The following is a 258478-nucleotide window of genomic DNA, read 5'->3' on the forward strand; positions in this document are numbered from 1 at the left end:
CCATTTATGATCAAAAACATGGGGTTTGGTTCTTTTTGTTTATCATTCTTGTTTAGCTCTTCTTTAACCATGATGTCCTAATGTTGCCACTTCACAGGTCACCAATGAATCACCCAGTGTAGACTTCTCAGATATTTAATATCCACACCAATGTTCCCACTCTTTCAGGCTTTTTTCTGAAAGACCTGATATATCATTTTAGAAAATCCTGTTTTCCTAGTATAACTGATAAATCCGTGTTAGAACCAATTTTATATCTTATTGCCATCTCTCACCATTACAAATCAGACACAACCAGGTTGTCTGAGCACAGAGCAGGAAGCACAGAAATGCCAACATTCAGCACGTACTGTACATCTTATCCAGCCTATGTAAGCATGTCCAGGATAAATTCGAGGCATAAGCTTTACGTTACCTTTATCACACCTTTCAATGTTTCTGTAAGAGGTTTTACCCAAGACATGCCAAGAAAATATTCTTTTCTCATTCTTTAATGAATCAGGTTTTGAAATATGAGTCCATAAGTAGCATGTGTCTCCACAGACCCATTTGAAGATCCTGATGTATCACAGAATTTGCCAGTGCAATAATAACCCAAAGAGAAGGTGTCAGCATGATTCATAGTAGCTTCCAGAAGTACATGGAAAAAACTGATCATCAGTCCAGTAACACCAATTCTGTCCTCTGTGTAACTGTCTATAACAACCTAAGAGCAAAGAAAGAAAGAAAGAAATTGTTGCTTTATTGGTATAGCACACTTCTGTTCACTGGAAGTTTTTAATTCCTTTAGGGAGCTCTTCAGAGACTTCACCTCTTTCCACTGTCTGTGAACAAGATTGAATGATCTGTTCATCTATAACAGAGAAAATACCAGGAGTCAGGTGCTCTGCTGCCTTGTATCTTCCATTGCAAAGTAAATACAAACAATCTAATTTTTATTTAATAATTTTATTCCTTCTTCAAAGGGCATCAGCATCTTAAAAAAGAACCTAATGCTATATATTATTTCTCTAGACAGTTTTCAGTTCTCTTGAGTTCTTATGTCACAAGCCAGAAATCAAGAGGCGAAGGTGCTAATTACACTCCTGTTTAAAGAGACTTTTTCTCCAAAGCTGATCCAGAGCTCATTTAAGCAGTCCATGGGAACACCTGACCTTCTAGAAATATCATTGTGTCATTGCCCATGCTATAGGTTTTCCTTGTCAGAGATGGGCCATAAAGCCTGGATTATTGACCGTTTTCCAAACTTCCACTGAGCATACCTTTGCCAGAAATAACTTTCCATAGTTATTCCTATTTCTAAATGTTTGTAAGGTCATCACTATCGTAGTGACAGGGACAATATACCTAGACAGATGTTATAACATATACTATGCTATAAAGCTAAAACATACAGAGAAATTTAATTAGCATGTAATTCACCGTTACTTCATAGACTATTGTTTCATAGATTTCCTTTATTCATCTGTGACCTCTTTTCCCACTCTTTCTTCATATTTTTTTTTCCCCTGGCCCAGATGTCCACCAAAACACAGCACAACCAATAACAACAGACAGAGGGAACAAGCAGAGCTCTCTCAAGCATGCAGAGAAAGGGTTAGAAATACAAGCAGTGAGTGCTGGCAACGCTTCTCTGAGCTTGTTGCCCCCATTTCCAGCATTTTAATGAAGTAAAGCAAGTAAATCTTAGTCATTAAATAATTCTGGAAAAAAGCTGAAGCAAGTATAATGGGTGCAAGGATGTGCCTTTGACAATCTGTGGAGAGCTTTGCACTATACCTTTGAAAAAATGGAAAATGTCCCTTTTCTGTAACATGCTGAATCCATTGTCCATATGAGGATACTTCACTGTCAGTGTTGTAGCATGCTACATTAGTCTTGCAGGATTGAAAGAGACTTAATAATCTGTCTTGTATATTGTGATTTATATCTCATTTTAATGTCAGAACTCCAGTATTTGAAGAAAAAGAAGTAGGAACCTTTCTTTGTAGGGAAGATGACAAACGAGAAATCTGACGTGGTCTCTCAGCATCCTCAAGCCACTGCAAACAGAGCCATTAGGAAGGAAAACAACCAGGTCTACAACGTCATATTTTTTGATATCTGTGCAGTCTTCCCAGGGCAGTATTTCTCAAAGCTTATTTTGTGCACTTAAAACTTGTAGGATAACTAATGCCCTTTTCCAGGTTTGCACTCTACAGACTTTTAAACCAAACAGAAAAACCTAGTTTTAGTCCTGTATCTTCCTTACGGATTTAAGGGTTTTTTTCTTTGATTTAACTCATATAAAACTCATATAAGACAGACTTACAAGGGGCCTCAAGAGGTCACTCAGTCTATCTGTTTCTCTCCACATTAGAGCTTGCTAAACCTATGACGTCCTTAGCAGAGGTACCTGAAGATCTCCAGTAAAGGAGATTTGGTTATCCCCTTAAGCAATCTCCTCCAGTGCTTACCTGAAAAAAGTACTCAACTAATTGCATTTAGTCCTTTTAAAAAGGATATCTTGTAAGTGGTAGACTGCCATCCTGAAAAAATGAAATTTCAGTATCTGTCATGAGAAATTTTTAAAAATCCAAGTATTAAAGAGTGTATGTAAATAACACAAGCCGCTGGAATACAAAAGTTTCCTAACTTGTCTGCTATCTGATATCTATGTTCCTATTTTCTTTACTTCAACACAGCACAAGAAACATGGGAAATACAGGCCCCATGGCCAAATTACATCCTTCATAAGAATAAAACACAAACACAGGGAACACAGGGGCAAAGGACCTTGTTACATACATAAGATCTCGCAACCTGGATGTAACTCAGGTTTCCTTGTTGACCCAAGAGCTGGCCAAGGTCTGTCAACTCAAGCTAAACTCAGATCACCTGAGTACCACAGCAGGTGTCATCTTCTGCACCACAGCAGGCACTCTGAACACAGCCATAAGTGCTACAGACACCCAGAAGTTAAAACATCATTTGCAGTAGATTGACAAATGTAATTTATTGGAGTGCAATGAGTATGCCCCAAAGGAATACAACCTGAATGAAAACTGTGAAGGGAGAAAAGTACAGTCAGTCGGACCTTGGTTGCGCAGATAATTAAAAGGAGCTCCCAGCATTTCTGAGGATGTGATTCATTCCGTTATCAGGATATGGCTGTCGTAAACCTGCCCCACCTTGGTTTTTTTTAAAAACCCTTGGTATTGAATCCTTTGATATGTGTGACAAAAAAACAATTATGCTCTGAAGTGCTAGAAGGCAATGATAAATGAAAAATATAACTGCAGAATTACTAGTGCCTTTTAATAGCCAGCAAGGATGTACTCAGTGAATCTCAGAAATGTGATTCTTGACATTCCATGGGCTTGAAAAAAAAAACCAAACAAAAACCCACAAAAACAAACACCAAAAAAACCCAGGTCTGTGTGAGTTTTTCCTGGTTTTTAGGGGACTGAGTTTGGCTGCAAGCTCACTGAAATAAATATGGCAGCTAATAAAATACATATGATAATTGCTACCACCTCTCTTAGCCTTTAAATTGGGGCTTAAACATTGCCTTTATGTGATGTCCACTTTTTTCCAAAATCCAAGGGTTTATTTGGAAGGAAGAAAGAGAAAGGTTAGTCTTTTGTTGATCTTCAAGTTAGGACACATGGAGATGATTTGCGTGAAAAATACAACAAAACTTTCTATTATTAAATAATTTTTGTCTGTTTAAAAATGGATGCTTGCAGTACAACAGGCTACATCAGTCCTCATTTAAAGCAATAGAACTGCTAGTAGCCAGGATGGTTATATTTAATATGAATGTGAAATGAATGTGAATCATTCAGCTGACAGGATTCTTCCTTCTGACTCAAGCTCTAATAATTTTCATAGGGCAGCGAACCCATGGGAACCACTGTGCATGGAGCCTTAGCCATTCGCAGCTATTAGAGACTCCCTCGCAGTGTTCATAAGTGATAGAGAGTGAGCCATATTTCAATCTTGGCACAACACTCTCCCAACCACCTGTATACACCTGTGAAGTTTCTACTTAACACACTACTCTTCATCTCCTGCCCTGAGCTTGGGGTTGAACCAAGGGAAATACGAACTGCAGCTTATGTTGACATCAGGCAGCTTATCTCACCAGCTTGGACCCAAGTCTACCTGGGACATTCCACACATGTCCAGAAGTGGGAAGTGTGCTTGGTAGGAGGGCTAGGCTGGGAGAAGGCAAGCCTTTCCTCTGGCCAACAGATCCAAACCAGTATGTCACATGGCAGTGATAAACTCTGCTTCTGTTAAGTATCCCAATGCAGCAGTCTGCATGCCTGGTTGTTCTCTTGATGTTGGATCTGCTGAGCACCATGCTGTGCCTGTGGAGTAATGTAAGGTTACCCCAAAAAGCCTTAAATTAGCTAGCCTGCATACCAAATTAGAAACACTGAGCTTAATGCAGGCTGCAAAGCTCATCTGAGAAGCTCTTTACTCCTAAACATCATACGCAAGAGGCAGCTAGCTGAAGTGGTTTCAGGTATGACTGAGCTGCTGTAGAAACTGAAATAATTGAGCAAGGGCAGGTTGACAACAGGCATGTGAGCCTCTAACTCATTCATATACAGAGATCTGCTTATTGTGCCATAGAAACCTGTGGCTAAGCTGGGGGTCTGCACAGCAAGAGTCTGCCCTGAAGCAGGATGGGTCCAGCCACCGTCCTCTGGGGCTGATCTGCAGCACTGCTGCCCTGGCTGCCAGCTGCCTGTGAAAGGCACTGAGCAGCACGTGCAGAAGAGTTTGCTGAGTGTTTTGTGACCTAAATTCTGCTGACTTTCAGGAAGTCTAAGGCAGCTGAACACCCAAAAGATTTTAAAAATGGAAATTAAATTCTAAGGAACATATGGTCTGTCCACACCATAAAATGAATGTGGCAGATTTAATCTAGGTAGCAGGGGCAGCAACAGCAACAGGGATGGGATAGTTTCAATGTCGACTCGTGCTGTTAGAAGGCCACATACACAGTAAGCCCCTGGGGTCAAAAGTTTGCACCTTGGCAGCTACCTCAAATAAAGCTGAGCTGACCCAATATTCACTACTTTTCTTATGCCAGTTATCTAAACTAGCAAACATGTATGTGCAAACAGTTTGAACTAATTTATACTAGTGAATGAAGCAGTACAACCCTCTATACAGTTAAATAGGAGTAGTCTGGGACTGTTCTGACCCAAACCTGCCAGTGTGACACAAATGTTTCCCAGGCATGGTTCAGGAGCCAGCACATGGCAGGGACCATCCCACATGCACATGCAGTTTGCAGGCAGGAAAACTGCGTAGGGAGAGTTGGACCGTTCCTTTGCAGAGGTGCACGCCACTCAGCACCGTTTGACTTCAATGCCCAGGATTTTTCCTAGGCACATTTTATTTACTACTATAAACATAGCCTTTGAACACAGCATTTTCATTTTGCACTATGGTCATGCTAGACATTTTGGGTATTTCTTAAAGCATTTACCCCTTAATGTTTGAACAGCTTTCTCACTTCATATCTTGCTGCAACTTTGCTACACCCTGAAGAGACAGTTGTGGCCAGCATTCATATGTCCAAATAACTCCCTGTTTAATTGCTGTTACGTACCTCCAGCTGCAAAGACAAGTCAGTAACTCACCCTATACATACATAGAGCAATGCTCTTCCACGGAAGGGCTACTTGTATGCTATGAAATTTAGGAGTGCTTTTCAGGGGCTAAATTTTGATGTTCCCAGCAGCACATTAAAACAAGACCTATGCACATGGTCCATGCAGGAACTACAATGTACTCTTGCAAAGCATCAGTCCAGATGAGCTGCAGATTGGGATTTCAGGTCTTGAAGCAGCTCACAATAAAACTAAAGAAGAGATCTAGGGGATTGTATTTTATTGCTTTTTTTGTTTGGAGGGCAGAAGAACTGTTTCTTGGTGTGACCAAGTTTAGAGGGAAATTGGAACCACAACATGTTAATCATCTTGAAGCTCCTAGGCACTCATGAAAGGCAAATTATACTGCCTGAAAATGTTAAAATCATCTCCTATTTTATATGAAAGCACAGGCACAAAAATGGAAATAATTCCCTCAGGACACAATCCAGGGAGAAACAACAACATGACCCCAAGTTATAAACAGAAAGAGATTTTCAGTGTACTGCAGGGTTTTTAGTGAAGGGATCCCCATTAATGTTAATAGGAGGCAAGGGGATGAATCATACGCACTGAAGTGGAAGTCTAACCCTTCATGTCAAATGTTCTGAAAGCTAGGCAGCTTGCTACTGCCTGTGCATCCAGCCAGAAGCAGGGATGAAAACAGTTAATTGCTTTCTGGTGTTGGAGTTGAACTGAGGACACACACAAAAAAAAACCCCAAACATAAGGCATCAGGAAATAATGCTCCTTTTAAGAAATCTGGAAGGTAAGTGCCAACTTAGCTGCACAGACATGGGATCCCTTGCTCTGCAGCTCTTTGGCAAAATCTGAGTGTCATTTAGATTAGATGAGATTAACCTCAGACTTCACTGCCCATGCAAACAAGACAATCTGAGTGCACTAACATATATGCTAACCATTTTTATCAAAACATAAATGCTTCTCTCTGCAGGGCTTTTAAGCAAATTACAAGCCCAAATGAAAATAAAGTGCAAAATGACCTATTCTACTGTAAGGGTCTTTTGGTTTTTATATAATTTCTGAAGCTTTTTATGCTTTATGTTTAGCCATGTAAACTATAAAACATTCTGGTGTATTCTTATTTCACTGCCTTTCTTAGCTGAAGTTTTTCTTTTTATAACAGGAAAGCTGAAATATTAAAGGCAGTGCTGGCCTACTGAAGTAAATTACGGATTTCTCACTGTTTTAGAAGTTTGGACTTCATTCACTTCCTTCTTGTACACCCAAAATTGAGGGAAAACAAGAAACGGAAAATAAAAAGTAAAGCCAGTGAAGGGAATAATGGCAGTGAATAACAACTGGGGTCTGACTCTATACTTAACCATGTGAATGCACAGTTACAAAATATTCCACAGGTTCCAAGACCCTTTTGATTAGGGCGTACTACCTACTCCTACCAACATCAGCTGAGGAAAGGGAACAGACTAAGGACAACATTTATGCAAATGATTATGATTCACAACTGGGGGGTGGGTGAGTGGCTGATAAACTAGAGGGCAGGGCTGCTTTGACAGACCTGAGAAACAGGCTGGCAGGAACCCCATGAACTTCAGCAAAGACAAGTGCAAAGTCCTGCACCTGGGCTTGCATAAAACCAATCCACCAGGACAGGCTTGGGGCCTGCTGGCTAGAAAGTAGCTTTTCAGAGAAGGCCCAGTGGTCCTGGTAGATGCCAAGCTGAGCATGGGCCACCAATGTGCCCGGAGATGAAGACCGACTGCATCCTGGGCTGTATCAGCAACATCACAGTCAGCAGGTCAAGGGGTGTTATTCTGCTTGCTGGTCATCTGTGGGGCCACTTCTGCAGCAGTGTGTCTAGTCTGGGCTGTCCAGTGCAAGAGAGATGTTGACATATTTAAGAGTCCAGAGATGGGAAGTGAGGGCAGCTGCAGCATATGGCATAAGATACAAAGTTAAAGGAGCTAGGCTTGTTTAGCCCAAAAAAAAACAAGACAAAGCAAGGGTTTAACTACCATCTTCCACTACTTAAAGCGGAGTTGCAGAGAGCATGGGGGCAGACTATCCTCACATACACTACAAAGAACGAAGGGCAACAGGCACAAGTTGCCACAAAAATTCTGGCTGACCACAAGCGAAACAGTGTTCATGGTGAAGAGTGTCAAATTCCAGATTATCCTGCCAAGGGATTTTGTATGACCGCCATCCTTGCAGATTTTCAAAACTGGACTGGAGAAGGCTCCAAGCAACCTGACCTAGCTTTAAAGCTAGCACTGTTTTGAGCATGGTGTGGCTAGAGACCTCCAGAGATCTTTTCTAACCTAAATTACCCTCTGCTTTTATATAAGATTTAAAATATTTCTCAATTCCATAAACAGTTCTGTAGAAGAAGAGACATTACTATAGTCTTTATAAAGGCCTAGCCCAAGCCAGGAGGGTACAAGAGGCCACTGTATTTACGAATGGATAATATTCAGCCAGAAGGACTCAAACTCACATGCAAGGATCCTTCCTTATCTTTTTAATTGGTTTGTACCAGCAATGCAGGATCACATTACTAGTGCAAAGTAATATGTGTAACACCAAACTATCTGATTTTGAAAGTGGTCAGGAAAAACTCAAAGGATTTACCTCAGAAGCCCTTTCAAATAACACTTAAAAGCTTTTCTAAAGTGAAATTTCAGCATATAGGAAAGTCTTTGTTATAGTTTCTATTCCTTGTTTCATTGACCTTTTCCTGGTGGGGAATAAGAAAAGCAGGATGGTGTAGGTCTCCCTCTCTGTATCCCTTTGCAACTTGTCCCAGGCATACTAGGAATGGGAAGCCCCACACTGACATGGCCCAGCTGCATAACCTTGGCTTAGATTTCTGAGGTAATTGCTCAGTTTGAGAAAAAGAGCTGCCAAAAAGTCTGTAGAGCAGAGATAAGGAAGATAAAATTGCAGACAGGTAAAAATTCTGAGACAGGGTCATTAGTAGCTCAAGGATTTGAGAAGGAAAGCAGTATAATGAAAGGATTTGAAATCCTAAAAAATAAAAAACAAAGGTGATGCTAAAGGATAGCAATTCAGCAACAGCATCTATGTCATGCGGCAAAACAGTTCAGTCTTTCTCTTCCTGACTAAGGCCTGCCTGGCCTGCAAACACTCTTTGATTGTCTTATTGGGATGGGGAGCATAACAAAACCATGTGGATTGTTAAAACAGGTTATCTTTTGTGTGTGTTGGCTAAGACATGATTCTCTTATCTTTTAAAGATGTGTATACCCTGCTTGCAGGGTCTCTGCACAGGGCTAAACATGCCAGAATGAGTGGCCCCAAGAGACACAATCACAGCAGTACAATTTTGAGCATTGCAGCAATATTTGGGTTTGCATTTTGGGGTTGGAAAAAGGAATCTTTTAATCTGTCATCTTATTAGTCAACTTCAATTAATGCAAAAGCATGCAGGTTTTGTGGAAAAAGCCCTTAGAAGCATTATTCTGTTGTCACTAGCAGTTTTTTATGTGGTTACTCTGCCTAGGTATTTTGCAATTAATGTCATTCCCAAATAGGTAACTGGACACTAGCATTTCTTAAGGGCCTTCAGTGTGGAGCCACTACTCTTTTTACAAACTTTGAGCACTGATCCATGAAAACAAGAGCAGCAGCATGGTTGTAGGCAATTTATGCATAGCTGATTGCAGTTTTTAAATTATTACTCAAGCAAAATAGCCTGCATTCAGTTTATAGTTAGTGGTGGAACTCCCAGAACTTGAAAATATTTACAAGACAGAAGTTAGTTGCAATGTTGTTTCAATTACCAGAGACCAAAAAACCCACCAGTTTCTACTGCATACTACCAAGGTATACCACAGTCTGTACAAGGGCATCACGTCATCCTCCAGAGAAACTACTCTCCATATCTTCTACAAAGTTCCTCATGCTAGAAATCTCTGCCAGGTGCTTGTTCTTTGTCAAGAAAGCAGCATTACAGACTCTTGTCTGTTAGCTCTTTTACTCTGTCTTATTTAATTTTCCATACCCATTGAGCTGTTGATACTAAGCAACTAGACATGGAGCTCTCTTGAGAAATTTGTTTCGCAAAACTTGGACAGTTAAGCAAGGATACTCTGACTTGTTAAGAAATACTCCTGGCAATACTGCCCTTCTTCAGTGTGTCCTCAGATGGTCAAAATGATGGAGGCTTCACAAGAACTGTCCTGAGGTTAGTTACAGTTAAAGCCCTGGCTGACCAAGCCACTAGGACCCTCACTTAGTGGAGGGAGAAACCTTTGCATGACAACAGATGGTAGTCACGAAATCATCACAGGCTCAGCAAGACCTAAGAAGCACAGAATTATTCTGCTTCCTTCTGAAAGAGGCTACACTTCACCATCCATCAACCACAGCTGTTAGCATATTTGCCATAGACCTACTATTTCCCCCCTTTCCTGAAGCAATATGTTGCCTATGCAGGGCATATAAACTGAAATCTAAGTTCTTCATCTGAAGTTGTCAAACTGGCTTCTTAGCAGTGACTGATAAAGCTATGTATCGTTATTGCTTTGAAAGGTATAAAGGGAGGAAACTGAGCAATTAGGGGAGCTTGTAAAACCCTGTCAAGCTGCAGAGTGGTCTATCTATTTTCCTATTGATCTTGCCTCTGTTTCTTTGAGGAATAATGACTGTCTCATCAAATTCCTCAAGTTCCCCAGGTTGAACTGTGCCTTAACATTTGTAATGCTAAAGATCTCAAATTTGCAATTCTGTAGTCTGTTTTTGAATCTGTAATCTTTCACATAAATTTCTCTCCTCCTGTTAACCCTGGAAGTGTTCAAGGCCAGGCTGGATGGGGCTTTGAACAACCTGGTCTAGTGGAAGGTATCTCTGCCCATGGCAGGGGGGTTTAAACTAAATGATCTTTAAGGTCCCTTCAAACCCCAACCATTCCATGATTCTCATGCCCTTGCACCTCTAAACTCAGATTTCTCACAGAAGATGATTGCCCTGGCATGACAATTGCCCCTTCTTCCCTGCTTTTCCCTCTACTGTGTTGTTTAAATTTTAGTTATATATCTGGTTAGAATTATGCACTAATGTACATGGACAGTGCTTAGCCAATGACTTCCCCTTCTGTGAAGATGTCCCAGAAACAAGCCTGAAGTCAGTGTTCACATTATAGGCTACTAAATAAAAGCCTGCTTTAAGTTTATTTGACATGTTACTGGTGGTTTTAATTTTTAAGGAAGCTACAGGATATTGTTAAGCATTTGAGATAGGGATGTTTTTTTCCCAAGAGCTAGTTCCACACCAAATGTCACGGGCGCTGAATGTGACCATAATCTTCTAACTGCTACCACAGAGCTAGGGCACCAATCTCAGCATCACTGACTATCTATTTATCTATTCATCTTAGGTTAAAAGTATTATTTTACTTTTAATATCCGTGTGTTTACAAACACTGAAAAAGTTCAGAGCATTTGAAATCTGAAATATTTTCTGCATACATAATTTTGAGCGTAAGTAGCACCTTACTGTTACCTCTTGGGCTGGCTGTGAGTACTCAGACAACCAAGATGCTGCAACTCTCTGCTGCAAGAAATCACTGCACAGATGATTGTCTGCTCTCCCAGGGCAGCCGTATTCAGTCAGCCACATGGGGTACTTACTCCTAGTATATGCTTTGTGAACCCTGCAGAGGACATTTTGTCACAGCAGATAAATCAAAACCAGGTTGAATGAGAGAGCTAAGCTGGTTACTTACAGTCCTTAAAAATGTCCCAGGCCAGGTGTTGACATGAACAATGCTGGAGTGGCCAGCCCAGCACTGCAGCATACAAAGCCCTGCCGCTGAGCTACTGGGGCTCGAGCCAAATGCACTTGCAGTAAGACTGTGTCTTGCAGACCTGAAGGTGCAGAGAAGAGCCTGGCACGAACGATGAGTTTCCCTGGGAGACAGACTCACAGAGGCAGGGAGATCAGGAAGCCCGTCCAGCCTCCTCCTAGGTCAGATCAGCTGAGATGGTGTCATTCCTGACAAATATGTATCTAACACCACGGATGAAGCTTTGATACATTAGTACTTTCACCTTCCCTGGAGGTATTTAAAAAAATTAGTAGATACGGTGCTTGGCAACATGGTTTAGTGGTGGACTTGGCAGTGGACCCACCCAGAGAAACCATGGGAAGCAACAGCCGCTTACTCCTGGAAAAACAGAATGTACCTAGAGGCAGCCAGCCATTTCCTGGTTGATGGTTGAAGCTGATGAACACAAGGGTCTTTTCCAGCCTAGATGATTCTATGATAATTTGGAAAGGAATTACTTAATCCCACCTCAGTAGATCCAACAAAACAAGGAGAAAGGAAAATCCGAGTATCTGTGGATTATTTGGTTTTGCATTTGAAAAGCAAGGTCTTATGGATGGGTTAAATATGATTAAATATATGCTTGGCTGTCAGCATTTTAGATGACTGCAAGCTATGGCCTGATGTCAGACATGAGGAGGTTTAAAGAATTAAATAAAGATTTAAATCTAGATATAAAGGCAGTCAATTCTCCTCCAGCAAATAATAATGATAATTAAAAAAAACAAAACCAAACAAAAACTTTCATTTATATTGAAATAAATGTTCTGATTGACTTGCAAATATTACTTTTTCTGTGTGACTTGAGGAGGGGGGCATATGTCTAAACATAATAAAGACCAAATAAAAAATAAACATTTATGTTCTTTTAATTTAAAATCTTTTTTAATTTATTACTGAGTCACCAAAATGAAATGTCTATTATTTGTCCAGTTAAATTTCTGAGTAAAGAATTTATATTCTGGGAAAGGAAATCTAGCCCAGAGTGGTTACCTCTTCTTCTAAAATTACATGTATGATGAAGAGAGTTTGTACCAGAAATTTTGTTCACTTTCCTAAATTTTTTTTCATTAATTGGAGCCATATTTTTCTTACAGCCATTCCTGAATCAAAACAGTTACACTGCCATAGCAAAATTTTTTGTAATTCTATGTAATGAGCCAGAATAAAACCAAAAACCTTCTTTCCAACATGCGGAATTATCACTTATCACACAAAATGAGCCAGATTCTCTGTATTTGTAGCCTGCCTGTAATAGGATTGACAGAAAGACTCCCCCCCTCCAAATCTAGCAATGTGTGGTCAAGGAGGTGGAAAGTACACGGGGCTAGGTAGGGAAAGTACACTGGGCTAGGTAGCGTAAGCCTTCTCAACTGACTAATTATTTTCACTGTTTGGGAGCATCATGTTTAACCTGATTCTGAGTCTCGCCTGAGGTGCCACAGCCAGTCTGCAAAGTAACCATATGTATGTAATACAGTAAAAATGCAGTCTACAGAAAGGACTTCAGGTTTCAGATGCTCTGAATTTCTTCAGTATTTGTAATCAACAAGCAATAAGTATCTATCATGGGATACTCAGAGATAAAATAAATAGATCTATCAAAAAGACTGTGTATTCAGCAATGTCTAAAAGATTTTGCCAGCACATGTTCATGACACTGTAAGAGGGATCATGGAATGGCAGCCAAAAATTATTAGGTACAATATATTGAATTAAAGCAGAAAAGAGAGGTAATGAGATAACCCCCAAAACCTAAGGCAGTGTTCTCATACACAGTCAGAACACAGCCAAGCCTGGAAGGAGGGAAGGGGCAGTCCAGGATGGTTTGGCACTACCTCAAATCCTGTGCCCTGTTAGGGTGGTGGGCTGGGCTTATCACAAAAGTCTGTGGAAAACAGCCCACTCTCTTCTGAAAATACAGGCAGTGTGCTGCCCCTGAGCTGCCGGCTGACATCAGTAGCAGGAAGGTTAGATGTCAGTGCTATCTTGAGCTCTCTTACTATGCAAGATGATGCCAGGTGCTTGGAGAGCAGAGGTTCATTAGCAGAGAAATGGACAAGTCAGACATGGAAAATGGAAATTGCAAACTCTGGATTTTCTGTTTGGATATGGATGAACTTGTGAATAAGAGACCTGAATGGTGTTGGAAGAGTCCAGCTCTCCCTGCAGACTCTGTGTGAGCTCAAGCAAGTCACCCGGTCTGCCTGTTTGCCAGTTCTTTTATGTGTAACACAGCAAGAGGGATCCTGTGTTTCCCACATCCCATGAGCGTTCATTCTCCCATTTTCTGAGACCAAGCGCAATCCAGCTGTGAGCTGCACTGAACACAAGGATATTGGGGTTTGTTTATTTATTGACATCCAAATCATAGCAATAACAACAACTGACTGGACACCCTGGCATGAGTTTAAAACAGATAAGGCCACTTAGATGATTTTTCAGTTTAGATTGTAATATGATCCCATCATAAACTGATACATCAATTCTCCCTGGTATGGAAGAAAACCATAGTCCAAAATATATGCATAATCCAAGAGATCCTCCTAGGCCAGGGACTTCAGTAGTATGGAGAATTCTTCAGGTGTTAATAGCAACTGCAGTTCACAGAGAGCAACTGACAGGTATGCCTGTGGCCTCCTTGACTATATGGAAAACCATATCAACCTTTCTAACACATGAGATTTTATCACATTTGTATAAAACACGTGAGGTTGTTCTTTTAAAATACAACTGAATAACATTAGTGGAAGCCAAGGCCCATGTGAAGTAAAGCTGTGCATTCAGTGACTCACATACCCACCATCTGAACACTAATGTCTGCTCCAGCATTATACTGTTGCTAAACTCATTCTCCTATTTGGGGAGATAACAAGAGCAGTGTGCATGGGTGCTGCTGCTCAGACAGCCTGTGTAAGGACAGCAGCAGTGTCTGAGCGCTGCTGTCAGTGGGACCTGTGCAAAACCACCCCTGTAAATAACCTGCCTGGTGTGTGGAAACCAGAATGCTCTCTCTTGTAAGGGTAATTTCATTCATTATCTGAATTTTTAAGCATTAAAACTATGGACCATCCCCCATTTTCTCATGTAACTACTTGAAAGTAAATTGAACTAAAACCTAGTTTTAACTGAAGTTGAAAGTACCTCAGACAGTATTTTCAGTGCGGCTGTGGCAATATGTCTGAGCTGCCATATGCATTACAGCAAATGGGTAAGCTGAAAAATACCCCAAGGAATTGTTATATGAAGCCCATACACTACATGATCTCTGTTGACAGGCAAAACCCAGCTACCTTCTCAGATGTGATTTTGTGCCAACATCAAGCGCCTGTTTAGGAAAGCCCAGCATAGTACACATTGCAAAACTTTTGCTGTTGCTGGATCACTCTGGTTGCCACAGACATGTTTTTTCCCACTTAGATGAGGAATTTGCTGCCCTGTGCTACCACCTCATTTCCTTTAAACATTTATAGAGCTTCATAAGGTCAGCACGCCTGTGACATTTTAAGAATTTCTGCTCATGTGTTTATTTCCTGGAGAGGTATCTGTGAGTGAAACAGTGGACTGAAATACCTCTTCTGCTCTTTACCTCTACAGCAATGGCGTAAACCTGAACTTGGTAATTTGCTCTTCATTTTCACATGAGTAAGTACCCGTTATCAGATAAAACAGGAAGATTACTGGGGAATGGTTTTTCTCTGATAAACATTCAGCTTTGGCCAAATAAGAAAAAAAAAAAAAAATCGGTATCTTGTTTTTGCATTTCTGAATCTAAGACTGAGGTTCTGTTGCCTTAGTGTACGTACAGATGAATACCCCTTGAATACCCCACTTGGCTCCCACTGTGAGGCATCCCAGGATCTATCTCCCAGCTCTGTGTAAATAGCCCCGCTATCCTAAGACAGATCAAATAGCATTTTAACACTTACGTTTACACATCCACATCTCATCCTCAGTGTTTTTCTTTTAAGGACCAGGACTTTGAAGCCAGGCACAAAAACAAGGGAAATGAGGTGTCATTGTCTCCTCCCTCCCTGACAGCCCCCAAATGCAGCTCAGTGAGTCAAGGCACTGGTCAGAAACATGAGAAATCCAGATTCAAATCCCCATTCTGCCTGATTCACAGCAGGGCTTGTAACCCTCCCCAAAGACAGCTAAACTGTCAGATAAATGCAGAGTATCTCCTGTTACACTTTATGTAAAATGAATATTCATACAAACGGGGATTCAAACCTACATTTCTCAGCAAAGTCCTTAATTAAATCACCACTAAGATTTTCTTTCTCTTTCTAGCTTGAAGAATATTTAACCATGTGAAGTATAACAGCTATAAGTGAAGAGTCGTATCTCAGAAGAGTTTATAAATGTTTGCAAATACTTCATTTTAGTGGCCAAATGAGAAATTCAAATAGTTGTACAGCTCAGATTTTACTGTTCTCTCAGCTTTATTGTGGTGTGCTAAGGAAAAAGCAGTAGCAATGGCTGATTATGGAAAAGCCTGGCACCATAATATATGTAAAACATTCAGTGTGAAGCTCTTCTATAAGGAAGTACACTCAGCACCCCCATAAAATTATGAGGGGTGTATTAGGAAGGAAAACAATTTTCTGTATCTAAATATTTATTCAGTTTTTAGCATTCTGTAGCAAAAGTCAACAAAACCTTCTGCTTTTTTCTATGTCCTTTCCTGAATGAGATTTTTTGATTACAGTTTTTTGGCACAGTTGGTCTTGCTGTGCACTGCCAATGGAAGTTGTCACCCTGAGGAAATATCTTACTATATTCAACAGGATTAACATAGTTTGCATTTATCTTTCAAAAAAACTAGAGGCCTAGGACAGCTAGAGAATGGATGTTCAAGAGCTTGTGGACTACATTTAACAGCCAGATCACAGGTATCGACCTTTCCAGTCTAGTCTTCCAGGTTTCTTTGAGCAATTCTACATTGGTGTTTCCCCAGAAGTACAGTTGAGAAGCAGATCTCCCTGTTGTGCTTTGGCTCACATTGCTTAAGTGCCTTCAGAGTGCACAAACTAGATTATTTTTGGATTAAAGCAGAAGATGCATGCCAGAGGCACACATAAAGCACTACAGCTCCTAACTAGCACGTAGTCCACCACAGCAAGTAAGATCTAATCCAAAATAAACTCTCCTGAAAGGCATCTCAGGTCTTCACAAACATATGCTTTGGTCTGCAGACCTGCTTCTATTCACTTATCGTATGCACAGTGCAAATATAACCTCTGCATTTTCTCTGTGAAACAGCACATCCTTACCTTGGAGGGAGTAGTCACAGTGGTGAGAACCGGCAAGTTGCGTGTTTGGGCAAAGGGTGCTTGGTATCACAGGGTGGGAAGAAGTGACAACTTGCCCCTAGGAGGATTAGTGGGACCCCTTGTGCACAGGGTGACTGCTTCCTTACCTATCACAACACTATTAAAACTAGCCAGCTGCAACAAGGCTTTTACCATCACATACCAGGTTAACTTCAATAAGTAGTTCCCACACCTTGCCCCAGCACAGCCACCAACCCCCACAAGGTTTCAACAGTTCATCTACTGTCCGTGCTGTTTCTTCAGCCTCTACAGGCCAGCCCACACTGCTCCTGGCCTCTGCTGTATCCAGGGTGCTCTCCCTTCTGCTTCTTCTAGGTCTCTCTTCATCCACTGTTCCTCCTCCCTACCCCTCAGAGCTATTTAACTACTTAGCAGGAACCAGCCACAGCTGCACATTATCCGTGTCAGCCAACCCACCGCCCCTGAAGCCAGCCCACAGCTGTGTATTACCAATGTTAATTAACCTGCCTTCATTCCTCTATAATTCCTCTACATTTACCTGGCAAAAATCACTGTGCATTCAACAGACCTCCAGGCACCACTGTCTCAGGAGCTGGAGGCTCTTCAGAGGATTCAAAGAAGCCCAAGAGAATGAGAAAGCACTGCCTGCCTCTGTGGGAAGGATGCACGTGGTTTTGAGAGCAGTAAGAAATGCTGCTAGGTGTGAGGTCTGGGTCAGGTGCAGCTCCCTGTGCCAGCTCTGCATGTTACAAGAGCTAGGCACGCCAAATGAGATATCCTGAGGGGTTGGATGGTTGAGGGTGGATGGGATGAATGGTTGCAATGTTGGGTCAAAGGCTCTGCAAAAGCCTCTCAGAGCAGCATCAGCCCTGAAAGCTCTTGAAAACATAACTGCATGGTTTGGAAGGGCCCTGCGCTGGCATGTGTTTCTTTCTCAGCCTTTCCACCAGCTCCCAGACCACCCAGCCAAGCAGCTCAGTGGCAGCCCCGTGCCAGCCAGCAGGCACCACTCTTCTGAGCCCTCTTCCAGCCTCTCACCCCTGTATGTAAGCACGGCACTACTCATGAAGTGTGCAGCTCAGACCTGTTGCTTACACACAACATAAGAGATGCAGGTACCCTATTCTGGGGCAAGTTTCAATGCCCTTTTCTGTTTTAAACCATGTCTCAACTTTGCTCCGTCTATCCTGTGGCATTCCTTCCACCATCACTGCCCATCATGGGGCTGTGACCCCTGCAGGGTGCACCTCTGAGACTAGTCAGGTACAGCCACATCCAGCTGACACCGAATACAATTCTGACTTTTGGAGACATACATGAACACAGCAGTAAAACTAGTTTTTTAAAAGCAATCTGTTCTGCATCAGTCTCTTGCGTGGGTTTCATGGTGAAGTAGGAGATAAACTGCCTATAAAACACTTCCCCTATTTACTGCCTGCTTTTGAGGGCACAGGAACGAAGCAGGAGAGCACTAACATGTGGCAAAATTAAAGGACTTTTCTGGTTTTCCTCTTTGCTTCTCCATCAGTGGGGATGATGGTTGCAGCTTCTCAGATAAGGAAAATAAGGTGTTTAATTTATTGCATAATTAACTTTCAACAAATGTCCTCATCTTTACTGGCAACAGCAAAAATCAGGTATCTATTGCTTCTGTTTATAAGGCTCCTTTTATCAGCTGAAAAAAACATACCCATCTACTACACGATTTTTTTTCTTCTGATGTTAGTTGCCTGCCAAATAGCAACTGCTCATTAATGGGCAGATTTAGGTGTAGGAGAAGTCTTTATTTAGACATAGGGAAGCCTCAAAGTAGGAGGACAGCAGATAACTATCCAAATACTTTAGATAAATAGAAGACTTCTGAAATAGCAGGCATCCAATATTTTTACTTGTCAGTGGGAATTCAGTAGGCTGAGAAATGTGTCCAGTAATAAATTTCTTCTACAAACTAAAGAGGAATCTTGCAGGGAGTATTGTGGAATTGAAAAAATTTATGTCTAATCACATTTTTCTACTCTTCTGGGAACTTACAGCAGACACCTACAGAAAAACCTGCAAAAAGGTATATATGCTAATTACAGATTGTTCCAACCCCAGGTAGGGAAGCTCCATGCATTTATTATTTTTTTTTTAAATGTAAAGTATACATTCATTAATTAACAAACAAAGGAAAGGACTAAGCAGCAAAATCACTTGGCTCTTTCTAATCGGTCTCTGGCTGCATGGTGCCAATTGCATGGTGTTAGCTACAATCTGCCACTGACAGATGTATTCAGGTTTGGAAGCTGTTACTTAACCTAGAGGCGGTGACAGTGTTTCGATAAATCTGATGTTATCCTGAGAGGATTAGGATACAAACACAAATTTAAACTCTCTTCTCCAATGCGTATTTGAAGATGATGTACATTTGCAGGGGACCGGCTGTCACAAAACTAATTTGGCCTATGTTTTTATTTGAACATATGTGGTTTCTCAAAGGAAGTGGATTGTAGGCAGAGATGAAAGCAATTCAGTGCCTCTGATCTCTGGGATGTCACTTCCAAATGAGATCACCTTCACTGCACATTTTCCTTTTCTGGCACCAATCTGGGGAAATTTAGAGACCTACAAACACCCTTTTTTATTTTCAGAGTTTTAAAAAGTTAGACTAGATACTCATTCATTTCTTTTTCTTCAACATATAATGCATGTCATAGAAACAATCTGGGGCTTTGCTGTTTTCAGGGTAATGCAATTTCCTGAGAGCCAAAGTAAACAGTATTTTCTGAAGACAGATACAATGATACCACCAAAAAGCTTGTTTTCTTCTCAAATCCACAGCAACACAAAATGCATCTAGAAGTCTTGAACTCCTTTTATTGTCCCCAAAGAAAAATAGCAAGGCAAGGGAACTATAAGTAGTAGAAGCATCACCACTTCTAAGAGGGCAAATGTAAAAGCCAGACTTGTATTTTTAGACACAGTACATCATGAAATCCTTATATACCGAAAAGACTGAATCGGAGATCAAGTTTTTCCACATCAGAAAAGTCAAAAGACCTACTGCTGCTTTTATTACGGATATGACAAAACTGTCAGTTTCATTTTCTGTATGTTGGTACATTTTAATAAGAAACACCACAGTAAGATCCACCTTTCAAACAACAAATTGAGATGGAAAATATCACCTCCTTTGCTATATTGGCATCTCAGTAGATATCCTAATTGTTAACTGCTTGATTTCTTACATCTGGCAAATGCATTCTGATAGCTTAATGCATCTAAACTTCCCAGATCACCAAGGGGGAGGGGGGAAATGTACTTTTAAAAAGAAGACAGGGGAAAAATAAATGGTATTAAACCTCTCTGATTTACCCCTTAGTGATCTGGCTTGTAAAAAATAATATCTATTACTTATAGACATATAGCAAACTAAAAATACTAAATAACACCAAGCATTTCCACACTTCCAGATAGTGGACAAATTTTTTAGAAAACAGGAAGCTTCCTAGAATGGTAGTTTTTCCTGGTGTGATGCTTATAGATCTGTGTGTTTTTCAATTTTAAGTTACTCACTTTCCAAATAAAACAGAGTGACAACATTCATCACAAGCATTTGCTGTAAAACACAGATTTACTAAAAAAGAAAGGTATTAGCAAACAGCATTGGAACTACATGCTATGCCCCCAAGTCAAGTCATCACAGGCACCACTTACCATTATGGGAAAAAAAATTGTTCTTAAGGGTTTGTAGAAACACAAATGACAGCTTGAGCCCAAAAAGCTGCTCAGTATTTAATGAGCTTTGAAAATGCTCTGATTCTACTGCTCCATGTTCTGCCTTGAAATATTGCGATATGTTAAAGCATAAATACTGATTATATAGTTCTACTGAGGACTGTAACTACAGAGTGCCAAACTGGAAGTGTGAGAGGATTTGGGTCTTAAGCTTATGTGTTCTAAAATGAATTACAAAAACATCTACCTTTTTTTCCTTCCTCAGCACTCTCTTAATTTTCAGCTGAAATAAACTGTTAGTCTTGCATCTCATTGTAAGGTTGTTTTCATAGCTTTTGAACTGCTTGTCCTTGGAGTCTGCTGCAATTTTTTAATAATAATTCACGTTAAAATCTTGTTATATTGTCTCTCTGCAACACTCTTGCTGCTATCCAGATTTCATGCATCATACCAAGGAAAAACAAGGGAAGAGATGAGTGTGAAAATAACAACTTTTTTTTAAAAAAAATATATTTTTATTCATTTTATTCTTATTCAAGTTGCCAAACTTTTACATTTGACATTTTCAATGTCAGTGTTACATTTCCCTCTGCCATGATGAAAATTAGAAAATGACAAACAAGATTCTGGGGCTTTGAGGCAAAGACCAGATGTCAGGAAAGTTAACTTTACTTATAAGGACATAAGAAGAGTTTCACATGGAGGACCTTTTGCCCTGTACAACCTCTGAATTTCTAGGGAATTTTTTAAGCCTGCACAGAGCCTACTGGAGTTGATAGGGTCCTGCTCACATGGAAACCTTCAGCCTTATAGGTCATTTCCAGAATCAGATTTGTACTGTCACTCTGAGTCTACAGAAAACCGCAGGAAGAATATTTCTATAGGTGTATTGAGATTAAATAATGAACCAGAAGACATTTATTAAACTTCATTATAGTAATACTGACATTTAAATTTGCCTTTAAACTTTAAATTTAGCTAATTTGTTGTAAATTTTGGCTCATGGCATTGCGTGAAAAGAAAGTCTACAGTTTCAAAAGAATCAGATTCACAGAGGAGGAGTTATAAAGCTAAAGGTGGTGCAGTAGTAAGAATATATTTATGGTTATAATGTGATAAAAGTTTGTCTGCGCACCCACAAAGCAGCAGAGTGGGGAAGCCTACATAACACCCTGCTTCAGCTGCTCCCAGTCCCATCACAGGAGACATCAGCCCATCAAAGGCTCCCCTCCACAAGCCGAGAAGAGCACACGGACACAAAAGCAAGTGGAAACCCAAACGAAGGACTCAGAGGAGGGGACACTTTGTCCAGACCCTTCCCAGGGCTGGCCCAGGATGGCTTCAGCCCCACTGCCCAGGTGTGAAATCCATCAGGAGGGCTCCACCTTTGGTTCTCTCAGATTGCTGCAGCAATGAAGCATAAAGAATACTCCCCTACTGCCATACAGCGTCCACCACAAGTGGCCAAAAGAAACATTTTCCCAGGTTTGCCCCAGCAGCATCTGCTGGTTGCACCCTAAGTGCCTGGGGAGGCTTTGTTTGTTGCAAAGAGAAAGGAGAAGAAAGGAGGAGACAGCAGCTTTGACTGGTGCTAGGCGGGGGAGGCCTGTCTTATAGCAGAAGTTTCTCCCAGCACTAAAGTCCCTCTTCAGAATCTCCAAAAGAACTCCATGTTCTCCATTGAAGAGTTAGCAAAAGAAGCATAAAACGTGTACAGGACTTCTCATTCATCCATATGAAAATGTATTAAGCGTGGTAGTATAGCCCTAGTTTACAGATGTAAAGTGAGGCAGTGATTAGGTAGTTCCCCCGTAACTGCAAATTGCCTTGAGCCAGAGAAAAGGAAGAGAAATAAAAGGAAAATCTACACATAGTATTAATCACAAATAATTGCCCAAAGGCCTAAGGCTCGTTACAGTCAATGCAAAATATTTTTTATTATTTTGACTGAGGCAAAATGCAGACCCTGTGTGATTCCATGTATTATTTCACTGTTTCACATTCTTAACCACTGTTTCTTTTTTGATGGTTTTTGATGGAAATGAAAACATTTAATAATAGCACGGTTTCACAACAATGCCTTTAAAATATTATAATTAATTTTGGATCATTTTCTTATCAAATACCATACAACATGGTGTAATATGGTAGGCAACAGTCCAAGGTATGGAAGACTTGTGGGAAAGCAATAATCCCAATATGCAATTACATTAATCGTCTCAATAAGGACAATAAAATGACATTTCTGTACAGTGGAAATATCTGCGTGCAGCTTAAAGAACATTGAATTGGGAGAAGCAAGCAAAAGGCAAGTCCATCACACTTTTCTTTCTGCTTAAACATTCAGTCCAAACTTTATATAAACCCAAGTTCTCATTTAGATTCTGCCTGCTCTTTGGGTTTTTCTGAGCCACTGAGATAGCAAGCCAAAAAAACTCACTGCATTTGCAGAATGCCCATCCTTGAAATGTGGGATAGGAGGAGTCCCATTTGTCCACAGAGCTGAGCAGCAGCTGGAAAAGTACCAGTTTCAAAATTTTAGGCTTACAGTGACAAAATGCTGGTGGTTTGGGGGAATGATAGCCCAGTGGAGAATCAGGACCTGTGTACTTCAGATCTTAATGTACATCTTATAATTTGAATAATTCTTTAACTGATTCAGTGATTTTGTAACAGTTTCAGAATTTTCATTGAGCTTGGCTCTGCTTTTAACCACCTGCTAGTGTGACAGAATCTGTTGTTTCATCTGCAATAGCGCATGCCATCTCACAGAAGTCTGAGAAGTACCACTTGTCATTTCAAAAGCTGTGATTTCAAAAATGAGTTTGTCTCCACTCTTTTTCAGCAACTTCGAGATATCAGGATCATAATCTGCTCAGGAATAAAAGCAGCTGAATAAATTTGCCACTAATCTTTCTAGTTATTTTGGATTTATTCCTTGTAATGGTCTTGTATTGAAACCCTGTTCAGCAAGATATCATCAGTTACTTAGCATTTACAATAGGATCAGGCTTCTTTCATCAGGAGGTTATTAGAAATTTAGGATGCTATTTGTATTCTTTTGATGAAGGTCAGCTTCTTCAGATATTGAGTGTTAGTTCCCATCCCAAGCATTTTTTCAGTTAGGCAATCCAGCCTGTATGAAACTTTCTTATGTCCCCAGCCAGATGCAGCTTGTGTCTAAATGCTATGCAATACTAAAACATCTGATATCAGCTGATGTCATTGATATCAGCATGATGGAGCCACCAAAACTGCTGTATCTGGATAAGCACGTCCACTTTCCAAAGTGATTTACACAGAACGGCATGACATGGTGAAACAGAAAAGTTAGCTTACTTGCTGGAAACAAAGCTTTTTAAAAAAATATTTTTCTTTGGGGTTTTTTGCCTTCTTTTCAGTCAGGCATGATTTAAACTGTTTTGTTTTAACACCTTGGAATTCTCCATCTTTTTTGCACCCTGCTCAGTCACTACTTTGTGAGCAGAACTTGTGCAGACTTGAAAGACAGAAACACAGCCAACACTGAAATGTTGTTTCATGTCTGAAATGTCTGAAAGATGGAATTTTTTGCACACTTCTTTTTTTTCTTCTTCTTTGAAGAACGCGAAATTAAGGAATAGTCTAGACTGCATCACCAGGAGGAGATGGAGCAGCATAAGCATAATACAGTGATAGTTTGGGATAACTGCTGTTTTCATGACCCTGCTAAGTAAAAATCCTCTGTCAAAAGACGCTCTAACAAAGAAATGATTGAAGTTTGGGTAACTTGCACGACAGCCAAGTCAGAGACATCCCAGGCTTCAGGTTTTCAACAATGTCTGTCTTTTCCAGGTGAAAGAAGAGCCTGGAGTCAGATGGGGCTGGAAGGAAGGAAAAGGGGATAAAAGTCAGCAGGGAGACTTGGAGACAGTCTCAGAGAAACAAGGCAATCTCAGATGTTGTCTGATAAGAGAGCATTGCCACACCGAGTGATGAAAACAAGTAGCAGAATTTATGAGAAGGAAATAAAGAGTTTGCTACACTTATGCTTCAGAAAGGGGGAGGGTGGGGACTGAAGGGCAGGGAGCAAGCAGAGATAGGGAAAATAGGGAAAGAAAATCCAAAGCAGAGACAAATGGGCCTCTTGGGGAGTAAGGGGACCTGACTGCTAATTATGCCTGTGGATGGCATTACTGTTTCAGGTACCTGAGTATCTAATCCTTCAGCACTGAGCAGTAATGGCCTGAAGTGTAGAATATTATTAAAAAAAAAAAAAAGGGGGTGTGGGTGAGGGTGTGGCAGGAATGGAAAAAGAAGACATTTACTGGTCTTTGAAAGATCTTATACACCATGAAAAGAAAAGGCAAAAAGCCAGTTTTCTGCTTTCCGGTCCACCTTTAAAGTGTTTCAGCTACAGATTGTGCTTGTTCTCCAGCTGCTCTCTTGACATGTCATGGAACAGTTACTTGTAATTCAAATGTCCTTAGAGGCAATCATGATTTTTTCCTGAAAATTGTAGTCCTCCCTTGTGCACTGAATGCCTCTATAGCATTCCCCACTGTATGACAGGTCTGCAATTATCATTCTTGCAAACTGTTATTTAAAAAGCTCCAGCTCACACCTGAAGCTGTTAAAGGGTATGAATTATAGGACCTGCAGCAAGAGTGTGCCAGAGAACATTTCTGTCAGCGTGTGGACAATGGTGAATCACATTTCAGCTCAATGAAAATGCTCATACATTGCACTACAGTCAAGTTATGTGCTTGCCTCTTGATTTACAATTTACTGTTTAGATTTTTTTCTTTTCCTATGACTTTTGCCTTTTAAAATTATGAGCTGGCAATACAACAATTCCAGACAACAGAATAGGGAGAAATACATTTGACTTTCCTTTTCTTTTGTGAGGGATATAGGAAGACACAAAGGAGAATGGCTCCAACTCATAAAAACAGTTCAAGGGAGATGTCACAAAAGAAGAAGAGATTGTTCTTTGAGATGAAAGAGTAAAAAGTAATTTTCAGGTATGGAATAAATCTGTAAGATCCACTCTAGGACACAACTCTGCTGCTAACATAAAGAAATCTCTCACTACGATTCATGTTCTGCAGAAAAGAAAAATAGATGAGGCAAAGGTACAAGAGCAATTACTCGGCACGAAAAAATACAGAAAACAAGGAGAATACTGAAGAATGGCAATGGCAACAATGGCTTGGTGCAAGAAGTGAGAGTGAAGGCTTGAAGGCTTGAAGAAGAGGTAGAAGTGATTAGATAGCAAGCAGCACTTGAAGATACCATTCAGATTCAAAAGTCTGGGTTCCTCTTCACCTCTGTTCTTTTTGTTCCCTCTACTAGACTTAGAACCACATTGTTGACTCAAAGACCAATGAATCTCCCCTTAGGAAGTACAAATGCTTCCTGTTGCAAACAAATAGCTGCACCCAGGAGAAGCTCAGGGACTCAGATGCACAAAGTCCTTGCTTGATCCCTTAGGATACATCTGGGATTACTTCAGAAAGGCAGCGGAAACCTTTGTAAGTGGTTTGAAGATGACCCCATAAACTTTCCTGCTCTTATCCTAAAATTATCCTCTAAAACTCAGCTGAAAATAACGTTGGAACAATGTATGACTAAAACATGCAGGAGGAAAATTACTTTTCCTCTTGTAATGCCCAGTTACACAAAGCATATGAATAACTAAAGAGCACTCAGGCAGATATATGGCTGTAAAGTAGAAGCTGAAAAGATCTATTGACCCCATCTGACATGCTTTGCAAAGCACAGCTCCAGCCAAGTGGAGTGGTGCCATTCAAAGGCAGCTGATAAGAGGTAGCACAGTGTCCCGAGGGGACCACACTTTGTGAACATAGACAGTGATTATGCTGAAATAATTAACACCTCTAATCAAGCAGAGAAGATGCAAGGTTCAAAACACTGCTTTTGTTCCTTTTATTTAAGAGAAAGAAGCTGTTCTTTTATCCTAAACACTGTGTCAGCCTTATGTTCACACTGCTACAAGTCGCAAAGCTCTTGTTTTTTACAATCCACTCTGAACACACCAAACTGTGCACAGCATGAACTGATAAAGCTTGACTTGAACATTTTTTTCTGAATGTAAATTGCTGTAGGCTTTAAAGGATTCCAGATTTCCCTGGGGTAGGTACAAACTATTTTTAAAATGGATTTGATAGACATCTGTTTTAAAAGTAATTTTGAAACAGAATATGTCTGTGTGCTAATTGGAGTAAATGGGATTGTGAAACATACGCTACAGGCCTTTTTTCTGAAAGAATGCAAGAATGTAAGCACACAAATAATAAAAATAATATCAATGCTAATTTACTGTGTATTCCAGTTGCTGTCCATACACATCCAAGTGTATTGACATCACAACAGAAAAATAGCAGACAGCTGTCTGTAAATCACACAAACTGCAGCTGAATTCCACACTAATAGCAGCGAGTGCATAGCATTGGGGGCAGAGAGGGTTCCCTTGTGGGTAAGTTTACAAAAAGTGTTTTATATGCAGATATACACACATACATGTACATACTTTTTATGTACGTATATGCCTGTGTACCTATATACACACGTGTGTGTACATGCACAGAATTTTTGGATGTCTACAAAAGATTTCAACTTACCAGCAAAAGTGTCAGAATACCAGCTGTTGCTCAGCCACTGATATATTCCCATCTTGAAGTGTCTTTTCTCTCATCCGAGCTCCCAGAGGACATTAAGCATCCCCTGAGGCACACAGATGCCTCTAAAGGTAAGGTAAAGTCAGTGCATTAGGAAAGTTTCTCATCTCCAAGGGAGGCAGCAACTCTCTGAGGGAACCCACTATGTACAGAGAACAGGAGTGCAAGACTTCCAGACTGTCATTCCAATTAGATTCTCTAGAAATATCTATTTGCAAGAGAAATCTTTAGAAAAACACAAAACTGAAAAGAAAACAAATCTATGTATTTTAAAATCTAGTGGCAAAGCTTCCATTATTTTTAATGAAGCCACCTTTAAAAAAAGGAACATGTCTAAAGTATTCCCCCATTACTTGTCTCAGCACAAGCAGTGGGTGAAAGGGCAAGCAGCAAGGTCCCACCTGGGTTACCTCTCCGCCCTTGTACAGGAACTGGGTTGTGTGGAAATTGTAAATTTGGTTGGTGACTGCTCCTGGCTCCAATACCATCCATGAATCCTTTCTCTGCCAGCATCTGCAATCACAGTCTGCCAAACTCAGTTTTCTCTCTCTCTCTCTCAAAAAAAACCAAACAAAAACAAACCAAAAAAAATAGCATTACCTTTTCTCAAAGAAAAAAACCCCACAAAAGTAAAGAACAAGAAAAAACAGCACAGAAGAGGAAAAGGGCACTTTGGAATATCTTGGAGAATCAAATTGTCACATTTACTCCGAATCATTTATCTCATAGAAAATATCTACCTGTACTCATCAATTTGTTCTTTATCCTCTATCTGCTTCTACAAAATATGATACAGAACAGTGGGCTTAAAATGACTGTTTCAGTCATGCTTTATGGAACCACATGAAGTAGTCAGTCCACCTGGATAAATCCCCATGCCAAAAAAAAACCCCTCATAAAAACAAACAAAAACCCCCACAAAACAAACAAACAGCAACAACAAAAACAAACAAACAGAAAAAAAAAACCACAAAAAAACACACACAAAAAAAAGCCAAACACACAAAAAAAAAAAAAAAAAAAACCACCACCATGCCGTTTTCTTGGACAAGGAAAAAAAAAAAAAGCTATGATTTTTATTTTTATTTTTATTTTTATTTTACTTAAATGCTGTACGTGTCTGTGGCGGAGTAGGATCAACCCGATGAAACGTCACCTCTGTCCTTGGTGCTGGATGCTGGGTGGCTCTGTACGTCCTGCAACCTCCTGGGCACTTCCCAGCTTGGCCAGAAAATTCCCAGACAGTTTATTTTGACTTGCTTGTAATTACTTAGCATTTCCCATTGTGTGTAGATGGACACTTATCCCCTACACGAAACCTTCATTACGCTGTAGGCTGACATGATTAGGAAACTGAATGCCATCTTTCCGTCACCAAAGCACTAGCATTGATCAGAGCTCTAATCTCTGGTACTCTGGCAGTAGTTACGGCAGCATTTGAATGGTAACAGGAGCATTTCAGTAAGGCGACAAAGGCTTCTTTTCTTCCCTGACACAGAATTTAAACCAAAACTGTAGTGCTAAAACTTCAGTGTCCCAATGCCTAGAAAAGTCTGGGCTCCACCATAGACCAGCAGCAGCACGACAGTAAAAATTCCTCCACTTTTGAAGTGTAAACCTCAAGACTGGCAGCACCTCAAAAGGCAGGCTAGAACCACAAGTTACATTTTACTGTCAATACAGCAGAATTATTAGAGAACCTGAACTCAACAGAACAGACGGATGGTTACGAAACTGTGTGGTAAAACAGGAAAACATCCCTGTAGGCAAAGCTGTCAAGGCTACAAAAATCTGAAAGTAAAATTGGTATAAATAATTATCTGGAACCAATGAGGCAAGAAAGAAAGACAAATACTGTCAAGAGACAATAAGATACAAATTTTAAACCCAAGCTGCAGCACTGAGACACATGAAAGCCATGCATTGCTATAAAGTACAAGATGAAAGGAACAGTGCTGAGGTGATTCTGTTCCAGTAAAAAATGGTACTCCTAAAAACAGTGAATTGAAGCCAGAACACATTGCTAGTTAATCTAAATTAAGGAGTAAAAAGTGTTCTTGTTTTCCATCTTGAACACAACTGAAGAAGATGAATATGTAGATTAGTCTAATCTTGGAATTAATTTTGATCATAACTGCTGAATATTTGTACACAAATACCATATTGCTGAAATGCACCTTACACTTTTAATTTAATACTGTGAATCCATGAATGCCTCTTTGGACTGGTTTAGTAGAAACTTTTAAAAGGTTTATCCTCTGACATTACGAGCTACACACAAATGTTTTCAAAGAGAATGTAAGAACCACCAAAGTGACATTATTTGTGCTTCACATTCTTATTCTTGCTGACTTGTAAAACCCTTGCCACAACACAAGCCTTTGGGACTGTGGTTAACCTTTACCTAATAGGGCCCACCCTGTCCTACCTTTCTCCTTCCTGCCCTGGCAGGCTGAAGAACCATCTTGTCCCTTCCTCACAGACACTCTGAGGACAAATTCCCACACTCATCTTTTTTCTCCCCCCTCCTTCTGTCCTTCTCCTCCACCTGAGATGAAGTCTTTTTGCCTAACCCATGAATCCTCGCACACATTCAGGTGGTTGCTTCTGATCAGCCTCTTGGTCATCATGGGGCTCCCAGGCTGCCTTTCCTGGGGTCTGGACCACAGACCAAGCGCAGTGACCACCACCTCCCCTCAGCTGCTGACAACCCCAGGGGCCACCTGTTCCCTGTCTCTTCTCAACACTTGCTCTTTCTGTGCTGGAAAGGTTAGAAACCTCACAATCAGCTGGATGTCAATCCATAATAAACTCTCTAGATCATTGCTATACTCAAATTGCCCATACCCACATCTACAGAAAGGAGATACTCATGGAGCTGGGGGCCAGGTCCTTTAGTATCCATTCACATGAAATTCAGGAGTTACAGCAAGTAGAGCAGAAAAAAAATCTCTTCTTCTTTGCCAAGACCTCCCAGGCAGGGAAGGCAAACAATAAATATTTTCTCTTCCCTGTATCTCAGCAAAACGTGGCTGAAGGCATTTGGCTTCTGAGAAGACAAAGCTTAGAAAAGCAAGAAGATGCTGGTGGTCACAGAGGAATTTCTTACATCCGTGAGGACAGCAGCTCTGCCAAGGGAGAGAAAGTCTCAGATTTCTCAGCTAGGAGGGCCAGTGCAGCTCTGACATTGTACCTCCATGGTGCTTGTTTTGGTCTCAGCTTTGAGGCAGGGAAGCCATTTAGATCCACCCCACAATATGCTATGCTGCACCGCAGTTAAAAATGCATCTCTACACAGTCTGTTAGCTCACTGTGAGGGGAGTGTTTGGGAGAATGACAAACCAGGCCAGAGTTAAACTTTAAAAAAAGAACCACTACCAAATTTATTCATTAAAAACTCACTCCTGCTAATGCTATTTTCCTTCAAAGTCAGTTACAAGGTTTTCTGCTTACACATTTTCCCATGTCTCCTATCTGTAACTACAAGTTACAGTTGTCTCTTTAGTGGTCAAGTTGCTCATACACCTTTGTAAAATGCTTAAACATTGTGTCTTGCCATCACTTTATCACAAAATATTTACGTGCTGTTGTAGATCGCACTGGTTTAGAGCACTTATATTTGGGTTCAAAGCAAGCTGTTATAAATTATGTCCTAATTAGTGCATTTATAAGTTACAGACGTCAGAGACCTCTGCTGGGACTGCAGTTGCATTTTTTGCCTATTCTCAAGACTTTTTTTTGCTGGCACTTCTTTGATTTTGTGCTATTGTGAGACACAAAGGCTTATTTTAAGTACCATTGGGATCATTTCCAGTTTATAGGGTACTGCTACATGTGTTGTTTACACCATATACACCCTGCCACAAATAGATTTCCTATTTTTCAAGCCTCTCTTTAGGGAAAGGTGGCATTCATGTGAAAATAACAGTGTGAGAAATCCACTTTTATTGACAATGAGAGGATTATAATTAACAGTGTTATAAACATACCTGCCACCACTTAACAGTCAAAATGTGGTACACTGGTTTGTGAGATGTAGCATCCTCACTTTTCTATCTGGGTTTTCTTGGACAGAAATTTGTGCCATGCCTCTACCATTGATAAAACATAGAGTTGAACAGACCACACCAGACAAGTGGCCAAAATCTTTTTTTGCCTCAAATTTAGGAGAGAAATAGAAAAAAAATAGCAAGGTGATAGATTACTTGTAAAAATAGTAGCATCTTTTCCGTTCCCTCCCCCCAAATGAAAACAGATATATATGCATATCTTTTTACAAAATTAATGTTAAGTGTATAGCTGAAACATTAAAAAAATAAGACAAGGAATAAGCAAATAACAAAATGGACCAATTTCCACTCTCAAGAAGCCTGTAAATATACGGCAGAAGAGAAGAAATGGAATAATTGCCAGAAAGATAATGGAAAGACAGAAGTGAAGCAACACATGGAAAAAGAATGGCAAGGAGCTAGATGAAGTTAAGCAAAAATAGAAGGCTAGGAGATAAAACAAGAGGGGGAAAGTGGAAGGCAGAAATGGGAAATGTACACATCTTAGAAGAGAAACTTAAAAAAAAAAAAGGAGGAAAAGTAGAAGAATTCTAGTGAGACTGAATGATCATGTATCTGAGGCAAAACAGCCTCAGGAAAAGAATAAAGACACAAAAGTCATATTCCTTTAACCTTGCTATGTAGTTACACTAGTAAAACCTCCTGAGCATAGACTCAGCAGTGTAGATCTAAATGCGTTTGTATCAGTACAGCATATTCATAAAAGAAATGGAAAATCTGCAGGGCAGGAATACAGCTAATAGCAGCAAAGGCAAAGCAAATCAGGTTGGAAAAAAGAGATAAGGAAACACATATTCTACTCAGCAGTAACGACAGAGCAGCATTTTAATGTTGCCTCTCAAGTTTTATTGTGGAAAGAGTTGACTTCTGCAAGCAAACAATAAATTCAGCTTTCAAACCAAGTTTTCCAAGCTTCGCATTGCTCCTTCTCATGCCAGGATACTTCAGACACAGCCTGCATGCTTTCTGGTATATTTGCTTTGCAGAGAATATTCTTATCACCTTAACATTTGCATTTGCCTGTCACACACATGGTTGAGGCTTTGGGGCAAGACTTATAGTTTTGGGCTTCTAAAGACAGTCCTTTTCACTGCATGTAAACTCTAGGCCGAAGGTAGATGGCAGGAATATTCACCCACACACCGCAGAGGGATCCACTGCCATCCATACTGGACTCTGGGGACATAACCTGATATTTATGTATTTTGAACAAATTTTCAAATGCAGTTATGAATCACATCAAAGAGAACAAGAATGCTGTACAAACTAATCCTCTTGAGTGTCAGAGCAATTATGCTGCATGTGAGGGACCGTGGACTTCAGCTGACTGAGCCAGTGCCTGGGCACCAAGGGTGTCTGCATAGATCTGATAAGCCACATAATTCATGCACAGATGAACAGCAGTTACTGTTATGCTCATCCATTTATACTATTAATATTTTTGCAGCTGATTTGCTTTCTTAGATAGAGGATAATAAAGATTCATATGATGCAGACCAGGGTCTCTATTATTAGTATGTAAAAGCAACCTTCATTAATGTCTACTGACAGCATGACTACTTAAGTGATTTAGTCTGGTGTCCTTTAGTTGCAGCCTCTTGAGGGCTAAGGCTTTCTATACAGCAGCAGGGACCACTTCCATGCTAAACATTGATGCTCAGTTAATGCAAATTCTCTTTTACTGTGTATTCATGTCTAAAAGGGATTTTTATATCAATTTATCACATTTAACAAAACAGCACAAAGTAGAGTTAGAGCTCTTTAGTGTGAGCAGGCACATTAGCACAGAAGCCCATCTTGATGTGGGGATCTGGAGCAAGATCCTGGGTAGGTCTGTCTTAAAGGTGACAGGGCTCCACTTCACTACGTTACATATTAAACTCAGTCCAGCAGAGCTAGAGACATTCCTATATTATAGAAATTTCCATAACAAAGCATAATCAGTGGAGTTAAACACAGTAATAACAGAGCTAAGTGCGTGTTAACACAACAGGTAAGTTAATAATTATTAGACAAAAGATGCTGCTGGACAGCAGGTTTGTGCCTCCACCAGGCTACTAACCGGCTGCTGTCTCAGAGATATAAATAGAGGAAGGGTTACGTCTCATTGACTTTCTCTCAAACAGACAGGTGCTTTATAACACAGGCACAACAGATTTACCAGCAGGGCTTCTCTGGGCAGAAAATACAGGCTGATCTTTCTCCATTTTGAGTCACAAAAGTATTACTGTCAAGTGTGACAAAGGTAACCTCTAAGCAGACCTGTATGTGTCAGCTTTCTCCGAACCCCTCTTGTGACTTGCCTATAGATGTATGTGCAGTCAGTCACTTTATGTTAGTATACTGGCTTCATATCCCATCAGAAGAGCTCCTAGGTTTCCAGAAAATAAACTGAATTTCAATTTCAGTTGATGACTTTGGTTTCTAAGTATAATTTCATTTAGCACTAGCACAAACCTACAACATTTTCAAAGCTAGTAGCTTATAGGATGAGGTAATTTCTTTAGGAAACATCAAAAAGGTACACATTTATACTGTAGAGTAAGCTGCTGGAAGACTTGGGAGGATTTCTTGTCCTCAGAAATAAACAAAAGGAATTAAAAAGCTCTTGCTACATGGGGAGAAAATGAGCATTTAGCAAAAATTTCCAACAGAACCATTTCAGGGCTTCAGATACTTAGCTGAGCCAGGTTTAAAAGGTCAGGACATAAAGTTATTTGGAAAAAAACCCACTCTAGTCTGATCACAAGCATTAGAGTTAGAATTAATAGGGAATAAAGCATCTCCTAAATGGAGAATGCTTCTGTGGCATGAATTACACTAAGCTCTCTGCATACTAAAGTACTGCCTCAAAACTATATACCCAACTGATATGCATTTGTGTATATTATAGTTGCTAGACTTTTTTCCAGGCATGAGATGGGCATAGACTATAAGTCATCTTTGCACCAGAGGAATCTCTTTTCCTTTCATAGTTCCTTGGGTTTATATACCATTTACACTGGCCCATGCCTAGACACATGCACAGAAAGAGAGCCAGTGCTGCACGAGATTTTGTGGGTGACATGGGAATTCTTCTCCTTTGCACCATTTACTTCTGCACAAAATCAGTATTAAAACCCACCTAAGAGCATTTGCAATGACATAAGCATCCATATAACTGCTAGGGTACCCTGCAGGCTTTTTGATCATAACTCTAACCCTTTTCTTTCCATATCAGTTGCGGCATAAGAGAACTTGCCTTAAGAGACAGTATCGCTGGCAGTTGCTTACAGCCATGAAGCCTCATCCCACCCCCCCATGGCCTCTGTGACTACACCAGCAACAGACAGCGGATCCTTCCAGCAGGCCAAATGATTCATATCAATTCTTTCTACAAAGCAGAGTTGTGCAGCCAGAACTTTACTGTTGCCTTTCTTGCATCCATCTTCTCTGTGGAGTTTTTTTCATGTTTCCTGTTTTTTTTGCTTTTGGTCCTGCAATGGCCCCACTGGCTGTCCTGATGTGGCGGATTGACCCTGGCTGGGCGCCAGGTGCCCACCAAAGCTGCTGCATCGCTCCCCTCCTCAGCTGGGCAGGGTTAGAAAATGTAACACACATCTGGTGGGTCGATGTAAGGACAGGGAGATGGCCCAGCAATTACCGTCATGGGCAAAACAGACTTGACTTGGGGAATTAGTTTAATTAATTGCCATTCAAATCAAAGTAGGATAATAAGAAATAAAAACAAATCTTAAAACACCTTCCCTCGATCCCTCCCTTCTTCCTGGGCTCACTTCACTGCCCAGTTCTCTACCCCCTCCCCCCAAGCGGTGCAGGGGGACGGGAATGGGACTGGGGTCCGTCCATCAGATGCTGTCTCTGCCGCTCCTTCCTCCTCACACTCCAGCCTGGGGTCCCTCCCACAGGAGACAGTCCTCCACGAACTTGTCCTGAGTCCTTCCCACAGGCTGCAGTTCTTCCAAGCTGCCCCGGCCCAGGCTCCCCCCCGCGGGGCCACAGGCCCTGCCAGGAGCCGCTCCGGCCGGGCTGCCCGCGGGTCGCAGCCTCCCTCGGGCACCCCCTGCCCCGGCCTGGGGGGCTGCAGGGTGCTGCTCTCTCACACATTCTCACTCTTCTCTCTGGCTGCAATTGCTAGGTGGGGGTGTCCCCCTTCTTAAATGCATTATCCCAGAGGCACTGCCACTATCACTGATGGGCTCAGCCTTAGCCAGCGGTGGGTCCGTCTTTCTAGCAGCTTCTCTACAGAAGCCTCCCCCCTGTATCCTCCTCGCTACCAAAACCTTGCCATGCAAACCCAATGCAGGCATACCTGAGCAGATATTTTGAGTTGTCGTTGGAGGCAATGACTAACTTTAAAGTTCCAGCAAAAGAAAACTTGGTATGAAATGAAGATGCTACCAGGAGCAACTGGGATCTGTGACCCGCAGGATGGTTTGGGGTGGAGGAGTTATTTTCCTGCTACCAGTCAGAACTGGTTCCTTAGCCCACTGATGGTGAAGTCCTACTTTCTGCTCCATTGAAGCCCAGGAGAATCCCTTGCCAAGTCCTAAATCAGGTCTCCAGTTCAGGGGAGCCACAAAGCCCACCAAAATGCAGGTGCAAACTTGTCTCATGTCAGAATTGATGGCTCCATCCTGAAGGGATAGTTTGGCTTGTGAGCAGGACTGAAAAAATTCTCTTTCCTTTCATTGCCTCCCTTGAGCTTCGCCATCCTTCAGTTACCAAAGCAAATGTCACTGCTGTGCTCTTTGAAGCAGCTCAGATTAATTCATCCACGCCACATATAATGATGATAAGGCAAATAGAAGCAAAGAGCTCACAACCAGCTGCTAGGCACTGACTAACCAGAAATGCAGAAAAGAAAGCAGGTCTGACTCTAACTGCCCTGTTAAAGGGCACTGAGATTGCAAAGTGAGCATACATTTCTCATCTGCTGCATACACCCCTTGCCATCTCTTTCCTCTGTCATCCTGTGTAATGAGACACAGTGTCTTCACTGTTGCTTATCTCCTGCAATTATGAGACATTTTCCTTTTAAGCATAGTGAAGACCTAAATGTGTATTTCTGATTTATAAGATAACTTTGCTTAGCATTATAGAGGAGGAAATCCCCTGTATGAATCCCTTTATGTTCTGTCGCTGGGATGCGTTTGTCATTCCACAATCAAATATAATGCAAGTAGGCATCAATTTTACTAAGAATAATAAGCCAAAACATAATGTGAATACATAAAAAAGTGTTGTTGACAGCTTGTTTACAAAATCCAGGACTTTAATGCAGATTTAGTTTTAGCACAAAACCTATTAACATAATAAGAATACTGTCTTCTTTGGACAACCTGTTATCCTCAGTTGCACTTTTTTGGAGAAGTTGTACTTTATCACACGCTGAAACTTTGCTTACATACAGTTCTCTCTGCCACTAGTTGCAAGGATTTCTGAAGATTTTATGAAAGCTTCTCTACCAATAAATATGGCTGTTCTTCCCACTTCTCAGGACAGCATTTTACTAAATGCTTGCCCTTTGGGGACACATCATTTTGTAACCCTCCAAATTCAGATTTTCATGTACAAATAGGGTAATTAGATAGACATTTCAGTGGTTCAACACCTTTTTGGGGACAAACTTCTTCCCTTTCTCCAAGTGCGGAGGGTCAAAGTAATAGTACCGAGATAAATAAATATTCAGGCTAAACCCCAGCTCAGATAAGCAGTTAAGCAAGTGTTTCACCATTGAAGAATAGCACAGATGCCTTCTTAGAAACCAAATATCACTTAAACATTTCATAAATAAAAATGTTTTCCTGAATTAAGGACTTTCTCTGAAGAGCACCGGCTGAATACCTCAAGTTGGTAAAAGCCACTTCACAAGAATCAGCCTGAGCTTTGAGTGAGGTCTAATTTTATCTGTTATCTTTATTAATCTTTATAACAGAAAAAAAACCCCATACATTTGACATCCAAGGAGGACTTCTGTAGGCAACACTACACAAGGAGAATAAATGCAGCCATCTATCACAAAGGTGGTGCACAGACTCTGTTTCAGCCTTAAAACACAAAGGAAGCCCAGGTATATAATTTTTATTTTGGTGTTCTCCAGCTCTTGAGTGCTTGTCTTGAAAACTCTTTTAATGTTTGTGTATGCAACAAGTACCTGCACTGTATGCATATATCCATCCCAGGAACAGAAAAATGCACTGATGGGTTAATTCTTAAATTTGTTCCAGTGCAAAGATGCCAAGTTTGATAAATCCTTTACAAAGGCAACAAAAAAATATCTCTAATATGGACTGTAGAAAAGTCATGTGAAATTTAATTATGTTAGAGGTAACTTATAGTAAAGGTTTAAGAAGCTCTTATAACACATGCTAAATACAAGATTTAAATATTTACAAATCTAAATACTTAAAAATCTCCTGTGTTTATATGCAGAACATATGACTTAAGTTCTCTGGATTTTGTTATTATCTTAAGTTGTTTATGGTTATTGATACACAAAAATAATAGCAGTTTCTGTTGATACTGTAAAATATTTATATTAATTTTTATTGCTTACTTTGAAATGGATCTCCAAGTCTAACCTGCATTGGAGAAAACTTGACCACCTACTTATTTTCCCAGTCTGACAGTGGAAATAAGATTACAGCAAGTATTTTATTGCCCACAGGAACAAGAAAGAATTTGCAAAGATGGTAGAGTCAAGAAATACCAAATCAAAAGTTTTACACACAAGTTGAAGGCAGCTTTTTTATTCATCTGCTTCATCATACACTTTTCACTTTCATGATTACATAATTTTTTCATGAAAAAAACACAGCCATCTTTAGTTGACAAGTGCTATGAATATGTTTGGCATGTTGCTTTACATCAATTCATTATGTAGCCACACATTATTCACTGAATGTCATTCAAGCTTTTTTCTCAAATCAGAATTGCAGATTTCCTCACGGATATCCTTGCAATGTTTCACAAACCTCACTCAACATATTTTTCACAAGAAACCTTCAATGGGACAGATGAAGTGAGGCAAAGAAAGTTTAAGAGTAAAACTGTTTGCTGACTTGGAGTTTACAGTTTGCAACTGTGACTAATCAGCACGGCAGAAAAATCAGGTAGTAAATTCTGAGGTGACAGCCTTGCTCAGCCTCCAGGGGCTCCTAGATGCAGTCTTAAAGGTATTAACTGCCAGTCTAAGCAGCAGATAAGATTTTTCAAAGGCTTATGACAAGGTCAGCTTGAAGGATTTTTCTTATAGGACACCTATAATGCTGTCTATGACAGTACCTCAGTCAGACAAGTTTCAAACCCTGAAGTCTGTCTCTAAAACATGAGAGCATTAAAACCCTTCAACAGAAAGGACTGTGTGATAATGTTTAATATTCATCTTCCCGTAATCTTGTTCTTGACAAAACTGTTTAGTGCCCTTATTTACTGGCACCACTGAAAACTGTGCCTATAACGACAATATTTATTATCTAGAATGTACCTTGTCAAGGTTTTGCTGGCACTCCCCCTGCATGTTGTGCATACACACACCACACATTGTATGTAGTAGTTTAACAGATGTCTTTGAGCTCAAGCAAATTACATTTGGACTCTTCACTGACTTCAGCTGGCATGGTACAAAATCTCAGCATGTTATTCATATTCTTCTTCAGTCTCACATTCATACTCCTCATTTTCACACAGTCAAGACAGAAAAACTATCTTCTTCACATATATTTTGGCCAGTCAAGTCACACTGCTTGGACCCAGAGCTGGTGCATCTACAAGAAAATGTTTTGCTCAGAGGTCTGAGCATACGCCCATATTAATCCCTAAAATTGCTTTTCCAATCAGCTCTTAAAACTAAATATTCTGTCATGTGTTTCCTGAGATAATGGACTGATCTTTGCCTATGGAAATGCTCGTGCCTTTAAGACAAAGTATGAAACAGATTAGATTACATTACCCACAGCTTTATCCACCACTAAAAATCTGGATAAAAATGAAATAACCTACATATTATAATGAAACTAGTAGCACAAAGTTTGAACTATTTCTATTTAGCAGGTAAGTTACTTCTTATTTATAAAACTAAAAAAAAAAATAATTATACTTCACAGGTTTCCATTTCTTAGGTATTCTGGAAGCTTAATAAATTGATTAACTGGTTACAATCTGTAGCCATCTGAGCTCAAAAGCGAATACAGGAAAGACAATAAGAAACAAAACATCCTGAAGTGTAGAGGAATTATAGAGGAATGAAGGCAGGTTAATTAACATTGATAATACACAGCTGTGGGCTGGCTTCAGGGGCGGTGGGTTGGCTGACATGGATAATGTGCAGCTGTGGCTGGTTCCTGCTAAGTAGTTAAATAGCTCTGAGGGGTATGGAGGAGGAGCAGTGGATGAAGAGAGACCTAGAAGAAGCAGAAGGGAGAGCACCCTGGACACAGCAGAGGCCAGGAGCAGTGTGGGCTGGCCTGTAGAGGCTGAAGAAACAGCACGGACAGTAGATGAACTGTTGAAACCTGTGGGGGTTGGTGGCTGTGCTGGGGCAAGGTGTGGAAGCCACTTATTGAAGTTAACCTGGTATGTGATGGTAAAAGTCTTGTTGCAGCTGGCTAGTTTTAATAGTGATGTGACACTGAAGCATTAATGGCCCTGAGTTAATCTGAGGAGAATTGTAAGTTTTCATTTTATGTTCATAAGCCCCACCACTGTCAGACTTGCTGTAACTTTTTGCTTCAAATCAGTCTGTAAATCTTTTCACAACCAATGCATAAAACACACATGAGAGGTAACAGACTAGGAAATGCAATAGGTGAATATATTAAATATAAGGATGAAGGAGAAAAAGGAAACTATGCACATCACTGACGTGAGGAAATTTAGGAAAAAGAAATATCCCTTTTACCTAGTATCCTTAACAATGTTTGTTAAGTAAGAAGGTGTTTCCCCCCCCCCACTTTTAAACTTTATTAAGGATAAGTAGGCACAGGCCATCTGGAAAAAGGGGCTGGAGGCAAAAAAAAAAAAAAAAAAAAAAAAAGCTGTTAGGGTTTCATTTGGCAACTGGTAGATGAGGAACACAATGCAAATGAGCAGGGAGTAAGGTCCAAAATAGCAGATGTCTGTAAATGGAAAATAACTAGTGGACAATAAATTTGGGAGGGAAGGGGGAGACATGGTTGGAAGCTGGAAAAAGAGGAAAAATCTGTAACTCCCTCCTGATTGTGCCTCTTGTTTACAGCACTCTACAGCTCTCTTCCTCCTTTTATCTTCTACAGTTAGGGCAGCTCAGACATCACAGACAGACCAATGTGTGTTGATTTTCTTAAAAATAGCAGCAGGACTTCTACTCCAACCAGGGTAATAGTAATGATGGCCAAGACCACATCTTGAGAGGGCTTTTTATCCATTTCTGATTCATTAGGCAAAGCACTAATTGAAACTACTGCTAATAAATCACTGCTGCCTACCAAACTTGCAACATCAACCTGAAGAAAAAAACCCCAGCATGTGACCAACTTTAAACATAATGTAAAAACCCTTTTGCTTCTTATCATTTCAAGTAGCACTAGGATATTGCTAATCCTATAATAGCCTCCTTAATAAAAAATGTGTAAGAAAAGTTTTCTTCTCTCATCTTCTCCCTCTAGAACATCTATGGGGGAAGATTTTCATCCTTCTCTCAATAGATCTCCAACACTTGTTGATTTTCAGTTGTCCTTAATAAATCACTCAGATTTTCATATGCTGACTTCATCTGAGGTGGTTAGCACTTATTCCGAATTGCTAGGATTTCCTATTGTAAATTCACTTCAGAAATATTAATTTAATGCTTCAGCTATTTCATTATTTTTTCTGACTTGGTTCCCAATCATTTTCTTAGCATCCCATTACAACAAACACAGAGGCTCATGCTTAGCATATTTATTTTCTGTCTATTTCAGGTGCCAATGATTTTCTGCCATTTGGAACCTATGAATTCTTTAATGGTGGTTAATGTAGGGAGTAACCATCTGATAGTTGTTACACTGATGTTTCTACATTTCCTATTAGTATCTTTAAAATAATAAATGGTGTTTGCATATAACACTAATTCCCTGCTATTTGATCAATAGTATGTATTTCCTTAACAAAACTCAAAGCATCCATATAGAAAATGTACCTTTTTAAAGCACTTCAGAAAGTTAGGTAAAATCAAGAAACAAATACGTAAACAAATCCATTAAATATAAAAAGTTACATAGAAAGTTAGCAACGCAGCAGGAAATAGAAGCCTTTTTCTTCTGAACTTATTCCCATATGTTAAATACAAAGTCATTCTAAGTCACTGGAGGAAGTTTGTGGTGCAAGTTGTCCGAAGAAAGTGCAAATACTTCACAAATAACATTTGACTTCTTAGGTGAGATCACCATCTTTCTGGATGGTCAAACAATTTTCATTTCTAACTGTACCTTTAAAATCTGGTTTCTTAGAACCAATACACTTTATTTTGATTATTTTTTTTAGGCTTGGTATTAACAAAGACATCATACAAGAAGCTTTAGCATGGTCTAAAAGACTTTTATGAATATCTGTGGAACAATCCATTCAATTAGGCAACTTTCTTTTTATACATATAATCTGGAATTGCCTTATTCCCCAGTGAACAAATCATTATACCTTTTTCAAGACAGTTGTGTGCTTCTAAATCCTACAGCTTAATTCAAATATTCTCATAGAAATGAGCAAAATTTTTTCAATCATACCTCAGTAACATCTGCTAGGAAAGTGTTCACAAAGCTCACTGTGCAGTACAGGAAAATGTTTCCAGTTTTTAAAATCATTTTGATTTGATCTGTACTTATGATAGAGAGTAAATATATCTAGTCCAACAGCTCTTAAAGAAATTAAACTACCACAGGATAAGGGGTATGGCTCTTCCATGAAGCTCTAGATGGAGACAGGCTGGCTCTGTGATGGTCAACATATCTTCAAAAGGTCTAGCTTTTGAAGTAAAAGGTTAAATGTGAAAGTCTATGGGTTATTCAGCATAGCAAAGACAATTGTTAATAGTAAAGAATTACAGAAAATCCTTACAAGAGCAAGTGACTGGGGAAAACTGACCTGTGACATTCACTGTGGACAGCTGTAATGTTTCCAGAGGAGCAAAACCAGCCTTAACTTTACATACTAAGCAATGTGAGCTAATAATTATCACTCAGGAAATGCAGCTTGTTGTTAGAAGATGTTATTCTACAAAAATATATTCCTCAGCCCAAGTACTGAATTATATCTTAACAATTATTAGGAATGAAACAGAAAGGCAGAAGAAATCAGCAGGCTGCTGTGTAAATCCATGGTGTATTTGTGTCTTGGCTAGTGTTTGTACTTCTCACCCTTTCAACTCAAAAAGGGTATGACGAAACTTCAGAAGATGAAAAAAGGGATGAGCAAAGATATGAGAGTATTTCCACATAACAAATGAGCAAGCAAATAGACTATGAACTCCAGACTGGAAATAGGTCTATCAAATCATGATTTAGAGAAAGGATGGCTATTCGTTATTGCTTCCCAACCAAAAGATTTGGGAAAGTTGTTGGGGGAGAGGTGTCATGAAAATTAGATTATCAAAGGACAAGTTCAAAACAAACAGCTGAAGTATTTTTCCCACAGTTGTAGTTTATCTCTGAAACTCCCTGTGACAGATGTTGAATTTACAAAGTTTCAGCAAGGAGTTGGCTAAATTTGTGGAAGGCCAATCCATCAAGTGCAATGCAACATAAAGATGCCATCTCTCATTCAGGAAGTATCTGGGTCACAGAAATCTCTCAAAGTTGGGACAATATTCTGGGAAAACATCATTTTATTTGCTCTATTCTTGTGTTCTTCAGAGGCACCCACTGTGCCCCACTGCCAGAGACGGGTGCTGGGCTGGGCAGACTCCTGGCCACTCTCGGTGTTCTTTGCTAAATAGCTCAGTATTTGGTGAAGTTCTAGTATGTCCGTGTTTCTTTCCTTGCTTTCAGTAATTGCCCCGCTTATCTACTGGAGTTGTTTTCTTTTAATGGGCTTTGCTTACATTGCCCTGTTGTGCTATAATTCACATATCGCTGTCTTACTGCATTTTACACCATCTAGAAAGGGTAAACGGATCTCAGAGTAGTCATATACTTATATTTACTCTATGGCTTAAAACAAACACCACTAAATAGCCTTAAGGGCTATCAATAAAAATGAGAGTCCCGTCCTCTGAGATCAGCCACAAGCATACTAAAGATAATACACTTTTACGTAATTTACTACTTGACTAAAATTTTGTTCAGTATTTTAGAGAGAATTTCACTGCAAAAATAAATTTCACCCACTCTTCAAATTCACTTTTATGGGATTCTATACACTAGTTTTGTCAAAGATATAGTCACTGTAACTTGTGCCTTTCCAATGTGCACATTATGCTGATAAATATAATGGAAATCAATGAAAAATATACTTCACTACCTTGAAATGATGTGAATTACCTGGGTAATTTTCATTACACTCACGTAAAGGCTTGTGCAAACAAACAACTTCATCTTCTTTTTACAATTTGCCTTGTCATATGAGCTCTCACTGAGCTATTCTTGGCTGCATAAATGAAGAAACAAGGTTGCTTAAGGAAGGAAAACCAGTTTATTTGAAGGAAATCCACAGGAAAACAGTATGCCATAAAAGAAATTCCTAGAAGCAGAAAGAATTTAGCCTTAAGTTTGGTTGCCTAAAAGCATGATCAGTATGATTTTGTATTCCCTGTGCACTGCTTGCCTTCTTTTGACAGGACCAGTAACGTAAGAGAAATAAAATACCATTTGAGTCTCATTAACTTATCCCTTCTGAAGCCAGCGAGCTCTCTCTCACACCAGTGTTCCAGGGCGTTTGCCGAGATGAGTGAGTGGAAATTAATTGCTGCACTTCTATCTTTCAGTGTCCAGCAAACTGTAAATGCAAACATGCATTTTCATGTCAGCTAATGTGATCACATTATTAGCATGAATTTGCTTAGGGTTGGCAGGAGGGTTTCAAGGTCCCAGGAAGAGGATTAGGTTTTATTTAGATTTTAGCCTCTTAAAAAGAACAATAAAACGGAGTAAGTTGTGCTGTGGGACCATGGTCTCATTTTTATACTCCTACATGCCAGTGGTGTTTTAATGGAATAGAATAGAAAAGAAAGCCTTAAATCATGTGAGTGAAGAAAAAACAATCCCCTTAAAACAAATAAAAACATATGTGTTTTAGTATAGGGCGATTTTGCATTCTCTAGGGCTTAGTACAACAGTTCTTGCACAAACAGTGACAGCAACAAGATTGCTCCAATGTGAGAAATGTTGAGGGCTATGGAATATTGTATTAATATTTTTAGCCAGGGATCAATGTTAAGCTGATTAGCATAAATGTTTCTTTAATTGAAAGAGAATTCCAGTTGTTACAGAGTAAACTGCTCTTACAAAGACAGAGCAGTGGAGACTTCCACATTGAGAGTGCAACAGGCCAAATTCTATTTCAGACAAATTGTCTGAATTTGTCTTTCAGGCCCGTCTGTGTGGGTTTGGGGTATTTTTGCAGGGTTTTGGTTTTGGTGGGTTTTTTTAATATAAAAGGAATGGAGCTTATGCTGGTTCTGGGGGAAGGTCTTGTGATCTTCTAGAGCAGCCTTGAGCTTTCTCAACAGTGCTGCAAAATTCAGCCCCACTGCAGAAGACTTCACTAATCCAGGGTACCCAACTATGGATGGGGCTGGAAGTCCTGGTGGGAGGTTTTGGGGCAATGGAAGAACTCTTCTCCTCCACACACTCCACTCAAAGCCAAGCCTTGCTTTGTGACTTATTTCCATTAGCCTCTTTAACATCATATTTCAGACTTAAAAAACAAAACACAACAAACATCTAGGTGAGGGACACAACCTGCATATGAGTAAAATGGGATATATAATTAACCTCACACCCTCCATTGAGGAGAGATATTGCTTCTCTTTCACCAGGTTATCTCAAGGAATAAGCACAAGTAAAAACTGCATTTGATCATCTCTACTGGCTCCTTGTAACTCAGCCTTGTTCACTTGGGTTGCACTCACAAGGTTACCAACTTCTCTGACTCAAGATAAAGCAGACACACCAGTAATTCACACCATGGCACAAAGGTATTGGAAGATGGGGACTGAGGCTTTGAATGCCTCACAGGACTTAATATTCATAATGAGAAGTTTGACCTTTCTGGAAGCCAATTATACAAAACAATGTATGTAGTTTAACACATTATTATCAGAGAGAAGGAAATCAAAGCCAAAATATGATCTCATTCTTCCATATAGTGTATTAACCTATTAACAAAGTACTCCATCACAGAAGTGAATTAATAACTAAATGGAAGACGTCCGGTGCTTTATCACATCTTATGTCCGTACTTTTGTAAGAAGGGGGGCATTAGTTTATTTTAAGAAAAAAGGTAGATTAACACTGGTTAGGAGTTTTAAAATGAAAAACAAAGCCTCCATAGAATGCAATCCCAGTTCCAAAATAATAATTTCTTCCACAGCACATTTTCAGGAGATGTGTTTATTTTTAAATGTAGATAATGATACGTCCTTCATAGTGTACAGACTTTCTGCTTAACTGTCTATTATTACAACTTGAATATTAGTTACTTTAATACAAATAGCTAAACACATTGACAAAGACAAATGAAGCCCTAAAAAGAAGTTATTGAACATCTGCTGTTGTGAATGAGTTTTACATCTGTGACTACATTTATATTGTGTCAATGCAAACTTTCAGACACAACATATTCCCTTGTGCTGGTGCCTTTTCATCTGCACATTAACTGCATTCATAATTAAATATATGGATTCTTCTAATATTGATTGACTAGTACTGCAAATTGTTCACAAAACAGAAGGTTAAGAATGACCAGACCTGATGCTGATAATCATTTGATTGATACCATATCTTGGGTTTTTACACATCTTTTTTCTTTTATATGGGTTCTTAGTGTTCTGATATATAAACTAACTGAAAAAGAAAGCTTCTTTTGAGTCTTGAAAGTATAAATTACTATGAGTTCCAACCTACTATGACATGAGCAACAAGAAGGTAGCACATCCCGATGGTACAGGACACAATCATCATGGGGCAGCCTAACCTGAAACAATAAAATAAAGGAAAGATTAATAAGGATACAATAGTTTGTTCTCCCAGCAATTTATGAAAAGGAAATTTACATTATCCTACACGTTCCAAGCCTCGAATATTCTTATAGCACTGCTAAAAGCATGGATGTACTGAGAGTATGGCAATGAATAGGAGACTAATATTCAAGTTCACATTTCTACTTCTGGCCTGTTTAAGAGATAGGAGGACAACATTAGCATAACTTCATTGGTTTCAGGACATCTCTTCCACTTTACTCTTTCTCAGAATCCAGCATGTCTTGTTTTGTTTGGGTAAAGTAACAATTCTTACAAATTATGCAGCACTAGAATAGAGTATCCAGTGTGTATCACTGAAGTGATACACACTGAAGTGATACACACTGAAATGATACACAGATCTGTAGTGACATACAGCTAGTATTCCTCTTCCGTACCTCTCACCAGGTTTAGCAGACTGGAATATTGATGGACTGTTGGAAATGAACCCCAGGCAGCTTTAAAAGTGCTAAAACCTTGCCATTATACCAAAACATTTATTTCTTTCTCACTGCAGAATATGTTTTTCAAGACAACACCCAGTTTTTATAGCTTTCTTTAGACTGACAAACACAGGCAGCAAAGACAGAGAACCGGAAAGGATGTTGTGGGGTTGGCCAAGTCCTACTCTGCTAGATTTGTAGGTCTTCCATACTGTAAAAAGAAGGGAGTTTTCTGAAACTTAAAAGCATTATTGTATGATACTGAGGGACTGTGAAGAAACACTGCTGTGATCACACTCATTTGTTTTATGTTACTAAAATCACAATGAGAACTACAATGAGAGATGACCATGCCACAAACAACCCTCCTTACATACTTTCTTGTGTCAAGTTCAGGCAAGAATTTCCATAAGCCTCATCAAAGCATGAAAATGTTCTCTGAAGTACAGCATTTCATTTATTCTCTTCCTTGAAGACCTACTTATTATATATGGGTATATTAGTTGTGCCTTTTTGCCTTGGATGTTAGGAGCTCTTAGCAAGGTTCCTCCAGCCCGTTCCCCTCTGCCATTGCTGATCAGAGCACTAAAGAAGAGATGTCCGTTTCATTGGTGGCAGGAGGACACTGTTCTCTGAGTTTGGGTGGATGAATATTTCCTTTCTTCAGGAAGCTAGAGCTAGAAGGGACCTCTTGGGGCATTAAGTCTAGCCCCCACTTCCTCAGAGTATGAAACTACTTGCATGAAAGGAAAATTAAACTTCTCAACAGCTCACTGAAGTCTGCTCTTTCTACCTGCAGCTGCAACATTACTCTAAACCTCAAGATCCTCATGACTCATGTTTCTTTCATTGTTGTTTTGCTGAAAAGCTGCCTGAAGGAGGCATAGATGTGACCAGCAGGTCAGAGGTGCTTTCACCTTTAACAGCCATTGGTTCAAGTTACTGGCAAGGGAATTTTACAAGCAATGAGGCTCACTGTAAAACACAAAAATATTCAGCTCTGGCCTATAAAGTTTGCAGAATAATTAAGAAATTAATAAGATGCAAACACTCTAAACAAAATGTTGAAATTATTTAGTGAAAACCAAGTTTGGCCATAATGCCAGCTTCATGGCCGCTCTTGACCCACTACCAAAGTGAGCCCATCTCACATACCAGAGAAATACAGGCAAAACAAGAACAAAAGGAAACCCTTACAAGGCTGGAAACATACAAAGGGGAAGATTTTTAGGGCTGAGAGATCATCTTACTTCTGTCCTCTTGACATCCCCCTGAAGAAGTGTCTCTGTGTCCATGACCCAATATGGCTTGCAAGATCTGCCCCAGAAGGACAGTTCTCATGCCCAGCTCCAAGGCTTTCTCCTCCATTTCAATGGGATTTAGGACCTGGTGTGGTGGCCTCTTCTGCCATTTTTGGTAACAGGCATTGTTACTGCTGTTCTGGTTTCAAAGGTGTTAATATTAAACTGCTGTTTGGACTTGGGAAAAGGGAAAGGGAGAGGATAAGAGAGGACCAGCTGTGTCCAAGTGGTGAAATGTACAAAGAATTGTTAGAAAGGCTTGTAGGATTATCACAGCTTTCAAATATCTCCTGAAAAGTCTGAAATTCACTTGGAAGATTTTTTTTCTTTTTTTGTTCATATGAACATACATAAATATATTGCAAATAAGTGTTAATTATTTTCTAGACTGACTGGTCAGATCCTTGCTTTCAAATGACTCATTACTTGAAAGAGGTGAATCATTATTCAGTCACTAAACTGTGATCAAGCTAATAATATTGTAAAACAGCAGAGCTAAAGCATCCCTTGAATTATTTTAGAAAAAAAAAGCAATAAATAAATAAATTAATTTGATGGCTAGCTAACTGCTTCTCAGACCCTTTCTTTCCTTCTTTCAGCAAATCTGTCTCTGGCCTTCCCTAATCTCACTTAGAAAAAGGTGTCCAGATAGGAGAATAAAGCAAAACCAGCAATGGCTGTAGGAATAAAATAGGATGGCTGAAAAATCCTCCTACATCCTTCAGTACATCTAATGAATGCTCCCTGCAGCTGTATCTGCATGACAGGCTGGTGAACTGGAGATTGCTACAACTCTCATAAGAAAACCGTCTGTTGTTTGACAGAAAATAGAATTTTATTGACCTCGCAGTTAGCAAACAATGAGCTGGTACTGGGAGGAGTGGCGACAGCGCAGATCTTAATCTGTGCTAATGCAACCTAACAAACCTCCCTGGAGACTACACAGCAGCTCAGCAATGAATGGTAATATAACGGCTTTGTGAAGACTGACACGGGGAGAGAAGGATTCAAAAAGACTACTCAACCATTGAAAAGAGAACAGAAAAGCTAGCTCCAGCTTGGAGGAGGTCTGTGCAAGAAAATGGATGAATTATACAGGGTCACATACAAAGATGCAGGAATTGTGATCATACCCCCACTATCACAGTGCCAGTCAAATGTGCAGCTGGAGCCAGACACAGCCAGTCTGGGGAGGAACCTCATTTAATTTAGTGTGGATGTTTGCATCAGGCACAACTATGAACTCGTTATTCTCATTGCATGGACAATTACCCCTCAACTTGAGGTCTGAATTTCAGGCTCGCTGGCCTGAGCACTAATGTAATTGGATCAAATTCAATGTGGAATTTGTGTACCAGAGAGAGGGGAGATAAAGCTCAGTCAGTAAGTATTAGTTACTGTAGAGTTAGTTAATCGATTACTTGAGTCGGTTCAGTGCCCTATTACTCTACCCACGGCTCTCCCTAAAAGGAAGCTGCGGTTCCTGTCCCAGGTCACATACGGTACAATGTTCAGTTACCTATGTTTTCTTTAGTTATTTCAAATCTAAGAATCCATTTTAAACAATGTAAAAAGTACTTCCAGCAACTCTCATTTTCAGCATACTCCTTGAAGTCAAAAAGCACCATGTCATTCAGTTGCTTTTGTCCAGGAAAAAGGATCAGCAGAGTTTAGAAGTCATAAAAACCTTTCTTGTGCTAAAACTTCAGATTCACAAGAAACACTGATAAACATCTTTGCCATTAAAATACACTTTTTGTATCCTGCACTGGGCAGCCTTTTCTTGCCTCTCCCTCCCTTGCAGACAGGGAGGTACACCCACCCTGCATGGTACAAAAGGTTAACCCTTAACTCTCCACAGCCAGCTCATGGAGTTTTCACTGCTGCAAAGAGGAAGCGGGATCAGGCAGAAGGAAGGGATGGGTGACAGGATCTAGCATTCACCCCACTCTTCCCTCCTCCTTTTTGTACTAGAAGCTTACACATAAAACCATGATCTAAATGAAATCGCCTAGCTTAAATATACACAACAAGCAGACGTTAGTTCAGTGTGAGATAGTGAGAGTATTTCAACTGAGAGCCTCAGGGATTTGTCTTGGACAAAGTTTTACTTATTAATAACTTCAGTAGTGAAAAGCTTGCAAATCACCCCAGCATGGGAGAGATGTCAGACTCTGTGGAGAACAGAATTCAGCATGTTCTCATCAAATTAAAATGAGAATTTGAAATCCACAAAATGAAACTCTGTGAAGGTAAGTGTGAAGTACATATTAAAAGCCAAACGTGGGCACAAAAACAGCAAAGAAAGTGGAACTTTTCACTGGTAATGACCTAGTTATTTCTGATCCTGCCTCACAGCAAGATTTCTGGTCCTGTATTTACTTAGAAGAAAAGGAAACTGGTGTATGATTATTCTAGGAATAAATCCCAATTTTAATGAGTATCTACAGATGTGAATATTAAAGTTTTCTTACATTGTAAGTTTATCCAATATTATTTGCTAAATAAATCCTTTGAGGTCTGAATTGAGTTTTCCTGGACAAGCTGATCTCCTAGAGTACTTTGCAGCTCTGTTTTGTGATGCTTCAAAGCACACAGGGCCCAGGATGTGCAAGACCCAGGTTCAGTGTCCTGTTCTGCCTGATCTGGGACGTGATATACAAAATGTTTTCACCCATAAAAACCACACCTACAGGCACTGCCTTCCCTGACAGCTCATAACATAGTCTGTGCATCCTTGAGGGGATCTGTATAAGAACCATGTCTCCAAGGAAATGGTGAACCTTCAGTGGTTCCTCAGTGGAAAAGCAACAGCAGAAATCTCCCAAGACCAAACCACTGACAATGAAAGAAGCCTGGTGGTAGCCAAGGGCAAGAATTTTAAAAAAAAGAGTTAAAGATAACTTCTACTCCTACTTGTATTTGCAATTAACGCACAATTTAAACTCAATTGGTGGAGTCTGCACCAGGCTTCAGATTTTGTTTTTCTCACTTCATATCAGTTTCATACTGCAAGTGCTGTAGAAGGTACAGCCTCAGCTTTGCAGGAAAGGACCTGGGGATCATGATGGACATCAAGTTGAACATGAGCCACCAATGTGCCCTTGCAGCAAGGAAGGCTAGTGATATCCTGGGCTGCATCAGGAAAAGAACTGAGAGTTGGCTGAGGGAGGTGATCCCCTCTACTCAGCACTGATGAGGCCACACCTGGAGTGCTGGATCCAGTTCTGGGCTCCCCAGCACAAAAGAGACATGGACATACTGGAGAGAGTCCAATGAAGGGCCACAGTGATGATTAAGGGACTGGAGCATCTCTCCTATGAGGAAAGGCTGAGGGAGCTGGGATTGTTCAGCCTGGAAAAAAAGTTCAGGGGAAAATTCATCAATGTGTTTAAGTGTCTGAAGGGATGGTGTAAAGAAGACAAAGCCAGGCCCTTCTCAGTGGCCCTGTAACAGGGCCATAGGCATTGGGCACGAACTGAAACATAGGAGGTTCCCTCTGAACATCAGGAAACACTTTTTTACTGTGATGGTGACTGAGCACTGGCACAGGTTTCCCTGGGAGACTGTGGAGTCTCCATTCTTTGAGGTATTCAAAAGCCTTCTGGATGTGGTCCTGGGCAATGGGTTCAAATGGCTCTGCTTGAGCGGGACCTCCAGAGTCCTTTCCAGCTTCAACCATTCTGTGATTCTCATTCATCTACTTGTTCTTCTGTTATTCAACACAGAATAAGAAACCATCATCTGCATACCTGAAGACTGGCATGTCATCACAAAAATATTTAACAAAGGACAGGTGACAAATAAATCTTCTCATTCATGGACAACCTGTCATCGTATGCAATGCTTAGCTCTGGAAGCTTGATAATCACAAGCTAATTTTTTGAAAAAAAAATATTGAAATGCCTATGAAAGCAGCCTCAGAAAAGAGACTCAGGTGTGGGTAGAAATAACATAAGGTTATTTCTGAATGAAAGGAAAGTTACACCTTTTAATGAAGTGTCATAATTCAATTTGCCAAGTAACTCATTTATATTTCAACAAAAGGGTATAACCAAAACATTAACGGATCGTAGTGAAAAGAATACAGCATAACCCTCATGAACTGAAGGAACTCTAGAAGGGTGGATGTTTTTTTAGTGGAAGACAGGACGGTTTTACCTTCATGAAGAACGGAACTCAGCTAGCCAACAGAAGTTATATAGGTCTACATAAGTTATAGTCTAATGCAGTACAGCTCTCTGAGCAAGTCCTTTTTCTGTACCTCAGATAGGATTACATAGAGTTTGTGGATAACTGGCTAGCTGAAAAAGTTCACATAGACATAGTCCAGCTGGCTGGACAAAAATGCACATCGCTCTCAGCTTATCTGAAGTAAAGCAAAAATACACTGTCTTTGGCTGTTCTTGTTACACAATAACAGGAAGATTTCAGTGGGAAAAGAATGTTGCAGGTGGGAACAGATAACTACAGAAGAGAAACTAGGGGCGGGCTTGGTATTTAGGCAACTAACCAATAATGAGCTTAACTTTTGTAATATGTATGAGCTAATTATAACAAGGCATAAAAGGTGACTGTAAGGGACAATAAACGAAGTCTGCTGATCACTCTTATTGAGTGACTGTGTCTTCCCTCCATCGCGACAAGAGTTAAATCATTTTTTTTGAGGAAAAAAGGGAGAAAACAAAATCACTTTCATAAATGTAAGGCTTGCGAATAATGCAGTTTCTGACGTTCTCCATATTTTGTCAGTTTTATCCAAAACAATCTATAAATTATTTGTACTAATGTTCTTAGCTCATTTTCATTGTGATTATTTGCTGCCAAATTCTCCTATAGAGAGATTTTCTCAGAAGTTTATTTTGACATTGCATCCTAATTGTTAAAAACCATAAACGCTCAGAACTCCTGGAGAAAAAAATTATCCATTTTTAATAGTTCTATTAATTCCCTACCTTTTTTCTCTGACTTCAGGAAGGAATGGATACTGAAAGATTTTTAATTTGTTGTCTGCCTTACCCTCAAAGCCTCTAGGAATTTTCCTTTTGGTCAATTTCTCCATTCTTAGTGTATCTGTGGTAAGTTTTCTGTCATCCTGTTTCCTCTTTCCCTTTCTTTCAATGCAAACTCCCTTATGACTCTCCTGTCATTTTGGTTGTCAACCTTTCCGTCATTCCAAGTCTCTGACACACTGATCCAGTTTACTTGAAAAGAATATATGGACTTTACCAACAACTTAAAGAAAACAGATTCAAAATGTTTATCACATGCTTATGACCCCTTCAAATCCAGACACCTGTTGTAGCTCAGAAAACAGGTGGCTAAAGCTGCAAGACATCATTAATTCAAGATTAAATTGCTGTGAATTTCATATAGTCTGGAATTACATAAAAATTACAGTGTGGTTACCTACTACTTACCATACACAGGAGTTACCATGTAATTTAAATCACGGAACAGAACCTGTTTTCTTCTGATGACTAAAATTATAATTTCTCATTATATTCTATCTGTTTTGAGTCTATGCCAAGACTTCCCATAGAGTAACTGCCAGGAGTGAACCTGAGATATGGAAAATAGGATCCTGAGTGAGAAAATATAAAGGTGTTAGGTTTTGCCTCTCACAGTCTAGAACATCCTCCTAAAGGTGTCTTGCCGTAACCTCAACACTTCAATGTGCAAAATGAGCAATGGCCCTTCCCCTGGCCTTCAAAGTTCTGATTATCTAAAGAAAAAAGTGCAGATTTTCATTGTAAGAGAATAGTTGGCCTGCTAGTTCCATCTGGCAGATTCAAATGACTGTAATAGAATATTTGTTGCAGTATCTGCATACGTCTCTGTGGTACAGCAGAGATGGAATACAGGGCTATCAGAACAAGTGACTCTGATAGCTATCCAAAACCTATTCATACATAGTAAGCTAGCAACTTGTATGAAACACCGTGAAAAAAATTGGAAAACACATAAATCCTAATAAAAAAAATTACTGTGATTGGTTATTTAAAAATCAGCAAGACATTAATTATTAGGTGACAGTAGTATCTGACCTTTCTTTTAAAACTAAACATGCAACTCCAATAGGAAATGATGAAATCCTGCAGACAGCTAGGGAAGAACAGAAGCTCAAGTTCAGAAATAAACCTGAAAACACAGATAGAACTAACAATGATATTATACTGGGGAAGAGCAATCTAACACTGATAAATTCATGGAAGCTATTTTTCCCACTATCGTTGTGATTTTAACATCCCTTTAAATGAACAAATAGGTATTAATAATTTGGAAATGTGCACAGGATGTTCAAAACCTTGTATCCAGGTAACAGAGAGGGAAAAAAGCACAGTAACTTTCCACATTTAGTCTTAAGGGCCCCATAGCCAACATAAATACCCCACATTTAAATAAAAAAGACGATAACATAAATCAAGCTCATTGGTGTGACAGGATGTAAAGGAAGCTAGATTGAGACCTTTGCCCATGTTAAAATGCATTTTAATAAATTGATATAGCCCACTCAAATCCAGATTACCTGGCTCTACAGATTAGGCTTCAGTGGGGTATTATTATAGAGACAAGCACAAGCCAATGGCTTGAAAAATGTCTTAAACTTAAATCACTTGTTTAAGCATGGGAATAATTCCATCCTAGCTTAGAAAGCAAATTTAAATATTTTGCTGGATCAAGAGTCAAGCAGACAAATCAAGTGACCCCAGATATCTCACCCATAGTCTCTTTTGGAAGATCTCCAAAGGCAGAAAAGCCAACATAATGATAAAACAATATGATTCCCTTGCGTACACATCTTTGCTTCACCCCCAGAAGTTTTGGCTTTTCTTCATCTATCTGCCCTATGGCATGAAACACCCATCAGGGTCTTCAACAGATAAGTTGTAGTGTCAAGTAAAAATATAATTACCATTGGCTCAAATGATACAACTACCCAAACCAACTCAAAAGATTGCCTCAAGACAGCACCACTTACTCTCCACCTGACTACCAGTATCAAGAGTGAACCAACCCTGTTTGAACATGCCAGGCACATCCTTTCCCCAAGAAGGCTTGCACCAACCTTCAGCCATGGTAAGCACCAGGAAAACAGAGAGAAGAGGAAGCTCTGACATTGCAGATGGACACCTGAGCCTGTGCTTAACAGTTTCCTTTTCCTAAGTGCTGTACAACTGGTATAACCTGTGTAACAAGACAGACAGTATCAGGTGGCCAGCCATGACAACATAACATACCCAATTTACTCAGCTGAAACCAACTGTCATGTACTAGTCCATGGTCAAGACATCATCTGTTCATGCTTAAATTGGGCTGACCTTTCCTTAGTTTCCAGAAGAAAGTAATCTTACACACATCAGTACAACATTCTAGCTTCCAGAGGGGCTAACCAAACCCACACTTCAATAAACAGAAAGAAGCCTTTGCAAAGTCAAGGTTACGACTATCTGTCCTCATTTCCATGGGGAGCTGTGCATTCAGACCTTCTGTACTATTACAGCTTTAAACAGTTAATTGCAGCAACTCAGTGTCAGTGTTGCCAAATCTTGCCTTTTTAAGAAAATCATGTGCCTTCTGTTTTGTTTTTAAAAAATGTACAAATGTTCATGCGCTAGTAATTTAAACAATATTTGCATTTAACTCAGAGCACCAGTACTATATTCCAATGTCAAGGAACAATTGATATCCTGAAAAAATAAATGTTGCCAATACAACAAGACAAATACTAAAATTATTTTTGCAACACCTAGAAAAATAACTTAGGTTACACTAGTTTTTTTCCAGATTCCAGTCAACTAACTGGATGGACAGGAATAATTTGGAAACACCTTCTCTCTTTTTTGTTCAGATTTTTCCCTTCAAGGTTAATCAAAGTTTAATCCACCTTGGTTTTGCCTTGGGTTTTTTTCTAAGCATCTATGGAAAACAAAACAAACTGTGTACCATTTTTTCCATTAGTATATTGTCTACTATATGTACAGTCTCTTTAGTGATACAAAGGTCCTTCAAGCAGTTTTACTAGACAGCTTTGTATTTAAGCAGTCTCCCTTAAGTTTTAATACTGCTAAAATCTAAATATGCCTTTAAAATCTAAATTACTTTGTATCCACTTTTTCTCAGCAATTCAATCCATATAGTCTATTTAAAAAGAGTGTATTATTTCTCTTTTCCATTAACAGATACTCCCAAGAAACATACAGTATACAATGTTAAAGCTCAAAAGTGAGGTGTCAAAACTATAGAAGTTTATAATCAAAGTCATAACTCCATTCTTTCCAGGCAGTGTTGTTATGACTATTTGAAAGCAAGTGATCTTACATGCTGTATTTTGGCAAAAAGGAATATGTCACAGACTGAATTTACCTCCTTCTTTAGTTAGATGATTTTTCTCTGTGTTGCAGTGTAACATACTTGATTTTGTTTCTAACATTTGTGCTCCAAAGAGATCAAAGAATTTCAAACACAGTATTTATTGTTACTGTCAATGTGCAGCTAGATAAATTGTTTACCATTACCTTTACCAGAGCTGAGATAAATTCCTCAAACTTAAGTTTGCACACCTTCTAGAAAATTCCACAGGTAAATATAGCTTGAATGGTTTAAATTCACATGAGTTTCTGACCCACTAATGACAAAATTAGTTTTCTTCATTGCCACGGCTATTTGAGTCCCCAAATATTCCCAACAATATATTACTTGGTGCTTTAATGTGGAAGTCCTGGAGGCAGAGTAGACTTCCCATTCATTATTAGGGGAGCATCTTCTATACAGACAGATTTGTTGCCTTCATGTCGTACTAAAGAAGTAGGACATGCCATGACAAAGTGTGGCATAAAGATTCAAGATTATCTGCTAGTGATTTTTTGAGTTTATCATAACTTCATGTCACCATTGAATCTGTTGTTGTATATTAGCAATATATTCGCTCTCCACATCCTCCAGGCAGACCCCAAAACAAGTTTAGTCCTCAACTGGTTGCTTCTGGTTTCATTACGAAACCTTAACACCATTCTAAAATGTAGGAAATGCAAATATATGTAATTGATTCCACTTCTTGGGAAAGCCACACTTATTCCTCTCCCACACATCTGTGTAATGAGGTGTGGTTGTGAGTCTGAGCTTAAGAAGATTAAAATCATCATGGACAACTTGAAGAGAAAATCAATGAAGTATGTCTTCTCTGACAGTATTTAAGAGACTCGTGTACTGATTGTGAGTACAAACTTCAGTGTTGCTGGTAGTGAATTGTTCTCATGAATTGTTTGAACGATTCTGATACAAATAGTCTATTAATGAGATTTACACAAAACTAGTGAGGTTCATTGGGCAAAAATGAATGCATTAGGGCTGCTGAAATATGTTTTGCAAAGTTTACAGCTAGCATTTCAGTATTTTATGAAAAAAACTCACTTTTGGTGATTATTTGCTTTTTGCAAAACAAAAAAACCAAATTTGAGGTTTACCCACATTTTTGTTAAAATACCTTTTTATAGCTCAAAACTCTCCGCTATAGAGTTTTCTTATAAAGTGTTTTGTCTATTTTTGAAACAAACTGTATCTACAAAAAAGTTTTAGATATTATTTTTCTACATAGTCTAAACAAACCAAAGAAAATGGATATGGCAGAAATTAACTGTGATTTATTTTAGTTCCAAAATGTTTCAAATTAAATAACCTTTACTGACTTTGTATTATCTTGCTTTTTATCACGGGAATTCAGGGATGGAAGTCATCTGAATGTTATTTCCATTAATGTCCTTAATCCCAACCCTGACAAATGATATCTTGTGGCACTTTTCTTAGTTTCTTTTTTTTTCCACAATGTGCTCTTTTATTTTGATTAAAGCACAAGATAAAAGGGAAATGACATTTTGCAGTAGAGATTAGTCATTCACTTCTTTAATAATTTCAACAGAGCATTCTCAACTATTTTAAAAACCCTGCACTTTGTTAAAAAGCCAGATGCTGCATAAGAAAGAATTCCTTCTCCTCTTTCTCCTCACTTTGAGGTTTCTGTTCATGTGCCATACAATGTGATGATAGAGAACTCCTGTACAGCAGTTTGCCAGGGCAAAGAAGCAATGTAATTGCATTCTCAGTTAAAAAGTAGAAAGATGTTTCCTGTGCACTAATGATTATTTCTCATTATGAACTCAGCAGATGCCTCCCGATAAAAGGTTGTTGATGTTGTAAGGCCAGTAAACTTTCCACCACAAACCTTATATTTTAGGCCACCCAGCCTAAAAGAAGAGCAGAAAATGGAGATTTTCATTCCAGCAGGGTGCAAAAGGAGGCTTCTCTCCAGCCCACCATGAAATATCAACCAAAGGCAAATAAAGGGGCAGCTGGAACCTCCCAAGTCCTCTCTGCTGTCATGGTGCACTGCAGTGTACAGGTCTTCCTACCCCAGAGAAGCCACAGAACTGAGGTCTTATGCGTTCATTACAAGGAAAGCTTTTATTAACCACAGGTCTAATTTTAAGTGCACTAGCAAACTAAAGTTAAATAAAGTGAATGCTATTCTAAGTGCATTAGTTCCTCAGCACATTAAAGCTCCCATATATAAAGCACTGGATAAATAAATAATATACAAATATATCCCTCCAGGTTGTCACAGACATATACCAACATTTCTTACGGGATGAAATAGGAGACCTAACAGATGGACAAGGTAGAAAAAGTATAGTATGGAGAGGCAGAGGAGTACCACTAGCTGGATGTTTTAAAATGGGCTAGATACATGACCACTTCACAGTCAATCAGAAGCATCAACTAGAATTCACTGTGTAATTGTTATAGATGGCAGATAATTCTTAAGGTGCTCCACACTGAAAGGTCAGAGCTTGACAAACTCTGTTTCTCAATTCCTAAAAAACCACTACATTTTCAGGAGTTTCTTTGAGAAAGACTGTATTAGTCCCAGCCTTGTCATCTAACCCACACCATCAGGAGTGTTAGTCAAGCCTGAATTGGGAACAAGGAATACACAGTGACTGAAACGAGGGAAAAACAGGAATTAAATTATTAGATTATTTTAAAAAAAATTATAAAGATATTCTACTATCTTCAAATTTTCAACAAGTGGGTGAAAACTAAACTGGTTGCTTCACTAACTTCTGCCTCCCTCCTCCCATCTCCACCTTTGTAGTGAAAGAGGTGGATTGCTGCTCCAGGAACACAAGCAACCCACTGGGCATTGCTTCATGGACCTACACTTAGCTCATAACATGACACAGGAGTGTCATGGAAGTTCCCCAGCAAGCAAGTTATGCAGGAGATCAGATTGTCTGGGCCAATCACTTACACCAAGGCTACATGCACCTCAGTTCTCCTCCTTTAATGTTTTAGTTACTTCATTTTGTTTTGAACAGCTTGGACAATCAAGTTGTTGATTTAAGTGTTGTCAAGTGATTCTGAACAATTCCTAAGTCCCATCACAGAACCACATTAACTTTCTAAAAATATCAGGATCTGTTTAAGACATTTTCCATTTTAGTTTATTTCTCTGAATTTGGCCTTTCCATTTAAGGTAAATAGCCTTTTGAATTTTCTGTCTTAGAAACAGAAGGTACAGTCATGCAATTTGATGCATTTCAGCTGTAGCATTATGAAACAAAATCTTAAGCAAAAGCATGGCATTAATATCCTTACACTGCCAGAAATGGAATATGAATATTACTTGACTGTTTGGAATAATTTAGAGGGTTTTTTTTTTTTCTCTTTGCCTTTAGAAAGTCTATTCTTCAGATAATTTCCATAGTACTAGGAAAACAATTTACCTGTATGGATGCCACTTAGTTTTGAGCCGTTAATAGTTTTTGTTCAGCCTTTATTATGAGCAAGTAGTAAAGAAAAGGCTTAATAACAATGAACCCAGAAATAATAATAATAATAATAATAACAACAACAACAATAATAATAAACAAACAAAAAAAACCCTTAAAAACAATACAAGTATTTTAAAAAATTTTTAGTAATATTTGGTAATATATGTTACACAGAACTACAAAGAAAAAAGAACAAACAAAAACCCAGAACTCCTTTTCAAACCTTGTTAGGATGAATTAATTCTTCCCTTTTTCTTTGTTAGACTTTTTCAAGGGAAGTAGGATGAAATTGATACCTGACCCAAAAAAACACACAAAAAACCAAGAAACCAAACAAACAAACAAACAAACTAACCCCCCCTCCCAAAACATGCGAAAACTTGCATGTTTTTCAGGAATAGGTTTTGTACCTTCTCCTGAAAAAGCAGCTCTTTTTCACTGTCAGTTTAAAACTAATATCATTACATAACCGTTAACATTTTACCTACTGAATTGCTATATATCTGCTTAAAACTTTAGAGCACCCCTATTTAAGTAACTTTATTGAAGCTGACCAACTGCAAGTGTTGACCAGAAGAGTAAACCATTCAAGTGGTTTATTAGTGCTGTTTAAATGAATGCAATACCCCTGAGTGTAAATATAATCAGAAAGATTATAATTTCTTACAGTTATCAAAAATCACTGCTAAGTTCTAGCAATAAAAAGCAAAGAATATAGTAAATACTACCACATCTTTTGTGTGACAAATAACATCAAGTTTACACATGAAAATAAAAATCTGTTTACTATTCCATGAAAAGCACCACTTCCTTTGAGTGGTTCTAATTTCAAATTCATTATAATGAAAATAACATAAACATTAAACTTTCCTTTCTTCTGATTGTGTTGGGAGACACCAGGGTAGTCTGTTTGACACATTATTTAGTAAATATTTAGAACTTTGATACTACCATTAAAAATAACAAATTATTTGAGAAAATGAAATGCCATATAAAACTGATTCTGATGTAATTCTAAGTGTCCATATGATGTTTTGGCAAGCAAATATGAAGCATGGGATAAGGAAAGCTCAAGCTGAGGGACATTAATCTATTTTCCTATGAAGGCTTATTAGTCAGGGTTCATAGGGCAAATGTATATAGGCTTCATATTGACAGTGTTCTCTGAGTTTCCCACACTTCATGTCTCTTCCTGCCATTTAAGTTACCTTTGTGCTTGGATCTCTTGTGAATTTTTTTTCAAAACAGTATTTACAGATATGGAATTTCTCCAAGCAAATATTCTCAATCCAGCACTTTCTGACTAATTCTAGTAATTGCCAAAGTACCCTAATTAATTAGAAAAATCACTTTCTAATTTCAACAATGTTTGAATAAGACTCTTGTTCAGCAACTATAGTGACTGTCTAATCAAATCGAGCATGTTGCAATTAATGGAAACTTGGCACTTGATGTAACAACTATATGAAGCTGCAAGTAGGAAGGTTTTGGATAACAAAACCAATGTATACCAGCACATAGGATGTTATACATGTGAGAATTCAAATATGTCTTGCTCAATACAAACAACTGTATAACAATATAATATCATCTCCCCAGTGCAATAAAAACAGAACCTGAGTTAAGACAGTTTGGCTTTTAATCTCTCCAAGTCAAATTCCAAAAAGCATGGAAATGAGCAAGCACTTCACTAGTTCTTCTCTTCTTACAATCAAATCATTTTTGCGTGGCTGAACTTGTTCCCTTCCCAAACTCCCCTTGCTCCCTTCTCCCACCAATTCACTCATCCCCAGCTTTATAATGCAGTTTGCCAGAACAGGACTATATTCCACCCGACTGCTTACAAGCTCAAATCCCATTCCCAGGCATACAGCTCATACTCAGAAATGAATCACCTTCTGAAAGTTATTTCTCTCCACTGACTACTATGAGAGACGAGTGTGGAAATAAAGATGTCAACACTATAGAATGGAAAAGTGAGGTGAGATGAATCTTTCCTTTATGACAAGAAGTTCTATGAACACTGGAAAATAATGAAGCCTTATTTCCTTCCAATTTGTGTCTTAATTTGATTGACTCGCTAAGCAGAAAGCTCCAACTGAAGCTTTCTTCCATAACTTATAATGACACTCACCTGCATGGATTTTTATCAGTGTATAAAGAAGTGTGGGCTCAGACTGCACTTTCCCTCAGTGGGAATACTAACAGGGTTTTCTTTTCCTCTTCCCAGACACCAACTTTGATGAAATTTTAGAGAATTTAATTATATTGGAGAAATCAAGTCCCCTTTCCCCACCATCCTCTCCCCTGTCAAAAGTGTTTGAAGTTGATCAGCATATTCAGAAGTTATTAGGTGGGAAACACAAAGACACATTCACAGCAGTATGATTGCACAGGAAACCAGATGAAAAGTTAGGCTTTGATGGAAAGAAAGGAACAAAAAGCTTTTCAAAAGCATTATTTTTTTCTGAAACATACTTGTTACAAGTAGCTAACTGATCTTCAGATATGCCAAAGGCTTACTTTGATATAAGAATGATTTGAGAAAGGGATCTAGCTTTGCATGTACTTACATGATACAGTTTTAGTCTCCAACTTATGACAGTGCTTATAGGCATGGGAAGGTAATGGGAAAGAGAAATAAATGTTAAGCTAAAAGTCAGCATGAATTAGCATATATTTTCATTTAAATTTCACGTTATCCCTAAATAATTGTTAAGTTAAACAGAAAACCTGAAATTCAGTTATTAAGTTTAAAAAAAAAATAAATTATCGCAATTGAATTTTAAATTTCAAGGCGATCTCAACTAGTGTGCTGCTGTTGATGTTCCCACAGTATATATCTCAGATTTTAATAAGAAATAGAAAAGTGAAGCTCCAATTGCAAAAATATTTTAAAAGAGCTGTATGACTTAATGAATGATCTCTAACAAAGTTCAAATAAAAGGAGTAATTTAATCAGTTTACCACTCAGATGTACACTTACTGAACATGAAAACATTGCTGAAGTAGGGAATCATTTAGCATTATCACTCAAAGTTATAATGCTTCCGCATGCAGTTTGTATTCTGAATAGTTACATATTCTGTATACTGTTCAGAAATCTCACAAAGCCAAAAACTAATATTCCAGCTGTGTACCTCTTAGCTGAAAAGTCAATCATTCTTATGATTAAGAGTAACATCTGCCAAAATACAAAGAACAAGTGAGCTGCTTGTATGTCTTGGTTGAAATTATTAAGCATGAAAAATGTATTTGAAGGTTTTTTCTAAATGCAACTGCATCATCAGTTTGCACCAAATATACCGTGCTCTGGTAGTTAAAATGGAAATAAACAGCTTGCACAAGTGTCACTGAAGTGATTTATTTAATGATAAGCTTCAGCACATATTTAGTATTTCAGATTCTTCTATGCATTGACATACTAATTGCTAGCACTTCAGAATATACACTGACTAAATATACCTTGTGTCAGGAAAAGGTACTCACTAGTTTTTCTGTACAATATTCAAAACATGGGATAATCTTAGTAACCATTAGAGTGAGGAGATACTTATTATGCAGTCTAACTAGTACAATGACAGAACATCAAGGTCCATGTAAACATATGAAGTGATTGCAGATTTAACCAAAGGCTTTTTGAATCTCAGTATACCAGATGTAAAGCTTCTTTTCCTTGGTATGCATATACATGCATTTATAGCAGGGAAATTAAATCAGTTTATGCTGCAAGTCAAAAAGTCCTGCAGGGGCAAAGAGAAAGATATACATTACCTTCTGCCTATTTCTCCTTGTAAAGAGCATAAATCTGTGCAATATTCACAGCATCTGGTGGGGTCAACTCTACACTCTAATGCGGGTGATGTAGTTCTCCTCCACATTATTATATATATATGTATCAAAAATTAGGATTTTCCTCAACTACGCTGTAATGTAAACTATTACAGTCAAGCACAGATTTCATTTTGGGCCTCAGCTTGGCCCTCAACCTATTTCTTTTTTTTTTTTTTTTCCTTCAGTCAGTGACAGAAAGTTTAAAAATACTTTATAATACCAGAGCATTTAATTTTATTGCAAACAAAATCACTCTCACTGAAGTCGCTTCCATTGACCTCTTAAGTGAAACTAGAATCATTGTTCCTTCCCTGTCCTCCCAGAAAAGCCACTGGTTTTGACATGGCTGCCATGACAAGCGTGATATTCTTGGCTTTGGAGGCTGCTTCATCTTCCAGCTCTCCTCTAATCTCTCTTCATATGTGCATCACTGTGTCCTCTTGCTAAAGAGATGCTGTCCTAGATCTTTCTCCCTCTTCCCCTGACTCCCATCTCTGTCTAATTTCACCACAGACTATATACAATTCACCAATATCCTGATCTCAGAACCTCCAGTTAAGCTAACCTCACACTCTTCAAATAAAAGTTGAGTGCATCCCTCTGCCAAGTTTTTACAGATGTCTAGCTATCAGTTTCCTCTCCATGCCAGCCAGCACCATTCTCACTTTGCCCCCCCTCCATATCTTTCCATTTATTTTCTTTCTTCATAGCGCTATCACTGTACTCCTTACCCTCACACATCGTTTTAGTCAGTTCGGATACACATCTCTGTTCACACCCAACCTACACCTAAAGATTTTGCAGATTAGCTGTGTAATGTTCCTTCCTGCCTATTCACATAACTAGGAAACCTAGGACTTTCTCACCACAGTTTGTCAATGTCCTTCTCTTTGGCCTCAAGAAATCATAAGGACTATTCTCCAGCTCCAAAAGTTTCATCATTGCAGGACTCTCTTTGCATCCCTCCACTAGTTTTCTTTTGATGAAAGCAGAAGCTTGGTTAACTTTCATAGATTAGCACCTCAGTGCTATCTGTTTATTCACAGTGCAATGTTTCCCGTTGCATCCTGGTGCCAACCCTCATCACCATTTGTCATATTTTGTTTTAATACCCTACTCCCACAATGCGTCCCAGCACTGGTAGGGATCTACTACAACTGCCTGTCGTGTCATCTTGTCAGTATTCCTCCATTCCATTTTGCCCTGGCACAACTGGCAGTGCACAGTCATCCTCATTGCAGTCTCAGTACTACATTTCTTCAAGCTTCTCTCCCAGCTGGACTAGCATCACCCAACATGGGGTGTCCAAAACTGAGGCACTCTGAACTAGACAGCAGTCTGTGCAGTTAGGAGAAAGAGACAGGCACTTATATGCATACATGAGCACTGAGGTGCCTATCCATCTTCAGATCACCTTGCACATTTTTCCCCATTATACTTAGGAAGTCTGATAAAAGAGGTTACTTCTTTCTACAGACCTTGTGCTTGCTATGTCCCCAAAACATGTAGCAACATCTCTCAAGAGCACAAACACAGGAGGACAATGGAGGTCCCACACATATAAACACAAATCACGAAAAGGCAGTTATTTATGACAAGGGAAGCCACTTTCAAGGTCAGGCAGAACTGGTTTTAGGGCATAATAAAGACAGCAAAGAAGATGTACCCAGTATATGTAAAATACCATATGTATGGTTGAAATGGAAAGGAGGTAGGAAGGTATAGAAAGAACTACAGTTCCAACATGAATGATAGCAAGTGAAGAGCAGAAAGCAAATTAGTCCAGCACAGAATTCCCCACACCTGATCGATGCCACTACTTGTCTGTAGCAGGTCCTTACTCACCTTTGGTAGAGAAAGAGATCTGTTCTTCTGTTTGCCATTCACAAAGTTTTGCAGCTGCTTCTCCAGAATCATTTGTAGCATATTATTTTTTACTGTATAACTGGCCTAAATAAATTACAATTCTAAGGAGTTGTGTTTTCTGCTCCAGCCTTCCAATGTGTTACAGTTACTGATGGTTTAGTGCTAAGGTAACATCCGTACAGACACAAAATGACATCTATGACAATCATGTGTTTATACTGACGACACTGGAAGCACAGAGCAGGTTACCTCACTTCAGTAGCTTAGATTAGCCTACTCTTTGAGTTCCTTACTATTGAACAATCTTAGATTACAAGTCGGCAAGACGGGCACCAAGTTTTTGATCAGCACTTTTACAGTACTTTGCCTTTTTACTGTGCTGGGCCTTGGCAAGAGCTTGGCTCTGTGGTAACAGCAACTGCACAAACCAGCACAACAAACCCAGGTGGAGCAGGCAGCTCTGGGCTGAGAACATGCACATTAATGCAATCCTCATGAAACTGCCTGCACTGCACAACAACCGCACCTTGTACTAGCGTAGCATAAATCAGAAGCACAATATGTTTCTAAAGGAAGCCAAAAGAAGCGCTTACCATAAGAAACACAGTGGTCTCCACAAACTGAGTTGGTATCAAAAGAACGATGAAATACTCTGCAATACTGAAAGATTTTGCCTTGGCTGTTTCAGTTCACAATCCTGGCAATCAAGAACGATTTAGCTACTAAACATTATGCTAGCCTCAGGAAGTGATAGATAACTCCTACAGTCTGAGGAAGTGAACTTCTGTTACATGAATTTATATACCTGCATCTTATTCGGTAATGTAAGCTTCTGTGAATTACATTGAAATTAAACAAGCACCAGAAGGAAAAAAGTTGGTATCAGCATCCAGCAGAGGCAGATATTGCTAGATTAACCAGGCAATTTTGGTCCCAAAGTGAGACAAATGGCCCAAGAGCCATCTCCTGTTTTATACACAGCCTTGTAATCACCTATCAGCAAAGTACAGCTCCACGTGGCAGAAGTCAATTTCTTGCATTAGATTTCTTGTATCACCTCCTGGCTTACAACACATTACTGAACAGTTTTATAAACTCTGTGTATAATCCAACAGTGCCTACAGTGACAGCACAGTCTAAATATTTGCATTAAGAAAAAGCGTCCTTTCACAAGAAGAGATAAAACAAATGTGCAAAATATTCTGGAAATATCATTAAACTGCAAGGAAAATATTTTTTCTTGTTCAACACTATCGTTAGCAGTGTTGACTAACCTTTAAAGAGGCATGAGCGAGAGCTGATTTTATTAAAAGGACATGGTCCGGCTGAGTTCTGCCCTCCCCCAAGCTCTCTGAAGAATGCCCATTAGCATCAGCTGAGACATATTAGACCACCAATGTAAACTTTCAGCAATCACAGTCCTTGCTGCTTGGTTTTTAAAAATGAGACAGGATCAGCCTTGGCCGTAACAACAACAAAATAAAAGCAGTGCAGCCTCTGATACTCCTGTCTATCTCAGAAACAAGGTTAAAAGCAACGGTGTGTGACATGGACCTCAGCACAATGAATGAAATGGAGCTTCTTCATGCTGAGCACATATTCCACCTCCTCTGTGCTCCAACCAACCCAACTCATGGGCCTTACTCTTCATTGCTCATCAGCACATTTAAAACCTGAGACCTACTGAACAGCTGTTGCTTTAAAAGACTAAACTCAGCCATCTCACACACTGAAGGCTCTTGAAAAAAAACAGATAATCTGCCAGTCTGAGAATTTGTTCTGCTGTTTCTGAAGGAGCTTGTAGGGTGTGGACACATTGCCAGTTTGGGTTTTCCAGTGTTTCCCTCTGGGGTGCTAGCCCCTGGTTATACACCAGCTGACACATCTACCTTAATCTAAAATGAATCAAATCCATTCCTTTGGCAAGAAAACACAGGCTTGCTGGTTTTCCACATTCCACCATGCCTACCATTAAAGGCAGGATTTTGGGTTTTTACAGCACAATAGCTTTCTTGGGATGTATGTCACCACAGTTACACCAAACATCATAGTGCAATGTAGACAATGTGGACAGGGCTGAGCCAGCATTACATCTGTAAGAAAAGGTACCAGCAGCAGTCTAGTCGCAGTGTCATGGACCTCAGGGCATTCCATTGCATTAGCCATGCAATCATGATTACAGTGCTACAGCTGATCAAAGTCAGGAACATCTGCATTACACTGAAGTCACCTGACATGTCCTGGACTGTGAGATGCAGCTCCAGATTTGCCCACCTAAACTCAGGTGCCAACTATGTAGACATCTACATGGGAGGTGGGTAAGCTCTCACTGAAGTCAATGGAGGCCCAGTCAATACAACAAATGGAAATTGCAGACATGTCTGTCTCATCCTGCTCTGATAACTGAATTTGGTAAGATAAAGAGCTTTCTAGAGATAGCCAAAAAACTCCTTAGGAGAAAGATATTTTCTTTATTTATTTTTATTGTTTCAATAGGCTAATGAAGTTAAACTTTGAGGTACTTATGTCAACTTTCTCTATTTTCCTATAGCTAAATCATGCCTTCCTCGCATTATGAGTTTGCATAAAGATGCGTGAAGCACACAGGCTATCTCTTTGTAAAAAGCCATGTTTTAAAGAAGCAAAATTAAAAGATAAGCTAGACCAGTGTATTCTCTCCCACTGTCACTGCATCCAAGTGCCCCCACTATTACCTAAGACTTACTTGCAATGCAATCCCATTCATCACTCATTCTAGAGTAGTAAACAACCCTTTTAAACTGATATTTGGGCTGCTTTTAAGCAAGGATGTTTTCACTTTATAACTCTACATATCAGAGATTTGCTTGTGTTTACTGTGAACTACATACTTCCTGATCATCTGTGATATACATATGTGGCACTTGAAGACCAAAGATTTTCTGGCAAATTTTCCCTGGGTTGCTAAATTGATAGTATCTTAATATAAAGTAGCAGGTTCTAGGCCAATTCAAGTAAGTATGTGTGTATTAGCACAGTTAGAAAAATCAGCTGTTAAATGGAAAGATAGTTCCAATCTTAATCACCTTGGCATTACACTTCCTGCATCAAATGTTGATGGAAAATAAAAATGAAATAATTTTTGATAAATCTGATCCATACTACTAAATATATTTTAAAATATGTATTAATTGCTTTTCCTGTTTTATTTCTAGCTATGAATTATAAACATGTCCACCAGACATTGCTTTTAATCAGATAAAAAGTTTTAAGAAATGAGATGACAAATTAAAATAATAAAACAAAGTTGATTTATTAATGTCTCCATTAGATTCTCTAAGAATATGTTCTCCTTCAAAGCTGGTGAAGTAATCAGAGGTTATTGTCAAAGATTCTGAAAAGCTGATTTCATTTCAGACCACCATTTTTATAACCCAAAACAGCACAGCACCTAGATAGCAAAAGATACTTTGTGGATGCTAGTATGCGGAAACCTTCCCAGCCAAAGCAAATTTTAAGGAAATTTTTAAAAAACAAAACTGGCTGAAGAGGCAAACATCACAAATTCTACATGATAAATTGCAAATTTAAGATTTACTTTATCAAGAGTCAGCACTAACAACTACAATGATATAGAAGGAAACTACTACATAAGGAAAAAAAATTCTCCTCTTATTGCCTCACAATTTCCTTATTCTTGTGGAGCATTTGAGGAGGCCACAAAGCTAAAATACAACTGAAGTAGTCATTAGACAATTTTTATGTAAAACCCACCAAAAAAATATTTCACTGATGTGGCTAGCATACTACATAAAGAAAAACATATTTAAAACCTCCACATATTTCCCAAAGTATATTTTTAGCTCCAGACTAGCAAAGTACTTAAACCACCTGTATCTCTTTTATTTTAATGGACTATTCCCATGTTTAAAATGAGATATATTAGTGGGAAACCATGGGATCTGGAAATCTTCTTATCTTTGTGCATCAGTATGAACTTGACTTATGAAGACAAATGGTGTCATGCAATGTATATGACTAAGCTCATGAGAACAGAGGAAAGGATTAATTTCAGATTTATGTTTGACTTTCAGCAGTTTGTATCGGGTGGACTTGCTTTTAATTTCAGATTCCTCCAATTCATACTTCAGTCATTGTTTTCATCAATTTTGAAAATCTTGTGGAAATATTTCTAGTTATCCTGGATTTAATAAAAGGAACCTTCAATGTAGCCACACCTAGAATGACTTTTGTGGTTCTGAACTTCCTGTAATAAGTCTTAGCATTGGTAAAAGTAAAGAAAGGTCACATTTTACATCATGAAGACCACAGGAAATAACCATACCGTGTTTTATTTACTGTTCTTGCACCAGGAATTTTTTGATAACTCAAATGTTAAATGTCAATTAAATCCCTACCAGCTTTGCCATTGGAATATGTATATGCATGTCTATAAAGACAGAATGTGTTCCTTTTCAAAAAACATCATGCTTCTATGAATTCTGTGATTTATGACAAGTATCAGCACATACATAGCAATAAAAATACTTTCAAAATACTGTATCATTTTCAATAGGAATTTACGTCTAATAACTAGAAAATTTCAGGTGGTTTCAATGAAATAAGAAATTATACATTAACTGTCATATTGAATTGTCAAATCTGCAAACATTAAGTTTATATCCGGGGTTTAACTGACTAGATGATCCTTACCTAAGGAGAAACAATAAACCACATCTTTAGGAATTTAGCAAGGGATGTAGGAAGCCAGGCACAGAACCATTAGAAAGGAAAGTCAGATTAACAAGTGTAAGACTATTATGAGTCTCATGGAGAAGAATTCCTTTGGGACCACAGGTGTCTCCATGAGCTACAAAAAAACCCAGCTAAGCTTGCATTTCTTGTGAGGAAAAAAATCCCACTAGCCAATAAAACTTTAAGGTTCCCATTTTATGCAGATGAGACTTGAAGTTTATACTGATTATGCCATCAACAATGCATTATTCTTGCAAAAGTTATTCTAATCGAGTTTAGAATTTGCAGTAGGTATGCATCATGAGGTCTAAATCTGATAAATGCAGAACTTAAACAAAAATATGTTACATGACAACAGAAGCATGAGAATATATATGAGACTTTTAAGGTAAAGAAAACATAGCAATTTTTTTTTTTTTTCAAACAGACTAAATGGCTGACTAGTAAAGAATTGTAGGTTGTTAACTAAACATGTTACATTTGGAATGCAAAACCAATGCAGTGTCCTTCCACTTTTACCTCCTAAGTACACTGGACAAATGATGTCTGCTTGCTGCATACATACATATATATATGTGTGTGTGTGTGTGTATATATATATGTATAAATGTAAAATGAAACACAACAACTGTGGCTGGCCATCTATGCATCCATTCACAGTCTTCACCAAGACTGCACCAATAAGGCACAGTAGAAGAGTCCCTTTCAACTGCCCGTATTCCCAAGGAATCAGACCTTGGTCACCCTATGGTTGCACTCCCCTAAGAACTGCCGTTTTAGGTCACCCCAGCGCTGGGGCCAGTGTACCGGGGTGGCAGCGAGCCGAGGGGAGGAGCGCCCAGCCCTGCCGCAGCCGCGGTGCTGCCCGCCGCGCCCTGCAGCACCAAGGACAGCGCCGGCACGGCCGCTCACCCGCCGCGCCCCCCCGGGCTGCCACAACCCCGACGGGGCCATCGGCAGCCCGGAGCACCAGGTGGCTGGCTACAGGACGAGGTGATCCTTCAAAGTCCTTTTCGTTTCTTTAGCCAGGTGAAATACAGATTTGAGCCCGTTTCAGCCAGATCATGCTGAAAAGCCCTGACCGCTGACCTAGCAGCCAGCCGCCCAGGCGTTCAGCACCGAGTCTCTGTCTCTGTCTCTGTCTTTCTCATTCTCACACATCTCTACGGGAGAGGAAAACACCACTTGGTACCAGGAAATAACAAGGGCAGAGGTATCAACAGAGGGACAGCAAGGGACAAGAAGAAAGAGTAGAGAGCAAAATGAACATCGATGTATGCATTACAGTATCTTAAATTGAGTTTCAGTGTATATATTTTTCTCAGTTTACATAGTTTCTATATTAATATGTTTCTGTCTTGGCTATTGCTTATTTTTCTCTTCGGCATTTTCATTTGAAGAATTTTTTTACACCATGTCAGTGTATGCATGACAAGAAATTTATGCTGGGATTCAGCTCCAGGTTCAGGCACATACAGATAGAAACTATATGTGAAAAGGGATTGGGGTTTTTTTGTCTAAGTTCCCATGGTACACAGTGGAAGACATAGCCAACACAGTAAGCAGTGTGTATAATAGATTTTTCTACTCCGGGAAGAGACAAATCACATGCGAGATTCCATTGAGTCTATTGTGAGATGCTCAAATTATTTGCCTAAACCAAGGCATACAGTGCCATTGGAGATGTGAAGACTGTCCCACTCAGTTTCCAGCTGCCACCTGAGGATAGCATGGGTCCATGTATCTTACCTCATATCTATAAAACACATGAAGACGTCCTGGATACAGGACTAGATAAACATGTGTGTTTAGGCAATAAATAAAGCCTTATATCCCCACTGGAAGCTCCAATGGGAGCTTAGGCAATTAGCTCTTATCACATCAGGTATTTTAAATGAAGTTGAATCCCATCTTCAGGTAAAGTATTGTATTGAGAATCAAGATACTTTTGTTACATGAAGATTAACCAGAATATAAATTGTACTAAATAGTGCATTAATTCACTTTTTTTGTTCTACACTTTTCTGGAGTGAAAATAACCCATAAAAGTGCTTGCATTGACCAGTTATATTTGAAGATTGCATTAGAATGGTTTAAAGACTACATTATTTCAAAATCTATATGGGTTTGATCTACTTGGTTGTTTGGTGGGTTTTTTTTTTTCAATTTAAGTGTTAATTAAAAATTGAAATGTAAAAATTTAATTAAATTCACTATATTAATGTAGAATTACTCTTAGTTACTATGCCTTTCATAGACATGCCCACATTCACGTACAAATTCCACTAAAAAATGTCAAGATAAATTAATAGTTTTACCCTTTAACTCTCATGAATCAGGAGGTAGTCAAAGTAATGTGCCACCTATCAGTATTTCTTTGGTATATGTGCTATAGTTCAGCCTTTATCTAAGAGCTGCTAAAATTAACTTTATATGTGGTTTACCTAAGGTACAATTTCTATTATTTAGCTTTAAGACACAACAGTGTATGGTTATTTCTAGTCAACTGAAAGGGACTTCAAGAAGGTAATTGTCCCCATCTCAGGACATCCCTTTAAGATGTTAGGACTAGTCTTCCCTTTTTCCTCTCCGCTGACTGCAGAAGGAATATAAAAGAACAGGCTGAATTAAATGGATGAACTCAGGTGGGATGAGTCACTTTTCAAGTCAAGTATCCTATTTCTAACAGTTGTCTTGTTGTTTACAAGGAAAATGCAGCAAATTCTGGAGTAACACAACCATAGGGAAAATCTGTAACTTCTGTGAGGTGAAGGTTTGCCCAAAAGGCGATCTGAAAAGTAACTAACAAGGCTAAACATCTTTTAAAATAATACCATATAATTCATACTCATGCATGAGTTTAGACATGCAATTTTTTGTGCTCTGTCTTACTACTCAATATACATCAAAACAGAACAGCCTGTAGACACTGCTCATGTTGGTAAATCATCTGATTTTCAGTTACACTGCAAAGCTGCCATGTCCCCAAGGGTACCCACAGACCACACTGTACCTGCACAGCTTCCCTGGAGCTCCCCTCTGCTCATGGCCCAGGGTCCCATTTCACCACCACCACCACCACCCCTGGGGCTGGGGCTCCTCTACCCAGATGTTCTTAATGTCGGAAAACCATGTTGTACATGAGACAGCAGTGTGTTTTAGCAAACGGTGGAATTTTTTTTAATAGTCATTTGCATTAAAAAAGAAATTTAATAATTTGTCTGTACTACAATAGTTCAGAAATTAGCTGCTGTTCTGAAAAGTATTTTTTAAATTTCTACACAATCAGGAAACTTAAAAATTTTAAAACCTGTAATTCTACTCCATCTGCAACAGTAATTACAACAAGCACTGTCTTATCACGCTTTTCTTAATTATTTCAGTAATGGTTGTTGATTATATTTATTAATAGACTCATATTCACTGCCTCAAAACTGATGGAAAGGCTGACCACTCATTTTGAATTTGTTTCTATCTTTCCCTATCTGAATAGTTATAGAAATTAATATTTTTATGGCAGTTTATTCTGTACATACAAAAGTGTCAATTATTTTTAACCTCTAAACTAAGAGAAGGCACATTTTCTGCCACTGACTTTTAAGTCTGACATCAATTAAAGTTCTCCCATTAAAAAGAAGTTATTAGAGTAACACGAAGACTTACACAATCAACCTGTCAAAAATACATTCCTGTAAAACCTACAAAAAGAAAGCCTTTCTTGTCGAATAGGCACAATTTGTAGGTGGCAGGCTTTAACTTCAAAATTAAAGCCCAGAGATCCCAAAGATCTTACTTTGCTACCATGTCCATGACAGATAAGAGCAAAAAAATTCTTTTAATAATACATTTAAGTAATAAAATGTGACGGACTATGTAATATACAGGAATGCTGCCATGTTTCTCATCATATTGGCCACTAGGCCAAATAATCCATATAGTGATAGGTTTAAAAATGAGATATATTCTAAGCTGCCTTTATTCTCATACAGTTTATTTAACTGTATGATATGGAAAATATTATATTTTATTTAATATACTAATGACCTACTGGTTGCAATATTCAATGAAAATAGTGCATGCAACTATCACTACCAACAACAATCTAAAGTCTTCTGAATTTAAATAAAAGAGACCACTGAATACAAGGAGTTCTTACTGAAGCAGCAAAACCAGAGGACTACACAAGCAATAAATCTGTACTCGACTCTTTTCCCAGTCACTGCAAATAACCTTTCCTATAAACAGCTTTCATCGATATGATATACTTAAGAAATACAACGAAATTTATTTTTTTAAAAAAATTTTGCTGGGTTTTTGCTTTTGCCATTTCAGAATGGTCTCAATTTTGTTTTCTCTCTCCATAGTTTGATTATTCATAGCTATACTGCTCGTCTTCTTTCCTTTAATATTTCATTTATCAGCCTCACTACAGACAAACCTTCTGCTCTTGCTGAGAACACACTTTTCAGACTTAAAAAGCTCCTTATTACACTGGGAGAAGTAAAAATGCAATTCAGTCTATTTCAAAGTGAATCTCCTTCAGGACAGTAAACAAGGTTCCCATGAATAGTGGGGGCAGCATCTGAGCAGCAATCAAATTATTTTTTTCAAACAGTCCGGCTAGCACCTGGTTAAGGCATATTTTCACAGTTACTTAACAAACTAAATAACAGTGTTTCAGTACTCCTTCTGCATTTGCTTTTCAAAAGGCAAGAATTCAGACACTGGATTTAGTGACTGCAATTTAGAACCTCCCCAGGAGACACTGCAGGAATAGAATAAAAATGGTAAGATCAAGAGAAGCATATGCAATAGCCACTGTCTTTCTGATAGAAAATAGAAAAGAAATGAAAAAAAAAACCACAAAAACAAACACATAAAAGTCATTAAATACACATAGCTGTGAAACAAGTGTAAAAAGACAAAAAGGCTTCCAGCAACTCCTGTTCCATACACAAGTCTACAGACAGAGAACCTGGAATACCTAGAAGGACTATTATTAGCTCATGTTTTCTACTTTATGGGTGGGCTATCTGCACTGGCCTGAATGGCCATGACACATGGCTGCCCAAAGGCAGGATCCGATCTGACCACCTGGATGACAGAAAACACAAATCTCACACTTTGCGTAAGAGAAAGAGCCTTGGGTTCAACCATGCCAACACCAAGGCTAACCTTGACATAATTAACTACTTTTGGACCAGGTGTCACTCAAGACCAAGTAACAAGCCAATTGCTTAGTTGTCTGTTAACTTATGTTCTAACCTACAGGATGGTATCAACTATAGTGCCCCAACAAAGATGGGTTCTCTCCCAGAAAGTCAGAGGGAAAGGGCTTTATGCCTCGCTGAAGCACTTCCTTACTGTTGCCTCAAGTACAGGAGATGAATGATTCCTAGAATGACAAATACCATGGAAGGAAAACGTCTTGTACCCCAGTTAAGGAAGTAATGAGATTATCTCCTGCCTAATGAGAGAATAGAAGTTTTCAGTGAAAAAATAAAGCCTGTCTGGACTACTTGAACTCTGATGGTCATAGGGAGAGGGGAAGGGGGCACAACAGCTCATGTAATTTCAGAAGTAATCTGCACATTTCAGAAAACTATACTTGTAGCCGCATGGACTTGCTTTTTTTAAAGGTTTCTGTTCCATTTCTTATCATATTTTACCACTGTAGTTTAAAATACACCAAAGGCTTCCCAGAATTGTAGCAAACACCTATTTTTATGAGTATTTTCTAAAGCAAATTAACTAAGATTAAGATTTTGCATTATTAGATTTTTTTTTTCCCCTTTTATAACATAAAGCTTTTTTACCACAACACAGCACACGGGTCAGTTGGGCACCACATCTACCAAAAGCAGACCCTTTCCTTTTTCATGCACTACATGAACTGAGATGGTAACAAGCAGAAATTCAATCTAGTTGTTAGCTTCAAGTCATGATGGGGGAATGCAGCAAGACTATTTAAGTCCTACTTCTCTTCCTGTCAGAAGTATTCCTCTCAGCTAGCAAAACAAGTGGGCAATATGAGATTGTAGACTCTCTCTCCTTACATGGACGTACTCATGGCTTGCAAGGCACTAGCAAACCTTTCATTTAATGATCTGCAATGAAACACGAGTGCTAGACGACAACAGCAGCAGAGACATGAACGCACTGACTCTTGACAAATGGCCCACTCTCATTAGCACTGCTGACATTGATGAATTACCTAGGAAAATAATGCACTGACCTCTTTTAACTACAGAAAATCTCTGATTTAATAGGCTCCTCTTTTTTAAAAAAAAAAATTAAATCACAATCATGACAAGCCTAAAAGCATAATGGTACATGTGACCTTCATTTTGTGCCTTTTAGCATTTAACAAAAGCATATTTACCTCAATGCAAAAGCAGAAAGGCTACAAATTAACTCCTGCCTTCATGCTGTAGAAGTTTAATCAGCTACAGAGCCTTCCTATTTTCACTCCAGATGCCCCTAAAACTGGATAACTCCCATTTTAATTATATCTTATATCTAACCATGAAATTTTATACATTTAGATACAGTCCCACTCAAACTAGTTTTAGAGGATCTGGTGGAAATCAAACTCAGTGAAATGAAAAATGAGGTAATTTACTTGCTTTTAAAAGCTTGCTAGAAAGGTGAATATTCTCAGCTGGTTTCAGCCCACATTAGCAGTGGTAAAATATGAATCCTCATGGCCAGACAAGTCAGCAAAGTAAGAGTTTTTATTTAAACTCCATCACCTGTCAGTGAAAAATTGTTCCCTGCAGATTTTTCTACTAATTCATTTTTTTAAGTTTTTACACAACTACTATTTAAAGAGACACTGAAGAAGTACTATACTGTTCTTTGGAGCAGACATTCTGATTTTCAAATCCACTTTTCAGCACAAATTGTAATCTACTACTAAAATCCTGGGCTTTGGAGATACTTCAAGAATCTTTTCATAAAAATACAATTCTGTTCATTAAAAAAAAAAAAGGTATGGTGTGAAAGCTTCACAAAGCACATCCCAAAACCTATCTAGCTCATCCACCTAAATGTAGTAAGACTTTTTTGCCTCTTCAGTTTCCTTTACAGATTATCAGAAAAATAAATAAAAAAAATATTTGAGTAATCTAAACAAAAAAGTCTATAAATAAATAATATCTTTCTTACTGCAATATTTACTTATGTAACAACCATCATACCTCTGTAACTTCAAAGAGGAATTAATTCAGAAAATTTGTACAGCCTTGCTGTATGCAAAATGTCAGCTATGGGAACAACAGCATTAAACTAGAATTTAAAGAAAGACAAGATTTTAAATCTTTCATAAATGCCAAGCCAAGGCAAGAACGGACTTCACAGATATTTAAATCCCCATTTTAAAAGATATCATTTTTTATTCAGGACTGCTCTAATAAAAAGACAATGAACGTGATTTCTTATGTATAAGTTAAAATACAAACCCATGGAGTGAGCTAGTTTGGGTTAGCTACAGGAATCATTCCATCCTGATGCACACCAGATTTAGTTCATGCGTTTCAGTATTCATCTGTATGTCAAAACTCATTAAATTTAACAATTCAACACAGTGGCAGTAGATAAGGTGGCCAAAGCACATACGGGTGAAGAATAAGCTAGGTGTTATTAGCAGTACAAGAAGCCCATGAGCACTGTGACTCTCTAGATGGGCGATGTTCTATCCATGTACCAGCTCCAACCTGAAATGACACCTGGGTTCACAATGGAATCTCTCATCCTTCCTTCTCTCTTCACCTCTTCTCTCCCTACAACCCTGCCTCCTCCCCCACCCCCACCCCCCCACCCTGCCCCGGTTTCTATAGAAAGGAAATGTAAATAGGCATGCCAGATTGGAAATGCAGCACATTCCAACCTATTTCTCAAACTGGAAAATTCAGGCACAAGGACCCAGGGGTGATGAACCATGTTACCTCACATCTGCACCGTACACCTTTAAATCACTTGAAGTACAGTTAAGTTTTTCTCTAGAATTCAAGAAATTACAATTTTGTTGTTCTTCCTGGTTTTGCAGCTCACCTATCATTTCAAAATATGAACCTGGCAAGTTTGAAGCTTTCTATGAGCCCAATTTAACATTTTTGCTATAAGCAGACACAAGCCAAAGTTCACAACAGGAATGCATCTTTTTCTATTTGCATGGATGCTGGTGATGGGTTCTGGTAACAGGAGTACCACAGAGTAGTAGAAAAGATAGAAAAAGAAGAAAGTATTCCTTAACTGTGTTAGAAGTTAAATAAAGCCTATACATATTTAAAAGTTGGCAATATTGGCCAAAGGTTAGTTAAGCAGATAAATATATTGTTGTATTATTAAAAATGTGATATTATTTCTTCAAAACACTTTAGAAAAGTGTTAGTGTTGAAAAAGAAACTAAAAGACATGCTGTTATATCCTTGCCATTTCCACACTCAAGGAAAAAAGGACTAGTATTTTCATGCTGGATGCATGAAAGTTGTCCCTTCGTGTTTCCAGAACACCTCAGCATAGCTCCAAGTTTCTTCAGTCTAACTTTCCCCTCCTACTCTCTAGCTTCCTCTTGCCATCTGTACTGAACACAAAGTAAAATTAGAAGACATTGGTTAGAATAGACAAGAAAGGGATTCACCTTCCCAGACTTTACCTGTGTAAGAGTTCCAGACTCCCTCTGTACTCAACACAGCTATAAGCATGTACACAGAGAAAAATTCATCCTGTGTATTTTAAATACAAAGCCTGGAATGTAATGCCTTCCAGGTGCGCTTAGGCAAATTTGTTTAACATAGATTGGCACTGTAGAATACTATACATTAATATAAAATCTTGCAACATGACTCCTATCCTTATTAGGTTCTATCAACCTAATGACATGACTAGCACAGATGCATTGGGACAGAAATTTATGTCTTTCCTTCCATGAACCGACATGATCAAAGATATCTTCAAAACCTTTGCGTGAAATAGTTTGTATAAGAGTAGAACTGTACAAACCCAGCAGGATATGTGCTTTCTGACACTGCCAAAAATATCTAAAAATCATTACTGTTAAAATTATTTTTATTCCAAGTGCTGTTGGAAAGTTATGAGGTATTGATTCCCTGTGTTTAGTAAAGGTGATCAAGAAAGGGTTATGGTCAATGTTACAAAAATAGAGCTATATATTACATTTACCACTCTCTTCTCATTGTTCATTGATTGGTTTTAAAGTGTTAGATTACTTTATACTGTTTGTGACTTACAACATCCATTGCATGCAATTTCTGAAAGAATACTCTATAAACACAACCATTCCTATAATCTGTACATCTAGTAGGAGCACTAATGTGATCATAAATTGCCTAGACACAAACCTAATTCTTCCATCCGTTCTGGATGCAGCTATTATGTTTTTCAGACTAAACCAGGATCAGTATCCTGCATTTCAGCTAAAAATAAAAATTAATTTCTCAGCTGGTTTTAGTATGATCCAAAAGAGTCTCTCTGTGCTCAATTTTAATGTGTATTTACTTTCCCTACTTACTTTAGTAATATGTAATTTCAGTAAACTAAAAATATCTGCATGAACTGGATGAATAACTTTATGCGTATTATATATACATAAATCTTGCACAAGAGGAAAAAAAGTGTACCTGCAAATATACCTGAAATGTGAGGTGTTTGCACCTATGCAACATTTAGGGAGGAGCTTTTGGAATTACATTCATCACTCATTTGCATGACAGAGCAATATTCTCTAGACCTTGTCCTGTAATCCTCCTAAATATAACCTTTCAAATTTATGAATTTCTGAACACCTCAAAGATTCTGTGTTCCAAAGAACCACTGATTAGCAAAAAAACCCCAACTTTCTCCACAGATTGTCACTGTCCCACTTGATACAGATTTTACCCCAATTTACACCCTGAAGCTCACACAAGCAGAATTCAAACAAAGGTAGACTTCGGAATGCAAGAGGTGGCTTGGACTTTTTATGTTTTTAATAACCATTTATATCAGTAAAGAGTCTAGATCTCATGCCTAACATACCATAGTCATATGAGACTAGAAACAGTAACTTTATGCTAGTGGAAGGGAAAGATATCATGAAGTCCTATGACACAATTCAGAAATTATTTATCAGACCTCCTGAATGGTATGCAACACTTCAAAATTTAAAAAAAGTATTTTTGAGCATGAAAAAAGTGGATCTGGCTCTTATCTTGATATGGCTTGGGTTTATTATTCAGCTTGCTTACCCCACCCCTCCCACCTCCCAAATATGAATTTTTGTATCTGATAGCCATTCCACAGTCAAGTATCTTGATGATATGGGGTTACAATGATTTTACTCACTTGAAGTACTACCATCCATGCTTGGCAACTGCTGACCCTTACTCAAAACTTATGTCAATTAAAGTTTAATTTCTTCGTATGTGTCGTGTACACATATATGCACAGTCTTAAGAATTTATAATCACTTTTAAACCATGCTGGGTTTAAATTAATTAATTAACTAATTAACCGATGTCAATGTTTTGTAGTCAGATCTATTATCTGAAAACTATTTGGGCATATTTAGTTTTTTTTAAAAAAAAATTATTGAAACAAATAAGATCAACACAGAAGATCAAATGAGGAGTTACATGCAAGGCTGAATCAAAATTTCCATTTCAACATAAACAGATATTTTCAAATATATTTTTTCTTATACTGGAGCCATTTGGAATGCTAATATTGAATATCATCACGTACCACAACAGTTGTGCAAAGTTGCACTGGAAATATTAGGTTATAATCTTACACTGGTTGAAAAGGTAGAAGGCGGGGCCACCACCCTGCAGGACCTGGACAAACTGGAGGAATGGGAAGACCAGAACCTTATAAAATTCAACAAGGACAAATGCCAAGTCCTGTCCAGGGGAGTAGAAGAGCCCCTGCACCACCTTCGTCTGGGAACAGAGTAACCAGGGAGCAGCTCTGCAAGAAAGGCCCTGGAGTGGTGATGTGCACGTGAGCCTGGAACCCCAGCAGCAAAGGCAGCCAACAGTCTCCTTGGCTGCATGAAAAGGGGAATGGGACTTAGATCTAGGGAAGGGATTGTTCCTTTCTACATAGTGCTCCTTAGACCATATCTAGACACCGCATTCTGTTTGGATGAACTGCAGGGACCTCACAGAGGGTCCCCGCAGTGGGGGCTGGAGAGGGGAAGCCGGAGGAGCTGGGCTGGGTCATCATGGAGAAGAGACAGCTTCAGGGGCACTAGTAGTGTGCCTAGCACCTACAAGGAGTGATTAGGAAGTTGGAGCTGTGCCTCTTACAGTGGTGCACGGCAGGACAGTGAAAGAAACTGTCAGAAACTGAAACAAGAGAGGAGAAACTTTTGCCCTTAGAGACAGCCAGGCAGGGGATCAGGTTGCCCTAAGAGGCTGTGCTGTTTCTATGCAGTCCATAGCTGACCTTGCTTTGAGCCCAAGGCAGGATAAAAGACCTCCTAAGGTCTCTTCAAACTGATTTTTTCTATGATTTTTCTATCACTCTGTGATTAGATACTACTTCCATGAGCTTACCCCATAACATTAAAGTGATGTGTATGTCTCTGGAGGATTGGTGCTTTCTGTGCAGCCCAATGATTGGGATCATTGCAATTGTATTTTAAATGTGCTTTTCCAAAGACTTAGAGGATGAAATACACACATTCCATAGACTTCAAAAGATAAAAATATAATAAGATTTTAATACCTGAATCACATAACCTTATTTTAAGCCAAGTAGCATGATAAGTATTTTAAACCCATCTACCTTTACTGGGAACGAATTTGCTAATACAAAAGACTTCACAGCAAAAAGAGAAGAAAAAAATAATAGTTTTATGTCCACAGGCCAAACTATTCAAAGATACTGGCTTTACTTAGAAGACATAGGAGCATTTTAAGCTCCATGGAAAACTTCACATTACATAGCTAAACGTTTCTAACGTTTATTTTCAGTAAGTTGTGCAAATAAGGTACACAGATGGTAGCAAATAAAATCACATTTGTCCTGCCCCACACACGAATGACAGTTCTCACGGGATGCACTCTTTCAGTCTTTATGGGTGAGTGCTCTCAAGCAGGGATAAAAGGAATATCCTGCTGTAAATATTTTTGCTGTGAATATCTCCTAAGACAAATCCTATGGTGAAAACAATTATTTCTCCTAAGCTATTATCAGAAATGAATGCTTTTTGACACTTCCAAATTATCGTTACTCCCACAGAAGACAGAGATTATTAATTCAGCTCTTCAGATGCCATATAAAGGGAAAGCAATGACAGAAAAATGCAAAACCTGTTTTGCACGATGTTTTCAGGATCATGCCCAGCTAACCTTACCACTGTCATCTAAATTAGGTCCCTAGCCCTGTTCTTCTGGGCAGACTGATTTCTTCATGTATCAAATCATCACTCCTGTACTCTTATTCCATTACATAGTTATCCAATCCATTCTTCTCTTACCTATATATCCCACACCCATGATACATTCAGCCAGCCAAAATTTGCTTGAAATAAAATTATTTTCCATAATACTTACTTTCTTTCTGTGTCAAATAGGCTCAGCATATACCTGTGATTCTTTTTTTTTTAATTACATCATGCATCACAGACATACAAGGATGTCGGGTGTTGAATTACAATAGGATGAAGGACCATGACTTATTTTATATTTGAAATATTATGTATCTTTATAAGGTTATAAATGCCCATCTGAAAGAGAAAATTAAAAACAAGCTGGCAATTTTATTAGCAAGTGGAAACAGGTAATTAAAGCCCCTACAGCAATGAGAACTTCTTATGCTATGAAGCTGGAACCACATTTTCATTGGTAACAAAAAGATTTCTGTGGGTCATTTTCATATTCCATAGGGTGGGCTGACCTAGTGGAATGCGATTGCAACAAACTCAGATATGCTGGTAAGAATATAAAAACTAACAGAAGTGAAGCATCTAGATTAAAAGAGACATCTGCAATGCTTTTTCTTTTATCTTATTCCTTGAGAAAAACAAAACTATCTTGATTATTCTACAGTCTTAACTGTTATAAAATCACTATGTTAACCTCTGCAAATCATTCAGGCAACAAGCTATACCATCCTTATCTGACCATTTGCAAGTGAAATAGTACTGTCCTACATTTGGGGTTTTCCTTTATGTGAAGCTCTTATTTCTGATTTAATGTTTCTCTGATAACTAGATTAAAAATCGTAATATGCATATTATCTTTCCCTGCCTTCTGCTTACTCATATACGCTGTCCCTGAGTAATTACCTTCATATTATTAACACACCCGATGTTTTCTACAGTGTCAAGACTACCAAAAAAATTGCTTTTCTCTCCAGAGGCACAATGCTCATTTGTTTGATCTGATGTTTACCCTTGACCATGTACAGCAAACATCCCAACTGCTTCCTATCTCCTTTTCCAAACCCCACTGACTCACAGTTATTTCTATTTTTACCACTTAAATATTTGTCTTTGTGTCCATCTTCCAATTCACTTACTGGATCACATAGTATGCCAGTTCCCCTTTATCTTTGCCCATTGATGATATGTTAATTAGAAACACAATGTAGGAAAAGTAAAAGAACTTTGTGGGCAGGAAACAGATATGCTCACACTCAAGTAAGTGATGTGAAAGCTGAAAGAGTCTTGGATTTAACACTGAATAGTAAATTAAACAGGAATTTGAAATGGTTTAGATTAGCAACAAAAATGCAAATAGCTCTGTATTTTTTATTTAATCCTACCTTTGTAAAATGGAAAAAAATAAGAGAACTGTGCCTGGAATATTGTGTTCAACTCTGCCTTCTGAATTACTAGAAAGATAATGAAAAATTTGGGTGCATATAAGATTTTTTTTAGGCAGAAAGATTAAAACACATAAATACAGCTTGATGAGAAAGTTTCCAAGGTGTAAAAGGAGTGTAATTTGGCTGGGCTAAATCCAAAAATGCAAGAGCATCTTTAAGCAAATTGCTGGTTTTGAGCCTGATCTTCCTAGGACTTTCAATTTCCTTTTTGTCTTAACATTGCTTCCTTTGAATTTGAGGTAGTCCAAATGAATCATCCAGCGACAGTTACTCATTATTTGCCTTCAGATTTCTGGGACTGGTTAAAAGCTGAATCCCAGAATGGCTGAGCTTGGAAGGCACCACTGGGGATCACAAGAACCCTGGGGAGTATTTTTTGTGCTGCTGATCAGAGCACTGAGAACCTCTGCCTTCACTGCATCCTTTGTCAGCAGGTCATTTCCCCACTCAGTGGCAGGCTCACAGGTCCCCTGATCTTCCTTTTGCTGCCAATATACCACAAGAAGCCCTTTTTCATTGCCCTACCACCACGTATAACAGATTCAAAGGTAAAAATATTTTCATGGTGATAAGGTAAATTTATTACAGGATCTGTATATCCTAAGGGACCTGGGAATCTTTTTTATTTCAGTGGAACATAATAAAGTATCCAGAAACGCTTACAAGGGTCAGAAACAGAAAGCAGGATCTTTTCTCACAATCTTGCTCTTCCCCTTGGGAGCACTGTTCAGACAGAAATGGTTTCTACACGTGTTGACAGGTAATGTGGGAGAAGGAAACAAGACCTATGAATGCATTCTGAGTGACACACTTCGTGACACTGGCAAGTACACTTGAAGCCAGGCATGCGTGGTTGGGACCTGCTGACAAAGGATGCAGAGAAGGCCAAGGGTCTCAGTGCTCTGGTCGGGTACTGATCAGACAACAAGCTTTAAGGTGCTTCAACACAGCGTAGGAGAATCTATGCCTTTCTCCCTCCTTTCTCAGTATATTTCCCACTTAAATGCAGTCCTACTGGGACCTCCCTATAGGCACAGCACTTCCAGCACATGGGCCTGAGTTGTTTGAATGGTGAGGATGAGACAACAGGGGTGGCTGTCTTCCCCTACATCCAGTCATGTCCAGCAGTCTGGCAGGAGATGAGTGTCCCCACGTCCTTGGGGAGGTAGGATTCTTCAGCCAGGGAAGGAAGCAATTAGATTTGGCTCTGAAGGGGGACCTTCCCCAGGATACTAGATTTCTGACAGACTATAGCTTTCATGATCATTCAGGCATGCACCCTCCTGGCACAGGATTTCTTCTGCTGAAGGTTCTCCAGATAAAAGCATATCAAGCTGGTCCAGACCACAGCATTTAAGGCAACTTATCAGACCTGGACACCTCTGGTTCTGGCTGGGGCAGCAGCTGGTCTGACACTGCTCCCCTCATAAAAAAGAGCAGAGGAACCTCGAACTGCACCAAGTGCCACTGCACAAAGACACACACAGGAAAGGTCATGAGCCCATCAGCCCTCTTACAAAGCCTGGTTCTTGGTTTTTTTTCCTTTTTCTCCCTACACAGAGAGACATCATGATGCCTCCTGCCACTAGACACCCACAGCCTCCAGAGCCTCTCCACCCCTGTTGTGTCAAGGTGTACTCACTAGACATGCTTAGCAACCCTGCCCAGAGCTCCTCCTCAAGACCACCATGTCAAAACATGGTTTGCAAAAAAAGCTGCTTCTAGCAAAGACCCTCCTTAAACATAGCTGCATAATTTTGGCCTAGCATGCAGATAGGGAAGAAGGGTATGGGAAATAATGTAGTATGTTCTATGACCCCAGACACCACCTGGAACAGACATGTCATGGGTTTCCTGCACAGAGACACTTGAGAAGGACTAAACAATACGAGCACAGGTTGCACTGAAGAAATCTTAGCAAAAAAGCAGGCAGCAGAGGGCCACCATCTCTCCATACATGGTACCCATGTTTTTTCCCTGGTAACTCACAGGGGTTTGCAAGATGAGAGAGTAACAATCTGTGTCTATACAAGCAGAGGCACTGCAGGGGACCCTGGATAGGGATGTGAAACCTTATGAGTGGTCCTGGGCAAACAGGGGAGAAACGCAGAAAAATCACTTCATGCTTTGAGACTACCTTCATAAATAGAAGTAAGCAAGATCAAAATCCTTAGGGGATACATGTAATACCTCTTAATGCCAGGAGAAGCCTTGGAAAATATTGAATTGGGCCACGTTCAACTGAAACAAATATTTTCCCAAGACAAATTATGAAGGAGCTCATAATCTGCCTGCTCAGTGATTGAGAAGAAGCCAGCAAAAGTGGGCTTTATATTTCTTCTGCTAATTAATATCTATTGCTATCTTTCTGTGACCACTCTGGATTCATTTCTCATATCTTTACTCACAATGGCTACGGTCTTCCTCAGTAATTGTTTCCACTGAAAGCATGCATATAGAAGGTAATTCAGAGAATCTGTGTATTGTCTTCAGTCTTCCCCAACACATTCCGGTGAACACTGCTGAAGAGACTAGTCAGGCTCTACATCCTTGTTTCTGCTTAGATACTCACTCAGTGTCATGGAAGCTTTAAGAACATTTCATTACAAAATTTATATAGAAGACACATTGTTAATGCTACCTTCAATTTAAATCCCCAAATGACAAGCTGAACATCTGTGAAACACAAACAGAACAATCCACAAGCCCATTATTGCTGTATCACCATCTTTTTTGTACAGGGGCTTGACTTCCAAAAAGTCTGTTGGCTATCACTCTATACTACTTAAGACTGTACTGCAGTCTCAAAGGTCCTGGCAACCAAGATTTTGATTTGATAGACATTCTGTCTTTCTAAAACATATCACCAGAAGACTATGGGTGAAGAGATAACCTGTGCTATAAGCAGCACATGCCCATAGAAAGAATTTTAGCAAGAACAGTTCAGACCTTTCTTTTTAGGGTTATCATTGGCTCTGCCTCAGACACTCCCATATGATTAATCATATCAATTATGCAGGTTTTAAGGCTTCGGGGTAAACAACATGAAGGGAAACTGACAGAGCTGAGAAACTAAAATAAACAATGCAAATAAAAAAGTATTAGTGTGAACTTAAGAGTATCTTTTGCCCTAAATATGCAGAAAAATAAGCAAGGAATTATGCTTTGTTAAATCAACTACACTTTAAACTTTAACTTCATGTCTAGTACTCTATATTCCAGTTTCCATTTACACCTTTCAACCACAGTTTCAAAAACTTGAGGTGTTTGGAAAAATATTAAACCGTTGTATGTGTTAACTACACGTTGTCCCTTAAAAACCTGCTGACGAATGACCTGCAGAAGAACTTCCATTATTCAAAACAATAATTATTAATTAAACAACAACTTGAGCTGTTGTTAGCAGCTCATCACACTTTCACTCATAGCTGGTAAGCAGCTGGTCAAAAGAAGTAATTGCTTTTAGATAAAGAGGTTTACTCATGGGATCACAGAGTAAAGTTCTATTCAGTCTAAACTGGGACATCCCACTTTCTCTTGGCAATGGAATGTCCATGAAAATGTGCAGATGACAAACTACATTTAAATTGTATTTAACAACAAAGCAACAGTTTAGTATCACTACCGAGCTAAAGATAAGATTGAGGGTGATAAAAGCAGGAATTACTGAGGCATTGTTTCTCTCGGTGTTCCACTGTGCTCCCACCACCTTTACGCATTCTATCTGCAGTATACAAAAATAAAATGATCTGCTCTCCTCCCACATTTCAGTTTCCAAAAACAAATTAGGAACACAGGTTTATTTTAAGGACCCTTTCTCCAAACGTTGTCGTTGGAGGATCCATTGTTTATCTAGAGAAAAAAAAAAAAAAGAAGACAGGTTTAAAGTGATAAATTTAAAATTGTACCTGAAGAACTCCATGAAAGAGAAGCCATAACCATGCTGTTCAGCAATTCCTGCACAAACAACATTCGCAGATGCTCCAATCAATGTTCCATTACCTGCGGTTCAGAAAACAAATACCAGTTTATAGTTGTGCTTTGTTTTTTACTCTTCCTCTGTTTATTCTGTGCTAAAGTCCCAAGACATACTAGTTAGAATAGAAAAATCAATTTCTGTTGCATAGGCCTGAAAAACACACGGACAGTGTCTCCACATCCTATAAATAGCTTCATGCTTTGAAAGATAAGCCTGGTATTATCCTCTGATTCTACACAAGCCAGAAAAAAAGGGAAGGAGCATAACACCAATCTAGCAGTTGTCAAAATGACACCAGAGACTTGCATTCAGATAAACTTACTGATTTTTTGTTTTACATGCAAGAAGTTGCCATCAGATGAGCTGAAAACAAAGGGCAAGATAGTTTGAGGATGCTAAGAAACCTGCATGCCTTTTTTCCTTACACAAACTTGACATTGACAGATTAGTGTCTTTTTTTACAGAGAGGGTAACTAATAGCTAAGAATTATTTTTTTTAACAGAAATTTAAAACAAAATAAGTGGGACAGTGGAATCTGCTTCCCATCTCTCTACTAAGGCAAAAGAATCACTACAGATACAAGGTTTTCTTACCAAACAACAATAGTTCTTTAATACATAAAGGAACTTAACTTTATTCAGTGAACTTTACCAAATTACATTATACAAGTCCCCTTAGGAGAGGGACACACCAAAGGAAAATTATATGCCATGTTTACAAAGTACATCTATCCTCTTGAAGGAACCGCATACTTCTCCTAAGCCTTTCCAGCGTCAGTAAACTGTCAGTAATCTAGCAATGTAGAGTAGTTAGGTATTTAGAGCTCATAAAGACTACCCCATTTTCTATAGCTTTCCCATGAGTCATGCCTCAGACTTAAGAAATGCTGTATACTTGACTTCCACAAAACAGATGTCTTCAGCAAATGTTTCTGATCTAAGGCACAACTTAGGAAGTGACAGTGACTCCTACATTCTGTTCCTTAACTGAAATTTTGAACAAAAGAGGTAACAATCTAGGAGACTTTTTTTATATATATATTATGGCATGTCATTTATTTTGCCTTATATCACTACATTAACAATCCATTGTTCTAAGCACAAGTCTTTCTTTGCTCCTATTGGCATATAGTTACTCTTTTCATTTTGGCCCTGTTAAACATCACTGCTCAGTGGAGACTCTTCTAGTCTGACTTTGAGAGAAACAGATCAGAAGGCAATCAATGCTCTAGTTAATTGTTTAGACTTAGTAAAGTCAGGTCAGCCAGATACCAGTTTACCAAAGAACAGGCAGGTCAGAAAAGTAGAAGGATTATTCCCCTAAGGATTTACACATGGTCCCATATGGCCTTGTGCACCTGGAAGTGCACACAAGATGAGTAGGCTTCTAAAAATATTCTTCAAAAAATAATAGAACACTCTTAAATTCAAATAAAATTAAGTGATAGAGTTCAGAAGTAAGGAAAAGGAGAGAAAAGATGTGATGTGGAGGGGACATTGGAGGAAGGAAGATCTTCCTCTTCTAATAAAATAAAGGGTAGGAGAAAGAGCTTGATTGAGATTATTTTGATCCCAGTTTGGATTCAAAGCTGTGCCAGTGTCAGTGGATACTGAGATACTGGTCATTCTACGCACAGAGCAACTACTGTGATAAACAACTAAACCCCAAAAAGTCACTCAGAACTTTTTTTTTTTTTTTTTTTTTAAGTTGATCTAATGAAATCCAAAGCTTTCTAAGAAAAAGCCCTTGCATGGCCAATATTTTTCTAATCGAGTCTGAAGAGGAAGCATGATTCTTATTTGTCCCAGGATGGTCAGTTTTTATCAACACAAAATAGGCTGTAAACTGAAATTTTCATGCTGGAGTAGACATCTGAACATGAATGTCTGTTGTCTCAGGTGAATGGCCTAAGCAACACTTAATAAGACCAGAAGACTTGAGTTTGTTTTCTCATCAGCAGCCTCAAACAGCTCTTGGGCTGATCCCACTATGGAACAAGAAAGCAGCTGAAATCTTACAGACAATGTGAGATGAGGGAAGCATCCCCTCCCATTCCCTGCCATCCCAAACTGACATTTTTTTTTTTCATATATTTCATTGTCTCTCTTTTTTTCATTATTCCTATTCTTTTTCTGCTCTGAGCTATGCTAAGTGAGCTGCATCCTTCTTGCCCTGTTAAGGTTTTGGTATTGCAAAGGAGTTGGAGCTGGGTGCACAGGTCCTCTCTGTCTAGGAGGAGCTCCGCTGATATTAGCTGAACTGCACATCACTAGAAGGGTATATCCCTACAGATCATAAAAGCATTGTGGAGCATTCTCATGAGAGCTATTTGTGACCTAGGCTTCTTATCACACACACTGTGTATCACACAGTGGATCATGTACATGCTTCAGGTGTGGAGAGAAAAGATAACTAAACTCACAAGAAGACCAGAAACCTTTAAAAAATAGCATCTAGCACTGGTCATTAGAAACTGCACAGCTCATTTCCCTTGCCCTCTCTTGGCCTCAAAGCATATTTTAGTTACTTTAATGCATGTTTAAAGATATGAAATGGAACTTAGAACATCAGTGTTCCTAGTAGGCTCTGGCATGAGATAGCCAAGACACAAAGCATGTGGCTTAATGCTAAAACAGACCAAATGAATACAGCTCATGTTATTACAGAAGTCAGGCAGGAACACTTACTAAATTTTCGATTCCAAAACTAATCAGTAGTGTACAACCTCCAAATATTTCATAAGAGGTTTCTGCTTTATGTGTAGCACATCAGATATCACCGTCAGAATAATATTACTGTAGACAAGGAATATAGCTCTGACTTCAAATTAAAGAAACAGGACTGAAACGGCAATTGTCCCATGGCTGTGACTAGATACAGCTGAGATCTCCAAACAGCACATGCTGTCCTATGCTGTACATGGGCTATAGTAATGCCTTCACATAATGAAGTATTACAGAATGCTTCGGCAGTGAATTTATTTCCCCAAGTAGATTTCACTTGAAAAGAAATTGTCACCTTAAATTTTATCTGAAAGGAGCAGCATTCCTTTTTCATTTGTTCAGAATGTGTGTGCGGTTTAATTAAGTACTGGCTCAGCAGGCTTCAAATAGCTACACTGAAATTAACAGCAGAGGCAAACTTTTGTTTCTCCTCCCAGGAACATGTCTCCACAGCAGACATTTAATTCAGTAGTGAAACAGCAACACTGCAACCTCTGAATCATGGAAAACCCAAGACTAAGCTAATGTACATGGAAACCTACACACATTAAATTAATTCCAATTGATATAATGAACAATAAGTATTTTGTAGGACTTCACCCAATCTTGACTTCATCTTCACGTCATCTTCAATCTTAAGAATAATTAAGCTTATAAATCATAGCAGACACTCTTGCTTGTTTGTATGCTCAAAATGTAATAACACAATGGTGAACTATATAAAATAATAATGTTGCAATAACCAATCTGTTTTGATGACTCCTAATATAACTCTTTTTGATAACTGCTACTGTAACTCATCCTTTATCACAAGGCAGATGGTTATTAAGAAACTGGATTAATTACAATGAATTTAGTATTATATTTCTAATATCAGTAGTGTGTGATATGTATGAGGTAAGCCATACATTTTATCCTGCATATTTATTCTGCCTTTTATTCTTGGCAGACTATGTGCATTATTGTCAATACTACCTACGCTTAATAACTCATAAGCACAAAATCAGGAAAGACCTTTTTCACAATGCAAAAAGAAATTCTCATTTTGAGGTGTGATCATAGAAAGATACAGACGTGTCACTTAAAGAGCTGCTGCTGCCTAGGCTACAGAAAAGAAAATGCCAGAGGAATCCTCATGGATCATACTCTTTTTCCATGGACCTGTCCTAGCTTTACACAATCAATGGAAGCACAGTAGAAGGTCTTCCTTCTACTGCTTCTGTCCAGAAAAGGTGACACAAAAGTATTTTTCTGATATTTCTCAAGGCAAATTACTTTGAATGTCTTTAGAGAATGTGAAATCAACCCAAAGTATAAGAAAGTATTAAAAGTTTTAGTTAAGAATAAATCTACCAAGAAAGATTCAAAACCAAAACCTACAGATCAAAATGTGTCTTTGCATCTCCAGCTAACTTAGAGGTACAAGCAGGCAGATGCTGACAAGCCTGATTTGATACCTGCAGTAGCTACCAGCCCTGCTTCTTCCAGCCTTCTACTTCCATTTGTAGCTATGTCTCAACCCAGTGCTCAGCTGTTACCCTCTGCCACATTGCTCCTGCAGAGACTGCAAAATCCAAACTCAGAACCTGCACACTACATGTAATGCACCTCCCTTGGCCCAGATAGCCTCTCCCTCAGTAAAAGTGTTTGCCCAGGTGACTAACCTGCAATGCACTGAAAATCAGTGTTGGGAGAACTGATTAAGCTTATTAAAGGAAGGGGCTAGAAAACTGGGGTAGAATCGTAACAAGAAAAGGGAGAGAGTTTGTATCGATAACATGTTCCCTCTCACTTTAAGCCTCATTCTCAGTTGTTGATTTTCACTTGTCAGCAGCACATCTATTATATCTAAATAGCATTAGTTCTCAGGAGTCCCTTTGGTATTGCCCCCTCAAGAGCAAGCCTAACCCTTGAGTTTGTTGCATTAATATATTTGCCAGGAGAACCACCTCAGACTGCCTCGCAGGATTAGTGTTTATTACTCAAAGCACTGAGAAATCAAAGGGAAGGGATTATCACTAATAAAGCTATTTGGCCTAGCATGAGCAGCCTTCATAAACAGTAACTTTCCCAAACATAAAGGACGTAGCACCTTGTGCAATAGCAAGCTTAAAAGTGGATTGCTTACAGAAAGGTCTTGCTTTGTTGTGAGCATTACAGACCACTTTCCCCTCCACGTGTTCTGATGGTGGATGGGGATCCACAGTCTAACCAACAGACTTTCTGCATTTTCTCTTCCCTGTGGCTAGCTAATGCAGAAGAAATAAAAGACTACCCTGTTTTCATGTCAGCATAAGCCCTGAAAACAGCTTTTCCCTTGGCCTGGGACAAACACCTGTGACAGGCCAAGTTTTACCAGGGCACAGCTGTTTGCACTGCTTTGTCCCAGGCAAGGGTTCTCACTCTGGAACCAAGAGTTTGCTACGGAGTCATGAATAATCTTAGAATGAGGATTCCCAGCCCCACTTTTTGCTGTAATCAAACCACCTCATTACACTGTCAAAGCAAAACTTGCTGAAGGGATCCAGCCCCTTGCTTTCCATCCATTTTCAAAAGAAAACTGTGCAGACTCCCATAGGCTTTACATCATTAAATAGAGGCAGGCTGACGTGTGCGGCTTCCTTTCCATAGCATATTCTATTTCTCTACTTAAAACACAAACTGAGCAAACGAAACCAAACCAGCTGCAGAAGCAAACACTGAACAATTATGGATTTTATAAGCTTTACAGCCTTCATAGCTTTCAGAAATTTTCTGTTTCACACAAAACTAATCCAGATTTGCCTCATTAAACAAAGCCATTTATATTCATCTGTTAAATGCCAACAATTCTTGGGTACCTTTTAATATTTTATATGTGTAAAAATTAACAAGCCTTGGATAATCAAACTTTGCAGTCAATAAAGAGCTACAGAATCAAAGCCAATTAAACTATTAATAGTCCTTAAATAACAAGGAACCTCAATCATAGGCAGTACAGGGGTGAAGGCATGCATGAACTCATTCAACACTGTTATGTGTTAGAGATTGCAGGCTTATGGTATCAACACTTTTTAATTTACTGATTTGAAAACATTTTGAATAGGATGTTTCTGCACAAATGCATACACCTTTACTCAGGTGAACTTTATCATTTTTTATCACCCCTACTATACCATCAGCAGGACAGTTACTGTATTTCACTAGTCAATGTTTATTGGTCCCCTTTTGCTATGAGAGTAAAAGGTGAAAGTTAAATTTGTCACTTTTCTACCAGAAGTGTGAAATAAATAAGGCAGGTTGCTGAATGTCCTGCACTTGTTACTTTAATGACATAAAGAAATCCATAAGCTTCTTTCAAATTCAGACATCTGCAAAAAAGACATAAAACCTGAGGTGATCGCTAAAGTCTCCTCTCTCCTCAAAGTCAATTTACCCAATACAAGGTAAAATAAACTAGTATAACAAGGGATAGTGTCAGCAGTGTACTCTGACATGCCATTCCCTCATGTCCTGAAACACATATTGAAGTAGATTCCATTTAAAGCTTTCAATGCTGCACAGAAATCCCAGTTTGCACATTTTTTTATCTCTGATTTTTAGATTCAGGGGATAAAACTATGTCAGCCTAATTTCACAGTTTCTCCACACGTGGCACTATTAGGGATGAAATACTGAGAAACAGTTTCATGTTTAGAAACCTGGCATAAAAGTACATTACTCAACTTCTATGATATCTTAATTTGAAGCTGAGCAGACCAAGAAAACACCATTAAAAAAAAAAAGCGTCCCTCCATTAAGTTATTTTAGAATATCCAGCTGCTTTAAATTCAGATTCTGACTTTAATCAAATTGACTTTCAATTGGAGCTTACTTGTTATGTTTTTCTATGGTTCAAGTGTCTTTTAAAAACAGTTTCACAGCTCCTGCTAGTGTCCTTCTTTGGTTTAGGTGTGCTAACTGCAGGTGTACTAGAAATATTTATTAATAGATGTATAAATTACATCTAGGGCACAATTATAACTTTCTTTAGTGTCATACAGAGTGTCAGATTCATCAATATAAATCAATATGAATATTGAAGACTGAAGGTTTTTTCCTCCTCTCTGCTGCAGCACTCAAGGTGCAGAAAAGGGGTTATTGTCTGGAAACTGCAGAGGAAGGAAAGTAGATAGTCCAGTATTATCTTCTGCACTTAAGTGTTTTGAAACTTGCTATAGCTTCCCTGTCTTGTTCTGTCTGATAGTCTGGTTTCTACCTTTTAACTACCTTCTAACCTGCTGACAACTATGCAGAGTCTGTATTCTTGTATTGCAGCAACTCACCAATACAACATAATGAGTTTGTATATTCTATATAATTCTGAAAACCGGTGGCGAAGGCTTCTAGAAGAAACCTTCTGTAATTTATGATAAACAAATGCACAAAGCAAGTAAATAGTATTAAACAAAACTCCACATATGTTTTGTAGGAGTCTCCAATGTCATCGCTGATCATTATCCTATCTCTAATTTGCAGAATTTTATAGCATGCTGTTATTTCATCCAGATTGAAAACCATTGATACAAGCATTTCAAATTAATCAGTAATGCAAGCATTATAATCCAGTGATCTTGATGTTTGGTCTAAATTTCTTTTCTAAATCAATGTAAAATAGAACAGAATTCTACCTATTACACATAGCTCTTTTCCTTTTCATTTAAAAATCAAAGATTTACCATGCAAAATGTAAATCCTCATCAATACAGCTGAAACAGCATCCATTACTTCATATTTCCCCCTTAGTAACATACGTACAGCTATATATGGATGTCTGCTAAAGTAACTCTTTCCAAGCTTGGAAAAATGTCCTTGCTGAGGAAAGTCGACCATGTTCAATATGGTTGATTTTTCCATATTAACTCAATATCTTAAAGCCAAGCAGGCCTGTGATACTGCCTTAATACAGACAAAAGGACATCTGTCAAATGTACACACTGTTTTAGCTGGGTTTACATTTTACATTCACAACTTTCTTCTGTGTATCTTCAATGCCACAGAGGACTTATCTTCGGTAGTCTTAAAGATTAGAGAATCTCCTTTATCTGCGGGGACTCTAGTAATGAGCCTGGCTCTGATGCCAAGGACTTGACAGCGCTGCTGGGCTTGAAGCAGTCATACTGAAAAAGCATGAAGATGGCACACTGTTTGAATGTCATGAAAGAGCCAAGGAAAACAGCAGCTGGATTTCTATAGAAGGTTAAAGATTCTGACTGTTCCAGAAATCAGGAAGAGGACAGTCTGGGCACTCAAATACTAATAGAGACAAAAGATTCCTTGTGCTTATATCTGATGATGCTGTTCTTCATGCTACAAAAAAACCCTTCCATTTAACACCTGAATAAGCTCTTCATTAAGAACAAGCACGGAGTACTGCCATTTAATGGACAGCAATCACAGTTTAAGTCCATGGCACTCATTTCCATCATTGCAAACATCATACAAACACTGCAAAGTATACTCAGAAAGTAAATTAGATATTAAAGACATACAAAATACCGACTGTATTTTGCTTGTAGATCTGTACAATTTAGAGGCATAATACTGCTAAAGACTCCATTGAGGTCTTTAAAGAAAAACTGTGAGACATTTTCTAAATTTCCTTATTTGTTTTGCCTGCCTTTCAAGGTCAGGAGCAGCAACATCCTTTTCCTTTTCAAAGATCTCAGGTCACTCTCATTCCCTACAATACTACCCTTTGATTTGGATTATGAGTTTTATATCCATAGAAAATGATACTTATCTAAATCAGGGCTGGCTCACCCACAAGACACAAAACTGAGCCCCAGGATTTCTCATCATTAAAAGACTGCTGTAGAAACAATACAGACTTTCAATATCAGTTTCCTGGTTAAAATCAAGCTGAAGTAGGTATATTCTCTCCACTAAAATTTTTTTCTGCTGTTTCAGTCACACATTGTATACAAGAATTAAGTTCAAAACCAAAGCTAAATAGTGCTGCTCTTAGATAAATGTTATATTTTTACACCATACATTCAGTACTTTATAGACTTTTTGAATCTTTCAAATTGAAAAGTGTTATACAAACTTGATCTGTTGTAACTATAAAAGAAATTAAAAAGATTTAGAGTTGAACTTTTAAAATAATATTAATTATTATATATTTTAATATACGTTAAGTTTTATTGAAGACTATCACTTTTCCTTCATGTTGAAATGAATGATGGTTGGTTTAGAAATATAAACAATATTTCTGGGTTTATACCTTCAGTGTGTCTGAAGCTTTACAACTAGTTTAGGATTTTATTGAGCAGAAAGAGCAGGAATAATAAATCAATGATACTCCACTGTGCAAGGCACCACCTGTGTCAAGGGACCTAAGGAAGGGCGCCAAGAGACAGAATAGCTGTAGCACTGCACCACAGAGAGAAATTCCACTGTTCAGCGACACTGTGGGCTGCACTGCTTTAATAGCTGCAATTAGCACATTGTCCTGTAGATAATGGATTTTATTCACACCTGGGTTTTGACCCTGTAAGGTTAGAAGAAAAGTGCCAGCAGCCCCCCCTCCTTACTTGAAGTAGAGCCTACAACTGAGATTGTGTGGCCAGAATAACACAGCTGCAGGCATCCTAGAGATTGCCTTTTTCCACAGAATTGTGACAATGATGACTTTCAGGTGTCATCCTCCAAAAGAAAATACAGAGAAGAAAAGCAGTGCAAAACTATACACTGTAGAAAATATCCCCTTCGGACCACAGTAATAGTCACTGCAGCAGAGAAATACTTTTTGCACTTTTCTGCACTAGCAACTGAGAACTCAGAAGGTAAGGACTTTCAGATATGAAGTCAATCTTTTTTTTCTTGCTTTTGTCAAAAACATACTTTTTATAAATCATGAAAAAAAGAAACAGATAAAAAACAAATAAATGCCAGCTCTTTAAATGTCAAATGTACAAAAGCCCTTCAAAGCTTTTAACTATAACTGAAAAGCTCAGTAAAGAACCTAGTTCTACACAACTCAACAGTCTTAACAGGTGGATTTCTGACTGTGCACTTACTCAAATTGAGTTGAATTCATATTTCATGTTATTTTAAAACTCATGAGCCAATAGAAGTTGTGCAATTAAGCACCTTTTGTTCTGAAATTGCTGTAGCTAGCAATCTTCATTTGTCCTCTAAAATTTCAGAGCAGCATTCCCTAGACACAATTGGAAGGTCTACATACAGCTTAGTCTCAAGAGTTACCATAATTCCATCATGTACTAGAATAGGAAGCATTAATGAATAAAGCATTATTCAATGTCCTCTCGTGCAAAAGAAATACAGATGCAGATTTATCAGAACACCACAGAAAACAAGTGAAGTTACATCCTCGTTTATTTCCTTTAGTTCCTTTTAAATTTCCTGCTTGCTTTCCCTTCATGGTCAAAACGTAATTGAAATACTGGCAGATAGTACACAAAAAAACCCCGTAAGCAATAAAATTTTTCTAACGACTTAGTTAGCCTGACTACTAATGCTCAAACAGATGTGAACTAATAGGGTCGTTCAGCATTCAGAAGAGTTGACAAACCAAAAGGCCCAAAGCCCCTAATTCATTTGACCTGTCTCTGGGCGCCCCCCTCAGCTACTGCTGTTCTGTGCGTAACGGGCTCTGATGTGCTCTGCAGACAGCATCTGCCAATTTCAGGGGATCAATAAACATCTGCCTCCTGGGCATGTCAGTACCCCCATCACCAAAAAGGGAGGCTGGGGCAGCCAGACTTCTAACTTACAACTTATGTTTTTAAAGAGAGCTGGGACAAATATAAACATAGATTTCCAAAACTAGATCCTCTGAAAACATATGTTTCTTTTTTAACCATGTAAGATTGACATGACCTAAGCAAGAAAACGTCTGCCAGAAAAGAACTGGCAAACTCCAAGGAAGACCCAAAGATTTCAAAATTGTGACCATCTCACCAGGAACTGCCCAAGGTCATCACTGCCCTTGGCTTCCTTGATTAAGAGACAGGATTTTTATCTCTTCTCACCTTCAGAGACCCATTTTACAAAGCAAGGAGTATCTATGCAATATTCAGTTAATCCTTATCTGAGCCTAATGCCATGAAAGACACAAATTTAATAGCAGCAACTCTTTGGGGAGACACTGCTGAAGATGGCAACAAGTTTGCAGTTATACTGGCAAAGGTGTCTTCATGTTGCTTGAGACTGACCCAACCCTTTTTTCACTTCCAGGACAACAGCTAAAGCAACAAAGGAAAATTACTGTCTATTCTCATCCTATCATCTTCCAAACCCGTAGCTGCCTGTGCACTTCGTGACAGTAGAAAAAAGTAATTGCACCCACTGGAAAATTTTCAGGACAAAATGTTGCACACCATTTTCCAAGGCAGGCACAAATGCTGATGCTCCCTTCACAGACACATAAGCATACAGCAGTGTTTATCCTGAATCCCAGAAATGCTATCAAATAACCAGAACTGAAGCTCTGCATTATGTAGTGAACAACTAACCCTAAAATATGATGATAAAATTTATTATTTCATCAGACTTTTCTATAAAATGTCTTGTTTGCCAAGTTCCTATGGTTGCATAAGCAGTGATAAGATCCCATCTTTTGCCTTAAGCACCAGGCAGTAATGATATAACTGTCATCTATTCCTTCCACAAAGGGATTAGTCTACCTTGAGGATTCCTTCACACCACTTCAGTGCTCATAAGACTTCTCTTTTGGAAATAATTTTTAAAGACCATCAATGCTTTCTTTAAAAAAAAAAAAAAACAAAACCAAAAACCCTTTTCTCCCATTTTTGGGGGCTACAAGATCTTTTAAAGCAAAAGCTTTCCCCCACTTTTCATTCTCTAACAATAAGCTTCTGTCCCTTAGCTTTTTGTTTTGATATGGGAAAGTGAAATGCATGTTAATTTTCAGGCTATGAGACCTTTGCCAGTATAACTCAGCATATTCTCAGCTTTATCTGAGTAGAACAGTCTGGAGAGTTTAAGCTTTTGCTAATAAAGATAATGATCTAACTTTTTATCCAAATATTTGTATGGAGCCTATCTGAATACCTGGGCACTTCCTATGAATCTCTAGTGTCTTTAATCCAAACAATTCCCATGGTACTGTTTATATTTTTACTTTTATCTCATACTACATAGACACAGAAGTGTCTGTTAAAATCCCAGCAACCCTTCAACAAATCATATTAAAGAAATTTGGGTGAGGATGATAACTGATACTTTAAGAAAAACAGCTGAGTCTTGTAAAGGCTCCCAGGTTGGTGAAGTGTCTCCACTCAGAATACAGCAGCGTAATCTGGCCAACTTTATATCCTTGTTGTGGTTTTTTTTTTTTAATCTGAAAGTTTAATGAAATCAGAGTACGTCTGGTGATTAGCAAATTGTGAAGAAAGATTATATTTTTATGAAAAACATCTATAAAAAGATAGGCTGATTATTCAAATCACTGGTTTTAAAGAGGAACAAATTAAAGTCACAATATAATGATGAGTAATGATGAGTACAAAAAGGTAATCCTCAAATGACTAAGTGTTGTTTGGTATAAATTGTCCTGCCTTTGCAACATGCTTTTAAAATTCAATCTGTAAATTACTTCATTATAATCTTTGTCAGGTATTTAGGCCACTTGTACTTGCAATCACTTAGCTAAATAAACAAGCCAGAACTTGTATTGAACACAAAACTTGTTTTAGCTTCAGTCTCTGTAAAGTCAGGGAAACTATTTTGAGGGGCACAGAGCAGGAGAAGGGGTGGACTGATGTCAGAAAACCATTTATCCATCTTAATTTTATCTAACCTAACTACCTAAGTATTTAGGAATCAAAACACAGCCCAATACAATGTAACTAGCATTAAAATTCTCGGTAGTAAAAAAAAAAAACCTAACTTTATTTCTCATTCAAAACTCACACATTTTAATTGTACTTAGTACACTTGCTATTTGGAAACTTGTTGGAACATCTTCATAAGCCATTTTCAGAATGTAAAAAAAAAAAATAATAATTGGGTATAAACATTAATTTTAACACTACCAGACAGTTATTCTTCTTTACTGTTATAACAAATAGAAAGGAACGCATGGGCCCACAATACATACATGGTTCATTTTCAATTAAAAAAAAAAAAAAAGTAATGAAACCATCTGCTTGCTATTTGCTAATGCACTGACAACACAAGAATTCCCAGTTAACACCACGATGGGTATTAGGACAATGGCTATTAGCTTTCATTGTTAAAGGTACATTTCCCAAAGACTTCAAAAAGATTTTTCTTAATGTGAGGAGTGCTAAATACGTTAGCAAATGGATACTCAAACTATTTCTGTAAGCCAGCCACAAAACCTCCCAGTGACTTCAGCAGACTTTGAATCAAGCCTTCAGATCCCAGCTATTACACATTTTCCCCATCTTTTCAATGAGCAATGATGGGTGTCTATTCTGAAAGCTAAATGTTTCTCTGTATTTTCTCTCACAAAAGATCAGAACCCTATAAGCACCATCTGGACTGCTTCTTTGTGCGTCTGTACTTTATGCAGATATGGTTGTCAAACACGGACTGCAAAAATCCTATTGTAGCAGCAGACAGTGAGTGGGATCTTTATCCAAGAATCCTTTGAAGTCAAAAGGAGCTGGATCAGGCCCTCCTTATGCTTTGCATAATAAAATCATTGAAGCTATTGTGCCAGTTTATACGTGCCATAATTGCATAGTTATTACCTTATGTTGGTTTTCTCACATAAACTCTTACCTCCAAGGCACGCCCCCATGGCCAATGAGAAGATTAATGGTTTCACAGGCAAGTTAACATCAGGATCTTTACTCAGATTGAGAAGCACAGGAATCTGTGGTTTAAGAAGAAAAGAGAGAGGTTCAGGAGACATTATCTAACCATCAGCACAATATTATTAAAATTCATTGAAGTAAACAACTTAAACCACCAGCAAGTCTAAAGAATAACTGTTTTGCTTGTTTGTTGTTTTTTAATTATTAACTTTGCATCATATTCTTGATTTGTACTCACTTTTCACCACTGACTGTGCTAGTCCTACAAGCCAAAGAGAAGGTATTGGCAATGTTAGGCGAAGCCTGACACAGATATTACTGGCAAAACTGAGGCCCCTCTTAAGGTTATGAGTGCTTTCCATTAGATCCTTCAAATTCAACAGGGAACTGACAGTGACTATAAATCAATTCCCCCTCCACTTCTTGAAACCTAAAGGACAAAGCTGTATCCCCTCTTGCTGGAGGCAGCTGTAAGAGATGCCCAGACCTTCACAATCAAGATGGCTGTAAATCATGTATCAGTAACTAAAAAACTCCAGAATCCTTACTATAATTAAAAATGTCCGATCTGTTAGGGAAAAAACTGAGAAAGATCAATGTGGCTGGTTTCTGAATTCATTATTTTACTTTTTAATCCAACATTGTATTTACCAGAAAATATAAATTTAGTTCACTGGGAAATACTTGCAAGTTTTATGAATTTAATTTAACCACTTTAGCAAATAAAATAAACCCCCTGAAAAGTTTGTAGGGAGACATAATAGACTTCATTAGGCAAATAGTATACAGCCCAAAAATACAGCAGGGAGGCTTTCTGGTAGCACCAGTTCTCAGTCAGTAACACCCTTCAAAGCTAAACAACTGTCACCTTAGTTGCAAAAAACTGGTTTGAGTTCAACTGAATTGTGTAACCACTTGGTTTGCAAGAAAGTTGTAATTAGTACCTGTCGAGTGAAGTTTGTTAGCAAAGGTAGAGGTGATAAGGCTAAATAACATGTACAGATGTTTATGGGACCAAAAGGGAGAGAGAAAGAATACGCAAACATGGAACAGCAAGAGATCAAGCAGGAAGGGATTTGTGGAAATAACTGTGATATGCCTTAAAATTAATCCTTTCTCAGAGTCCAGGATTTTCAGTTGTGACTAAATTTATGACTTTTAATCCTCCAGTTTGTCATTTGAATGTATTCCACAGATCCCCCTCAAGGGTTATGATCTCAGAGATGGAACAGCTCCCTCTTGAAAAATATTTTCATTTTGATGGCTGAGTGATGCTCACCTTTACTGACTGTGTGTGTTCTCTTGGTATAGAGCAATATATAGGCTTTATGAAGAATACAACAGTTTCCCCATCCCTCCTGCCAGTGGTGTTAATCATGCCTCTCAAATCCTCTAACTGATTAGCTAGATAAGTCAATATCTAAACAGTTATTCTTAAATTCAACATTGCCTGAAGATGTCTATTTCTACTTTAAGGCCCAAAGAAGGGTCAGCATGCCCAACATCTTGTCTGTTTTTCCCATGAAACAGTCATAAAAGATTTTATTTTTCCCCACAGAATTTGTTTCTCTCAAACCAACACTGCTAGAACATATGCAATTCAAACTGCAGTTATATTTATTTAGAAACAATGTTGTGTTTCAACATAAACCAAAATTTAAACACAAATACTGAAATCACAGGATAAGCCATTTTGCTCAATCTAAATAAAGCATTTTTTCCTACTAGATAATTTGGACCAGAGGACCAAGCCCAATTATTTAGTACCTCAGAATTATTTGCAAGCATCCTGACGTACTACAGTTAACTCACTTGTTGCAGGACACAATCCTGAACCATGCAGACTAGCAACACCTCTTAAAATTAGACTTCTCCTTGTGTGTGACCTGCCCAGTGCAGAGAAGGCAGTTAGGCAGAGTCGGTTAAAATTATAATCCTATTTCATTGCTCTTGAGGTCAGTCCTAAAGCTGTTGCCAGTCAGCTCCCAAGTGCAGAGCAAGTAATGACATTTTCACACCTCACTGTTGAGAACCATGCAGAAAGCAGAGCCCTGCAGCCCTCCAGGAGCCCCCTCCCTAATTACGGCACTGTGAAGGACAGGGGAAGCAAGAAGCAAAACAGAAATCCCAGACAGAAAGTCCATGAGATAATTCTCTGCTCGGTATTTGCAGCCACACACGCATAATAGTGCCATCAGAAAATTTGGTTCTCTGTTTAGTGAAGGAGCTCAGGATCAAGAGCTCTCAGTGTCCTGTAAGTCTCTATTGACTAAAGACACAGAAACCCTCTAAAAGAAAGTCACTGAACAAAGGTTTCAACTCACTGTGTCTTCTTTTAAACACAAAGATAAATTGCAATGTAACAAGAGAAGGTGCAACTGTGTAATGTGCTTGAATCTCCATTTCTTTTTTTGAAAATCCATCAGGTTTGGGACCCAAAAATATACAGTTGACCACATTGGTTTTATTGTTCTCTCCTTGACATCACATTGTTTTTCTTCCACTTAGAAATACCATGAATTCTTTTTTAAAAGGTTTCATAATAATTAATCATCTATGTTAGAATTATCATCAATGATGTCATGCTCCTAAGTCCATTAACAGGCAATAGGGCTAGATCAAGAATCGCTGCTCTCATAGATGTCTGTTTTTCTGTTTCATAGATGTTTCAAAACATTGAAACAAGCCTTAGCAATACATATTTGTTTACACTTAAATTTGAATGTTTCCTCTATTTAAAGGAATTAATCTCTACTAAAGAATATTGGTTATAAGTCACAATGGAAGTCCTATGGATCTCTGACACGTGCTTGAAGTTAGATTTAATGTGTATATATCCTTTTTATTTTTAACAAGGTGTGCTGCACCATAAGTTTCAGTTTTTAATAACTTGAATAACCAGATAAAAGATGAATGCAAAACATTCAGTTAAATTTCTAGTGTTTCAGATAGAAATATTTAGTTGATCCATAATGTACAGTAATTTTTTTGCAAACATGCATTATGCTGTCCAAAAGTCACTGGTGTCTAATTCTTTTGACCTAAAAGTAGGCATAATGCAAACAGATTGTTCTATATTCCGTCCCAACAACTTTCCTGGTTAAAAAAAAAAAAAAAAAAAAAAAAAAAAAGAAATCTGATCATCAGCAAGAACTCTTGAAGAGATGTTGCAAAGTAATTAAAGCCAATGGACATTTCTTAGTGCTTGAGCATTTGTATTTTAATATATCTATTTTAAATACATAAGAATCATGCACAGTCAGTTACAAAGGAACCTGCCTCTCTGTTTTCCCCCAAAATCACCTTTTTGTCACGTGTAATTTTCTTTCATGTGAGTATATGCTGGGCAACATTTTTGCGCTATCAATATCTCAAACCTTAGCTCCATCTACTGTTATGATTAAATGAGTGATAAAAACAGAAATACAAAATATAAAAGGGTTAGAAGGAAAATTTTCACTGTAGTTTTCAATGTTTTTGAAAAACTGGGTTGGTTCTACATCTCTTTCTGATTCAGCCTGATGCTACTTACAATAGCATCAAAAGCACTCCAAGCTAGGATACTTTGCAAACTGGGGTATAACTGGCTGTGATACATACTGTACAAATATCTTGTCATATTGATTTAACTTGTTTGGATTTAGATTTTTTCATAGTTCTATGAAGCTCTGCCCCTCAACAGAGAAAAAAGTAAAAGTTAAAGCCTATGAAGCCTCATGTTTCCTTCATTATTCCCTCTTTGGATTATGTAAACAGGACCTTTATCAATATTAGGGGAGAAATAATGTCTTACCAGGTAAATAGCTTTTATTTCTTTTATCCTTTATTTCAAGTCTCACCAGGATAAATCTCTGTTTGACCAGTTTCGTTAAAAACTGCTGATTTTGCTGGAAAGTTTGAGATTGAAGCACCCAACATTGCTGCTTGATTGGCAGGATTTAGATAGAATGAGTGATGTAGCTCTATAAAGCAAAGCCAAATCCCTCTCACCCACTCATTGTAGGGCTATCTGCCTCTAGGTATTAAAACAGCAAAATGCAATGCAACTGTAAGAAATAATGATTGTACCTGGGAAAAGGAGAGTGTCCCCAAAGACTTGATACAGAAATGAAATAGCCATTAATCTTTATTCTATATAGGGTGTTATGTGTAAAATATATATAGGATGTAAGATGATGCAAAAAGAACAATGCCAGTGTCTACACATATTGGCACATTTGTCTATATTAAGTATCCTAAACAAAAGCAACCCTTGTGAAGAAAATGTTTGTTTGTACCATATACTGTTGAAGTACGTATAACATGCTACAAATATAAAAACACCAAAAATGTAATTTTTGGTATTTTCAACTTTTGCAGCGTTTTTATTCTTAAATCAGTACTGCAAGCTTTTAAAAATTGAATGGGATTTTATTACTGTTATAAATTATCCACCTTCCCTAAAGAATATAATCTATTAACAGTTAATAATATTAGAAATTCAGACTCAAAAAATATGATTCTCTAGGACAGTATATTTCTTATACCTCTCAGATCTCTAACATTCTGAAAATTTAAGCCACATGAAGCAATCAAAGAGAAAGGAAGCTAAATGTTTATGCTCAATGTTTACTTTAAATGAAGGTTTTGAAAAAAAAAGAAATCTGAGAGATTTTAGACCAGAATTATATGCACCAAATACTACTAAGCAAAATTTCATAAAATACTGTAGTTTCCTCATAACAATCCTTGCATTTACATTGTGGTATGCAGTCCTTTTTTGTTAAAAGAAACTGGTGCTGTTTGCACATCTCAATTCTGTTGTCTACTTGACAGAGGGGGTCTATTTGACACTTCTCAAGCCTTGTTCATTCCGGTCCTGTTTGTACAAAAGTGGAATGAAGAGTCTTGAACATTTTGCTTTCACATTTACTTTGGTACATAGATTTCTTTCTTTGTAAGCAAAACGATGATCAAAGACTTAACATTTTCACACCTTGTTGTCACAGCCTCTTTTCCAAGACTCCAAATTACCAAAGAACAAGTTGAATCAAGATCTTTATCCTGTTCACTTATTTTTATAACAAAACCTTCTCATGGGCATGGCATTCCACTGTCAAGGAGATGAAGAAGGAAGACCTTTTCTGAACCTATTAAGATCTCCTTTTGGAATACAAAGAGAAATGATGATTTAGCTTTACTAGCAGGACCCTGGATATGCAGAGAGGAGACCAAAGAGGAGGAGCGCTGGTCCTGCTCTATCAGTAAGCATCTCCTCCTGGGATAGCAGGAGACTCATAAGAGAGTGAGTCTCTCAGCTACTTCTGCTTTCCAAAGGTAACACTTGTACAAGTAATCACACATCCGTATTGTGTAAGAAGAGTATCTTAGACAAGTTTATCCTATTCCTGTGCAGCACAGTAAGGTCATATTGCCCATTTTGTCTATTTGTGTAAAATGACAATGAAACAACAATCCACATCTTTACTTTAGGGATTCAGTGCTGCTTTACACCATGGGATTTCACAGCACGCATTTTGCTAAGAACTGCATGTGGTAAAGATGTCTTCTGTGAAAACTGTAGAGATTGTGCATTAATAGGAAACAATTTGTAGCTTCCCAAATTGTTGATGATTGGTCTGTCTCTGCAGACAGCTATGGCCCAGTCTTAAACTTTTATCAAGCACTGACACGCAGGACATTGTAGAAAACTCTGGTAGGGAGAAGACAAAGAAGATCTAAAAATAAAACTGGCACTGAGAACATGAGATACATATGAAACATTCAGTACTGCGAATAAGAAGCCTCTGACAGATTTACAGGCAATAAATAGTGGGTCAAAAATCATCTTGTTTCTAAGAAAGACCTGTCGGAGACTAAGTCACCTTGCTAGTAAGGTAGTTAATGGAAATTGTTGGTTACTTTATATTGAGGAAATAGTGTTTAAACTCAGCTAAAATGGCTATACTACAGCTATATTTTTAGTTCTGGTAATAAAAGAAAAATATAAACAGATGCTTCCAGCATATAGTCAATAAAACATGTCAATAAAATAAACAGCTTGAATGCACCGTTGGTGAGTTTGCTGATGACAGCAGACTGGGAGGTGCTGTCAAGTCTCTCAAGGGACAAGAGGACTTGCAGAAGCTTCTAGATAGATTGGACTATTGGGCTACAATTAATGGGATGAAACTTAATAACTCAAAATGCTGCATTCTGGATCTAGAATGGAGTAACGCCAGGCACAAGAATAAACTGGGAGAGGGGTGGCTGGAGAGCAGCCCTGCCAAAAGGGATCTGGGGGTGCTGGTCGGCAGCAGGCTCAATGCAGGTCAGCAGTGGCCCTGGCAGCCACCAGGGCAACCCGCACCCTGGGGTGCCCCGGACACGGCACAACCAGCCGGCCAGAAGAGGTGATGGTACCGCTGTGTTCAGCCTTGGTGTGGCCTCACCTGGAGCGCTGTGGGCAGTTCTGGGCCCCACGAGTTAAGGATGTGAAGGTCCTTGAATGTGTCCAGAGGAGGGAAAGAAAGCTGGTGAAAAGGCTGGAAGGCATGTCCTGTGAGAAGCCACTAAGGACCTTGGCTTTGTCAACTTTGGACAAAAAGAGGTTGAGGGGTGACCTCATTGCTCTCTACAGCTTCCTGAAGAGGGGATGGGGAGAAGGAGTTGCTGAGCTCTTCTCCCTGGGATCCAGACACAGAACGCCTGGGAGTGGCTCAAAGCTGTGCCAGGGGACGTTCCAACGGGATGTTAGGAAGAATATCTTTACCAAGAGGGTGGTCAAACACAGGAACAGGCTTCGTGGAGAGGTGGTCGATGCCCCAAGCCTGTCAGTGTTTAAGAGGCATTTGGACAATGCCCTCAACGATGTGCTTAACTTTTGGTCAGCCCTGAAGTGGTCAGGCAGTTGGACTAAGTGATTGTTGTAGGTTGCTTCTAAGTGAAATACTCTATAATGCTTAAACATTTTGCTATGGTACATTTTTTAAATATTAACAAGAAATTATTCATTTTCCTATCACTTGCAGACAGCTATCACAATTGCCAGGCATGCTTATGCAATGAAGTGCGATACACTCTCTCATATGAACACCTACTAAATTAGGGAGCTGGATCTTCACTCTTCAATGCTTAATGAGAAGGGGAAAGTCCTGGGATTACATTTTATCAAGCAGGTTCCAATTCCCTCATCTTGTTTTGGGGCAGTTCATTATCTCTGCATTCAGGACAAATTATATGAAACAAGCAATTGGAAGATACTCTGCAGGCTGTTTTGTCTTTGTGCAGCTCCAATGCTTTATTTTAGTTTAACAAACAGAATTTCACCAAGACAGAAACAATAAAAGTAATCTACCTATGATGAGTTAAATGCCCTCAGAAACTCATTCCGCTGTTTCATGTATTCAATTACCTTTCTACAGTATCCTCTGTACCATAAAATACTTGCTGTGTTCTGAGCTTTTTGAAGAGTTTTCAGTTTAGCAACTTCTGTACATGAATTCCATACAGTACTGACATTTTTGATGGTGGGGTTATACCAGATTTACTCTTGTCTAAAGCAATGAAGAATTTGACCAACAACTGTGTTGCACTGGAAAGGTATTTTCAGAGTAAGGTGCTTCAAGTAATAAACTAATCTGATTTTTGTGATTTCAGAATTTTTTAGTAAGAGAGAACTCTTCTCCATGATGCTGATGCTGAAGGCTGCTGGAAAAATCATTTTTTTTCAAAATATTTAAACACATGAATATTTTGCACCTTAAAATACTTTCACCTTAAACTAACTGAAAATATTTAGGTTTTGTTCTTAAGACTGCAGATAATGTGTTTATGTTTTAGGATAAACAAGAATCCTAATTTGTCGACATAGATACTTAGAAATAACTGAAAATGCTTAGATTTTCTCCTAGGAAATAATTTTCCTTATCTGTTTTCATTACTTCAATTCATAAAACAGTTTATATTTCTAGAATTATTAATAATGCTGGCTCAGATGTATCCATATTTTAATTACCTTTTAAAACTATTGATCTACAGCTTCCACTTTTCACATCCTGTTAAGGTAAGGATCGGTCAGTTTTAAATTTTAATGCTATCCAATCTGAAACTTAAAATGGACAAGTCAACTTTATCCAAACACAGATAAAGTGAAATTTTTAGTTGCAAAATCCATTAAAAAGGCATTCTTTTTCATTTTTATTTTTTTCTATAGACAAAGCAAATCATTATGAATCTGATTGTCCCACTAGTACAAAGAAGCTGAAATGAAAACTTGGACAACCATCCTTCAACTTGATTTTTTTTAAGGAAACACAATATCATGGTTACAGAGCTATCTGCAAGTTTTCCTCTTTTTCTTTGCTCCAGCTGTGTGCCTTATAAGCCAAACCTCATGCTGTAGTGGAATTCCCTGTTCCTTCCATTTCTTAGGCAGGTCCTGGGTCAAAATACATATCAATTGTATTGGCTACTTCTACATATGCAAGTAACATGGTGTGATAGGACCTTGAAAGCATTGGAGATGAGTCTCTTTTTATCTATGCTGGCTTCAGCCCAGGGGGGTCAGTCACCTCATACTGGAGACCCTTACTTCTGCCCACTCTCATGCCATTTCTGAGTTACTACACCGAGTGTGTGTAGCCCACCCCACCCCTCCGCGCCAAGTCTGGACAGCGCACACTGCATAGTGATGTAGGGGATGAATGAAAGACCTTTTCCAGCAACACAGAGGCAGTGCTGGGGACATCCCATGAACGAACTGATGACTGTCTTCTTGAGCCTGCCCACCCCTGAAGGAACAGAGCAGTATGACTTTCTAGATACCCTTACCATCACAGTAGTTTTGCCCACAGTCATCTGGGGGCTCACAACCAGAAATGCTTGGGCTAATGGTACTGTCTCATCTCTGGAATATGGGACAAAAATCATGGTATACTCACCTTTTAAATGCAGAAGAGACACTATTGATGTCCTTGACTGTGAGCTGCCACCAAGCTTTTCATCATCTCTGCATAGTATTTCAGGAATCCCTATCCATGTACAAGTCAAAGTGCTGTGAGACTGGTTTCCCCTAACTTCTACTGGTTAGTGGCTAACTGCCTTGGGGTGAGCAAATCCTCTATTGGCAGAGGTCTGACACCATCCTCCAAACACTCTTTTCTCAGTCAGATCTATGAAACCATCCAGATTTTTTGTATCACTGGATTCAGAAAATGGGAAGAACTTGATGGGACCCACATCCCTACCCAGTACATGGTCCATCAAGGCTACGACTACAAAAAACACAAGAGAGACTGCCCCATTGTCATGCAGACATTTGTTCACCACTGAAGGAGATTTATGGAGCCCTGAAGGGACTCAATATATGTGTCTTCCATTACTATGAGCACAGGCTCAGCTGTGAAGCTGGAACCTTTTGCCAGAAAAGGACAGTATCATTCGTGGCTACATCATAGCAGGTGCCCCATACTCCTGTATCATTAGGGCATATGAAACCAAACTCATATATGGAAGCATGTCAGTATGATCCTCTGCTTCTGAGTACACAGCTGTGGTTGACCTCCAAGCTTTTGCTCCCACTGGGTAACTGTATGAATGTGTGAGTGAACTATGTGGCTGAATAAATGAATTTGCTGTATGGATGGTTATCTGTTATTAATAATTACAATTTGATTCTGTAAATACCAAGTCAATAAATAAAAGGAGATCTATACACATTGCACTGTGTGTTTATTACACACACATACTCAGTCCCCAGTAAGTGAAAAATCATTCTACAAAAGAGCTGTGTTCAATATATGCAATATTCCTCATTGGAAGTTTATAGCTTTAACATATATAGTGATAAATAGCCTTCCAAAACCAAATATTGCTTGTTTTAACAGTAGGAACCAAGCGCCAAAGAAAAAGAATTTTGAATGAAAGTTTATACAACCTTACATAAGAACCTGGGACTTAGTTCCTTAGGAATTTTCTGTAGGTTTCTAATGTAGAATGACAAAGATCAAAGTGCAAGTTCATTCACTGAGCTAGATGATGCTAGGTCTTGACTTTAGTCTGCCACATAACAATTAATATCTTAATACCTCAGCTAATGACTGCTTTTGCAGAGGTGAGAATACACCTGCATTTTTCTTTCTTCCTGCCTCCACACTCTGCCTATTTTAAAAGAAAAAAAAAATAAATAAAAAATTGCAGCAGTCTCTTAGGTTCAGCCCAGAGCAGAATGAAAAAGATATGTATTTTACATGTCTAAAATGTTGTCAAGGATCCTTTCCTGTCCATCTGTATTTCTCTTCCTCAAAGATACAAAAGAAGTGGTCTTCAGGCATCCCAAAGGATTCCTGCATTTCAGTCCCATTTCCCAAAACATACTTTTGTAAAAGAAGGTTTGTTTCAAAACCTGTAAAAGCCCCTTTGGTTGATGTGCATGCAAGTCCTTTTCAGTATTACCTCAAGCTAGTTTTCATAGACTAGCTGGATATGAGGCAAATAGTCCTCAAGTGTTTGCTGGGAGGTGACTCATCCTGAACCAATCTCTCCTTCCATGTTTATTGCACTCTGTTGTTCTTACATCAATATAATTCCACAATGAACACCATGTCAATCAAACCAAAATACTCTATTAACATATGATAGAGCAGTCACAAATCTGTCCAATCTGTCACATGCCCTGTAAGAAGTGTCTTAAACCTTGACACAGGCTAAGGGTGGACATGACCACCCAATAACAATGGAAGAAAAAAGGCACAGAAAAATTATATTTAGCTAAGAACAAGCTGTAACAATGAATCATTCCTACAGAATAATGAAGGGATTATTGCACTTTAAACAGAGAACTTGATTGAATAAACCTATCTGAGCATGCATTGATTTGTTATAATTTGCTGCTTTTCTAATATTCAAACTCAGCTGCTGATAAACATTTGTTACGCTTAACATTATTTGCTGGTTTTTAAACTAATTACATAAGTAAGGCAGCAATAAATGGTTCAGGTGTTAACAAAGCATTAGTGTAACTACACAGCATGTAGAGGGAAAACATTGATAGCAGCAGATGGATAGTGACAGTTTCCATCAAAAAGAGAATTTTACTTTTCAGCTATGGATGTGGATGTAAGACAGAAAGTGTAAAAATGCAGCCAAACCAGTGTCTCTAGTTCCACAGCTAACTGTGGCTGCTAGCACCAATGGCCAGCTAGATGCCTAAACATCATGAATAAGCTTGCAATACTGATTTCATCTCAGGGGATAAACTAAACTACAACAAAGCAGAGATCAAAAAAACCCCAAATCGTAATCAGCAAGCTCAGCTGCCTTGCCAGCACCAGGAGGAGGACGTGCAAGTGCTGCACAGACCCTACCATTGTAGCCGTGAAGGGGATATTGTCAATCACAGAGGAGGCCAAAGCAGACACCCAGAGCACTAAAACGATGGCCACTGCCAAGCGCTGGTCCTCAGGAACCACCTGGAATTGAGAGAGATCAAATTAAAATTTTGATGAGATCAGTGTTGTTCTGTCCTCCCCCGTGGCATAATTGCACAATCTTCACAGATTTAATTTATCAGTATTTATTATTCCTTTAGGCTCTGAGATAGGAAAACATCTTAAAGAAAACAGCCTAACATTTAATAACACAATTACTGTTCTTTTTCCAAGAAAATTTGAACAAATAGAAATATAAAGACTGATATTTCTAATATTCAGATTTCATGCAAGAAATATATCGTGCAACTATGAATTTTCACCTTTCACTGTTTATGCTTTTTACATCTTTGTATTTTTGGGGTTTTTTAGACTACAGAAAAGGCTTCCCTTTTGCATTTATGGCTATGTTTATTCTGGGTGTGGACAGATACCTACATATTAAAGATAACCCATGACAAAGTATGACACATTTTCTTGATATTGCCGATGCAGGCATGCAGTCATTAATACTAAATCAAAATGAAAGTCTTATTCATTATTCTACTGGAGTAAAACTATTTTCCTTACCTGTAAATATTTTAAGCATACCTTTATTAACAAAGCTGTCTGCTCTCCTATATAGTCTATTAAGTGCAGATGAGCCAAAGCCTAAAAGAAAAAGACATGGCAGAAATTGGTAGCTGTATTTGCAGAAGTGGGTTGGTTGTACAGGAGTGACTGGTAGGCTGAGGTTTAAAATGGCATTCTTCAGTGGATACGTGTTTTCTGAATACCTGAACACAACTGTTGTCTATTAATCCAACTTCCCCCAAAACACAATATAGATAAAGTATATCATGTGTTTAAAAAGTTGGATGGAAACAGTCTTGTGCTCAGTCTCAGATGAAGAAATAGGAAAACAAAATATGTGTTTCTGTTAAACAGCTTTCTCAGACCCATAAAAAACTAACAGTACCCATCTGCTAAAATCAGACCAAACATCTTGGGTGAATGGAAGCTGGCATAGAGGCAGCAGCACCTGAAAGGCAGGAAAACTAGCTCTCCAATGCCCAAGTCAGGCACCTGAACTGAGGAGGCAAGCCCGGTAAGCACTGGACCCAGGAACAGCCTGGACCAGAGTGCTCTGTCCTCCCTGTGAGAGCCATTCCATTTGTACAGGATACTTAGATAGCATCCCATACAACTGTGGTTACTACCATGGATGAAAAGACATAGGAGAACTCCAGCCTAGTGGTGATGGCTCTGATCTCTCCTTGGGCAGACAGAACACAAGCTGACCTTCACACCCCAGAAGAATGATTTCCTCAAACCACAAGGTAAAGGCATGATTTTAACTCCTGAGGGCTAGCCTTTAATTCACTTTGGTTTTGCTTTCTTCTCTTACAAGCGTCCAGAACAAAGTACTGTTTTCAGGTTGAATAAGATATATCTGTTTTGTGACTTTTCAATTTTTCGGGGCAGAAAATCACATCATTTTTGGCTCAGCCTGGACCAAGCTGGTTGGCATTCTTTCTTTTTTTTTCTGCCATGACAAAGAATCATTCAGCTGCGATGCCTCACTTACTGACTCCATTCCCACACAGAGCTGCAGAAATATAAGCCACACACCTGGCAGTCAGGCAGAGCCTTTCCAAGACATCAGTGGGAAAAAAACCATTGAACTCACACACTGCCAAATTCCATGACAGAGATGGACAAAGGTCCTAATAGGCACCAAGTGGTGTGGTGCAACACACGGTAATGTCAGAGTGACAAAGATGCTGTCATTCAGACCAGCTATTCCTGTACCTGCAGCTCATTCAGGCAGCAGCTGAACGTTTGTGGTTTGGGTATCACCACATAATAAATTTGGCCCGGAAACTATATTTCCTTTTAACAATGTATTGCACAAGAAAAGGTATATCTACATTTAATGACAAGGCAAGCAGGAAGCAAGTAATGAGACTTTTAAATACAGATACTCCTTCCATTAAAAGAATAACAACAACAAAACAAAACAAAACCCAACACTTTTTCATTAGTTTAACTTCCTAGGAGAAAGTTTCCTAAGAAATTAATTCTTGTTGGCAATTTTAACTTACCATTTTTGTTCTAAGCTATCTGTGTTGCTTTAGCAACTCAAAGGTTATGACAGTGACTTTTTAAATGTGTGTAAACACAATATTCTTAATGAAAGGTACATCTTTTTCTGCAACTGCTTTGTGTTCACACCTCAAAAATAAACTTTTTTAACACATAGTTGTCAGCAGTTAGAGCCCAGAGTTACACTCAGTTAACATCGATGCCTTATTACTTAATTATCTATTAACAGAACATATTACTTTTCAGTAACACTAAAAATTTGTTCTGAAATCCAGACATGGAACTACAAAAGAGATGTCTGGGAAGGAGGGAAGGGAGTGAAGGACATGCACATTGCTCCCTTGCTCCTGCAAGACAGGCAGTCTCTACGTAGCCCATCACCTTAGAGATGATGACAGTACTAATCACATAACCAACTTTAGGATGTCTCTACAATATCCAGGCCAACTGCCTGCAAGCACCTAAGTGAAAGTCATCAGTTAACACCCTGTCACCAGCCTCCCCTGGGTGTAAACTGCAGAGAGTTTCCTGGATCTTCCTGTGTCTTCTAAGAGGAATAAGTATAACTGTACTAATTGGTCTCTTCAAGCATACTAGCTCCTGTCTGACAGCTCAAAATAGAGTTTTACTGCAGAAAAAATCACGTGCAGTTTTAGGTCAAAGTTGAATTTATGCACAAAAATGTGCATTAAACCCTCTTATGGACACTATGTCATTATGGCTGTTGTAAATAAACTCTGCCTAAAGGGATTAAGGTAAAATTTCAATTTTGACTGTAAGAGTGAACAAAATACTGTATCCCTGAGAGACAGAAACTTATGTCACAGAGACAGAAGAAGCAGAAAGATTTTGTAGCCTGTAACAGCCACTTGTGAATTAGGACTAAAAAACCGTAAAGACAAATTACTCAAAGAACACAACAGAAAACAAGAGAGGTCCAAAAGATTTCCAATTTTTTCACTGCAAAAGATCTACCAGACTGGACTAATGAGCATCCAAAGGCAGAACCTCCAGGAGTTCCCCCTTGGCTCTGGAATTCAAATCACATTTTCCAAAATTACTTGTAGCTGAAATCCCACACAGGCTTTTAAATGTGCCTTGTAATAGGAAAGGAAACATTTTTAGCAGTAGTAAATAGCTTCAGACTGGGAACCATCCAAGATGAAGGATCACCAAGGGTGAAGAATATGAGCTGACAACTGCTGAATGCCTAGAACATGGAAAGATTTCTTTTACTTCAATGCATATCTTTGTTTTGACTTGTTTCTTCTTGGCATTGTTAACCTAAAGGAAAGAAAAAAGCCTTGGCAAGGACTGTCATCTCCTGTTAATCCAAAGGGTAATAGATTCAGATCAAAATTAGCTGTGATGATATTTAGAACATCTCTCTTATTCATTTATGGGGAAGAATTTAATGTCTCTCACTTTTTTTGTGATTATCTTTACAAGGTTTTTTGATGACCTTAAACTGCTGTTATTCTAGAGAGCCAGGAAAAATATTCTTTCATTAGCAAACTATTCACTGGTGACCCAAGAAACCATAAAAATGAAGTTCAGTGAATTACAACTCGTATCCAAAGTCTGGCAGTAAATGGCAAATAACTTCCTGTGTGTTTTACTATGTTATTGTGCAGTCACGCAGCACTCAAATCAAAACCATTCAATCCAAGCTAAAACAATAAACACATCAGGGAATGCAACTAATAAACTATTACAGCAGCAGCAGACAAAATAAACATGGGTTCAAAAGGGTTCCCTGTAAGAGCTAGAAAATGCAAGGACATATAGAACCTCGTAACATAGAGAGCTAAAAATTGCCTGTACTAATGGGTGTACAATAAATCAACATTTCCTGATGAATTTTAGATCTAGTAGTTCACAAACAAGCCTCCTAATGATAATCAGAGTTTCCATTTATCTTCTCAGAGGTTACCAGATTTTGACTTCCAGTTTGGCAATTTGCTGTTTGTATTTGCTTCAGATTTTGTCCCTTTTACTGTTGGTGATTTTTATTTTAATAGATCCCAATTTACAAATTCTTGGGCTCTTTGCAATTACTAAGAGGGAGGGGGAAGAAGGAGGCTGTGTTAGCAAATTTGTTATTACAGGCTTTCCCCAGGCTGCTCACTCAGACAATTCACTAGCCATGGCAGTGCCAGCGGTCACTTGGGGCTTGTCAGTCATATTTCTACAATATTTTTACATCATTTAAACCCAAAAATTAACAGCTGAAAAATATTTATCATTCTAGAAAACTAATTGACAAGTAAATGTGAGTATTCATACAAGGAATCATCAAACGTTAGGGTTAAAAATAAATCCTCTCCGGCTATACAAAAACATCAAACAGTAAATGCCATGGGACACAAACACAGCTGGACTGTTCCTAATAGTCAAGCAGACAAACACAAAGAAACTATACAGCAGGATATCAGACATTTCAGGTACTGAAACTTTTCAAATGACAAATGAAAACTGAAATTCAGTGATATTATCCTTTCAAAACATACTCCCATGTAACCTCTTAGGCCATTTGGTAGCCAGCATGTAGCAGACAGCATTAGGAACATTTTTCAACTCTGGTTTATTCTTGTTCTTTTATTTCTCCTATCATTTTTCTAAATAACTGCAAAACAAACACATAATTACATATCAACTATCTGCACACATAGACCACTACCAAACCTGGAAACTAAAATTCCACTCATACGAAAATGGTTGTATCAGACATATTCAGCAAATGCAGCACAAGGAGCAAGAGACCAATCTTACATTGAAAAACTAAATATCAAAGAGGTCCAGCCAGCTTCCACCATTCTGCAGTTTCTTTCTGTACTACCACAACTACACTTGATCTACAATATTCCAGCAAGACTGAATCTGCAGGACGCCTCTTCCCAGGAACATAATTTGTATTTGAAGTCAGTTGTAACTCTTCAGGCTTTAGAAATCAGAGAATCTTACCTCCATGAGAACAAAGAGTGCTGCAAAAAAAAGGAGGGTTGCCCACTCAACTCTGTTCAGTATCATCTCAAAATCATGGATGTCTGCTAACACTAGCAGCCAAATGGCTCCCAACATGGCAATCCAGCCTGCATGAGAAAGAGAGAACAGCACTTTACAATTCACAGACTTGTGATGCGCCACCATCATAAAAGTTCCAGCACTGCCATTTCCAAAGATTTTTGCCACACTTTTTCTCTGACTGTAACAGGGAAAGTTCACAGATACCACAGAATTAATGGTCTCTGCCTTCAAATTAAAATTAAACAGAAAAGGAAAAAAGGCAAATAAGGCACATTTGGGTTACTCCCAGTAATCAATGGTTTGAATCACAGAGAAGCCTTTAGGTGTTTAGGAGGTAGGCTGGAGGGTCCTGCAGCCCCAGGGCCTTAAGGACTCACCGGCTGCCTGCTCTAGGAGATGAACAGAGGAAAGGAAAATCTCTTCAAAACAGAAGAGGAACTGACTTTAAACAGCAAAACAAGCTCTTTCTGGACAGGATCCCTCTATATATCCTGGTGTGTTTTAAGGCACATACTTAGGAAACTGATTGCAAGTCAAATGCACAATCAGCCAGAGAACGTAATTAGTGAATCTCCTGTCTGAGCAAGGCTTGCTTTCCCAGTTAAAATGCTTGCTGGAGCTGTTTGATTCCTCTGGCGTATTTATCTTAAACAACAGAATGGGATTTCAGATATGAAACAAAACAGGTTTGGGTGGGGTTTGGCTCAGAATGATGCTCCTCTTCCTACCTTCTCTATTTTTTTCCTAGATAATAGATGATTTTTTTTTTCAGTACGAAAAACTAAGGTACATAATTTAAGTGTTTTTTTTTAATAGCACGGAAATAAAGCCTTCCACTTTTTCAAGTTTTTTCTATTTTGTCGCTATTTTATACACCTCATCTTATTTCATATATACACAGCCAGGATGTGATGGATTCACGGATTTGCAGAAAAAGCAAGGAAGAAAGACAAATAACAATCTTTGATGGCAAACAACTTCTAAGCCACAAACCTATAATCAAATACCAACTGTGACTCAGAAAGAATAGGCCCCTGCTACAAAGTAGATAGATGAGTAAAATGAGCCCTTTCCAAAAACCTTCAACAGTTGTAAGAAAATTCAGAGACACAAGATTGATTCATAAAATTTTAGGTCATTCAACTTCCAGCTTATGCATGTGTTTTTCCATTAAGTTAAAAGAAGACAGAGATTCAGAAATATCCAACAGTTTAAAATTAACATATATTCCATTTAAATCCTACTTAAATATAAAAAAAATAAAGGCACCAATGGTTCTTACTGTTCACTAATCTGTAAACATTAACTATTTTCTCTGAAAAATCCTGTAGAGTGTCACATAAGTAACCCCTAATTGAACAACACATTTTGTTCTGTCAAGTATATTTTAGGAGCTTTCAGTGACATACTGCACTCTTTAAATGAGAATATTTCATGTTAACAGTGATCAGTAAGGAACATCTGCTGAAAATCTTGCAACTCAGTGAGTTACTCCAGCTGGTGTGCTTTGTAAGGGGAGCTAAACCAGCCAGCTTGACACTAGCTCCAGCTTTCATGCTTTGAGTGCATTTATTTACTGCTGCGGAATTTGCGCAGCAGTGAAATCATATGTCTTGCACTGTTTGGCTCCAAAACCAAAATGCTCTCAGTAACGTCAACTCTTCAGCTGATGACCTATTTCTGTTCTTTCAAGCATCTCCAGGTGCCATCTTCTCCCCAGCTCATCTCTACTCTTGATGTTCCTAACCTGACTTCTGTCCTTTCTGCTTTGCTGAAACCACTTTTTCCAGCACTACAAACAACTTCTTCGTTCCCCAGCTCTCCCCCCATGATCCTTCTGAAAAGCTTCCACAATTGCTGATGACCCTAGTTTTGCTCTTTCCTTGATAAGCAGTTTGCAAGAAACTTTTCTTTAGCCTGGTGCCAACCTAATCTACAGGGAGATGCAGGGAAATCCTTGTAAGAGAGCAGGTAGGAATGACTAGGAAACCTAGTGGCTTGTCAGCAGAAATAACCACCATACAGGTGGAAACAAAGCCAAAGTGAAGCAGAGAGCTGAAAAACAAAGGAATTCTGTGTCCCAGAAGTTGTAGCTTCAGCTCCTACATTGTTCCCAATACAAATTTTGAGTAAAATCTGATCTCAGTGCCTCAATGGATCCAAAACCCACGTCTCACAGCCAGCTCTGCTCACTTCCAAAGACAGAAACACTGCCATGTTGCAAGCTAAGCAAGTCTGTTCCCTGCTTTTGTCACAGTGATCTAATCAGAGTGCATGGTCAAAAATAGCTCATGCATAAGCATCATACTGCAAGGGAGAAGGAAAGCAAAAAAAAAAAAAAAAAAACCACCGCAAAAGAGAGCAGGGTGGGAATAGTTAGCCCCAAATTTTCTTGTGAAGAATGGCATTTTACCACCCACTGGAAAGAGACTCCAGGACAGATCTAAGAGTGGCAATACTCTGTACCTCTTAGGATGAAGGCTGGATTCTGGCATAAACTGAAAACATATGAATTTTCTTTTGTGTACCAGACTCTGTATGTGTATAGACTTTGCAAAAACAGTTAAAAACCACAGGGACAGGAGTGCTCCCTGAGTTCCCACAGGAGCAAAAGAAAGTGAGGAGAGAACTATCAGTTCCTGTCTACCAAGCCGTTTTGCTGGCACAGTTGATTTACTGTCTTTCCAAAAACAAAGCAAATCTGTCCATGCAAATTAAATAGTTATTTGGTCAGAACACAAAGAAAAGGGTTATGGAAATGCACTGCCTAATTTTCTTCTGACTGTCATCTTGGCTGTTCTCCAAATCCCAATAAAGAACAGTGGGCTCAACTTTACCTTAAATAAAGATGATAGCAATTCCTGTTAGAGCAATATTGCAAGGGGACGCAATTGTGTGCAGATCAGGAGCCTAGTAGCAGAATTTTACTGCTGTTTTGTACAAATGTAAGTAACATTACACTTTGCCACATACGTTTTGTATGTAAGTATACCAAAGTGAAGAATAGTGATTTCTCAATAGTTCTAGAACAACCTGTGATAATATCTTGGCTTTATTTCCACCCTCCTGCCTCCAATGAAAACAAATCAACTTGAGCATGCTATATGGAGATAACAAGTATTTGCTAAAGCTAATGAAATATAATTGAATTGCACAAGAGGTGGACAGAGCCAGGCATTCTTTAGTACTATGAGTGTTATCAGCGTGCATTAGCTCCCCACATCCAGCTTTGCACGGAGGGACAGTGCCCAGGCTTACAATATTGTTCCCTGGGCATATGGAGAGGCAAAGGAGGAGTCCTCCTGCAGTGCCCCATTAAGCACAGCTCTCTGGAGGCTCAAATGTGTCAGCTGCCAGTTCTGGCTGCACAAGAGCTTATTTCAGTCTACACACATGGTCTGCTCAGAGTGTATTGGCTTTCCTTGCTGTGCCTGCAAACTGGAGATACAGTTACCCATCACTCAGAGGGAGCACAGAGAAGAGAAGAGAAGAGAAGAGAAGAGGGAGGAGGAAGTCACTTGAGGAATTTGGGGCACTTCATGCAAGATATCCAGTCGCAATGCCCTTTAGTATCACGACTTGACTTCAAACGCCCCACAGCTGGATGAGAATAAAGTCCTCTTCTGAAGCCTGAAGGCCACAGTAGCTCGTGTATGCCACAACTGCTTGAGTAACTGCTCTCTGCTGAATTCCTTGTCATTAACTACAAAGTTAGTGGCAGCCTGCCTTTCTAAGTGGGCAGGTTTTCTAAGGCTTTTCCAAGACCTTTCTAAGTATGTTCATGATGGTGGTTTGTATATTTGGGTAGCTTTGCATTTTCCCTGAATTCTATCTGAAGCATTCCTTTCTTTTTGAAGAATTGAAAGTACTAAAACACATTAAAGAGCAGCTCCTCTGCTATTTTATTTATTTTCTAGCTTACTGGGCCACAAAAGAGAGCCAGGAGGAAAAGAAATAGAAATCACTTCAAAAAATAACTTCTCATTACTATAGTGAAAGCAAAGCCCATTTACAGTTCCTCAGACCACTTCCTTTACTGACTTTAACAGTGAAACAATGCCCCTGTTTCACAACAGACGTTCTGGAAAAATAACTTGGAGAGAAACTGAATCTAAATTCCATTTCTGCACTAATACGGTACCGGTTGAAGACAGTGACAATTTCTATTTATTTTAGGAAAAATAAAATGAAATTTTATTATAAAACGCATGTTGCAAATTTACAATGCATTCTTCATAGAAAAAAATCCAATGTCTTCTGCTTAGGGCTAGAAGAAAAGTACAGTCGAAATAGTGTGAGTGCATTGCTTGTCAATATGCTTTACTCAGTAGGAAAACCACCTTCGGAACAACAAATAGCTCACAATAAGCAGAATCCAATTGCAATCCTACTCAAAAAAAACCCCAACTTATTTTGAAATAATCAAGCAGAAGGACTTGAAAATCAAAAACAATCTAATAGAATCAAATAGAAGTCTACAATATGTGGGAAGAAAGTAGGTGAAAGAGAAAGAAATGAAAGAAAAAATTGCTGTGTAATCTGTAGACCTTTCAAATTTTCATTAAAAAAAAAAAATGTATTCCTTAGGAAAGTAATTTTGTCTGACCTACTACCAGCTGAAAAATATAATGTTTCCTCTCAACAATGTGAACATGCAAACACTGCATGTTCACTTTACATGCACAGAATTTGAAATAATGTATTTATGAACAGTGACAGTACACAGAAATTTCACTCTTTTGGAAACTGAAATGGCACTTGAGACATTTGCACTGAAAAACAAAGCCAGGATAACACTGGACGTTGTCAATGCTGGCCTGGGCAAAACAGCATGCTGCTTTAAGACAGACAGGCACAGGGTGCTACATTTAGGTAGGAAGAGTTAAAACTGCACAAATCTGGGGCGAGAAGCAACTGGGTGCCTAACAGTCCTGCAGAAAAGACTCAAGAAATACAGCAGATCACAACTGAACCTAATGGCCCACTGAAATACAGAACTAGGACTATAAATGGTAAACCCTGTGAAGCAACCTCTGCTCTTTTCATCCCTGGGAAGCCCCAAGAAGATATACTTGAAGTAAGATGTGTACCCATCGGGAAATCCAAGGCAGAGAAGTAAGCACAATCAACAGTCTGAAAAGTTGGCTTTTGAGGAAAAAATTAAAGAATCCAGGATATTTAGCTCAAAGATAAGAAAATTAAAGGGGTCCTGGCAAGCCTTTGGGTATGTACAGGGCTGCTTCAGAGGGCAGAGAGCAACCTGTTTGTGGCAGCAGTAGTGGGTAGGACAAAAGGGGGTAAGAAGGAGGTGTAATAGCAGCAAGAAAGATTCATGCTACACAATATTCCAGGTCACGTATTTATAGAGGTTGAGAAATAAGCAGAGGGTATTTTCAAATCATCTAAACCAGCTTCTGCCAGATGAAAATATAATACTCCTATCTGAAAACAATGGGATGGACACCGATTTTCTAGGTATTTGCCACTGAAAAAAAGTATTATATTCTTTTTCTGTGTTCTTAACAATTGTCTATTTGTCAAAATGGCCACAGTAACTTCTTCCGAACTGCAGAAACCCTTTTAGCCCACAATGTTCATCGCAGGTTTACCAGCTAAAACATATTTGGTGCTTACCTTCAAATAATTATTTACACAGCATGTTCTTGAATATAAAGGAAGTAAAGCCCATCACTGGGCTTAATTCCAACAGATTAATCAGAAGAAGTCTCAACTCCACAGCTCCTCAAAATTTAGCCTAATGATGTATGCCAGTATTTCCAGTAGTGCTTTCTCTACTCATAGAATATGTTTCATCGGTAGTTCCAAATGTGAATGAAAATGTCTTGTATTTTTGTTTCTGTAATGTTTTGTTTTATTTTATTTTATCAGGCATCCCTGAAAATGTACATTCTGAAATCATGCTTAATGTTTAGAAGTAATACTTGCTGTCAATCAATAAGCACCATTTTATATTATCTTTATAAAGTTGCCCTCTTACAAAGCAACTTGCTGGGCTTTGAGCAGTCTCTTTTCATAGACTTAAGCTCATAGAAATAATTTTCTGTTGTTCTGAGCTATTTGTACCACCACAGTTTAAGGCTACTCACTGGGGAGAGAATTGTGATGGTGACAGTCCAGGACAACTTGTACTGCAACAGGGAATGGTTGGTACAATACAAGAGGATTAAAAGAATATGAAAAAAGTTGGTGGAAACTATAACTCCACACAAGACAAGAGAAATAGAAACTTATGCTGACAGAAGGCAATTGCAACAATAAAAACCACAAGTGTAGCATAGAACAAGGAAGCAGAAGGCTAGCTGCTCTGTAATCACAAATGAGCACATGTGCATTAGGGCAGGATGGGCTAGACTTTGTTGCGTAGCTGTAATACCATGAAGTCAGAATGCAGGAATCACATTCACCAATGTATTGCAATGTCAACAGCTAACTTCATTCATTTTCCAAATGCAATTTCATAGATCAGATAGGTTGGCATTCAAGATAGAACACTGTAAGAAAGAAACCCTGGTTAGAGATTGCTATAGCTAGGCACTGCATCTAGAGCAAAGACCCATTGGCAGCTATATAGCTGTGCATATTGCACCAATCCACAAGTCTCAAAAATTTATGGTTATCTCAGTAAAGGTCACTGCAAACAAATACACTGTATTGCCATAGCCTCATTGACTCTTGTGAACCAAAAAAAATTTGAAAAAAATGCAAATATCAATATAGAGGAAAGGTCAACTTTTCTGGAAGGAAGCAATAAAGTGCAAAAGCTCACTAGTAGGTAAAACTGTTCCTGGTTCTTGTTTTTTTCTCATCAAGTGTATGGACAGCTGCAAGGACAGAGAATGTTTTCCATGCTTAATGATATGTTTGTAAAGATGCCAGTGCAATTTCAAGGGCAGAATTTTTTTACAACTATTCTAAAAGAAATAAAGACTGCAAGGATCACGAAAGCAGATTTCTCTTATTTTCAGGAGCAAAGAGTTATGCTGTGGAGGAGGAATAACTAAGATCTGGACCAGACTTTCTGTGTCTGAGTCAATGCTGAATTTTCAGATTTATTTTAACTCATAATCATATACACTGTACCGGAATTTTTTTCAACATCATTATGAATCAAACATGTACTAAATCCCTTAAATACAGTTATGTCCATTCTCATTTTAAAGCAACAATTTGCATCTTCATGGTGCAATCAAATCTCCATACTACACACACAGAGGCCAGCAGATCAGTTGCATGCAGTGCTCTTATTGACCTCAATGTAGAAGTACTAAACAACTTAAACCAATACTATTGTAAGCCAGTACAAAGAAAACAGCAGATGAATGAAGCAAGAGAAGGAGGTGAGGAGCACTAAATGAGGACAAATATGCCAGACTCCACTGACAGCTGTAGCTGATACCCCCTGGGGAAAAGGGCTGCAGATCAGCCCTTGCAGGCACAACTGCAAGGACCAGGAAGGGTCTCCAGAAAGGGCTGAGGATTTTCAAAGAGGATGGCCTAAACCCATGGCTCTAATCTTACTCTATCTTACTACATTAGGGTGGACACTCTTCTCAAGTGCTACAATTTGTTGATCTGTTTACCATTATCAGGTCAGGAACTAAAGAAACCACTTTAGTCACAGAAAGCAGTGTCACAGCTCCACGTAAGTGTAACTTTAATGGAAAACAGTAAGAGAAGAAAGAAGTTGCCACAGACAAGAGTGCACAGGATGAGTAATTGCAGCTAAAAAGGTATGCATGGGATGATACTAAAGGCTTAAAGTTTATCAGCAACTCAACAGTAGTTAGTTACAGATGATAGAGCAAACTTGGAAGATGGACAAAACCCATTTTAGGAGTAAAAAAAAGCACAAGAAACAGGTATGCAACATGCATACAATACACCATGTAGGATAAAATTGAGTATAATGCAGAGCTGAAGTAATTAAAATAAAAAATACAGGGAGAAAAAAAAAAGACAAGGAAAAGAATATTCCAGTTGTGACAGTTGTAAATACAGCTGATAATTCAGTATCATTTGAGCCATTACTTAGCGGTCAATACCTACAAGCTCTCCTCAGTTAAAACTGATTAATACCACAGACCATAGATAATCTGGAGATAAGTGTTAGATACAGTGACAAATTAAAGAGCAAATGTCTACTTTTTACAATGAGAATATAGTGACAGAAGATATGAAATATAAGAAGTGCTAAACTTAACATAGCTTTTGGCGTTAAGCCTATGCTTTCTTAAATCTATGTCATTCAGCAGTTTTTATAGCCTAATAGCTTTCCGTCTCCTCAGGATTTTCTATTTTCTTAAGCACTAAGCAATTATACACCAGCTTATTAAATTCACCTGTTTTTTTCAAACATTTTATAAAATAACTCCTCGGTAACACTGAGTAGGTCTATAATGAATTTTAACTATTGTAAAATTAACAAATATTTTCAAAATATGAACACATTATCTTTTTCTATATATATATGGGCACAAACATGTAATTTTTTCAAGTCAAGTTTGGTTTTGTTTCTGCACATATAACTATTGTTTGTAAACAGTGTCAGATTTGTACAACTCTAGCATCATATGGAAGAGTAGCATAACACAGTTTAATCTATTTATCACCAATAGCAGATGAGAAAAAAGTTCCAGAATAACATTTTAAAGTTTAAAAATAAGAACCTTATGGATGCTTCAATGTTAACACCCCTTTCAGACTAACAGGATGCCCACACCTTTCTTAGCCGTGTGCTCCTTCTCCATGACCTTTGATAAATCTTTTGGACCTGAGAAGTTCTGCTGCATACTGTGAGGCAGGGTCTTTATCACAGAGCTGGGGAGGAGTTGTTCAAGCTTAACATTTTCACCATTCTGAAGAAACCCCTTAGCACAAGTTCAAATGCACACACATACTCTGTCCCAGGGCCCTGATAAAAGCTGGGGGGGAAAGCTTATTACAGTTCTTAGGCAGCTTCCTAGGCTGCACGTTGAGAACAAAACCACATGGACTACATTTATTTGACTTATGCAACATCAGTTCTTTTTTAGCTTATAGCATTAAATAATCCAGTCAAAGATCTCTAAGTTTAAGATTTCTGTCATTGGTTATAACACTGCTAACTCTCGCGTAAGCTGTTCTACATATTGACCCTGCTGATCTGTCTCAAAGTTGTTCAGGAAGAATCATTGCTGCAGTGAGTTCCTTATTGAAAGTGTTGCAGAAAAGAAACCTTAACCTTCAGTTAGCTGTTACAATCTTAGTAGGCTGCAGTCATGGAGAACTTCAGTGTTTCTAAGCCAAGTAAATACCGATATGGAACTTGTGACATTCTGTAATTCAATAGCAGATTTAAGCAGCTTAGTGAAGCTCTCTAGGGCAGTGTAGCACTTTCTCCAGCGCTAAGCAAGCCACCAGACAAGTGCCATTCAGTTCCAAATCAATTATTGGTTCACCTATGTAAAATATAGTGTAAGCTGAAAATTGTACCATCTCCACTTAAATAAAAAGCAGGATGAAAATCAAGCAAAATTATATGGGAGAAATCTTAGACCCAGTCCACTTCCCTGAATTTTAGGAGTCACTCCTTTCTGCAAGTTAAGACAAAAATGTTGCTATAATTTGCATAACATTCTCTGTAGACATAATTTGGTGGTTTTGTTCTGCTGAAGCCCTTTCCAATTAATGTATTTAATTTCTCATGTGAATTTCAACAATTTTTCTGTAAATTATGGGAATGAGTCAGAACATACGACAACTGGTATCCAAAGGCGTGACAATACAACAGGAGTCTTTTGTATCTACAGCAACTGAACACATTTCTCCTTTAATGTTCTGGCAATAAAGTGGAAAGGAGCTCTGCACAACGTCGCTACCAAACAAAAAGAAGTCAGTTTAAATTAAATTAAAACAATTATTTCCTTATTTTCCCCTATTTCAGTCACATTTTAAAAATGTTTCAATAACACAAGATACAACTAGTTAAGATAAATTGCAAAAAGAGAGGCTCAGAGCCTCAAAAGTATCTGCAGACCAAAAAGAATTTGCAGACCAAGCCCCCAGTTAAACCACAGTGAATACAGATGACGAGAGAGTTTTCCAAGAGAAATCAGATTTAACTACATAAATGAGTGCTCATCAAACAAGATAAACTTTGTCTGTAAATATGGAGGGATTTTGGCTTTGAAGAAAGGATGACAGGGAAAATTTAGACCTAGAACATTTCTTGACAGAAGCTATGTGGAGTGCTGATTTATAGAACTTGTCCCACTACCCAGAAAGATCATAGTGATCATGTTATTAAAAGAATAAAACCTTAATAGTTTCTAAGTTTGGGGATTTTGCTAACACTGCTTTCTTTAACAATACCAAAGTTTATTTTAGTTAGAAGTGAAAACCCCAAATAATCAGATATCAATCCAAATGTCCATCTAGCTGCTGTGCTTTCTGTTTTCAAGTATCTCTGACTAAAACTTGGTAGAGATTGAGAAGACACCCTCTGGCACAGGGGTCCTCAAAATTTTTAACCAGGGGGCCGGCGCACGGATGAAGTGGCAGGCAGTCATCTGCGGCTGCTTGGTTTCCCCCCCAAACCCCAGCCAGGGGGTGAGGGGTGGGGGGGTTCTGTAAATATCGGGGGCAGATTGAGGACCCTGGGGGGCCGTATCTGGCCTGCACACCATAGTTTGAGGACCCCTGCTCTGGCATATAAAAAGTGACATAGGGTAAAGTGAATCGTTTCTTGAATTAGACCTTTAAAGTAGGTCAGAGGGATCACAGCTCTTGATCACCTCTGCTGACTATTGATCTCCTCCAGAGATTATTTCAAGGGCAGCTGAAGGTAATTAGCTTAAACATTGGTGTCTGAAGGATCACAGACATCCATAGTACCAAAGATACCAGAATGGGCAACAGTGTGAAGATATAACCACTCTGCAAAAAAAAGCCAAGATAGCTCCCTGAAGCTTTATGGTTTGAAATTCTGCCTTCTGTTGTGGCTAGAGCAAATAGCAGTCCTAAATTATGGAAGAATTCAGTGAGTCAAAAAATCTCTCCCTGTCTTCTTGCATAAATAATTAATTAATCAAAGAAACATGAGAACAGCTATAGATGGTAATACCATAGGTTTACCTATGCAAGAGTCCTATCTCCAACAGGGAAAGTAGTGGCAATAATATGGGAATTAATATTGCATTTCTCCTGACATATCTTCCCAGCTTCCAGCAGTCTGCAGAGGCAGTACCTCTTCTCTGAAACAGGCAATATCTCTTTTGTTTGCTCTTGGGTTTGCACCTCGTTTCCTGAAGATGAGAGCAGCAGACTCTGTTGCAACCCTCTAAAAGGAGGTGAGGACCTTCCCCTGCCTCAGAAACTACTCAGCCTAGCCCTGGGAAAGAGGTGTCCAGAAGTGGAAGGGAGCAAGGGAGAGGGGGTCTGCAAGGAGCAAGGTGCCTGCATTGCATGCAGAGACCACTGTGAGTGGCAAACAAAAGCAGAGACACAGAGCAGGGGGTCCCTCTTTAGAGACAGCAGAACAAAATGCACGGAGTTCATGTTCATGGCAGCTCAGGAGCTCTTTGAACTGACCAAAACCAAACCAAAGAGGAAGAACCTTCCCCACAGAAGCAGAAGAAAGTAGGTTATAAATTGATTTTGTGTATTCTTTCTGACCCAGTCACTTTGAGCATCCTCTGTCAGGAAAAAAATAAAATCTAGTTTAAATTTCAATAAAATCTTGCTTCATTTTACTTTTTAAATATTTTGTCTCTTTTGGAGGATCTCATTATAGTGCAAAGTTCTAGACATGCCTCCCTAAAAGCTAAAGTAAAAATAGGAGCCAGGTACAATCCTCAAAGGGGCTTTGCTGTCATCTTTTGTCATCTCTTCTCAGGTGCTTTATCAGTAAAATAAAATCCCATGGGGCTGAATGAAAGCACTGTAGATGTCTTAAAGTTTGCCATATCTGTTTATTTAAAGCCTTAGTACTAATCTTTCATTAACACAGCTATTTCATACAATTAAACTAAATAAACAGATGATCAGGTACAAGAAAACTGAATAAGAAAGTGTTCTGCATTTTAAAAGGCAGCTAAGTATGCAAATTTTATTATTTAAATTAAAATGTCAGTTCCCTCAAATTATATTAATGATTCTAAGTTCATAATGGAAAAATTGTATCAAGGCTGGGGACTGATAAAGAATTCTATAATCTTTCTAATTCACTCTACCAAATGCAATTAAAAGTTATTAGATTTCTAACAACTCAGCCTCTGTATAAAACATCATTCTGCTAGAAAATTAAACACTGAACTACAATCTACTTTCGTTTTTATGAGAAAAACATATTGAACAAATTTACCCAAACCATTGAAGTACAAGATGTACTGTATTTTATGAAATTCATTTCCATGCATCGAAGGACTAAAATCCATTGAGACTCACAGTGGCACTACTTCAGTAAGGATAAATAAGTGACAGCTATCATCAAGATAGTGGAATTCAAGAATCACCAATGAGATTTCAGTAGAAGTTTGCATGTTCCATTGTTAATAGAAATTATGTATATGCTTTAATAACTTTTATTCATTAATCTGACAGATTTGCCTGAATACAGAACAGGGAAAATTATACAGAACACACAGAGCCCGTACTTACTTTCAAGGTTGCAGTTGAAGATCAGCTAGTGAATAATAGAAACCTGCATGGCTAACCATGCCATTTGTTTTCATTTCTTTTACTGACATAAAGTAGGACAAAACAATCATCAGTTATTAAGTTTCTTCTAGTATTGACTCCAACTGCTTTGCAGTTTTGAAAGAGTATCTTACCAGGAGCAACGTGCTATGTAGACTTTATTGTCTGTGGCTTTTCAAAAACACTTATAGATGTTGGGTTTAATTCAAGAAATCCTACATAGTTCAGTACCCACTTATCTGAGACAGAAAAGGGTGACAACTGATTCCTTAAATTGCTGATGTGAATGCCTCCCTTATGTTCTTAGCCACTGTGACTTCTAATGTCTTCACTTTCTGCATCTTCCTAGACCTCAGTAATGTAGCACTTTTGCTGTTAGCATATGTCAGTATACCTTCTGACTTCTTAACAGCTAATAATCTTTATGGGCTGAAATCACTCATTTCCATGACAAGTACTCTGGAAAAAGAAAGCTCTGGCTGTCATGGTGAAGAAATACTGTATAACATGGGCCCTTTCCTAATCTCATACACCTCCAGGGCACCAGGACTTCCACTGCATGCCCACAAGGTCTTCCTGTGTGTATCAATGCCGAGGTAACTGCTCAGCCCAAGTCCACAGCAAGGTCCTAGTTCCCCAGAGTTCTCCTTGTGTAAGTGTTGCTTTGCTCCCAGACTTGCTTAACTTAATCCAGCTTGTTTCATTTAAGATAAAGCAAAGTACAGCCCTGGAGACAATTAATTTTACGGATCACACCCAAACAGCAGCATGGGTGAGCCTGGATTGGGTTTGAGTCTCTCTGCTCTGTATGGTTACTTAAACATCGTCCCTGGTGGCTTCATGCACTTTAACTCCATCACTTTTAACAGATAACGCAACATATGCCCCCAGCCTCATAATCTTCAAGCACAGCTCTGCTAGGTTACAAAATGTCCCTGGCTGTGAACCTAAAAATTAATTGACCCATATATACAATGCCAAGAGGAAACACAGGGCCAGTTGCTGTGCTGTGGAGTCATGGCCAGTCTGCGCTGAAGGGGCAAGGTCTGGGCAGTGTGGACACAAGCCATCCTGCACCTCTAAGGTCTGAGGGTGGGGGGATTAGTCCCCGGAACAAATGCATTTAGCAGCAAAGCTATACCTATTAAAACACGCTACTCTGGATACAGTAGCCCACATCATCCCACTGGTGCCAGTGATACACAACCTGTGTTTCCCTAGGTCCCCAGCAGAGAGAACAGCCTTCTGCTACTGGTACCTTCCTAAGCCAGTTGATACACCAGAAGTGTGAGCAGCAGATACGGAAGGTCTTGTTTACAACTTGATCATCATTGTACTGCTACAACTGGCTCTGTATTGTGCATAACCAAAATGGATTTCAATGTAGTTTCTGTGTATATGATGATTCAATCAATGATTTATTGATTATGAGTTATTCCTCTTCAAGAATGTTGCATCTTTCAGACACTGGTATGGATGTACACAGTGGGGGAATTCAGATTGCACAAAAAAACGTAAATCTGAAATTCCGTAACTTTCAAGTGCTCAGCAGCCAAAAAGAATTTTTTAACTTTCTATAGGTCAGTGCACAGGTAGGTTTTATGACTGTCCTTCAGTTAAATGTGAGCTTTAATTTGGTTCTTTTTTCAGAATATGCAGAGCCTGCCCTCATACAGATATATAACTAGCTGTATAAAAACCTGCTCATATAGGTCTATGCATAGAAAGTATGCACACAGCTACTTTCATGTCACACATATACAGTGTGTACCTGATTTTATCTTGGGAAATTACTTATTCTGATGATAAAATAGTGGAGACTGGAAGTTATACAGAATTACCTATACTTAAGAAATGATGCCAGACAATTTTTTTGTTCTTCTATGGAGTGATTATTTTCTGTTCTCTATAATGCATCTTGGTTACTCACTGAAGCCTACAGTGCAACAATGCCAGATTTGGTCATTCTGTAATGTTTAGCCAACTCGTTAGTATTGGGAAGTCAGAAAAATGAAGTCATGAGCACTCTGTTATTACTCCTGGGGTGACTAGGATGTGACAGCATTTTGAAAACCTGTTCTGAGAAGCTGCCGTTCTGATTAACCTGGTGGAATTGTGAGGCCAGAAGCATATGGAAAAGGGCTTTCTGAAAAGATCCAGACTCAGAAAAATAAAACTTTTTTCCAGGGTGGTTGTTTTGCTTAGATAGAACAAAACTATGAAACTTACCAAGATCTAGGTAGATGCCTGGAACAAAGGAGTTGAGAAAAAACATAAGAATAACACATCCCAGCACAGTCAGGCATTTGATGAGAAGAATTTTGTCTGTTATTCTGTGCTGTAGATAGGGAGAAAAAAATCAGTAATTTATTAAAGAAAGAGCTATCTATTATGCATAGAGTTCACAAAAGCATGTGTGAAGTGCAAACTTCTGTTCCTGTACTGTATATTCCTCTGCAGCAGAAAAGACAGAACTACTGAATCTGAAGCGTTTCATGCATACCTATAAAACCCATGAATACGTGGCCTGATGTGATCTAAGAGATACCAGTAGCTAGCACCTGCTGCATACATTCAGCTGTGTTCAGCTACCCCCATCACAACTTCATTTCAGCAGAAGCAGGGTTGAAATGAATTCCTACTACAAAGGGCACTCTGGGCACTCTGTGGTTTCATGACTCTGGACAAAATCACCCTTTTTCGCACACATGCTTTGAAAACCTAAAAACTAGCCTAGAGGTCAGGTCTTTCATGCCTCCTGTACAACTCTCATTGACACACCAAGCCCATAATCTCTGTGCAGTTTCTACACCCCCGTGCCCAACTCCTGCATCCCTGTGCTGACCTCCTCATGCTCTCACCCTGACACCCAGCGCTTTCCATTGTGACTCTGTTTCTCTTCTCTGATGTCACTTCTCCCACCAGCCCAGGGAATCACCTTCTCCCAGCCTAAGTCCTTCTCTCCTTTCATAGTTTAAAGCTCTAGTAAAGGACAAGTTAAGTTTATGTTCTGTGAAAAGGTTGTCTTTTATGCAATGCCTTGAAAAATTTATAAAACCTAATAAGAAAACCTGTTGATTTTGTTCTGTTTTGGTGTGACACATAGGACACTGATGTCCCAGTCAAGGACTTGAGCTCACAAACACAGGCTTGGATTCATTAGTGATGCCGGTGAAGTGGAGAGGATGTGACTTTTAGACCATTAAATTTAGGTGAAATTAATCCCACTACGGAGTTTATATTTTATCAGACCCAGCTTCAGCTTAAAGACTCAGGCAGTGTTAATGTGTGCACAGCAAAGAGAACAGGATTTATCCAAGTGTTTTATGCCTACTTGGATAATAAAGCAGGCATGTCACAGTCAGTGTAGTAAATTGGATTCAGTATTCAGTACATCAGCAGGACTATACTCCATCGTCACGCATCACAGTTATAAACAACCTATTGACACTTTCTGAGTCTTTCTGGCCATGGATTAAAAATTTAAGAAAACACTGATGAATCATTTATTGATCCTTTAAATGATATTTTTCTAAGGAACAAAAGTATAAAACCTAACAAAACCTCACAAGATGGTTCAGTAACCCCACCCCACTGAGAAGTCAGCCAGCCTGCCTGTCAGCTTTTCTGTAATCATAAGAGTTATTAAATTTGCATTAGGTTCAAAACACTCTGTATAAAGGCATAGGTCCACTTATACGGGTACTGAGAATAACTGCCGTCTACTTACTTTTTTCTGGAGTTCCTGAATATTTGTTTCCCAGTTTTTATCTTCTTGTGAAATTTGCCTGAAAGAAAACGACACCTGCTTTTTTCCAGAGTGAAATTGGAGTGTCAAGAGTGGTGTTAATAAATCTGTCTCACCACGAACAGATCATCTTTTCCCCCTATGGAGTAGCTCATACCACAAAGGAGACATGGCCTACTTAACGACCAGCAGCAAAATTCCCATGCACATTCACTTAAGACTCCACTTTTGTAACACACTCTGCTAAACCACAAACCCTTCAGTTCACAAAAAGTGCCCCAGACTGCGAAGGAGCTAGCCTACAGAGTATGGATCTCGGTATAGGAGCTGGCTATATGCAACATGTAGTTCCCTTAATAGTTTCAGGAGCTGTGCATGCCCTGTTGCAATAAGACAAGGGTCATGTGCTAACATCAACAAGTCAGAACACATATATTTTACATTTGCTTTTTCAAATCAAGTTTTTTATATTCAAAAAACTTCATTGTGTTATCAGCATAGTTAGCCTTCTAGCAAATAGCTTTGGAGTCTGCAGCTCAGGAGCAGTTCTGCTAATGCTAAAGAATTTTTACATTGCTGTAAATGTACTGTGCTGGAGGAATCCTGATTTTCAAGAATAAACATACAATTTTTATTTATACTTCAGAAGTGTCCTCTTTAGAGTGTCGTAAAGTCTAATAATGTTACAATCTTTTAAAAAGGAAGAGATTTTAACAGCCTTTTTGGTCTTTCAGTATTAATACTGTCAATCCATTCAAAGTGCCCAATATCAACAAAAAAAATATGTAAACAAAAGTAATCTTATTACTAGAATAGTGAAATTTACATGTCCTTACTCACAGTGCCTATTTAACATGTTTATTAATGAAAATTAATTATTTCAGTGTCACTTTAGTCCATTTACTTTCCAAGTATTTATCACTCATTCTCAGTCATCAAATTCCATAGCATAACCGCAGTTTTTTCCAGAATGTAAACAAAATAAGGTTAGCATTTCTGTTAATTCTAGTTTATATAAACCTTTTTTTCTATACATGAACGGTTAGTTACACTTGCACTCAGGTTCACACTGAAGATTTGATGACAAAATAATTTTGAAAACCAGCAATTTTCTAATAACATATCTTTCCAACTCAGCAGTTTGTTGAATAGCACTTGAATTTTTCAGTTAAAAAAAATTACAGCGTTTTACTACACTGATGCCGTTATTGCAAGGAAAAGTCTAATGACATATTTGTGATAATTTCAAACCAAAAACTACCTGAAATTTCTAGGCCTTTAAATTTGGGTCATATTGATGTATATTTCCCAGGACTTACGTGTTGGTTTTGTCATCAAATACTTTGTGTTTTACTGAGGGTGAGGGTGGCTCTTGAGATCTGCCCCAACACCCATCTGCTTGAGACAGCAAAGAATATAGGCCTTGTCCCAGTGAAGATCCCTGAAAGCCTTCACTTTCAGCTCTGCCTAAAATTACTAGATATGAACCCCTGGCTGGCTGAAGCAAACAGAATTACCCCTGCTATCAGCAGTTATGCTATCAGTCCTGCCTGTAGTCTGAGACGAGCGGGATGTCCCTGCCCCTGCCAGTCCCCTGTGCCTTCAGCTTGTCCCCACCAAGGGCTGGAGCAGGGGAGGTGGGACACGCTGATCCCCACTCACCTGTGAAACGTCCTCAGCTTCTTCCTCAGGAGCATCTCCAGAGTCAGCACCTTCTGCATCAAGAGGCATTTCACAGCAGTCTCCTCTCTGCTGGCTGGGTTAATGCGCTGTGCAGTCAGTCTCCAAACATAGATCTCATGTTTCAGCTCTAAAAAGAAACAAAATCACTTATCTTAGAGCAGGTATAATCTTAGAGCACTAAACCAGAGGTGCACAAAATATGTGTAACGTGCCCTGGACTCAAAGCTGTTAAAATTATTGGAATGGTTTTCCAACAATTCTCCACATAGGAAGCTGCTTTTACCATTCATTTTGCAGAGCTGAAGGGAATGAAAAATAAACAGAAATTTTTCATAATTTTAAATAAGTTAATCCTTAGTCCTTTTCCAAAGAAAAAGAAGTACAGTCTTCAAACACTTGCAAATGCCTTTCACAAGCTTTAGTGCTAAAATCATAGCACATCCATTTTTCATCAGAAAATAAACTGCCAAATATATTATACTGCTAATGAGATACTAGTTTCTTTGTAGTTAGGAATTACAGCAAATGTTCCTTCATGTATTCAGACTGGACTATGTTGCCATTCACTCTATATTCATACAAGCAATTTTATCAACGTAAGGCAAAACTGAAATTTAGCACTGTCTTATGCAATATCCCTTAATAACATTTTAAAGGTTTCCTAAGAGGATTTCATTCTTAGGCACTGAAAAGATCCATAAACACAGCTACCATTTCCTGCAAGCTGACCTGAATGATATCTGATCCTGTGTTAAGTTCAGATAGACTGATTTTACACTTGAAATCAGCCTGCAAAATCTTGTCAGGAGTTTTAACATTTTTTGATTTATTTTTTTCAATATTGTCAAGGCCTTGGAGAATGACAAAAGCTTTGGATTTTCCAGGAAATCACTAAAAAAATAAGAGCCAACTATTCATTCAGAAACTGTTTGTACAAATGCTTCCTGATGAAGCAATAGGATGTTTCCTCACCCTTCTTTTCTGTTTCCCTCAAATTTCATGTCACTGAAGAAAATGTGTTAAGAATTCAGGGCTTTATATCTTAGGATCCCTGTTCAATCAGCAAATTGTTCTTATCCTAAGAAACAGATATGGCAGTCTTTGCACCACGTATACAAACTACATGCATTATTTAGAAAAAAAAATATTATGTCATAACATCAGAAACATTTAAACTTATTTTGATGTAGGCAGTGATATTATCATTTACTGATGCAAAATCCTAGTGGGGTCCCTACTATCAAAGAGTACTAAACTAGTTTAATTCCCTCCCCTTTCCTTTGTGAGCATTTATAATGATAATACAGAGTGAATCATGTAAAGTTTGACCATAAGAGGGAATTAGACTTGACAGAACTCAAACGTTTAAGAGCAAAAGTAAGCATGTTCAGAGCCTGAACAGTTGACACAAAAAAGGAATATGAACAGCAATTGCCTCACGTTTTGTATGGTTCGTGTCTATAGACGAGCACATATCCATCGAAACGGTCGTCTTTGTTGAAGCTTTACAATGCAAGATCAGCAATGTCAATTCAAACTATCTAAAGCCCAATGACTATCCCAGGTTATTAACAATTAGTGCTCAGCTAAAGTTTTTCTTCCAAGAAGGTATTCATACCTGAACTACAGGTATCAAAGAGGTGCCGAATCTACCAAGTTTCCTTACTAAAATATTTGGTGATTCTCGCCAGGCGCATAATCTTACACTAAATTATATTAAAACATGGACATGTCCTGTTTATCAAAGGATCCACATGACACCATGGAGACCCTGGCATAGCCATCATTTACTTTTCCATCAACATTTGTGACACACACAAATATATCAGCAGTGATTTTCCATTCTTTTCCAGAATATAAACAAAAAAGTGACAGAGCTTTAGGCCACAGCTGATCTTCTGCTCCCCACAGGGAAAAACAAACAAGACTTTTTGAGGATTAGAGTGGATGGGAGCTGTGTAAAAATCCCATATTTTAAACCTCAGAAACTGTGACATTTTTTGTTTAATAAGATAGCAAGATTAAATTTTAAGCCTCTGAATTTGTATAGTAATTTGTGAAAGAAACTAGTGACCACATGTTTGGGGTCTGCTTCAGCTCCACAGTGTCTGGTCAATGGGGAAACAAACTATTTTAATGGGCAACTTCTTCCTCATAAAATCTACCTTGAAACTGGTCTGAAATTGTGAGCTGGGAAGTTGTTCCCTGAGCAAGACTAGACAGAGAAAAGTTGGAACATGGCACACCTGTATAACTTCACAGGCAATTTTTTTTTCTTTGAAAAAGTTTCCTGAGCCCTTTGGGGTGAAAGAAATATTTCTATGATTCTACATGCTGCCCCAGAATGAAGGAGATAAAAACTTTTGTATTCAACTTAAGCAAGTGAAGGGAGAGAACACCCTTAGCAGATGAACAGTCCTTTCTGTAGTGCTTTCTCATGCAATTTTCAAGTCAGTTGGACTGTAGCTTTGAAACCATCTCTCATCATCAGTCCAAGAGAAAATCTGTGTTTTTCTCTTTTTCTCTGGCAAACGTTCATGAAGCATGATCATCCAGTTTACTTGTCTTTGCTGCAACACCTTTTCTGATCATGTCTGTTCATCCTGCCATAGCATTTCCTCCCATCCTTTCCAAGTAAAATTTCACCAAAAGTTTTGCTGATGGGCAAAAGCTGAATCTTTCATCATCTGAGATGCAGATCCCCAGCAGGTATTTTCATACAAACATTTTTATCCTCTCTCCTTCAGAAAGGGGTAACTAGCATCACTGTATCTGTGCCACAAACAAGCATGCAGAGCACAAAGCAGCATGACCTGCATTGCATTTTCCTGTTCCATGTCTGAAGTGCCATTGGACTAATCTCCAGGTTTGGCAAAGTCAGCCTGGTGTTTTCTGCTCTATGTTAAAAAACACACGTGTTTTCACATGGCTTTGGTCTTGCGTTTATGTACAGCAAGTACATGCTTGATTTTTCAGTCATTAGTTTTCTAAACATCCCAAGGATGCGAACATCCTTGTTCGCCTGCCGTGGAATTCACTTCAGAATAAAATGTCTTTTGAAAAACAGAACAGTCAATACATCTTTTAAACTGCGACACCTGTTGCAGAAAAAAAAATGTGAAGAAGTTTTCTAGGTCATCCCACAGAATGTTTCTCCTATTTCTCTTTCAGGGTACTCTTATTGTAATACCCCATTGTGGCGTTAGGCCATACACACATATTAGCAGTAGTTTTTGTTTTGAAGAAAATATAATGCAGGACCCTGAGGTCAGTGAGAACACTGAACATGGCCGAAAGTCTTTGGGCCTTTCTATACTTCTCCCATTTCAGGTGTGCAAATCCATTTAGGCAGCAATCCCTAGGATTTGGGAACATCTGATATTTTATGACATACTATATTACACATGGACAAGGGCTTATTGCAACTGCAGGGTCTTGTCAATCACTTTGAAATTACGGCTAAGGCAACATAAGGGCAGTATTTCTCTGCCCCTGAATGGGGAGGTCTCACAACCCATTTCCCTGCATTCATAAGTTCCTGCTCCCTCCTCAGATGGGATCTGATGGTCATGTTACACCAGGGTGAGCACACTCCACTCACTCATCCAACAAAACCCCATCTGCAGGGTTTTCACAGAATTAACTTTATGGTGGATCGGCCTGCTATCCAATTTATCCTAACGTTGCTAGGTCTACTGCCAATAATTGAAATTATATATGTGTGTGGCATGTACCTTTCACAGCAGTTTATCATTAAAGCAGTTATATTAACATTTAACTGCAACTGTAGTAGCAGTAGTTGAAGTGATAGAAGCTAAGTGAAGTTTAGTATGCAGTGATCTGCAGTAAAAGAAGGCAGAAGAGCTGCAGCTCAGTCAGGGAATTCAGCCCATCATGATACTAAAATCTTTGTGAACATGGCTGTATTGGGTCTGGCTGAGCCCCACAGCAGCCCTCATAGTGCTGTGCTTTGTATTTCTAGCTAGAAAGGTGTTGATAACACACCAGTGTTTTGGCTTTTGCTGAGCAGTACTGGCACAGCACCCAGGCTGTCTCTCCATTCCCTCCTCACCAGTTGGCTGGGGTGGGTAAGATCTTGGGACACAGCCAGGACAGCTGACCCAAAGTGACCAATGGGATATTCCATACCATATGACATCTGCTTAGATATAAAAGCTCAGAGAAAGGAGGAGAAGGTGGGGACATTTGTTATTTACAACATTTCGTCTTCTGGAGCAACCACTATGCATGCTGAAGCTCTGCTTCGTGGGAAGTGGTCAAGCATCGCATGCTGATGGGAAGTAGAGAATAATATCTTTTGTTTCCCTTTGCTTCTGCAAGCACAACCTTTGCTACTGCTTTATTAAACTGCTTTTATCATGACCCACAAGGGTTTTTTTAATCTTATTTTCCTCCTCCCTGTTCTTTTGAGGAGGAGAGTGATAGAGCAGCTTCATGGGCACCTGGCACCCAGGCAAGGTCAACCCACCACAATAGTACTTTCATACAGCCCACAAGGCACCACAGCAATATTCCTAGCACTATTATTTCACCAAAAAAAATCTTTTTTCTTTTTTTCTTTTTCTTTTTTTCCCCCCTAGAAAGTCCATTTCCAACAAGAAAAGAATAATTTTTGTCTTAGTTCTAGGATCAGCAAACATGTAAACCTATGCTGCTAATTGTTCTGGTTTTGTTATTTATCATACTTTGCCATGGAGATCACAGAGAAGACATCCTGGACCTGCTGAATTTAATGGGCTTCCAGCTACTGACCTGAGCTGTGACATTTTAGAAAACATTTTCTGTATTTTAGAAAAAATTAAGTTTCATTTAAAAATGCATATTCAATCTGCAATCTGATAATTAATAGTCAGATTGATTTTTCACTTAGATTAATCACACATTCCCTCCCACTTGACTGCCAATAACAAAGAAATCCTCAAAAACTGAGTGTAATTAATTCCCAGTCTCAGAATCTGAAAAGGCCAGTCCTGTTAATTGAAGATACTCAGGAAAGCATGGCCAACCTCGATGAGATGATAAAAATTATAAAATGGCAATTTTTAACTTGCAAGTGCACTAAATACATTTACTACTTTTTGCAAGCAACACGAGTCTGCACGCTGGGCTATGACTAACAACATGCAAAGGATGTTCCTCTGAATGGGGAATGGGGGGTGTGTGAGTGTGTGTGTCTCCACATCCTATTGTAGTTTAAGTATTTTAAGTAAAGCAAGTATTTTTCTTTGCTAACTTCTTGGAACAAGAATACTTCTGTTTAAATGTTAACTGAACAGCAAATTAAGTACCATGAATTATAGTTTATTGTAGTAATAATATCTGTAACTTTTAGTAATTTTTTAAATCCCTGCTATTATGTAATTAATCCTCTAAGCATTATTAGATGGTAACTAAGTGTCATCTCCATTTTAAAAGCACAGAAACTAAGTCAGAAAGGTGAAACCCAAGTGTAGAAAGAATTATCCTCTAGGGATATTCCAGCTCAACAACTCATGCCTCTCTCCTAGAAGCAGCACCCCTCAACAGGACACAAGCATAATGCTCTAATTCTTGGGGAAAAAAAATGACTGAAATGTTCTATTGAGTAGACTAATGTATCAATAGTGGACAAAGGTAATAATAGTGGATAAAGCAATAACCATTGCAAGGTCTTAGCAACAAAACACACTTTTTCTTATTCAGCTAAACACTTGCAAAGGACTCTAAGAAATCTGCATGATGCTGCATAAAACAATACAGAGCATTCATATAAGCCATTCAATGCAAAGTCTCACAGCTGGAGCCCCATTTGGTCTCCGAGGCACCTAACACCAGTTCAGCTGCCCAGCATGGGATTGCATCCATGGCACAGGATTTACAGGACATCCTCATCCCTACAGCAAAGCAGCTGGAGGCCAGGCAGAAAACTGCAAAGCTCAGAGGGCGCCACACACCTATGTCACCTCCCAGGAGCTGCCTTCTGGAGTAGCCCCAGGAGTTAGGCTGTTCAGAAAGCTGCAAAACATCAATGCTCTTCTTCAAAATGGAACTGGAATTTTTCCTCACTGTGCTTTGGATTTTCCCCTGTAATTTTAGCTACTGAAAGAATCTACAACACTACAAGCCTACCCCTGCATTTTATAGAATCATAGAATGGTTCAGGTTGGAAGGTACGTTAAAGACCATCTAGATCCAGCCCCCCTGCCATGGGCAGGGACACCTTCCACTAGACCAGGTTGCTCAAAGCCCCATCCAATGTGGCCTTGAACACTTCCAGGGACGGGGCACCCACAACTGAGCAACCTGTTCCAGTGTCTTACCACCCTTACAGTAAAGAATTTCTTAAGGGAATAGACAATTTAATACCTCTGAGATGGTCACATAACACTCAGATGGAGTAATCTATAGATATTAAAGAGGGTTAGATCTCATAACATTTCAGCACAATTGATAAAGACATACATTACTCTTCAGTTGGTTTGCCCCTGAGTGATGGAGCAGATCTTTCTCAGGTGATATGGGGCTCTGTTCTCATCTTTGGGTAAGTGAGAGTTAGAGCCACAAAGTTATTTTAGTCCTTGTGGGTTTGCCCCTTAGTTTCCTCTACTGCAATTCCCCATCTTTTAAAAGCAGGAATCTGATTATATTTAGGTTTCATGTGTGCTCGTTATCACTCTGTTCCACTGAGAAGGCACAGGGTCATGGGAAGTGTTTCAGAAAACTTTCTTCAGGTTTGAAATCTAGAAAAATAATGTCTGTTTACTCGCTATCAAAAAGTTTTAACTCAGACTGCCAGACTTACCAATGAAAACCAATTTAGCCAGTGTTTTCCATTGAAGTACAAGTCTCACAATTAAATTATCTCTGTTCTGTTCACTATCCTCTGCTCAAAAGTGAATAGATACATTCCAATCCTAAAACATTTTGCATCAAACATAACTACTGCTGAGGTCCTTTCAATACCCGGAAAAAAAGAGGGGGAAAAACCCTACCGATAAACAGTGCTGCAAGCAACCACTCAAAGGTGGTATTTACCAACTCTTACTAAGGAAAAAAGAATCATGAAAATATACAGCCTCAAGAGGACAACTCTCATAATCCAGAAGATAGTGCCTTATTTAATGTTTTTAGCAGGACAAAATGAAGAGCAAAACAACAAAGCACACTCCAGACTCACCGCATCTTCTAGCATCTCATTTAAATGTCATAATGGTAACTAATAAGTTCAGGTCATTTTGATAAATAAAACTGGCAGGAATAATCTAAAAATCTGTCACTTTTATTTGAAATATCATCACCGTGAAAGTTCTCTGCAGCAAACAGAGAGCATGTGTTAAATTAACCTAAATTGTTCTCTTAAGCTCTGTATATCAGGAAGATCTTATGAGCTTCACAGTTCTCAGAGTAAAGTGAAAAAAATTGTCATAGCTACACCAAAACACTGTTAAAGAAAAGGCCAAGTCTTGCCAACCAGTTTAGAGCTGTACAATCATTTCACAGCTGTGGTATATATACAGAAATCAAGGAGGGCAAGTGCTGTAAAAGAAACAGGAAGTATCACTTCCTACGTTTTTACCTCTCATCAGTGATTTTTCTGTACTGATTCCTTCCACTAAAATGTATATAATAAATTGTGAAGTGCTGCTTTATTAATTCAAAATGCCACTGTATTATACTTTCTTTTGCTTAAGGCAGGTAAAGTAATATTATAGCTGCCTTCTCTTGATGGCTACATTATCAATGCACTAAGCAAATAATATGATTGTCATTTTTTCCCTTATTCTGCTATGTCAGAATACTATTTTTATCATCTGAAAAGAAGAAAAGACAGATCACTGTTTTCCTCTTTCCAAGGAGAATACTCCATCAACTCTAAAGCAGTACAAAGAACCTATACAGGGTTTTAAACACAAAATTATCAAAATGTTTAAAAATATAAAAAATATAAAAATCTTGTATCTGTGTAAATAACTACACTTATTTTCATTCCTAATCACTAGAAGACCTATTGAAGGTGCAAATAATAAAATTCTTATTTTTAAAATATTTTCAAACATAAAATCATGACCCTGGGGGATCCTGATATATTAGCCAAAACCAAGTACACACAAAGTCTGCAGAGGCCATAAAACTACCTAGTTCCTTTGAGAATGAAAGTCTTCCAGTTTTTTAAAATAAAAGACACAATATGTACCAGAAAGGTATGAACTTAGATCCCAAGATAATTTGTAAGAAATCTGTGTCTTTTAGTTTAGCATGTTATCATCTACAGTAGGAGAGTTAAAATGTTAACTATTCATTGTTAATATATACAAACGGATTGCAGGGAAAAAAAATAAAAATAAATAAATTTATGTTCCACATTGTTCTTCAAGATTTAAAAATGCTTCCCAGGTGAGGACAGTAGAGTGCAATGCATATTGCAGAACTGCCATCCGGATTGAGCTTGGAGTTGAACGCTTGAAAATATCTTGAAATATTTCTTTCTTTGGACATTATTCTCTGCATAATCTGCCTGCTGGTTTCCTCACCTGAACCAGGTTTCAAGTGAGGACAGCCCACTACTTTCAACGTTTCATTAAAATACCAATAATGCTTTATTGGCAGTTAGTAAAGTACCTACATAGGTACAGATGCACTGCAGGATTGAGATTTGTCAGTGTACTTAATCCAGCTAGGTGACCTCTCACTGATTCTAGCAAGAAATGGTTCCTACAGTTACAAATATGTTACTAAAATAGGACTAAGTTCTCTGACCCTGAGCAGCACACGTATCTGTATCGGTGCTACGTAACGCCTGACTGCAGTGTCCTTGTGGCCCTGGACATGATTACTATTTTGTGGGGGCTTTTTTCAATTCAAGTTGTCTGAAACAGCATTGGGGTTGTCTCACAAGACATCACAGTAGTTCTTCCCCAGCATTAAACCGAAGGGTCATACATCACACTGCAGGATGTGGCACGAGGGCATGCACCACTGTTCAGAGGCTGCAGAGGCCACCTGGGCATCCATTCCCCGAGAAAACTGCCAAGCTGTTAACCCTTTAACCACAGCCACCTGGCGTGGGGACCATTCCCCCAGGCAGGCATCTCAGGGCTGCAACGGGCAAGGGGGGTCACGTGGACAAAATAATAATGACAGCACTGAGTGATACCTTCTGTTCAGCTACAGTTACAACTGGTGATGTCTGCACTTGGTCAATTGTGCGCAACACAAAGTACCGTGGCAGACATCTGTAGTCACTATGGGACACAGAGGGCAAAACTCACCACATTAAGTGCTAAACAACTTTCTCAGTTTCACCTTGTTTTTTCTCTTTCTTGCTTAGCTCTGCCATTCTTTGCACAATTTCATGCAAAATGAGGCCCGACGTGAGCAGTACGTACTCTACGTCCAGGAACAGTGAGTGCCTGGACATCTTGCAGGCAAGCACAGTCCTAACAGTTACACATGTGTGACAACCCTCAGTTATCATCCCCTACTTCTTCTAGACTTTCTACCTTTTCACTGCTGGTTTTGTACCTCTTTTCTCTCCTCCTTTCCTTTTTCTTCTCTTAGGGAAGCAACTGTAAAGCTGCACATGGAAGAAAGAAACAGATTTGCTCACTCATCTGGTTACCACTTTTCACGTTGTGGGAAACAGCACCATGTTTTTCACATGTTAAACACTTTACACATGACTATGATTAATTAGAAAATTCCTTCTGTTGTCAACTTTACATACTTTAAATACTACCATAGCAGTATTTTCTCTGCTGCAGACAGTGAGGCACACTAGAAGGAAAAAGGCACTCCCCCCTCTCTTGACATCACCACTTCTGCTTCAATAGTGGGTCTCGCTTTCAGCCAGTGAAATTACCAGAAACTGGAGCAAGCAACACAGGAGAAATGGGAAACTGGTGCCAAATAAGTTGCTGTGCTAAGACAAAGCTCTCCTCTTTGTCAAAAATGTCAATAATAACACTTGTCACTAGACCATATGCCACCCACTGTCCTGGGGACAGTGACCTTCCCAAATGCTGAGGTCAACATCTCCACAGCTCAATAGCTGAGACACAATAGTGTATTGCCATGTTTCCCAGGGACTAAATAATGTATTGTAAACCCTTAAGGGAAGTAAAAAGTATGCCTTCAAGTTGGGGGGGAGGATGTGCTGGGTTGGGACAGAACGACGACAGCAAGATTAATTCCTCTTTCACTCATATATTATTATTTCCCCTTATATATTATATTGGGAAACTGTATATACAATTTTAAAACTTTCTCAGCTTGCTAGCCTAAACCTAGCATTTTTTTCTGCATCACACAGAACAAGGTGCAGTTTTATCAGCTGAAAGTCACACTCAAAAGAGTCCTCAAAATATCCATCCATTCTTGAAAAAGCATTTGATTTTCTCTCTCATGACTTAGTTCTTCATATTCTTTTTTCTTTTGTAATATGCCTCACTTCAAGCCACAGCATGTAGACAGTGGCTCCTGGGGAAAGAACATGTGGTTTTTTCTGCTGCACAGGTGCTGCAGCTCAGTCTGAAAGTGAACAATTGAAAGCCACTGGTAACACACAGCACTGAAATTAATCTGCCAATGTGTCTTCAGAATAACAGCATTGTCTGTTCTTAAAATTAGTACTTCTCCATTCTCAACAATCTGTGTAGCCCAAAGCAACAGGAAAAAAAATATCTTAAAACACATGGCATACAGGGAAGAAAAATCTGGGGAAAATAATATACCAATTAAGTCTCACATATCTTGTTTAATTGCTAATTAGGGGCAGGGTGAGAGAAGGCTAGTATTTAGTTGATTAAAACAGCTGCTTCAAACAAGCCATTTGAAGTTATCACAGAATTGTTGCAACATGAAATGGAAGGACCCCTAAAAGCATCTTAGAGTACATTCTGCACACATTCTGACCACAACAGCTACCTCCTAATGGAGCTGTGTTGGCCACTTTCCCTTTCACAGAAAATTTCAATACATAGAGTAGCGCTTCAGCATTTGCTTTAATTGAACAGTTACTGATCAGCTTTGCAGCAATGGTGGAGCAGCTCCTTATAAGAACACATGGTGTACCGATTAGGAGACTGCTATACCTGAACAAGTTAAGCTGCAAGTAACAAAGATTACCGAGAGATGAACTGAGGGAAATATGCTAGCCAGTGTTTCACTAGTGCAGTCTTTCACTGGCAAAAATACTATGTTAGTGAATAAATTGGTCTATTCAAATTAAAAAAACCTTGTTATGCATACTTGATTTCTTAAAAATCCAAAACATATGCTTTAGAAGCATTTCCTTTAGAACATTTCCTTTATAGCTTGAAGGAAAAAATAACAATTCTATTTTCTAAAACATATATTCATAAAATAATGCTCTTATGTCAGGATCAAAATTGTTCACAGTCAACAGAATTAATTTCTTGACTTTAGATACTATTTCTCTCAAGACACCTTGCATGTTGGCATTTTTAAAGATAATTTAAGTATATAATAACTCCAGTTATTCATGGAAATGTCTATGAAGGTATGACTTTTATTAGAAAATAGGAAATTAATAAAAGTGAATTAATTCTTTTTAAATAAGAAAGTTGGGAAGTTACAGAAAAATGCTGAATACCAAAGATTTAATAAACTATTTCAGGCAACAAAGAAAAGTAATAATTTTTTATAACGATGCATACAAAGGCGTTTATCTGGGAGGCTGCAAATGTTCCTTTCCTCCCCAGCAAAAAGATAATTCCTTTCCCAGAGCTGATCTCTTCCACAAAGGTTTCTCATTCTTAAGCCCTGCGTAGAACAGGTACGAACTTGCTCTATATTTAGCATTTTGATATAGAATCATAGAATGGTTTGGGTTAGAAAGGACCTTTAAAGGCCATCTAGTCCAACTCTCTTACAATGAGCAGGGACATCTTCAGCTAGACCAGGCTAATCAGAGCCCCATCCAACCTGACTTTGAATGTTTCTAGGGATGGGGCACCTACCACCTCCCTGGGCAAGCTGCTCCAGTGTTTCACCACCGTTATCCTTATATCTAGTCTGAATCTACCCTCTTTCAGTTTAAAAACAGCTCTTGTTCTGTTACTACAGACCCCATTAAAAGACTAAAAAGTCTGTCCCCATCTTTCTTATAAGCCCATTTTAAGTACTGAAAGGTCACAATAAGGTTTCCTAAGCACCTTCTTTCTCCAGGCTGAACAACCCCAACTCTCTCCACCTTTCCTCACAGGGCAGGTGCTCCAGCCCTCTCAACATTTTTGTGGCCCTCCTCTGGACCCATTCCAACAGATCCATGCCTTTCTTGTGTTGGGGGCCCCAGAGCTGAGCACAGTACTGCAGGTGGGGTCTCACCAGAGCAGAGCAGAGGGGCAGAATCACCTCCCTCAACCTGTCAGCCACATTCTTTTTATTCACCCCATGATACAGTTGGCATTATGGGCTGTGAGCGCACACTGCTGGCTCATGTCCAGCTTTGCATCCACCAGTTCAAAGAGAAGGAGCAATAGGAACGTGAGCCAACTTCCCACCTGTTCAAATTATGCATTTCAATACTCTACTGGGAGCAACTTGAGAGTGGATATTGTATATCTCGTAGCTTTTTCACCCCTCTTCACAGTGCTAGCTTTGACCAGACAAGTAGGAAGGTCATTCAGCCATAATACACAGTTTGCAATGCTTATTATTAAGTTTTTAATGGATATTTATTTTAGGTAATGATGCCTTCCCAGAATACAAAAGTCAAGAACATTAATTGACATATTTATGGCACACCTATGGCTAGGAAAGGAGATCATCCCTTTCAGCATGTTAGCACTGCCAATTTTCAGAATTACTTTCTCCAGCATTCTCTGTCATTTCTCTGACATTCCTGGCACCCAGGTAAAATTCTAGCTATTTGAATGGAAACTGATGTAGTGCAAAAGCTGAGGTGAGCCAGAAGTGTCCTATTTCTAAACTAAATCTTCTCTCTCTTTGGCTGAGAAGTATATATTTAATAGATTTATTTACCAGGTAAGGAAGACTTCTTGCAGCACCTTCCCTGATACAAGAAGATAGGAAAAGAAGATCCTTGATGGCTTTCTGAAAAAAATCTTACTTTGCAGTGTCACAGGGAAATATCTAGGCATCTTAGGGACTAAGTATATTATTTCTCTTGTTCTCAGGACCAAATCTTTAACAGTGCAGAAAGCTTCAGGTCTTTTACAATGGCACAATAATTAAAATGCATATCTCATACAAAGCAAATACATAGAAGGAAAATTCTCCTTAGTTCTCTGTGAAAACACTTAAGTGGTAACATCTCTAGAACAACTAAAAAATGCTTTGGTTCTTAATATCGGGAAATACTGTGGCCCCTAGGTAGGCTGAGCATGCTTGTGCTGAATGGGTGCCGCAGTCCCTCAAAACCGAGTGTCTGCACAAGAGCCAACTTCCTAAGCAGTAAAGTCTGTTCTCTGACCTTTCTATCAGATGGGATTCAACAAACGCAGTGCTATCCACTGAAGAGAGGACTCCCACTTCTTTTTAATAAAATCCTACTCCTAAAGCTAATTTTCCCTGGAACAAGGCAATTCACCAAAAGTGGCACTCATTTTGCCTAAATTAGTTACCTATCATGAAGATCTCCACCACCAAGTTAGTTACCTTGGACTCCCCTTGTATTCAAAAGAGACAGGTAAACGCTGGGGCACTGCAATGTATCTGTTCTATTGTAGACAGCTACATTAGTCTTTAGAAGGGCTTGTCTTTCTCCACAGATTACTCCAATGGAGCCAACTTATATGAACCATATGAGAAATTCTCCTCCCTGTGCTAAACAGACCCCACATAGGCAGGTTCGGAGATGTTGTACAGCACATTAAACCATCCACTGCATGGTCTGTGGAAGCCTGGATCTTAAAGTCTTCTGCAGCCAAAAGTGAAGAAAACATTCCCAGGGAAGAAACAGTTACACTCAACTATCTTTGTACAAAGCTTGCTAAGAAATGATACTTAGTGAATTATTTCTTACCTCATAAAGCAATTGTAACATTTGGGGGTTATTAAGTTTCAGCGCTGAAGCAGAAGCCTGAGAACAATGATGAAAACTTCAAAATGACTGAATAGAAAGGCATAAAAGCATGAAGACAAAAAGGGACTGACATAGTCAACAGCCATCGAAATAGCTTTACCCAAGACTTCTAGAGACTGCTGCAGTGAGCAACCTAAAAAATATAGAGATTTAGTCCTACTGATTTATAGAAATTATACACTTGGGAAATTTAGGGTTGGAAGAGCCACAGAGGCAAGCTGGAAAGAACCTGGAAAGTTCTACTTTTGATGAAGTGTTCGCTGACCACAGGCCAGGAAAGGATTACTGGAAAAAAAAAAAAAAAAAAAAAAAAAGTGGAAGAAAATCAGCAGTGAGGGAATGCATAGTGCACTCTGCCTGTCATAAGGGAAACCCGGGATATTTCTAAAGCTAGGCTGTGAACTCGGCACCTTGAGCAGATGTTTTCTGTTGCTATACAGAACACCTCATATTCAAGCCTCATATTCAAGCCTATGGTTATAAATGATGCAAAATATCAATATAAATTTTGGAGAATATTTCATAATTCATATCCACCTTAGCACTGGAAAAACATCAATTTCTAAAAGTCAGAAAATAACACAATTAAAAATAAAATCTAGATTATTAGTTAAAAAATTAATGTTCACAGACTGAAGGAGAATGGGCCCTTCTGTCTGAGGACAACCTTGTTGTAAGCACTATTCTGTTTCTATTTAGCATATATTCAATGTAGCGATAATAAAAATGTTCTCTCATTCATACTTACCAACAATTTCGCTCGGCTCTTTATTGTAAAGTTTTTTGTTCCAGTAAAGAAGTCTAAGAAAAGGAAAGGAGACCAGAACAACAAGGCAGATGCCAACAAACATATGCCCTGTGAAGGCTGCAAAATCCAATCCCTGGAAATAAAAATTAAAGCCTACATTAAAAAAACCAGTTATTTTTCTGTATTACCTACAGGGAAAAGTATTCAACTGTATGTACTATAGCAAACAATAATAAATATAAAGCAATAAAGTAAGTTTCAAGTACAGTTTATGCTGCATTTCATCTGTTTCAAGGTGATGAGCCACATTACAATTTAATTTGGAGAACTAAAAAATAGAATTATGAGTTATTCTTGAATACATTTCATGTTCCTGACACAGATAGGAAAAAAAAAAAATCGCAAACTGAGTCACTTAAATAACTGCAAATTCATTTTAAACCATACTGGATCACAGAAATAGTTAAATTTTAACAACCAGCTTTTCTTTTAAACTGATTTGAACATGAATTTTTACAGTCATTTTATGTGAACCAGAATTTCATCAAAATTCATGAATACTCTTCTACAATAAAAATATTATACATTGATACTCTGATAATTTTTCTGCCTCATTAATAAATGGACACATTTCTTTACATTTTGCATAACAAAACAATTTAATGAAGGGGTTCATGAAAAGGTTAGGCAGAATTAAAAAGGTACTGTTTTAAGCAATGAGAATGGATAGTGGCAACCCGCCCTAAAGCTTTGAACTTAGCCATGCTTTGAGTAGAATGTTGGACTAGATGACCTCCATGGCCCCCTTCAACTGAATTATTCCACAATTCCGTATTACAAACACTGTAATGGGTCAGGGTTAGCCTTTGGGCTGGAATTTTCTGAAGTAGTCATGACTAGCTTGTCCAAAAGAAGTTTTCGATGAATTTCCAAGGGGGAACACATTTAAGGACTCTGGTAGCAAGGAACTGTCATATATTCACATATTAGAAGTTGTCTGAACCGGTGATCCCAGAACAGCAGCTCTGTGACAGTTGGAAGAAAGCATGGTCCAAGCTGTGGATAGCTCAGGTTGTCTAAACTGAATTTTCAGAGCACCTGCTGATTTCCCAGAGATTCTAGAAAGTCATGGAATCTCACTGTGCCACACCTCTATGTCCCTATGGTGACTTGCCTTTTACTAAATATCTGTGTGCTACCTGTAGACCCTCCTATAGTGCAAATGCATATTAAAAACAGCTTCCCATGTAGCATCAGCTGATATTACCTTCTGTGTGTTAAGACTATCAGGGACTTACTACCTTAAATGTACGTTCTGTGTTGCCTCCTACCAAAAGAGTTTATGTGGATATGTCCCAGCTGAAATGTCTCTGGTTCAAAAAAGGAAAATAATGTTTCTCTATTGCACCACAGGGCATAATAAAAAGACACACAGCACAAGAAACTGATTAAAGTCATAAAGAACTTCCGTAGCCAGATAAAGATTAGTAAGATTAGTGCTCTTTTGCAAAAAATCCATAGTTTACAGAGAGTTAAATAAATCTCAAAACATAAATATGCAGACTTAGGATTAGAATTTGATCCTAGCAAAAATACAGGTTTCAGTTTCATGAGCTAAAGAAAATAATTCTTAGTTGCTATTTAATAGCAGATTCCTTGCCTCATGTACTCTCCAGCCACTAAAAGGTGAAACTGTATACCTGTTCATTCACTGGCCTTTCATTATAACTCAGCTACTTCCATTTCTTTAATAAAAGTGGAAAGAAGCCTCTTCAAGAATTGGAATAAGATTATTTTAAGAATTGAACATAAAAACATGACACCATAAAGGAAAATAATATACCTTCATTCAGTCTGCCTACATAATAGGTCAGCCAGTCAAATGTCTGACATCTCTGCAAGACAGGCTTTACAAGTCAATTTTTATAAATAAAGATTGGCCTCTGGGCATCAAGTCAAGATTCAGAGATACAGGAGACATTTCTATGAGGGATGAAATCTATTTCATAACTCTAGGAAATTTACAAATAGCTATGTGAAAAGAAATAATTGAAATTCTGCAAAGGCTCAATGTTTTTAAGATCTGCCTCCAAAGTATATAAATTCCATATCTCCTATGTGTATTTCCTTAATTTCAGCCATTTAAAATTGACAATAAATCTAATTTATACATGGATTGCCTCTGGGATTATAGCCAAAATGGAAAATCAGAAAATTTTGGCCAGAAAAAATCAGAATCCTTAAAAGCACGGTGAACTAGCCTTGATTTGGAAATTTCTCAAGTATTGACAATGGGTCATTAGACAGTTCAGGAAGTATGCAAAATAAGTATTCAGCTTTTATGGTCTCTAAAATGGCCTCAGGTTATGTAGGAAACTGAAAGGAATTAAGCTGTAAAAACACCGAAGCTGCACCAACCGAAACAGCAATGCCTAAGTCTGACTGGAAAAAAAAATTATCCTTTGAAAAACAAAATGACTGGGAAACAGCTGGTTGAGGAGCAATAAAGTAATTAAAGATGGTCCAAATATATTCAAACCAGAATTACCAGAACCAGGAAAACTGCTTTTGCACTCAACCTAGTCTTACAAAAAGCAGTGGAGATGAAGCTTTTCTTAGGCTGGCAGCAATGTGCCCACATCACAAAGAATAATGCCAGCTACAAGGCAGAGTATGCCTGCAGAAATTCTCTGCAGAGATACTCAGGCATAAAGATAATTGCTAATGTGGGAAATAAAAAAGAGAAACAGCAACCCAAAGGACCCTTGGAAACTCTCGATTTAAATATTTACAAAGTCACTTGCCTTTATATTTTGAATATCACACTAATTTCAGAGCAAAATATTTGTGCTTTGTTACTGAAATGCCACAATGCAGAAGCTTCTCAAACAAAGCATACAGCACAAGAAATGTGTCACTTGAAACCCGCAAAATTAATTTCTCTATGAAAAGGAAAATCACATCAACCTAGAAGGCAAACTAAAATGCTGAGGTTAAGAAGGTGACCTCAGGTCTAGCTGACAGCTGAAAGGAATTGAAACAAGATGGAGATCACAATACTCTTAAAAAATAAATTTATAAACCTGAATTAACACAGCTTCATGACATAACAGCTGGCATCAATGAGCCTTTAAAAGTGATTCGCAGACATCATCACAAAAGCAAAAATAATGTCTACTAGATTTTTGGGGATCCTATCCAGGAGCTTACCCAAACTTTTCAAAGAGAGTAGCTGGAACCAAGATTCAGGATTTTGTTAAACTTCCTAACATCACTTCATTGATCTTTCTTATCCCTGAGACCCCCGGGGAAAAAGAAAACCTGCTGCTCTGCTGCTACTGCAGAACAGCTTTTCAATTCAGCTGAAACAAATTGTTTTCTAACATGGAGTGTGCTTATTTCAGAAAAGACCTTGTGTGACAGTACTGCCTGTGATAGTGCAAAGCTGGATTCAAGTCTCTTCCCATCCTTTGTTTCCAGGTTTCGTCCTTATTACCTCCTTGCATTGATCCACAAGAACCAGTGAGTGAAACTGAATTCTGGTGATCACTAGCCTTGGACAACTAGTACCCAGTAGCCATGAGGAGGCTGAGGACTGTGAAGTGCACTCCTTCTTATGGCTGATACCAGAAGAGCTCACGGCAAAGAGACCACCCTGATGCTTTGGGCTGAGTGCTTCACACCAGCCTTTCTGCAGCACACAGAATATGCTTTCAGTGAAAGCGAAGGCAGATTTCACACCAGACACTGTCAGGTAGCTAGTAGTCAACTAGCAGCCTCTGGAGAACTTAAGAGGCTAAAGGGTTGTACCTCAGATACCACAGATACAGCAGAGGATACCAAGATGGTGGCACAGTTGCTCCTGCTCCTTCTCCCACACCCTAGAAAGGCCATGCAACATCTCCACAGAGCCTACATTCATACCCTTTGTGGCTGTGGATAACACATTGTATGCCTCCCGAGTCCTCTGTGCTGCCGGGGCCAGGATTCAGCATTGTAAAAACACATTAAAGTGCTCTACGTGTCTGATGCATACAACAAAATGTCATTTTCATAAAGATTTTCTTTTTCCTGCACAATAGACTGAAATAGAATTGACATGCACAATAGGCAAGAAATACTTTTATACCAGGAGATTTCAATCCATCAGCTAAATACAATATATGCTTCAAACAACCCTTACTTGAGGCTATGCTGATTGTGTTAAATTCCTCTCATTCCCCAGTCAACAGAAAACATAAAGATTTTGTTTTAGCCAGACAGCAGCCTAAAGGTTCCACTGCCTACAGATTCAGAACTGAAACAGAGTGGGCATCTTTTCTTGGTTTATAGTTTTAAATGCAAAGTCAAATATATCAATTTCATATTAGGAGGAAGTATCATACTATTTTCCTAAAATATTAACTTTCTATCATCCTGATTTTTTTAGTTGTTTTTGGAGGTGTGAAATTAACTTCTAGTAATTCAGAGTTTTCCAGAAGAATTCTGCCATTTTAGAGCAAAGAGAAAGCAGAAATTACAGCCAGGCACAGCAGTTCATGGGGAACAGCAAATACTGCGCTTCTAGCCAGAATGCCCTTTACTTAATATCTTAAAACTAGTAATAGGAAGAGCAAGAGTAATTTGTTATTCCTACAGTGGTTTAAACATCCCTTCTAGCTGAGTGTCTGAGATCTATGTTGTCTCAGGAGGAACTGCCCATGACATCCCTGAGCCAGAAATTGCTGATGGTCTAACACTATCAGTGTTATGATGAAGATAATGCTTATCTGAGACACTGGCAAACCTCCTTTTTTGTTTTGTACTACACTCTTTAATGGTTACTACATGCAGAGATGGGAAAAAAACTGAAATCAGCCATAAACCCAAAAATTCTATTTTACATACTTTACCTAGGATTTCATTTTTTTCTTGAGAAACCTAATCAATGAAACATTGACAGAAGGGTAGGAGTTCTACAAATTAAAACTTTTAACAAGTTTGTATTCTGCAAACTCAACAAAAATAGCCTAGTAAATGATGGAAATTCCTTTCACAGCCTCCAGGACTTGAAATACCTTTACAGATTCACATATAGGATTTTCTCTCTTCCAGTTTTCAGAATTGTCTACTTTTATTCATAATTTTTCAGTAACATATTTTTTCATGAAATATAATCAACTAATATCACATAATGTTAAATTTCAGCATGAAGGCTGAAAGTGTTCGAAAGGCAGAACAGGAGAACTGGTGGCTGTCCGTTTCCCAGGGAATTCCTGCTAAATGGCTGGAATAAACCTGAGTGGGATGCTGGAACCCCAAAATCCTCAGCACACGTCAGATTAACAGTACAAGCTTTGTCACATGCTAACAAAGATGGTAAATAAAAGGATATAATCCAGTGGCTAGCACAAGCCAAAACTGCCTTTGCTCTTATCATGACCTCTTTTAGGCAAATGAAATCTAGATACACAAGTGTATACTATGTTCACACTATTTTTTTGCTCTGGAGACCTATTCACTATCCATTCTCTATAGCACTTGTAATCACAGCCTAAGCTTAGAGCACAAGCAACTTCTGATTTCAAAGGTGTGACTGTAGATACTTGTGAAGTTTCCAAATATAGAGGACTTAATGTTCAGCCTTTCTGAAAACAACGACCATTTCAAACCAGTTCATGCCCTATTGTCATATAAAAATGGAATTCCCAAAGTATGAAGCACATATCTCTTCAAGATAAAAGTGTAATTTTGCTAGCAACGTCCACTCAGTAGCCATACTCTAAAGGTAATAATAAATTTTAAGAAGTATTGTATTCATTTGATGTGTTTTCCATTTGCTTTTAGTAAAAATTCTTATTTTCCTTCCCTAAAATCGCAACATAACTGGTATTTTGTGAAACTTCTTCCAACACCCAACTAAAAACAAGAAAGGGTACAACGAATCTTCCTCTCCTATTATGCAAATGTTCCACTGATTCCAGGCATGATGGTAGGGAATATGTCAGGGTTATAAATTAACCACTGCTACAAAGAAAAAAGTCCTTTTGGCATCTATTTGCATCTCAAGACAAATAAACAGACTTATCCCTACATTTTAATGAGTAAACTCTAACAACAAGCTTATTTATTCAAACATAATTTAGATAAAATATTCTTAATATGACATGACTTCTCCCCAGAACCTAGGGAGAAAAATCTCTCCAGCACTACGGTAAACAAAAGAGCAAAGCATTTCCAAAGCTATAACCCAATAACAGCACCCAAAGTAACAAGGCTGCACTTCATTTTCTATTGATTTAAAAAGCGAGGTTTCCTAAGAAAGTGTAAACTTGCATAATATCTTACTAGACTGCTTTTAGAGGGTGATGTACAACAGTAAAAGTTCAGGAAGACTGCTAAAATTCTCCTCCTGATCTCACCTAATAAAATAGAAAACCCAGTCATCTACACAGTACAATACACTATTCAGCCTCCTACAGGGCCAATTGTCCAAGTAACCCTGTACTTACTATGCAAACAATAACACTGAAAAGGAAGCGCAAGAGGATGAAAAGGGGAATTTCAATGACAATATTAAGGAGAAAAATTTCCTAGAATGACAAAAACATGACCATAATGCTAAAAAGAGGCAAAATCCAGGTATTTTCTGTAGAAAATATCATAATAGATACTATAAAAAATACTGCATGAAATGCTGTTTCCAAAATGGCATTATTGCATTGAAGAACTTTTCTCTCTGAAACAGTTCTTTAAAAAACAGAATAAATTTTACTTGGTACAAATATAGAGGACACCCCACGCATTTAGACGTAGATTTGTAGTTGGTCATATAACCCTTCCACACAGCAGCCTTTGATAGAAGTAGTTTCAGAAATAGGACAACAATATCTGTGTTTCTTCTTCTGAACAAAAGAGAGCATGCTGGGGCAGGTGGACAAAATTAGGAATCGAGCTGTTAGTTCAGCATCACAGACGGTGAGGCCGATGGTCCAGCTCCCTCCCTGTGCTCACTCTTGGCTTTATCCAGTTACTCCTGTCAGTGCTCTCCCAGGCAAATCTCCTTTAGAGGTGAGCCCTAAGCAGGGAGGACATAAGATAGCCCATACCACTCAGCCTAAAAGCCAAGAGTAGGTCTTCAACCATCTTATTTTTATATACATAGGAATAACAGTTGAGAATATAAGAAAGAAGCAGTACAAGTCCCATGGTCCTGTGTTGAATCTGATGTATTTTATTGCTTCCTTATTTCTGCGATGCAACAAAGGATCCAAAAACAATCCAGAGTGGAGATCTGGAAAGCTTTTGTAGTTGTTTCAAATTCAGAATTTGCTATAATGTCACATTACTAGGGTATTCATACAGCTGAACCCTCCTAAAATTATCAGTATCTCAATCAAGAGAAATATAAAATATTTTCCTTTTGATGTGATTGCTTAATTGCTTCCCATGTTTATAGTCATTTCTAAAGGTTCTACAGAGATGATGAGTTTCTGAGTATTTAGGAAAATGACCTGCATGGCAGGTGCTAATTATCCTTTTTTAGAAAAGAAGTTTTAAATAGTTACAGAGATTTCACATTTAAAATGTAAAATTTAGCTATCTAATCCTCAGCCAGGAATATTACAGTCTCCAAATTCATCATCCAAACAAACAAATTGCAGCACATTCCAAATATTTTGAAAGTAAACATTCGATTTATTAAATACTATGAACTTTCAAGACATTTTCCAACCTGGACAGTACTTAATTAATTTGAGTATATTCAGTTAATTAGAAGAGATTTTGTTTTGGTACGGCAATAGAAACATAATTGACTTCAAATAAAAAAGCTTAGAATTTTGTGCTACAATTCCCTCATCCCACTTGCACAAGTATTTTCACATTAGCCCATACACTACACTGAATTCCTTTAGATTTATTTATTTTGGGGGTTTATGACACTTGGCCAAAGCAGAAAACACATGCCTGGTGCCCCTACAGATGTGCCCATTACGTTACTGCCCCTTCCACCATGCTGCCTGGTGGTGGTGGTACAGGTGCACGAGGAGAGCAGAGCTGCCCCACGCCAGGAGGGGCTGCCCCTTGCACCCTGAGCAGACTGCCTCTGGTGCACCAGAGACAGGTGATGCATCAAGGGATACCGGGGATCACAATGGCAGAGGCAGAAGTGGGACTTGATGCCCTGGGTGGCAGGGATAGCTGAAAGCATGGAAAACATGCAAAGGCTAGCTGCATGCAGAAGCTGAAAGCTGCAAACGTGAACACCCACCAGCAGTGGCTCTGTCTGTCCACAGGGCAGAGAGGGCAATGTTGGTAGGAAGAGATGGTGGGACCAGGACAGTGCCACTGGCAGGTGTCTGGAGTCCCAGCCAGTACCAGCCACCGTAACCTTCACTTTGGGACCAGTCACCCAGCAAAATGAAATAACAGAAGAGCCAAGTGTTGGAATGTCATTGCAGCCTGGGGGTACCAAAATGTTGGCAGGAGGTGGGAGCCAGCTGCAGTCCATGCTGCATGGGAGAAGCCCCCATTCTGCTTCCACCCCCAACATCCCCTTGGGCTGTGGCTGACGGACAAAGTCTCTACCTGCTGTGGAGGCATGTATGACATGGGTTTACGGGGATAACACATCCTCTGGCGTCATAGGGTTTTGTGTATGGACAATTATTTCTGGTTTGAAATTTCTGAAAAGAAGTCAAATTGTTTCAATATATTTAACTTTTGTGAGAAAGCCTATTCTGAAAACAAAAGTTGGATTTTCATCTTCATTTTCACGTTTTTCTTTTTTTCCTTGCTGCCCTCTCTTTATAGCCCTCCACTGTTTTTCTTCCTTCTTCACTTTGCCATTGACAAAGAAATCCTCCTCAACACCACCAAACAAAGGAAACCGGTATTCTCAGTCCCTATCAAAAAGTCTATCCTTCATCACAGTTTTGTCCCCAAAAGATCAGTCTCTTCTGCCTGATCATCCTACTAAGAAGGAAATTGTGTGGCAGAAAAAGTGAATTATGGTCTGTTTATAAGGCTGGCTGGGGGAAAACAAGTTTCAAGAGTGCGTAAGTCAACAGCAGTACTTAATTTTAGTAGCCAAACAGCTTGCAGTACATACCTTATTTCTCAGCTCCTGATTTGAAACAATAATTACATTTGGAGGGTCTCCAACAGCTGTAGCAGCCCCCCCAATATTTGTGAAGATTACTTCTGCAATCAGGACATGCCTAGGATCAAGATTAAGTACTTCACAGAGCCTGTGGTACAAAAAGAATGAAATTAACCTCTTATCCTTATGACTAAATTACCTTAAATCTTAAAATCTATGAGATTTACAAAATACCATCATTTCACTGAAAAATTGCAGGATTTTAAACAATATTTTTTTGTGTATGTATTGTTAAAGTTTTAATTGTGCTACATTATATGTGCTACAGTAATTATAGCAATACAAATGCAAAAATGATAGATTTTTTTTTTACATTTGTAATGGAATAATTAATGGTTGGAAAATTGATGCATTTTAAAAAGCATTTAATTAATCAACTATTACAAGAGTTAGACTACACAGAAAATAACATTTCTAATTTTCAACATCATATGACTTCTTAAACCATAGTCCCAAGGCTACACTCACCTATGGAAAATTATTCTGGGTAATCACAGTTTCTGCATCATCATCAATTAGTAACTTTCTTGTAGGGAGCAGTGGTAGAGGATTGCCCAGGCTGCCTATTAGCCATGAATCATCTATTAGAGACCTCAGCTTTCAGCCTAGGTTTATCCAGTTCATTCTGTTCTTATTTTTCCCCTTCTCTCAAGCTTGATCATGAGTATTTCTATTTTTAATGCAACAAGAGTATAAAATACACATTTCTCATTCTATAAAAAAATCTCAAAATGTTTTTAGCAGTTCAAACATATTTAATGCTCCTTCAGTAAGATGCTTTTCTAACAAGAAGTATCTTAAGTGCTCTGTCAAATACTGTGATTGACTCAGTAACCTCATGATCCATTTCAACTCAGGGCGCACTTACAAATCTTCACATGGATTGCTTCAACTTGCACAAATTACATTTACACACAGATCTGCACAGTCCTCTCATTTCTGAAGTACCAGTTTGACTTTAAACTTGGTCCATGGCATTAAAAGCTGAAAGTTAAGGTCATACCTAAGCACTTTGGAATAAGGAACGAATGCTTTCCTGCTCACAGCTTATCAAAACATCACTCCAGTGTGTAAAGATGGAGGACATGGTTAACTTATTGCCCCCTCTACCTAATATGGGATGGGGGAAAGAGTGGCAGCAAGAATGCTGTCTCAGGATTGCTTTCACTGCAATGCTGTCATGTTTCCTTGAAGGAAGAGCTGAGCTTTACCATGCAGTCTAAGTCTGCATTATTAAAAGAGAAAGTGCATTGCACAAAAGCTTAACTTGATACACTTACCCTGTCACCAATTGTCAATTTAAAACTCAGGAAAAACAGTGTCAGATGACACATGTCAGCATACAAAAAGTCCAGAACAAAATAACTGTGCAAAAATACGGTATTTCCCCAACAGCGTAAAATTATGCTGTTAAAGGGTACTTTATAGTACAGCTGCCCAATTGTATCAATTGTGGTAGAAGACCACAGCTGTACTTAAAATTTTAACCTATCACTCCTTGACATCCAAATGTTTCAAAATGTAACCTGCAACTAAACTTTTGTTTAGTTATTCTTTCTTTTTGATGCACCTCGTGATAGCTTGAAGAAAGAACCTCTGACATAGGTCAAGAAAGGCCAAGCCCAAAGTATAAAGCCACCACAATGTGTTAGCTGTGTGGTAGGATCAAACTTCTTCAGTTTACTTATACTGGTTATATAACTCCCCATGTGAACAACCATTAGCCCTTTCCAGTTCCCAATAACAAATTATGTTGAAAATAAACTATAGCTAAAAAGGGGTAGTTGTTATTTTTTTATTAGCTTACTACAAAATGCAGAGTGAAAAAAATCGTCATTTTATGCCTTATTAATGGAAATATAAATCCATATTCATAGAGTCAGTAGGATTTTCTGAAAGCTTTATCTCCATGGCAATGGCAGTGCAGTGCAACATAGTGAATCTGTAGATGAGGGCTGAAGACATTGGCAGCAAGATAAAAACAAAAAATGACCCCCAGCATGAAGCTTTTAGAAATAGGCAATTATTTGGGTTTACTAGGCAAGATAAAATTTTATTTTAGCTTTGATAGTGATTCAAATACAAATATTTCCCACATACTGAGTTTCCCCTTCTTCAGTCTTACAAACTCATTTGGTATAAAACTAAAGTACTTAATATACATTTAGTATAAAACTCCAGTACTTAAAGGGTCAGTACAAAGACAGAGGTGTTCTCTTCACAAGCAGCCACATGGAGAAAAGGGGCAACAAGTACAAGTTGCACTGGGAGAGATTTCATCTCAACATAGGGAAAAAAAATTTATGGTGAGAACAATTAACCACCGGAACAACCTCCTCAGGGATGTGGTAGAGTCCCCATCGCTGGAGGTTTTCAAGACACAATGGGACAGGGTGCCAGATAGGCTCATCCAGGCTCCTTTTCTCATGAAATGTTAGACCAGATGGCACTCCGAGGTCTCTTCCAACCTGAGCTATTCTGGGATTCTTTGAAAACAGAGTAAATGCTACAGTAGCTCTGCCTGTGAACAGTAGTTCATGATGCATTGATGGTTGGATTTCAATCCATTCCTAATTATAGTTAATTCAAAATACCTGCGACCCAGCTGAAGGAAACAGTGCTTAATAGTTCCATTGTTGCCTACTGCTAGAGGTAAAATTATTGATTGGAGTAAGGTAAAGTTATCTCTAAAATATAATCAGACAGAAGACAAACGGAGCTTTCATTCATCAGCTGTTTCCCAATCCAAAATAAATTCCACTTGCAAAATTGAGTTTTATTGCTTTTTGCTACATTTTAAAGTGGGAGCATATCTTAATAGAATTTTGTGTACTTTAATGTGATAATGACTGCAAGTATTACATCACTCAGGATTATTTTAAAAACACATAGGATCTTTCGAAAACTGAACTGGATGAACTAAATTTGCCTGGCCAGACACAGGTTAAATTCAGAGTACACTAATTTATAATCATATATTGATTAAATGTAGTTGCAAATCATGTGTTATTAATTTACAGAAATCTGAAATAATTAAATTCACTGTTCTCTATTAAAAGTTCCAAGTATTAATCTCAAATTGTGGAATTAACCAGTGGCTGTACCAATGCTGTGATCACCAACAGGAAGAAAATTCAGTCTCATATTCCAAAACAAAACTTTTAGTCAAAATTTGGACATTTTAAAATTTATTTATCATCAGTATTAGAAGGGATAACAACTTCACTAAAATATAAATTACTATCTAGAATTGTGTGTGTGTATATATATATATACATATTAGGCAGTAAAGCAGAAGGCAGCTTTAATTAAAAAATTCTCCCTTTCTACAGGAAAAAATCATCTACTAGGAAGCATTTGGTGCAATATGCTACTGCAGTTCAGATATGGAGAAAAACCAGAATAGTTAGCTGCCAAGGCAGTATAGCAGGCTTCAGATATGTGATCACTATTAACACAAAGAGAAAAAGCAACCAATCCCTTTGAAAACGTTAGCTCTTTACCCTACTACAGTAGGAATATTTGAAGTTTTGATTTCCGTTTAGATGATCAAAAAAAGTCCAAACAAGCATTTTGCACACATGTCTACTACTGATTGCTGGCTATAAAAGACCAAGTCCAAAACCATAACAATAAAGTACCTTATGGTTACTGGAGTAAAGAGCAGCATAGTGGTAACGTTGTCCAAAAATGCAGAAAGAATTGCAGCAATGAGGCACAGAAGCGTAATCATAGCCCACACCTTGCCTCTAGAGAATCTATAAGCCTAATAAAACCAAACAAATAGAAACAAAATTAAGGGACTAGATGTCTAGATGTCTCTGGCTTAGTTTTCAAAAAAAGTTAGATAAAACTTCACCAAACATGATGCAACAGTGAGTTCAGAGCGTTTAGTACTCCATGCACCTCCTAGAGCATCCTCTCCAGTATTAATTAATGTAGCAAGAAAACACTTTGTGGAAGTGGGCAAACATTTCCATCATGCAGAGGAAGAAACAAGCCTGAAGAGACACCATGTTCTACTCTCAGGCATGAAGGGGGTCTGTGGCAAGAGCAGGGCTGAGCTCCCATCTTCTGCCTGCATGGCTGGGTGGACTAACATGGTTCAGACCTCCCTCCCCCTCCCTCTCCATGTGCTGGGACACATTCCTCATCCACAGAGCAGCACTGCCAGATCTACACAGTCTGGACATCTACACAGGCAGGAGTTGTGTCCACCCATGTTTTGTTCAGGGATTCTGTGCTCAAAGCAGTCCTCTTGTCACTTTTGTTTTCTTTCTTCCAAACCTTCTCAAGAAAATTCAGCTTTTCAGCAGGTGAAGGAGTCCCTCGCTATGGGTAATATTTGCTTTACAACCAAACCATCAAAATTACCCTTTTCATGTAATCTCTGGTTCTGCTACTGTACAAAATTCTGCAGCCATTTTTCATGTGTGATCATAAAGCTAGTGATAGTTCCCATATTTCCTCTCCCCCTACTGTCAGGCACAAAATACAGATTTCAGTTACAGCAGAACTGCAGTCCTGGGGAAGTCAATGGAATAACTCGGCTTTATTTTTTGCCCATATGCTTGTGTACCCTGCTGGGGGCTTTTATCTTTCTCTTGTAGAAACAGAATTGCCTTAAGGGCTTCCTTTCATCCCTAAGAGATTTTTCAAAATTACAAGTTGACAACTGTAATTTCTAATGTGTAAGTCTACACTGCTCTAAGAAAGGTTCTTCAAAGATAGTATATAGTGTAACAGTTCTGATTAAATACTAACTTGATTAATCTAGTAATAATCAAGAGTACCAAAACAAGTCTACCTTTACCGCACAGTAGTCAAAGAATCCAGTCTCTGAAAATATGGCCACCAAAAGCATCTACCAAAAGATGAAGAAAAAGAAAATAGCTTGCAACTGGACTATTACACAAAAACAAAGCAATGTAATCTGTGATTCTGACAAAAGTCCTTCTTATCAGACACAGCTCTAAGAATATTATCATCTTTGTATGAGGTTATCCACTACAGTTGCTAGATATCTCTTGTTAATGCATCATACAGTGAAATTTAGTTCTCAGCATAAACAGACTGTAAATGTCATGCTAGTCCGGTTGAATTTTATTTGTAGTGACTAAGTGGGCATCATACATTAAGTACTCAATGAATCTCCCTTATGTCATTAATCAAGAAAAGCCAATAAGTATGTTTGCTTGCTGCAGTAATGCTCTACAGAATGCAGAAGATGATATATAGTGGCTCCAAGAATTACTTGCTTTTTCCCACATTTCTGAGAGGTTTCCTCTCCTTCCATTTTTACTCGCAACGTATGTTATTTTGCTTTCTGTGGGAAAGGCAGGGAGCAGTGTCAGGAAATAAGAAAAGCTCCAAATGGCAACAGATAATTGTATTTTTTTCTTTATAAATTGTGTATTTTGTGTTAGAGCCTAACAGCATTTGGAAAACTCTTTTTACCATAAATAGCTCTGGGCAAAGTGGTTGAAATAATATATGATTATAATCTAATAAGAGATTTTTCCTCCATTCCTGTTTTGCTGCTTTTTTTTTTTTCCTCCAAACACACCACTGACTAAGACAAAGAAAACTACTTTTCCAGCACAGTGTGTTTGAGGAAGGTTTTGAGTAAAAAAAATAAACAAGGTAAATGAGAGTGATACTACTTGGCACTTACACAGGTCATTCCTTTTATAGATCTCAAGGATATTTTCAGTATGTTATCAACACAATTTTACAGACTTAAAAAAAAACCAACCAAAAAAACCCCCAAAAACCAGAATAAGATCAACATTTTCAAAAGGCTCCTTCAGAGGTCTGAACATCCTCCCTGTTTTTAAATCCCTCAAGGCCCAAATTTTCATCATAACATGTCTCAGTAGAGTGCAATTAACAACACCTTAAAAAGAGAAACATCTCTATATTGAATGTGATTATTTCAGCACAGAGCACAAGGTGCATTTTAGTTACCATTCCAAACAGCAGCGCTAGTGTGTCATAATCAATCCACTCCACCACTTTGACCATACTTGGCCTCTGCAATCAAACAATACAATTACCTGTGAATGCCATGAAACACCTAACTTGTGATTAGCCATGAAATATAAACTCCACTTAATTGATGAACCATTTAAATAAGCTATGAAGGAAATCAATAAGTGTTCCTACAAGGTACACAAAAAAGGACTCTGTTATTATCATTATTACTATTATTATTATTATTATTATTATTATTACTACTGATTCAAAGTACTGCTGACATCCTAAGTGGGTCATTACCAAAAGCCTACATTAGGCTATTGATTTATCTAGTTGTTCCTTATGTAGCATTACAGAAATAAAAGATAACCAAATTATATGGTACACCCCAGTTTCCTCTTTGGTAAGAGAACAAAAGCATACCACTTCACCTGTGAGCAAACCGGAGGTGATTTAAGGGAACATAGCAATGATGTGGTGACTAGTTATAAGAAAAACAGAGAAAATCATTCAGAGGTTTCACTAAATATCAACTAAGAGTAAGCAGTGGGGGAAACAAAAGGATTCGAAGATGTAAGCATGAGGTGTAATTATTTAGGGTAGCATAAGGCAATGTATTTCCATTTAGGTTTGCTTGGTAACCTAACATTACTGAAAATAACAGTGTTAAAGTAACTCTGAATTAAGCTAAAAATGTTTGTACTCCACTTCCTGCAAATCAGAGCAAAACGGCATCAACTGGCTTTTTTCTACTCTTCTTAACTATACCCTAGGCTGATTTGTTCTCCCCAAGATGCTTCCCCATCCCAATATCTGCTCTACCATCTCTCTCTCTTAAAAAACACTGCTCTGCCATGTGCCTAGGGGCAAATATGGAAATTTATGATATCACACCGAGAAACAAAGTGAACAAAGTGAGCATTTACAGTTTGATAACTTACCTCCCCAACAGTAGCTAAGGCGGCTAAAGCTGCCAGAGAGCCCAGCATCGCTGCAAGGGTCCTGTGAACAATCTGCAACAAAGGGCAAGAATTGACCAGAGATGACCCTAAACATCTCCTTACTATTAAAAAGGAGAAAGGAAAAGGGATAAAAATTTCTGTAGTTGATTATTTTCCCAGTTTGTTTGGGTTTGTTGGTTTTGTTCTTATTCCATCCCCTTTCAAAAAGACCTGAACAAAGAATGGCTGATTACTTTGCCTCACTTCAGTATGTTATTTAGGAAAAAGAAAAAGAAAAAAAACCCAAACCATCATGCCCATGCAAAACCTTGCTAGGAAGTCTCAGCTCTGATCTCAAGGTAGAGAAGTGACTTCGGCATCAGTTTCTTCTATTCGCCAACAGGTGACACAAGACAGAAAGCAATTAATCTTCCTTAAGTATCAAAAAGCCTACTCCTTTTTGCCTCCCTTCAACAGCCCACAGGAAGAACACGCGTGACCAGGAGATCCTCCACCTCATTCTTTAGAGTTGCTTGTTTATCTCCAATGTGTACAAGCAATCCCCAAGCAAATAGCTCAGATCTGGGGCAGATGCACCCTACACATACACAAACATACTAGACTGAGTTTCTATTTTGTGGCCAGGGGCACAGGTAGGCCTGTCAAGCCTGTACCCCCGCTTTTTGTCTCACATACACAGTTTTCTTCCTTCATAAAGTGTTCTTTTACATCAGCATTTTCTCTACAAAGTGGTTTGTCTTCAAGAAAGCCATATACTTCAGCTAAAATCCATTGGATGGCTTTGCCACACTCTCCTCAATTCCTCAAAAGCTGCTTTCACCAGACTGACCCAGCTTTGAGCAGCACTTCTTCTCCATCTCTACTGATCCTCTAGTATACAAGCAACGCATCTAAAAATAGCACCCAAGCCTCTGACCACAACACAGACATTCATTTAATGCTGCAACAGTTATTGCAATATATTGACATTTGTCCACATCTATGTATCTAATAAATAAATTGCACTTAAAATTCTCAAGGACAAAGTATAAAGGCAAGCATGCCCTGAAAGCATGCTCTTTCCTCCAAGTGCTCATTTGTAGTTAAGTAATCCACCACGTCTCAAAGATTACAGCTTGTGTAAAACAACTCAGTTAAAGTAAGAACGTAATTAATGAAAATCACAAAAGATTGAATCTGATTAACAGCATTTACTATTAATGTGTTTAAATATTATCCAGACACAAGTAAGAATTCATTTCTGAGAAAGAAATAAGGCATATTTCTGAGAAAGAAATATTTCATTTGCTGCTAATTTCATAAGAAATACTTTACTGATAAGAAACAATAGGATGTGGACATCTCAAGCCTCTCCTGCCTGCTTGTAAAGGAAAAGAAAAAAGGAAATATTTGGCTTTGCTTTTTCTTCCAGAACATAATTTTTTAACAGTAACAGTAAACAACTAAGCAATTTACCAAATTACTAGAAAAATAAATACATAAATTACTAATTCAGTGATAAGTCAAAAGAAAAATCTCATTCTCCTATGTTTTTCTCCAAAATGTACCTGGAGAGTAACGTATTCATAGTGATAAAACAGATCAGACCAACGTGTTTCCATCCTAATGACCTGAAAGTACATAGCACAGATAACAGCTCCCACCAGCTCCCACAGCAGCATGTGTGATAAGTTACTGTTTCATCTTTGATATCCAGTTTCAGAGTGTTGGTATGAAAGTACACATGATTCTGCAAAGGTAAGGAGCATTTGATAACTTTTGAGTTGTGGCTGACAATGGGGTGCAGCAATTAGACCTTACAGGTCTCTCCTATAAAAGCCATGAAGCAGAGGTGTGGGTTAGGGAAGGGGATCAGCTTACTAGGACAAAGCATGTTCAAGGGTAAACTACTGGGGAACCGTCAGCTGTCCTCAGACTGGAGTCTTTCTCCTTATCTAATCACCACCCACACTACATAGCTCTTTTGCAGTTCTCAGAAAGATATCAGGGATTTTCTGAGATTTGATTGGCTTTAGATTTTTCACATATTTCCACGTAAACATTTTTGCTGTCACTATTGTATACTTAATTGCACATATTGAGTTGACTGCCTTTTCAGTTTCCAAGAGTTTGCTGTCACCTATGGGTGAAATTTGCTTTAATTTCTGCAGAAAGATAGGAAAATTGCTTTACAAATGGAGTTGTCTGTCAGCCCCTTCACCCTGGTGATTTCCAAGAAGGATATACAAAAGTATATCCTGAAGAATGAACAAACACTATTCAGGTGCAAAGCTCTACTATAAAAAAACTTGTCAAATGTACAGCTCTTCATTCCAGCAAACTATTAAGTGGAAGTTATACAGTAACACAAAGCCTGGAAAGCACACTTATGTAAGTTCAGAGACATGTAAATATTCAGAAGTTGAGACTGGGGGAGGTTTAGCAAAGAGTGGATTAATCTTTAATTTTTTGTTCACTAAAGCAAACCCCAAACAAATAATATATATTTTGAAGTATTTTTTAAAGCTTACAAATGGAGAAATTAACACATGCAGGTCTAAGCTGTGACACTCTTTGAATCACAGTTCTGTCCAATACCTATTTGGAGGGCATTGTATTAGGTAAAATTCCATTATTATCTTTGGAAAATAGTACAAACCTGATCCAAACACTTTGAAGTCCCATAGGAGGATGAGCATCATTTCGGGATGAATCTCAGAGTCTATCCCTGAATGAAAGCTCAGATGCAGAATTGACAGAGCACAGGAATAAATTAACACATAAATTTAACCCTAGAAAAGCTAAGAGATTTGGTGGACTCCTGAATCTAAAGACATTTTGAAAGATTAAGTGAGAAATCATCTGTATTTATCCGATCCTTCTCATGCTTAAGAAAGTGCATACCTTTGTGTATTGTCTAGTAAGCAAAGACAGTTACACTGAAAGAACTCTGATTCATGCCAAGTTTCTCTCTTGAATAGGAATTGCCTATAAGATCACAGATTTCAGTTGGCTGCATTAGCCTGACTGGGTAGAATTTTCATTTTACAGGCTAGGAATGGAAGCAGAAGGAAATGGTGGGCGAAAAGTTACTTCAGTAGCAAGGATAAACGAACTCCGGTGGAAGACTCGTCATAATGTGTCCTTATCAAAGACACTGAAGTAGTCAATACCCCTTGTGGATCTTACTATGGTACCTACATTTCCCTCTCTGTTTCATCTCTCTTTTTCAAAATCCATCTCCCAGCACTGATAAAGTCTTGCCTGGACCACTGTTCAGCTACACAGTACTCATTGTATGACATGACATACATGACAAAAACCATCACTAAAATTCTTTCCATTCTGCACATCTCATAAAAGCCCTTCTTTTGTCTCACCTTTCATTCTCTCTCCAACTTGCCTCTCATCTGCATTGCTGTTTCTACTCTCTTGCACATAAATACCTCCTCACATGCTCTCTGGCCTTTCTCATTCTGTCACAGTGACCTTTTAGTTTCTTCTCACTCTTATTTCTTCCATCCCACAACTGGAGCCTCGCATTTCAATGATTCAGTCAGTTTTAGCACACTCTTTAAAATGCACTTATAAAAGTTCCTTGCCTCATTTCTTGGAAAGGTTTCTTAAAAAAACAAGCAATGGCCATTGAGATGAAAAAGAACAGACAAGGAAGATACAAAGCTTTTAGTCTTGCCAGTCTGCATGCTAGAGCTCCCCACCTCCCAACCCAGCTACAACCCTTATAATCGCTTCTCAGAAAAGACATCTTCACCATCAACATCACCTTTATTTTTTTCTCAAGAATGCCTAGCAATGTTGACTTAATGAAACAGTAAAGTATAGTGCTTGCCTTTCACAAAGGGACAGTTATCTCAATACAAACTGATACTGAAAACAATGCAGCCCAGATTTCACTCTCACAGTGCTTGACTCGGTCACAGGGATCACTGACACAGGATATCAGCAGGCTGAGAGCTGAAGAGATTTCAGAAAAGTGAATGGATATTTACAGAATGTTATGTAAGTAGTGAAAAAAAACCAAAGCTGCAACAACAGAGGCTCTTGAAAATAACATCAGCAATGTAGGTATGGTGATAGCAACATCATAGGGTCATGCTATAGAGTCAATTCAGAGTAGGCAAGGATTAGGAAAAACTTCTATAATAACAATTTTGTTTCATAACTATCTGTAGAAAGTTTGTCTCATGATTACCTGCTGTGTGATAAACACAATGTGCTGAATGCTAGTTCTGTATGATAGCTTCCACTCTCTTAATTCAGGAGTTAATTCTAACGTAAGAAACGAAAGCTGCCTAAATCATTTATGCTGCAACTTTTCATGCTTGTTATTAATTAATAACATACATTTCCAGAGCTATAATGCAAACCAGATTTAGACAAGCTAGACCTCTCCAGGTTTAAATTTCTTTATCTGAAAGTGCTTTGGAATGTTTGCACAGAGTTCATCAAATCTTTTGCTACACTGCAACAGCATCATTATAAAAATGATTCAAAATTCCAAACACTTTATCTTGTTCAGTGCTCCAGGAGGTAAAAGGAAATTATTTAGAAGCCAATTGAATGGTGACCTGTATGCTATTTCAGAGCATACATTTCCCATCTGGAATCCAGGGCATGCATATTTCCAAAATGTGCTTCTGAAGATATTTGATAAATAATAAATCATACCAAACATTTTATTCCCACAAGTCCTTCTTTATAAGTGATAAATGGCAGCTGAAAGATGACTGTCAGTGACTTTAACATAAAGATTCAAATGCAGCCTCAATTCATTTCTTATCCATTTTTTCTCCAGTGATGACTGTTGCATTAAACTACTTATTTTACTGAGAAATTAATTTCCATTTGATAGAGTGCATCATCGCTGCATTTCAACAGGAGGCAATTATTCCCAAGCCTATATCCACATATGGATGTTACGCATTTTCCACCTATCTCCAGAGGAGCTGAGTCTTTCTCTCTAAAATTAACAGCCAAATCCCTCTTAGATTTTATAAAGTCTCTGGTTCAATCCTTCATTCTCAAGGGACAAAGAGGGAGAGAAGGGGAGGAAAATTTGCTCTAGGACAGCTTTATTTCTGACTTTATGTTTTATAACTATTCTTTCTTATGCTTTAATAAGGGTTTATTAGGTTAAAAGAAGATATCCCTAGCAGTGGAAGAGGGCTTTTTTCGAAGACAAGGATTTTGTTTTTCCTAAAGGTAATCAAGACAGTATTAGCCTGACTGCCTCTGGAAATGTGCTCCTCAATCAGATCCCTTGATAGAGGTAATCTTACTGTCAAATACTTTGTAAGTTTTGGTGGTCTGCTTTGCCTTGGACCATTACAGCTGTTTTAGCAGGATGCAGATGAAATTCAGTCTTTAATGTTGCACATATTTGATCCACTTACAGTTTGGAAAATTAATGCTGAAGTCTGAAACTGGCATCAGAAGCTGAAATCAAAACTGAAATTTGCAGAAAAACAACGGTAATTTAGCTAACTAATTTAGGTAATTTTTCCTAAGTCTTTCAAGCAGCATAATTGAAAATGTGGGCTTATGATGGAAAACAAGGGTCACAAAAAGCCTTGCAATACTTTGAACTCTTCCCTGCAGTAGATCGACCTCAAAGCTGAATAGCATCAACTTCTCAGTTAATGAAAATTTGCTTTACTTCTGGCAAATTGCACAATTTGAACAGAATATAAACCAATAGAGTAGAGATACAGGATATAGTCAGGTACAGATGAGATCAGAGCAGAAAAGGAAGGTCAATGAGACCAGACGTATTTACTTGATTTTCTTAATGCTTGCCTATACTGAAGAGACCATCTAACCAGTACTGGCTGCTTAGTGAAGGCATAAAAGCATACCTCCCCTTCAGCTGGTGATGGCAGCTAATGCTTTACCTCCTCACCCTCCTCTCCTCTGTTGCTCCCTATACAAGCTCTGCAGAAGCAGTTCTGTGCCTTCTTCAGCTGCAGGGCATTTTTCCTAGCACGTGGAAACCCCTTACAGGGGACGTGTCTCAACAACTAGTGCAAAATGAATGATAACAGAAAATTAATTGCCTTAGAATTACTTAGTTAAGCAGTAACTAGTAAATTCTGTAGGGATTTTAATGAGGCAAAAGGGACTTGCTTGGCATAGTTTAGAAAGTATGACTTAAACTCATGCAGTATTCAGGGATGGACTAAAGCAGCTCTTGAGGCAAGCACATAGGGTACAGCTGCTGAAAGATGATGCACATCAAGTATCCCAAAGTGACCACAAGCATCAAAAAAACCAGTGATAGCAAGAACAGCTATTTATATCTTTGCAGATTAGGACACTATCTATATGTATTCTGTAAATGCAGACGTGAAAAATAAAATAAAACTTTACACTAGGTTAAATTTTTAGAAAATATTATTATTAGTCTCATTTTTGTAAGTCAAACTATGTCAAAACTGCATCACCATACATAAGTATGCCTTTCTTGAAAATAAAAACAACCCTGGACCAATAGCTTACTAATTTTTACAAGAATTCAATGGTGATTCAGTACAATAGTTAGTTCTGCCATATGCATGACATATGTGCCCAAGATCAGTTAAAAGCACAGATTGGAGAGGTCTGTGGACTTGGAAACATTAGCTGCGTATTTTAGTACTAACATTCGTTCTCATTAATTGCATAATAAATGGCTGATCCCTGTAACTGTGAAAATAACACCCCATATACATTGAATAAGCTCTTTTTACAGACAAATTCCCAAGCCTGAAAGACTTGGGGTTTTGTAAAATACAAACATTAGATTCTATAGCAAACTGTGTAACTCCTGAAGAACATCTACACCACCCCAAGGTAAGAAAGCATCCATCTATGACATTCTGCTATAATATCCATTTTCACTCGGATAGTGTGCCAAATTACTTGTTCTGATTCAATGTCAGTGGAGAAAGTCATGGTATAAACAACTCTGCCTTAGGGAAAGGCACAAAAGGCTGCAATTTGCCACTTCTCTAATGCAATGCTTCAAAATATAAGACAGCATTACACAAGATGATTATCTTAAATAGAAGGTGATTAAAAGTAATACTACATAGTATCCAAGACAAGTTAACGCCTGTGTTAATTCACTTTTATTCCTATGATATTTTGACTGAGCAGGCTAAGAAATACAAGGTAGGGGTATCTTGGGAGTTTTGTCTGGGATAGCCCTGACATTCTATGATTAAGTGACTACATCGTTTCACCAGCTGACATCAATTCTTCCTATATGTAAGACACTATGCATAGAAGGAGGGGGGGGGGGGGAGGGGAAGAGACTGACATAAGGAGATCAAATTATTTTCTGTGGATAAATTATCTGATTAATTCATTTCCCTCATCTATATAGAAAATCTATAAGCTGATTCTAGATTCTGCAAAGGTATTTGTTACTCCATAGCTCTATCAATGTCTTTGAATGAACAATGTGCACAATTTGCAATATTTTCACTATCTATGAACTTTCTTCCCCAGCAATATCACTGCTTGTTGTTTGTAGAGAAAACTGGATGGGTGAAAGCTTCATGCTGATATGGAACATTGAATTAACTGGTTCAAAGTAGTACTTGAATGATGCAAGGATAAACATATCTTTACTGTATGAGATGAACAAGACTATTGAAATCCTTATATTTTAATGCCTTGGAAACCTGAGGGAAAAGCAAAGGTGGAGAAAAGTGTGGAGCCAGGAAGGAAGCAGAAAAACAGCAATTGTACAGAAAATCCGGAAGGGTTTATTCCCTTATAATGAGGGTTGGAATGGCTGGTTGACTTCTATGCTGACTCTGGTTTTGAGATAACCTCCCACCTCAGAATATTACTAATGAGAACTAAGGATAAAAAGGTATAGCATCATGCCTAGTAAATATTTCTATCAGATTCATACAAAAAAGAGAACTCTGCCATATCTGTATCATTACAGCCACAGGTGGATGTTTTCTAGCCTCTACCTCTTGGGATGGTTCTGATATAAGAAAATTATTTTTATACACCTCCAAGAAACACCAGAAGGGGAATATCCAGTAACATCTGATAGTTTGAGATCTCCTCAGAGTTAAATCTTAAAAGTGAATCTTTTTATTTCCTGTGAATTTGGGGGTTTTGTCTTAATATGAAATTGCCAGAGGCATGCAGAGATGAATGAGCTGATGTTCTGTAAGTCAGGACCTTGAGTCAGGTCAAATTAATAGAAAGTGGAGCCCTGTGGAAAGACAGGATGGTGATCATTTTTATGTGCCAAGGCACCTCAGTCCTGTAATATTTCAGCTACAAAAAACATTCACTATATGACTAAAGTAGAGAGATCTGTTCATGAGCCAGTAAAGGGCTGATGTTGCTACCTAGAAGATGATAAACCAGACCGCTACTGTGGGCTGACATGACCAAAGCTGTTGTATATTGACAGGCTGACCTGGCAACAAGTCTTCAGTCATTCAAAACCCTTTTGCAGGACCCTTTTGTCCTGCAAAAAATCCAGTCTTTCTGCACCTATCTCAGCAGGCTTTGCTGCCTCCATCCACTCCGCATGCCTTGATATCATTCCTGATGTACACCCTTACACCCTCATTATGTTTGAGGTTTTGAACATTTTCTGAAACTGCAAAAGATGCCACCATCTGTATTTCCCTAGCTATCTCAGCATACTCAAGACTTACAAGACTGAGTTTCTAGTAAAGAAATCACATGCAGCAAAACACAAAAGTGAGGGGCAGACTTATTTTACTTTCCCTGTATGAATCTTCATCAGCCTTCTTTTAATATTAACGTAAACCGACTACACAGAATTACAGCCACGCACTGTGAACAACAGTATGGCAAACTGCAGCACTCACATTACTTTAGCCAGCAGTTACTCTGGAGAATCTTTCATCCCTGATATCTCCTTATTTTCTTCTCTGGACCTTTTCTCTTCTTTAGGTCATGCCATTACATCTACCTCCAAGCCTGGCCCCTACACTCTCTCATGTTTGTTCATTCACTGTTGCCCTTGCTCTTGCTGAAAGAAGATATTTGGGGAGCCAAAAGAAGCTGAGTTGTTCTCATCCCTGTTTGTGTGCTTTAGAAGCGCATGTGTGTTGTCTAACACCTTGTTAAAAATTTGAGATTTCACTGCGCTCTACCCCCCTGGTTGCCATAGGCAGGGTAGAAGCTGAACAGCAGCATTCAATTAAGCTAATTTAATGTTCTATTGCTTGTCTCAAACAAAAAGGAAAAATACCAACCTACAACATATCTAGTATGCAAGGCAGGGCAACACATTTGTGCTTGACAGGCTTCCACAAATTGAACAAAATACAGTTAAAAATTAGTTTTGAAAGGCAATAGAAAATAGAAAATGGACATTTGGAAATCAGTTTTTACACTTAGTGTTGAAAATATGACTCCTATTATTTCAGAAAATAGTATTCTCTGAAAAGTGGAGCCTGTGGGTGACAGCATCTTTTAAAGCAGACAATCCTATTAAGTCCTTAGAATAGCAAGCAGCACCATCCAGTGGCAATTTTTTCCTATTAAGTCCTTAATTAAGGCCAATTTTCACACTACAGAAGTACCACAGTACCCAAAAGAAGATATTTTTCCTTAAAGTACACACATTCAGAACAGAGCCAGACTTCTACCAAGATAGCTCTAACAATTAGACGGGCAATAGTGAGTGTAAAATCAATATTCATATTGTATTAATAATACAAAACCGTTGTTATAACATTTCAAGCTGGGATCCAGCTGAGGATTATGCTTGCTGTTATACTGTATTTTTGTTTGAATTTAAATGTCTTCCATCCCTGTCTTACAGCACTCTGCTTCCTTGACACTTCCTTTGTTGCAGTTACAGCAGGTGAAAATGAGTGTAGTTTATCTCACTGGTGCTGGCTCTGTCCTGTTGGAGCCAACTTGGTGGCCGTGGCTCTGCTCTACCTCAGTAGTAGAAATCCTGGAACCTCAGGGGTACTGATCCAATGCTTCTCATAAGAAGCAACTCATAATGCTCCTTCACAACTGCTTTACAGTCATGTTCAGCCTCTCAAAATGCACAGAGGTCACATCCTAAATCTCCTAAATCACAGAAGGTGGGGAATGACTGCTTAATTGCTAGTTGAGTCACAGACTGTTCTCTCTGGGAGAAAATCTGTCACTATGGGGGACAGGACAGATGGATCTGCCTCATGTGTGGATCCCCTTGTTCAATCCAGTCCTCCAGCACCTATCTCAGCAGGCTTTGCTGTCTCTTATCTACTTTGCTTCACTTGATACCATTCCCAATGCACACCTTCAGTTTATGTCCTAAAAGCATTAGTCATGGGGACTGCAAAACTGTCTTAATTACACTGCATATATTCAGCTGCAGGTGGGGAGGAGAAAGAAAAAAAAGAGTAAACTTTTAAATGCTAATAGTGCTTTAGGGTCCTGGGGTCTCGAGACCAGATCCACAACCACATGTTGCCCAGGAAGGATGCAGCTAGCCTGCTCCCAAAGGGAGCTAGATTTTTCTTCAAGCTAAGTTTTTCTACTGGATTTTACAGTTTAGGTTTCACTACACTGGATTCAGGTTCCATGCAGCTCACTGGTGTCACATTTATGATTTCTGCCTCAGGCTGGGAAGTTCCCTCTCCAGGCCCTACCTCTCAGCTTTTTTTCTGTCTCACTGTAAAACACTGCAGATAATCAAGACAATATCAAGGTAGCCTTCTCTCTCCCCTGGTCAGGATCAGTAGTCTCTCAAGGAAGGAAAAGTGTGCAGGACAGCATCCTTGCCCTGCTGGAAGCTGGGCCCATCCCACAGAATAGGCTTTCCTGTTCTGTCCCAGTCTTGGGCTCTCTTGCTCCCTCCCACCCCAAGACAGGAGGGCAGATGAGAGCAAATATTTATTCTCAGCCAGTGAGGTATGGCTCAGACTCTTCACCAAAGAGGATAGATAGTTCATTCTGGTAAACTGCCTGATTTTTCTGCCAGCTCCTACAGCAGTGTCTTAATTCCACTTCACAATTTTCCCGTCTTAGCACAAATGAAAACAATAGCAGCAGGAATATATTCTCTCCCACAAAAGCCAGGAAGACCAGCAGCTAAGATTTTCTTTTTTACATTGGCTTTTCCAATAAAGGCTGTGGATTTTATTCCACCACTTTGTTACCAGTCTTTTGGTAGGATATATGTGGAGGTGGGAACACTCTAATCCACACTCTTCTCCGTCCATATTTGAAGGCAGATAATTATGAGAATGGATGGGAAGTAAGAAACCATGCTAGTAAGCTGATCACTAGTTTCTGTGACTTTCCTCATCAGAAAAATTCTCCCTTAAGATTAGCCTATTGTCATCACTTACTATTACATTTTGTATACCAGTGAGTATTTCTTCTGTTTTCCTATTCCCTCTCTGAAGTGTAATTTTCCGTGTACAAATAAGGAGCCTTAGTGTGAGCATAGACAGGAGTAATAACAAACATTTCATTGTAAAAATGCTTCCTGCATGGAAACACTGGTTCAACTAGGCCACAATGCTAGTAAAATGGTCAGGCTGAACTGCATAAAAGTTTTGCTGTCTGAAGCTAATTTCTGCTGGTTAGATGCTATTAAAAATCACTCTGCTATGAGTTAAAGAAATTAAGCTTAGGGGATGTTTATTCATAATTTAAGCTAGTTAATAATACAGAAGTAATATGGAGAGAAACTGACACTCTCCGTTTCCACTGAAGTAATAAAAATTGTGATTATAAGTCCCTACCTCATGCTAGTAAAAAGTTAGAGCTTTTAAGGACAGATATTGCACTTTAAAGTATTTGTGTTTTAATGAGAAATAAAGACATGTTATTCAACATGTCAGATCATTAAAAAGCCATTTGAAAGATCCTGGCAAGATCTTTTTTAGGGCTACCTACAAGACAGGATATGAAACTAAATGATAGCTCCTGTGATAAAACAAGCCCTGTGGAGCTTCTCACAGAATTTCTGATACTTGCTGGTATCACTCTCCTGCCATTTGATGTGCTATTGGTATCTCTTCTCTTTTTTTTCTTACAAAATGAATGTTATTCTGCCTTTTATCCTGACCAAATAAAATGTCTTATAAAATAGCTTTTTAACAGGCTATTACCTCCATACTTGTTTCTGCTGGCTCATTTAAGTATCATAAATAGCTAACACTCCATTTTAACCCACAGCATAAACCAAATATCTTATTAAAGGAAAATATTGGACAAGGGCACACAATAATTAATTCAAATTAATAAACTCTGTCCTTTAATAATAAATGTTTAACATTTGTCCTTACATATTTCTAATTAATGCAGCCCCAACATAGCTGCAAATATGTAGTTAATAATTATTTCAAAAGAACTTCATCGACTCAAAAAACTTCTTTAAATACCAATAAGACTTCATAATATTAACAGACATTTTAAGATATAGATAGGCAGATAGATTTCATTTCAGGGTAACCACTGTATTATCCCATTCTTTATGGGATAATACAAGCAAAAAAAAGGAGAAACTAAAGATATCTTACTGTATTGCAAAGAGGAAACAATGAGATTTTATCTACACTACTTTTCCTTGACTATGCTGTACCACCAGAAACAGCCATATACCACTGTTTATAGAGTTTGAGTGAATAGGGTATAAACAGTCACTTTAGTTATATACATAGAAAAAGGCTTTGCTGCAAAAAGAATGAAAATCAAAGAAAGCAAAAGACAAAATGCACTCCTAACTGAAAGAACAAAGATGTTTGGAGCAGAAAACTGTAAAAATTAAATTTTCTAAGATTTTTTTGTTTGAATTTTTTTTAAGTTCTCAGTCAAAAGAAGCTACACATTTTGAGGATCAAAACTAGAAGGAGCCTATCTTGAAATACATTGTGAACTAATGTAGTACAGCAACATCAGCTTAGAACTCTGTACATCAGCACTTTATATGAGATATCCCTGTAGATTCATGTGAAAACATACTCATAGCCCATCATACGTGTGTTCCTCAGTAATCCTGAAGGGTCAGATGGTAAAGCTGAGATCAACAAAGGCAAGCCTGGCACACTTCTGGGGTTTATTTTTAACATACATGTAATATAATTTCCTGTGCAGTGTAGACTTCCAAGAACAAAATGAAACACTTCATTGTTTTCAACAAGTCTATAAAATGCTATAGGTTGGATAAATTCAAAAATACCACAAGCAGCAGATTTTTTTTTCTCCTTTCTCCTCTGGGAGAAGGAGAGGGAACAGAAGACTGAAATGAAAAGAGAGAACTGATCAATATTTGGAGAAAAATCAATTTGAAGACAATGAATGTCTAGTTACTGAAGGAAAGGATGATTACATGGGGGAAAAAAGAAAGAACCCACAGATATCAAACAGCAAATGTAACTGAGGGATGTTCATCTAAAGAGAGTTAAAAGCAATATACCAAAAGGGACAAGTAGGCAAAAGTATACTCAAGGGGCAGGGTAGGACTGTGAAGTAAGAAAATAATTGTATTTGTGGTAAGAATAAAATAATAAATAAATAAATAAATAATAATAAAAAGAAATCATTAGAACTTAAAGAGAAAGAATAGACATCTTCTTTTACCAGAAATTTTATGAATACATAATACGCAATCAGCTTCAAAAGAAACAACACTTAAATGTCTGAAGAAACATGGTTCCACAGCTTAGCGTGTTTCCTGAAGAGCAGCACATCCTAAGACAGTAAGGCTTCTCCACTGACAAGGACTAGCTAGTACTTGACATGCATTGACCTCTATGCCAAGAGGCAAATAGCTACCTCAAAGCAGAATTTACCCAGCGTCTTTGCAGTGGTGTAGGTTTGGAGAAAATGACAATTTACAGTAAATGCACTTCATTTTCCAGCTGGCATCTCTTACTTCATCAGTTTTTCCCATCGCATGTATCTGCAGGAGGCAGAATTCCTTGCAGCATGTTCTTGCAAGAAGTCCTGCACACTCCCTGGTGACTAAGGTAGCAAAGGGCAAGGGGAGAAGGGGAAGGAAGGAAGAATTAAAAGATGAGGACAGTGGGGTTGAGGAGATTGTGGGCACAAGATCTATGATTCATGTTTGGGGAAAAAAGCTGTGCAGGAGGAGCAAGAGGCACACCTTCAGGTGGCTCTTGGGAGTTGTAACAGGTAAAAAGCTTCCTCTTCTTCATCATTATAAGAAATTACATCAAAATATAGCTCTAAAACTTGTTTGGGTGTCCACACTGTCTAAAGTTGAATCTATATTGCCAATGATAATGAATAAAACACAGGAAACCAATAAAGACTGATAAAAGATAGGGAGCAGCAACACTGAAAATGAAAATCCATGAGAGAGAGCTTCTGCAGCAAAACCAATTGATTTTTGTTATAGTGAAAACTGCTAATGGAATAGAGAATGCAATGTGTTGAGAAAGCAGGACTTCAGGCACTAAAGTTATAAATACTGAATATAACATAAGCCACTATTACATACTCTAACAATATTAACATCCATCTCTCCCAAGAGATTTGTGAGGGAGCCAAACAACAGTCAAGGCTTTTTTTTCTATGATAGTTATTTCCAGCTTACGTATTTATTTTTTAAAATTTACTCTAGTTGTAGCATTTGTCATTCCTACAGATGTTATGGAGAAAATCGATGACTTCATGATGCAATAGGCGACTTTCCACATTTTAAAATTCAAAAAAGTTCACTTATAAGTATCTATTTCTGCCTTTGAATTTGCAGAAATGATTTTGCTCCCAACATCAGAATTTTTTTCCTTTATCTTTTCACAGAAACAATAAGCTAATGAGTTGTTGAAAAGTTTTTTTTCTAAAAAGAACAGGAAAATGCATGCTTTCCTTGGCTTTGCTTTCCGGTTTCAAGCTTTTACTTCCTTTTACACATGAATTGTTCCAAAGCAGCTTTCTAGGACGCAAACACAGAACTACCCTTTACATACATTAAAAACCTGTTGTGCATCATTGGGGCTTTTCGAAAACTAAAAGCTGCATTTAAAAGTATTAAGATTATTTTAGTACTGTGCTGCATGCCTACATGCATTCATAGTAAAATCTAGTCCAATCCCCCTCCACACTTAATATTATATCTATTTGCTCATTTATAAAGTACATAAAGGCACTTTTATCTTCATAAATAAATCACCATTGCTGAATGACATAATCTAAATGTCTAAAGCATCTGTCATGTTGTATGCACCCATTATTGAGATTTGATTAGAAGGTGTTCAACTATCTTACCATTTCAGGATGAAAAGTTTAAAATATGCAAGGGATGTAGAAGAATAATGAGCATGCTGGACGTATTTACTATAGAGCACCTAGTAGACTTGATTTGATTCACCTCTGTTTCATACCAGTATAAATCAGGTGTGATTCAACTTGAAGAATTCATTGACAGTGTGGATGCATACATGATTAAAAAATAATTTCCCCCCCCATATCTGTTCTTTATTTCAATAAAGACAGTAAGTGTTTTCAGTTCAAAGTCAGTTGGAGCCCTATGCTGTTTCTGACATCCATCCTTAGTGCAATGTAATGTATTTTCATCAAGTTTGGTACCTCAAGGCTTTGGATTAATGTTGCAATATATGTTTAAAGTTCCTTGTCCCTTGACTTCTCTGTGCTAACTCAGACTCCATTTCTTCTTTAAATAATACAGTAAAATATTTTCTACACATCATTTATTTAAAAGCATGCTTAGTTTAACCTTTTAAAAGTACACTAAATCCATAGTTTGATATGCCTTAAAGAAGGGAATAATCAAAGCTTTTTTTTTTCTTTTATCTTATCTTAAAAGGTCTAAAATTAAAAAAAAACAAACAAACAAACTTAAAAACAGATTTTCTACACCTTTTATAACCCAGACTTACTTTCACTCTCACAGCCAAACCATAATTCTGTTACAATATTAAAACACTAATAGGTCCTAATAGAAAAATACACAAGACTACTGAAACATCAATATAACTTGTCAAAATCAGTTACAATTTATAATAATTTCCTCACTTATATCTTATTCATTCCATTAGCAACACTGATGATACAGCAAGGATTCATATACACATTTTAAAAGTATATTAAAGCCCAAGACTGAAACCCTTCCTTGTGCTCCATTTATAATGTAGGGGGAAAAAAAAATCAAAATACAAACTTGGCTTACTTCCAGTATGATCAGCACATAGACGCCTACTAAGATGATGGATGCAATTGTTACTTGTGCCTCTATATTTGCATGAAGGTATTGATGCTTCATGGAGAGAGGAACACTTCCAGGCTCCTGTAGGAAAGCTTGAATGTTTATGAAGATGGTGCCTCTGGTGAAAGAAATAGAAGTTTTGCTTATTTCTGGAATGAAGTACCATTAGTTTTATTTATGTATTCATTTTCTATTAAGTACCTATAAATACATGTATATGTGTTCTACCTTTACAATTGCAAGCAGTTTTTCAAACATTTTCACTCTATCCATCTAAACAGCATTGTTTAGAAAGTAACTCCAGTACAAACCAGCTTTGTAAAACCATTTAAAAAGCCACAAGTCAACCTTTCCTGCCCCTCTGAAACAGGCAGTGATAGAACATTTTTAATACATTGTCTATTCCTTCTTAGTCAAGCCTATGTAAACTACTACTTCAGTGGATCATTTCTCAGTCTTTCAGCCAACCTGTTGAGTATCTGAAAGGTTCTAGTTGTGATGATTTGCTGATTTCTTCTTGAACTTAAGGGTAGAGACCAGTTGTATACCACCTGCAAGAGAGTCACATTTGGCAATATTAATAAAAGTCAGTGAAAATGATACGTCTCTGATCTAGGGTTTTATTCTTTCTCCTGTTCATTTTTGTGGTCAGGGCATAACACAGACTAGCCTAAATTAGTTTCACCTGATTAGATACTTTACAGGTGTTCAGGCTGGAGCAAACTCATCCTCATTCCCTCAATCAATCAGTGAAGTAAGAGATACCTCCAGGAGGTGCTTCAGAGAGGGGATGCTAAATCACACTTTGCATTGACTATTAGGAGCATCTAGGGCAGCTAGGCTCAAAGATAACTATATGGTTCACTCCCAAGGACTGCCTGGGAACAAAACTAATATACTTGAGGTACAGGTGATAGAAGGCCCAGAAGCATCACACTCCCAGGTATTATGAAGAGAACATGGAAGAATTTCAGTAAATAAAACTCCTGTTGGCTGATCTTCTAGCAAAAAGAAACAAAAAATCTCAAGAAAATAAATACTTTCTGAAATTTTGCCTATTATTACACACTGATATTCATGCAAGTTTTGCCAAATACACTCTTTAAATGTAGATACAGATATTATCTCTCTTTTAAAGAGGAGGGACTTAAAAAAACCCACAAAACTTCAAATTTCATTAATTGTAGCCTAAATCCTAAACCTGTCCTGACTATGTGTGATACAAAGTGCAGAAGAAAAAAATGGCGTAATCAGCCAGCTTGGAACATCTGACACAGAGAAATACATGAGGAGCATGCAGGCAGAGAAGGTTAATTTAGCTACCTAGTCCTTTGATCATGTCAGGACCACAGCTGGCACACCAGCAGAGGTGGGCTGCTGCAGCCAACTGCATGCTGGCTGCCCCACAGCGGTGTGAAGGCTGCTTGGAGATCACTGCCAGCAGCCTTCTCATCACTGGGGTGGGTGGTTTATGACAGTAATTGCCATTATGAAATTGTTTTCCATTCTGAGGTAGTCGGAATAATCCTTTACTGTAGACCATGAGGTTGTGTGTAAGCACAAATACTGATGGCACTGTTCAGCTGTACTGTCACTGGTAGAGGCAGGCCATCCTGTCACATATACAGAATGAGAGGCAGTTGGTTTATGTCAATGTTATTTAATAAATGATGAAGCTTATTTTTATTTTTCAGTGATATACAATGACAGGCTGTAAAAGATCCTCCTTCACCAAGCTCTCCGTGACAGAGCAGTAGGAACTTGTTACAAACATCAATAATGAGAAAGCCTTAAGAGAAATAAAGCAAATAAGTGTGACACGTTTGAGAAAATAATTTGCCACAAAATGTGAAAATGTATTTCAATAAGTGCAAAAAGGCACTTTGCACTTGTTTCTTCCTCTAAGACAACTTTTGAAGCATTGACGATTTTAAACACAATAACTTCCATGCCAAGTGTCAGTCAAGGAACATAAGTTTTACAAAATTTACAAGAACAAAATAGTTAGGAAACTAAAGGAAGTATTTTAAAGACAGAAGAAAATATAACTTTACTCTTATTATAATAAGTTCTCTAATGCTGACATAGATACTCTTCATAGCAGGGAAAAGAATGACCATTTAATCCACACAATGGTGGTGGAAATATAAGTGATAAAACACACTTCAGAAGAAGTAAAAGAAAATATAAGACCATCACCTGCTGCTGGCGTCTCCTCCTAGATCCAGCATCTTCAGTCTGGCTGATTTGTACTACAATGTATTCCTCTGTTTGCTGATCAGCTACATCTGCTACAAATGGACCTCCTATGTCTAACTTCAACAGAGCAGAATCACGAAAATCGGTTAGATTCATAGCTGTTAATAAAGTTAAGGTGAAAATTTCAGGCTGTACAAATACCAGAAGGAAAAAAAAATTAGTAAACTTATATTGAAAAACACATTCTTCAGCTAAAATACTTAAGAAACAATGACAAGAACAAAATGGATGTCTACTTCCTCATCAAGTAGCACTATTTTGTCTGGGTTTCCAAAGGAAACAGGAGTTACAAGTTAAGAACAAATCTGTTTGATTTGAGACTTTTGAGATCGCCAGTGCTTTCAGCTGACACTGTAGAAGTACCAAAGCTCCAAAATAACATAGGAATACACAGAGAGACAGAGAAGTAAAGCTATTTAAATGCTTGTACTAGATGAAAGGCTGCATCATTATCTCAGGAATTTAAACATCACAGAATTTCTACTGGGGAAAACATTGTTGAAGCTCCAACCACAGGGAAAAGTAAACCAGAATCAATGTCCTATTCGTGCCTGGTCAAAATTTTACTCACAATTCTTCAAACATCTGAAAGACATATTTTCAAGTTCCTGTTTGCTGGAGTATTCACAGATTTTCTCCTCCAGCTCCCTGGTCTACTTTTTCTTTCTTTCTTTCTTGGATATCTAGCATGAGTTGTGGTCAAACCACATTCTTTCTCTAATATAAATGAGAAATCAGCCAACCATTATCAACAAATCCATTGGAAGTCTGGCTTTATTAGTCCCAATAAATCTAGAACTATTTAAACTTATTATTGTGATAGTCCACTGCTGGCATGGTTGAGAAAGAAGTGTACCTACAGTTTGGGAAAGAGGGAAAGCCTAAGCTTTTAAACTCTTCACAGCCCATTTGTTACTGTAATGGAGCAATGTTGTAATTGTTTTGCTCCTATCTGTGACCAGATAGACAGCCAAGGCATCACCAAACAAACAAACAAACCAACCAACCAAACCGCCTAAGATAGGAAAGAAGAGACTTGATTTTACACATTTACATCCTGTTGAAATCATGCCACTTAATCACACGCTTGAGTATCTTCACAGTTTTAACATCTGACATTTAATTGAGCATACTACAAAGAGTGAATCTGTTGCAAAAAAAGTGCAAGACCATATACCTACCAGAAAGATTCTCCCAGAAAGATATTTTCTTGCCCACAGAACTCAGAGATTTTAACAGTAGAAGAAAAAACACAATATAGTCGGAGGGGACTCAGGACAGTGCTGTGCCCTGCTTCCCAGTGAGCCCCAGTAAGGTTATCCATGGTAGACCAGTCTCTAATGAGGAAAGCTTTGTGACATTATGCTGGGGTCCTTCATATTTAAAAGAGTTGCTGCTTCTGTCCACATTCCCAGCAGAAGAACTGGATGTAGAAAAGAGGTATCTTTCACACTAAACACAAGAAGACCCTAGCAGAGCTAGTGGCAGTTGAGCAGTCAGTGCATTGCAAAGTAACATAAATGTCACCCTGCTTAGCACAGTGAACAGAGCAATCACCACCAGCGTCACTCACATGCCATTCATTAAGAATGAACCTCCCAAGCATCTATTTGCTTAAAAGAGTTACACAGGAAAGAAGAAGAAGAATAAAAAAAAACCAACTCAGGTGCTACACATCAGGAGACCAACTCCAGTCAAGAGAATTTACACACACAGCCCTTAGCTGAGTCATAGTTGCCTCCCGGTCCATAGTAGTCACCTTGGTAGTCTCCATAGTATGTGTAGGGCATCGAGCCAAGCATCTCGGACTCATCAAGTATAAACACAAATTATAATAGTTTTCTTCTAGTTCTAAAGGTTTGAAGTGTGATTTGGCATCATAGTTTTTCTGTGTCCTAATTAATACATAATATTAGTCTCAAGTCTCAATATAGCTATACCTTTAACTAGAGACATTAGCTATACCTTCTAAAAGGCCTGCTGACCTGAAGTCATTAACCCAATGATTTAGGACGCCTCTTGACAGTCTGCCTATTATTAAGAGTGTAGCCAGCGATACATGTCTTGAAAAGCTTCAGGTGCATATAATTATGGCAGCTTCCTTTTAAGCAATACTTTTAAAATAAATGCTGTAATTACCTAGATGACACATTCAGGAGCTATTATAAAGGTTGATTAAAATTAAAGGGGGAAAAATTCAAACCTTATTTTTAAGAAGAGTGTTTCCTTCCTTCTTTTCCTATAAAGATGAGGATACTTAAGTTTTCCATTCCTTTCTGTGCATTTATAAAACCTTCAGGAAGGCCCTAGCAATGCAGGTTCTCCTTTGATTGCAAGCGGAACTGAACATCATTCACCAGTCTGCATTGAGGCTCTGAAATCCCATCAGTTATCTTTCTCCAAACAATATTTACAGACTGTCATAACTCCATTGTTAGACTGCAGCAGATCACAGCCTTTATGAAAGGTAGAATCAAAATAAACCAGGAGGAAACCTCAGCCATGCTTATATGAATCAAAATGAGATATTTTTTTTTTATCAAGCTGCTCTTCAAAATATTTCTGCCTTATCTTGGTTTTTATGTTTCCCTTAAATTGCCAGAATATGATTTCCTCTATATTTTAATCATTCAGATGTGACCAACTTTCGAGAAAACTATCTTTTTACTTTAATATCCCTTTTTATTCTGCAACTTAACCATGCTAGGACTTTTTGTCTTTTCTGAACTTTTTTTGTAACGTGTCCTCCAGTACGTGCCTTTTAAGCAAAAATCTCCCTGACAAAATTTACAGCCAGAGCTGTTATTTTTTATTTCACTTCGGCTAAGCTGCCTCATTTTTATGTAGTTCCATTCTTTAAATTATATTACTGATGTGAATTATCCTGTCAAGGGATTGGGGTTTCTGTATACTTTGCGAACCATTACACAGTGGCTGTCTGTATTTACATCTGGCACCAGTCTGGGTCCACTGCTCAAAGCTAAACCAAGAGCTGTTTTTTCTGATCTGCTTCCTGACTAGCTGCTCCTAGAAGGTAGTGAAGAGGGTGCAAGAGTCACCTCATGTCACTTTACCTTTTTTTTGTGGCTTACATAGACAACATGGAATGGGATGTGGTGGCTAAGGGTTTAAATCAGTGTTCATTCATCAAAGTTTATACTGTACTGTGGACATCTGCACGTGGGTTCGTTGCTCCCTTAAAATCAGTGAAAAAAAGGTGCTTTTAAGATGGAATTCATTGCTGCATTTTAGACCACTACACAAAGATGAGAGGAATTGCTCATGAGAAGTATCAGTTCTCTCTATTAACTATAAAGAGAGCCTAGGATGACTAACGGATGTAGCTGAGATGAGTCACTCCTTAAACGTTGAGTCCCTGCTCTACCCTCCAGCATGTCATTAATTCAGTACGTACAGAGCCAGCTGAAAAGCCATGGTTGACAGAGATTATCTGTTACATTTGCATGTAGATGGCTGACTTTATGCTTTCTTTAATATCTACTTCTATAGCCTACTCTGCCTACCGTAAAATGCACCTTGAGAATACTATGTCTGTTGATTATTTTTCACCAAGTTTCTGAGGTGCTTATATACTATTGATCCTGGTTTTTTCCAGGTCACACTGATAGTTTCTCTATGATATTACCATTTTGGAGAACGCATTTTGCCTGGGTCTTAGCATCTATTTTTACATGTTGTCCTTAACGGGTTATTTCTGCATCACGCCTTGCAGTTTTCTCTTTTGACGTCCTATCCCTGTTTGTAGCTTATGAGGTTGTTTTTACTTCATCCCTTCGCAATGTACCAAGTTGAACCACATGCTTTTCTATACCTGTTGGTTTACCCATCTGAAAAATGCTCCATAACACCACACTCACCCTGCTCCTTTTTAGAGTGTCAGCAATCTGGTTCCATATTTTGCCTGCATTGGATGAACCCTTTCTCTCTGTGCTCCATCAGTTCTAGAATTTTTGAGTCCTTGATAAACTCTCTTTTCTACAGCATTTTCTCAGCGATGCCTTCAGATTCTGCTTCTTTGCCTGCCTCTGCACATGGTCCTTGTCTTCATCCATCTACTTAGCAGCTTGCACACTGCCTGCAGGCTAAAATGCTTAGTACATTTCCAACAGCATCAACAAACATAAATGATTTTTAAATGCATTCTGCAAGGAAAAATGATGGAGGAGTGTCTAACAGTAGAGACTAGAGTTAAAAAACAAAAAAAATTCAAAGGGGAAAAAGAAAAGATATTAGAGAGGTTGTTTCATTCATTAAGTTAGTTTATGTTCCCTGGAAGAAAAACCCATTTTTAGGACCTCCATGGAAGCTGAAAAGCCTGCTAAAATCTGACAATATTCTTTGCCTCAAAGTCTTTCTTGAGATATAGATATAGATATAGATAGATAGATAGATATACACACCTCTGATTCAGGGAGTGGGAAAGGTGATTTTCAGTGACACTAATGGTCATGGCACAATTACAAGTTTTCCTAGTGACCTTTTCTTGCTCCATGAGTAACACAGTTGCACCAATCATTCAAACTCATGACACTTCAGCAAGGAATTTGATAATAACATTTACCCATCTCGTGTCCGCTTGGTCTAGAGCCTCCCTGTCAACTTCCATGTGTGGAATTGTTCTAAACAGTTCTGCTGAATCCAAATGAAATGAGGAATCTAGCCTGTGGTGTAAATTTCAACATACTAGTGTTGTTGAGATACATCTCCTTTCTGAATTTGATATCTTAATCCTGGAATGGACACAAGATTTACGCAAGTAAATCTCTCAGAGCTACTGAGGAGAGAGGTAAGTCAGTGAAAACAGCTACTGACTAGTCAATTTGATATCTCTGGGTTTGTCTGGTTTAGGCTGACCAGAGACCCATTCAGCCATGATTTGAGAAGAGGTATTTTCATTAAATTTGGTTTTGCACATGAATAGCAAGTGATTAAGGAACCCTTCATACTGAGTGCTTGTAAAATGTCAGCCCTTGCTCCAAAAGTTTTACTGGGGAGATAGCAAATATTTAAAGCAAACAATCAGATCAGGACTGAAAAGCTTTAAAATTCAGTTATAAAAATGCAAGATCCTTGGCCAGACTCAGAAGGAATTCACAATCCATTCCCTGATTATTATCAGGTTTCAGGTCCAAGAGAAGGAAGTTCTGGCAATCAGTCTGAAATAGGAAAATGAAATTGCTTCACCTAGGCTGGTCTAACTTTCCCTCACCTATAACTGGCACTGGCACAAGTACAGAGGTTGAGAGGAAAACAAACAAGATTGTTCCAGAAACACTTGTCAGGGACAAAGTAAAGATGGAAATTCACAGATGGAAATTCAAAGGCGGCACTGTATCAGGGAGACAGACTCTTCTTTAAATGACAGTGAGGTAGTGCACAGTTTGATTGCATCATTCCTTAAGAGCATCCACACATCCCCGTTACTTTTTAATTCCATAAAACCCATTTCAATTCAGAAAGTTAGTGCACAGTTCTGCCTCAGCTGTCTGCTCCCATTGCTGGAGAAAAATTTTAAATCTTGCTTAGATCAGAACAGAAGTTATTAGAAAGAAAGGAACAAACATGGAGTATATTTAACATTTCAGAAGATTCTTCAAGTCTGAACACCTATATAAGTTATGGAGAAGAACAAGAATATTTCTCATTCGTTCTTCAGTCAACCTGTTAATGGACAGAAGTGACCTGAAGGTTTGAATGGCCAAACAGTTGCAGAAAATAAAAATGTTCATGTCTTAGAATAGGTACATGTAACTAAACTAAGAAATGTTGGAATTTATTCAGACTCTATATCTCTTCTTCCATTTTTATAACCTGCTTTCCAAAGGCACGTCATCTTATTAATTATTGATGGTCCCCACTTAACATACAGCCTTTGAGCAAAAGATCTGAAAATGCTTCACACATTTACATTTATAAGCGTATTGAATCTTGCTTCCTGCAGAAAAGGGTCTTCTAGCCAGGCTTCAGTATAAACTTATCTCTTTCTGGTATTAGAAAGCTGACTGTTAGAATTTATCAGACAATAAATCCAAAATGTTGTCAAAAAGGAACAATGTTACCACTATTTTGAAAAACTATACTAAATGCACTACATTTGTATCTTGTGCTGATTGCAAGGCAGTGGCAGGGTGTCAGGAAGTGGACAGAAAAACCTAAAAAACTTTGCAGACTCAAAATGCTTCTATTTATTCACAGGAGGCAAGATGATGTTTTCAGAAGCTGCAGCCAACGCACCTCAGTGCTACATGCCAGGTTTGTGCCCATGAGGATAAGCAAAACTAAGAAAATATAAGCGGCCTAATAGAAAGGAAGAAAATGGGAAGAAAAGCAGCTAAAGTACATCCAAACAAGAGATAAAAGTATATCAACATAAACAAATGGGAATTACAGCAAGTGGAAAACTGCTAACAGGATGTCATATGAGAAGTGGCTCATTCCCACACCAGCTGATGCAGGTCTCTCCCAACACCACAAAGTTCTGCCTCTGAGCAAGCCAGAGATTTAATGTACACAACAGAAAAACTACGGATATCTAAGTGACACCAGGGTGACAAAGGGGATCACCCAATTTGTTTTTAAAAATATTTCAAACTTTGTTATGATTTTTCTAGTGTATGCAGATACATTGTATGCATAAGCACACATCCATAACACAAATAACAATGTTCACAGGCATTTCTGGAAAGAAACAGAGGGGAAGGAATTAAAAAAAAAAAACAAACCCAAAACATTTAGAGTGGTTAGTACCCATTCAACACTTAACAGCTTTTAAGGCATAAGCAAGAGGTAAAGAGTGTTCATCTGCATAATTTGGCATCATATGAGCTAAGAGACACGTTTTCCACCCAAAGCAGTCTCTTATAATGACCTCTAAGTGTTTTGTGACAAGGACTACTGCAGCACACCTGCCAACCTACCATGAAATTCTTGTAGACATTCAGAGTAGTGCCTAACATCCACTGGGAATACCACAGTCTCAGCCAGCATAAATCACATTTTCAAAACTGCTGTGTGAACATTTTGTTTACAAATAATGTTTAACATTATCCAAGCTTAGCCAAAAAGGCAAATACTTTCCTCACTATGCAACAAAGTGGAGAACAACCATAAACTTGCTTCTGCACCAATGAAGACTGGCAGCAATGGTGACATGACATTCAGAATTAATTGTACTTTTTCCAAACCTTGTTCAAAATGCAACCTTTCTCCCTGAGCCTTCTGCTTGAATTACCACTTCACATTGAAAATGAAGTATGGCTTTGCTGGACTGCTTGCCTTTCACATATTTTTCCCAGCTCGGTGAGCTCAGATAAGAGACAGAACGTCCAGTTTTCAACACACATGACACACCCTAAAAATCTTCAGCTCCAGGTTTGTCAAGTAAGAAAAGAGAATGCTCTATTCTGACTGTCTCAAAGCATCCTGATGCAAGAGGTAAAATATGAAACATAGGATCACCTGTTTGTAGTCAAATCCCTGTCCCACCAGCACTTCCCTGAAAGAAATAAAAGGAATAGCTGGTTGCAAAGTCAATGTGTACAATGCAGCAGCTGTAGTTTTAACCCAAAATCTGTGGAAGGTGAGGAAATAAATCTCCGAGCTACATTATGACAGTTGACTAAAACTTGAACTTAAAGACTTGCTGCCAGTACACCCTCATTTGGCAGACTGGGCCATGACAACCCTGGTGCTTTGCACCACCACACATATATAGGAGCTTCATCAGAAGTTTCAGGGAGGACAAAACTATTGATGTGAAGAGGATATTGATGGGAGTTTACAGTTGAAGTTGTCACTGGTCCTCCTAAATGTTCACTTGCTTTCCTCCACAAAGCAACTTCAACTTTAAATTATAAATGACCCTCAATTACCAACGTTTTCTTCCTCATTTACCCTACTAATTATTGTGTTATATGGTGTCATTATTGGTGACAGTGAGAATGCTAATAATCAAATCTTTTTAAAATGGACTCTTCCTGCTCAAAGCCATGGAACTGCCCCATGGAGGGGGAAGAAAATAGTATTTCAAAAACTAAATCTTACTGCACCTTTTCAAAGCAAGACGTCTCCCAGGAGCTTGTGAAATATATCTATAGATGAATCATCTTTTAACACTAGTGAAATAAAAGCCAAGCAGATTGCAGACCAGACTAATTAAACTAGAAATATAGTGAAAACAAGAAACGTGAATTATTTGCAAAAGTTTTTGTTTACTAACAATGTTCATCCCTCAAAGACTTTTCACATTCAAGTCTGCATTCACCTACCATTAATAATTTTTATTTTGGGTTATTCTACTGTTTTTTCTTTTGAACAGTTTCTTGGCGATCTCTGGGCTTAAATTCACTATTGACAAATATTGCCTGGGAAATTTGTAAAGGAATCTGCACCTTCACTGAAAAATATCTACAGATCTACAAATTCATACATATGGCTGGGCTAAGCTGTTCTAGAAACATATCCATGAATCACCTAGTTTCCCATTTTTGAAGTTCACTGTAATATCATGTTCCAAGTATACACTACAGATAAGTTACAGATGATAGTATACCACTGGTCTGGGGTGCAATTGCTGTAGCCAAGTGAATGGGCCCAGCTATTTGCTAGGCCTTGATGCCACTGGGTCTGCAACCCACTTCCACATGCTTGGCTTCATGCAGAGGCTGGACACAAGGACTGGACAGGCACCGCAAGGCAACCTAGACAGGTGCTATTCAGTATGACTTGGACAGGGAGAATGGCTGTGGCTTGTGTCAAAGGACAAGTACAAGTGCAGCCCAGGCTCTAAGGACACCCAGTCCTCCCAAGGTATAAGACAGAAAACACACACCCATTCAATTAGTTTATCAATGAAACTTCAGTTCAGGGTTTTTTCAATGCAAGAAGGATACAGAAGCTTTCCAGAGGTGATACAGCCAACATCTGCCAGGACACGCTTTGATCTGGATAAATGCCAAATAAAATCTAGGGTAAGGACGAAAAACAGACATTCATTAATAACACAAAACCTGAAAAATACCTGTTAAGTTTATCTCACATACTTAAACAAGACTTTTTCAAGCCACATATTAAATTGTTAAGATTGTTTTCAGTGTTTTCAGGTACATTTCAACCACAGCTGAAAAGCAGCCCTGGGATACTTAACAAGGAATAATTCTCCCTCCATCTACTTACTGCCAAAGTCACATACTGGATGTATTTTATCCACGTGTCTCTTAGGACAATGTTGTAATCTTAAGGATTTATCTGGAAAGCAACATCCGTATCTGAGGAAATACAGTGTCATCTATTTTGCCTCTAATATAGAAGCCCTGCTGGCCAAAAAAAAAAAAAAAAAAAAAAAAGCTCCTCATAGCAGCTAAAAGGATAAACTCCAATTTTTGAAGTATTACTTATCTTGCAACCTAAGATTTTGAAGATTTTCATAGGGGAGGGCAGCACTCTGCAGCCCTGGTAGGGACTGCCCAGTAGGGATTCATCCAAAATTTAACAAGCAACTGTAAAGGACATGCAAATTTGAGTTTAAGCTGCCTCCTCAAACTTAACTACTTACCCTACCATCTTGTCCAGGGTGGTGGCAAGTGCACCGAACAGTGGTCTGATTAGGCATGAAGCCCTGCACAGTATTTTTATTTTTTGCCATCTTGCACCCACCCTTGAGACATTTTTTATTAGCTGAGACCAAATATCACACCTCATTTTGAACTAATTCTAAGGAAATGGGGGCCAGGGGAGGACTGCAGATTCAATACTTACAGAGCAGACAACTACAAAGATAAAAAGGCCTGAAACTTTCAGGAACTTTAGACAGCATCTGAAACACAAGAAACGTGTATTTACTATATGGCTAGTTTAAAACAAACCTAGCTCTGACATTTCAGAAGCATCATGGTAAGCATTTATGGGTGATAATATACTGTGTCAGAATACAGACACAACAATGCAGGGTCAGCAGAGGCTTGGGAAGCCTGTTTGACTATAAGGGCTCCTGCCCCAGGTTCGCTGCCAGCTGGGTCTCATTGCAATGGGAAGGAGGTTTTTACCCCTCGGGGAAGCCAAGTGAAGGCTACAGCATGAGCTGGTGCTGAGACATGAGCCACTTCTCCACTGCTACTGCCAGTCCCCGACAGACCCAGAGCCCCACCAGCTTCCCTCCCAGGGAGACAAAGGAGCGTTGCCACCACACAGAGGTGGCATGGCTGAGTGGACAGCACACCCTGTTGCCTGGAGGGGTCAGGTCATGAATGACTTCCTCAAAATTGGACTTCTAATATACATCCTGAAAGGTATTGGGAAAAGATGGTTTGAAGACAAGAACAAGCTTTAAGAATCTCTTGTTTTAATAATGTCTTTTTAAACCAAATATACTTCACGTCCTTCTCTAGATCAACCAACTAGCAAAACTAGATCTCTTTTCCATAGCACATCTGTGCTTTTTCAAGGAATGCCTAGTTCTGGAGATGTGATGCCATGAAATCTTCTAAGTGTCAGAGCTTACTGCTGATGTAAGTTAAGCAAGAATAACTGTATATCAAAATAGGATGTTAAAAATGTATGCTCTCAAGTAAGAAATCTTAAGATTTAGCACTTTTAAATTACCGTTTTTTATTAATCTTGCCATAAAAGGCAACTGTTAACTAATCGTTTTCTGGCTGCTCATCAGTATGTTACACAGATGTCTTAATTTACAGAACTCTTTTTGGTGATTTGCCCTTTTTACATCTTTTCATTAATTGAAGACACTGATGTTTTTATTCCATTTTTTTCAAAAGTAAACATTCAAGCATTGTTTTTCTGACAGAATGACAAATGTGAGGTTTGGTTTAAACCTGATGACAAGCAAGAAGGAAAACATTTCAAGTTACTAGGATAATTAGTTGAGAAGGGAACAGTGCAATAAATAGCTGCAATGACAAATGCTATAGAACAAAATATTAAAGCAGAGTAGTCTAAAAAGAGTCAGAAATAATTTTTAATCACAGTGGAAATAAGTCCCTAAATCAAGTTCATTGACTGAAAGCAATGTAAGTGACTGGAAACCCATTTTTTAAAATCATTGTTTTCTAAAGATGTCTTCCTCTTTAGAATTCTCCAAGCAGGGAGAAAAAAAAAAAAACCCAGCAGCTAATAAAACTACATTGCTACAGACAAACTTGTGCAAAAGGGCTGCAATATCTTATGAAATACAAGTAGTAGCAACTTTACACAGACTTTGCACAGCATAAAAATCTAGAGAAGGTAGAGGAGGAGGGGAAGGAAGCCAGTTGGGTAGCTTCTTCCAGAAATGCCAGGTAGCACTACTCTACTATAAAACAACGTGGCAGATAGTGGGAAGAAGATAATAAAAGCCTGAAAAGAGAGCAATGACAACAAAAGCCATTATCAGCACCTCATAACTGATAACTTCTTTTGGTATTGTGTGATTTATGGAAAATACCCAGTGCCAGTTGAGTCATGCATCATCTATCCTGCTTGTCTATTTTCCTCATCTCTACATTACCATTCTGGTCTGGTATTTTTAAAAATTATTACGGTATGAGTTACTAAAGCCCAGTCCAGATTGGCTTAGTTTTAATGTACTTGATATTTTCCATTTACACTTTGAAATTATAATTTCTAATAATAATAATTCAAATTATTATTGAAACAAGAAACAGTAATAACTTGATTTTAAGACATAGGAGAAATAGAAAAACAATAATTAAGCCTTTATAAATTCATAACCACTTGTCTGTAAATAATGGAAACTCACCTAAAGGAGCTGGCACAATATAGTAAAAAAGGTTTTGGAAATGGTTATTTTGTTAAAGGTAGAATTTAGAAGGCTCTTTTCCTCCCATCTGTTTGTTTTCATGGCATTTTGTATTAGGGAAACGGCGCTTTTAACAGCTTACAGTTGAGAAGTGATCAGCCTTTGACTCACCCATGATTTGCAATCTGTCTCTTCCTACAGTGCTAATCTCGCCCAGCGATGCAAACACAAAACCTGTGCCAAATCCTGCGCTGATATATGCCTCTGGCGCAATCCTATTTTACTTCAGTTGGAAATGCATGAAGTATAAATCTATGAAGGATTTCACCCCCTGTTCTAAACCAAATGATTTTTCGTCTGATCTGCAGGTGGTGCCGAGCAGTTTAGCTCCATTTATTATCTCAGCAGAGTTATGCTGATTTACAACAGCCAAGGAACTCACCCCATATGTACAACCCGCACTATAGCAATGAAAATATTTCACAGGAAGTTCTGCCAGAAAAATGCGCTACTCTCCAGACTGCAAACCTACCCTGTACTGGAAACAACGGATTCTACACTCCCGCTTGATGCCTTTGTTCCATCAAATACCAGGGAAAGCTACCCCAAGCATGAAGAAAGACACCTGCCAAACTTCTTCACATCTGCTCTTATTGCAGTAATTGCAGCCATTGAAATTCTCCTGCTCCATTTGTTCAGCAGCAATGCAGGACAGCAGCACTCCACACAATCCATATGCACAATGAAAGGAGGAAAACAATTGTGAAGTGATGAGCTAAGACAACGTACAGATTGGGAGAAGATGCACGGATATCTCATTGGAAAGGCTCCACGGATCAGCACAGAGATATGGACATGCAGTGCTGGACTCCAAGTAAATCTGCAGAGCTATTTGCAGAGGCCAAATCAAACTAGTAAAATGCATTGAAACTCTGGAAGTGGCAGAGAGAATTAGCATCCAAGATTAAAAGGTTTGCTACTTCAGTCCCAGGCAAAAATATCCAGAGAAAATGTGAACTTAAGCTCTTATCACATTGGCATCTTTTAGTATATTAACAGATTCAATTTTCTCCATGCTTAAATGACTACTTTGAGGTAAAGAGTGAAATATATTAATGTGATTAAAGACAGAAAAATGCTGTTAGATTTTGCATTGTGTGTATGTAAAAAGCTACTGTAATGACTAAAGAAAGAATGTATTAGATACATATTTTAATTAAAGTTAAATATTTCATAAAAGCAAGAAAACACTGAAGAATAAAGCTGTGGAATCAAGCAAGCAGCTTTTAAGAAATGGTTTCAAAGAAATGTTAAAAACAATATAGAAGGTGTTTAATTACAAATTCAGAAGAAAAAAAATCAGAAGAAAAATTATAAATTTTTAGAGGCTCCAATCAATTTCACCAGGGTTTATTTGCAAACTATCAGTGGCAAGATGCAGCCTAAATATGGAGTGTTATTTCATTCATTTGCAGAAAATAAGCAATTTTTTAGACATCTATACTTAAAAAACTAATCCCTGCAGGGAAAAAAAATGGAAAAAGAAATAAATGAATGTTTGAATTCAGACCTCATCTTTGATAAATTTAACTTGACATGAAGATTGTCCAAGATTTCATATTTCTCAGAAGAAGCAGATCTGGACAAACTTGTCATTTCACTTCCCAGTTGAAACCTTTGCTCAAATTCTGCAGAGCTGTAGTCCCATGAATCATCATCTGTGGTAAAATCTGGATTATGAAGAGCCACGCACTGCAACCTGTCACACATTTTCAGTAAACACAATAAAATAAAACTGTGTTTTATTTCAACATGTAGTAGATGCAACTGACCATGCACACCCTTAGGTTCATTGTGAGAGGTTTTAATGGAAACTCATAGAAAGAGGTTTATTGAGGACAGCTCCCCTTGACACAGCTGGGTAGATCGGGGAGCAAGAACAAAGACCCCATGATGTCTAGGTTCAGCTGGGAAAAACAGTTCTCTGATGCACCAGGCAGATGTATCTCAGGATTTGGCGCGTAAACCCCCTGTAAGGACACTTTCTATAGCTCTGCTGTGTCTTTCAGTGCACTTAATGTAAGACCACATAGAGGAAATAAGAGCACACGACCTGCAGTTGCCTATTCTTAGGGTTCTCTAATCACCCTGACCTCAGATCTTATACCCGTCCCTTCCCCATTTACAGCCCCTTCTTTCTGCTCAAGGTCCTTCAGAGTAATTCTCTGCTCACAACAGCTGCCCTTCACTTTATGTCCCAGCAGATTTAGTGTCAGGATATAAGAACCATGTACAATTAAATAGAAGAGACCTTAGAAAAAAAATATTTTGAGTAAAATGAAAGTAACTCACCCATTTTCCTCTGCAGAAACCTTCAGTAGTGGTGTCTTCTCTGTAAAGCCAGTATTTTTTGACCTTGAGCTGAATAATTTGGAAAAATTGAAGTGATATCTTTCGAAGGGGGGATAGAGAAAAAAAACAAAACAAAACAAAACCCAGTAAGTCTGCAGTACAATGATTCACTATGGTTCTACAGAACATTTTGCTACAAGTGCATCTAACTAGTTAAATATTCTTTATGAATGTTGTTCACCTAAATTAAGGTTTTCATTAAGTTTGACCAAGTCATATGAATGTTGTTCACCTAAATTAAGGTTTTCATTAAGTTTGACCAAGTCATATATTAAGGAAAAAAAGTATTTGAAGTACAAATAATTAATTCTACAGCACGATCCCTTCTAGTTTCTGTTCAGTCTTGGTCCTGGTGCTGCAGATAATTAACAGGGAGTACGCTACTTCTTGCCATATTGCAGCTTAGCACTGTTAAGAAGCCTTTTACTAAAATATAAATCCCAAAGCTTAAGAAACAGCTGAAGAGAATCTAACACAATCACAGGGGTCTGGCATTGGGGCTGGCTTCTGGAAGAGATTAAATAATTGAGCCATTTTAGAACATTCTCCAAGACCTGGCTCTTCTAGAGATGTTTCCCATCAAAACCACCATTATTCAGACACACTCAGATTTATTCCATTCAGAACTGCAGCCACCCACCACCAGAAAGTCCTAAAGAAATCTGCTAGGCATACAGTCAATATGCAAGTCTCATTTCTCCAGAAACACTTAGAGGAAACCCAAAATGTCTTCTGCTATTGCTGGACTGTGGGGGAAAAGAAATTATGAAATCATAGACAACTAAATAAATATACAAAGGTGACTGGTAATTCAATCTTCTAAATATGAAGCCAGTCCAAAAAGAAGGATCTGTGTATTTAACTTTATAACACAGCGGAATTTCTTGCAATTTGTAGATGTATGGGTGAACTCAAACTTTATAAAATTAAAACCTCTGGTTAATACTTCACCTTGCCTGCTTAGTAGTGTTATCATTCAGAAGCCATATTATGTGTGGAGCAGCTGGATATGGTTATTTCAGCCTTGAGTGGCCACAGACTCATTCAAACTCTGCTGTAAGCGCCGTATTTGCAGTCTCAGCGGAAGAGAATGAATGAGTTAGATTGACTAAGTTATCCAGTACCCCGGGTCAAACGTTGGGCAGATTACAATTCAGGTGCTACATTGCAATGGCACTTCATCTGTGAAGAGATGCTCGCATACTCTGAAGCTTCCATTCTTTAAATAGGAGAACGTAAATCACACAAAAAGTTTAAATGGCAAAACTCTGGTATTTTGAAACAAGTGCTATTCTAGTATTATCATGGCCTTAGATGTAAAAGATTACCTAGAGCTTTTACAAAATGGAATCCATAAGGACAGCAAAAACAGTATCATGACTTTAAATGTGTACTCACTGAGCATGACTGATAGGCTCCTGACTAATCCAAGCATCCCACTACATTCAAAGTTTGCATCCAAAAGTGACAATTTTAATAAAAATTCTGATGGTAGACCTTGAACTTGCACATTCAGAAATTTAACTCACACAAAGTTAGCTGTTTCTGCTTTTAAACAAAATTATGCCACTTTTTCCACAAAATTCTCCAAATAATATATACTATATGCTGTTCCAATCTAACCTTGCATTGCACACACGATTAATCTTTCCACACTTACTGATCTTTTTTTCCTCCTAGGATATGTGCAAATCTGAGATTAGTAACCAGAAATCTTTCTACAAAAAAATCCATTTTCTTCTAATTGTTAGAGGTTGATTTCAACACTGCTTTGTGTTACACAGGCATATGTATATCTACTGACAATCCCCTACCTCAGCAGGTCTTCACCACTATTGGGAGTGAGTGACCAGTACACGAAGAGTGCTGAAGGGCAAAGCAACCACAGCAATAACAACCAGAAAGAGAGGATAAAGGTTTGTCAGAAGGTCATTTAAATGACAGAACCTGAGGGAAGGATGTAGAAGGCTAGTTTAAAGACATCACCTTCACTTATTGTCTGCACATTTTTTATCCCCACTCGCTGATATAGGTCTTGCCACCTTAAATGGAACTGTAGAGCTTCACAGATTGCCAAGAATGGCCAATACAGTAAAAATGGAAAAGGTCTTCAGATAAAGTGAAAACAATTAGTACATGACCACATCCATTTGCAGAGAGTAAAAACACATGGACAAGAATAAGCAGCAGGAAACAGCCAGGCTTGACAAAACAAAAATAATTAGAGAAAAAGCAGAAGAGCCTCAACTCTCCCGTGATGTGATTACTGTAATTAAAGAATAAGAGTAATATAAACAATAAAGCTAATTAGGACATATAAGAATCTTGAAGACCAAAAGCTCTAGAAAGAAAAGTTGTAAAAACATGATGAAAAAACCAGCATGATTATAAAAATTAAAATAATCCCTGAACAGAGAGCCTAATGTAAGCCCCTCTGCGCCTCTCATACTTCTGCGGGGACACTATTGGTGCAATCTGGTCATCTGCTTCATCAAAAGATAACAAAGATCATCTGCAAGCAAAACTAGGAAGGCCCAAAGACCCTCTGCTATTAGAGGAACAAGTCTGCAGTGCTCAAAAACCTTCTTAGCATCCTTCCTGGTACTCCTCAGTCCTACAAGTGGCTGGCAATTGTGACACTAAGTAAGGGAAAGAAATCAGTGTGACACATTTCAAAACCTAAGGTCAGTTTACACTTTGAATGTTTCTTCACAATCAAAAGACCTAGAAACTTATACCTACATGCTAGAATGGAGTCCAACCCATCTCTACGGAGCAATTCAGCAACACCACCAAGGAGCTAATCACCAGGTCAGCTCATTAGACCATTGTGACTAGACCTGTTCATAGGATGAGAAGACTGCTCTGGATTTATACTATGTGCAGGTGAGAAACCGGTTAGTTGGACAACAGTTGTGTCCATTGGTCTTCTCTCATAGTTCAGACTCAAAAATCATTAGCACTTTATACATCAAATATGAGACATGAAACAATTGCATTTATAAATGTATACACTTATATGTAGATATGCACATAGATCTTCACACAAAAAAATTAACATTCTTATTTTCCTTTCATTCAAAAGCGATGGGAGAAAACTAAAGCCAAAAGCTATGGAAAAGTTTGACAAGGACTTCTTCAAAGACTTACAAAGCATCACTCATATGGAAAGATCCATGTAGAACTGACATCAGAAAAAGAAGAGCATGTCCTGCCTCCTGTACAAGCACAGCTGTGGCCAAATTCATTCTCACACTTGCTACAGCTGGGCATGTTTGGGTTTTTTTTAATTAAGAGAAATCTTTCAAACAGAAGACTATGTTCTTAACCACTTGACTACTGCTGTGACAGTCATATATACAGATTTTGGTGCTCTCTGCAGGAGTATAGGTTTGTTCCAAGGAAGTGTGTTTTCTGAGCTGGTTATTTGCAGTCAAATTCATACTTTCCCATTTCTAATCTTTCAAGCAATTACAGTTTCTGATTGTTTCCATAGTAACCCAGAAGAAAAAACAGCATCATAGGAGGGCTGTCCACACCCCAGATGATAAAGCAGGTTCTGCCAAGTCACAGAGGTGTCCACAGATGAAGCTCCAGTTGGCTGACAGCAGCTGGAGAAGCATCTCACCCACAGTGTTAAAAAGTACGAGGGTCCAAATATAGGTCCCAGGCATCTATTGCAGAAGCTCCCATGGATGAGTAAGGTTCACACTATTTTGGTGGCAATTTTTACTGCTCTACAGCTGTACAACAGAGATCCAACCATCAATCTCCTACACTCATTTGAGCAGTTTAAGGAGGAGCAGGCTCCTCCTCGCCATGTGGAGAGGTACAGGGAGAGCAGGAGAGGAAAAGATGTAGGAGACTCCAGTTGCTCCCACTGATGGGCTGATGACTCCTCAGATGTTATTCGGAGTCATTAGCTGAAGAGTGCTGCAGGTTCCACCTACAACACACCAGCTTCTCATTACCTCCAGGTCATAACTTCCAAAGTCTCCAGGGGACTTTGGATGAAGTCCAAAGAGAGAACTTAATTCCTGTTGTTGAGCACCACACCTGCCACTTTACTGCATTTTCAGGCATTTCCTAATGTGTTTACACATGCCATTTTAAATGAAAGCAAAAGGAAGGCTTTGTGGTAGGAACTGTTGTTCAGCAATAAGCAACCTTTCAACCCCAAATACAGTACAGCAGAGGGCACTAAAAGAAGTAAGCATCCTACAAGAACCTGAGAAAGGAGAAAATCATACTCATCCTAGTTAGCTGGCAAACACTTAAAATAATCACTAGGTTTGCGTGTAACCTATTATTTAGCCTTGTATTGAAAAGATGAATCATGCCACGTAATGCATTAAGTTTTCACTCCCCGTGATAAAAAGCATATGTTTTAAACATCAGCTAATACAATGCTTCATCTGCCATATGCTATGTTGTGCATGCAACTATCAGTAAAAGAGCTATTTCTATGACAACAGAAAGCAATAATTCTTACTTCTACAGAAAGGATTTGAAGAAAAGTTTAATATGGGAGCATACATATGATGCAAGAACATCAACAGTTTTGAACATAATTTACTGGAAATTTCACTATATAACAAATAAAAAGCACAATCTCTTGGGGGGGGGAGTTAGCATGCTTCCCTGAATTAGTAATCACTAAAACCATTATAAGTGTGAGGCTGCCTCTTAAACAAAAGCCCAGGAATACTACAAAGCCAAGAGATTACAACAAATACAATACAAATTTAAGTAAAGTTTCCTAGAGGAGAAGACCAGAGTAAGAATACGAGAGATAATTGAGAGATAATTATTTGTGCAGGAGTCTATGATTTATCATTTCTACATTCTTACAGACTAAAGCCTAACTTCATAAGCATCATCTTCCCTGAATAGAGAACATTTATACAACTCATAAGTACCGAACTACTTATTCTAATCGTAACTGTAAACAAGCACCATGCAGAAATAAATTGAACAAAGAGTTTTAAAAACCACAAAAAAAAAACCCAAAGAACACACCACACCAGTTATTGACTGCACCCGAAACACATTCTTCCACCAGATTTGGTATTTGTCAGTTACTGACAAAGTCCACTTTTGGACAACAGTTACACAGTACAAACTGTGCTGACCTGACCAACATCACAGCATTCAGCTCTTAAACATCTACTGTGTACTAAGCAGTAGTGTACAAGCATCCGTCCACATTATGACATATATGTGCCCACACAGAAACACAATTGTCTGTCATGTTTTCTCCTCAGTGGTAGCACGTCACAGGGGAATTGTTATGATTACCCATCACAAATGAAGTATGGTCAACTGATACACTAAGAGCCAAGGGAAATATCAAAAACTCCAGAGCTCATATCTCTAGACAGGGTCCAGACGTTTTCTGATGACTGCTTTATGTAGCTTCAACTAAATGAGCAAATAACCTCTAGACCCTTTAAAAGCATGCACCATTAAGATGTCAGAAAAATTTAGCAATGAAAGCATTACTTAATACAAACTCATTTTCTCTTTGAATTTCCTAACTTTTTATTAGATGGGACTGTACAGGATTTCCCAGAGGACTGCAGCCCTGGCACTACCTGACAGTAAGACACTACAAGAAGCACAGCCAACGGGCAGGCCTCATATTGAGAAACATCTGCCATGCCAAGACCCCAGACAAATAAAGAACATGCTTAAGAACAATGTAGTGAAATGTGTGCCGAGCTTTTCCAAGATGGAAATGGTTCCATATATAGGGCACAAACAATCTGCTTGCTTCATTCACATCTGCTGGGTTTGGAGAGCGAACCTGTCCTGCAAGAGCATGTGGTAGTGGTCTCTCCTCCTTCAGTTGTGCAACATTCTGCTATTTTGAGAAGTAGGGCAATTTTAAGTCCAGAAATAGCTTGGAAAACAGGGTTTTCTGTGTTTCTTTTTCTTAAATTAAATCAGGCTTTGTAGGGTTATAATACTTCCCTGAAAAATGAAAATTTCAGGGACCTCCAGGACTTGATAACTCCTTTTCCTCAAGAGTCTGCCTGCCTCTGTCAGTGGAAGTCTTCACCAAGAAGACATCAGGACATGGTTAACAGACCAGGACCTCACTGCAGTAGGTGAAGCCAAAACTTCGTACTCAATCTTAAGCTGCCCTGAAGCTCCTCTGACTCTACCTACGAGGACTAAGCTGTTCTCCACACTTTTTCTGCTCCCATGTCAGGGCACCATGAGGTCCGGCTGCCCTGTGGGAGGGAGCCAGGAGCACAGAGTGGCTGTGGGTTTGGCAGGGCAATGAGGTCCCCAAGCAGGGCTTGTCCCACAGCACCCAGCAAGGGAGCAGGGACAGGATGGAGGCAGGGACCCAGGCCAGCCCAGATCTTCATGACTATCCAGCAGGACAACAGCGATGGGGCAGGTCAAAACGCTTACCCTTTGAAGGACTACTTTGCAATGAAAAGGTGTAACTGCTGTTTCCTTCTCTCTGTTTTCTGTTTCAGCAAAGGAAATTGGAAAGCTACAGGAGACAGCATGCAAAGACTGCAGTTTGAAGGAGAAAATACATTTCAGTAGCAGGCACTGCCAAAACAGTTTAGCTGTTGGCGACTGCCAGCAAGCTGCAAATTTGAAATAGGCAGCAGTAGCCAGTATTGGTAGTGGTCCAAATTCCAATACCCCAGTTTCTCTATGGATTACACAGATAACCTGTTAAGGGGTATTATTCTCGAATGCTGCAGGGCGTACTGAAAAATGAATCTGCCATAGGGAAGCAATTTATCAGCAACACTTTAAGCATAGCTGCGCTGATAATACTTTAGCATATTCTGCAAGTTTCGCTTTTAAAAGACAGCATTTCTCTTTCATATTCATAATGGGATTTCAGCTTAACCAGCTCTACTGTTAACTGAATTTACGATGAATAAATGGGGGTCACACTTTTTTAGTAGTCTGTGAGGCAATTCCAAGAGCCTCAAAAGGTAAGGAAGTGGTCACAACTTAATGTTTTAACTTTACATCTGACCAAACTCTCTTAAAGATGCAGTATGGGGCAGTTGGATGATAGGAACAGAAGGATAGGTCTGAGAAACAACTGGATGATGTGACCATGTCTAGAGGAGGTTATTCTTCAAGCATTGCAGTGCTATGTTGTCATAGTCTCAAAGGTTTGGGGGAACATATGTTGAAGTATGAAGATTTACTTTAAGACTAGCTGAGTTTAAGGATTATGCAAGAAAAAGGAAGCACTCTTAAAGGAAGACCATTGACCGCTTCCCAGATGAGGGAATGCTTTCCTACACAATGGTGAGACAGCATTATTTTGATGCAATTTTCCTTAATCCAAGCGATGTACTGACAAGTTGTCACATGTAATTATGCTTCTGGCCTTGCATAGTCATAATATACTCTTATGCCACTCACCACAGTTTTGGAGACTGAAAAGAGTAATTAGTGAGCTATACATAAAGATGAAGTAATGAAGAATGATTCTTCTCCTTTTTTAAACATTTATTTAAAAATTGTAGTTCCATATATTGCATTCCAAGAATTAGGAAATAACATTATTCATATCTGCAACTTCTAGAGAAAAAAAGTAATTTTGTCACTATAAACAAAGTGTCTCCATTGCTCAGAGTTTAAAAAAAAAGCCAGAAAGATGTACAAAAAAGCTTATTAAAAATTTGAAAAATTGTGACTGATATCTCTGCCTGGAGAGGTGTTAAAGGAGGTGAAAGTGAGCAGCAGGCCACTGCATGGCTTAAAAAATTCAAGATGTCACCAAATTAAGCTTTGTTTAAAAAAAACCACATGATGGATCCCAACCATTGTAAATTTGCTGAGGCTTGTATTTTGTCCTTTGGTCATAATAAAACGAAACAAGGCAAGTTCAAGAATTCTTATATCTGATACATAATTGGGTTCTCATGAGGTATTACAATGTAACCAGGACAACTTATACGGCCTTTATGTAGATTCTGATCCCAGTGGACTGGACCCAGCAAAAATGTTAAAATTTTCTCCAAAGCTAGGGCATAAGACACAGTACTCAGAGTAGACAGAGAAGAAACAGCAGTAAAACTTTAAGATAAATAATTCATAGGGGGAGGTATAGCTATCATATACTGAAATTACACTATTAAGTTGATAAAATAATTGGGGTTTTTTCACTGTACTGGAAGTTCTTCCACTCTATTTTTTTTATTTTTTTAATTATAATGGAGGTACTAAGGATTCCTTTTCAGGTTCTGGCTGAGCATAAGACACTGAGGTCATTCATATAACTTTTGCCATCTAAAAGTCTGGTCGAAGATATTTAGGGTCACTGGTGAGAGAGAGACTTCTTGAAATCATTTTCATCCTCTCCATCTCCCATGTTGACTATACAAGAAACCTGGAGAATTAACTTTGAGATAACAGAAAGACTTCTTCAGTAAATAAAGTATAAGCCTCACATAAACAATGTCTGTATTATGGTATACCAAAAAGTACTTTATTCATGTACTTTTTATTCACTCTTAGATGAAATCTCTTTTTTGTACGGAAGACTTTTCACAAAAAAAAATTATTCAGTGTACATTAGTAGGAATACAAAAAACTATGAAGTCCTTCCAAACATGATTTCCTCATAACTTCCTAGCAAGTAACTTCCAATACAGAGTAAACCCACATCACTGGTCATTACATTCCACCTCGAGTTATATCAGAGACAAAAATTTTTAGAGCACTGAAAATCCAAGAGGAACAAATTAAAGAAACAAACAATAAAAAAGTAGTTGATAATAATACAATATTTGCTTTTACATTTGGAGAATATTTAATGAAACCATTCAAGAATAAATGCAGGTTTATCCCACAAAGATGGTGCTCTTCCCTGCAATAGCCCTTCACTAAGATCACTATAATATGTTAACATATTTAGTTTACAAGCATCAGGAACTTGTTTCACAGTGTTGGGTTCTGTTTTGCTACCAGGCATCTTTTTTCTGTCTTGGAAAGCCTCAGATACCTATAGGTACCGCAAGGCTACAATGTCAGAGAAGGAGCTATGTAATTTATGTTAACAAGCAGCTTTAAAACATAGATTTTTGATTCAATGTCAATGGGAGATGAGTTTGAAAAACAAGATCTGAGTCCATAAACATATTCAGCTGAGATTCTCAAAGAAAAAAGAGGAAGAAAAAAAAAACAAATTAAGGTTTATAAATAATGTATTCCAAAGAAAATCTGAGAATTTCCTTGTCTCATGCAGAGTAGCATGCAAATTATATTCAGCAAGTCTCCCCCCAAGTGGAGAAACTGATCACAAAAACAAAGAATAGTAATGCCCTTTCATCTTCCTTTCCTCCTGATTTAAGTTGTAATCCTTCTCCAGGTAAGAACATACTCCTGTGCATTGAAAAGTCAAAAAACCAAAATCATGACTGTCAGGGTTCAGAAGGAAATTCCTTTTCCTACATGGCAGATGGCTTTGTTCTGGCAACAGAGTTTAACTGTACATCATATTTCTTGATGACAATGAGACACATCTTCCCCCCCAGTCACACAGGTGCCAGACTTTTTCCTCTCAGACACCCTGTTCCCTTTGGCTCTATACAGAGTGACACTTTGGTCACTCCATAGTCTCACAGAGGTGGTATACTTCCATCTTGTTCCTGAAATAACATATTCTTGATGAGAAATTCCATAATATTTGCTATGCGTGTTCTAAAAATCAGCACTATCCCAAAGCTAAATAAATCCTGGACACTGATCGCCAAAAAAAAGGGATAGGATTCTGCTCAGTAGCTGTATGGACAATACATCTTCACATACACATTAAAATTTCTGGCCATCAGACATGAGGTTACATAAATAAAACATCATTCTGTGCTACCAAAGAAAAAGCAAATAGAAAAGGAAAAGCATCAGTGCTACTGACTTACTAAAAAATAATTCTTCAGCAATAGGTTATCTGCAGAAAAGGGGAAAGCCTATGCTGACACAGCTACTACCCATTTCCATGAGCTTCTTCCTGTCTTCTTCCCCTTGTTATGGAAGAGGGCTCCAAGCTGCTATACAAAGAGACAGAAAAAAACTCAGCAAGTCCTTACAAACAAACCCCGTTAAAGAAACAAGACAGGCATATCTGCCTCCAAAAGCAGAAGAATTAAGACAAAGGATCTCTGCTACTGGTACCACCCTGGCAAAGATGCTGTGGAGCACAGCAAATTTAGACAAAGACAGAAGAAAGTTTACAAGTGTTCTGTTCCTTCAGGCAGATATAGAGCCTGAATAATCTGTTAGATTTCAATCAAAAACACTTCTTAGCATTTTAAAAAGCATGAAAAACCTGGATTTTCCTTAAAAAAAAAAAAAACAAACCCAAAGCTTGTCCTCTGCTCTATGTGCAATCAGTTACACAGCTACTTGATTATAAACTCCAATGGATCATAAAGGTTTAGTGCACTCAAATCAACAGCACATCCAAGTAAGAGAAGCCTGAAATGCACATCAGATGCCTGAACGTAGGAGAAACTATAATACTAACAGCGTCTCACATCTATTTTTTGAATAAAACAACTGCAGAAACTGTTGCCAAGATAAACAGCCACTGCACTAACAAACGTCTTTTTAACACAGTCTGCACAGGTAATTTGGAAAAAGAAATTATCCATAGAGTGTGACAGAGCAGGGAAAATGAAGGATGCTCTGACAATACGGAAATGCAAAGGAAAAAGGAAGGTGGATAGTATAGGCAATGGAGCAATAAACAAAGTAACAACAAAGAGAAAAAGAGAAAAAGACACTAAAATGCCCTTAACCAGACATCGTTCCTAAAAGTTAATGTAGAGGTAGCTCTTCTGCACCTCAAGAATCAACATAGAATAATGGTTGTTCCTCTACACAAAAATAACACCTTTAAAGTCCAAATAATGGAATCACTTTTGAGTCATGGCACTTAAAAGTAGGTTACAATTGCAAATAAATGTTTTAAAAACAAACAAACAAATGTTTATGAGAAGCAGAAGTCCATAGCACATTGTCACAGAAATAAAAATCATTTTGTACTATTTTAAAGTTATGCAATGTGAAAGTAAATCAGAATAGTGGAAGAACTAAAGCTACAGGAATTATCTCCTCCAGAAGCATTAGGGAAAAGCGTGGGCTGGAAAGAAAAATATCATGACACATGGCAGAGCTAAAAGAACAGATTTTAACTGAAGACAGACGTATATAGACATATTAAATTTTTAAAAGGTCTTTGATTTAGAAAGGAAGTATGGACTCCATCAACATTTGTTCTCCATTGCAAGAGGTATGGTTAGAGTCTCAGCTCTACAGTGTTATTCCAGTTTATATATTAATTTTTTTGGTCAACAACCAAAAGCTGTATCCTTAATAGGGCAAGGTATGCTCCTGCTTGCAACTTTCTTGTTAATGAAGACTAAATGTGATGCAGATCATGACACCATGAGGACCTCACCCCTGAAGGGACACATATGCAGCAGAAGTAGGATCCTGTTGACTGATTCTGCAAACAAGTAAATAAATTCCATTATGTATCAGGAAGCTGGTGTCAATACTTGATTTTGGTGATCTCAAACCATTATATGTATGACCTATATCTCCCTATATTCATACAGTGTTTAACAAGTATGAAAATTCAGAATTCTCTTTTCTTCATCCTCTCTGCTTGAGCCTAAAACATCTGTTGGATTGGCATATCAAGAAAATTAAATAATTGGTCCTACTCTAAAATGTAAAAAAATCAGTACATTTGTTAACTGTTTATGATGTAGAGTTCTTGTGTTCTGCCTCACAAACGTCAGATTTCCAGCTGAGGGAAAGCATGACTAATGACATGTCTAATGACATCAGTGGAGCTCTTTCAACTTTTGTTGACAAACCAATAGGTTCAAAACTGTGATTAGTTCCGTATCCATACATACAAATCCTTATGACAATCTATCATTCTTTTCTGCCAAGGACAGTCTGTCTTCTGTCAAAATAAGCAAGTTAGAATACTTCTGGCCCTATAATCCTCTTCAATACTGTCATACAACTATGAACAGGTTTGTAATGAGTTCCTGTTGCCATTTTATTTGTGGTTAAAAACAATAGCTTTCCACACACTGATGTTCAAAATTTTTACTCCAAAACATCACTATTCCCTGCAGTTCTGGCTTAGTTTATTTCTAGGCATCGGCTACAATGCACCAAGTAGATGTGAGTCAAAAACAATGTCTAAAATGCACAAATTTCCATTTTGCCACTTCTGCATAGAGCATTTGCTCTTGTTGTCCTGTGCTGGAAAGCGATGGGAGGCGCAACCCTTAGCACAGAGAGCACCTTGGCAAAGAAGCCATGTGCTGCCAATGAATGCAACAAAACTGTGTATTTATATAGTATTATATAATATTATGACATAGCCCTGCTGTTTTAGTGTACACATCAGAGAAAACAGAAGTGCATTCCTTGTTATCCTCCATTCTGGGTTTACTCTTCCTTTTATCAGACAGATTCACTAAATTCAGGCTCATGCTTTTCACTGTAAGAGGTTTACATGATGAACAGCTGTCAACAGATTCCTAAAGAGGAATGCAGCTCACATGTCATTGACGTGGCTAGGGAGATAGAGTTGCTCCTATCACTCCTAGAAAGATCAGAGACAACAGAATATTTGAAGCTGCTTTTACTTTTTTATTTTCTCAGCAGCAGAGAAAATAAATTACCTAAGACCACAAGAGTGGGTGGAAAAGTCACTGCAAAATATTTACCTACCCTATTCAAAGAAGTATGGTATTAATCCAGGATTAGACTTCTTAAAGTAAATTCATCAATAGTATAGCACTTCCTCCTCAAACAGCAAGTGCAATGCCCTGCCAGACATACCCATTCAATATAGCTGCCAGCATGGGAGTCTGGAGAGAAATGCTTTCATACTCCACCATTGACAGAGCTTCACTTCAGGAAAGGGGACTCCTCAGAAACTCTGCTCAAGGATACCAGGGAGTGTATGGCAGATGGACTGTGTTTACTGTCCTTACTGACTAGTACAGAAAAGGGAGCAGCTCAGAAAGTGTGAGCAAACCTTCAACCTTTAACAGCTGCTTCCGAATGATGCTAATTCACAGATAGTACTGCGTCAGTATCTTCTGCTGTGCTTCTGAAAACTGTGAGTTGCTGCAACTGTCTATCTGTTTTCTATTTCACCCTGCCCAAAAGAAAACATATAAAAATGTGCAAAGGAAAAAGAACCAAACCCAAGTGCATTACTTCTGAACCTACCCAGCTCTGACAGACCTGGCTCCAGTTCACTGTGCTGTGCTTGACTTATTTCTGACCTGCTGTGGACAGAGCTCTGCATGGTCTCTGACTTCTGCTGGTCCATTAACACAATTATTGCAGGTTGCCCCTGCAGTCCCATTAGTACCTAACAAGCAGAGAATTGCTTGCTCGGTCACTGTAAGCATTTTGGTGACTCATTTATCAGCTTTTGCTGTATTTCAATGAGTAAATCACTTGAGCTCCTTATGAATAGCCGGGTTGAAAAAAAAGCCATATGACTTGCCAGACTACAGACTGTGACCCTATTATTTTTTTTTTAATTCACTGGCTAATTTCTTCCATCCGCATTAATCTATTTTTCCATGAACTACATTCAATTTAACATGAACTTCAGTTCTTAAATGTATGACCACCACTATCCTGGAAATTTTTGCTGTGGCTGAGGAATGATTTTCAGTGCTTCTAACACAAAAGGACAAACCACTCTGATGCTAATTAATTCTAATGGGAGAGACATTTAAACTGCTGGGCAGACTGAAACACATTTCTATCACCAAGCAGAACTATGCTTTAAAACATCTATCCTAACAATAAGCGGGGGGGTGGGGGCGTGGGGGGTGGAGAAGGTTTCTTTCTGTACCAGTGGCAGTGTGGGATTGTTTTATTTTTTTGAAGGATCATAGCCTTCCATATTTTTATCTTGTTAACACAATTTATTTTGTTTGGAAGATCAAACTGTAAGTACTCACTAGTGTAAGGCATTCAGGGTAAGGAAGGAATGCCATTAACTGGGCTGCCTTTTTTCAAGGTTTGAGACAAACAGTTTCATACTCTTGTTAAATACAGCTTTGGGTGGAGTTAGGACTTTTTATCATAACTGAGGACTGATTGCATCAGAGTCTGGCTTACAACCATGGTATTAACTTGCTTTTATCTAATTAACTCCACAGCTCTCTACATCCTGCTCTCACTCTGTATTTCACCTTATTTGAGCTTCACGCATTTTCCCTCTGAAGACTCATGGAAGGGTTTCCATTCATCCTTCTCACTATTCCTACTGTCTCTGCATTTTATTGATATCTCTCCTCCCAAATGCTTCTCCTTCCACCTGTGTCTCCAAGTCCTCTCTCCTCCCTCCATGCTCAGCAGCAGCTCTCTAGTAGTCTGGGCAGAGGCTGAGGCAATGTCTTTGAGCGAATGCTCAATATGAGCTAAGCTATCCAAGCTGTCACCTGACTACTAGGAAAGAAAGTTGCATGCAAGCCCTTCCTTTCCTCTTGCTTCAGGCCCTTATATTTTCAACAAAATAATAGTCACTGGAAGAAGAAGCAAGAGGAGGAGATAAAACAATGCTGATTATTATTATTATGCAAGAAATTTACTTAGAAAGTAGAATAAGTGAGTTAAAGTTGCTGTTTCAATTGATGTTTCATTATTCATTTAGAGTGACAAATTCAGAGAGGTAAAAAATGACTGCCTTGGAGTCTGGTGGCCCATACACTTACTCAGGGGTTAGGAGGAGTGTGTTTACTATCCCTCAGGGCAGAGTGGAGATTGTACAGATTCACAGTAAGGGCGCCCCACTGGCATTACTTCTTTTTTTGACTGGACCTTGAAGCCAAGCTGTTATTGTCCTGGCCTCTCTCTCTGCAAAGTTCATGGGCTCCTGCCCTACCTCAGGCTTACTGAGGTTCAAGCCTTAAAGCTAAATGGCCCAAACTTTCTGTCAAACCTGATTCCTCTCCATAACTCCCTTTCTCAACTATTTTTGGTGGCACTTTCAGGTTTTGTCTTGCTCTATCCTTCAACCACAGGGCCTGAACCCATGGAAAAGTTGCCACGTTATCAGGCAGACCATTTACCACCCAACAACAGTGCTGCAGTGGCTGCCTATCTGCATGTCCAACTGATGCAGTGATACATGTAAGGGCTGTGGATTTCCAATGCTTTATTTTCCTTCTCCCCAGTCACTGTCAGCAAAGACTCAATTGGTCTTACCCACATAAAATTTTTACATACCTACATGGTAGAAAACTGGGTACAAAACTGAATTCTTGTTAATTAGTATAATTTGACCACCTGCTAGTGCAAAGCTCTGATTCCCCCAAATTTAGTATATCACAGCTGCCATCTGCACACAGGCACATCAGCAGGAATGAAGCACACAGAACAGTTTTTAAAAAAAAAACTTAATTGAGGGATACTGAGTGACTGTGTTATGTGCTTCATCTTACATGGATAGCTACTCCTCGCATCGGATATTTAAGCCCCATGCATGCCCCCCTGCTCAACTGTGACTGCCACTGTGCAACACATTCTTTTTCAAAGTCTGGATGCCTGGTTGGCTTAAACTTTCAACCTTGTAATGTAAAAAAATCATTGCTGACATTAAAAGCCTTCCCCCATTTAAAGAGAGGTTTACATGAGGAAACAGCTGTCCAACCCCAAAGAGGATTGAAGCTTGTATGTTACTGGCATCTTTCCACAATTGGCCTAAGAGGTCTAACAAAGACGAACCCCACATAACCATATTATTAACCATTAGGAACAGAAGAGATGCTTGCAAAATTCAGCAGTTTTGTGCAGTGTCACAGGGATTCAGTTGAAACTTTTGATCTTTGGAGATTAGTACACTGCAAATTCTTCACTGAGTGCTGAGTTCAGTTTTTAGCCTGACAATTGGAAAAGTGTGAAGCAGTTAATTAGTGCCCCCTAATTCTTTCAACAGAGCATTTAGAAACAAAAATTAATAGTGGTGGATTTTTGTTTACCAAAATTTCCTGTCAGAATCAAAAAGCTTTTGAGTGGCCACATAGGAGTGCTATGGTTTTAGTCTGCCAACAATATAACAAATCGTACTACATGACCAACCTGAGATATTGTGTGTAATTGTAAGAAATAAGCACTGAGATGATGAATAGTACACAGCAACAGAGAAATTAAATATCTCTGAACACAGGGAAATTTATCACGAGTGAAGTCTGCTTCTGTATGTTAAATTAATAGCAAAAACTAAGTTAAAATCAGTCTTTTGCTGAACACGCTTCTTTTACTCAAATTAACCTAAACACTCTCCTTAATTGCACCATACAACCACACTTCTGTCTTCCTTCCATTACCAGTCCAAGATGCTTTTTTCCAGGAAATGGGAAACAGCAAGTTAGAAGGGGGCAGCAGAACTTTCCAATAACTCATTTGTTTGCCTACTGTGTATAATGTTGTCTTTCTGTTATACTTCTTGCCATTCAAGCTAAAGGTTTGCTAGAGCTGCTTATTGCTTCTTTTGAGTTTTTCAGGCTTTGAGTCATGTTTTGTGATGTGGTAGGGGCAACAGCAGGGACCTGTAATCAGAGCTAAGAGAGTCTCAGCAGTCTCATGCCCCTACACAGTTTGCTCATGACAAGCTGTGTTGTGGCCACATGCCTCCGCTTTGCCAATAAATGCTTGAGAGAGTATATTCAAGACCAAATGAACCAAATTAAATCACTTGGTAAAGTTGTGACTTTAAAACTTCTTAAATATTATTTGTTCACTACGGTGTCATAGCATTTAAAGATCCTCATGGAGAATCACATACAGATAAGAAATGGAAAGACAGATGGAGGCATCACCAGTCAGGTAGCAAGCAAGACCTACAGAAGCCACACAAGAATGATGAATGTGGCAGTTTGCTGTGAAGTCATTGATCTGTCCTGGACTCTTTTCTAACGTTTGTGTGATTGACATGAAAAATCAGAATGGTTCCTACACAAACATGCAATTACGATGTGAAAAGGACCGCTTTCCCTGTTTGACTGTTGAGCAGAAGATGTTCTCGTTTTATTCTAACAGCCAAAGATCAAAATTCAAAACACAAAAAAAAAAACGTGTTTTGAATGTTTTTGAGTTGTTTTTTTCCTCAGCCTTTTTCCCCTATCTGAAGACACTTTTAAATTGTCACATAAATTTTACTTATTTAGACAGTAACCATGTCTTCTTGACATCTAATTGTAAGTTTCATAAATGTCCTTTAAAAATAGCAATACATCAACATAATTAAAAATCAAGATTGAGATTTATAATCCCTCACTATTAAAAGCATAATTTCATGTTGACTTTTCACTATACAATAGTTTATCCTCTCCCAGCTTCTCCAACTAACAGGAAATAGAATGGCAATCTTTTCATTGTATTGCTGCAAACCGAGAATTCAATAGACATTTTTAACTCGCTGACCTTTTCAATCTCCAAACTGATCCTGGGACCACAGATTCAGGGCAAAGGAAGAGTTGGATTTGGTTGATTGTTTTTATTTTTTCTTACATAAGTGAGCATTATGTAAGTGAAACTGAAGGACAGGAGAAAGGCTGAGAAAAATAGTTTTGCTTGATGAAACACGAATTCAAGCAGATTCCAAAAAAGAGATTATTTTTTGTTATCCCAGAGATGAGTCCTCTTAATAAGGCACAAAGATTAAATAAAAAAACTTCCAAGGACTATCATATTAAATGACCAGCAAGTTCCAGAGCCAAATTAATCCAAATATAACTTCAGTGGAGTAACGCTAGAACTTGGTTTCATCACCTTGCTTTCACAGTCTAATTTCTCATGAAAAGTTCACAATATAATAAATGCATAACTGCCAACTTCCCCCCCCCCCCCCCAAGAAGATAATGTTATTATCTGACCACCTAAAGGAGGTAGAAAGAAAAGGACCAAAAGGCAATACAAAATGAATGCTACAGGGTCTGGTTGCTCTATTACTCTTCTCTTCCACCACCTTCAACCACTTTTATATTCCAATAAACATCCCTTTTTCAGTAACATGGTTTTAAATAGCAACACAAAGTAATTGGTTACATGGGATTCAGAATTACTATTCATCTTATTTCTATAGATGGCCTCCGAGGCTTGTTAATTCCTAAATTGAAAACAGCTGACTTCATCCTTCCTGTGGATCACGAAGGAGGATTTCAGATTCAGTTGATAGAAAGCCATGTTGTTAGGCTTTTCCCATGGGAGTAGCACTGAGGATGATGAACCAAAGCAACCAAAGGGCTTTTTTTGTAGCCACATCCCATATGTACAGAGACATGATGGAAGGAAGTAGCTTGTGCTTTTGGAGATGTTAGGGCTGACATGAAAAGCATTGCCCATGCTTCCACAGAGCAGCATGAAATCTTCCTGCAAGGTAAGGGGCTCCAGAAGGTGGCTTGGTCCAATGTCTATTGACTGGAAAAGCCATTTTCATGTAACTAAAATGAAAAAGAGCTTTATCAATCCATTGTTTAAAGCCTGAGGAGAATGAAAGTGCAAAATCAAAATCCAGACTTCACTGCCATTTTGCAGTACTTTAAAATCTGTATTTCCAATAGACCAAACTACACCACAGTTCAGTGTAAACGTACACCTAGGCCAGTTGCATTCCCACTGGAGGCCACTGGTACTCATTCATAGTCCACTTCAAAAAGGCATGCCTGCATTTCCAGCAGCAGGCAGGACTGAAGGAAGTATGTTGCTCAAAAGAAGGCAGAGAGGCTTGTTTCAGGGGGAAGAATGCTCTGGAAAGACAAAGTCATTGGAGTGACCACTGTGGATGGTCCACAGCTCCTCACACAGAGCCCAGGGAGCCTAAGGCAGTCCAGTAAAATCTGGAGTCAGAAGGTACTGTTCTTCAATATGCAAAGTAAATGAGAAGGCATTTTGACAGGCAGGCAGCCCAAGACAATAAGCACAGTGACCACAAATACCTGCAGGATTGTGCTGCAGTCAAATGGAAATGTTCAGTCCAGAATAAAGTGGACATCTATAGTCCTGAGAAAAGGGCCCTGCTTAACTAAAGAACACTTTCTTAAAGGTGACTTTAGCAACTGAGATAAATCCCCTGATCTGTTAAATAGATTCTTTGGAAAGTCTTGCCTCAGTGTACATTTGAACAATTTGAAGAACCTGGGAACCTTATCCCCAAAAGATAATTCAGCAATTTAAGTTAAGTAGATGCATTAAAACAAACCATACAGACACGCCAATTTAGCGAACATCTTTATGGGGGAAAAAAAAGTATTTGGTCTCTTTTCTTAATCATTAGTAGTTTTCTTTGCAAGCAAAAGAACAATTTACATTAAAAGGTAATTCTCATTCTAATGAAACTAATCAAACAACTGAGTCTGCAAAGGTTTATCCATGTTTTTATCTGCATTCTGTTGAGTAGTCCCAGTGATTTAAGGGTAATTACTCATACCAGAGGGGTCACACAGATCACATCAGTATTTTAAGTGCACCTAATGTACATTGGCTAAGATACATGCTGAACCAGATAAGATTAATCTGTATGTAAAAAAAAAGAAATCAATATTGGAGAGCAAGAGAAGTAAAGATCAACAAGAAGAATTTCAGAAGAACCTTTCCTGGGTCATAATATATTGCTATAGAAGATTAGATATACATTTTTCTGCAAGGGAGCATAGGGGTGGCTCTTGAATTCTACATCTATTCCTAAATCACACACAGTGACTACAGTTTACTCAACAGGAAAACAGTGTTATCAAAAGACCTGGACTACTCCCTGCACTTGCAGGAAGGTGGGCTCCTCTGTGATTCAGTATTTTTCATCTCTGTCACCTGTGACCATGATTTCCAAACTGTGTTTCATGGGTTCACAGTAAGTTGCATACTGCTGGTATACAAATTCGTATCACCCGCTGGAAGAAGTTTAGGCAGAAGGGTGAGATGGGCCATAAGAACACAACCGTGTTTTTTGTTCCCGTACAAGGATAATTAACAGGACAGCAAATAGCACTAGTAAACACACCTGTAGCAAGACATACATGTGAATTCACAAAAGAAAAACCTTGTCTCCAGATGCATCCACTCCTTTCCTTCCCTGCCTTCCTTCCATCGTCACATATATGCTGTGCTTACCATGCTCTTTCAAAACAAGACAACAGTAACTCACCCCCACCACATGCTGAACTGAAGAACTTTTACAAGATTTGATTCTGTCAGTAAAACTGTTAGTCAACACAGAAAATCCACAAATACCCCAAAGAACATTTCTAAAGGATTTAAATGGCTTTTGTGGTCAAGCTGTCAATTTGATTTTATTTTTTTATATATATTTGGAAAGCATAGCTATAGTGATTTCAGACTCACACTCTGACAGAAATACTTTCAGATGCACATAAAACCTTGACTTTGTTTGCTCTAGACTTACAGTACACACTTACACTGTAGGTAAGTAAGGTACACAGCAAAGCTCATCCAGGTAGCCTGGCTCATCCTTGCCTAGATCAGGGAACTTATCAAAATGCCCCAAACCTCCTTTCCTCCCAGTATAAGCAGATTTCCTTCTAACTGAGATGCAGGGACATGGGACAGGCCTCAGCCTTCCTCAGCAATGCAGGGATGTGACCAGCATGCCTAGAACTGTGGGGAGCCCCCAGGACTGCACCTTGCACCTGATACGAACAGCTGTGGAGAACCACACAAAGAGGAGGGAGGGAAGGAGAGAGAGAAATAAAAAGAAAACTCTTTTCTTTGGATGAAAAGTCTAGCTGACTACAGGCGAGACCCAGGATTCTGATCTGCATTACAGTTCTGATCCCCTTTAATTATACAATTAAATAAATTGTACTTTTATGTTTACTTAATTTTAATCAGTTAAAAAAAAATCTGATTTAAACATTAAACTGCTTTGAAATCTATGCTGCTTTTTCCTGACTTGTAGCAGTGCAACAAGATTCTCCAGCATCAGATTCTGGAAATTGTGCTGGCACTCGACCACTGCAGTGTAAGCCATCTTGCTCAACACAGACACCCCCAGGCAGTGTTTCAAGACCTGTGCTCTGCAGGAGCTCAGATTAGGTACAGCATTGCTCTTGCTTTAGGCTCTATCAAGTCACCTCTACAAATTCTCAAAAATACCCCAAAAGGTTGACAGTCCGCTCTGGCTGCCTTCTGCACACTGTGGTTGCTACTGGTGCAAAGCTTGCTCCATCCTCTTACCAAAAGGGTTTAACAATGTGAACACGTGAACAAGAAGGGTTTAAAAAGCCACCTGCAATATTTTAGGGTCTATAAAATATTTCTAAATATTTACAAATAGAACTGCTGACTTATCTGTGGCAACAGGAAAGGCTAGCACCCCTGTTCCCAAACCTGTACTTTTCCTGATGCAGGAGAGGATACACAAGTAGCACACACTCCTTGTACACTTGATACATGGTGTGTCAACTGTCATAGTTGTGTTATTAATGCCATCCCAGTCTTAGCCATAATGATTGAATTTACAGCCTTACGATGCATTTTTCTGAAAGAGGTGAGAGATGGGACATGAAAACCGCTTTATCTCTGTGTGTTTTGTGACACCAAGTAGGGAAGAAAAGCCATGTATCTGATCTTGAAACCATAGCAAAATTGGCCCATGGCTGCTATTAAAGCTGAGATTAGTTCTGAAATCTGGTGATCCACAACCCCCTACAGGGCAATTAAGACTGCACTAATGTCCCATTAAGCTTCCTGTTCTATGTATGGGTGGGAGAAACATTCACTTAATGAACATACGTATCTGCTCTGCAAAAAAAATAAATATTAATTTGTATTAGAAGAAAAAATACGTCATTTGTCCTTTTTCTTACCTCCCTTGCATGGGGACAGGAGTGAAATCCTTCTCCAGAGCAATGCAGCCATCCTCCCCTGTTTCTGTTTTTTCACACAAGGTCTGTGGCTCTCCAAGACTCACTACCATGCCGTGATACTCTTTTAATAGCCGCAGCTCATTGCAACTTCTGGTCACTGGTTTGGCTGTCACCTTTGCAGATAGATTGGTTTGATGTAAAGATGTCTGATTCAGTTCTATCTTTTGTTGTCTAGAAATTGTACTGTCATCTTTGTTATCCAAGTACATCTGTCCCTGGGGGGTGTTCTCCTAAAGAAAGTGAAACAAACATATTAGGACTGAGTTGAATTGACTCAATGTTTACTTCGGTACAAGTGTGTTAAAAATGCCAAGCAGAAGATTTTTTTGTGCACCTTAGGATATTTCTTCTGTTGGTTTATTTCCACCAGAAACAATTCCAACGTTTTAAACATCTTTGCAACTTCAAAATTAGCCACTATAAGAAGTATTGTAATATATAAAGAGACACATCCTCTACTTTTTTCATGTCTACTGTGATTTTCTCCCACAAATTTCCCAGTAATTTGCACTGGCCTATCCCACGGAATAAGCCAAAATCATGTCTGCATCAGAGGAACAAGAGCCACTGGTACAGAACATCTTCCCAGCTTGTAACAGCACTGCTTCACCACCACGACACAGCTTATTTCCAGCAGCTGTGGTAACAGAAGTCCCACTGAAGCCACCACTTTCCTCCCAGCTCTCAGGTTTCCTTGGAAAGCTCTGTCCCACTGAAGCTTTACTGCACCTGATGGCCCCTCGTTAAGCAGAACAAGTACTCGAGTTTTATGAAGACAACATGCTGTTTCAGCAGTTGCCAGAGGCATTTATGAAATGTGAATCAAACCTTGATGAAAATTAGGTTCTATCTTATGATTATTAACGGTGATTATAATAAAAATTAGTGCATAACAGTCAGAAAGCTTTTATGCTCTTATCATAAAAATTCAGCATGAAAAGTTGTAAAAAAACACTTCAGAATCCCACAAAGTGCACAAATCAGACATGAAGACTGAGTTAAAGATCAGCCTGTCTTAAATGCATGCTGTGGAGTCTAATCGTGGGAATATTTCAATTTAAGGTGCTGAAGCCATCACAGAAGACAGCAAGAGCTTGGGCAACAGGCCCGTTAGCCTCCGACATCCTTGCAGTGGGGGAGGGCAGTCTTGCTGGAGCACATACCTGCTCCTCCCTGCAGAGATCTCAGAACAGGACCTGCAGGGCAGTGGGGCAAAAATAGCACACTAATAGGGAAGAGGCTCTGCCTCAGTCCCAGCAGGAGAAATCACTAGAAACAGAAATAACAAAAAGCTAATGATGATTTTGTGCAGCTTTGAACTCTCATGGCCTTGCACGCTTCAAGGGAATGAACACTCCTGGAAAAAAAGATTGAACATACAATTCACCACAAATGCAGATCATGGCTCCAAGCAAAGGCAGGCTTGCTAGCCAAATCTAAATCAGAATTTCCCCAGGTGGTATTTCCTTCCCCAGTCCTACATTTCTTTTTCTTTCAATTCCCAATTCCCTTATTATATCCCTCCTATCCTAATCTTCTTCACCTGTCCTTACAAGCAGCTTGACTAACTTGACTCTTCCCATCATTACACAGTAGCTGAGGTATTGTGTCCAGTCCTGGTCCCCGCAATTCAAAAAAGATGTGGACAGACTGGAGGGAGTTCAAAGGAGGGCCATAAAGATGATCAAAGGGCTGGAGAATCTGCCACATGCAGAAAGACTGAAGGAGTTAGGCCTTTTCTCCCTGAGGAAGAGAAGGCTCAGGGGGACCTCACTGCAGCATTCCAGTACTTAAAGGGCAGCTGCAATGAAGACAGGCTTTCTCTTCACAAGGAGCCATATGGAGAAGAAAAGGGGCAATGGGTACAAGTTGTACCAGGATAAGTTTCAGCTCCATACAGGGAAGATTTTTTTACAGTGAGTGCCAGATAATCACATCTAGGTACCCTTTCCCACAAAAGATTGGACCAGATGGTCTTCCAAGGTCCCTTCCAACTTGAGCTGCTCTACAAGTCTATGATTAACAGCTGGAAAACTTCAGCATAAATAAGCCTTTGCTTACTTGTTCTTTCTTAGCTTTCTTGCAAGGGAGAAAAACAAAAAGGAGGAAGAATTACTGAAAGAAAGAAGGTGTCAGCTGTTGGCTTCACAGGGCTTCCACTTTTAGACGTGGCTGGCACACATAAAGAAACACTGAAGACACTTCAATTTTCAGCGGATAATACCTCTCCTCTAGATATTTCCATATATTTCCAGATATTTTCCTGTGGCCCAGGGCTTCTCCATGGCCTGGAAAGCACTGAATTTTGGTGATCCAAGACAAAATCCTGGGTGAAAGTCCTGGAAAGCCAGGCTTACCACCCCCACCCCATGGTATCTGAGACTGGAGGTGTTGGGAGGGTCAACGTACACCACACAGGGGCCTCCACTGCCCACCAACACCTTCTTATCACCCCTGGTAGCCTGCTGCCCCACCAGGCAGCCAGTTTTGCCTGTTGTAAAGTCCCAAACTGCCTTACTTCCTAATAAATAACTTTGAAATGCAAATACTTCCAACTCCAAATGGAAAACATAATTGCTCTTGTCTTCCATCTCACTTTATATTTTTACAAACTGGCTTTATTAAGACACTCTGTAAATCATAATTGAGATATCTGCCCACTTATTCCATATTTCATAATATTTAGTTTGTCTGAGTGTCTGCTGTGAAAATACAGTGATTTTTAAATGATGTCAGGCTATGGAAACATGAGCAGTAAACCTACAGCAGCTCAGGCTGTACTAGCATTTAAAAGACAAGAACCTTAACACAGCCTCTAAAACTGATTCTGTTTCATCCCAAAAGTGGGAATTTTTTATCTTGAGGTGACTAAGGACTAAATTAGCCAGGGTCTCATATGTACAAAGCCTTAGCATGAAAGACATTTATTTTCAGAATTATCATGAGTGAAAAAATAGAAGAATACCAACGACAAGAAGCTTGAGAGAAAAATTGATGCCTAGATACAAAACCATAAACCACATTATTGCACATTCACAAAAGCTTTGCAAAAAAATAAAACAGTACGGCATCATTTTGCCACAAGAGACAGGTTTGATTGTGATTACCTACGTAGCTAAAACATTGCTAAGGCAACTATCACCATGGTATCTAAGCTTCTAAGACGTTGGTGCGTTTACCATTCAAGAAATCCTCAAATGATCACATTTCTCTGTAGTTACAGAACTTTACTTCACTTTTACTTCTTCTTCCTTTTTTCTTATCTTGCAATGCCTCCATCAGCAATGAGACAAAGGCAAGATGTTATCATGTGAAGGTGAGGAGAGATTTTAGCCAAGGAAACTTCATTTTGGGTTCATCTCTCTGGAGCCATGCACCAGCAAGTGTTTTTCAGCCACAGCTAGAAACTGATCCAGCAACCACCCATCTTGACTGTGACTATAAAAAGGCTAATACAGTATTTAAGCAATGTTTCTTATCCTTTTTCATCCTTTCATCCCCATCCAAGCAGTTGAACACCCATTTTTAAAGTACTAGTGCAGAATTCGTTTTTTCCTCTGATTTTCAGGTGCTAATAAGATCAACAAGGTATGTTATTTTATTTAAGAGGCTTTGTGTAGCCTGCTTTTTGGTTGCAAAACAAAATGCTGGAGCCAAATGACGTAGCTGGTAATACATCACCATTTAAAACATTATTATCCTGGCTATCAATAAGCACATCATAGCATTTTTGCAATAAATAATGAATCAGAATTTAATCTTAGGGGCCATAAGGCTACAAAATATCACATCTGCTTCAGGTAATGCCCAGAAATAGCATGTTTCCTGTCTTGCATATCTTATTACCCATCAAAGCCTTTCTCCAACAAGACCGGAAAAAAAAATTACCTCTGTGCTAAGTCACCTTCTCATTATCAGGCAGAAACCCAAATTCTGAAAAATAACTAGCTGAAGAGGGATGGTGCAGTGCTGCTGAGCAGAGTGTGCCCGCACACCTGCCTTAGCCAGGGGAAGAACATGGCTCTTGAAGCAACACTCATGCTCAGCTCCCAGAGCTTGCACCTGCCTGGGAGCCTCTCTCCCAAGGAAATTTCAAGCCAAATCTCACCTGCCTGGGAAGTCTCTCTATAGCATCTGAGACTAAATAAATTTGTCTCCTGCTCCAACTCCTCTCTCAGTGTGCCCCTGTGCCAGGAACACTGCAGAGGCTACAGGTATGAGCTGCTGCAAGTAACCTCCTGCAGCCTCACACTGACAGAGCATGACAAGGCATACATGTCACTGAAGCACCTTTCTATATATGCATCTCCCTCCTGATATGCATCTCCCGACAGTTTCCCAAGTCATACAGGTGATGTTGTACTGGCCTCCTGTGGCAAAGGCACGTTAAAATGGTCTCAGCATCACGGAGGAGAATTGTTATTCTTAGCCTGTGGCCTCGAGATACAGAACAGGGCTTCAGCACTACATCTCAGAAATTCTCCCATCGCAGGGTTATCCTTGCATGGCCATTGCCATGTACCCCTGACCCTGCCATCCTGGGGACAGTGGAGAACCATTTCCAGGACTGGTGGATAAAAACTCAGCTGAAGATCTATCCCTAGAGCTGCAAGATAAACACAAGACACCACACATGTTCTCACACTACCACTGCCAAAACACACTTATTTACATTTATTTATTTTGAGTAAGGGAAGGGTGCTGTGGTGTCTAATGTTGTGATGTGCAAGCAAGAATTCTCAGTATTTCTTAACTGGTGTGTTTTCTTGTAAAAATAGAAAGTGTTTCTAGCTGTAGGAAGGAGGTAGGACTGGCTTGGGCATACAGGGTGTAACAAACCACTTTGACATCCTAGATTTCACAGTATGTTCCAGTGCCAATGTTTTCCACAAAACCCCCACCTATCCTTCATGCAGGGTGCCCATTATCCCATACGGTGGTGCTAGGTATTACACAGAATAAAGCTGCGCATAGCAGCCCTCCCTTGCATGACCAAGTAGGAAGACAACAGAGCTTGGTGTGCAGAGTGGGGCTGCAGGGCAGGCAGCAGATTGTCACCAACCCTTCCATGGTTTGGGGATTGTCTTTTCTTGCCGTCCATCAATGGCAAGAAGAATGATGTGAATAAACCTTTATCATCATGCACCAACTGCACAAATAAGACTGCCTGAGGCTCGTGTCTAAAATGAGTGAGACTCCCTACTTGCTCTCCTCATGAATTCTCAGCTGAGAACTTCAGGGAGGGCTATTTGGCAGGTGGAAATAAAATGATGGGCTATAAGAAGCTTTTACTCCATTGGCATGCCCAAGAAGAAATTGCTTTAAAATTTTCTTGTGAGAGCTGTTCCCAGGTGGTGGCTCCCAGACACAACAAACCATCAAGGCCAGATACCTTACATTCTCTCTCATCAGGCTGCAAAGTGTTTAAAATATCACAATTAAGAACTGGCAGAACATCACAGCTTCCAGCAAGCTGCTGCATTTCCTTAGTCAAGAGGAAGGTGTCTGCTTGAGAGCAATGCCCTTTCCTAATCCATATACTACATGGCCAGATCTGCTAGATGTGGGGCAGCATGGAACCATTTACCCTGGCCACACGCTTTATGTCGTCAGTCTGGGGTGGGCACTTGTGTCCTGGAAAGTGAGGAAGGGCTCCAGTACAGCACCTTGCAGGAATTTAGCAGAATCCCCTAAACCTCAGGGCAAGACAATCTCTGTTACCCCTTCCATGGTTTCCTACAGCTGGAAGGCAATCCATGAAGCACAGCTTGTATGGACTTCCCGGCTGAGCAAGAGCTCTGACATCTTGCTGTTCAGAGCCTGCTGCTCAGACCTTGCTGCCCTGATCCTACTGCTCAGACCCAGCAGCTCAGATCTTACAGCTCTGTTAAGGCAGCAGCCCCTGGTGCGCACACAAGACCTTGACTTTGTTAGTACCTGGGCTGCTTGTCTCCCCCACTGCTCACAGAGCTCAACGGGGCTGATGGGGATCCAGTACCACAGCTTCACCTGAGGGCTCTGAGCTTAACAGGACCTGGCTGCACTCTGAGTCTAAACCTGGTCTCTGCAAATGATAAAGTCTCCAATATCCTCTGGGCGCAGGTGACGCTGCTGCAATCCAGCAGCTGCTGAGCCTGGAGATATGACCTTGCCTCCTGCGGACTGGCATTCACTAGACACCCAGAGAGCTCAGGGGAGATCCAGGAGTGGAGGCCTTGCAGGATGGAGGTCCCTCACTGCAGTGAGGTGGTGGCTGGGCTAGGAAGTCTGAAGTCTGTGGTGGGGAAGAGAATGGGAAAATTGGGCTGGAGAGTCAGAATACATGGGAGGTCTGCACTGGGGAGTGGTGAGGGGCTTGGGCATGGCCAGTGACAGGGTGTATGGGGGAAGTTCAGGGGCTGGGTGTGATGATAACGATGGTTATGATGGAGAGGGCTGCCCAGGGGACAAGCTTATTGTACAGATGTGATTCAAACAGCTTAGGAGGGGAGACCATTTGTGGGCCACGAGACGAAAGAAAAGTAACATTGTGGAGCAACCACTTGCAGGCTAGTGGAGAAAAGAAAAAAACACCTTTGTCTTACTCTACTTTTGAAAGTGCAGCTGCACAGCTAGTTGCACCAATGCAATTCTCTGGACAGCCAAACACAGCACAGGAGCAAAAGCAAGCAGCCCAGATGGGACCTCCTTGCAAAAGGGGGAAGTCCTGTCTAACTGCAGCTCAAGAAATCTCCAAACCGTCAGGCGGCACAAAGTAGCTGAGAGGCGAGTATGGCACGTAAGCATGACAGAGCCGACGCAAAAGAGAGAGAAAACAAGTGTCGAGACGGTGTGGCAACGCTTTTAAAACTCTTCCTGCCAACAAAACATGGAAGGAAGAGCGCGTCAGCCCTGGGTGATACCTCAGCGCCCGCGTCCGGCGGCAGAGGCCTTCCCCGGGCGGGGCGGCGGCGGCTCCCGCGGGCGCGGCGGCGCGCAGGGCTGCGGCAGCAGCACCCGGCCTTCCCTGCGGCCGCGCTAAACGTCAGCCACGGACTTTCAGTGCCGCCCACACCCCGGGTATTAGTCAAACGCCCGCAGCCTGTGCTCACCGGCCCGGCCCCGGCAGCCGCCGCCGCAGCCCGGCGCATACGCGGGCACAGGCTGACCCCTGCTGGCGGCCTGGTCGCCGGGCAGACGGGTGTTCCCCATTTAAAAAAAAAAAACAAACCACACACACACACACGAAAAAAACCCACCAAACATTTTCACGAAGGGGCCATTTTCCAAGCCGGGTGTCAAGGGAGGGCCCGGCACCCCGGGCCGCACCTGCGGCCTGCGCTGTGCCCTGAGCTGCCCGGACCTGGGCCTGGCCGCCGGGCGGCTCCCCGGCAGCGCCCGCTGCAGCATCCGCCTGGCCGCGGGTGGGTACAACACCTGTGTTTAGCCAGCAGAAACTGCTTCGGCATGGGCGGGCGTGGTCTGGTGGGGAAGTCCTCGCTGTTCAGGTGCGATAGGAAGTGGTTTGTGTGTATCTTAAGGTAATCGGTAGCAGTGGGTCGTGCACAGGCTGCCGTCGTTGGGCCCACTGGGTTGTGATCGTTTGCCAGAAAAAAAAACAGCTTAGGGAGTCTCGTCCAGTGCAACTGGAGATGGCATTGGCACACAGACTCCCATCGTCATCCAGGCAGTAAGTGATCATCCTGTCTGAAGATTCATTTATCCATGCAAGCATTACCCTTTGCAAAAAAACCCCATAAATCTGGATTTTTTAAAAAAGAAAACAGTGCCCCTGAATGTCTGTGTGCCAATGCTCTGCTCATGCTTAGTGTTTAGTCTAAAATGTTGGTTTGGGGAGCCTTTTAGAAGGAGCCTTTGCTGAAAGAACATAAGTGAAGAGCTATCAGCTTGGTCATTAGGAGCAGGGAGCACTGCAGGCATAATGACAATCAAACAGGCCAGCTCACAAAAAAAAAAAAAAAAAAAAAAAAAAAAAAAAAAAAAAAAAAAAAAAAAAAAAAAAAAAAAAAAAAAGGCCAGATAGTACAGTAATTTCCTTTTCCCTTTCTTTTTCCAGCTGTCAAAGAGGGCAATACAAAGCCCATTCAAATTAAAGACAGACTTTTTTAAAGTGTCTAATCAAATACAGTTAACTAAGTTGAACTACAATGTAAGGTTAGCCCCCTCCTCACCACCACCTTTAAATCCTAGGTCCCTGCAGAGCCCATGGAGACTGACAGGCACTGACCGCCAGACTGCTACAGTGGACCCCTGAGACAGTGTCAATGCACCATGCTTTAGAAGTACCTATACCTCTCCCTGACTACCAAGGGACCTGGGGCTGAGGGAGACGTGTGTTGTAAAAACATCTCAGCTTCGGTGAGCTAATTCCCAGCAATCATCACTAGCTTAGCATCAGGGACTGGAGTCACTGGGGACATGAAACCTGTAGCACCGAGTAATGCCGTACAGTTACTGGGACCAGCTCCGGGACTTTGGTCATTTGAAGACTTAACACTGTCACATTGCTGAACCAGTGCATACGCTGAGGTAGATTTCTTGCTGGTAAGCTGCACAAGTAAAGGGGGAGGGAGGGTGAACATCAATATTAACACAACAAGCCACTGAACAACTTATTCAGCCAATGCTATTCAAGTGTGGTAGTTGTGTCACCTGTGCACACAGCCCGAGAGGCCTCACTGGAACCAAAATTCTACCCACATCTTCAAGAAACAGAAGAGAAAAGCAGCTAAGTACTAAGCAGTTAAATACTGTGTATGAGCCTGAAGATTCAGGGGGCTGTATTAGAAGTAGGCTGTATCAGAAGGAAAATGGTCTAACTTTGAAATAGACTTTTTGGGGTTTAGGTCTTACTTTGGGAAGAAAAGAGAGAGACCCTGGAAAACACTTGCAAAATATAGCTGGAGACCATTCAGCATTTGCAGCTTGCTCTGATTAAAGGATGCTGAAAAACCAGGCAGGTCTGAAAGAAAATACAATCTCCTTCCTGTCATGACCCAAGTGTAAATCCAGAAAGGGTTTTCTTCTCTCCTTAAGCTAGAAGAGTTGCTTTTTATGCCATAAAGTTGATGTTTCTGCATTCTCTTAAAGAAAAGATCAACAGCAAAGCCATGTCTCAAGAAAGCTAAATAGTCTGCTGAGATGCCCAAGGCGTTTCATGGCACCTCTGTGCAAGAACATGAAATGATTCATACTGATGAGCACAACTCCAGTACTAACACCTTGCTAGAGGACTTCTGAGATCTTGGTACTTCTCTTTTGCACCTTCATAACCCATCGTTATATGGTCATGAAAAGACAATGAGATCTTTCACTCTCAGATCACATTGAAGAGCTTCTGTAGGTAACTGCGGAGGTCTCAAGTTAGAGGCAGGCAAGAAACACCTGGCCCTGCAGCCCCTGCGAGGGTCTTGGCTCTGCCAAGCTGCTGCAAGTGAAGGCAGTCAAGGTGACAACAACCCAGGCAGGAAAAGCTGTTAGCAAAGACTATTCTGAAATCTTAGATGTCTTCCAAAAGGTCTTTATTGATTATTATTATTATTACAGATTGCTGATGTTGTTATTTTTACTTTGGGTTCTTTATCCTTCAGATATGTCCAACTAAGTATATGGCAGTGCTCTGTCCTGTTGTTTGGTGCATATAAAGGTCTTTATATCTTCCTTTTGTAGTAATGAGCAAGACAGTAGGAAGGGGTTGATTAGTTGACACTGTATTTTGAAATATAGTTAGTTTCAGCTCTGTTTCAGCAAAAAAGAAAATTCAGGTTGCCAAGTGGAAAAGTAATACCTCTATCAGGGACTGGGGGTTTTGTTAGTTTTATGCCCATACTCTACTAATAAATGTTACAAGTTCTTAACAAATTATTCTACAGACCTTCAAGCTGAACATCAAGCTCCTGAAAACAAAGTGCAGGAAAAAACTTGTTATTGCCCTCTGAATGACATGACTAGATGATTGTTATTCCCACAGTGTCAATCGTTCTTATGTCTAACTTGATAAAGTGCAGGTGCTTGAAATTGCTGCAGCAGCTAGAATACTGATACGCAATAAGTGTTCATGTCACATTTCTCCTGTCCGCTGTTAGCCTAAATTTATTTCATAGAAAAGACGATGATAAGGAGTCTCTTTGCACAAAGGAATTAGAGCCTCCATATGCCTTGGCAGCTGTACCATGGAGAAAGATAATACAAACAGGTGCAGAAGAGCGGAGTTGGTGGTATTGCTGGTTCTCCTTTATTCTGAACATGCAGCAAAGCAGAATAAAATAGACCATTTTCCTACAGAACCGAGGTGCAAATGGAGGTAGCAGCGAGGCAGACTTGCAGTTTTTAGTTGGTGTCTTTGTCCTAGTGTTATCAGACTGGAGTTTGTCTTGTGAAATACCCTTTGGTGCAGTAACTATTTCAACTAGCAAACAAAGCAGCATACTACATATGATTATACTTTTCAAAATGAAGGTAAGTTTTTCATAGCCTGCTAATATGGCTGGAGTTTTTACTTCACTGCAGGTAAAAATTACTGCTACATGATTTATTGATGCTGGCCATAATACATTCAAGATAATTAAACCAAAGAGGGTACATTAAGGGAGCTAATTAAGTATTTTTTGTAGATCCATTTCCATATTCAATGCTTAGAAAAGTTTGGCTTTTTGTTTACTTTTTAAATACTGTATTTATTTATTTTAAAAATTGTTTTCTTCCTGTACTAAATAGTTTCATGGCTATATTCAGAAATTAATCATTGCCACAGAACAAAACTATTTCCTGTTTTACAAAGCAATGAATGTAAAAATAGTACTCTTCTGAGACAGTCATGGCAAACAGCAAAGCATTCCAGGAGCCAGACAGTGGCTCTGTAAATGGACATAGCTGTACTGTTTTCAGGCGCTGTTAGTACTTATTCTTCTTTCCAGACAGTTGAAGGGATTTGGTTCTGTTCCTATCAAAGTTTTGCTTTGATTTTAGCTGGGACAGATTCAGACCTGACTGGGCTAATAAGTCTCAGTTTGGATTAGAAATTTCAGTGCTAAACTAATAACCTGCTCTGGTATGAATTAGAAACAGACCAAACCTACACTGAGTAGGCAAGGGTGAAAATGAAAACAGACATATTTAGAACTTTTGTTTCTGGATTTGGGCACTCCATTAGCACCCTACTGCTGTACACAGATTTTTACCTGCCTCATGCTGCAAGTAAGCCTGCTTTTATGTAGTCCTGTTTCTTGTATGCAAACAGTCATGCACTAGAAGGAAGCAGAGCACCTTCAATGAAAACGGGTGTTCCAGTGCTGTTGAGGGCACTAGTTCATGTTATAGTCCTGACGAATTCATTAACTTCTCTCTCAGCTTTAAAGCTTTCTTACAAAACCAAGAGGCTGAAAGCGCACACTATGGGATGTAGATTTGTGAAGCTGGCAGCTTTCTGGAGTGTTAAAGCTTATGAAAATCCAAATCCAAGCTAAAATGTATGGAATGTGAGCCTTGTCTTGGAGCTTTATCCAAAATGCACTGAGGCTAGCCAGAGTCCTTCCACTGACTTCACTCAGCTTTGCATCAAGCCCTTTAAGATGTAAAACAGAGGTGTGAAATGCCTAGCTTCTGAGAGACACTTGGTTACAAAAAGAAGTTGCCCAAATCTGTAACTCCAAGGAGAAAGGAGGATGATACAATCTCAGGTCCAGAAGGTCAGAAGTACATGGAGAAACTGCACCCTTCATGTTGGCAAGTTGGCCGCACAAGCAGAGGAAAGGCAGGAAGGGAAGGACACCAAACCATCCCCGATCCACAGCAGAAGCAGAGGTCTATGAATAGCAATGCTGAGGCTGGTGCATTTCCATTTTCTGGCACTGCTCCCTGCAGACTGCAGTGTTTCCTCCTCCCTCACCCATGGCAGACACTTTTCATGTTGGTGGGAATGTGATTATGATTGATTTTATTTAGGTATCCCTGAGAATAAGCTATTTCAAATATAGCACAGAAACAGAGCTTTCCTACCGCAATAAACAGGAGGAGCAAGAATATCGCCAAAGTGATCAAGCAATTTAAATCTTCCAGGAACAGAGGAATGCTTTAAGCATTTAAGAGGAGAGGGTGAAGCCACAGCATAGCAGCTGCCACAGAACTGGAGACAAGACACAAGATTTTCTGTTCCCTGCTTTACTATGCATTTAAGGCTTGTCTCAGGGCTAAGATGTGCCTTGTCTGCTACATAACATTTGTACAGTAGGTTTAGGTTTCATTCAGCAAAGCTGTAAATTATCTTGATATTTTGAGGAAGTACATTATAGTAGTAACAGTAACAACTTCTGCTCATCAAAGTATTTGGGTTATGTGTGAAAGCACACCTAAGCGTGTTTCCCTGAAAGGGGGAAGGAGGGTAGCCTCTCTGTTCAGATTATCTTACACAAACCACCCCCAACGAGTAATTTTGTTTGTTGGCACTCATGGAAGACATTTTGTTCCTGGGCAGAAAGTTCACTGCACAGAAGAGTCATTAGTGAGCCCTTCTGTGAATCCCTCCAAGTCTCCAGAGGGTCTGCAGCAAGAATGCGTTTTTGAAGCAGCTGCTTAAAGATCTGAGGGAAACTTGGCTGGAAGAATAGCCACATGATCTTCCAGTCCCTCAAGTATTTTTGGCTTTCAGACACTAAGTCCAACGTGACATGACAGCCTTACACAATCAAAACCTCACTATTGACCAACAGAGCAATGGAGCAATGCAACACTGTGATAGTTAAGGGGGGGGGGGGGGCATGCACCCACTTTTCCCTTTCTTCCTTTGTTCTCATTCAAAGATTTTTAGCTTCTAACAGCTCAGGTGGAATTGAAAACATCCCACAGTGACTTTGGCCATTGTGCAGGGCAGCAAGCTGGCTGCAAGCATGTTGCCCTGAGCATGTGTGAGCACCATGATCACATTGTGTCAGGGCAGACCCATGGGCACAGCTAGCTCCAAGCTTCCAAAAAGTTCAGATGAGTTTGTTTCATCTCTAGCTCTATCCTTCCATCATCATACTACCCCTTTAAAAATCCCTATTGAAAAATAGCCCCTGAAAAATATAATTGGCAGGTCATAGAGCTCAACAGAGGACTAGAAGCAACTATCGCATAGTTGTGTGACAATAGGCTCCATTCTGCTCTTGGTCCCTATCCTTACATTGTGGAGATGACACTCTATTCCCACTGTGGGACACAGGTACAAATAAGAAGGGGAAAGGAGGTAAAACTGTTGGGCCTAACACTCACTCTAATGATTCTTCTTTCTACCATAAAACTAGAGCAAGATACATTTGCACTTACTCTAAATCCTATTTGCACTGCCAAAGCAGTGTAAATGAATTCTAGGATTGGTGGGAATAAGGAATTATTGTCAAAGAAATAATTTGACCTATCTCAACTTCACAGCAATTTCACTGGAATACAGAGTTTTCTTTACCCTGATACAATTTGGAAATCTCACCCTAGCAGACATAAGAAAGTGGAAGACAATGACTAGATAATTTCATGCATCCCAAAGTCTTTAATTCAATCATGGATCATACTTCAGGAGACTTATTATTCAAAGATATGTATGAATTTCACATCAAACCACAGACTTTTGTTTCTTTTGCTTCGAACAAGATCATTGCTAGATCATGGATAACTGTTAGACAAAATAGTCTTCATTTATCAAAGTCCACAAAAGTTACCTCACAGCAGAAATAGCTCTGAGTTACAGCAACAAAAATTCTAAATTAACTTTCTCTGACATCCAAGTAAGTCTGCATTTTAAAGCTAAATATGTTATTTGAAAGTAAATCGTATCTCCAATGCTCAGAGTTGTAGCTCAACTAATTTATTGCTTGGTAAAGTCCAAAAAGAGTTTTGTTTACCAAAAAAAAAATAATTAGTTTCTCCTTTGTTTCATTAAAGCCAAAAAGTTGGACGTCTGAGTTGATTTCCAGAGCAGATAAGTGGCTAAACAAAACAAATCCACCTTAAGAGGGGAAGAGGTGTCTGTAATCTGTGAATGACTGATAAACATGTGTAAAGCATTTGTAATAAAATGCATAACTTTTTTCCTTTCAAAATGTAAGAAAAAACAGTAACAGCTGCTTAGCCCAAGTATTGTTGGAACTGGTGTGAGAAGTTTCCCTTTGAGAATACAGACACCTTTAGTTCATATGCCTCAAAATTATTGAGATACATTTTGCTTAATGGACAGCATTGCCATTTGAATTTTTTTAGTATTATAAACTGGTTTTAAAGCAGTTATCTGGGCCCATTCAGAGTAAACACCTCTGCCAACAGACCTGTGCAAATAATAGGTCTAAGAACAAGGAATGCAGTCTACAGAAAATGAAGCTATAATAGCATGGAGATGTGGCCCTGCGTAATGCTCCAGCATTTAACAGACAAAGCAAGCCTACAATCTGCTGCACCATGTAATGAAAAGGACAAATGTATCCTTGAAGGTGTAAGTCCAAATAGTGAGCAGGAATTGAGATTTTTGTTTTCCTTTCATGTAAGAATTTGTTACCAGCCAAGTGCTGTGTATAGCGCTGAGGCTCCCATTTTGGAAGGGGATTTGGAAGAAGGGAGGCAGTGCAGAGAAAAACTTAGTGAAAAATAATTCAGATGCTGGAGAAATGCCTTGCCACGAGAAACACCAAAGGTATTCAATCTGTCCCATTTTTCAAAAAAAAAAAAAAGATGGAGCTGACACAGTTACTAGACCACTTTCACAGAGAGAAAATATCTGGTACTAAAAAGCTTTTGAACTCAGTGGGCAAGGCGTGATGCAAACTAATGGCTGGAAGCTGAAGCCAGATAAATTCAAACAGGAAATAAAGCACATTTTTAATGACTTTTTTTTTAAGTCATCACACTGATTAGCTACTGAAACAAACTCTGGAGGACAGCAGCCTGGCAATGTCTTCTCTACTAGAGTTATCACTGGAATATCTGCTTAGACAAGGCATACTGCTCAGTCCAACACTCAGAAAACTGGCTGAAATGTGTGATAAAAACATGAGAAGTAGAGTTGTGAGTCCCCCTCAAGCCCCAGATGCTATGAAAGTCTGGCTGTACAAATTTTCTTTCAGTCCATGACCAAAGATTCATTTGGGGTTAGTTTTCCAGCTCAGGAAATAAATCAATGTCAGCAACAACTGGAATTAGGTTTTAGACCTTGGTTTTGCAGATCTTTGATAACAACCAGGGAAAACAGTAATGCTTATCACAGTAGAAAAAGTTGTTCCAAAAATCCTTACAGTAATCTGTTCCTTTTGGACATATAAAACCTTTAGGAGGGTTGGGGGGGGGGGGGGAACATCTAGTTATTGAGACTTTTTTGTACATTTTCATGCTTAAAAAGCAATGCTTCTGCCAGCAATTTTCATTGAACACTGTTATTTATAGACCCACTTCAGCAATGAAATAGGAAGCTGTAATTATACTCTACATGCTTTGGCAGCCCTTGACATGGGCAGGATGTCTAAGAGGTCCTGTATTCAGACTATCTTTTTTTGCTTCCTTAATAATATTAAAAAAGATAATAAAAATCTGTCTTCAGAGCTTCCCTATAGAAAGGGAGAACTCATTAGCTGAGAGACACAGAAATTGCAAAGAGCTCATTATGCTTTTGTGATGGAGATACCAAGTTTAGGCAGACACCGTATTTTAATTGGATTTTCCAGCAGTAAAAGCAGAATGCTCTCAAAATGAACCCTCTGAGGGAGGAGAGGAGTGACTCTGCTCTTTCCCTTTGAGTCCTGTAGCCAACGGGACATCTCCAGGTCTTTGTTCCTCATGACTCCAGCCCCAGTGGAGCAGCTCATTCACTACCCTGTAGGGGAGGAAACTGATGATGATGATGAATACTGGTGCCTGCAGCCCCACCACCCCAGCCTCAAGCTGCTGAACCTGCAGAAATGCCTTTCGTTAGGCCATGCCAGAGAAGGGCTTAGTTATGTGCTCCTCTCATCAGACCAACTCTTGTTTCAAACCTGAAAAGCCCCAGCCCCTGCTGCTCCTTGGGAAGCTGCTAAAAGGGACCCTTGCACCCAAGGGGAGCTCGGTGGGGTCAGTGGGACCCACAGGCATAGTGCCTGGGCAGCTGCACTGCCAGGCAGGCTCCTGCCCCTCAGCACCCGTGCATGCGTACATGTTCTACTGCAGCACCAGCAGGGACTGTCCGGCAGCCTTGTGGAGGATGTCACTGACTCATGCTGTTGTTCTAATTCACTGCATGGCATAACAAGGGATTCTGGAAAATAAACGTAGAGTAGTTTTTCTTCCTTTGAACACTCAGCTCACAGCAAGCTGCTTTCTCACATAACTAGGAGACAGACACCATAAAATAATTCAGACTGAAAAGGACCTGTGGATGGTCTTCTAGTCTAAACCCTGCCCAAACCAAAGCTAATGCCAGACTGAATCCGTGTCACTCAGGGCCTTGTCCAGCCAGCTTTTAAATATTTCCCAGGATGGAGACTCCTCAGTCTCCCTCTGCCTGTTGCAGTACTAACTCATTCTCAGTGTGAGAAAAAGTTCCATACATGCAAGCAAATTTTTCTTACTGTAGCTTGTGTCTGTCACCTCTTGCCTTTTATCATGGACCTCTGAGAAGGGCCCTGCTCCATCTCCTCTACAACCAACTTTGATTATTGACGACAACATTAAGATCCATTCAAAGCCTTTTCTTCTCCGCGTTCTCAAGAGAGACAGAGATCATAAACTCAAAAGCCTGCACATCACACACTTCATATCCCTGATACCTGTGTGGGAAGTGAGCAGTGACTGGCACATGCAGCCTGAGGAAGGAAGGGCAAGGAGTTAAAATGGAGCCCTGTCAGCCAGAACCTGCAACCTCTGGTCAGTGCACTAACATCTTGGGTAGCCCCAAGAAAACCTTTTAAAACCTCTGCCTCAGATCTCCTACATCTAAACTTAAAATAATAAACTATCTCATCAGACATTTGAAATTTGTAGTCATTTGGCATTAAGACTGTCTTAAGCCACAGCAGTATTGCAATTCCATCATCAGCAACATTGTTATTGCAATTCCATCATCAGCAACATTGTCTGTGGTCAACCAGGCAAAGAATAAAATATTCTGTTGTAAATTGAAAATCCATACTAAGTACACTTACTCCTGTCTGCACCAAGCATATAAGGCAGAGAGACGGGACTGCCAGTCCAGCAGCAGCCCTGCTCCTGCCCGCTCTAAGACCAAGGGATTTTGTACAAGGTAAATGGCTTCATGCTGTCAGAGGGTTTTGTAGGACTCAGACCTTTTTTTTCAGCAGATCAGAGAAAGAAGCTACAGAAAAATGGCTTACTAGGGACAATATCAGGCTCCCTGTGCTACTATCCATAAGAAATGCATCTCCAGAAACATTTGCCTAATAATTGGAGCACAAAATCACTTCCATCACAACTACCAGGTAAAGGCTGCCTCCTGACCAACTAGCACCTGAAGCTGGCTGGTGGGAGAAATCACAATCTGTGTGACGACGGTGTTTAGATGGGACCATGCAAGCACGTTATCACTGTGAACATGGAAGCATGGTCACAGTGCGCTGGCTTTGGCCCCAGCACTTCCCCTCTGATGATCCTCACTGGGACCTGTATGTTAGACCTGGAGATAGGTAACCACAGGGGCACCTACTGCAAAACACCAGACACATTCAGTCTCATACAGTAGCTCTTCCTCCAATATCTTCTTTGAGTATTCACATGCCAAGGCTGCTTTAGAAAAATGCTTTGGATGAAACCTTTGTTTCTTTGAAACAAGAATAAATTTGTCCTTATTGAAGTCAGTGGCAAATATTTCCTTCTTTGTAGCTCTGGCAAAAGAGAAAATTGTACACTTTTGAAGTCAAAATGAAGCTGTCTGTGGCTTCATAGTTTCAGCCAGGCTGCAATGATTTCACCTCATTGTGGTTCCTACATGCATGCAAATAAACTGCTTTACTATTGTTTAATTTGGAGCATTTAAGTTAGTGAAGCTGAAGCAGGTATGTTGTGACAGAGTTGGGACTTAAGCCATAAGCAATAAGGTAAGAAAGAGATGCAAAAAAGTGCTATGAGGAACAGTGAGAAGGAATGGACAAAACAGAATCACTGCTGACACCTTTAGTCATAAAATCTTCAGTACATGCAAGAGTTTCATCAGGATCTTGGACATGTTACCTAGGATGATTTCCTTACAAAGACTTACCCAGATCCACTGGGTTCTAGCATTCAAACAGCCTCTATGTCCACAACAAGAAAACGGTCAAGTAATGAAATCTGATGCCCAGGAAACATTAGCAGAAAGTGGTATTCTCAGGGTATTATGACCATGCAGCCTTTATAAAGATATACACTGTGAAGTATAAACTTCATATATTTGGTATATGCAGGTGCTAGAGTGTGTGTACACAGCACCAAAGAAATCCCATGTGGGCCAAAGACGAGTGACCAAGTGATACACTGCATAAATTAGTACTTACCTGCTGAGAAATACCTTGAAAACAGAATGAAGAGTGTATGAGGGGTATCTCCTGATACATCGAGTCCTTGCTCAACCCCAAACCAAGTTAGGTGTGATTGTATATAAAGTGTTTTGATGGCTAGTTACCATTTAAATTATTGAGACAGAGATTTTCTGGCCTCTAGCTAAAGCATCCATTGCCCCTGCAAAGCATATCTTGCCTGGTGAGGAGTTTCAGAGACTTTGCTTTTCTATCAGGAGTTGAAACATCAGCTCCCTTGGAGTGCTTCACACATAGCCAGTCTAAAAGGGAAGAAAAAGCACCTGTCAGCATGACCAAAGAGACATATTAGAGAACTGACCCAGTAAAGAGAGAAGCACAACATTTGTTCTGGGATGGAAAAACATCAGGAGAAGGCAGGAACAGAAACACATTACAATATCTTGTATATCACCCTGAACTGGCTCTATTGCCCCAGGTAGTAATAAAAGAACACAAAACTACTCCCCAAGATGTCTATGGCTACATCTGTGTTAGTAAATAGAGTGGCATAATAGGAATGAATCTGTAGGGTGAAGGATTGGTGCTGAGGACCTAAAGTCCATACTATACACGTCTCAGAAAGCTTTGGTGTGGACTAGCTCTCATCTGGTCCTGTGGTCTGAATGCACATCAGAGGTGAGAGCACATCTCTTGGTTTAATTTCAGCCAAAAGCAAAGTTTTGTGTGCTCTGAGACTGCTTCACCACACAAACCAAAGCACAGCAGGTGGTGGGAAGATTTGGTTCAGACATGCACTTCTGATCCACATCAAAATGTGCCCCGTAAGACTGGAACCAGCATCTACGAGTAGTCCCAGAAAATAGAGGAAAGGAAAATGTGTGCAAAAATTAGAACCCACATCCCAAAGAGAAAAACTACAAAGACAAACAACTATAGCCACCACTGGATAAGAATGCCTGAACAACTGTCTTCAAGGATGGACCGAGGCAAGGCATCCTCTCCATCGGAGCAGATCCAGACAAAACCATCATGGATGGCATGAAAAAGTTCACTGCTTAGTGGGTCTTGGGGGCTGACAAGGATGATGCACTCAAAATGGCAAGGAGAAAAAGAAGAAAATTCATTATGACACAGTACTTAAAAAAAACACATTAGATTATTTGTTGATATCAAAGACCATATTGTTCACTGAAGTTACGCAGCCTCTTTCTTCAGGAGAAAAATGCTACAGTACTGTATAACGCTCAGTAAGAAGGAGTGCTCACTAACAGCCTGACAGTCCCTCTCTATGAAATGCTAACGCACCACAGGTCACTGAGGATACAGAGATGGAGCAACAGCCCTTAAATTCTTAAAGCAAGTAAGAGTTCTAACAGTAAGTGGTTAGGTGTGTGTGACTGTTACATCTTTTCAAAGATGCTTCTTTCGATCTAAATTCACATTTACTTGTTTTAAAATCCTTTCATTTCCTGGTGGGTTGGTTTTTTTTTGCTTTTACTCAGCTAGGAAAATTGCTCAGAGGCATGCACAAGCACCATGTGCTAGCTTCTGCTCAAACTTACATATGCAATGAAAAGCCTGAAGCCTAACAAAATAGTAAATACACAACGACACAAGAAACTCCTTTTATTCCCTCCCTCGGTTGAAGTCAGGGATATAGAGGTGTTTGTAAAAACTTGTCTCCTGCAAAACATCTACATTAGGTTGTAAGACTGCCATAGGGTAAGTGATCATGCTAGGATGTGGTCTGTGAAGGAAGAACCACAGTCCTACTGCTGAAATGCAGCAAGATCAAGGTTAAGGCACAGCTCAGCGAACCTGTTCATAGCCATGGCAGTCCTTACAGACTGGCCATCCCAGGACAGCTCAGAGCTACCCTCCCTTGACTGAAGTCCCATGTCCTGCCTTCCCCAGTCTCCAAGGATTTGCAGCTTCTGAGCAGGTGGTGGTAGCTTTGTTCTCCACAGCCCTTGTTGGACTTTCCATGGCATGAACTTCTCCAGCCACCTTTTGAACCCATGAAAACTTCAAGTATTCACAACTTCCTGTTGCAAAGAGCTCCTGGCCTGTGATGCTTTATTGCAAGTGATATTTTAGTAGAAGGTTTTTCCTGGACAGCTGTAGACATTCTGGTTAAAACCAGACTGAAAGAGGGACCCTAAATCATCAAGACCAAGGGCTCATTGGGAATACAGGGGAGCTGGATTAAAATCTCTGGACCAAACTAGATTTGCATGTGAATGCCCTGCCAGCCCAGCATTTGACCTGACTTTGGGTGTTCTGCTGCTAATATCTACCAGTACAAGCTGTTGAAGCTAAACCAGTTGATACACACTGGTCAACTATACCAGTTTCTGTGTATCTCTTAAGTCAGGGAAAGGGAAGCTTGTAAGCCTGTGGGCAGTGCATTCATTTCCTGCATGTAAGATGCAGTCTGAAGTTTCTTGGAAGTTTCCTGGAAGATGTGGGGCCGCCCAAAACTCCACTGCAAAGGAGGATCAAGTACAGTCCAGGTTGGGAGGGACCTCTGCAGATCGCCTGGTCCAGTCCCTGCTTAAGCCAGGCCTGGCTTCAAAGCTAGCTACGGCAGATAATAGACCAAGGTATTATCAGCTGGGGTACCCAAAGCAGCCCAACATTTGGGCCAGGTTCTCCCTGAGTACATGAACCCAAAGTAAGATTGGAACAGGCTCCAGGTAGCCAGTAGGAGCCAGGATACCAGGTACCAGGAGCCATAGCTCCTGGGAGACACAGATGTGGAGTTTGTGTATCCCAGGGCTGAGCTTAGCACGACCACAAGTCACCAGTCTGGTGACTGTCCTTCAGGGAGTCTTCATCTGCCTCTTATTCCTGAATTCTTTATTACATCTCAGCACCAATGGCAAACATGTCTGAAGTGTCACAGCTTCTGACAACTAGGTGCCTAATTCCCTTTCCAGAAGGGTTTAGGCAGAACTGGGTATTTCCCTATCAATTCATCAGATCAGTTTTCAAAGCTAATAGAGGTTCTTGTTTTTGTCAAGGCACTTCTGAAAAGTTTATCCTCCACCCCATCCCTGCAAGCCACCAAATGCAGTTCCACCACAGGCTGGGCCCCAGCCTGCCCGGCAGTGTGTTTACTTCAAACGGGAGGGTGATGCCTGTAGCAGACTGCACAGGCGAGGCACAGGCCCCAGCGCGCATGACAGCAACGAAAGCGTTTGGCTGACACTCATCCCTCAGCTGACTGGCCTGACTCTTATGTAAAATTCCTCAGACGGCAATGAGGCATGTCTGGTTAGACACAGACGGTCTGAGAAGCAGTAGGACACAAAGCCCGCTGCAGGAAGAGGCGTGGATTTATGAATAAACCCCCCATTTTCTCACAGGCTTCCAGCAACCTGCCCTGATTCCCTGCCCTACCCGAGCCTCCCTTGAGCTGTCACATGAAGAGTCATCCCTGGGCAGCAAGCTCACCAGGCTCCTGCTCAGACAAAAGATAACTGTCCACCACTGCCACTTTCTCTCCTGTGCTTCTAAGCTTCTTAGTTTAACACACCAGGAAAAATAATTTCAATGGGAAATTGCATCTGCAGGGGGGAACACCAACTTATCAATTAAATTAGCCCCATTCGATGCACTACAAAATGTTAAAGTAAATCAAGCAAGGGCATACAAGCACAAGACTGCCAGTTTTGGAAAAAAACTTATTAGCAGTTATAAAAGCAAGTGTAGAACAGCAGCACAAAAAACTTTTGCTTTCAATGAATTGTGACATATTGAGTTTATTGTTGAGAAAGTCAGGTCCTTGACAGAAGCTTGAGCCACGTTTGAGGGTATTTAAGGCTCTCCCAATAAGTTTCCTTGTGCCTATTAGTGTGTGTGTTTGGCTGCCTCATTTCCTACAGAAGCGCTGCTGAATCGTCTCTGTCTCTCCCTCCCTTGCCAATTTTCAGGAGCTTTAACTTTGAAGCACACAGCTGTCTCATCCACGTATACCCCAAGGCTTACTTTGAGTTTTTTTCCAATTTTTCCAGTGATATTTTTATTCAAGGCCCCTGTAATTAGCCCACTGCCCTTCACGTCTGCCAGGTAAAATTCTCCCTGCTACTGATGAGACAAAACAAGAAAGTTTAATTACCTAATCAGGAAATCAGAAGATAATTAACATAGATTTATGAAGGTGCATTGTGTCTTTGAAAAGGTAAAAGAAAACATACTGCTAGAGCTACCAAACAGGTAGAAACTATTCTTGCTTTAAACAGCCCCCTTAAACAGAAATCTTCCTGCATGCATTCCTAAATACAAATGGCAAAGATTCAGAAGTGCTCTATGATATGAACATTACTGATGATAAATGATACCACTTGAACAAATATTTCTGCCTACGGAGCTCTGGTTAGCTTGATTAAAACAAATTTCTAGATAAACTACCTATCCTGCGATTTTCACAGCGTTGTAAAAAGTTGCAGTAGCTTCTCTAACACCATTTCTACTAGGAACTAAACTTCAGTGTCCTTGCAAAGAGCCACAATGACCAAAATTAAGAGACACTGTAAAGATCAATCACTATGGGTAGATGTGGAAACACTGAAATGGCTCCATAATCATACAGTTATTGGATGATGTCTCTACAAAGAGATATTGCCTCAACTGTGCATATGCCTATAAGTTAGGATTAATGTCTGACACAGGAGATGCTGTAGTTTAAGAGCACTAGTAGGTTGAGAGTAGTTCGCAATGCTAAATCCTGAACAGTTGCAACAACCCTCCAGTTTGTACTTAGTGTATCTTCTGGCATTTTTCACCTTAAACACTGCCCTGTTCCCAAGAAAATGGAAAAAATCTTAAATATTTGAGGTCCTTGTGTTATGATTTAAATGCAGTTTTCACGAAGCATTTTAACCAATCCAGCAGTTCTGCTCAGAGAACAAATTATAAACTTATCAACCTCCAAAGCCATAACAAAAATGTATTTCTAGGACAAGCAATTACAAAATACTGCATTTCATTATTTCTCTGAAAGAGAACCTCTTTCAGAGGGAAAATCACCCATAAACACCCTTTCTGGGTGTTCAAGGGACAGGGAGTGGTGACAAATGTCACACTTCTATTTTTGCTTTGATTTAGGTTCAAACAAACTCCCTTCCAGCAAACTCCCTGGAACCCCTGCTGAAGCAGCTCACACATTGTGCAGCTGGAAGAGGCACTTTGCTGCACTCACGGTGCTGCTGCTCCTCGCAGAGCACAAAATACAAAAAGCTGTGCCTTGTGCCTCGTGGGACAGCCACTTCCCTGCACAGTAATTAACAAATCCATGCTAATCGCAAATCCACAAATCCAAAAGAAGTCATGTAACCGTAATGGCTTTCTGCCACTGGACTGGGAGGAAAATGTACGCTTCAAGTCATCGTGGTCTGATGACAGGTAAAATAATGAGATTTTTTTATCAAATGATCTTGTGAACAATGGAAAAAAAAATATTATACAGTCCAGTGCAAAGCCTAAGACCAGAGTGAGCCTTTGGCTTTGGGGCAGCCCCAGGGCACCCCAGCACGAGCAAGTGTCTCTCCATTATATTTGACCAAGCATTTCTCAGGGGTCGTTATTTCAGTCAGGGAAAAGTGATGGCACCAACTCCAACCCTGCTGGAGAACTGTGTGTAGGCAAGCTCTGTGAGGCTGCTGAGAACTGCAACCCAGCTGTGGCAGTAGCTGAATGTGGCCCTACCTCGTTCCCCAAATCCAAACCTTTAGGGGCCGAGCTGCAAGCTGCAACACCACAGCAATCTTAGCAGAAAACACTTCTGTTGGGGCTGAGCAGAATTCAGTAGCTGGGAACCAGTGGAAAAACAAACAAACAAACAAAAAATAGCCCACAACGAAACAAATGAAAAAAACTGCTGCCCCTTTGTGTGAAGCAACCAGAGAGATCACAGCCCAGTCTAATGAAAAAGAATAATCAATGCTGTTATCAATTTTGAAATTAGAAGTTATAAGGCTCATCATGCCAAGATGCTTTATTTAATTAAAACAGAAATGTAGCAGATCGATTTTCTATGTTAAATTAAACTAATAATTGCAATGACACGTGTAAAAGAGGTGAGATTCTCTGCTACAAGCAGTGCGTGTCAGGGAAGTGGTTAGAGAAGACCTCAAGCGTAGCATCCACAGGGTGTGCTGTTAGTTTCATAGATCAAATATATGCAAGAATAATTAGCTCTCCCAAGAAAGTAAAAGAAGTCATGTGTTTATGCAAGCTAGTAAAAGGCAATGAGCATCAAATGAGACCTCTACAGTGTTGAGCCAGCTGACACTACAAGCCTCTGAAGTAACATATGACCGCAGAGGAAGATAAGAGTATTTGCTGTCAGTGGTGGGGGAGGCTGGCTAATGGCAAGCAGACTAAAAAACCTGAGGAGGACAGATGCCTCCATACCCTTATCCTGTGCCATTTAGCTAACGAGAGTCTTTTTATGAGACTTCAATAGCCCCTGGATCAGGTACCTTTTGCACTTACTGAGGTTCCATTTTAAAAGCCAGCTTCTCTGAGAGAGAAGTCCAGAGCCCCAGAAATTCCTGCTGTGGCTGATGCTACCGATTATCAAAGTCCCCTCTTTGGTACTTGTTTTACTCTTTTTTTTTTTTTTTTTTATAGTTTCCTGAAATACCACAGACCTTTTTAATTCCGGAGAAGGACTTCTGCCAGCCTAAGTCCTCTCTCATTAGGTGTCATGAAGATGGCTTCAAAACAAGCTAACGCATGCAAGAAAAAGTCACTAAGCAACAAGAAGATGCTGTACCCTGCATAGAAGCAGGTTCATCCATTCATTTGCTGAAAAGGAATGCAACTTCTATTTCATCCTAGGCTACCATTTTTCCTTTAAAAAGTCATGCCCCTTTCTGCCCTTTTTGATAGGAAAATGCTAGATGCAGTTATATTCCTGCAGAGATCAAGAATTTCAATATTTTTAACAAAATCACAGGCCTAGGATCAGGGCTAAAGCGTGGAAATGCAAGGAATATGAAAGCCCAAATGTTGATTTATGGTTGAATACAGCTTTTGTATTTAACACATCTTAAAGTGAATGGGTGGTTTTGGTAGCCCTATGAAGCTCATCTAATGGATGCAGAATGTTTTCTTTCTTCTCTCAGGCAAATTAAAATATCAGTGCATTCATTCCTCTTTCTTGTTTGAACTGTTTGTACCTGGGCACACAGATTTTAGAGCGGTTGATGATCCTACAGTGACCACATTAAAAAAGCAAACATCTGCCAACCATTACCACACAGCGGTTTCTGAGATAATGCTCCATTTGTCTCTGCTCAGAGCAGTGAAACATGCAGCGTGTCTTTGGAAAAGAGTAGGATTATTGCAGTAAGCTGGCTTCTTTGCCCCAAAACTGTAAGTGAGATCATCCAGACTTTGGTACACAGATTTCAATAATTTTGTGAGTAGGGCAGGCTAGTGGGCTAGTAAAGCTCTTGAAGAATAAACAGAGTCATCAATCTATCAATAGGCAAACTTATTTGCACTATTAACACAATCTGGTAATATTTGATCTTGTCTTACTTTCAGATTTCCCCCTCTTTGTTTTTAACTGAATTAAACAACCTGAAATGATACAGTTGCTGCCTTTCCCCTAAAAGACATATTGGCTATGCAACTATTCTACAAAAGTAATTTACCAAAACCCCAGCAGTTTAATCTGTTCTGTGAGAAAGACAATGGCCAAATCTTAACAGTAAGAACCTGAAGGCTTTCTGCTGTAACAGGATTTAGAAATAACTTTTAATTGGCAGTTCAAAGTTAATCCTCAGGGGAAAATGTGATCTGGCGAAAACATCCAGTCACAGAAAGTAGAAAAAATACTTATTAGACTGTGAGGTTTTTTCTCAGTACTTCTGCAGCTATTGCTATTGGGAAACATTACAGAAATAACTGTTGCATTGTTTCAGACTGACAAGGCTCTTCTTACGTGATATGTTTTATCCCTTTTGTACTTTATTTCTCTACCAATGAATAAGAGGGCAAAAGTTTACATTTCTCAGTTCTCCTACTCGGCTATAGCTTTATTTCACACATATCATAGGGAAAATCATAGGCAGATACCTTAGACTAACACTCTACTCTTCCCTTTTTGTCCCTCAACATCAGTTTCACATGGCCACAAGCCTAAGTTTTTCCTGTTTCTACTCAAACAGCACCCCCAAAGACGCACACAGAACCTTTCCTCCCCTTAGATTTAGCTGTACATAAAGCCCACAGCACAGACAATCCTTCTCATTAACTCACCAGGATCCGTTCAGCTCTAAATTTCAGCAATTCTGTCATCCGTAGTTTCCCTCTTTTGTTCCAGTGATGTTTAAGGCTAACTCACGGTGACCTGCTTAAGTCAGAAGAAAGCGTATGGACACTTCAAGAGAGAACTGTTGAGGTTCAAATTAGCCTCCTACTGATGGATCAAAGTCTGCGTTGAAAGCTAAGCTCTCGGCAGCAGTTCAGGAGTTGCCCTCATGAAGCTACCAGGAATTCTGATGGCAGCATGTGAGAAGATCAACTGTTTTTGTGAGAGTTCAGGTAGCAGATAAGTGTCTGTTTTCTATCTATGACTGTATTAAGAAACGAAACAAAAAAAGATTTCTAAACATCAGCTGAACCACGTCTTGAAAGCTGCAGCTCCAACATTTGTCTTATACGAGTAATAGATTTTACTCTCAAAAAAAAAAAAAAAAGACTATTCCCCATAAAAATTATGTAACTCCATTTAAGTGACTAATTCCCTGACCTCTTGCCATTGAAAACCAAACATTCACAGCTAATTTATAAAATCTCGGGCTCTTGGGAAGTGGGACAGTCTCACCCTCTTCCTCCCGCAGCAAAGGCAAGGCTGAGCAGAACAGACCAGCTCATTGTTGGTCTGCAGGCTGCTGGCTTGCTGGCAGACTACTCCAGCAAGATGACTGGAAAAATCACAACAGCTTGTTACAAATACAGCCAACATGAGTAAAATCCATGAAAATGAATGCTTCGGAAAAGTAACTGAGTATATACCTGCTTCATACATTCTTTATTAAATCATTTTACTTAAGATTTATTCACTCTACAACATCAATGTGTTCTCTCAACACACAGATCTAGACACGCTTTTTAAACATGAAGGTTCATGTTTTAGAAAACATCTAGACAAAAAAAATAAACCTAAGCTACTTCCCTTGCACATAAATTGGAGCAGCAAAAAGATATACATTAAAAGTTGCAGTAAGTCCCTAAAGAATCTACAATCTAAAGTAATTTAAAACAATCTTTTAAATTTTAAATACTCTAGGAAAGGTAAATGTTTGACACACTGTAAAGGTAAAAGGAAATGTAACTAAAAGAACCATTGAATATTACAACATATATTTGATGTGTCTCACTGACATTTTAAAATGCTGAATGCTCAGGTACATATGAGTGCTGTCCAGAAACTCTGCACTACTTGCAAAGTTTGACTAATTTTTAATATGTAGTATTTTATTGCACATATTAAAACTCATGCTCTCAAAATAACAGAACTGCATTAAACTATTCTAGGAAACATTTCTTGTAGAAAAATTGCATTTTACCTGCTCTTTTGAAGAATTCTTGAAGCGGTTCTTGTGTTTGAAAATAACCTCTGAAATAAAAAAAAAAAAAGAAGGTGCACAGATGTTAAAAATAAAATACTTGGTTCAGCTGAGGGAGCTGCAAGATGCCTGGTGTTTTCTGAACAGAGTTTATTTGGGTAAATGACTTTGTTGCTGTGGAATTCAGCTCAGTTCTTTGTAGTAAGCATCTCTGGATGGGGAGAGAGTGACATTTCATCCTGTGCACACTCATAAATGAAGCAGGAATTCCCAGATTTGCCATCATGTGATTTCAGTGAGGAACTAGCACTCTACTTACTCCCAGCAGCTGTTACTCTCTGCCCAAACACACTTCTGAAGCCCAAGATGGTTGTAGCAAGTGGAAAAGAGAGAAAGAGTGCACAGGTCATGGTTAGCTTCACCGAGCAGACACTTCAGGCACTGGCCTGAGTTTGGGCAGGAGGCAGGAGGAGAACAGAGCAAAAGTACCAGTGTTAAACTGCCACAGAAGCTACAAAAGAGCAGATTTAACAGTTCTCACTATGAAAAACTGGTTCTATTTGAAAGGGGGCGGGGGGGATTAATATTTTCTGCTGTCAGAAAATACTAAAAGGGTTATCCTGACAAACACTCATTCTCATTCTTGACACTGGAATTTCAGAGACTGACATACCCTATGCAGTGTTAATTAAGCACCACACCAGCCAAATTCTTTTTGCCTATATCGAACAAAAACTGATAAAAGATAATATAACCTACACTCCCCATACAGTATATGACAACGGCAGAAACAGATGCTACCTTAATATCATAACTATAAGCAGAATAATATGAAGGAAAATAGTACAAAATTAATTCTTCACAAAGAGATGATGCTATTGACATTTTGCCTTGAAGAACTGCATGTTATTAAGTAGTAATGATGTTTTCTGCTAGGTGAGCCTTCCTAAAGAATCAATTGTTCTTGAAAGATGAATAACCATTTTTGACCTTCTAAGATTCAAGGCAGAGATGAACGCTTCCAGCTCCCTTAGGATTATCCATAGGGTCATCAGTAGTTATTTCCAATGTTCTCATTTGATGTGCATCACGGATGTACATCCATGGCCCATCTCTTCTTTCTTGCTGCTGCGGAGAGGTGCTTACTACACGAGTCTGGTGAAGAAATGCAGTAAGGTGGGGCACTGTGTATTTTCTATTGAATTGTTCTGTTCGTGCTGTTCCTGGAGGTACTTAATTGTCCAAAAGTCTGTTTTGCAAAGCTTTCCCCCTCTCCCCTCGCCCTACAAGGCTGTAGAGCACATGTAATGGATGCTCTTTTCCATTTTAATCTGATTGTCTACAAACACCAACAACAGCTGAGTTATTTACACCCCTGTAACTCAAGAGGTGCCTGATCACGTTTTGTAAATGTAAAGGTATTTATAGCTACCCACAGTATCACAGGACAGCTACTCTCTGACTGCTTTAGTGTGGCAATAGACCTGCCAGTGTGAGACAGGCCCTTTTAATCACAGAAAACATAATGTCCATGAAAATATTAATATATAGATAGATTATAAACATATAGGTGTCCAATTTTAAGAACTGAATCCAGTACTTCTTTCAAGAACAAAAAAGAATCCCTTTATTAAGGTAAGTTATTCACTTCCAACTTTAAAAGTTTATTAGTGTTTCTATTGCTTAGATGCTTCAGTCATGGCTGAGGACCACAAAGCAGGAGATGCTGTAAAAACACAGAAAAAGATGAAGTTTCCCTCTACACAGATGATGTAAAACACAGAAGACAGCAAACAGGGTAAGTAGTAAGACATTGCTGATCTACACAGTAATTGTAGCATTTCAAAAGGACACACATCAAAGGGATGCAGACTATTCTGTTTGCCATAGGAGTTCACCAAACACCCATCACCTCATTTAACCTACATTTCCATTCAGATTCTGGCTACATCACTGAGATAACCATATTAATGGTGGAAGGCCATGCAGAAATCTCGAGAAGTCAAAAGAAATATTTCCTGTGATGTTTCTGTGTTAAATAAGCAACCTCACGCACTCTAGTGAAATGGGAAATAAAAGTCATGCTTTTGCATCTGTCTCCTGTAAACCTTTCACTGGAGTCCTAGCCTCAGGAGTGAGTGCATTTCCTGGTAAACATAGAACTAACCTAAAATCAGCATATAAATTTGTGCTAGTTTGGAGGCCTCTGTGCACAAGAAACTACAAGTTCCCACTGATGTCATGGAATCACTGTGCTCTTCCAGGCCTTCTGAAGGTGCGTACACCACCGGGTTGGAAGGACCTGCAGCATTTCCCACCCAGGTTAAAAAAAGCCTGGAAGAGTCAAGTTACCCAGACGAGCGTACTGAAAAGATTAACCGAAATGATTCTCACTGGTCTGCAGAAGAAGAAAGTTGCCCAGCATCAAAAATAGAAGATAAGGTATCCTTATGGAAAACAAGTAAAGGTGAACTCAAGACATTCATGGTGCATTGGAACAGCAGAAAAAAAGGGAAGCAGATAAGCACCTTGTGGTAGAAAGGGGTTTCAGAAGCAGGTTAGCTGCAGATCCTGTGCAACAGCAGCTGAGCAGACCTGAAAGACTCCGTGGTTCAGAAGAAGGAGACACCAGATGCACTTCAGTACATTGAGTTATGTCCTGAGAAACTGAAGCTGATATCTGAACAAGACAAGGAATTGGGGGGAAATGGATATAGGTTTACTATTATTTTCCTAGATCTATGAAGCAAGAGCAACAGGAACTTCAGCAGCAGTGTACAAAGCCAGGCACAGCTCACCTCCCAGAGCTGTAGGGCCAGCAACCAGGTCTTGACCAAAGCTGTGGCAGAAACACAAAGTATGGGCATGGCTTCATGGGTCATAGAGATGCAAGTATCAACACAGAGGCTGGAGTATAAAGGCTGAATCAATACAGTGAATCCAGTCAGTTGTTTAAAAAGTCTGTTCCTAGCAAGGCAGTCAAAGGGTGGCTGAGGGAAAGGTTTTTTTCTCAACAGGGAATAACATGCCTGCGAACAAACAGGCTGGCTGTTGTGTGGAACTTGTGCAGCTCAGGCCAACAGTGAGGGGCTTTCACATTCCTGACAGACTTTCCAGGCAGGAAAGTGCTGCCTGCCCAGCCCTGGGGGTTGGGGGAAGAGGGGAGCAGTAGGGAAGCCCACCAGTGTGCCCTCCACCCATGAAAGGGGCAACTCCTCCACCCACCATCTCATCCCCTCCCTCACACCACACTGCCATTGCTGCGTGAGAGCTGGGTGTCTAGCCTAACCGCTGTCCTACACTTTAAATAAAGATACAGCCACCTTTAAAGGACAAATCATCCCAACCTAAAGCAGGGAAGGGAGGGAGGGGCTCATGCTGGCAGATTCTAGGTGTCGACAGGAAAGCCACAGGTCTAAACTCCCTCTCACAGTCCCTGGCGATGAAGGGTCAATGCAGTCACCATAAGAAGGGACACTGCTAACACAGCCAGCTGCCCACTGCAGGATGAGGTTACAAACTCTCCAGACTGTATTGGTTAAGCCTCCACATCCCCAAATGGGGACAACAGACACTGAGTTCACATGTGGACACCTTCACCTTTGACACCTAGATTTAGGAGTGACGAAGCATTAAGTGACACAGTTTAGCAGTCTTCCAGAGGGAGGTGTTTACATCTCCTGCACAAGGAATGGGAAAAGGGAGATGCCTTTGCAAGGGGTCTTCCCAACCGAGAACAATTTGGTTCCCCTAAGGCAAGTGTCCACATGCAGCACCCTGTTAGCCGTACTGCTGTTTCCTCGTGTTTCCTGGAACTGCACAGAGCAAATGCATGCCAGGTTCAGACAAGCCCAAGCCCAGTTGCGGCTCGGCTCTTTCTTCATCTGTCTTTTTTGTTCCACTCTCCTGTAGTTACCATTTTTCTACTTTTATGCTCCTGGCTCTTCCTCTTGTTTCTTACTGCTGTGAGGGCCTGTCTGCAACAGAGAGATCTGGAGGGGAGAAGTATGGTGAGAGGAGTGGGAGCGAGCGGAACTGGTGAAAATGCAGGGGCAGAAAAGTCCATTTGCTGAACTTCAACATGAAATAGCATACTTTTTTTCAGAAAGGAAAGTCAAAAGGTAAAAGGCATGGACAGGGAGGGGAAATTTAGCCTATAGTTTATACTTCCAAACCATCTAGCTGTAGTGAGTGTGACAGCCGGCTGGCTTCCTCTGCAGTTACTGAACAGGAGCAGTACAGTTTTACGGCAACACTGCCCTCCCAGTGGAAAGTTAATGGCTGGATGTTGATTTGCCCTCTTGAACCAACCATCAGAGAAGCCTGTGCCGAGGTATGCCAGAGCTGGACAAACCAAAGTCAATTAAGAAGCGAACTTAAATGAAAGGTTCACCTTCTAGAGTACACGGGAACAAGCAGCCTCTCCAGGTAGGGCTGCAGCAAGAAAAATCAGAGGAAATCCACCTCTGGCAGGCAAGCCCATGATCCTTTTCTTTCAGGGTGAGGTGAGACAATACTGGTGGTCCTGTCGTTCAGTCCCCAGTGATATTAAACAAACCTACCCCGCACTCTATCTAGCTCCTGTTGGAGGTCTCTGAGCGTTTCATATAAAGCTACAGATTCCATCACACTGGTCAGCGCAGCACTGAGCGTGCCTCACCAGTAGCAGGAGGGCCCACAAGGAAGAGCAGAGCACCCATGAACTTTCAATCCTTGCTCCCAGCCCGCCCCTGGCAGGGAGACAGGCATGCATCCCAGCCCTTTTGTCTGTGCCTGGATCCACTGTGAAAGGCTCCATGCACCAGGTCATGGGATGCGGTCGGGGAGGGATGCAGATCACAATGGTACCCTTTCAGCTCTAGGCCCTGGAAGTGGCATTCACCGCCTGCCTGACACTGCTCCCGCTCCTGGCCATAGCCCCCGGCTGTCACAGACACCCCGCACACCAAGCGCTGCCTGTCTTTGCAGGCCAGGAAGCTTCTGGATTGTCTATAACTCACTTCAGGGGCACAGGGACAGGAGAGCCGCATCCAGGTGATACAGGGAGGGCTACTAGGACTGTTATGCAGCTGACTCTACAAGAAGATGCAATGACAAGAGCAAACACCCTTTTATGCACGAATACATACATCAAAAAAGCATGAGACAGTACTCATTGCCCAGGAGGAGATTCATGTTCAAAAGTCATCCCTATCCTTAGGGATAATTGTAACTCACCTGAGGCAATCACAAAGGTAAATGTGTGGATCTCTCATCTACGTGGAGAAACAAATACTGGGTGTCTTCAAATTCTACACCTCTCTGCACCGATGCCGGACTCCACACCTATTCCAGAGTAACCATGTACGCCCCCTCTCCGCTTTCCCATCCTGCACTGGTCTGGAGTGGAGGCAGAAAAATAATTACGCAGGATAGTTACACTGGTGTCCATGCAGAGGCAAATCTTGGTCTTAAATGGGGTTATGGAGCCATTATTTCTGTGTGTGAGGCAGAGCAGAGAATATGTCTCTAGCAGATGTGAAACTAATTTGCTTAAACTGGGGAGTTTTCTGAATTTTTCGTGAAAGAAGGTATTTGACTGCTATGATCTTTAAGTAAAGTTTAATAGTGGTTCACAGGGTTTTTTTCTTCTATCAAAGTTACATATTCCTCTCCCATTTTTTTGCCTTATATGTGTGTAACTAATAATAGTACATAATGACGATTAATGATGCACACATACTTTATATACGATTCCGATAGGAAAGTTATAACACTATCACACATTACCTAACACGTCCCAGCTTTATTTCACAGAATCCATCATATTAGTCTGGTTGAGCAGAAACACTGGTGAAAAGAATTTTCTTTCCAGGCTCTTTAAAGCATAGCTGGCTCCCATAAGCTCACCTATAAGAACATCTCACCATAAATCCTCGTGTCCACACTGGGCTTGAGTGGAGGGGAGGTGTATTTCAAAGGCACTGTTTCTTCTCACTTCACTGGTTTTGTTTCTGACCTTTTACTCTCCATGGGAAAGGAACGTTCATGTCTTCGGGAATGGCAGAAATGTCTCACATTAGTATCAACCGGGCTGTTAAAAGGTCCAGACCCAGTAACATCCACTGGCTTTTTTCAGCTTCTCCTTTTCTGTCTGCTGTATTGGTTTTTTGTGCCAGCCACAGACTTTGGCAGGTCTCTTCAAGACGTAACTCATCATGGGTGATCTGGGCCTTTCACTTCTTCAAGGGTCCAGTATCCTACAACCAAAAACTGTAGGATTATAATGACTGATGAACAATTTAGTAAAAACTCTATTCACTGATGTAGCTCCAAAAGCCATACCAAAAGGAAACCAGCTCTGCACCATCACCAAGGGTGTCCTCCAGGAACCATTGCCAACCTTGCATTTCTGAGTTAAATGCAAATGCTCATCTCTGAAGGGTAGATCTCATCACACAGGGTCCTGAGGATGGCTCAACGTTGGCAACCCAAAGTCCATCTCAGTGGTAAGAAAGCACCATTTCACTACATGACAATTCATAACTCATCAGATGAAAGACCTCCGTCATGCTAAAATCCCACCACCACATAGTATGGTCCCTTTTCAGAGCAGTCTGTTATCCCCAAGGTGGCTTTTCAGGCTAGTTGAAGTTTAACCCAGAGCAGATACTTTGCAATCCCTCCCAAAACAGCAGTAGCACTGTTTGATGTCATTATCGAAGGCTGCTGTCTTCTTCAGGCAACACACAAGTTACTGAAAAATCATGGAATGACCACAAGACTGTGGCCACATCAGTTAATGAGTGCTCAGTAGTTGCAATCCACTTCTTTCCTAAAAGCAGTGGGAAAGCTGGATCTGGGCTCTGATAGCTAGAGGGGGCACTGACTACTCCTGCAGACACTACTGTCTCAGGGTAGTCTTGAGACCATGAAGTAACCTGAATCTCCCAGAGGTGCAACAGAGCAGTTGGTTTACCATCTCCCGTAAGGCCTTAGCAGCAATTATCACCGCTCTGTAAGAGATGAGAAGGTGATGAGGCAGCTTGTACCACTCCCAAATGGAGAGAAACAGCTTTTACAGCTGTCTTTCAAATTAAACAGCCTCTAAGCAAGTTCTAGCTAGGGATTTCGTCCTCACCACTTCTCTCTTCAAAACCTGCAAGATGGATATCCCAAAAGCACGCTTTGAGCATGTCAGCCATTTCTGTGACCAGCTACCGTAAACAAATATTTGCTCAAATTGTTTTCCAGTAGTCATCTCTACATTCTCTGACATCTTTGGCAAACAATACTCAGACCAAAATTAATTTTTTTTATGAACGTACAAGGGCAATCCTACTTGCGTTTCCTGGCAGTGGTTATGATGACCACATCCTCCCTAACTCTTGTAGCACGACGTACACATGTAAGCAGTCACCTTTTGCCCACTCTTCCCTCTCCCCACTCAGTGCTCACCACTTTGAGGCCACATTCATGGACATCACGGTGTATATTTTACCAGACCAGTGAGCACCAGTGTTGTTTCTCCTTGCTCCCCTTTCAGGATGGCAAGTGAGAGCTGGGTGTCTAGCCTAACCACTCTCCTACGCTTTAAGTAAAGATACAGCCACCTTTAAAGGACAAATCATCCCAACCTAAAGCAGGGAAGGGAGGGAGGGGCTCATGCTGGCAGATTCTAGGTGTCCCCTTTTCTAGGCAGGATGAGCCAATTCTCCGCAGTGCACTGCCTCGAAAGAATGAAGCCTTAACCCCATCAAAGTATCGCATGCAGCGCTCAGATGAGATCAGTTTTATCAATGCAGCCTATGTCTTGAAATAGCTTTTCCGTACAACACAGGAACTTTGATCTTTTGACTCCGGGTCCTGTGCCTTAGCTACAGAGGAAGCTTGAAAATCTCCCACAGGCTTGTTGTCCCCAGTCATGCCTATACACAGTTAAACTAACACCACTTCAAACCACCTGGGGCCAAGCAGAACCATCTTGGAAGTAAACATCAAAATGGTAGTGACATCCTGCAGCATGCAGGCAGTTTTATTTGTTGAACCAAGACAGAGAGGCAAACCCATGGCCTGAAGCCAAAAATTATTTTACCTGGAGCCAAGACTGTCACCTGGAGTTGTACTTGCCTGTTTTTAGGAAGAATCTTATAGCAAACACGTTTCTTACCCCCAGGGGCTTCCCTCCCCTGAAACATAATGCCCGATATTTATCTTCCAACAATGCACAAAAATGAGTAAACAGACTACTACTATTGAGAATATTTGCAATTTTCAGAACAAACAATTTGGATATTGCACAACAGACTAGAAAGACAAATTACCTGGCCACAGGATGGCATTGCCACTGAAGTAGCCAAGGCCCACAATACAAAATTTGGGTCGGTGTCATACTGGCTCCAGGACAGACAATAACTAACCTTACACTGAGCTCAATAGCATTTACTTTACCCATCACTGTAATCATTTGGGCAAGTTTGAATCGGTAAAACAAGCCTACACAATATTTACTTCTCCAAGCCATGGGGTCGTGGCATTTTTGATCCAACAGTAAAAGCCGTGAAGCTGGA

The 258478-nt window shown here is 39.1% G+C and overlaps 1 protein-coding gene across 2 annotated transcripts; it reads right to left on the reverse strand.

Moving 5' to 3' along the window:
* Positions 1–45619: 45619 nt before the first annotated feature.
* On the reverse strand, positions 45620–222157 carry OCA2 (OCA2 melanosomal transmembrane protein). 2 transcript variants are annotated; one of them, XM_037378549.1, is made up of 23 exons: positions 221819–222157; positions 199887–199985; positions 199105–199293; positions 195539–195596; positions 194674–194746; positions 185702–185859; positions 183971–184053; positions 183467–183620; positions 167296–167367; positions 166346–166411; positions 165186–165242; positions 164020–164144; positions 160328–160466; positions 151237–151369; positions 136403–136550; positions 134723–134780; positions 133222–133330; positions 118234–118361; positions 113776–113835; positions 113122–113226; positions 101742–101835; positions 88192–88285; positions 45620–46392 (listed from the first exon to the last, which is right to left on the reverse strand). In XM_037378549.1, the coding sequence occupies exons 1-23, from the start codon at positions 222085–222087 to the stop codon at positions 46305–46307; spliced, it is 2559 nt and encodes an 852-aa protein (XP_037234446.1). In that variant the 5' UTR covers positions 222088–222157; the 3' UTR covers positions 45620–46304. The 2 variants fall into 2 exon arrangements, 1 of the variants encoding a protein (XP_037234446.1); XR_005102861.1 differs by lacking the exons at positions 45620–46392; positions 88192–88285; positions 101742–101835; positions 113122–113226 and having other exon boundaries at positions 134719–134780; positions 221819–222094.
* Positions 222158–258478: the final 36321 nt, after the last annotated feature.

The sequence above is a fragment of the Falco rusticolus genome, chromosome 2 (genome assembly GCF_015220075.1).
Source record: "Falco rusticolus isolate bFalRus1 chromosome 2, bFalRus1.pri, whole genome shotgun sequence".
Classification (NCBI taxonomy): Eukaryota; Metazoa; Chordata; class Aves; order Falconiformes; family Falconidae; genus Falco; species Falco rusticolus.

Bases quoted from the DNA above. Each gene is read 5' to 3' on its own strand.
- OCA2 (XM_037378549.1), bottom strand. From the start codon at position 222,087: ATGTACTTGGATAACAAAGATGACAGTACAATTTCTAGACAACAAAAG. The intron at 199,294-199,886 runs GTGAGTTACTTT...AATGTGTGACAG, and splicing joins GTTTCTGCAGAGGAAAATGG to GTTGCAGTGCGTGGCTCTTC. The intron at 88,286-101,741 runs GTAAGAGTTTAT...TCTGAACCGCAG, and splicing joins CATGGGGGCGTGCCTTGGAG to GTAATGGAACATTGATTGGA.